Source organism: Excalfactoria chinensis, chromosome 1, assembly GCF_039878825.1.
Source record: "Excalfactoria chinensis isolate bCotChi1 chromosome 1, bCotChi1.hap2, whole genome shotgun sequence".
Taxonomy (NCBI): Eukaryota; Metazoa; Chordata; class Aves; order Galliformes; family Phasianidae; genus Excalfactoria; species Excalfactoria chinensis.
Genome location: NC_092825.1, coordinates 34,673,285 through 34,961,642, shown reverse-complemented (window position 1 = coordinate 34,961,642; position 288,358 = coordinate 34,673,285). Strand labels below are relative to the sequence as shown.

The 288,358-nt window shown below is 37.9% G+C and overlaps 1 protein-coding gene across 2 annotated transcripts; it reads right to left on the bottom strand.

Annotated features, from left to right (window-relative positions):
* Positions 1 to 61,250: 61,250 nt before the first annotated feature.
* Positions 61,251 to 270,899, bottom strand: TRHDE (thyrotropin releasing hormone degrading enzyme). Of its 2 annotated transcripts, XM_072340925.1 has the most exons (20): positions 270,207 to 270,899; positions 269,944 to 270,083; positions 264,980 to 265,253; positions 231,004 to 231,130; positions 185,682 to 185,836; positions 180,025 to 180,138; positions 169,440 to 169,577; positions 152,819 to 152,884; positions 136,382 to 136,447; positions 134,314 to 134,501; positions 114,698 to 114,786; positions 106,026 to 106,159; positions 105,872 to 105,927; positions 91,268 to 91,415; positions 89,319 to 89,416; positions 88,722 to 88,829; positions 73,910 to 74,077; positions 73,268 to 73,408; positions 68,841 to 68,922; positions 61,251 to 67,795 (listed from the first exon to the last, which is right to left on the bottom strand). In XM_072340925.1, exons 1-20 carry the CDS (start codon positions 270,753 to 270,755, stop codon positions 67,652 to 67,654), a joined length of 2,985 nt encoding a protein of 994 aa, XP_072197026.1. In that variant the 5' UTR covers positions 270,756 to 270,899; the 3' UTR covers positions 61,251 to 67,651. The 2 variants fall into 2 exon arrangements, with proteins under 2 accessions (XP_072197026.1, XP_072197020.1); XM_072340919.1 differs by having other exon boundaries at positions 269,944 to 270,899.
* Between the last annotated feature and the right edge of the window lie 17,459 nt (positions 270,900 to 288,358).

The window sequence follows — 288,358 nt, the reverse complement described above, 5'->3', positions numbered from 1 at the left end:
TTATTGGGTAAGCAGCTGATGCTGAGAGGCCTACAGTATGACATTCTGACATGGTGTTTATGTTCTGGAGAATCTGTTTTGGTTTTGTAGTCCCAATCTCTGCTAGTGATTTTATGCTATACTATTTCAGCAGTTATTGTTAAAACTTAGAAAACTGCAGTTACTGCAGTGGAATTGAAAGAGTTAGCAGACTGGAAAATGGAGGACAGCTATCTCACCCCCCCGCACAAAAAAAAAAAAAAAAAAAAGGAAAAAGGAATAGTGTGTGCCTTCATATTGCCACACATTTCATTTGTTTTCTGTTTGTGTGTTATTTCTCTTTCTAATTTTCCTAATGAACCTACACCAGCTGTCTGAATACCACAGAGGCCCAAAGAAAATTGCAGTTTCCCTACTACGTACTGACCTGATACTGTGTTTTAAGTCTAGTCAGTGAGGGAAATGGTAATTGAAATCACTATAAATTAATTGCTCTGTTTTCAGGCAGTACAGAGAAAAATTAGTACTGAGTATAACAGAATGCAGAACAACACATGAAAAAAGGTGCAGGTATGCTTACTAAGTGACCCTTATCTTTCTCTTTTGTCAGGAGAATTATTCATTAGCAAAGAAAATTTGCATTCGCATATCAGTGCCCATAGCTATATTGTGCTTCACCAGCCATCTTATATATATACCTTGATCCCACAGATACGTACACATATGTTTAAATTTACTCACAAAAATGGTCTCAAGTAAATCTAATGGGGTCACTGCAGAAGCATGCTTTTTCGCAGAATAGTTTACAATAATGTATCAGTGTTTTACATATTGGGCTCACATTTGGAATCAGAGATTTTTATACACGAAGGCAGAGAAAGCAGACTCAACTTACCTCATATTACCTAGAAAAGCCTTGAACCCCCCCTAAAAAATACCCACCTAAGGAAATCAGGTGGTTTCTATTGCTATCCTCTGTATGAAACATAGGAAACTTCTAATCTCTACAAATTTTTTTGGAAGTTCTGACCCACCGTGCTAACTTCAGGTATGTACATGCCAACTGTGGCCTCTGCCCATCTTGCCTCGTTCCCACATGGAAGAAGGTTGTGGCTGTTTCATGCTTTCACCATCTTCTGCCTGGCAGACACTGTGGTCTAGGAGATCTGCCCTGTGATTTTCTCCAATAAAAGCCAGTAGAAATTCCAGATTAATTCAGACAAAGAAAAAAGCTACATATATAAATTAACTTGATTCATCATAATAAGCATGACAGAGTACTGCTAAAATTGCCCTCTTCAAACCAGCAATTAAAGATTTATTCTGTGTGCAAACACACTTATTAAAGTATTATGTAAAGTATCCACATTTTACCGATTATCATGATAGATTACATTACAAAGTTAAACTAAAATGCCCAACACAGACACAAAGACTGGATTAGTTAATGATATTGCTGGACTTGCATAGATTAATCTCCTGCGATGGTTTTATCTGGAAATGTAAGGCTAAATTTCCATATCAAAACTTTAATTTTCCTAAGCACAACAATTATCTGTGAAACATGGGGTACAATCATACATATCACTTTTCCTTTGCCCTGTCTTCTTTTATATCTGTATTTGCACACAAAAAAAATGCCCAAACAGATAATAATAAAATTTAATAATAATTGTAAAAATAAAAAATAAAAATAAAAAACTGACTGCAGGTCAAAGGCATATTTTGAACAAATAAATGGTTTAATGCTATTTAATAATGGAAAGAAAGATGAAGGAACAAATAAAAATAGGGAAAAAAAGAGGAAGATGTTGCCATAACTTTCATATTATGAATTAATACCTCTGTCTTCTACTCAAGCTGAACGGATCCATTGTTATTTTGTTGTTGTCTCCCCTTCCAGAGTTGGTACAGAATGGTTTTCCAGGTGAGGGAAGCCTCGAAGGAGACTGGGTCTGCTATTCATCCACTGTTACTCTCAGAAACTATCCCAAAAATATGTCAGTGCTGCAGGGATATCATAGTATCATAGTATCATAGTATTGTGCGAGTTGGAAGGGACCTTGGAGATCATTGAGTCCAACTCCCGGGATTCGAGCCCTCTGTGTAGCAGAGCAGCACTTCTACCCCCTGCTCCACAGTGGGGATTCGAACCCGGGCCCCCTGGTGTTGCAAACGGGAATTCTACCGCTGCGCCACCGGGACATGTATGTATCAGCTTGTTAGGCTGGGAGTTTTAAGAATGTATTTTTGTTTTTTGTCATCCTCAGGAGTTTATCCCATGTCGCACTGTTTGGGATGTGTGGATGAAAGCAGGTCCAGCAAAGAGATGTAACAGCCTCCTGAGGTTCACTATGCAAGACAGGGCATAGGCATGCTTCACTATGCAAGACGGAACAAGAGTTTAGGTTCAATTCATTGATTCAAACATAGTCAAGATTTCATTTGCCTGTGCACAAATATAAATATATGGATTCATCTGGGTAACATCCACAGGATTTTTGGATCTGGCAGAGAACAGCATTTTCTTTGCTTATGGCAGTCTCTGTAACGCATTATAGTACTTCCTCTAAAGTGCTAACAGCTAATGCCCAGCATTTTTATTTTTCCTTTGTCTAACACTTCTGAATCTGTGAAAGAAATGAAACATGAGCCATGAATGCAGTCAACAAAATAGAAATGAGTGCTGTCTGTGGTTTTATTTAGCACTCTGATCACTTATCAGGATTTAATGCAACTGATTATCTGTTTGCTTTCTTTAGGAGTAGCTTTTACTCTGCACTCTGCAAGTCTGGTAACATTCCTTTCTCAAAACAAACACTTTGTGAATGGAGTGGGGAAATCTCATTGGTCTATTTGTTTTTCAACTTGCTTCTAATAGATCATCATCTCTTACCAGGACAGAAGAAAACTTACTCTTGCAGCTTACAGGTATAAAGCAATGATTTAAGCATTTTGGTTTTAAAGCGGTGTGAACTATATGAGACACACACAGGGACAGAAGAAAGCTTTCTTTTTTCTTTTACTTTCAGAAAAAGTTACACCCACTTAGGGACCAGTAGATTTGCAAAAAAAAAGAACATGCTTGATGCAAGTTTCTTAGGAGAACTGCACCAGAGAAAATTGCCACGCAGGGATATTTTAGACTTGATTTTACACTTTTGTTTGTTAATGTTGCTTGTATTTCATTTCCCACTAATTAAAAACTGTACCGTCTATTGAATTTGTACTATCAGCTCATGGAACAATAATAAAAAGTAACTGAATTTCATCAAGGAAAGAAATGAAAATTTTTACTCTGGATGATATCAAGAATTCAAAATGTGCTTTGTATAGATTAGGAAGTGTGTTGTAGGCTTGGGTTTCGGAATGGCTGGAGTGCTTTGATTTTTTTTTTTTTTTTTTTTTTTTTTTCAGGAGGGACAATTTTGCATTTAAATAGAAACTGCTTCAAACTAGAAAGTATTTCATTGCAAGCCGCATCATCTTCTGAGAGGCATTTAATGGTTTGTATTAGAAAAGCTTTATTTGAGAGTTTTATACCCAGTACTGCACCAACCAGCAACAGAGGCAGTGCAACAAAATACGAGGATAGAGTTCTGAGAAAATACCAACACAAATTCTGAGCCAGTTTTCCTTCCTGATTTGCTGCTAGGTGAACTTACTCCATACACACTCTAAACTGGCCAAGTAAAAGTCAAGTCTACTCAAAAACAGAACACCCAAATTTGAATAGTTCTCAGTGTAATGTTCCCTGGCATGGACCTATGATCTCAGTCAAAAATGACAGCCAGGTCTGTGGGCATCTGCTGGTGGATGAATTACGTTAGTAAAATTTGTCAATCTTTCAGTAAAATGAAATGGGAATAATTCATACTGACTGCTGTTCAATTTTCATACCCTAGTCAGTCTGGTATTTTATATTTAAAAATGCTTAATGAAGGAAAAGATTACTAAAACAGTGAATCATTATCCCTGCTATGCTGAGTACAGCCCAAGAAATATCATTCTCTATCATTGGTTGTGCCTTAATAAAGCAATAGTGAAACAATCTCCGATCTTTCTGAAGCTATTAAGAATACAAGTTGGTACTTATTTTTATTACTTAGATTTAACACTGTAGTAGCACCTGATGACATCAAAGGTCATAATCTCAAAGTGTTCTGTAGTGTAGCAAACATAATACGAAACAGCCCCTTCCTCAGCTGGTAGCCCTGACAAAAAAAGGAATGGAAATGACCATGCTCAGAGAAGTCAGGAGGTTTATGGCAGAACCAAGAGTCTCTCAGGTCTTCAGACACTGAATGCTGCGCTTTTAAAAAATTCTTCAAATATTATTTTATATATCCTTTATGACATTCTGGGATGGCCTGCAATTAGCAAGGTTAAAGCTGCTAGAGTCCCACTGTACACATGGCTCCATCTGCTCCTACTGTTTCCATGGACACACTACTTAATTCCTTGACTTTTTTCTTGATGCTGTCTAACTTAGAGGAAACTGGAAAGGAGGTGGGAGAGGAAAACTGATGCTAGAGAAGTGTGCATTCTGCAAAATCTGGTGGAGTCTGCTGACTTACATTGGGTTTTTATGCCTTCAAGAAATATAATTTCACCATTTACCTTTTATCTTTATTTTATTCTACTATGCATTTGATACAAGCATTTGAGCTCTCAATCAGCTATGCAAAATGAGAGATAATCTTGTCATCTCATTTTTAATCTCTTTTGATTCTGTAAATTGCAAAGGCAAAAGTAGTACCTGAAGTAAGTTCCCAGTGGTGACTGCAGCCTTTTATGGTTCATGTTCATAGCTATAACCACTCTGATTTCTTCACTGTCACCATTTACAGCATCAAAGGGACAGTTAGCTCTTTTCTGCTCTGCTAAAAAAAAATCAAAGCATGTTTATTAAATTATATATAAATGTACTTGATGGGTTGTTTTAGATGTCTAACTTTAATATTCAGAGGAAAGTAGCTTGCCTTAGCATAATTAGTAACTAACATGTTAGGTTTTGTTTTTGTTTTTTTTTTTTTTGTTGTTGTTGTTGTTTTTTTTTTTTAAAAAAAAAGGAAATATGTTTTTATAAATTTATGTTCTGCATCTCAAACTGAAATGTTTTCTTCTTACCCAGATGGAAAAAAATATGAACTCTTCACATCACTCTACAAAGCAAGTACAACGCGTAATTCATTCCTATGCAGCAAGAGTTGCTTCATGCAGCCTTCAGTCAAGAGCCTTCCAGAAATCACAACACATGCTCTGCTTTGAAGAGCTTTTGGGAGCAAAAGCAAAATGGAAGTACTTGAAGAGTCTCCATGGTTAAATACAAATGGATGTGCAGCTTCTGAAGATAAAACAATACTGGAAACTCTTGCTGAGCATCTAGTATAAGCAAACTAAAGTAAAAATTTTCAGTCTCAGACAAATTAAACTGTAATCCTGCTCACCACAGCTCTCACATGAATATGGACTTTGAAATGACAACATGACTCAAGATGTAAATGTCATACGTAATTTTGACAAAAGCAGGTTGTACCACCATAGATCTTGCCACCTGAGTTGAGCTACTCTGATATTTTTAAAAAGGGTTTCTTTTTATTTAATTAGAGATTTTTTTTTTTTTCTGACTTACAATAAGTGTTCCTATCTGACTCAATTTTTTAAAAAAGTAATTCTGTTAAATATTATAACAGGTATATTTCAGATCTTCTTGCCTAACTCCTGAAAAGAAATAATTCATGTCCAGTTCTTGCAGTGGCATCAAAAAGCTCTAATATTTTGCCATCTAGTTTCAAATCTAAAATGACACATCTTGTAAGATTAAAAAGTCACTTTTCTTCAAGAAGAAAAACACATGCATAAAGGCCAGTCTCTCATCCCTTACTGTCTTTGGGTATTAAAACCACAGCACATTAATTATTTTATGCATAGCAATTGTTTCCTTTCAGAATTTTTTCTTTCTTTCATGCACTCTCCGCTGCATACCTCCTGCTATTTCTTGCCTGTAGTATTTGCGTCTATTGACAGCATGGGAAGACTCAAGGATCCAGCTTGGCCACATTTGGCAGTTAGCAGAAAAAGAGGAAATAAGAAGACAAGAGTTGAATTCATGTCTAAGAATCAGGGCAACTCAGAAATGTAAGGGCACTGTGATTTTTATCAGAGATACATCTCATCCAGGAACAAAAGGAAATCACATGTTATAAAGTCTAAGCACAGTGCATGGGAAAATGGTTCTAGTAAGACATGACAGTGAATTTTTTATGTCATTTATGTACAGTACAGAAGCTGAAGTGTTAAAGCTGATATTGACTAGTTGTTTGATGACCATTTTTCTCAGTACAGGACACGACAACTGGAAATCTACATTCTGATTTACATTATTTGCAGAAATGCTGTAATTAATGTGTATGAAGACCCAGAAAATATCCCGGATGAGTCTGTTCTATCGCACAAATTCAGAAAAATGTGAAGCTGGTGATACTGAATGATGTGATAAGGCAGTTCCAATTGCTTCCACAAGCTTTACTCTTTCTCCCAAGGCTGACATTTTTGCCAAAACAAGGAGTGGTAGCACCATGAAAACCTCATTTCACCTATCAGTCAGTGAATAAAAGTGCACAATACTCCAGTGGCATGTCAATGCATGCTTCCACTTAAACAACAAAAAACAGAAAGTACAGAGCAATAGTGCCTTATGGTACCTTAAACCAGGTAAATTCATATCCAACATCAGTTCTTTCACTTTATCCCTTTGAGTGATTATCGGATGGCTTATGAAGAAGTGGGAAAGGGTGTCCTCATTAAACAGTGGAAATCAGCAGATGACAACTGATCTGTATGTTATCATTACAGCCATTTTACAGCCATGCAGTATTAGTAGAAGACACCTCTCTAATCTATGTACACCTTCAGAGTACAGTCCATTTTCTTTCTGCACTGCCTTCCCCTCAGCTGTGTTTCCACCGATGGAGAGTACTACTTATTCTTCTCCTTACATAATTCAGGTTGGAAAAAAGGTTTTTGTATCATTTTGTTTAGAACTACAGACTGAGTACCCCAGTGCCAACCACCTTTCAGGCAGCCAGTTGCAAAGAAGCTCATGTCATAGCTTTCTTCAGGAATCTTTATTGAGAAAGAAAAGTCCAGATGTTGAAATGAGAAAACATCAGTCTACAAAGAGGCATAAAGTCACATTAGGTCGGTCACAGCTTCAGCCTCGTCCTTCCTCACAAATACACACAAACAGAGAGCACCTAAATAGCTCTCTGGTTAAAATAACAGTGGTTTAATGGGATAGGGTTTACAGAAAACTAAAATATGCCTTAATAGGCTGGCTATGAGTTCTCTAGGGACCTTGGATAATTAGGCTTTCCTAAGAAAGCAAGGCAGGAGGATAATTGCATGACTCTTAGTGGTACATTAGCCAAGAAGAATTGACCTTGACTATTTTCTAATACTTTTTCAGCTAGAGCTGGAACCGATTTCTCAGTGCAGATTAGAAGTGAAACAAAGTCTATTTGTTTCGACAATGATGATTTGTCAACACATTTTAGAATGGGTTTAAAGCTGTATCTCATCTCTGGCAGATGTTCTTTCTTTTGTTTCAAACACAGAGGTTTAGCATTAAATTCTGAAAAAACTAACGATATGAATGAAAAGATGTGTAAGAGCTTTTGTCTTTTAGTAAATCAAGCTGTTTATACGCTTTACATTTTATAATTGGAACTCATAAGCAGTAAGAATATTGTCATTTAAGAGTGTTGTTTTCAAACAAAAATAAAAACAGATCTTTAATAAAGACAACTTTTTTCTACTGTTCTACTGCCTACAGCTGCAGTCATAGCTATTGAACATAATCAATATTCACCAGTTAAGCAAAAGATTTATTGCATGATAAATTATCATCCTTATCACAGTAACAGTATTTTGCCTATTTCCGAAATGCCTGAATTAATTCATGTCCTTTGGGAAACAACGTTTTTTAAATTTATTCTTCCTGTTGCTTACAGATCAATAAACATTTCAGTAATGTATATGATTGCTGATTGTGACTGATATCATTTTAACCACTGTGATAAATATGAAATATAGTCATCATAAGAATAATGAAAATGTGATGAAAGGCAGGCAGACTTGCAATAAAGGAAGGATAGCAAATGCCAGAAGAGTATTCCTATTAGATGTCAGAAATAGTGTCATATAAAAGAGGCAAAGTTAAATGCTTTACCATTACTGTAATTTCAATTCAGAAAATGAAATGAGTTTGCTAACAGCAGCTACTGCTGGAGGGGAGAAGACAGTTAATTAATTTAAACTAGCTAACACTGATCTCACAGGATCACCTGGGGTCCAGTCTAGTTCCCACTGAAGCCAGCAACAGCAAGAGGAAGCTTTGATGAGGTTCCTGATACCAGTGTGATGTTTGCTCAGTTCTAAGAAAACAAATTATCAAAACCGTAGGAAATTTTAGCCACTACTAAAGCCTTTGTTTTTTTCATAGCTAGCTAAGAGGTCTCTAAACCCTGTGTTTTTCTCATAACCAGCCAGTGTGTAGAAATTATTCACGATACTGCATTGTTAATTACTACTACATAGAAAGCATTTTCATCAAAACTATATTGTTGTTGTAAAACGAATTTTTGACTAATTGAATTTCCTCGGCTACTGTTGTTTCCATGGAAATGCACTACTTTAAAATAAAAATAAGTTCTAAAAGCAGAAAAGCTCTCTCAGACATCCCTTCATGTCCCAGTTCTCCACCAGCCACTCTTTCCGTCAGGCACAATGTGTTTCACCAGCAAGAGATGGTGCCTGTGGGATACATAGCAGAGAACTCTCTCTGAGAGGACGCTGGGAGAACTGTGTACCTGAGCCACTGCATCAGGAGCTCCCAGTAAACATTATGGTGGGTCTCACATAACAAAATAAATAAATAAATCAGTTTTCAAATCCTTTTCCAGCAGTCTTCAAAGAAGAAAACCAATTTTATAATTCTAGCTGCAATATGCCAATCCCTTTTAATAGAGCAATTATCTAATGTGACAGTGTTGGGAGATATGCCACTAAGCCACTGATATGGATAGGGTCCACAATATCTCAGAGACTCAGCAAGAAATTCCTTAAAGTTTAATGAACAACATTTTTCAGAATGGTTGCTGTCATTCTACTTTTGGGATACTGTTCACAATCATTCCTTTGAATATTAGAATATTTAGAAGACCATTTTCATTTCAAACTTATCTCTATTCATTTGGTGGATGAAAAACTTAACATGAGCCAGCAGTGTGTTCTTGCAGATCAGAAAGCAAATGGTATCCTGGGCTTCATCAGAAGAGGGGTGGTCAGCATTGACTGGGAAGTGATTATCCCTCTCTACTCTGCCCTCATGAGGCCGCATCTGGAGAACTGTGTCCATGTCTGGAGCCTCCAATACAAGAAAGACAGAGAGCTGTTGGAGAGGGTCCAGAGGAAGGCCACAGAGATGATCAGGGGGCTGGAGCACTTCCCCTATGAAGACAGGCTGAGGGGGCTGGGCTTGTTCAGCCTGGAGAAAAGAAGGCTGCAGGGCGACCTCACTGCAGCCTTTCAGTACCTAAAGTGAGCCCATAAACAGGAAAAGGTACCTTTTGAAAGGGTAGATAACAGCAGGACATGGGGAAATGATATTAAGTTGAAGGAGAGAAGGTTTAGGTTGGATGTCAGGGGGAAGTTCTTTACTGTGAGAGTGGTGAGGTGCTGGCACAGGCTGCCCAGAGAGGCTGTTGATGCCCTGTCCCTGGAGGTGTTCAAGTCCAGGTTGGATGGGGCCCTGGGCAGCCTGGTCTAGTATTAAATGTAGAGGTTGTTGGCTTTTTGAATATTATAGAGAGTGACTTGTGAATTTAATCAGCCAGTTCCTTCAGGACATCAGGTCTTGAACTTGCTCTTTGCTTGCAATGAGAGGGATTTTTCTGCCCCCATCTCTGATAGAGGTTCAGGTTCTAGTTGTACACATGTATTTCTTTGTACATATTTCCCAAGTGGGACAATGCCCAAACAGAATTTGTTTTGAATTCACAGATACACTGAGATCAGCTATGTCCCTTTGCTCCTTCCTCTGCAAGCACTGTTCCCAATTCACATCCTTTCTGCTTACTGATATCATTTTATTTTTGTTAAACTTTATCTGAGTCATTAAGTTCTTTCTGTGTGAAATCTCTCTCCTCTGTTTGAAAGATGACTCTGAACTTCACACCATCAACAAATGTCATCAGCACTCTGACACTTCTGGTAGCAAGGGTATTTCTGAAAATATTAAAACTCAATTTGACAAAGAACTTCTTGAGCTATTCCACCAGTAATTTCCCACAAATCTGACAATCTGACAGGTTGTTGTGTTTTTTTTTTTTCTGTCAGTGCAACTTTTTCTCATCTTCTTTTAGCTAGTTCGTTTAATGCATTACAGTTCTCCTAGTAACCCTCATCTTCACCCTCTAAACTCATAATTTCCCATGAGCCACTATGTTGAGAGTTTTCCTAACATTAAAAAGAAAAGAAAAGAAAAGAAAAGAAAAGAAAAGAAAGAAAGAAAGAAAGAAAGAAAGAAAGAAAGAAAGAAAGAAAGAAAGAAAGAAAGAAAGAAAGAAAGAAAGAAAGAAAGAAAGAAAGAAAGAAAGAAAGAAAGAAAGAAAGAAAGAAAGAAAGAAAGAAAGAAAGAAAGAAAGAAAGAAAGAACAGAGGGAAGGAGGGAAGGAGGGAAGGAGGGAAGGAGGGAAGGAGGGAAGGAGGGAAGGAGGGAAGGAGGGAAGGAGGGAAGGAAGGAAGGAAGGAAGGAAGGAAGGAAGGAAGGAAGGAAGGAAGGAAGGAAGGAAGGAAGGAAGGAAGGAAGGAAGGAAGGAAGGAAGGAAGGAAGGAAGGAAGGAAGGAAGGAAGGAAGGAAGGAAGGAAGGAAGGAAGGAAGGAAGGAAGGAAGGAAGGAAGGAAGGAAGGAAGGAAGGAAGGAAGGAAGGAAGGAAGGAAGGAAGGAAGGAAGGAAGGAAGGAAGGAAGGAAAGGAAGGAAAGGAAGGAAGAGAATCTGGTAAAACCTCTCTATGGTAAATATCAAAGACATTTATTTTCCATTTACCATGGTATCTACAATTCATACAATTTCTTCTCTTTTCTTGAATCTGCCTGCATGATTTTTTATTCCCTGGTCATATATTCTGCCATTCTGTACTGAATTGGTTTGGTGAAAAATATTTCATAGCAAAATAGTGATCTAACACAATTTTATTATCAAAAAAGTATAGATTGTTTTTTTCTTTTTTCCAGAAGAGTTACTCTTTTTCCTTTTAATGTCGAGTGCCTGGGGGAGAACAGTGTAAATCCATTAGTACCACTACAGTCATGGATTCTCCTTCTCTAGTGGCTCGACCTTTCTTTATTATTCACTATGTTGTAGCAAAAGAGGGATTGTTAAAGGACTGTGCTAGACTAATTAAATAATATTGGATCATATTAAAATTTTTTGCCTTGTTATCTAAGTTCAGAAGTGCAGCTGAGGCGTATGACTACTGTATCTAAAAATGAGTGACTCACAAATTCAGATGGGGGAAAAATAAAGTGAAAAGCCAGTGCCATTTTTCAGTAGGCCTGCCACTTTGAGATAGCAGTACCTAAAAATATTCTTTGCTTAGTGGCATGCCCTTGGCCCTGGAGATGACTTCTCTTCACCTTCTTTCACAGAATGTCTGGTTTAGAGTAAAAAAGATTTTTTGACAAGTAATTTAATGCTGGTGTTTGGTGATTTCTATTTTAGAAAAGTGTTCTGAGTCCTGCTACATTTGAAAGGTCTGCGTCCCTGAACAGCTCTCATCTTTGTTCCCTCAGACACTTATTCTTCTTTAGTGCTCCCACCTGTGTTGAGGATTTGAACTCCACGAATCTGGTCTCTATACTTGTTGGAGCAGAACTAACAGCAGTAAAGATGTAAAGATGTCTACAAATGTTGGCAGTTTTTGTTAGATATCCACAAGTTCTTCATCCAGGAAGTACAGCTTCTTAGCCTTCTGGAAAGCAAAATTTAGAACTGCGCTATAGCCAACTCTACTATACTAAAGCTGGAGGGTTTTTATTGAATATATTTCCCCAAGATGTGTATACCTTTTCTTGTATCAAAGACTCCTCACTTTGTAGGTAGATTAATCTGTAGTTCCAAAAATATAATGGCTTTTTAACTTTGTGGTAACCTTTTTCCATCGTCTGAAAGTTCACAATTCTGAATAAGCAATAGAAGATCTCTGAAGGAAATATCTCTTCAGAAACACAAATTTAAGATCAGCTTGGAGAACACTTTCAGACTTCCCCACACGAAAGTTCTAGGTTAATCTTCGGACAAATTCTGTCAGAAATCACTAATACTGATTTTTTTTAGGACCATCTACTATTGGGTGCAGTGGAATTTTGTATGGTATTGGCATACTAGTTTCTGTTTCTGTAGCTCTACATAATACCATTCTCAACAAGTAGTTTCCTGCTAACAGCTGGCTTCTTGATTTCTCCAACAATTTATTTTTTTTTCTTTCCTGTTATATCTTGGGGCAGTTTTCCAATGGATATATAATTTTGCTAGAGAAACCTGAAAAATAAATACTCTCATATTTTTTGTGTTCTGTTTTCTGTAATGTATGTGCAATCCAGCTTCTTCATTTTATTTCACTCAATTCATTCAAAATAAGTGAAAAAGGTTTTAATAAGATCACTTATTTGGAGGTTTGTTACATTTGCTTAGAATTTGCATAGGGTATGAATTCCAATAAGTACACTTTTTTACTGTTCAAATAAGCAAATTAACAAAATGTTTATCAAGTGCACACTAAGAGAGGACCAAGAAGATAAGTTTTCCTTTGTCATTTCCTGTCTGCTTTTACCTTGGTAATAGTGATCTAATAATTTGCATGAGCAAAATTCTGTTCTTATCCAGATGCATTAAACTCCTTTTGAAACAAATGAAAGATCCTCATGTTCATATTAGACTAGAATTCTGGATACAGAGTTTGAAATGAAAAATATCTATTTGTTTATCTAATCAAAATTTCCTTCAGATCAAGTTAAAGACGTAAAAGTGTGCCTGTATTTTAAAGACATACTTCACTTTCTACCAAAATGTGCTTCTACTTTTTTAGGAAATATGGGAATATAGTCACATTACTTTTCTGCTCTTCACAGCAAATCTTATGCTGCATAGAAAGTCTGCATTTATATCGAATCTTGATAACAATCTCGCTGAGTATGTTTAATGTGGTTGTAGTATGGAAAGTATATAAATTTAACAGAAAAAAAAAAAACAACAAAAAAACAGATCTTCAACTCAATAATTTTAATGAATATCTTGAGTTGGAAGGAACCTTAAAGATAATTGAGCTTCAATCTCCTGCCATTCGCAGTGTTGCCACCCAACAGATCAGACTGCCCATCCAATCTGGTCTTGAACACCTCCGGGGATAGGGCATTCACAGCTTCCCTGGGCAGCCTGTGCCAGCACCTCACCTACCTCTAAATAAGTGGTTAAAGCATATGTATAAAACAGGATTAGAACAATAAGTTACAAGCCAGTTTCTCAGACAAGAGTAAACTTGATGTTGAACATGTTGCACAGCCTATTCAGAATCTAGATTAACAGATGCATAAACACTAATTATCATTCCTGTAAAGTGTTCCAAGACAAAAGTAAACGGGTTATATGTAAGGGAAATATTTAGCAATACTTTGAGCCTCTTTGTACAAATGACTGCCAAAAAGTGAAGATAATGCTACTGCAGCATATCAATATTGATATGCAATATATCAGTCCTACATTATTTTCCTGATCTTGAGGGGAAGTATTTGGCATTTCTAAAAGTTAATTAATTCATTACAGAAAAGAAGTTCGGAAGTAAAAGTCTAAGTGAAGTTATAACCAAACCCAGAAATCTGCATATACTAAAGGAAGAAGGAAATTCTTTTGAAATCTTATCGAAGAAAAATATGTCAGTGTTATTTCAACAACCCTGAGGTCACGGGGTTTAGATTGCTTGACATTGGTCATATTCTAAAAGGGCAAATAAATATTTAATGAAAAATATTTCAGATGTACTCCACAGAGTGCTGCTACTTGAACCAAATGGGAAAAAAAGTCAGGAAGGCTGCTACCCTCACTGGCATTATCAGAGTGGGAGATGGATCACAGCAAATGCCCCAAGGATCAATGACTGAGCTGTGTCAGTATGAAGTTCAGCAAAACTCTTCAGGTACCAAAGCTTCCAATTTCTTTTTTAAATTTAAGACCATAGATTACCAGTTCAAATGTTTTTATTGATCAAGCTATCAGGTGAGAAGCCAAGTGCCCAGTCTTTTACTACTTCACAAGTCAAAAACACTGTACTCGGAAGAATGTGCAGCTTTAAACACTGAGATTAACACAAAATAAATTAAGATCAAGTATGTGGTATTTTCAGTGCTACTGAAAGATGGTTAATGTATACAAGCCAAGCATAAATGAAAAGATTATACTAGACATGCTCAATTTAGTGCACCAGTGATGACACTGATTTCACAATTTCTGCATGATACTCCAAAGGAATGATTATTAATTCACTTGAAATCTCTCCTTATCTTTGCATCTTATGGAATCTAAAATCTATTCAAATATTTTGCAATAAATCTTAAAGAATGACAAAAAACCCCAAAACACAAACTAGGAAATAAGTTTGTGATCATGATACTGGTTGTCTTTATGTTGCAGAATGTGACAGTATTTTTACTTAAGAAAATCTCAATACACAGATGCACTTGCAATAGAGATTCAAATAAATAGTGGTCATTAAACAAAATTTAGTTTATGCAAAACATTGAGTACAAAATAAAAATCTGCTTTTAAAAAAATCACTTATCTATATTGACTGAGCCTATCCCAGGAAAAGCAACCTATCATTAGAAAAGCCATATTCAACAGCAATACTTAGAGAGAAGAATATATGCATATATCTATGTATATAATTGCTTACAAAATGACAAGCATTTGCTAGCTCACAGTCTATACATTACAAGAGTGTAGCTCTTGTGTGTGTAACAGGGCAACAGGAACTGTACAAGGTTCAAGAGCAAAACATACAAACTGAGTCTGCATGAGGCTGTTTCACAAACACAGTGGTAAGTGCATATTCTGCAGTGTTTCTGACCTTATCAATACATTTAAGTGGTGGACTTCACTTTAAAACCTTGAAATTGTTCTCACTCTTCCAGCAGGGAGCAAGTGAGCCTGGTTATTCAATACAGGCTGAAATAATCCATAAAATTGTACTCCGTGTGGTCTTTGGCAGAGGACACAACACTGCATGTCGAGAGCTAACTGTGATGGTTGCATCAGAAACCCTTTATTAATTTTCACGAAGCACAGTACAAAAAGACAGGGATCTCTTGGAAAAAGTCCAGTGGAGGGCCACAAAGATGGTGAAGGCCCTGGAGCATCTCCCCTATGAGGAGAGACTAAGTGAACTGGGTCTGTTTAGCCTTGAGAAAAGAAGGCTGAGAAGGGACTTGATCCAGGTTTATAAATACCTGAGGTGTGGGAGCCATAGTGGCGAGGCTGGTCTCTTTTCAGTAGTGCGTGGGGACAGGACTAGGGGAAATGGGCAACTTCAGCATAGGAAGTTTCGCACGAATGTGCGCAAGAACTTCTTTATGGTGAGGGTGACGGAGCACTGGAACAGGCTGCCTAAGGGAGGTGGTGGAGTCTCCTTCTCTGGAGGTATTCAAGACCCACCTGGACTCCTACCTGTGTGATGTGGTGTAGGGAACCTGCTTTGGCAGGAGGGTTGGACTCGATGGAAGGGGTCCCTTCCAACCCCTACAATTCTGTGATTCTGTTATTTTGCTAATCCCATGATAAGAAGTTGCATTCCCCCAGTCAGGTCTGTACTTCTCCATCAGAATTTTTAAAAGCAAAATGTCTGTAACTAAAGACAAGCAGGAGTTGAGCTACACCCAGAAGAAAAACCAAGGAAACACAAAAAATACTTCTTGAGTTTTTATTGAGATTCTGGGCAGGCATCATTTAATTTTTGATAAAAAATATGAAATTTTGATTAAAAATGAAAACATGAACTATGAGTTCTGAGGAAAATAATAGATAATGAAGTTAAATTGCTGAAAGAAAATATGATTTTGTGCTTAGTTATAATTATCAGTGCCTGTATACATAGGCCACTCTGAAACTAATGCTTCCTATTTATATGCATGGTTACTACCACAAACACAAAGAGCACAGTAACTCTATTTGATAGAACTAATTCTCAGCTACAAAGCACTCGTGTTCAACAGTCGCCACCATTAGCTATGCATTTTCACCAGTGCTAACCAAGAGCCTTCTTGCTGCATTCATAAACATTGACACTAGCAGAACTGACCCAGTGCCACCGTCACCATTGCTGAAACACACCCCTCACTGCCTCACTGCTCACATCTACTGTTTTATCTCTGTAAACATTCAGCAAGCATCAGCAAATGCCAGTGGGTGCCATTCTTTCCACACAGAGGAATTCAATGACATACTACTGTGGTGCTCAGAAACACCATTTAGGGTTGGGTTGTTAGTTAGGGTAGTATAACCAGGTTGCAATTGGACTTGATGATCTTGAAGGTCTTTTCTAACCCGAGCAAATCTATTCAATGATTCATACACGCATCTCTGTCAGACGATAACCTGTCAGACTGCCCCTCTGCTGCCATTTGTCACCTGGCAACACTGGTGGGAAGTTTCATTCTCTACTGCCATACCACCAACATCCACCTCTGACATCATGGGCCAATAAAATAGGAGGCATTACTATGTTCTGGGCTGCAATAAAAAAGGGGTGGCCAGTAGGGAGAAGGAGGTGATTGTCCCCATCTATTCAGCTCTTGTGAGGCCCCATCTGAAGTACTGCGTCCAGGCCTGGAGCCCCCAGCACAGGAAGGACATGGAGCTCTCGAAGCAGGTCCAGAGGAGGGCCACTAAGATGATCAGAGGGCAGGAGCACAAGATTGTGGGAACTGGGCTTGTTTAGTTTGCAGAAGAGAAGGCTTCAGGGAGATCTCATTGTGGCCTTCCAATATTTGAAGGGAGAGTATAAACAGGAGGAGGAATGGCTGTTTAAAAGAGTGGCTAGTGATTGAACAAATGGGGATGGTTTTAAACTGAGACAGGGGAGGTTTAGGTTAGATATTAAGAGGAATTTTTTCACACAGAGGGTGGTGACACACTGGAACAAGTTGCCCAAGGAGGTTGTGGATACCCCATTCCTGAATGCATTCAAGGCCAGTCTGGATGTGGCTCTGGGCAGCCTGGTCTGGTGCTTGGTGACCCTGTTCTTAGCAGGGGGGTCGAATTCAATGATCATTGTGGTCCTTATCAACCCAGACCATTCTATGATGAATCTGTGATTACTTCTGAAGCAGCTTTCATACATTAAGCCATAAATTTAGGGTCTTCTTTTTAATTCCAAAAGGATTTATTTTTTAGGATTCTTAATTATGCATTTACACACCTTTTGTCACATATAGATTTTATATTTCTACTGAACAGCTTTTTGTGATAGAGTTTCTATATTAAAAAGTCTATTGCTCATGAAACATATAAAAATAAAATTTAATGCCTTCTCAATATATTCATACATTGCAATTGTTATTTATAAGCTAGTGATTATTCTCCTGCAGCTCCAAAATTATAATGGCAAACTTTAGACATTTATAATTTGAATACACTCTTTCTCACCACTGTATTCTTCTCCAGTGAAGCATTCAGCAGTCTGAGCTGGGAGGCTGATGTTCAGATTGTTTACCTTTAAATTTTTTTTTCACAATCTTTTGTTCACCAGTCGCAAAAATTTTTTAATGTTTTCTTTTCTGCTTAAACAAATATTAATGTGTCAGCTTGTACCTGAATTTCATCAAACTTTGCACTTAATTTTAAGGGAGACCTTTGCTGCTATTTCTTCTGGAATATATAACAAATTCAGAATGGCGTATTCCAACAGTGAATGATGAATAGGTAATAAAATATACTAAACATAAAGGATTATGAAACTGTGTTTTAACTATCAATAAGAGATCACACTGTCTTCCCATCCTCTGCTGCATACAGAAGGCCATAGTGAACAGCAAAACTTGATGATAATGTCAAAGAAATTCTACTGTTGTTTTTATCTATGTAAGATAAATGTAATTCTAATGAGTACTAAAGGTTTCTTTGAGTAGTACAGTAATAATCAAATGTATTTGTGACTGAAAAATATCTTATTCTGCATTTGCACCATAATAGGAAAAGATCCTAATATTTCAATGAATTTTTATTTTATAGATAAATGCATTCCTATTTTCCAGCCACTTTAAACTTTTAAAGACTATGGAATCTGTTTATGGCCCCCAGAATCTCAGATATGAACAGCTGTAACAGAGAATGACTATTTCTTCTTCAAAATAATGTCACCTCTAAAGGAAATTTTAACTGAACATTTGGACATCTCTGGTTGAGATAACACTGTCCGCATATAATTGCTCACATTACTGTAACCTTTTTCACAAGGATGAATTTTGCCCTCAGGCCCTAACAGAGCACCTTAAGAGCATATTTTGTGTCACAGTGAAAAACTGGTGTGAACTGGCATATAGCAGAACTTATGTTATCCTATTTACATACTGTCTCAAAAATGCTGCAGGGACTGCTTTTCAGCACATCAGAAACTGCACTGAATCCATCTCGCAGTCTAGCACTGATCATTCATCTCTGTTAGTATTTCTTAAAAGATATCTGTCAATCTACTAATAGCCCAGTTTTTTTTGTTGTTGTTTTTTTATTTTTTATTAAGAAAATTACAGCTAAAGGGCTATATACGAATGTATATTTTATATCATAATATAGTATTTAGAACATCTACTGAGATACAGGAGAATCTGGGCTAATTTCTGTTCATCGTCGAATGAAAGATAAAATCTATTCTCTAAAAGATTAAATATTCATCATACTCCTGGTGATTCTGGGTGAGGTACCTCCAGATCTTGGCAGCAAGTTTTTATCTTGCCCCAGGCACTTTCCTCAACCACCTCTGGAATAAGCTCCCCTTATCCTATTCATAGTTGGAAGCAACCTGTCCTCAGACCGTCTGTGTCAGTAAGCATCCCTCATGTTATGGTACACTGCCACAGTTCAGGATTTCTTTGCCACTTGATATACTAAAGGAAATGTATTACTACCAGTAATGCTAAAACTAACAACTACTTCTTTCAGCTTTCCTTATATTTTACAGATGTGAGCTTATATAAAATCTTATTGATAATTAATTCCAGAGTCAAAACAACAGAAGTGATGTTAAATATTTATACTCCATGCCCTTGAATAATCTCAGGTATTCTTATTATCATAACAAAGCTAGAGAATTCTTTAAAACTCTACTGAAAACAGAAGAAAAAGAGAAGTGTGTGAAAACTTCTGATTGAGGTCACACTTTTTAACTCAATAAAAGCATTTAAAACATCTCTGTTCAAAATATACATTTCAGATTGGAAAAAGCAGCTGTTTCAGAAACATTGCAATTTAGCGCATAGAATAAGGATCTAAAAGAAAGCATTTCATGCACCCCCTGCTGCAGGGTAGAAAACTGATGAATAACAGTTTTGCAAATAAAAGTTGAATGAATGGCAAACACAGTCTCTACAGAGCAGTGAAGGCCCGCTTGAGCAAGTTTAGGAGGAAGATCAAGTATTAGTAGAAATCTAGTTTAGTAGGTGGATAGAACTTAAAACGTGAAAAAAATGCAGTGAAAATATGGAGGCAATAAGATATGTGATATCTCAGTGCTGCCAAGGATAGTTCTTTAAATAGGTGTCTGAGAATACTGTGCTTATGTGAGAAATCAAATCAGATCTCTACTCTGATCAGACTTCAGCATCTTTCAGACTTTCTTCCCCTAAACACAGCACCAGTAAGAGATCCTACCAGGGGAGTTGTCCCACTAGGCCTGCTGTTCACAGAGAAGGACTGGTGGGAGATGTAGAGTATAGGAGCTGTCTTGGGTAGTGACCATGGAATGGTAGTTCTCGATTCTTGTTGAAGTCCGAAGGGAGTCAGGAAAACTGCTATCTTGGACTTCTGGAGGGCAGACTTTGAACTTCTCAGGACACTGGTAAGAACTGTCCATTGGGATTCTGTCCTGAAGCATTGAAGGGTCCAGGAATGCTGGACACTCATCAAGAATGAACTCATAGTGCCACAGGAGCAATCTGTCCACCTATAAAGATGTAAGAAAGATGTTAGATGATTCAGCATGGAAGATCAGTGTAGATGAACAGGGAACTTTTTCTGAGGCTCCAGGAGAAAAAGAGAGTCTACCTGCCATGGAAGAAGGAATGGGCAACTTGAGTAGGCTACAGAGAAGTTGTTAGAATATTCAGGGATAAAATTAGAAAGTCAAAAGCCAAGCTTGAAATCAACCTGGCTACTACAGAAAAAGTGAACAAGAAGCATTTTTTCAAATATATTAACAGTAAGAGGAGGGCTAAGAAGAAGCCTCACAACAATTTAGTTTGAAATAAATTTAGTTTGAGTTGCCTTGTCTATAATTTCTTGCACACAACTGGAGCTTCAGAAGCACCAAGAAATATTCCTAATCATTTCTGATATTGTTTCCAAATGTGAAGGAATCATTTCCTCTTCTGAACCTCCAAGAGTGATACAGAACTTCCACAGGAACAGTGCTCACTATCCTTTCTCACTTCCCAATACTTTTAAGACTAGAACCTAAGAAATAAAATAATGAAATCATCTGAGGTTTATCAGTGATTATCATACAAAGATAGTAAATTCCAATCATTCATTAATCTGGAAGTATTTGAGCATGTATGAAAATTTGGATATTTGTGACCTGAAAGTTTTAAGAGCAATATTTCTCAAGAAATATTTAACAGGTATATGTATAATTTAAGCATAGAACTTCTAAGCAGCTATTTCTGTAGAAATCATTTCAGAATAGGAGCACTTATTAGATATTTAAATTATTCCTGATGTGCAAGGGAACAAAATAAAAACAGAGGAAATGATGAATCAGAGGAAGAAGGGAACAGAATGAATAACCAAAAAGAAGAATTAGAATATGATGATGAAAGGCATATTGTTATTTCTGATTATTACATAGCATGTTATATATATAATGCATTTTATCAGTGCCTTAATTAATACATTAATTTATCGCTGTAAGAATCTTTTATGGTGATCTTTTTGTTATCATACTGTATGTCTGCAGAAGTCTGGCATGAGCCTAATCTTCAAAGAAAAGCAAAGACTTATTATATCTTTTATTACATTTGCTTACTGGGCCTCTAAATAGCCTGTAGAAACCACATCAGTACAAGGCTGACTAATTAGAGATGTGAGAAATATGATTCTGTGCAATATAGAGCTGTAAATATCTTGTACATTTGTAGAAAATCAGATCTGTTGTTCAAAGGTGACAGACAAAGTAAAAAGAACTGCAAGTTAAAAGCAATTCAAATGGAAAGGTCAAAACAGAGGATTTTCTACTCTTTGCTTAGAATTACATCAAAGAGGAGAAACTAGAGCTAAGGAAGCAGCATAGAAAATACAAGCCTTTATTTAAACTTGGCTCAGTGTTCAAACTGAACATTTTGCACAAGTAAAAATCTCTCCTGTCAAAAAGATAATAAAAAGAGTGAAAATTAGAATGTTAGGAGAGCCACTCTATAATGAAGGAAAATGGTCTAAAGGAAACCCATTTTCACTTCCATGACCACTGGAATGCAAATGTCTGGCAACCAGTAATCACCTTGAAATAACTAATGGGTTGAATATGTGTTCTGAGTATGCAACACAGTGGATAGATAAGGGAAGAATACTAATATATATATATTAGTTTCCAAAGATGAGGTAGACTCTGTAGCCCAATGAATTAAAATACTTTGTGTTTCACATACAGAAGTTTCTTCCCAGAGAAACCTATGAGACTTAATTACAAATAGTGTTGTATAGAAGAGCTTTCAAAACAGTTAGCAGAAAGTCCTGATTTTTCTTTTGTTAATATAACAGCATATTTTTGCTTTTTTTATTGTTTTATATATATTTACTCTATAGTAGCGATATTTTGAAGAGCTACAAATGTATTTGTTCTAGCAAGAGCATAAGGAGTATTTCTTATATTCTTCTGCGTCATAGGACAGAGCTATTCCTGGTTCTTAGATTTGTAGGGATTGTATAGAGGGAAGAGGGTGACATAATTTACCAGGCAGCTTTTTTAAATAGGATATACAGAGAGAGCAAATGTCCCTTTGTTCCCTTCCGCATCATTTATATGGAGAAGAACACCACAAAATTATTAGCAACCAGTAAAGTTGATTGGAAAGATTTTTGCCACACTGCAGAATTTCTTGTAATTTTTATACTATTTTCTGTTTCAGATTACAGTTAAAATAGCCATAGTTAAATGTCTGCTTTCACATCACAGTCAAGAGTGCTACCATGAATCCAGACAAAAGGGAGTTTTCTAACACAGAAGTCTCAGCCACTGAGGAGAAATCTTTTTTTGCAATTGTGTCAGTAAAAGCAGTCCATGTTCCCGGGAGTTTAGGTTTCTATGAGCAGTACATTTAATTCTCAAACAGCTCTAGGAGACCAAAAGTCATTCTGTACCTCACAGTAACTTGCCAAAGATTATTAAAGCACTGAACCAGTGCTTCATACAATTGTGTTTGAAAGAAAAAAGAAACAAACAAAACAAAACAAAACAAACAAACAAACAAAAACCTTATGTGACTATAGTTTATTTTTTTAGGAAGAAATGGCAAAAATTATAGCACAAGACTTCTAAGACTTCTCTTTGCTGGCACAAGCTGTCTAAGCAGAAAATATTTGCCACTAGAACTGCACAACCTTACCTACATCAACAAACTTGCTGCGATATGTGAAATACCTAAGACAGGCACAATAACTCTGAGAGCTGCTTCTGCTGCAAAAGTAGTCTCCAAGTTCTTGACCTTAAATACATTCCTAATTGTAATTCAGTCTTTATAAAGCATTGTATTACGTGGCACCATAGAATCACCAAGTTTGGAAAAGACCTAAAAGATCATCCAGTCCATCACAATAGGCAAAATATGCATCAAGGAATGCATTCAGAGGCACAGAAAATAAAATAATAAAGACACAGAGAAGAATATAAAGGCAAGAACGGGTGAGCAATCCAGGGGAAATGCTTAAAGAAATGCTTTATTCTTGTTAAAGTTACTGTCAATGCCTGTTATTGCATTGCTGGCCTTTGCACATGATTTGATTTGTAGGCTCTTTTAGTAGAAGAGGGATGGAAAAAAACAAAGAATATCCTAGAGAAGACAGTTGAAAATGCTCTTGCTTACTGAGAACCATTTTCATAAGGGTCTGCAGAAGGACTAGAGTTGCTTAAGCTTTCAAAATATCCCCTGTTGCCCATTTACGTACAGAAATGCCCATGCTGGCATTTGTGAGTCAATTTCTATTTTAATTTTGTTTAGATTTTACATGCTATTTGAAAAGACCTAAGACCTCCAAAAATTTTCTAGATGTTGTAAATTTTGCTGGCTTTCTAATCTCACAGGAAGTGTAATACTATCTTGAATATGGTAAATATAGAGTCACTACAGCAGTAGTTCTTTTTCCTCAGAAAAAAAGTTGAGGAAATCTATTTTTAAAAGACCTTTTTTTGTAAATTGGGATAATGCTGATAGAAAAACGAGAGACAGCAGAGTATTTTTCCTCTAGTGATTACATCTTAAAAGATGAAAATAATTTTAAAGATAGAAATAAGTTTCTTGGGCAAGATAAACAATAATTTGTATTGAGTTGTACCATAAGGGGACTGCAAGTGTCCCTCAGGATCAGAGTGTGATCCATTCAAAGGACAAAAACTATAAATTATATAAATGCATAATAATTATGTAGAAATATACTAGCCAGCTCTTTTAAAAATGTTCATACATTTCTTCTAATTATGTAAATTCTAGCCAAGGGTTCCATTAAAGAACTGTTAGTGAATGTTCTACCTTAAATTAGAACCATAGAAGTCAATGGATAAATAAGCACTGAGACTTTCAAGGTGTTAACTGGAACCAGCACCTTCTTAAGAAATTAATGACTTTTATTTAAAAGTTTTCTCTTTTTCCACTTTGAGAGAGAATCAGAACTAGTATACAAGGAGGCTGAAAATGCTTCTTTTTACAATTCCAAGTCTCTTCACACTAACTTGCTGTACTTCAAAGACTTTATGGATGAGATGCCTACTAGCTTATACTGAGATTCTTGCACAACAAAGAGACACCAAATGTTCTGCAGCAGAAAGAGTCCAAGAACATTTATTATTCAAGGCTACAACAAAAAGAAGGAAAAACCCTTATGGTTCTTGAGGTGCATGACCCTAAGAAGGAAAAACCCTTATGGTTCTTGAGGTGCATGACCCTAAGAAGGAAAAACCCTTATGGTTCTTGAGGTGCATGACCCTAAGAAGGAAAAACTCTTATGGTTCTTGAGGTGCATGACCCTAAGAAGGAAAAACCCTTATGGTTCTTGAGGTGCATGACCCTGAGAGGACAGTGTCCCCTCTTCCATATTTTTTTTTCTGGCTTTTTTTCTTTTCAAATCCATATAACAAAATAGAATGTGTCATTGAAGATGAGATTAAATATCTACCAATGTGAACTAAATCAGAAAATAGATGTAGAACAAAACAGTCCTCTTTCTTTCTGGTAATAACACGGAATTGCTGTCAAGATTATGGAAAAAACAATTGTAACAATTATTTGAATCAGTGAAGAATTCAGATGTTTACAGGTGTCCACAAGCAAAGCAGTTACAAGAGAAATGTAAGTTTGTCAGTTCCTTAATGCAGCTTCCAGACAGAGTGATGGAAGGAGATGCTTAGAGGTCCCAAATGTTTAAGGAATCCAACTCCTTTTATCTTCTTTATACTAATTTGAGCCTCCAGGAATCTGCAGAACAGAAAACTCTGCAGCTGATCTGGTTTCTCCTGTGCTGGCACCAGCAATACACTGTCTTCAGAATGAACAAAATAACTTCACTAATACCTTCAGAATCCACTAGCCAATCTATCACAAAATTCTAGGCCCCAGCACAGCATTTCTTGCTTTCTTTACCTCATGAAATCATATCTGGACTTCATTACAGAAGGCAAATAAAAATCCTAAAATGGCAAAACTGACTCACAACTCAGTCAGCCTGATATTTCTTACTTTTCTATCAGGAATTTCCCAGTTTACAAACACACACACAACCTTTTGAAAATATATTTTCTATTAAATTATTTTCCAAGTTGTTTTAAAGTTCAGATTTGGTTCATGGTTTAAATGAACACAGGGAGCCCAACTTGTCCTAACAGCTATCAGAGCAGGGCCAGTTTAGATTAGGTTCACATTCTCCAGTAGTCACTCATCAACAGCCAAAGATAAAAGCACAAATCTAAAGTGAGATTGATATCTTAAGTAAGTGCTGAAAAAAAAAGAAAAAAAGAAAAAAAAAAAAGAGAGAGAGAAAAGAAAAAAAAAAAAAGCAACAAAAAAAACCATCAAAACTACAAGCAGAAGATGAACAGATGAGGAAAGACATAGAGTTTATCTCCAGACTTAGATAAAGAGATTGTAAACAGAGTTAATCCAGATTTAGATAAAAAGATTATAAAAAAGCCATAATATGAATGTGTTTACAAGATATGCACTATATTGTAATAACAACATCCTTCTGGAGCTTTATGGAAGATGTATCCAAAGATGTGATGCTGTATTTTCAGAACTCAGAAAAGTATTTGTGTAAAGAATAATATACAACAGAGCCAGGCACAGCCAGGGCTGCTGTACATTGGCACATCACAGTCACATAATGGGTTTGCAATGTACTGCTGCACCTTTAAAGCTCTGACTTGTCATCTTTTCATTTAATGTAATAAGAGGACTGGCTAGTTCTTCTTGTAAGTCAGGAGCAGAAGACTTCCTTTGTTTTTCTAAACCTTTGGTAAATTATTACATTTTGTCCATTTTAAGCGCTTTACAGTACAGTGTTCTATGTCTCATTGGGCACTCAAAAACTCCAGTGTGCTGAAACCATCAGTTGTAACTTATTCATCAGAGCTATAGATATTCTAGAAGCCTGAAATAATCTGCAAAAGATATTAAATATCCAGATTTCTTTTTCTTTTTATTCCTTAAAATTTTTATGGACATAATTTATCCCTCGTCAAAGCCAAGCATACACCTTTAAAACAAGCAGTGACAGATAGTAGAATAGTGCATATATGTCTGGTAAGTGTTTTCTGCAAAGGATACTAAAATATGTGGAAAACATTTAGAAAAGAGCTATAGAGTTGATCTCAGGTCTGGAATAAAAATACCTCTACACTGACAGATTTAGAGCATACAATTTGTTGAGTCTGTCAAAAGAAACAGGAACTGGAACTTGATTATAGTATGGAACTGCCTTGACAGGAAAAAAATAGGTTCCAACCACCTTTGTAATCTGTACAAAGTGTACACCAAGGGAAAGTATTTGGAGTCTGGAACTAAATAAATTAATGGGGGGGGGGGGGGGGGGGAGGGGGGTTAAAAAAAAAAAAAGAAAAAAAAGAAAAAAGTGTATTTTTCATTTGGGTTCCAAAATAGTGTATCTGTAATGTCTGTCTTGTCCATATGTCCATCTCTACCTGCTTGTTCTTGCACTGCTTGATAAATCACTACTGTTTTTGCCAAAGAAAAAGGTTTATTATCTCAGAAGTGCTGTTATAAGAATAAGTCTCTTTAAGTTGCCAGAAAATAAGGAACTGGAGGAGAAAGACTGCATAGATTCTCCCCCAGCAAGAAAAGGATACACTCAGCTCCCATAGGACAGAAGAGAATCCATGCTGGAAAAGCCGTTATCCTTGCTCTCTAACTAAAACTTACATGGCAGTCTTATCCATGCTCTAGCCATGAGAAAAACTTGCATTTCATCTCATACACTCCTAGATACTGGAGAGTCCATCTCTGAAACATTAATCCCCAGGAATACAATATGTAACCTCTACCATTTGAAAAAATAGCAGCTGAAAATGAATTAAGGTAATTAAACTCTGGAATAAAATGAGGGAAGAAATGTTCCATTTTATTTTATTGATATTTCCAATAAGGTCACATTAGTCATTGCATATACATGTAGTAAGATAGAGTGTTTCTGCTGGACAGTCTCACATCTACACAGAACAGAGTATTAAAGAGTAGAAGAAAAAAACTAAGAGGCATCAGAATTGCAGAGTCATTATATCATTTAGAAAAGTATGGATTTTTTTCTCAGAAAGTGGACAGGAAAAATAGAACAATGAGCTATTGCCCATCTCAGTGAGAAAGGTAATACTCTGTTGCTCATGCACATATTGCAGGAGACTAAAACAGTGCACCCTTCACTCATAATAGGAAGGCAGAAATATATTTATTGATATAACTAGAAACAGGATGGTAATTTGAACAACAATAACAGTGACAACAAGATTTGAAATAGCTAGATATTCTTATCAGCTACATAGAGAGTAGGGGGTGAATAATGAATCAAAGATCATATTTTCACAAAGCTAATAAAGCTTAAGAACAATAAATTAGTTACTGAGGATCTGTCAGCAAGGCATCACTATGGCCTGGGTGAATGTCTGCACATCTTGAGAGGCGTCCCTACTCAAGGGGAGACTCTGGTGTGCAGCCAGCTGCTTGCAAGAAGAACTCAACAAGGGGTTCTTAGGCTGCTTGCTGTTTGTGGGGTAAGATCATTGAGTCATACAACTTTTAAAACAGATTATATTGAACCAAGTGTCTGTTTTCAGGTGTCTAAGCTCCGGTGGTAAACTCGTTTGTTACTAGTCTCAGGAATAAGGTTTTTTGCATCTTATTGTATGCACTATGCCTTGGGCATAACAAGGCTGGCTGAGGAGAGGAGGGACAAGGAGTGAACTATCACAACAAACCAAGATTGTGGTTGAGCTAAAGTTCATATGCTATCTTCATTGCTTTTCTTAAATGCAATGCATATATGCTGACAGTGACCCACTCAGAAATAGGTACTAAATGTGACTCAGGAAAAATTGGTTCCATCCAATTGGAGTGTTGCCTAAACACTTGTTATAGTGTGTACAGTTAACCAAATAGTCTCTAATGGTTATTACATTAACAAAACATAATGGAGACTATAAATAAAAATAAAAACTACACAGAGAATACATAAAAATGATAATTTGTTGAGCTTCTTTTATTTATATAGAGTAATTATTTTTCCCAAGGTTTGCATAACTGAATGCATTTGGTTCACCACAATGTTTTTTTCAAGAGCATCAGCTGATATTACAATGTCAGCACTGCCTCTTCTCTCTTCCAAAAGATGTCCATAAAATGCCTTTTTTTTCTTGTATTTACACAGTCACTAAAAACAGACTAAAGATTCTTGGTGAAGCTTTAAAATTTTCACTGAGAATAGATCAAAAAGCATTGTGCATCACATAGCAGAGGCTGACTGGAAAGATCTGATGAGCATTAGTAAAGGTTAGATATTGTCCAACTTACCATTATGATGTAGTCAAAGTCTTATCTCAAATTTCTGTCACAGCTCTTATTTGAATGACAGCAACAGTCTATTTCTACACAGATCTGCAACAAGATAATACCAAAAAAACACAGAGCATGTGGGATTTTCTGCTGCTTCTGACTGGGAAGCAGTAGTTTGCTTCGCAGACTGCTGATTTCTCTGCGACAGTAGTTTCATTAATACCTGTCTCTTGTTAAAAGGTTGCACCATCCCCAACCAGGGGCAAAATAAAAAACTAAGAAAATAACATTGAAGATCTGTCTATGTGAATAGTCCTCAATATTTTTTAAATTATTTTTATTTATTTATTTACTACGATAAAAATGAAAGAGAACACTAAAAGTAATTGCTCCTTGCTATCAGTTCTAAACCAAGCAGTTGCGGAAGTAATATTAGCAATTCAAGAATGCATTTGCTCAGCATGTGCACTCATGCACTAGAAAAAGGCAGTGCACAAATGCGAGTACAACTGTTTGAGAATTAACATGACCTCATGTACATGGATGGGCAGTAACATGGAGCAATGTACATTCAAGTAGTCATTCCATATTCTTCATTTTGCTCCTCTCTCCAATACAGGGTTCACAAATATTTATGACCCTCCTACACACAAATACTCAACAAAATAAATTTTATTTGCAAAAATGTTCAAAGAAAGTGCTAGTAAATGGCAATGTGCATCAGACCTTCCTGCCTTCTAATGCATATATAAAGGACTGTGACAGAAGTCAAAACAGAAGGACAAAGAAAATAGTCATGTAGAGAAACTGAGATGCTGTAGGCTTTGTTCTCTGAATGTAAATAAATTATCCTCCTTTCATAGTTTTTTTGGTTTTTTTTTGTAGATATATGTTATCTTCAATAATATAAATAAATAACACTAGATCTATGCCAGACATAAGGTAGCTTTGGCACTGAAATGGAAACCAGTGGAGAATTTGTCTCTGTTTGTCTACATGGGAGCATTTGCTAGGCGTTCATGAATCGATCTTGAAAGATATTTGTGGATTTCAGAATCACTCAGTGAGGAAACAAACATCTTACTGCTATTTCCTATTCTTAGAGCATGATGATATTGCAGAATCTCAAATACTATTGACAAAAGCTGCTAGACACAAGTACTCTCATGAATGCATCTTTCCTTCTTTCACAGAGAAATTGCCAACTATCTCCATGGCTTTCTCCTCTCCCCTCCAAAGCTAGTAGGGAAAAAAACATGCTGTCAAGAAAAACTGCTACCATTTGCTTCCAGAGAAAACTCTCTGGTGATTAACTTGTGCTGCACATTTCAGACATGACAAAAAGCAAAGATCCTGGAAATTTTGATCCTGCAAGTGGCCTGAACATGGCTGGGGGCCAGGCTGATGTTAATGAACAAGCATCCCTACCTTTCCCTCTCAAGGATTAGCCTGAAGATATGCCATGTTTTCGATTACAGAAGAATCCTACAAGACATGACTCCACGCATATAGGGTGCTAATGAAGTAGCTGTTAAGGAAATGCCATAAGCTTCCAATATGAGAATTTTTTACACACTTTGAAGCCAGTGGCTAAAAGTTTAGGGAAACCTAAAATCAGGCCCATTAAATTTGTTGTGGTTCATGTAGGTAAGACTTTTGTGCACACAAAACTCCCCATGGAGCTAGGTTTGTGGTAGATTTCTTCCTTTTTCTATTTCAGTCTGATGATGTCCACTAATCACCCCTGAAATACATATTAACATAGTTTCATAAATTTTTCAGAATAACATTTTTGTAAGTACTTGCTGGTTTTAAAGTTTTCATAGAATGGGATGAGATTTTACAAAACAACTATTTTTCCCATTTCCCTTAGCCCTCTCTGTGAAATCACTCTCATTTTCCTTTTAGTAAATTTTCTATTAACCTATGAATTCACATTAGAATGCTTTATAGAGAAGTCCTGCTTGGTTAGCTATATTGCTGCTAAATTTCTCTCCCATGTGGTTAAAAAATAAATATTCAGACACTTTATTCCCAGGGTATGCAACTATATTATTAATAGCTCCTCTTTGCTAACTGACCTTATAAAAAAAAAATAAATAAAAGTTGATTTTGTTGTTTTAAATGAGCATAAATAATTCAATAAATGTTTTTCTAAGTAGGTTGTTGTCTATTAAGATGTTGCTTTTAAGACAACCTTTAATATAAAATATGTATTACTGCTATATGTATTATTAACAGGCACCCAAAACTGTTAACATAGTACCTTATTACCAGAAAAACAAATGAGTCTTCTGTATCTGAAGAGAGATGTGAAAATAGACTGTTTTTTTTTCTTGAATGCATCTGCTTTCCCTTCATGGGAATTTAACCAACCTCAGCATAGGAGCTTTGTGATGTTTTGTCTCCTTATTGCAATTGCACAAATAGCAGGAGAATATCAAAGCTAGTCTCACTGAAAGGGAAAATGAAAACAGGTCTCACTAGAAGGAAAAATAAACATATTTGCCATTGAGAGGACAAGCTGCTATTTCATTCTTTTGATGCAGTTCGTGTTATGATGGTCACAATGTCAGGATTAATTAGAACAGAGGGTGGTGTAAATGCCAAAAGAAAAAGTTGCTGTACATCTGTTCTAATTTATCTCATGGATGTTCCTTCACCGAGTAAGTGAAGAATGTAGCTTGGGCCATCTGTGACCCAGATAGAGAGAGCAGGACAGCATGTTGCCTTGCGGGTGCCAGGACAGGAGTTGTGACAAGAAGGTCAAAGGACGGTCTGAAAAGTGCTGGAGAATTTCCATTTGTTTTGTGTAAACTGCTCAGTGGAGTGAGGTAGGAGAGAATCTCAGGTGGCTTCAGTGACCTTGGAAGTGTAATTAAAAGTTGGATATTCTCAGATAATCCACTCTACGATAATCTCCAGTGTGTTAATAAAGTAATATACATGGCTGATGAGAGTCCATTTACTGATGTAGCATCAGGAAGAAACCCAGCCAGAAAGACAGTGGGAGGAGGAAAAAATTACCTCTAACATCCTTTTTAAACAGAACATGACACCCCATAAGCAATAAAGAAAAATGGCAGAAGATAACATTTTGAGACTGAATAACAGTTTTATACCTGTTTATGACCTGTACTTCCAACATAAACTTTAGAAAAAATAAGATGGAGGTGACTTACAACACGATATGTTCATAGTATCATAGTATCGTGCGAGTTGGAAGGGACCTTAGAGATCATCGAGTCCAACTCCCGGGTTTCGAGCCCCCTGTGTAGCGAAGCGGCACTTCTACCCCTGCGACACAGGGGGGGATTCGAACCCGGGCCCTCCAGTGCCGCAGGCAGCAGCTTAAACCACTGCGCCACTGGGGGCACACAACAACTTGTTGAACAACAAGTAAAGGTGTGTGTGTTCAGTCAGCTGCATATACATTCTAGAGAGCAGAACAGTCAAATGTGCTAGCAGAAAGGCCACTTCCAGTTTTCAAATGGTGAGTGGATCATACAGGGAAACAGTAAAATCACAGTCACCCTGAATACGTTTTTCATGAGCACTTACAGGTATCAAAACAAAGTTAAACTGGGACAGCAATATTTTGTGGTTTTATCTGATCAGGGTGGCAGATATTTGGAAATAAAAGAGGCTAAAAAGAATGAAAACAAGAAAAAATAACCTATTTGCAAGATGAGAAGGCACTTTTGAAACAGCCAACTGGAGCTGAATTTGTAATAAGCAATAATGGCTGCTAGAAAGTCAGCACAGTTTTGTTTTGAATAAGCTAAGGGGTAACATCCAGCAGTTTTAGTTTTTTTTCCATGTGCCAGGAAGGAATTTTGAGAGTTGTAATTAACAATCATGCTTCTACAGAGGTCAGCCAAAGAGAAGAACAGTACAGGGAATGAAAGGAATTAGCTAGCAGGACTGTAATAACAATAGGAGAAAGTACTGTACTTGGAGAAAGAGAGAAAGAGAGAGAAAAAAAGGTAGAAAGAAAAGTACTTTATCAAGGCATCTACATGAATGAGTATAACTATGAAGGAACAAGAATAAAAAACTTAAATGACAACATTATATGAAGCAGTAGGAATTTTAAGTGAATACTGTGAGAAAATATCCCACAAATGGAGCCCATGAAAGTGAAGAACAGCCTCTTCAGGAGCTGCTGAACCATATGTTTATAAAAAGATCCAGAGAAAGCATTAAAAAGACAGGCAGATGGAGTTTAAAAGTTTTCATTACAGGTAGCTAAACTAAATAATACATGCCTAGTGGTAATTTCTACCACCAATATTCTATAGTACTTCATTTAATTGAATTAATGAAAAATTGGAACTTTCATTCAAAAGCTCATTGAAACAGACTTAAAAGTGTTCCAGGAAGGCTTTGCTTAACTATTAATTTGCTTTACTAGTACTCTTCTGAGCAAAAGGATCACCAAAAGATCCTACTTAAAGAAAGAATTGGGAATAATCACTGGGATCTTCCCACAGGCTCGGAGGTACAAAATAATCCTGACTTTATTTTCCAGAAAGCTTCCGGATTCATTCAAAACACCAACAGTGCTGAATTACTGTGTTATTGTTTTCTTCCTAATGTCTGCTATGCATCAGTGGTTATAATGGAGAGAGATTGATAGAAAGCTGAGATTTAGTAGCAACTCAGCAATTAAATTGAGCAACGGGTCTTTGTTCTACTGTTCCCCGGTGGATGCAATCCTGTTCATTAATCTACATGTTGATTATTGCTACTCCCTGATATTGATCTCTGTTTCACAGTCCTGTGATTGCAAGAACATGCAGTTTCCACGGGCAGCTACAGCACTGCACATACCCTGAATTAATGCAGAAATATTTAAAACCAGAAAAAACAACAACTGGTTGTCTTTAATCTGATTTGAGTTTGTGCTCTTTTGCCGCAGTGTTTTATTTTTCCCTCCAGTTGCTATTAACACAAATTAAACTAATTTAGGCAAAAGAAGGAAAAAAAAAAATAAAATCGTTGTTTGTCTCAGTAAATTGTTGAAACAAGATTCAGTCTTTACCAGAACTTCTTCCCCTTGTTTAGATAAATTTATGTGAGGAAGCACAAGGAAGCCTGATGTTTCTCATTTATTCTTCAGGACATATGAATGCATTTCTCCTCCTTGAATCCTCACTCTATAATCTGAATCATTGTAATTTTTATTTGAATTTGCTCTAATTTAACAAGTGTTTCGTTTATTATTTGTTTATTTAAAGGATGTACGCTCATATGGAATAGTCCATCTGTGGATTCATCCATGCTTGAACTGGGTAATTATCCTGCCAGCTGCCTGCTCTGTACATTCGCACCACCAGATACAAGACCAGAGGTGGAAGCTCCAGTGTGGAAAAGGCTCTCACACCCCAGATGGAAGACAATCTGAGGAGTCACGTAGGGGGGCAGTCTGAAGGAGTGGCATTATACATATTGTTAAGCAAAGAGACAGAGAAGGTATTGTAGAAGATATACAGGAGAGTACAAGACAAATCTAAACACCAAGGCTTCCTAGGAAAAGTGTATAATGCAGAAACAGAAGAAAAGCAAGGCAGGTATTATCAGCACATACAGGAGTATACACACCTCAGGAGTTCATCCCCATCTCTTTGAGGGAAGGATCACTGAGTAGTGACTTGCCACTAGCAAGACAGAGAAAACACTCCTCAACTGTTTTTCTTCCAGATATCTCCTGGAAAAAATGATGAAAAAAAGACCCACTGGAAAGAAAAATGAAATGTTGCTGAAAGGAGAACAGAAGAAAGAAAAATGAATGGAGAGACTAAGGGCTCTGATGGGAAAAAAGAAAAGAAAAGAAAAAAGAAAGAGAAAGAAAAATAAAAGGGAATGTGAAATGAAGCAGCAAAGTACAAAAAGTAGAGGAGGGTAAGTAACATTACCCTGAAAATGGAAAGATTTTCAACAATATTTATCTTTAAGACTAAAGACAAAAAAGGATGCATAAAGCTATAAAATCAGCTTGATTAACAGGAAGAAGGCTATCTAGAATGAGATACCAGCCCAGTGGTGAGATATTGATGCATTCATAACCCAAAGATTTTTTCTTTCAGCCAATAACCACAAAACATCATATGTGACAGTATTGGGTTTGGGTTCTTTGCTTCGCTGGCTTAGTGCAGAGATTTCTACATGCCTATCATATATTCATGTGCATGTGCTAATAAATATAGTTCACATGCCATGAGATCTTTATCTGAGCCTGTTTCAGGTTGACTATTTGCAGAGATTCTTCAGTATCTTCTGCTGGTGCTATTCCATTTTATACAGATTTCAATTATTTAAGCTATGCGCTAGGTCAAGAACCATGTGAAAGCTCTGCCTCACTTGCAATGAACTTGCTAATGGCTGAGGTGGTTTAAGACCATCTTAATCACTTTTTAACTCAACACTTCACCAGGGATTACAGATCAGGATTGATTAAAGTGAACCCATACACTGGCCACTGGAGTTCATAGCTTGACATCTTAATATAAACTCACCTCTATCAAGGAAGTTACGTGAATATGCTGGACTGTGAAATGAAGCGTAAGCATACATTTGCTTTGCACTCTTTCTTGCCAGCAACATTTGGCAGTGAGACAGAGCAGGCAATCAAGGACAGCAGCATCTTAAAGTGGAGCTGAATCCATGCACCTCTGTTCAAGTATTAAATCTTGATGTGGTGTTAATAGTAGCCACCTGAGAAGTGACTATCCCAAGTCACATAAATTCCAGAGCTAAGCAGATCAGGTATTTTACTTCTTGTATAGCTCAGAGAAGTTCTCTGTATATTGTAGTATTCAGGTCTATTTTTTTAACAGCAGTTTCTGTAGATTATTGAAAATATTCCCAAAAAACAAATCAAAATCCATGCTGTGTTTACACTTCAGTGAGGTAGTGTGGCTTATTTTCTGCTTTCTGATGGGCTCCTGAAGCACATATAGATGCCTTTTGCAGAACAAAAAACAAAATCAAAAGAAAAAACAACTGTAAATGAGCCAGACACTCTCTCTGACAATATTTTTTTCTCTCAAATATCTGGTTGAACTCATTTTTCACTCTCTGTCTGCTTGATTCATTGTCAGTGGTTCTTTGCCAGTGGAAATATCCACCCCAGTGGACGGCTAGCAGCAGCATGAATTTAAACTCTGCCAGATTTCGTGTTGCTCAGCTGGCAGGAATCACCTGGAAAAATGCATGTTGCCAGCACATCTCCTGGCCATGGCTGTGAGCATCATGGCCCCCAGACACTGCATGGGTTCCTGGGGGCCAGAAGATGCTGAGACTCCCACCCTCCGCTAATTAGCTTCTTAAATTATGGTGTTTTCACACTGCTGGGCAGCTTATTTCACCTCACTGCTCTGTCACTCTACCTCTTCAGAAGAATAGGGGGAGAAAATATGAAATATGGGCTGAGATAGGGACAGGGAGATCACTCACCAATTACTATCATAGCAAAAATATACCTGGCACTGAGATGAATGCAATTTTTTAGCTATTACTAACAGACTAAAAAGGTGAGAACAAAAAGCAAACTGAAAAAAACTACAACTCCACATAGTACCCTAATGGCTGCAGGGGGACAGCCTGCCTCACTATGGCCTTGGTGGCATGAGCAACTCTGGCTCTCCTTCTGCAATGACCTCGATGGCTTCAGGGCTGTTTCCCTCACTTCTTACTGTTTTCTCCCAGATACTCCTGTACAGCAGTTTTTCCCTTATAGCTGCTTTCCAAGAGTGCTCCCAGCATCGCTCACGGCCTTGCTGTGGCAGCAGTGAGGCCCTGATCAGACTGGACAGTGCTGGGCTCTACTCACGGCAGAGCTACCCCCCATTTGCAAGGTCTCACCATGTAAACCCCACAAATCTAGCTTCAGTCCTCTTTCACTGATCGGTTTACCCTTTTTCTAGAAATAGTCATTTCCGTGCCTGAGTTTGTTACTTCTGTTACGCATTAGGTTTAGCCAGTTCTTCCCTTCTGATTATTTTCTTCTGTTTGGTTTGTGGGGTTTTTTTCACAGTTTCATGACATTCTCCTCAGAGGTCACTTCTTCCTGATGTTTTATTTTCAGGCATTCTGATTTTCTGACCTAATAGTTGTTTGATGAATCTCCTTTTTTCTTTTTTCTTTTTTTTTTTTTTTTAATTTATTTTGCTCATTCCTTTCTCCAATAGCCCTACAGATGCTGACTGTTATTGCCTCTGCCATCAACCTGGCACTTTGGGCTGCTGCTTTCAGCTCTAGAGCAAAACTTCTCCTGGCTTTGATCCTAAATTACCTCTTTCATGTGAAGCTCATGCAAAAGGCCATTGGAATTCAGTGTTTCTGAGCTTGATATCTCAGGGCAGTTCTTGAGAGAAGAAAAGCCAACTGAATTTCATTAAGTCAAAGGGCTTGGACAAGTATTCTGCAGGTCATCTGATCCTTTATAGATCATCCCTACAACACAGTTCGTGCTCCCCCAGCTGGCACCAGTGCCTTTCATCTCTCCTCCAGTGGCAGCCTCGGGACGTTGAAATGGTTGGCAGAGTCTGGCCTTCTGCAAACATGAGCGTGTGATGCTTGACCTTGACCATCTCCTTGCTCGTAACAAATGCAGCATCCACCCTTCTACATTTAGTCTTAGCCATGCTCTGTGCACATGTGCTCATAAAGCTTCTCTGTGATGATGCAGTGTATCCTTCCTTTTATTTATTAGCTTAAATCTTTTTCAAATAGCCTATGCAGCCTTACACCCGGAAGGTTGATTCACCATCTGTTTAAAGTAGAAAACATCAGGGTAAATAAGATTTGGGTAAGGAGGCTCAGAGTAAACAGGCCAGATCTTTCTAAAATGTTGGAGGTGACAATGCATCTTAATCATCCAGTTCTCTTTGTATTGAATGCAGTCGTTTGCTTTGGAAGTTTTATCAGTCCTTAATTTTGTACCCTTTCTTTGCTTCCAGCATAGACTACAGCAGACGAGAGAGATGACTGAGAGGAAGGAGTAGGGAGGGAGGAGAGTTAACAAGTTGAAGGCAGGGGCTTTACATAAAAGCGAGTGTTACATATTTTTCCACATCAAAACACAAAGAATGGGCACTGAAATGAACTAAATATCTTTTTACAAATAGATGCCTTAGGGCTAGTGGATTTTAATCTCAGATGCACAATGCACATGGTTGTCTATCTCAGAAAATCTGATGCTCTTAATGCTTGAACATCTAAGGGGATAAATTTTATGTGTTTTTCTGGGGTATAGAAGTGCCTGGAGTTTTGAAACTAAACCCTAATTTGTAGACTAAAGAAACCAAAACTTGCTTTACCTAGAATTGCCTTTTGCTTGTTTACATTTTAGGGAGTGTTTTGGCTCCAGAATTTAGAGGATTAAGTTCTTCCATTAATTATTGCAAGTGACCAGGAATTTATCTTCCCACTGTCGACATATTGAAAATTATGCAATTTACATTAGGATTTTAGAAAAGAAATCATTATGTTCCCATGATAAACATACTGTCTATCCTTCCTCACACTAGGGAAGCCAGTGAGGGGAAGTTAATTGCCTGGACTCGGCAGTGCGAAGAATAGCATTAATAAATGGGGTGTACTGGCTTGTATAAAGGACAGATGTGAGTTTTCTGCTCCACTGTACGATGAATTAATTCTCTCTCTTTTCTACTTTTTCTCAAATTATATATTAAGGTGACCACTGAAGAGCTGTGTTTACAGCTGGTTTGACAAAACGTTTCCAGAGCCAAATCCAGTCCACATCTCAGACTGCATGGCCATATCCTTTGTCTTCAGCTCTCACCTCTGATCAAATCAGTCTAGGAAATTGCTTTATTCTAAATAGTGAGTGACATCTATGTTGAAGATGGCATCTGGTGAGCACAAGGATGAGAGAGGCTTGCAAGTCTGCCCATGCCTCATCTCACCTCCCATCACCTACACCTCCTCACCCTCTGCTTCCCCTGTGCTGCCACGTGTTCCTGGGAACCAAAATTTTTGAGCTTTGTTACAGCCCTCACTGCAAATGCTTGGTTCAGTGAGAAAAAAAAAACAACAAAAAAAAAAAACAGAAAGTGGTCAAAATTGATTTTGGCAGGACCAAAGATGCTTCAGGCAAGGCCAGCTTCTGGCATAGATTCCACATAGTCATCATCTGTGTGCTGGAAGCACAAACCCTACAGCACTTCTGGCTTTCCACTCAGCTGAGGGAGGGTAAGATGTGGTGTCTGGCTTTCTGGCTCCTCTGGCTCCTGCCCACAGGAGCCTGTGCTTTTGCTGATGAGGTTGAAAGATTAGGGCAACTCAGCTAGTCCAGAGGGAGGAGGCAGCTGGCATCCCAGGCACATTTGCAAAGCTAAAGTAATAGGAAGAACAAACTGACAACATCATCGGGGACAGCCCAGCCCCAGCTTGCTAAATAACTCCAAATAGCTCTCATCACACCACAGATACACCACAGGCAAAAGATACACATTCCTATGAGTAGAGAAAGTGTTAACTGGCAGCATGCTTATTCTTCATGTGATTATTGTGCTGTAGCTATGAACACATCACGTCTTCACCCAAGGTGAAAGTGGACTTCTTTGTGCCCAAAACCAAAGTCATAATCAGTTTCGGTATAATTTAAGGGTTTAAACTTCTTCTTTCAGAACTTTCCTATCATTTAAAGAGGCGGAGAATGTAATATTACCCTTTTCCCACTTGTGTCACACTGTGCTTCCTCACTTTCACAGGGAAATAGCCAGACACTAAAAATATGTAGTCTCATTAAAATATATTTTTCCCAGAATAAATCACATACCACAAGAGTAAAATCTCTATAAATTTAAATATATACTCAATCAAATTTTTAAGAAGTCCCTTTTATAAACGTCTCCTTTCTAAGTTTCCATTTGCCGGGGCCAAAACACGCCATTCAGCTGATAATTTCACATTGATTTATTTGATCTGCTGCAGGAGCCTGCAGCTCCCCACACACATGCCATGGTAAGTCTGTGTGATCCTGCGGTACATCCGCAGGCTAGAAATAGAAAATGTGCAGAATATGGATTGAGGCTTCTACTGTACAGTGCTCTTCCAAATTCTTTCAGAATCTAAACCGAAGCCCGGCAAAATCAGTAGGACTCTTGACTATGATTTTAGTGAGGCCTGGATCATCCAAAATGTACAAAGACACTTCAGAACACATATTTGCAAAGAAACTGCCAAAGATATCCCCAGTAGTCTTTTAAGCCTAGGGAGTGAAAATATGAAAAGGTAGATATGTTTGATCACATGTTTGGGGGGATTTCTTGTTTTTGTTATTGCTGTTGGTTTTTGTTGCTGTTATTGTCTGAAGAAGAAGAGTGAGAGAGAGAGATTCGAAGTTCCAGATTTTAAGGCCTGAAACAAAGAGGCTGCCCAAATTTCTTTTGAATATGATTGTTTTTAACCAATAATGCAACCTGTGTGTTGGCATACTCAACTCCTGAAAGAATTCTAAACCAAGCAAGCAAGCTTGAAATTCATAGTTTCCACTAGGTGTTTAAGTCTGGGTCAAAAAAATATGGAAAGCATTTAAAACCTCCAGTGGTCTTTCCCATCAAGTTTAGCTTGTCTAATGCAACATGCATTGTTTGATTAAAATTGAACACATAGCCCACCTCTCACTGTCTCACCTCTTCCCCTTTGCTGCTATGACTGTAGGATTTTCTGATGTAAGATGGCTTAAAGTCACACCTCCTGACAGTATCAAATTAAACAGCTGCTGTCACAATTCCTTGTGCTAAAAGTAAAATACAATCATGTAACAAAGAACACTCTTTTAATCCTCTCATTAACGCATAAAAACCACATATTCACACTAATAAAATTACAAATACTGGCTAGTCTGTAGTGCTTCTTTCTCCTTCCCCATGTCCTTGGGGAAAGCTACTGTCCTATTCCATATATTTTATATTGGATGCTATTTCATATTTCATTTACAATGAGACTGATTTAATCTTTTGCATAAACATATAGTTTCCAGTATTTTCTCCCTTTGGAAGATATTTTAGTTTTTGACTTTGTAGCTGATTAGTCCTTTCACACAATAGAGCATTTTCTGGACATACACACATGCACACACTTACAGACAAGGGAGGAATAACAGTTTTACTATATATTGGTAGAAAAGGAGTAAATATTGACATTAGAGCAAATTCCCTAGTCTCTGTTGAGGACTGTCAAACTGCCATGCAAAAAAAAAAAAAAAAAAAAAAAAAAAAAAAAAAAAAAGGAAAAATCAATTGCACGGTACAGAAGAAAAACAAAAGTTATCATCCATCCCTAGACAGTATGTGTCTGGACAAATGCATCAGTGGGCTCTTCAGTGTTCAGCAGTGCATTTACATCCCATATTATCAGTATGCAAACTGATATCCGCAGTGTTTTTTATATATAAAAAATAAAATAAATAAAAATAAATAAATAAATAAAATAAATAAAATAAAATCCGCAGTGTTTTTTATATATACATATACATGTTTTAATATACTAAGAAGCAACTTATGCCAAAGCCTGCAGGATATTGTCTGCAGCATGGCTCCCTTCTAAAATAAGAAGATGGGGTCTTTAAAAAATAATTTTGCGTAACTCTAACATTATGGAAAACACCCTATCTTCTTACTGTGCCATCCTGCTCAAATAACAAAGCAAAAGCTGACTCCATTTATCATACTCTGCTGATATTTAGCTGACCACTACATTTGTAGCTTTCTGTTTTGTTTCTAAACCACCCAAGTTGCTAAACAGCCCACTCTGCATGAATGCAGCCAGCCATCTTTGGCTACCCCAACTCTCAAACACTAGCCCAAAAGCCTTGTATTTATCAAACACCTTCAGCCATTCCCCGATATGCCCAATAGTGTATAGCACATATTTACTTCTGTGACAGAAGACAAAATAAGCCTGGTAGGCTATAGCACAGCCATCAAATTATTCCAGATAATTCCTTTGAACTGATGAAAAGAACATAGAGAAAACAAAAGCAGTTGTTTCCTAGGTCCATCTGCATGCTACAGAGTCCAAACAATGCATGAATGCAGAGCATGAACATAAGGTGACTAACCTTGAGCAATTTAAATAAAAATGTGCTATGATTTAGTTTGGGATCAAGATACCGTTTCCTGAAGCAGATGTCTTTCAGCAGTGTAGACATAGCCTAAAGGTGGAATATGTCTGTGCTGAATCATCCAAGACATGAACTGACTCAGACATCTTAAAACAGACAGCAGAGTTTGTCTGCTGTGAAAAAGAAGGGGATTCTCTGTAAGGTCCTTAAATATCAGCAGCTTAAGAAACTGAATCATTGCCCATAGAAGTGATGTGTTTGGAAAACAATAGCAGTCACAGAACTGTCCCTTCAACCTTAATGTCATTTATTTATTCCTGAACTTACCTTACCAGTATGACAACCTTGTGCATGGTAAAAGATCAACAGCACAACAACTATCTGATCAGGGGAGACAGAGAAATGCTAGGGGAAAGAAGTAAATCGCAGAATAGTAGAATGGCTTGGTTTGAAAGAGACTTCACGGATTATTAAGTCCTAAATCCCCTGCCACAGGCAGGGGTTATCAGCCACTAGATCAAGAACTAGTTAAGACTGACCATGATCCCATCCAACCTGGCCTTGAAAAACCTCCAGGGACAAGACATCCACAACCACTCTGGACAACCTGCTCCAGCACCTCACCACTCTCAGTAAAAAAACTTCCCCTTGATATCTCATCTAAATCTCCCTTCCTTTAGTCTAAAAGCATTCCCCCTTGTCCTATCACTATTTACCAGCATTAAAACTTGATTTCTCACATGTTTGTAAACTCCCTTCAAACACAGGAAGGCGTCACTGAGGTATCCCTGCAGCCTTCTCTTTTCCAGGCTGAACAAGTCCAGTTCCTTCAGACTATCTTCATTGGAGAGGTTTATCCATCCCTTGGACCATCTTTTTGGACCCTCTCCAAAAGCTCCATATCTTTCCTGTGTTGGGGGCCCAGACATGAATGCAGTACTCCATCTGTGGTCTCACAAGGGCAGAATAGGGGAGAGCAATCACCTCTCTCGCCCTGCTGGCCACCCCTCTTCTGATGGAATCCAGGCTATTGTTGGCCTTATGGGCTGCAAGTGGTTTTTCATCAACTAGGACCCCTAAGTCCTTCTCAGCAGGGCTACTCTCAAGGATTTCTTCTCCCAGTCTGTGTATATCTGGGATTACCTCAACTGAAGGGCTAAACCTTGCATTTTGCTTTGTTGAACTTCATTAATTTCCCAAAGGCCCACCTTTCGATTTTATCAAGGTCCCTCTGGATGGTGTCCCTTACTTCTGATGTATCAACTGCGCCACTCAGCTTGGTGTCATTAGCAAACTTGCTGAGAGTGCACTCAATTCCATCATCTATGGCACTGATAATTTTAAAGAGTACCAGACCTGAGATACGGATTCCTGGAGTACACCTCTCATTACCAGCCTCCACCTGGACATAGAGCCATTAACTACAATCCCCTGGCTGCAGACTTCGAATCAATTCCTTATCCACAAAGCAGTCCATTCTTCAAATCCATCTCTCTCCAATTTAGAGATAAGGATGCAGTAGGGGACCATGTCAAAGGCTTTGCAGTAGTCCAGGTGGATGACCTCAGTTGCCTTCCCTTAATCCACCAGTGCTGTCACTACATCATAGAAGGCCACTAAACTGGTCAGGCATGACCTTCCCTTGGTAAAGCCATGCAGGCTGTTTCAGATCACCCTCTCATCCCTCATGTGCTGTAACATGTCTTCCAGGAGGATCTGTTCCACTATCTTCTCAGGCAATGAGGTGAGGCTCACCAGCCTGTAGTTCCCTGGGTCCTCCTTCCCCCCTTCCTTGTAAATGGAAGTGATGTTTCCCTTATTCCAGTCCCTGAGGATTTTGCCTAACAGCCACAACTTTTCAAAGATGATGGAGTGGTAATCAGCCAGCTCCCTTCAGATCCTGGTATGCATGTCATCTAGCCCTGTGAACTTGTACACATAGATTTAGAGGCATTTTTTATTAGTATGAAAGAGACAGAACATTAGTGGACAGTATAAAATGGACCGGAGTTGACTGTCTCACCCTGATTCAGTGTCCTATCCTATATTTAGAGGCAATTTTCAATGCATTCATAGCTTAAATGAGTAAATTTATTCCATTAAGATTAGCAGCTTACAGATGTTCCAAGTGTTATTGAAGAAAGTAAGGTTTCCATGGTAAATGCACACACATTTTCTGTGCAGTAAACAAATAAAATCCAGGTAATTTTTTGTGCATGGCTATTTCTTGAAGATTCAGAACTAGCACAAATTTTACTTCTAAATGTAAAGGAAAAAAAGATGCACACTACTCACATTAACAGTTGAAATGACCAGTGATTAAATTCATTGACAGTTTGCATGTCTCATTTCAAGTGCTTGACAGAGAGAAAATGTGGAAAGTGGGTTCAGGGTTTAATATGAAATTTGTAACTGTTTAAGAGTTTTGAGAAATTAAATTACTTCCAAACAACATTGCAATATTCTATTATAAAGTTGATATCCTGACTTCTGTACTCTTTTCATACTGATTCAAGGACACTGATTTCAAAATAATCTGTATATACAAGCTGTGTGTATATCTTATATACAGATATAAAAAAAAAACATGAAGTTTTATAGACAATTTATGTATGTATAATGTATGATGGTGAGATTCAATAATATCCTGTACATTTTCAGTATTATGATCGATATTAATCTCTTCTCATGTACTTTTTTGTGCCTGTTCCATGTTTGCCTGATTATCTAAACTTTCTTCATAGACATTACATGCCATTCATTTCATGACCACCAGAAATATTTTAGATATCTACATTAAAGTTTGTTTAATAACATCGTGTTTTTATTTCAATTAATTTGAAAAGAGTGGGAGACTTAGAATATACACTTATTACTGTCCCTATTTGCAAATTATTAAACACTATATTCACCTGAGGAAACTCAGCATGGGAACGGCTGTTTACAAGGAAGGGTAGTGATAGAACAAGAGGGAGTAGTTTTAAACTGAGACAGGGAAGGTTTAGGTTAGATATTAAGATGAAGTTTTGAACTCAGGGGGTGGTGACACATTGGAACAGGTTGCCCAAGGAGGTTGTGGATACCCCATCCCTGAAGGTATTCATGGCCAGGCTGGATGTGGCTCTGGGCAGCCTGGTCTGGTGGTTGGCAACCCTATATACTGCAAGGGGGTTGAAACTGGATGATCATCATGGTCCTTTTCAACCCAGGCCATGATTTCATGAATTTAAGACAGCACAATTCTGACATTAAATTTCTTTTTCAGATAGCATTAAAATAATAACAGTTTTATTGTTGTGATCTATTTCAGAGATTTTTTAGGTGATAATGCCTACTCTTAAATTGAAAAAGATCTTCATTTTAGTCTTATTTTTAATAGTGTAAGTAACATCAGTGAAAAAAAAAATGGCTCTATTCTAAAATAGTAGCTGTCTAGGGTAGTTGTGTCTTGAGGGTTTTACATTTTTTGAAGTAACATATGTACAATATGTATACAAGAAAGATATTTTTAATCAGCCTATGATGAGAACCTTGAAACAAAACTTTTACGTCATTACTAAAAAATCAGGAATTGAAGATAATCTCCTATCATTACCCCACAGAATTTTAGCACTGTAATTCATAACATGAATCCACACTGGGAAGCTTCAACTGGGTTCTTCCTGTAGTAAAGTGATCCAGAAGATGCATTCCTGCAGCTAACAGACTTTACGCTATGGGAGGAGATCTGAGCTAGGCCAAAATAAAATTCTTGCTGCTGGGTCTTGTTTCTCTCTGTAGAGATACTCCTAATGCAAACACTAATTGCTAATGTAGTCTTGGCTGGTGACTCACTGTATCACACATGAACGTGACACAGGGAGGTAATTCTGAACCATATCCTTCTCCATTGTATTTATGCACAATTTTAACAACAACTTTGTGATCCCTGAAGAGACAGTACTACAGATTTGCTTTACCAAAGGTACAAAGACAGGGACAAAAATCCTCTCATGAACCAAGGTGCCAGAGTTCAACCTGCAGAATGTGGCACGCTGAAGTGCTAATTTTATTAATCCTTAATGTATATCATATTAAAATTCTATTTTCACTCTTTTCTGTCCAACAGTGCATAATGCTGATGAAGATGAAAAATTTATTAATAATTTGACAATACGTAGATGCTGTTAGCGTTGCTTTGGACTCCAGACTGTAAACTTTTGCATTTACTTTCTTCTGCTTCACGAAATGATTATGAAATTTAATCCCTGAGTTTCAACATGGTAACATTCTCTTTGGTAGAAGAGTTTGGCAAGGGCTGTGTATTTACTTCTAGCTTAATTGAAATGTTTAAATAGTTCATGTGCAGTATCTCAATCCCTCATTATTTTGCCTCACTGTTTTCTTCAATTGATTAAATCTCTACTAATCAAAAGTGCTGTATTTTAGGCCTACTCCTTACTTGACTACACTTCATTGTTAGGACTGATCATTTAATAAATATCGATTGGGAAAGCTCCTCAGAATTTTCTCTCTCATGCATAAAAATGTACCGTAGCTATATGAAATTCTGCCCCCAGAGAATAAATACAAATTTACAGTTAACCTTGTGGGAATAGACTTAGGGAATGCCTACCAAGATTTTCTGAAAATGATGTGTGCTTTGTCTGTCAAAATGCAATCCCCTTGAAAACTGTTCTGCTACAGTCCCAGCATTATGAGGTCAAAGAAAGAGAAGAGAACGTAGTGTGGAAAGAACTCTGCAAGATGTACACTTGCAGAGCTTGCAATGGTTAATAAAAATGTGTCCATAGGCTCTGTAAAATCTACTTGTTTAATTATACTAATAATAGGAAATAAGAGTATAATGCTGAAGTGCTGCAAGGCTCGAGATTTGTTTTTATAGGAGTCCTTCTCTAGGGAAGAAGAATATAATTAAAACTTAAGTTTTTATTGAAAGTATCGAGACCTGAAGAAAAATAGAGGTTTGCAGGAAAGTCATTAGTCTCGACCAAAGTTCTTTGATAGAAAATGACAGTCTTCCTTTTCTAAATGTTCCTGTCTACACTGTAAGAAAAATGACTATATTAATGTTAATTTGACTTTTTTCAAAAGATGATCTTTGTGTGCATTATTCGCAATCAGATATTTTAAAATATTATTCTTGAAGGCAGTTAAGAATATTTTGGTGAATATATCGCTGTCTAGTAATGCTAATCACTGAGAACATTATAATGACAGCAGCAGAATATCGACACTGTTTGAAGATGCAGTAAGTCATCTGTCATGACTGCATCTGCCTTCTTTTTGAGAGTTTGGACTTGACCCCATCATCTTCACCTGATATTGGCTCCCGCCTTCCAGAAGAAAAATGTGAACCTGGGCTTTTCTGTATTTCACAAATAGTGTGTATGTTCTTGAAGATTATCAGCAAGGAGAACTTAACTTTGAATTTTCCTTGAAGCAAAAGTGACATCCATTGAAATGATGACATTTGCATGTCATGAGGAGAGTCATTTCTAAATATAAGTCTACTCTGGAGGCTCAAAAACAACGAAGATTCAATTAAGAACTCAAAAATGAGCATAGTATGAAATTGGACCATACTAGATTACAAATACGTGCAAAAGACAGTAAGCATCAAGTGAGACCTGCCTGTGAGCTGTGCCTAAAGTTTTTGGATCAGAGGCAGCATGCAGAAAAGTATCGGCTTATTTGTCCTATTATGAGAGCTACACAGTTAGCTTAAAGCTATCTATAATAACACTTGTGTGGTTGCAGTGTAGGCATACACTTTGATAGGAAGCCAGAAAGATTTCTTACATGAAGGAATTATCATAATTTTGATAGTGCTTTGAAGTGTTTCTCTGATCAAGCAGTGCTGCTCTTCCCATGAGATCACTAGCTACTGAAATTACTGCTGCTTTGTCAAGACACTCTGGCCTGAAGCAGAGCACCAGAAGCCAGCAAGAGGTGCTCTGCTATTGGATTTCTTTGTCTCCATCTTTCTCAAGGGAAAACATGTGAAAATATTTGGTAAGAATCTTCTGAAATTGCACTGTTCTCTATTTCAGGCTGTTGTAGTGTTCCAATAACTCCTACAGCGAATCAGCAGTGTCAAGAGCTGGGTAACAGATAAATGTGTTTAAAAAAATACTATCAAATATGTTCAACTAGAAGAAAAGGTTAACAGGCATTTCCACTGTGGAAATAGATGTCAGTCACCTTTTTACATTGAAATATTTGGCAAATTATGGCAGTTAAGCCTTGTTGTTGGGAAACTGGGACACACCCATAAACAGAGCATAGTCCATCTCACCACAGAGCTCTGTGTCAAAGCAAGTTGTCTCAGCTGTCTTCAGGACATAACAGAGTCAAGGACTGAGCAGCCACTGATATGGCCTGATGGTGAAAGCAGGGAAGACAGAGATAGCAGAGGCCTCAGCAATGGCCTCCCCTGTTGCCTCAGTGGCCATCTGTTTGTTATCCTCTACTGCTCCAAGGCTGCTGAGCACCCCGTCCCAGGCAACCTAAACTCCTCTCCTGCCCTCTGCCAGAAAACAAGAATCCCAGCAGTGGTGCTTCTTCCCTACTTTGACTCTTCTGGAGATGTTGCCCAGGATCCCCTCCAACTTCTTTGTAAAGTGCCAAGACAATCCCTCACATTGGAAGGCATCTGAGAAGGTAAGTTTTTCAAGTTATTTAAACAGCACCACATTCAAAACAGCTATACATGGTTCTTGTACGTTCCTTTTAACTAGAGTTATACTCTCCAAGGCCAGCACCTCTGTCAGTGATCAAATATCTGAATTATTTTCATTGTCTTTTGTGATTTCTATTACCCATTTTCAGAAAATATATTACTCCCAGCATGAATTCTAGTTAAAGTGCTATAGATCACAGATCTTTAATAGTTTGGATCTTTGGTTCTAAATACTGCATTATTGTAAAAAATAAGAATGGAGACTTGCAAACTCAGTGAGGATCTTGTTGAATTCACTCACCACATACCTGTCAGCCCAAACTCGATCAAAAATAAGATATTTCCAGAGTAGCAGCTATTCATCTATCCATCAATTTTCACATCTTCTTTTGGCTTTCAAGTTAGAAACAGCAGTTTTAACGTTCACTGATAAAGACATTGTGACGGTGATGGATGGAGTTCCAGAAACATGTGCTAAGGGTGTGACTGATGTCAGAGATTTACATAAGTTAAGCAAAGAGATTCTACTCAGTCTAGTGGAGCCAGTGTCTTGATCTCCATCACCAAAGGAATCTCACTAAGCTATGCAGTCATTTATCAGATGATATGGTAATTCAAGTACTGTCAGAAAGGTATTTTGGCAGTCGCTGCTGAGTACAGAGTTCATAAATTTTTGCAGAGGTACTGTTGTTGTAGCCAGAATTGTTTGTATGTTGGCTGGTGAGCAGAAATATATCTTTTATTCAGTCTTCTGATAGAATTGGAGATAATCCCTAAGATTTCAGGTACAAAAGCCCTTCTTTAATTTTGAAACAGCAGAACCCACAGATAAACTGAGATTGCCACAGTGTTAATCAGTGGAAGCAGGAGAACAGAAGTTTGTTTCTGAAGAGGAGAAATGAGCATTAGACATCTAGCTGCACTGGAACAGTGCACGCCTTAATCTGTAATGGGGAAGGGAGCTGCTTCAGGCTGGGTGGTGAGCTGGGCAGCAAGGATCACAGTGTTGTACTGTGTTCACAGATGTACCCAGGGTACCTCAGAAGTCTGGGGATCTCATGAAACGCTCCCAAGATGAGCTGTGTTCTCATTTAATAGAGGCCCCTACATTCCTTTTGTGGAACACTTTGTGTTAGAATAAGTAACTTGGGGAGGTGCTAATCTTTTGCTCCAGAGATGACATTAGTGACAGAAATATAAGTGACAGCCTTGACAGTACACAAGGAAGTTCATTAGCAGATAGGAGGAGGAAACAAGCATTAAGAATGGCAAGTAGCAAGTCACCATCTTCTTTCTTTGCAAAAACAAAGCAACTTCACATAACAACTTTCACCAAAGGCTCACTCCACTTTTCTTCACCTTCCAATAATTAGACCTCCCAGTACTCCCTGAGGGGAAAGTATTACTTTGCAAAAACTAAATTACTTGCATTCTTCTAAGGATAAATGATTTGCCAACAGGCACAGAGCAAATCAGTGGCTTTGATTTATAGCTCTGATCTGGCCTGACTGCAGGGGAAGACATTTCTGGATTTGCATGGATCCCCACCAGAGAAAGATCCAGCACAGAGCCAGGATCCAGCAGTGTGAACCTCAGTATTCTTTCTAGGAGAAGTCATTCACCTTTTTTCTTGTCCAAGTTACTGCTTTCAGGGTGAGGTCTGCAATGTCTATGCATTATGCATTTGACAGAAGAAAATAGAATACAGTAAGAATGTTATAATGTGATAATGTATGTTTATAGGCATTGACACTCTTAAAATTGTGTTTGAGCAATCTAGCTGTAATATTTCTTGTTTCTATAGAACTCTTCACTAGCTAATTTTGTAAGTGGGTCTGATCGGGCTCATTTAATTCATCATTTTCATTTGACTCATTAATCTCTGCCTCTCCTTTGAAAGATAATCTGCATTTAATGGCTATGTTATGTAATATGCAGCAAGACAGGAATATCTTGCATACTTTCAGAGGGCAATATTGTAATGTGTCACTAGATTTATCTATGCATCAAAAACTCATTTTTAAGATACCCAAAGTACTTTCAATTACCAGTGGGGTGACTTTCGAAGCATTGCTGTAATTTGTTTCTGGGAGAGTGTGAGGATTAGAAATCATAGTCATGTAACAGTTTTTAAGGTACAGCTGCAATGATACACACAAAAAACTAAGGGTGGGAACAAATTAAATAATATATTTTATATTTTCTTAGCAACAACTACTCACCGTAAAGCCATTCCTTCTGACAATCACTGTGCTAAGATTTTTCATAGAGTGATGTATGTGATTCAAGGCATTGGCAGGAGGAAGGTGAGTTCAAACCCTCACTTTCCCCACACTCACTGCAGGTCCTCTCAGGAACACAAAGTGCTTGCAGTCCTGCTGTCAGCAGGTAAGTAGAATTCATTTTCAGTGGCAGATGTCAATCTGCACACCTTTTAACTTGTGAATGAAGGTGTTCAGTGTTCTTCAAGCATCTCTTAGAGACACAAACTGACAGCAGCTGGAGAAATTTAAAGACACGGCGGGGCAGTAAATCTGCCCCCGTATTGATTTTGATTCCTTCTTTGTAATATGTTTCCCAGGCTGGAAAGTATGTTGAAAGAACATTTGCAGACCTGGATGTTCACCCGGTATTTCTTCTCTTAACTTCATCCCTGCTAGAGGGTTTGCTGTGTCAATTCTAGGAAATGTGGGATGCCTACAGTGTGGTGCATCTTCTTGCTCCTCTAGTTGCCTCTAAAGCCATATATCACTGGAGCTAATGTAAGAATCCCAATATTAAACTTAAAATGATAGAAATAACTAAAGGTGACATTGCAGATACATTCTTAATGGCATTAGGACTCATCTTAAGATACAATCATAGAAACTTCCTATATTTTACTGAATTTATGTTACTCACTGATTAATCTCTGAGACTGTCTTTCACAGGTCTTTCATTTAAGATGTTCTCTGTTAGCATCCAGCATACATTTACATGCTCGGGCACATTTTATTTTCCTAATCACTTTGCTCAGGATTTCATTTTATTAACAAATTGAGACTTCTAATTAAAGCATTCAAGTTCCATCTCCTAAAATCTTGTTTTGTTTCTCATTTGAATTCTTTCCTATACTGGATGTATCATTCCAATTGTACTGAAACCAAAATTGGAAAAACATAGATTATAACTCATTGCCCAGTGACGAGGTGTATTAGAGTGTGATCCCAAAATGATGCTTGCTCATTTTGCTACTGTAACTCATTGCAAACTTGTACCTCCTTTACACTGCTAAGTTCTCTAGACTATTTTACACTAGTGTTATTCAAGTTTCTCCATTCTACTGATTAATTGAATTTGTAAATTATTTTTTCCCAAGAGAACAACCTTGCATTTAGAGGTGAATCTTATTTTATTTTCTGCTCATTATTCAGCTCTCTAGGCTCTTGTAATTTTTTTCCCCATCCTTACTGTTAACAAGTCCATCACACTGTAAATTTCATTAATGGGATGTTTTTTCTTCCTTTCTGAGAAATCATTAATGAAGATATTAAAACTTGAGCAAACCCAGGCATTCACTAGCTATCTCACCCGTGTCTTACAAATTGCCACTTCTCATTATCTTTTGTTAATAGGTCTTCAGCCAGCTTCAGCCCGTGCATGTGCTGGTTTGTTCCCTAGACAATTTGAATTAATTTTGAAAGCTGCTGCTGAATGCTTTATTAAAATAAATAAATAAATAAAATATAGCCACAGCTCTGAATTCATAAAAAAAATATATATATATTGATATTTTGTATAAAAAACAACCAATGGTGTTTGTCTTGAAAGATCCATACTTTGTAAATTCACATTACTTGTTGCTGTTTCTTTCACCATCCTCCAGAATTTTAGACAATCGTTTTCCCCCCAGCACTTCTTTAGCATCCTAAAGATCAAAGTCAGATTTCTTAGGACAGTATTATGGCTGCCTGTATAGAACCACTGTGTCTGGCTGCCTTCAACTTTCTGAAGCCCAGCAGTAAATAATCGTTTAAAATTATTCCTCAATTTCGATTCTTCTGTTTGTATGATATGTAACCAATAGTGGCTTGAAATGCATGTAGAGGCTGTGAAGCCTTAGAACTGTTTCTTGTCTGTTCTTGTTTTTATAGACAATTTCCAGATTATTGACACAACACTCTACTGCTTCACTTCCATACATGCCTCTCAATCTCCTTCTTCATTGAATTGCTTGGTGCTATTTTTCTGTTCCAGTTTCCCAGTACTATGCTAACCTAGTTACTTTCCAGTGTCTTTATTCAAAGCCATACCAGTTTGTGTTATTATTTTATTTTTATGCAAATCAGTTTTTATAGACACCTCATTCATAACTTACTGCCAGTTGCCTTTGCTGTGAAGAAGATAATTGTGCCATCTTCCCTGTGTTATTACATAATACCAAGAAGTTTTTTGGTTCTTTTTTTTTTTTTTAAATGTAAGACATTGCAAATCAAAAAGACCTGGAGAATATAAAGGCTATTATATATGAGACAAGATTTCCCCGACAATGACATCAAAGAGACAGGAAGAAATTAAATTCCTCATGAATAAGGCAGGTCATGCCTGACCAACGGTGGCCTTCTGTGATGGAATGATGACATCTGTGAACAAAGGGAAGGCAACTGATGTCATCTACCTGGACTTCTGCAAGGCCATTGACATGGTTCCCCACCACATCCTTATTGCTAAACTGGAGAGTTATTGGTTTTTAGTATGAATGAATATTCATTCATTGGATAATGAGTTGGTTGGAAGGTCACAGCCAGTCAGTGTAACTTTGTCCTAGAGGAGACTGTTCTGTAGTGGTTTCCCCCAAGGGTCCATCTTAGAAACAGTGCTCTTTAACAGCAGTATAAATAAATAAAGAGCATATGCTCTTTATTGATGACCTAGACAATGGAACTGAATGCACTCTCAGCAAGTTTGCAGACGACACAAAATGGAGTGGTGCAGCTGATGGAATGAACAACATTCCAAGGAATATGGATAGGCTTGGGAAGTGGGCCCATGTGAATGTAATGAAATCCAACAAGGTCAAGTGCAAGTTGTTGCACTTGTTTCAGAGCAATGCCTGATATGGGTACAGGCTGGGAGAACTCACTGAGAGCAAATCTGTTGAGAAGAACTTGGGGATTCTGGTGGACAAAAAGCTGGACATGAGTCAGCAGTGTGGCCCAGAAGGCCAGCAGTGTTCTGGTCTGCATCAAAAGAAGGGTGGCCAGCAGGGAGAGGGGGGTTATTGTTCCTCTCTACTCTGTTCTTGTGAGGCCACATCCAGGTGTAGAGCCTCTAATACAGAGAGAATGCAAAACTGTTGGTCCAGAGGAGGGCCAAAAAGATGACCAGAAAATGCTGGAGCATTCTCTTATGAAAAAAAAAATAATAATAATAAAAAATTAAAAAAAAAAATAAAAAATCAAGGGAGCAGAGCTTGTTTAGCCTGGAGAAGAAAAGGCCTTGTGGCCTTCAAGTACTTAGCAGGAGTTTATAATCAGGAGGGAGACTGACTTTTCACGTGGTCTGATAGTGATAGGACAAGGGGGAACAGTTTTAAACTAAAAGAGGGGAGATTAGGGTTAGATATTAGGGGGGAAATTTTCATTCAGAGAATGATGAGGCAGTGGCAAAGGCTGTCCAGAGAAGCTGTGTATGTCCCATCCCTGAAGGCATTCAAGGCCAGATTGGAGAGGTCCTTTGGCAATTCTGATCTAGGTCCTGATTTAGTGGTTGACAATACTGACCATGGCAGGGGAGTTGCTATAGTTTTAACCATTAGGGTCCCTTCCAGCCCAAGCCATCCTATGATTCTATGATTCTATGAATAAAACAAACCAGAACCTTACATGGAGAATGCATCTGCTCTTCATCCTTGGAATATTTCAAGAACTTCATAGGTTTTAGTCAAAAGCACTACTCTGTATCTTTTTCTGAGTAATGTCATTAAGAAATAGTCAAACCCTAAATATCAGTTTAGGTATCAAAAGTTACTATTCCACATATCGTGTGAAAAAATATCTGTCTTCAATTGTCAAACTTGCAGCAATGGTGGACAATTATCTGCTATCTGTAAAGTGTCATTGTTCTGAACAGTGCATATCCATTATTATTATCCTTATTTTGGATCCCATACATTTTGTCAAAAGAAATACACAAAGGAAAAAAAAAAAAAAAAATGAAAGAAAAAAAAAAAAAGCGCCCTACTGGAACTCTGTTGGTCTGATGATTACTTTTTTAAATGCATGTTCTGAATCTTCTCCCTGAGTTCATCTTCAACTACTAATTTATTCTACAGTAAATGAAGTAACATTTTACATGAAGTGCATAAATCACTTTGGGTCATGCCCTAAAATTTCCAATCTAAATTAACCTACTACTGAAATTAATTTATGATATTAATATTTTCTACTCACCTTACTTCATCAATTGCATATTTTATGATGCAATACATTGTTTTTACTCCATATTGACTAAGAGAACCTTCCTAACAAGCTCAAATTTAGTCATCTATCCAGTAGACACCTTAACTTAGCAAATCTGACACACATTGTAGGAAACAGACTCTCTGGAAGTAGTGCATTCCACTAGTTTGTCTCAAATGTTCAAATCTCTGTAGCTCTGGTAAAATAGGACTGGATAGAACATTAATTGAATCTCTACTACCAGGACACATAGAAGCCCCAGTCCTGCTCTGCCTTCAGGCCAGTGGATGCAATCCTTCTCTTGCGGACTTCAGTACAAATTAGTAGTTGGTAGCACAACATGGAGAGAGTGGGTGTACTTATTAAGAAGACAAACTACCTTGCCCAGCTGAAGGTGAGTCCATTGCACTTACTCAAATCTATTTGCATGCCTACACTTACTCTGCTGCAGTTTATAGAATCAGTTCTCATTTTCTTAGTTTTAGCAGATGTTATTTTTTCAAACACAATACAGTTGGTATTTTGTACATTTGCACCATCAGGCTTGTATCTGGTCAGCAGAAGCTGCTGGTATAGGAAGGAAATAGCAGACACCTAAACAAACCACTTATGTACTCAAACTGTGTAGCACCATTTTATATCCTCTCACAAAGTACGTTTGCTGAACACAAATGAAATGCTGTTAAAACTGTAACTTCAACTGCACACACACATTTGAAAATATGACCTTCATTTCTTCATTTATTATATGCATAATTTGGAGTACTTAGCCTCCACAGAAGTTCTGTGCAGATATATCAATTAAAAATTTACCCATTTTAACTGCATCGTACACAAAAATAGTAAAATGCCTACCTCGTATATGCCTCTGAAATTTTGGTATGGGGCAAGGTCACAGAGGAATGAATTATGCAAAGAGAGAGATGGGGACAGTTTTTATGAGCCATGATCCTGTTGGTTTTTTTAATTCAGCTGACTCTTCTTCCCAGGCTGAACTGTGTTATTGAAAAATACTCTCAGTGATAAGGAGATTTAAACAGAACAAAAAAAATCCTGAGTCAATCATTTATCTGCTATTGAATTCTTTGAACTAATCTCAGCTCACGAAGGAGCTCCCTTAAGCACTTTGTATATTTTAGTATGATACAGGAATCTGCATACATGGTACAGCCTGTGGCTTATGCTGTTTTAAAACAAAAGGCAAAAATCTGTACTGAATGGCACATCTGATGAAATCCTCATCCCAGCTTCAACCAGTCATAGTAAGGCACTACTGAAGTCTTCAAATTTTACTGCTTCTCAACACTGTGAAATTTAGTGAACACCATCATCAGCTATTGATCTTAATTTAGACATAGCTTGTCTTACTGTCACTGATAAGTACAGGAAGAATATCTTAAAATGCATGTTTCACTGATCATTGGCCAGTGAAGAATAAAAACTTGAACTCCCTCCTGTCACATTGGTTCCACTGGAGATAACTGCAACTGATTAGCATTAAATGGAACACACTGATGCAGAATAACCCTCACTATCAATACCTCTTTTCTTTCTTAAAGTCAAAATTTATTCTAAATCCTCTTTTTACTAGCTTTTTGCAAAGCTGCATTCTCACTTGTGTCTACTTCATGTCTTCCAGCTTTACTGGTTGGGATTTTCCTCTGCCTGTCCTTTACAGCTGCACAGACCTTCAGAAAACAGTCAAGGAAGACATCCCATTCCCACTTTCCATTTCCTCCATGTGCAACTGCTTTCCACGCTGACACGATCTCCTTTGGACTTACTTATCTACCTTGAGGTTTCTTATGTGCTTGGGTTAACCTACTGTGACATCAAATACCCAAAACCTTATAGGCACTTTGAAAGGGACAGAACTGCTCTGATTTCAACTTGTACATATGGAAATAGATGCTGCTTTTTGTGTCAAGCCTTCTATTATGACACAATTATGCTACTGCAGAAATGTGTTTCAAATTCAATCTGCTAAGCAACTGAGTGGGATGGAAACAAATGGGTTACATCCATGATTGTAGAGCGGAAACAATGCATAAAAATGCCATTTGGGATATTAACTATAAATAGTTAATGGATCTAAAAATGCATCTCTGAAAATGATACAATTTATTGAAATCATATTTGTGAGCTATTTCATCTTTTTAAGGAACTCACTCTCTCACATTTGTGCTTGTGCTCATTGCAACCTTCTGACAGTTTTATGGTTGAAAAGTTCAAGGTACATCTCATAATTGCACCAGGAACATGCATTTATCACTGGCAACAGTTCTGTGCCACATGAAATGAATTAGTGTAATAGACATGTCATGTAATAGCATCTCATTATCCTCCCCCTCTTCCTCCTCTTTCTTAACCTTCTGCAATGAGCAGGTCAAAAATGATGGTAAGTATAACAAACACAATTCCTGAGTAAGTTCCAGAAGCATTACTTTGCTAAAAGTAATGGTACGACAGTAGAGTGAGTAATTAGCATCACTGAGAAAGTGCAGAAAGTGCCAAACAAGGATTTGAGCTGTAACGCTGCTGCTGATGCACCTGTAGTTCAACAGATACTGAGCTGAGGCACTTCGCTGGGACAGGGACAGCACCATGCAAGACCAGGGCTACTTAGAAACCCCTGCACTGGTTTCCTTATTGCAGCCTTCTAATTACTCTTAGAGACAAGATACATACAAGATACAAAGTCCAAAAACATGCAAAATACACCCAGGCTCTCCCAGCTGCTCCTGAGAAGGAGAGCAGCAGGACTGTGTCAAAAAGAGGAAGCGATACAAAAGAAACACACCTGAGACTTAACTCTCACTGTGGCCCTGTTGATGCAGTTCTCATTCAGCCTTGCCGAATTAGCTCCTATTCTACTGCATGTGCAATTGGCATAGACAGTGCATAACAAGCTAGGTTCAGTACAGAGGAGTTTCTGTAATTTGACATCAGCTGAAGATGCAAGCAACAACCACTACAATCACTTGTAGGCATTTCAGCAGTGTGTCTTTTTCTAACTATTCAGCAATTTGTTTGCTTTAATTAGATCGCGCAGTATATGCAGCTGTGTATATGGCTGCTAACTCAAAGACTAAGCTTCAACATAATGAGGCTTTAATTTCCCAAGCACATCCTCATTATTTCACATCAAATCAACCTTACCTTGCTTGCGCTGTTTTGACAACTGCCTTTGTTCTCAGCTTCCCATCCTATCCACGATACAGCCCTGTCCACCAAAATAGGTTGTTCTCAATACCATTCTTCTAAAACGTGGTTTATGTGTTTCATTCTCAGAAGAGCCAGGATTATCACCATCTCACAGAATGGTTTCTTTCATCTCATGAGGCCTTGATCCTGCTCTGTTCCAGCAGAGTCAAAGTAACTCTAATAGCAGTCAGGCCCTGCACAATGGCTTTTATTCAGAAGGTGCAGATTAAAAGAAGCTAGGTATTTTTTGCTAAGTACAGGAGGAAGCAGGGAATTAGCCAGGAAAAAACTGATTTTCCATTATTAAGACAGATCTGAATAAGCAAATACTCAAGTCAATTTACAAACCAAAGTCTCTAACTTCTCTCCCTCCAGCTCAGCTGCTGAGCTTTCAAAGCAAATGAATGTCTTTAAAGTTCTGCTCTGACTGAAGATACTGAGCTGAGAGCAAATAAACAGCTCTTCATTTGGTCTTGTATGAAAATGTTCAACTTGAAAGCAGCTCAGCCACTGACTGAAGTGCTACTGATTGCTGTGGCTGCACTGGGGAAGAAAAAAAGCATGTTCTTTTTGAAGCTTGATTAGGAGATGTTCTGCCAGTGGGATTTCAGAGGGAAGTGCCATTTCTCTCTTTTCACAATCTGCCTCATCTCCTAAGGATGCTTCCAAGGTGGCTGTGCAGCTTGTCTCACCTGCTTCAACTCACCAGAGAGGTCTATGTAGTAGAAAAGGGAGGGAGGAGGCCCCTTTCAGAGGCAGTACGCCCTAGCCATTCACTGTTCATTTAACATACCAGGATCCTATCTTAATGTCAAGCCTCCGTGCCAGCTCTCGAGCCACCTCTTCGGGGGTCCTTTATTTCTGTATCAGAACTGTAGTCAGGAGAAAAGATTTGAAGGATACTTTTCCATAGTTCAAAGACAGGTGCACACAGGAAGGTCACAATTCTAGCCTCACAGTAATCCTGTCCTCTATGGGTAGGATGCTACATGCTCAGGTAGGACCCAGCTCTGCTTATCTGCGTTCAAAGCTCCTGTTGTGCTTTGCAAAATCAGAACCATACAGATTCCTTTTTTTTTTTTTTTTTTTTTTTTTTTTTCCAGCACGCTAAGGTGTGCAAATACAGAAGAAAACATCTTCATTGTTAAAGAAAAAAGACATTCTGTTCTTGAAAGGTGTATTCTGAAAAATACAGGGTTGGCTTTTACTGCCAGTGATGTCAATGTCAAAGCTCCAATTGACTTCAGTGAGAACATGATTTTATCCAATGGGTAAATAATTGCCCATATTTCATATCTCATTGTAACTGAAAACTGTTCATCAAAAAAGGAAAATAATAGCCTGAATTCAAGCACTCTATTAAAAAAATCATTTGATTTGCATTCCAGTTGAAATCACTTTTAGCAATGAAGAGATCTTTTTGCTTATTCACAATTTATGTAATTAGTAAAGCACAAAAGACAGGCACTGTTCCCTATACCACTCTCAGCTGAAGAATATTTCCAAGCCCAAATTTTGTGTTTTCTCAGGATCTCTGCTTTTTACTACCCTCAGCATTTTAATGCTTTGAAAAATTCCTCTTGTCAAAAAAAAACATTTTCTTGCATGTTTTTCTTTGTAAAACCTCGTTGTATCCATTCAGCATTATTAAACTGTTATCTCAACTGAAATGGGAACATAATCAAAAGGCTGGGTATTATTTATCTTAGCTGTGTCTCCACGTCAGAAAATTAAGGCAGTGATGAATTACACATTACTGTACAAAATTTTATTATCAGAGACAAAATTCAAATTTGTTCTGCTTAAAATACAGAAGAGAAAGCTTCACACTAAAAAATAAGGAAAAAAAAAAAATCCATGTAGTCAGTTCTTGGCGTGGAATAAAATTTTATGTTGAACAGATTCCGAGCTCATATTTATGGAGTCATTTTTGAAGGCATATCATAGAAAAACACTTTTCTGGTCAACTGTAACATAAATTCATATATTTTATCTTGTTAGTGGTTTCATTTGCTGATCACTGTTGTATATTGTTGTGTTGTGTTGTGCAAGTGGGTTCACAGTGTTGTGAACTGGGTCTGTTTAGCCTTGAGAAAAGAAGGCTGAGGGGATTTGATCCAGGTTTATAAATACCTGAGCCATAGTGGCGAGGCTGGTCTCTTTTCAGTTGTGCGTGGGGACAGGACTAGGGGAAATGGGCTGAAACTTCAGCATAGGAAGTTCCGCATGAATGTGCGCAAGAACTTCTTTACAGTGAGGGTGACGGAGCACTGGAACAGGCTGCCCAGGGAGGTGGTGGAGTCTGCTTCTCTGGAGATATTCAAGACCCACCTGGACGCCTACCTGTGTGACATGTTGTAGGGAGCCTGCTTTGGCAGGGAGATTGGACTCGAAGATCTCTGGAGGTCCCTTCCAACCCCTACAATTCTGTGATTCTGTGATTCTGTGATATTCATTAATAAACACTGTAAGGATAATTTTGTCCATATTCCCAAATCCTAGGATGTGTCAAACAAAGATCCCTATTAAAAATTGGCATTTTAAGATAACTGAGAATCAATTAGTGTCTTTTCTTTATATGCAAAGTATGTTTTCCTATAAAAATGAAAAGGCAAAAGCAGTTGGCTCAATAAAAAGAAACTAGCGACTCTGAATTAAGCAAAGCCACATCGCTATATTCTGTGCTTGAAACCAGTGACTACATCATCACCAATTTTACTTAATTTGAACCACATGATGAACTTCACAGAAATCTGGGGAACTGCCTACCTGCCTACATACATGGCTGAGATGTGGTCAACTACTTTGATGAGCTGAAACTTTTGAGTGAGAGGTCTAAGTATGAATAAGCAACAAAAGCTTTGTCAAAGCAAATGATCCAGAATTAGAAGCTATACATGTATGCATAGCTGGTACACAGAGACAAAACTGACACAATGCAATGATCTGTGTTTCCTGTAATTGAAAATGGCATTCTGATCTTGCAAACACTTATTTGTGTGAAACCACCAGTGAATTGTATCTCAGCTGAGTGAGCTCCACCTCTCACTTGACAAAGAACTGAATTCCATAAGAGTACAGATTTGAAAAGTGATGGAAAAATATGTTCTTCTAATTACAGTATTCAGAATTAATCTAAGGCTGAGACAGAATTAATAGAGGGATTCATCCATTATAACCAGCATTAATAGCTGCCGGACTTTTTCTTTCTTCTTAAGGTGCCAAAAGATCTTATGTGTGGAGACTCTTGGGAAAAAATGCAATTTATTATCAAGCCTTTATTTTCAATATTATAGTCCATTATGTCATTGAAGTGTATGTAGTGGAATAGATCATTACTTTTCAGGGAAATAGTTTATGTATATGATTATCTTCTGCAAAAATAGAGCAAACAAACACCTTTCAGTAAAACATCAGACAGGAACTGCAATCTCTGTTTTTATAAGGCTGTATGTCTCTTCCACACCAAAGTCTATTGTCCCTCAAACATAAAAACAACATAGCAAAATTACATTTACACATATAATAAAGCTGTCTTTGTACAGGGTAGTTATACAATAATTACAGTGATATTTCCATTAGGAACTGCTCGGATTATTTTTCCACAGAACGTCCAGGGAACTTCATCATTGTTGAAATCTACTGTCTGCAGGAAAGAGAGGGTCATCCCCCCACTCTTTACAATACAGTATTCTGCAGTTCTCCAAACATATTATTATAAAGCTTTATCACACTGGAACCAATCACAAAGTATTACTCTAACCAAAAAAAAAAAAAAATCTGTCATCAAATACGTGCTACTGAAATGTACATACAAACACGTGAACCAGTCCGTGAACCAGTCTGTACACCAGCCCAGCAGGCACCTCAGGGCTGCTCTGACAGCAACAGGTTAGATCCTCAGCTGCAGTTCACACCAGTCACTTCAAGGGATCTATCTCATGCTGCACTGTCTGAGGAGCCACAGCCACACGTGTGCCAGCAGTTCAGTGAGACTTCACTTTGAAATTATGGAGATGAACAAATTAGCTGCATCAAAATGGACTGCGGAGAACAGAGACTGCATCTCAGTTCTTGACCTCCTCCATTGCACCAGGGACATCCTTATCGGGCAAACCCACATGATGCTAAGCAGAAAATGGTGGGGCCTTCTGGCTCACAGCCCCTGCTGCACCCCATACTCTTACAGTGCTGCCCATCCGCATGCTCTTCACCAACAACACTCCATAGTAAAAAGTGTACATAAAACACGCAAAGTGTTAAGCAACACTTCTTTACCACTCCACACTTAATCACTCAGTACAAATCAGCAAAATATATCTGCTGTTTTCTGAGAAAGGACACTAGTCCTGAATCCATAGCACTGGTGCTTGTGGGTGGTTCTCCTAAAAAAGAAAGTCTCCCTGAAACCATTCCACATAGAAAGCATTTTATACAAGCCAATCTCAACTGGGTCACAACGTAGGGTATTCTGAGGTGATGCTACCCTCCACTGCCAGCATGGAGACACAAGATGGACTTCTGTTTCACCAGATTCTTCAAAATATATTTGACATTAAAATTCTGCTCCAACCAGGGCATATGGTCTTCCTTCAGTAAAAAATCGTCATGCACAGCGGTCCCTTCCTCTCCTTCCTTCTCTTTGAAAAATAAATTCCCTCACATCAGCAGGGACTGCTCACTCAAGTCAAGGTGGTTTTATTGGATTTCAGTATTGGTCTGAACATAGGCAGAAGCTCCCGTAGCTGCATGAAAAACAAATTGGCTCATTTTTTGCAGTTTTAAATGTAAAAAGGGAATTGCACAGACACCAGTGCCACACAGGATTGTACAGACACCTGAATTTTTTGGTGGTATTGGTACAGTAAGTACTACTACTAGCACAAAGAATTTGTAGAGACAACCATCCAAATCCTATGTTAGAAAACGGGCTGAATTTGTGGCACATTCTCAAGGATTGTCTGCATTCTTATACATATTAGAAAATTTTATGTATTTTTGACTGTTTGAAATGATTTCTCAACAACAGACACTACAATATTTGAGATCTTCACAAAGATTTTGGTCAACAGTTTTCAGTTGTGGGGGCTGCAGTGCAGGAATTTGGATCTTTATATTCAGTGCAGTCTCACTAGCTGGACCTGTTTCCCAGGTCACACAAGGCAATGATGATAATCTCCAAAGACCATCCACAACCCATAGCCAGCAGAGACTTTCTGTCCCTGCCATCTAGCTGACAGAAACTTGGATAGAGATTCTTTGCACTCCAGCTGCCCTCCTGATGCAGGCAGGCTCACGGGCAGTGGATGATACAGCCGGCAGTTGGCAGTTTTCAGGCTGCTCCACCTAAGGTTGGGAAAACAGCCTGAATTCAGGCTGCTTAGCAGCAGGACAGTGCGTTTACTCCTTTGTACTCATACTGACACTGCAGCTGTAAGCCCTGCTTTAGGACAGGTGGCCTGATATGCTGAGTACTCATATCAGAAGTGGTGGTAAACTGATTACATACATAAACAGTTTCCAAAGCCACATTGCTTTCCCTCAAAGAGAAAGTTTCACATTTGACTCAAAGTCTATTTCCACTGACTGCAGTATTTACTATGGTCATGTGGAAAACAAAGACCTTATTACACAGGTTCCTAAAGAAAGCCACCCTCATCATCAGATATCCACTCTATTCTATTCAAAGAATCAGACTGACTAATATTTTATGGGAAAAATATCTCTACAGAAGACATTTCACACACATACATGTACATACACATGACATTTTTGTCATTCATTTTTTGCTACTTAGATTTAGGTTTAGTTTTATGGTTCAAGATCCTTGCTGTGAAAACTTCTCTCTGCACTAGTGGTGATATTTCCTTTGACACTTCAAAGCCCAATGAAATATCCACAACAGCCAAAAAGCTACATAAAATTCACCTGCAGATCCCATCACGGTATCAAAATACTTGCTATATTCACTAAGAAGATCATCAAAGGTCACATATTTGAAAGAACTTAATGACATACAAAGTTTTTCCATCAAACTTAAGTCAAATTTAATGTTCAAAGTACTCTCGGTAATGGCAGAAGTGACATTTCATTTCAGAAGCAAGCTTCCTCATTGTTCTGCTCTAGTCACAATTAGCAGCAACTATCTTTTTAATAGCTGCCAGCAGAGGATATAAGAATATTATTTCGACCAGCTACAAAGTAATAGGTTGGAATTTCTGTAGTGGACAGTGTTATAAAAGTACAATAGGTTGCCATATTATTATGACAGCATAAAACTGAGTCTGTTCTTATGCCTTCCTATATGATTTAGTAAGCCATAGGAATTAATAAGTGCAAGGAGTCCCAAGTCATGCAAAGGCTTCATCAAATCTCTATAAAACGACTTCTAAGCTTGAATAAGGGTCACATCCACTGTGGTTTCACATTTCACAGTATCTCCTCTCACTAAAAAGAACATATAATTCTGTATTTGAAAATGCGAAAGAGATTGGGTATTTGCTTTACTAATCCTAATCCAAATTGTAAAAATGTGCCCATCTTTAAATGAGGACAAAGGAAGAAAGGACTGGTAAAGGAGAAAAAAATATCAATCAGATAAATAGATATATATTTTTAAGAAGACTATTAGAGTTTCCCATGGGGGTATCACACATAGCTGTGTGGAACTTCTTACAAAAAAAAAAAAAAAAAAAAAAAGTCTTAAGACGTAATTAAATGCAGGGGGATTGAATATTGTAAAAAGCAGCTATAATTTTGTTGGATTTAGTCCATTTAAATTTCATCCTGATCCAGTGTGAAACAGCATAAATAAAAAATACAAAAATAAAAAGAACAGAGAACTACAATGGAAAGACTAAGTCAACCTTAGTTAGAGCACTAATACAAACATCATTGTAATACAAAAATTATAAGCAATACATCAATAGGTATGTATAATAGATACATGTAGGACTTAAAATTTGTGGCAGACCAGTTGCTCAAGGCCACTACAATATTAATATGCATCCAAAACCAGATAAATGTGCAAGAACTTAAATTCTAATGAATGACAATGGAATTGTCTGTGCACTGTGCAGAATGCACAGGCTGAATTAAATTTTCAACTTTGAAACACATCGTTAGTTTGCCTTTTATCAGTGGAAAGGCCCAAAACTTCTATGTGCAGCCTGGAGGTATGTGGCTTAGTCTGTGGTGATGAAAAACAAAAGTCAAAGACACTCTTGAACAGAATTTGAAATGGGCAAACCATTATTCACCCTTCTTTTCTCTGATATCCCCAAAGTAATTCATGTTTGAGTGCTTGGCTTTCTGCACACTCTTTGGATATTATAACTTTGGGCTTACTTACAAATATAAAGAATATTTGGCTTGTGTTTTTATACTAACAAAACCATGTATGTTTTAATTCAGTAGAAATAAAAATGCAACAGCTACACAGTGGCACTGAGGCTGAGTTTGGTCAACCACATAAAGTAATACTCTGCACTTTTAAATGCCTTTCTTTAGAGGATATTCAAGTGCTTTGCTAGCAATAGTCAAGCCTCACAACATCCCTGTGAGGTAGGTTAAAATATATAGGAGGAGGATTTCACTCAACATGGACACAAAAATATCTCTGGACACTAGGTTCACTAGTGCTGTAACACAGCACAGTGGTTTAGGGATACTATAAGGCAAAGAGTTAACAGTACAAGAGCACAGGATTACCTCTTCTTTTGATTATGCGTAGTCAAGCTGACATACCCTGGAGCAGATGATCACCGAAGCATTTCATGCACTTAATCCACAAACAGTACCCTCTGCACACTAACAAACACAAAATAAGAGGCTCAAAGTGGGTGCCCATGACAGTGGTAGGACAGCTTAGTCATGAGATATTAACCAGTTCTTGAGGGAGAGAGTGCCATGGGAATGAGAGCCCAGAAATCAATACTGTCTCCACACCACACCACTCATAATAATTGAAGATGCCGGGTTTTGCTTTTTTTTTTTTTTTTTTGGCACTAATATTTCAATCCACAAATGACTCAGTAAACCTAATAAACTGATCGTATAAAGCAATTTCCACGCCCTGTGAAAAAAACAGCAAGATAAAATGTGCATCCTCTAATTTGCCTGACCACGTTTCCAGTGTATAGGCCATGATGTGATCAGATGGTTGAGATGGACTAGGCTGGGATAAAGAAACACTTTTATACATCTATAATCACCCTCTGAAATGGCTGCAACCTGCCTCCTGTAGACTCAGTAATTTTATTATTTTTTGTTTGTCTTCCTCCATCATGGAGAGGAGAGCGTTTGACCCTAAGATGAATCAGTCTTATATTCATTGAATGGCACCAATGGTGCAGATGGGCATTGTACAAATAAAAATTTCCACTGCATCACTGATCACTCAGATTAAAAACTGAGAAAAAAGAAAAAAGCAAGTAAGAAAAGTATTACTCATTTTGAACACTCCTGTGTGAAATACAAGAAAAGAGAAAAACAGTGTTTGTGGTATTATCCTATACAAATACATACACACACACATTTCTTTCTTCATATTTCAGTCTTCTAAGCTGGCATAAACAGCACAAACCATATTTGCAAAGACACTGCCCACATGAAGAATATGATTTATCTGTCACAGTAAATCACTACCGAGGCTGGTCTACTGCATGTGAGAGATCTGTTGGTTAATTTTGTGTCTTTGAATGGAAGATATTCTCCTCTTTTTCCTAATTCCCACTTAAATCCTATGTCTACTTATAATATTTGTGCATTATCAGCTGCATAAGTTATTACTGAACAGGTCAGGTGACCCATCATGAATATCACTGCCTTGTAAATTTGCTCAGAAGAAGTGATTAATGGATTCTATAAAATCAATGCAAAGTTCTCCTCATATACACCAACTATGTTCACAGCTGAAGTTACACGGTTTCACTGATCAGCAGTGAATAAATTTATAATTATAGTGCATGAATGATGTCCTTTTCTCACATTTTCTCTCTCTCTTCCCCTCCAAGATAATTTAAACATGAAAATATAGAAACTGCAGCTACAACAACTTGCAGCTCAAAAAATGAGCTGGCACCTCTGTGACAATCAAAAGACAGTCTAAATGGTGGACTAATTGGCACCTACTGGAAAAGCTGAATTTATATCTCACACTGCCCTAAGTCGGAATCCTGCGTTTCTTCTTCCTTCCTTTCATTTTGCTCACTGCAACACTGATTGTCGTAGAGAAGTCCTTGTGCTTTGTATAATGCCCACCTTTGATGTAACTGGAATTCACATACAAAATGTGGCTGTTATACATAAGCATGCTAGAATACAGGCAGAGACGGTACAAGCATGCACGAAATAGTCTTCAAAGGGTTTTTTTCTTTGCTAGTTTTTCTTCAACATTTACATGCACCACTTAATATCATGTTCGGTTGTGTACACTGAGGATCAGGTTTCACAAGAATTCATGACCTTCTCTTCTGAAAAGCTTCTTGACAATTTCACAACAGCCCGGTGTAAAAAAAACAACAACCCATAATTAAGAAAAAGAAAAAAGAAAACTCCCTGCAATTTGATCTTGTCTTCGTTATTTTAATGCTGAACACTTCTTAAACTTCTTTTCCTTTTTTAGTGCTTCTGGTTAAAAGTTCAGCTGGAAAGACAAGTTAGTGTGTCAAGGATTTTCTTAACCACTGGAATAGTTCTTCCTTATAAAGTCTTTGCCACCGCACATTGGCTTCCACTGTTTCCACAGCACGAGAGAAAGAGGCAGCAGCTCCCTCCTCATAACTCTTTATAAAGTTCTTTAGCTGGAAATACAATTTAACAGGTTAAATTTGCAAGGACTAAAGAAAGTAAATATTTCCAGTTTACATAAACAAGTCAGTCATGTAGGACAAATCTGTTTAATCACTATTGAAGAATATGTACTGCTACGTAGAAGGATTTAATAGGAAATGTAATAAGACAGCAGATTGTCAATTATATATGAAGTAAACGCTTCAAATTGCACTGGAAGGTATCGACAAGTTAGTGTTGGATCACACTAATACCATATCCTCTTTCTCTCCTGTAGGCCAGTTGCTGCACTGCACAGACAGCGGGTCTGCTCTGAACTTTTATTTTTACCCAGAGAAACTTAGCTGGGAGCACTGTAAAAGATTCTAATTCAGGTTTATTAGTAAATGTCAGCAGAATGCAGCCTTGATGTCCTTTGGTTTAACCAAACTTTATACCAAATTTACTTCAAGAGTTTATTTACCAAATTGATTTGCAGAATCCTTTTGATGATATAATACAAGTTAATCATTTAGAAGAGGAGCGGCTGGTTACAGCAGGAAGAGAATTGCAACAAAGCAAGTAGGTATGCATTTGATGAATGCCTGAAACAGATTCTTCCCCTTATGATAAAACTTTGATCTTTTTTCAACAAAGTGAAAAGGCCTCTGCTCTGTTCTCATGTATACTCAAATTATAGCCCTAGCCTCTGGGCTATTATAGCTGATGGCAATGGTGTGCTTTGAATTACTGTTCTTTTTAAGTGAGAGCTGCAAGGCTGATCTGCACAGTACGTTGCCGGTTATATTGACTTGGATAAAACTAAGTAGGTTTAGCCACTGTTATTCACAATTAACAAATTTTTGTTTCCTGATGATGCCAAATTCACCTTGTGTATTTAAATCTAATTTTCAACAGCTTTTCTACGGGTTAAAAAGTGAAAAAGACAGTCCTTTTCACACTTTTTTTTTTTCCAGCTTCTCTGACTTTAGCAGTTGCTGACACATTCTTGCTCCTGCCCTGCTTCATCCTTAAAATAAAAACAGCCTCATGGTCTGGAAGTCATTCAAAAATTACCTCTCTTAGTTCATCTTCAGTATTGAGGAACTCTGTGACTCCACTGATAAGCTTCGAATTCATAAACAATGCTTCTCCATACCTGCAAGGGCAAAGAATATGCACAAAGTCAGTGCAAGAGCCAGGCCAGACAAAAATGAAAAAGTAATCTTCTATTACGCAAGGAAGAGGATGTGGGATCAATTCTGGAGATCCAAGACAACAGTAGATAACTTTTAGCCAGCCACAACTAAGCAGAATGGGCTTAACCTCAGTTACAGATGAGATTTCCAAAGGAGGGAGAGATCCAAACTGAAGAATATTCCATGTTTAACAAACAGCTTTCCTCAACATGATGCTGAGGAGGTCAAAAAACAAGCACTGTTACAGGAGAAGAGCAGCATCTATGGAGAAACATTCTGAGGAGTCCTCCTAGCTCTAACATTACAAAAGACTTTTTGAAGTGCTGAAGCTATCCCTGTATCTTCCATTTATCCACCTCATCTGCATTACAAATAGCCACTGGATAAGCGAACTGAATGAAATCCTCTTGTTCCAGTACCAGATAATTAAAATAAACAATGTTAACAGAAAATAATAGTGCTAAAATAATCCCCTGGGCTATCGTGCAACACCTTCAAAGAACCAACTTGTCAATGGAAATTCAAAAGTTTGGGCAAGGAATATTTAGAAGCTGATTTGTAACTGCGTAGGATATTGAGTAACAATCAGCAATGGCATTCTCTGGGCAGCTGCTTTGAAACTGGCCATTCAATTGCTATTCTTCCATCTTGTTCTCCACAAATGTTTTTCAGCTCCTCAAACAAAGCAACTCAAACAATATTACACCTGAAGTTTTGCATCACAAGTTGGAATAGTCTGTGGGTTGTGTCTTTTTATTTTTTTTTCCCCCTAATGTCTTCAGTATGGTGAAGCAATTTCATTGTAAACCAAAAGCAATTCTTTTCAAGTTAGCTGTCATTCAGCACAGCAAGAAGCACTTCACAAATAGTTATCTTTATCTTTATCTGCACATATATCCAAAGAAATATGTAGCTAATTTGAACATGACTGTTTTGAAGATATGGAATTCAACTCTCATGTCAGACATGCAGAAATAATGCCAACAGACCTCACTGCAATTAGGTTTATCTGAGGGAATAATTCAGTTCACACCCTGCTTTTACAAAATGACTGAGAAGAGGAATTGAGAGTTCAAAATGAAATGAAGTAGCACAGTCACGGCTTTCTGTTCTGCTTCTATTAGCCTGAAATTAATTACTCTTACATACCTAGGTACTGTAAGCCAGACAGTCCTTCCAAAAGGGAAGAGATAAAGGACGAGGGACAGACACAGGGAGAGGAATAAGAGAGGGAGAGAGAAGGGAAATGCTGTTTTTTGAGAAATTTCTGTTTTGGGGAAGGTATATACTGTGTTGCTCTCTATCTTGTGCAAAAGGAAACTGCTACAGGGATCAAAAATCCTATTCTATGACCACTAATAATTGAATTACTCATGGGTGTTTCAGAAAGTACATGCCTCTTTCCAAAACCTCAGCCACACTGGTGTATAGAGTCAGAGGCAAAGCCAGAGGCAAACACCTCTAATAGGAAGTATGGATTTCATGGTCCTTTAGGCAAGTTTAGGCTTTCTAACAAAGAATTTTCTTATTACATTCTCAGTTTAGAATCATAATTGACTGCTTGAAAAATTGGAACCTCTTCTTGATGGAGTCTTTTGACAAGGTTACCAGTCCACTTTACAGAAGTGACCTCATAAGAACTATTGGAGGGTTTTTATTTTGCTTCAGTTCTGTACTGAATCCACAGTGTGAACAAGAAGTAGCAAAATTCCTTCCACGGAAAACCATAACTTCACGTAGAACTGCACTGCTTAATAACCATTATGTATATTTGCCCTAAAGTCAGTCACTAATAGCAATTATAAAATGGAGGAATGGAGGAATTCCTATAATTGACTGTCAAAGTAAATTTTCACACAATGACACTATGTGCACGCATCCAAGTATTGCATGATGAACTAATAGGAATTTGAGCATGATATTTTCAATTCTCTTTTTCACAATTTTTTAAATCCTTATAATCTTACTTCCACTGACTTCACACAAAGACTTACTGGGCACTTTAATTTGTATGTAGCCTATGTAGAAGTACCATGAGTGCTTTTAAAGACTTCAGACATTACTGATATCTCCTGTGCAGTGTGAATACAAGCATAATGTATAAATAAAAAGGGACGACAATATCTGGCTGTCATTCCAATTCTTTGATATGCAGTGTTTTAAAGTTAGAGGAAATATCATTATAGCATAATTTTGCCCTCAGCTATTTCTTATTATCTCATACATCAACACCTTCTCTAGTAAATTCAATGGAAAATACCATAGAGATATCACCTTATTAAATTAATGTTTATTACAGAGTATTATAGTTTTACATAAAATTAAATGATTAATTATAATGGTAGAAAAAAAAATGTCTTGAGACAGAGTACACTTGAGCTATAATTCAGCAATAAAGCTTGCATTTTATAAATGTAGTAATGTAGCAAGCTTAAATCAGAAGCCTAATTCTGCATTTTATTATGTGTTTCACTGGATTGTAAGGAATAAAGTGTTAGAACAATTCCTCACTCTGAAATACTTTTGTAGAAGATTTTAATCTGTAATTACAAATTGATGTTATTTTCAATAAACACTGTGTAAGTACAGCTTATATGAGGCACTTCACTGCATCAAATCCTTTGGCAATTGCAGAAACTCCATCCAAAGGATGTCCCTTTCAGAAAAAATGCACAGGGTGAATGGCAGCTGCTACAGTCCTTTTGTTGACTCTGAACTGTGTTTGGAGATCAAACTCTGCATGAAATACAAACTCAGTATTGGGAGAAAAAAAAAAAAAAAAAAGACCTTAGCAGGTTTTCAGTGAGGCCCAAATATTTTAGGCATAAATCACTACATAAATCCCTGAAGGAAGAAAAATACAAGCTGCTACTCTGAGCATAAGAAATTGCACTGGGTTGCATAATAATAATGGTTTTGCCATGAAATTCCTGAGTAAAAGTCCAGTTCTAGAATAATCACACCAGCAGTGGAGGACTACCAGTGTGGAGGATTGTTAGTGTAGTATAGTTAGGGTAGTATGGTAAGGTTGTGGTTGGACTCTATGATCTTAAGGTGTTTTCCAACCTGAGTGATTCTATGATTCTATGACTATTAATTTTTAAACTCTTAAGTAGTCTTATAGCTTTCACAGAATACGTTCCCGCAATGTAAACTCCCCAAACCAAATTTCAGTTCAAACTTGTTTTCCTAGCCAAACTTCCTCTAAAACCTATAAAACATACTATAAAATATTATCCAGCATAACATGAACAAGTTCTTGAATTTTTAGGGAAGTTGCATAGTCTCTTAGCTTCCTTAACTCTTCTATTGATGATGTAAAACATTGCAAGTTTGTGCATCAATTTAGCAAGGAGAAAGATTTAGTTAATTAAAAACCAAATTTTAAATGCATTATTTAAAATACTCTGTAGTACAATAGAAGGCTTCACACGGGTCAAATATGGAACAGTTCTCCTACTTTGTCTGTCATATCTACCAAAACCATGAGGGCGGCCTAGACTCATGTCCTAATTTCTTGGACATCTGCTTTTGAGAACTTGAACTTCAACTGAGCCATAGGCCTTTCTAATCTATCAGTATGAGTTGTGATGCTGTGAAATCTTTCAGACCATCTGGCTGTTCATAAATAACTAAAGAAACTTCTTATTCATTGAATTAAAATCAAAATCTTCATCAAAAAATGATTTTCAAACGTTGACTATGCATCTGAGCATGTTGCACGTGTTCAAAGGATTCATGGTGTAAGGAGCAAACCCATCTTCTTCCTGTTCATTTATATTTGATTCCAAATTATGCTCTTCAGTTACTTAGAACTCAACTGAAACACAGCACGGAAGGAAAGCATCAGAAATCCTTCTGAAAACAGAATTTTTCAAAAAGAGTTTGGCTTTGTTCCCTACCCTCCATGCTCTCAATGGTAGTTGAACTACTGTGCTTGAAAAGATTTTTTTCTATCAGACTTAAAACCAGCTAAATTCCTTTGGGAACTACTGCTTTTTATCTACATAGAAGTAAAATTGCAGCATTTGACACACAGTCAGAATTCATTATCTTATGCACAGACACAATACAGTAACACATATACATACAGATGATCGTTAAGGGAGAAATGTTTCTAAGTGTGATAAGAATAAATCTGTTTATGACTTACATGTATGTATTTCATATTTAGACATATCTATACATCGAAAAAGAGAATGGAACTGGTTCAGGAACATACATAAATGCGTATACATACAATACTTACACGAGCTATACAAAAACTAGAAAGTGAACAAAAATTTCATATATTTTTTATCTTACCTGGCATTTAATATTTTCCATTTTTCTCTGAAAAACTTCCAAGCAAGATCTCTTCCATGTGGATTTCGAGCTACATGGATTATCACATCAATTGCATCCTGATCCAGGACAACTTCTGAGTTGAGAGACAAATTCAAAAGTCTGGAAGGAGAGAAAAGGAAAAAAAAATCCTATTTTGTTTGGTCAACACATACTATAACAACAGCACATCTAAACACTCTGAAAAAACATGGCCACTGCCAAATTATTTAAGCCTCCAAATAAGTTTTGTGGTTTATTTCTAAAGTCCAGACATGTCTATAAATCTGAAGAATCTTTAATTCTGGTACTGTATGTTGGTATTTCTAAAGGTCGCATAATTGGAGGGATGAAAAATATTTCAGTAAAAGCTGAGTGGAACCTTTCATGTCTATTTTTATGAAATCAATAAGATCAGACTGGTCAATACATTTACAAAATGAGTATGCCAACAAGATATACATATATATAACAAGATATATATATTATATATATATAAAAGAGTTCAAACATTGCTAATGAGCATAAGACAATTCAGAAATCAAATAATGCATTATTTTTCATGTTTACTAATAAAATAACATGAAACAATTTAAATAGAAATCTGTACATAAATTTTTATACCTGTTAAGTAAGTTTCTGTCATCACTGCAAGTTAAGGCTTCTAGTAATATTTTCTTCTCAGACACTGCTAATGTAGAGTGAAATTTCATCCAAATGAACTCCCATACATCTTCATCCATCAGTGAAACTCCTGTACAGTAGACAATGTCTCTCACATTAAGTGGGATTCTGAAAAAGAAATCAGCCATTGCACTCAGATAAACAAGCAGCTTCTTGATGTTGGAAACTAAGGAAGAACGTCACTACTTTTAGGAGAATCCAATTGCAACTGTTTTTGTGCAAAACTACATTTCCATCTCCTAAATCCACAAAAATATTCTCAGACATCCTGATGGATTTTCTAATAGGAAATGCATGTTTGCCATTCCTTTCATAACCCCATCATAGTGACAGAAGAATGTAAATCATGGCTGTCCTGTTCATCAACATGTAATGTATCATGTAACCTGCAGGACAGGTAACATAAGCTCTGCAAATTAATATGGGATCTTATCAGCCTGCTGCTGGGCTCTGTGCCAAAACTCCTCCTTCTTTCCTTACTACTGATGTTTTAGAGTGAGAGCTGATCAGCTCTCATTGTTTGTGCTGCCAAGTGCCCTATCCTCATATAGTAACATACAAGTACGGAAAAAAATTACATCTAAACATGATGTTTTCAGGAGTAAAGAAATGCAGAGATCTGGTCATTTACTCAGCATATAAATACTAATACAAAAACTACTATGCTATAGGATGGTTGTAAAATGATATGCTACTCCAGTACAATAAATTCAGAATACAGTTCAACGAAACAGCCTCTTGAAGCCAAATTCTGAACTTGTATAGGATATGCATTTTCTTCTAACAAGACCTCGGCTGAGCTTTCAATCTACTCTGCTTACATTTCCTATGTAAGTATAGAAATTAAAACAACTGCCAGCTGAAGGGTGTTCCTACAGGTAAAGCCCCTTCTCAGAGAAGTATGTCATTTGTAGAAAATGCACCCTCAGAATCACAGAATTATAGGGGTTGGAAGGGACCTCTAGAGATCATCGAGTCCAACCCTCCTACTCCTTGTAAAAATTGTACCAAAATACCATTCACTAGTTACTAATGGCTGGCTTAAATCACTTCTAGAACTTCACATGCAAGACCTCTTTAGAGAATCCAGAAGTACAAAATGCTGCTGTCAGTGTCTGGGCACTAATACAGAGAATGAAATTTCCACTGTAAAATTTAACATCAAATCTTGCATAGCACAGAAAGAACAGTCCATCACAATGTAAAGATTTTCACCAATGTCTCATACCACAGACTACATCACGTCACTCAAAAAATCAAAAAAGTCCTTTAAGTCTCATCTATTTCACCTACAGAAAAAAGTCTTTTCACAGAAACTTTCTATTGTCAGCCCTCTTTAATGGTGCTTTTGTAAAAATAAAAATGAAAAGCTTCAGCTGATCCTTCTGATCATGCTTGAATCCATGTAAAATGAAAACAATCTTGTTTTCAACATTTCAAAGTTTTGGCTGCTCATCACATCTGGAGGCAGGAGGTCATATAATCGTGACTGTGAAGGGATGAAGATTGTTGTTGCCTCTAAGGAGTTAACCAGTCCCAAAAGCTGAACAGCTATGAGCTTACTTGAGAAAAAGAGTAAAAAGAATATAAACTAAATAAAAGCAAATCAGAAAGAAAAAGTGGACCCCCTTCTCCTGGCTAAAGAACTTCATGCAATTAATGCCTACTTCTTTTCTGCTACCCTTATTTACAGGTGCCTCTGCAGGTCTAGATGCTGACTGCCACATGAATTTTGGTTATGCGGAGTGGACAAAGCTCAAGATAGAGCTGCTTCTTAGAGAAGTTTTTCCTCACAGGTATCTGTATTACTGTTGAGGTATTTTGCATTTTACACAGACAAACACCAATACTTATTCAGGAGCAAACTCTCCAAAGCAAAGCTAAAAGAGTACGCAAGAGAAATGTAACCTATTATGAAATTCCTAGTAATACGAAACATTTAATTAAACTTACCACATACTTGCAATATTGCCTTCTAAGGCAAAATAAGAGGTGCAGTTGTTCACCTCTGCAATGAACTTCTGCCATCTAGCCAGGGCAGATTGGTGCCATAGTGCAGATCCCAGCATGGCTCAATATCTGTTTGTTTCCTTTTCTTCCACCACCAAATCACAGTGTGAGAAAATCCCCATCCCCAGTTGTCCCACATAATCACTGTCCATGTCCACATAATCACCTCCTATTTCAAACATTAATGAGTCTCAACAGTTTGGTTCCTCTTTCAAAATCAAATGCAAAAGAAATTGTATATAACAGACAATTATAGAAAATTAAGACTCTATGTTTGAACAAAAGAAATTGAGAAAGACTAATACAGCACATAGTTAGGTACCACCATTGGCTTGTGTTAGTAGAGATGACAGTCCACATTTTCTTAAAAACTGGAATTCTGTCAAACCTTTGGTTCAGTGGCTACAGTAACATAAATGTGCAGCCACATGTGTATACACAGCATACAATGTGAAAGTGATAGTTTTTATCATGCCATGATTTTCAGATTCACTGGGTTCTTTGTCCTTAAAGAACTACTTACTTACCATATATATTAGCTGGTATATATATATATATATATATATATTATATTACATAATATATATTATATTATATTATATATATTATTAATATAATATTATTAATTATTAATATTATATAAATAATATATTATATTATATATTATATTATATTATATTATATAAATATTATATTATATTATATATATATATATATTTCCTTTTAATTTGGGGTTTAGGTTTTAATACATTGGAAAGAAACATAAGAGCAAATGCTAAATTAAAGAAAGTAGGGGACCAAGCAACTGGTTGTCCCAAATCTGTCTTAACGCACAGTATCCTATATGAAGAACAACTGAACCCAGCCAAGCCTTATTTCACTGCCAGAAGGGCTTTATATCTTGACACACAAACACTAAATCATTTTTTAAAAGCGCATGTAGTTTTTGCTGAGCTTTGCCAGAAGAAATGCTTTCATTTACTGCAAGTGATGCAATTCAGCCAACAGATACTCTATAAGGCACCTGGAAAAGGCAATTCTTTGTAGGCTGATTGCACCATTCATTATGGTAGGAAGGAAGGGTATGCTGGAGGGACCGTCACTCTGCTTTTAGGTATAGCCATCAACAGAGGTAACTCAAAGCAGATGCTGAACCGCAGAGAAGTTGGCATTCCTCACTCATGAGGCTTATATTTTTTCAGTTTGCAACAAAACATATCAACTCCATAGGCTTTCCCAGCTAGGCCATACTAAGGGATGTCCCTTACATCTGAAGAGATTTAAGCAGCAGTGCACTCGGTGACCATGGGCCCCATTGCATGCTCTAAGGAGGAGGAAGGACTTAGACAAGTGATGGCTCTGGTTCCATGCTTGCAGTCTGGTTACCAGGTTCAATGCTAAAAAAGACTCTACTGTGACTGCAACTGAATTTGAGCATCATATTCTCTGCATTGCAGTCACTACAGGGAAAATTTTAGTGAATAAACTAAGTCATTAAGACAGTGCGGAAAGAAAAAAATATCAACCCCCCACAAACCAAGATATAAAAACAAATATTGAATTTAAAATTGCTACCTTTAAGAAATTATGAAACTTACAGCTATGAAAAGCTACAAATTACTCCTCTGAGAGTTTCATAATCAGAACTGTAGACAGTGGGTTTTTTTTGTGGAAATGAAAATTGTTTATGAAAATGTGAATATCCCCAAAGTAATTTCTCTTTAACTATTGCCTCAACAGAGAGCCTTCTAATTGAATTTTCTCTACTTGCAGAGATTTTTGTTCCTTCTCCTCTGAAATCATTATGGGCCAGTATTTCATCATTATCTAAACATGCGAAACCTCCCTAGTCTATAGTCTTTCTAAATTATGTAGCTTAATGGAAAATGTTTTTCCAAAATCGCAGTTCCATGCCATTGGATCAGCACATGGAACGTTAGCCCACTGTATTAACTGAATCAAGTGGATAAAATTAACTATTGTTTCAGTACTGCTTAGGAAGTAACACTGCAGAATGTATCCCCTTGTTACATTAAACCTCATCTGGGCCTTCAAGGATGCTTTCATTTTTAAAGAACTAACATGATTGATGGATGCTTCAGAAGAATAAAAATAAAGATTAACTTTTGAAAGCATCACGTTAAATGGCTTTTATTTGAACAGTGATTCAATTTACTTAACTTTATTTTTCTTGCTTAAGAGAGATGACTCTGAGAATGAAATATGTGGCTAGCAGAGCTCATGTTTAAAAATTAAATACTTTGGGGAAAAAAAGTGAAAATTTAAACAGCTAGAAAAAAATTAATTAAAATCGTGCTGTGCCTTTATAGGGATTTTTTTTTTTTTTTCAAGAGCAAATAACAAAGCTCTACAATGAGCTAAGAATAATCTTCTAAGTTACAATTAATTGGTACATACTTGCTCCCATTTAAAGTATGTTCTAACAATTGGAGATACATTTATAAAATTGAACCATAATTATTTATCTTCTGGGCAAACCATGTTCTAATGTTTTAAAGTGTAATTGCACACAGTTTAGGCTTCTTTGATTAAGAGACAAATTTCAATACCATTTAGGGTAATATTTGACCAAGAAAATTAATCAGAAACACTCTTCTTTATTTTTGGAACTATTTAACATTTAACTTTGGTCTATTTTTCTTGATGACTGTATTTATAGTCTTGTTTAATGGGTTGCAATGCTCAGATAAGAATGGAATAATGGAATATTACTTTGTTTGCAGATGGGTAATCCAGATTCTGCTACGAGTAGCAGCGCCATGCAAATTTTATTTTCTGAGATGATAATCCCAACATTTATACTTTTACTTGCTATTACAAACTCCAGGTGTACCACTGTGCACACAAAGGAGAGGAATGTCCCCTGCCATAGCACACATCCAGACAGAAAATCAAGAGCACAATTTTCCCTTGAAAACCAAAGCAGGGTTGTGATGGACTTGATATTTAATTGCTGTTCTGACACTGAATCCCTGGGATATTAACTGGCAACTCACTGTGTTCGGGATACATTGCACAGAGAGGCTGTGGAGTCTCCCTCCTTAGAAACCTTCAACAGCTGCCTGTACATGGTCCCGAGCAATCTGCCACAGGTGGCCCTACTTGGGCAGATGTTAGACCAGATGACCTCCAGACATCTCCTTTAACCTAAAACATTCTGTGATTCTGTTATTTTGTTATATGTCTGCTCAGGACGGCAATACTATGAATACCATGTCTCCTCATTCCAAGACCTTCAGGAATCATGTAGGTCTGATTGAGGCCTGCAGAGAACATATAATAACTCAGATGATGCGTACTGCTGTTGGTCCTCTCCCCTCCTGCAGCAGAAATCCCACAACTGAACATGGTGCTAGCACACTGAATATATTCAACATTGATTACAGTGACTTACTGGTGGGTTAAGCACTTCTTTGTGAGACTGAGCAACAAATAGACAGTTCTTCCTTTGCCCTTTATGAACATAGATTGCAACAAAAAAAAATATGGTCCTTTCTGTTCAATTTTTTTTACAGAGTTATGGAGAGGTCACTCCTGAAAAGTAGGAGGAAAAACTATGTAGTTTCTAAGGATCTCAGACTAGTTATTGCTAACCCATAATTGCTATATATAGGGTCCTCTTTCTATTTTCTCTTGGGGGGAGGGCAGGGGGAGTCACACACAGAAGTCAGAAGATAAAAATGTTCCCTGAACCCCACAAAACCCTGTTCTGCCTTTCACAAGACTAGATTCTCCCACTTTTCAGGCATACAACCCAATGGCCTTTCAGAGTGTTAACTCCTTGATTAACTTGCACACTCAATACTGCTTTCTTCCTCCTTAAACAGTTTTATTGACTGGATTGCAAGATTCTATTCAGATGTAGTAACAGTCTATTAATTAGCTAAATCATTTCAGCAGCATCAGCTGACATTTGCTGGCAAAGCTCCAATAACATTTCAAAACGCATGAATTGCTATGCCTCATCTTTTTTTCAGTAATTAAAACTTCTAAGGCTTGAGAACACAGAACAAGGGATGCATTTTATTGTTTTATATTTATCAGACATTTATGTGTGAAAAAAATTAAAATAACTTTTTTTTTTTCATGTTTTCTACTAATGATATCAAAAAATAACTGGTGGGTATCAAATCTGTGAAAAGCAAAAAAAAAAAAAACTCGGTGGCCACATTTTCACAAATATTTATGTTGGTTGTTAAACTCTGGTACACTTATAAGTTGTTGCAAGATGGTAGCACTAATGCACACCTGGGAAACAAAGCAACACAACTGCATATCTCAAATCATTAGAGAGAGAAATAAGGGAAGAGGAATAGGAAAGAAAAAATGCTTAGTTTGAAAAAACATTTGATTTTCTACCACTTAAGCCAGGCTTCATTGAAATTGATCTCAATTAATGACTGGTAACTTGCGTCATTTACCATTCCCTCAGATCTATGGACAGTATCATTTATAGACATGTTAAAACCACTCCTGCAGTGTAATTTGCCTTTTTTTTTTTTTTTGGTGGAACTCCCATTCATCGGTTAAAGGTCCATCCAAGTAAGCACACTGTCAATTTAGGCAGCTGGATTAAAGTGAATCCATTGTACCTTGCAGAGTAAACATAAATTCTGCACATCAAGTGTGGGGATTTAAAATTCCCAAATAAGGCTCATTGGTTACTTCTGTCTTTGTTCAAATTATGTGAGGGAAGTCATCTTATTCAATTACTTGCATCTTCCTTATGACTGACAAAAAATTAACTAGTGCTCCAAACAGTCACAGCCATTGTTAATAACTGAAGTCTTTAAAACAGCAAACATAAAAGTTCACACGTGCACTATTACACTCCAAAAGATAACAGGAAGTAACCGAGTTGCAAAATGCAATCATCCAAGACCCTGATTTTATTTTATTAGTAACCAAAACCACAAAAATGGTTGACCTGCATGACATAAAGACACTGGTATGTTTCCTGACTTATATCTCAGAGATAGAACAAGAAAATTCATGGAACATTCTCATTCCAGATCTCTCCCATCTCAGTACCTTAAAAGTCCTTAGAACTGGTTAGAGACCAGAGGTTTCAATCTTCTGAATTTTCACTAAGCACTGTCTGTCTCACTCTACCTTTACTTAGTCATTAAGATAGAAGAACGCAACTTTAATTGACCGATGGGGTACAGAATGGATGCTGACTTCAGTTCACTCCAGTACAGCAGTCAGTACTCCACTGTAAACATTATCTATTCATTTAAGCACTGCTTTTATTATAGAAAAGAAAACCAGTGCCTTCCTATCTCCTGTTAGAAAATGTATACTGAAGGCATACTCAGAACTGTAATTTATAGATAATAAATAAATAAAAGCAAAAAAAAGTACTAAAAAATGAGTATTTTACATTGCCTCTGCTTATAAAATAACACAGTAAAGCTTAGTAAACTGAATCTATTAGAAGTTTTCCAGGGGTACTGAGGAACTGTGACAATTAATTATGGTAATTAGGATTTGTATTTAGAATACAGCAACTAGTAAATAGTAATTTTATAGCAAATTTGTAATGAAGAAAATATAAGAGCAGACCAAAGTTGCTCTGAGTAAGTATGGGCCTTCCAATGACTTCATTGTCATTGGACATTAGTGTCTTAGAGAAACATTAACATGCAATTCAGTCTGTTGCAATACAGTCATCTCCCACTGCTCACTGCTGCCCATGAGCAAAACAATTGTACCACCATAACCCTAGCAGAAAAAGAATACAAGGATGACTTTAATTGCTGAAAGAAAAATCAGTCATCTTACTTCAAAGCAGCTTTTTCACTTGTTCACGTATTCACGCTAACCTGTCCATCCTCAACATAGCATATCTTCACAGTCCATTTTGCAAGCAGAAATACATTTGCAACTTGCAGCTAATGGACGGTAACAGCAACGGGATGAAAATCATGCCTGCAACCCACAGGGAGTTCTGCAAAAGCACACTTGTATCTATGGATAAGTTATGATTTGAAACATCCTACTGTGTATTAGCACGTTAACCGTTGTTCTGATATCTCCTGTCAGGAGTTTACAGATTGCAGCTTGCCCATACAGTTTTTCCTGAACCTCAGAAATACACATTTACTCAGTCTATCCAAGGCAAAAAAGTTGCTAATCCTCTTAGAAATGAGTTTTTCTTTCAGAATAGAAATGCAGTGAAGGTTAAAGGGGTTAACGAGGATGATTCTCAAGCTCAGGCAGGCATTGTATGGTAATTTTGTTAATTTTTTAGGCTGAACCACAATGCTGTTATATCTAAGGACTGTGAATAATGTATTTCTTCACACATGAAAGAGCTTCACAGGGATGAGCCCCGTTAAATGAAGGTAGAAGCAAACATCTTAATTTTCAGCCAATGGTAGATTCTTGTATAGCATTCTACTGTTGACTGAATTCCTGTACCCTTATGTTCTCAAACTACCAGGGAAATTTTAACATGCTTACATGTTTTGAACTAAGCTTATATTCTTCTAAACATCAGCACAAAAGCTTCAAGTTTCCAGCGCATCGGTATAGGAATGGCATATATCCCAAGTTGGCAGAGCAAAAATGTTACTCTTTGTACTGAGTCAGAAGTCAATGCAGTCTTTCAAGCAAAACTTTTCAGAGACTCCAGCCATTTTAGAAGAGAAAAAATTAAATTCCGTAACAAAAAAGACAATAGACCATAACCTCAAGTTATGACCTGATCTCAGGTTTTCAGCTAAAAGAAACAGCTGCATCATTTTAACAATTGTAGAGATTAAAATATAAATTCTTAGACTGGTACAACCAGATGTCTTGTCTTATTAGATCCACTTAAATGATGATATGCCTTTGAACTGCTGCTTCTATCTAGAGCCACGTTTTTCTTTAGTTATGTTTCTTATTTTTCCTTTTAAAGATGGTAGTGAGTAATCCCACCTCAAACCCTTTACATAACAAGTAATCTTGATATTTCAGGTATTCAAGCCTTCTTCTGTCAGATGAATGCTCTCATCTTTAGGCAGGAGAGATGAATTATTTCTCTTGCTAATTAAATAAGACAGTTCAGTTAGAGAAGTAAAGTGTGCTGTGGTGCCTTAAGCCAGCCCCAGACATCGACACACAAAAAGCTTGAGATGAGTCAGCACCGTGTGCTTGTGGCTGGGAAGGCCAACTGTATCATGGGCTGCATCACAGGAGGGATGGTGGCAGGGAGGGGGAGTGGATTGTCCCCCTCTTGTTTGCCCTCATAAGGCTCCACCTGCAGTGTTGTGTCCAAGGCTGGGATACACAGAACAAGAAAGACACAGAGCTGTTGGAGCAGGTCCAGGAGAGGCCACAAAGATTATCAGAGCACCTCTCTTACAGAGACAGACTGAGAAAGCTGGGCTTGTTCAGCCTAGAGAAGGCACTGGGGAGATTCCATTGTGGTCTTCCAGTACTTAAAAGGAGCTTATAATCAAGAGAAAGACAATTTTTATATGGATACTGATAGGATATGGGGGAAGTGTTTTAAACTAAAAGAGGGAAGATTTAGGTTATTTGTTAGAATCATAGATTCATAGAATGGCCTGGGTTGAAAAGGACCACAATGATCATCTAGTTTCAACCCCCCTGCTACATGCAGGATCATCAACCACCAGACAAGGCTGCCCAGAGCCACATCCAGCCTGGATGTTAGGCAGAAATTCTTTACTCAGAGGGTGGTGAACAGGCTGCCCAGAGAAGCAGTGGGTACCCCATCCCTGGAGGCATTCCAAGGCCAGGCTGGATGGCACCCTGGACAGCCTGATACAGTGGGTAGCAATTCTGCCCCATGCCAGGGGCATGGAACTGCATGATTCTGTGACTGGATGTTCTCACAAAGAAGTGATGGGGGTGGTCTTCTACAGGTAGCAAAGGTGAGGCTGAGGTATTACAATGAAGCTCTACTGCAATCTGTTACTGCCTAATCACAGTACTACTCCTCTGCTGGTTGTGTTTGGAAGGCAAATAAGTAGACCTTTAGTAACAATTTTGAAATCCATCTGCTGAAAGGACCCCTAACTCTGTAACTGCAGTTCACACACTAATGCTGGTCCCTAAGGAGGGACCATACTCTCTTCACAGTCCCTTGCTAGCAGGCTCTTCACTCAGCACACCAGCTGCCACCAACCTCATTAAAAGGTTCCTAAATCTCCTCTTAGGAAGGGCAGTTCCAAACAGATGATTCTGCCCAGTGAGCCAGGCATCCAAAAATGATATATTGCAACACTTAAGCCACTATACAAATTAAAGACTTTCAAGTCTCATAGTTGATTTTCACTTTTGCGTTCAGAGGCTTGTGTTGCAGATCACTATTATTTACCAATTCCTTAAGAAAAGCTGATCCGCTATGGTTGGAATGGAAGTCTAATGGCTTTTTTCAAATAATGCTGGAAATACAGAGAGGACTTTTAGCTTTGTATTATAAATGACCACTATTTTACTTCATGAACAGCAGTAAATTACTTGCACAGTAAAGAACATGTAATTACAAAGTACAAACAGTAACTGATAATTATGATTATTTCAATACACTACAGTGAAGAGTAGCTGGTAATTAATTTCTGGACCTACCAGACTAAATATAATTAGTAGGAACCTAAGAAACTGCAGGCATACACTGGTAAAATAGAGTTAGACATCGCTGTATTTTTCTATATTACCTAACACTTTATCCACAATGAAATGATTCAAGCAAAACAAAAACTCGTTTCATAAGAACTTCTAAAAAATCTATAGATTAAAAACAGGGCAAAAAGTTACAAATTTTAGCATTTATACAGCATTATTAGGCATTCCGTTATGCTCATTCAAAATTTGACTGAAGTAGCTGCCAGAGAATCAACAACCACTTTTACGCAGTTTACTGCCTGTACACTTACATGAACATTTACACTCAATATTACACTGATTTTGCATTGATTAGGATCTTGGGACACAAGCCTAATTCACTATTCTCACTCTAGCATATGTTGCTTGTGAATTATTTCACGGTATGTGTATTGGTTATTAATATACAGATGATAGCAAATGTACAGAAGGAATAAGTAAAGGAAAACTCACCAGTGGTGGTGCCTCGGCTGAAGAAGCTGGGGCAGTCCTCACTGGTGAGCAATCTCCAAGAGATGCTGCCTCAGTGGGAGTCAGCCCTTAAAGGAGGTCTCAGAGGGGATGGAGTCGAGCTCCACCCCTTCCGGGAGCACAGCTACATCACTCTCACCTGTGCTCCCACAGCTGACCCCATACTTGCCTCAGCTGATTAATCAGAGGTTCAGGCTGTGATTACCAATCTCCCATACAGTATGACACACCTTATTTCTCAAATAAAGATTGTTGGAAAAGTTACAAATTAGTCTTTACTTTTGGTTTCATAGTCAAACTCAATTTAGACCTGTAGGCCATAATCTTGAAAATACTCCTAACTTACTTTTTACACAAAACCTCTCCAACATTTCTTGCTGGAGACAGTACCACCTAATTCCCCGCTTTATTTTCAGAACAGTTTAAACTGAACAAAGGTGATATGTGGTACCCCTATGCAAAAGGAATCTGATTGTTCAGAAGTGAGAAAACATTGACAGATTTTAAAGTATAGGATGACTGGATGTCTACAGAGTTGCTAATAGAATCATAATATTGTAGAATCCTCAGAGTTGGAAGAGACCTTTAAAGATCATCTAATCTAACTCTCTGCAGTCAACAGGGATGCTCACAGCTAGATCAGGTTGTTCAGAGCCTGGTCCAGCCTGGCCTCCAGGGATAGGGACTTCCAGCACCTCTCTGGGTGTCCTATTCCAGTGCTTCACCAACCTCAATGTAAAAGACTCTTTTTCTTATATCCAACCTAAATTTACCCTCTTTAAGTTTGAAACCAGTTCCCCTTGTCCTGTCAACACAGACCATGCTAAAGAGTCTGTCCCCTTCCTTCCTGCTGCTTCTCTTCAGATACTGAAAGATCACTCTCAGTTCTCACCAGAGCCTTTTCTTTTCCAGGCTGAACAACTCCAGCTCTCAGCCTGTTCTCATAGGAGAGGTGTTCCATTACTTGGATTATTTTTGTGGCCCTCCTCTGGATGCACTCTAACAGGTCCATGTCTCTTCTGCACTGAGGACTCCACAGATGGATGCTGTACTTCAGGTGAGGCCTTACCACCAGAGTAAAGTGGCAGGATCACCTCACTTGACCCACTGGACACACTTCTTTTGATGCAGACCAGGACACGGTTGGTTTTCTGGACTGCAGTGCCACACTGCTGCCACATATTCAGCTTGCCATCCACCAGTACCCGCAGGTCTTTTTCTACAGGGATGTACTCAATCATTCCATCCCCCAGCTTACATTGGTAGTGGAGGTTGCCTCAACCTAGGTGCAAGACCTTGCAGTTCGATTTATTGAACCTCATGTGGTTCTTCTGTGCCTACTGCTCAAGCCTGTCTAGGTTCCTCTGGATGGGATTACATCCCCAGGTGTGTCAACTACACCACACAGCTTGGTGTCATCAGCAAACTTGCTGAGGGTGTACTTTTGACCCCACAGTCAATGTCATTGATGAAGATATTTAAGAGTATCGGTCCCAGTACTGACCCCTGAAGGGACACCACTTGTCACTGATCTCCATTCAGACATGGAGCCACTGACCACCATTCTCTGGATAATACTAACCTTTGCAATGTCTTTTCAATGTGAGTAAATACTGAATGAATCTTCTCATTTGTTAATTAGATTCAGTATGTGAAACTGCTCTGAGAACAGAATTTGGGTGAAGAACAGAACAACCACTATATATTTAATAAATAAATAAAAACATATTTCTGTCTCCTTCACAGGTAGTATCTCTATTTGTCACCTGAGTGTCAATCCATATTCTATAATTACATTACTTGTTGCAGCTATTTTTCAAAAGCATGCAGTTCCTTTGGAGAAATGTACTGCTTTAGCTTAGTAGCTATTCTCTTCCTCTGCCCTGCTGTGATGCTTTTATCATAATAGTAGTCATATGCTGGCAGCCACAATCTTGTGCTCCTGAGAATGGCCTCATAGAAAGGCTAAGATGAATCTTCAGATGGCTCCTTAAATGTATGCCTTTCCTCTCTTGCTATTGTTAGCAAAGCAATAAGCTTTTTCTTTTTTTACTTTTTTTTTTTTTTTTTTTTTTTTTTTCTCTCATGACTCCTTAGTTCTTTTGGAAAAGGATGAAGACACAGCCTAGGAGAAAGCTTTGTTGGGTGACAGCATCTTAACACCGAATAATCTACTATTGTGCATGCTAATAGATGGTGCTAGGTTTGATTATACAATTTTGTAAATGAATATCAAAGTAAATTACTTTTCCAGATTGTTCTCAATTATTCCTTCTCTATAATTTCCTTTTTGAACAGTTTAATACTTACCATTGCCACCCAAGGGTATATATAACCTAAGGCGTGTATTTCATTGTAAATTTATCTGACATCATTGTGCACAAGAAAATTGTAACCCAACCACACAATGTTTAAAGGTACATAGTCATAGTTTCCAAATATCTTCAGACATCTCAAGTTCTTACAGAAATGTAATTTCCTGTCATGGCCTTCACAAGGTTGGTTTTAAAAAACACTGAGTTACTATCAAGTACTGCATAACTGGGTATGCCTGGGAAGGATTTTCAAAGATTACAGAAGGCGAAAGATGTATTTTAACTGCAAATAAACACCTGATGGGCTGAGATGCCTTTGATAAATCCTATATGCCTATATGTCTATAGAGATCTGATCCTTTTAATGTTCTAACACAAGATTAGAAGTAAAAAAACATGACTTTTCCTCTTTTTTGTCAATTTAATGAAAGGCATATACTCCATTTTAAACTAAAATGTCAGGTGACATATTTGCATACATATGCATACAAATGCATACCTCTACACTCATGTGCCATGTAATGAGAAAAACTGTTGTTAGTTCTCACAAACTCACAGTCTTAGTCCACGGTCTGTGCTTATCTCACTGTCTACTGGTTGCTACTCGTATTTTCAGTACTTTAAAATTATTTGGTTTTTTTGCATTTGAAAGATAAATTTCATATACTGACCATGGCCCGTGTTCCCTTGCCTCAGCTGAGTAACCCCCTGCCAGGACAGCCTAACAAATTTTCTGTCAGACAAGCACTATGCTGTTAGTGCTCAAAGCATCAGTTATCATACTAAACTCTGTAAAACCCTATATGAGCTTTTCCATCTATTTCTGAATCACGTCTAACTTCCAAGTGTTCACCTTTAAGTACAGTAAGGTGTTTCCCTCAGATATATTGTTCCAACTCCTTTCTTAGTCCTTCTGCCTCTAGCCTCCCTCACTTTTCCTATCATTTGGCACCTTCTGCTCCCTGGATTAGACAGAAGATCTGTATTTGTCTGCTGATGAAATGCTCTTTTATCTTTCTTCCTTTAAACTCCTCCTGAAAACTCTAGGTTTTTTTTGCCCTCTAGCATATCATTATTTGACATTAAGTTATCAGAAGTGAGCAGAGGCTGCATTGGTGTCCCCTCCACTCAGTCATACATGTGAATCAAATTATTCATTTTGAAGCCCCACAGACTTTTAATAATGGCTGATAACCCCCTCATCCCATATCACTGTGCAGAGTTGGGTACTATGGAGCGTCATGAAAGGAAGAGGAGGCCAGCTATACTGCCTCTGAGTATGAAAAGAGGAGCAATAACATTTACCTTCCACTTACCGGTTTCTATTGCTAGAAATCCAATCTGAAATTAATGTTGCAGCCTGCTGGTGACAGTGTTTGTTACCAAAGCTGCAGGCCAACATGATGACTTCCCGACGCAACTCTCTGCCCAAATTAAAGAAAGCAATAAGGTTCCATTAATATATGCATTAAAAAACTTATAAATATGCATTTCTTATGACATAGTGGCAGCAGCTAATAGTTGGGTAACAAATCAAAGATAACCATCTAGATACACAAGCAAGCCTACAACTCATGCAACAGCTAAAGAAAGGGTATGTATCAAAATTAGATTTCATTTACATTCATGCAGTCTTCCAGATCTCTTGTGGTCAAGAGTCCAAGTTCTTAAATATCCAGTGCAGACAAATATTAAATTAATGCTTAATGAATAGTGTTCTTCAAACTCAGGAAGACAGAATTCATCTCACAGCATCTCTCTGCTCTCCCTTTAGCCCCAGAAGAAAAATCAGGAGGAAGAGAGAGCTAGGAAAGTATGACATGCTGAAGATCATTCTGTGCAATATTACATCTATGTTCTGTAAGAAAACAAACAGATAAACAAAAACCAATAACAAAGAAATATAACAGTACTCATGTTGGTAGGATGCTTGAACAAGCGATTTGTTTAAATTACTCGTTGGCCATCCAAGCTTGAGATACATTGATGCGACTTGTCTTAAAATATACTCCTGAGGGGGAAAGGAATATTCAATGTTAACATATAATTTTGATTTTTGGTTCAATCTTGAAATACAATCAACAGTAAGCAAAGTAGCACATCCACATATAATTTCCCTTCATTAGTATAGTGAGAAGCAATCTACAGAAAAGCTAATTGATCAGATGCCTCATATTCGCCAGTTTATTGTCATAAGAAATATAGCAACTTAGAGTTTCCTACATGCTATTTTGAATTCAGAATACACAGCTGGAAGGTTGCAAGAATGCCCTGCTTTACAATTAATCTACAGTTAATCTCAACTACACCATGTATGTTCATATTTAAAAGAATATTGTTTTGATAGCCATAGATGGGGCAAAAATGGTCCATAGGTACAGTCAGTTGACCTCAGAATACTGAATAACATGGCTGCAAATGAGCTTTGTACGTTTAATGACACTATATTTTAATTTCAGTTTCGTGGTGTGCTTAAACAACAAAGCCAGCACAAGATGTATTTTAGCTTATTTTATGTTTTACACAGGAGATGTATTTACATATTCTGACCACTTGTGAAGAAAACAACTGTCACTATATTCAGCATAATCTTCTGCCAGTGAAATTCACCTATTTGAAAAACAGAATAGCATCTGCTTTATTATTATAGATGCATGGGCACGTATACGTGATGTTAGGACAAAAGGCAATTCATAGTGCCACTTCCTCTAGCAGATATGTTATTCTATGACTAAAATAACTTTTTATCACCTCTGCTTTCAAAGTTCTCATCAGCAGTGATAAAACACAAGCCAGCTGTGAATTTTACTGTTTTTATTTATTAAAATTGTCTTTTTTTTTTTTTTTTTTTTTTTTTTTTTTTTTTCACAGGTATGTTTTAAAGTGAAATATCAATGGCAGTCTGGTAAGAATTTTTCTGTGTAGTTAATAACAGACTCAAAATGCAAATTAATTCAACATCATTCTGTGATACGGCTCTGGATTGCATGTAGGCTTACAACGTAAAGAGCAGGTAGCCCTGCATGTATATTTATATGTAAGTATGGAGTTATACATACATACATATACCCAGTCACCTCTAGCTTCCTGCATTCTGAGCATGTGTGTATAAACACATGTAGAAAAAAGAAGAAAAAGCACATCTAAACATTTCAAGCTTTAGAGTGTTCTTTCACTTAAATATCTTTATTAAATTACACAACATTCAAAATAGGTAAACTACATGAACTTCACTGTACCTTCATTAAACACATTTCAGCATAGCTAGGATTTATTTTTTTTTCCCCTGGTAAAATATTTGTCATGTCCATCTTAATTACCTATCGTTAGTTGCTACTGCTGTCCCTTCGGACCCAATTATGAATGGGCTTCTGATTCAATAGTGATCTAATCTATGTTAATTAAGGTAACTGCATTGAATTCACTATGGTTTTTTGGAGAAAATAATGACTACAAATCATAACTTCAGTGGCATGCATCCTGTTTAAGTTGTGCCTGCATTTGATGTTCTTGCTGAGCTTCGGCATCAATCCAAATACAGCTGAGGGGCTCCACAACAGATAAAAATCTGCAAATAGATTACTTTGTCTCTTTTAAGTAAAATACTTCATTTGTTGTAGTATTCCATAGGAGAAATAATTACTTGTCCTCTATTTATCATATGCGTCTCAAACAAGTTATCACTGTTCAAATGCAAATGAACCAAAGATTGACAAATGGTATGTTTAAATAAGGAATAATTAGGAAGGAAGTTAGTATCCCTAGGTCACTTACAGAATCTAACCGGAGAATAGTTCAATTCTTGGTAATAAAAGGGAGTGAGGGAAAAGGGAAAGAGAGAGGGAGACCATGCATCTCTTACACTGAAGATGTTGTAGTTTTCTGTGCGGTCCAGTAATTTATCTAGAGGATAAAGAGCTTGGCTGGCTGCATGCCAAGGCAGAAAATCCTTCTCCTCTGAAAGGTATCTGATAATCTCCAAAGGAATATTCTGAGGCAAATAACCAGCTCTGCACAATAAATGAAGTTAGTATTAAATTGATTTTGCAGGAGACACATTATAAGGCAAAAATGACTTTTTTATTTTCCCCAAATGAAATTAAAAGGCAGATAAATGTGATAAACTCATCACACTATAATGACATAAAAGACAATCATATGATAAACAGAACACACAGTCTCTCCCAGCACGTGAGAACCTACATACTGGATGAAGGAAGGTACAAAAAACACATGAAAGAAAACTGAACTATCTATCCTTAATACATATAGACTTAAGAAAATACAAACAAGGAAGTAAAGTTGTCTGCACAAAATCAACAAGCCAAGGTACAGTGTTTCAGAGATCATTTGAAACGGCCTCAGTCAGCTCTGAAGAACTAATAGTGAATAAAGTTCCTTTAGCTTCATGGTTTTCCTCCTCACACTGTTCTCTCTCCTTCATAGCTGCCTTGTCTTCTAACTGTAAGCCATTCTAGAATAACTTACTGTGTTAAGCTGAAGTAGAATACAATGATATACGTTGGTTAAGAGTTTTTCAGCACTTTCAATGATTATTTTTTCACAGGCTTATCAATCAATCAGGTAGAATTTTGCCCTGTTCTTTTACTGAAAAAAAAACCCTCTCCCTGAAAGGAAGAGAGTTTAGTAGGGTTTCGAGAACTTATATATATATATATATAGCTTTAGATTTACAAGTAAAGTGCAATACAGCATTTGGAAGCTACTTTTCAGATCTAAGTACTGGAAACATCACATCTTAGGATTTGTACTCATTTTCTTTTTCAAAACAGTATTTTTTCTTAACTACCCAGGTTGCAAAAACAAGGTGTAACCCTGTGGGTGTGAACTTGCCAGAACACACAAGTCTGTTCTTCTGCTGATGCATGTGTTTTAATACCACAGGAGTTTTCTACCTGCCTAGAGAGGAGATAATGATTTCATTTTCATTAAACACTTAAACTCAGAAAGCTGGAGTCAACAAGTTTCAATGTAACATAGACCTCAGTATGATATATATATTTTGTCCTTATTGGTCACCAATGGTTCTCTTAATTTCCATCACATGGAAAAGATGCATATTTGAATGCTTGTTATAGCCAATAAGGAAACTTACAGATTATAACAGAAACGAATCGATACACACATATAGAGATAAACTGTGATCTCAATTGTAACATCAGCTCTTTTAAGAACTACTTTGCTAAAATCTTTGAAATAGACTGATCCAAAACCACAATTTTCTTGTAAAGTGCAGCATATCCAAGTAAGTCATTGTGCTTCGTAATCCTCTTCAAATTCTTGCAGAAGTGAGTTCATGTATGATATTTCAAAATTATCTATGTGTGCCTCCGGTGGCGCAGCGGTAGAATTCCCGTTTGCAACACCAGGGGGCCCGGGTTCGAATCCCCCCCTGTGGAGCAGGGGGTAGAAGTGCCGCTCTGCTACACAGAGGGCTCGAATCCTGGGAGTTGGACTCGATGATCTCTAAGGTCCCTTCCAACTCGCACAATACTATGATACTATGATATGATATCCTCATAACACACTTTCCAGTATGCTGTCATCTTTGTCTCCGTTTTGTCAGCAAGGTTCTGTTCTCATCTCCAGTTACAGAGCAGATTCAAGCAAGGAAAGCAAAGAACTTGAGTTCACTGTGTCACTCAGCCACTTAACAGATGTGTAAAGAGAGTGGGGCTATAGGAGTAGATAGTGACAGAGTTCAATACCCTGAGAAAGTAAGCTAAATAGAAATTGTTTCATCTTTACAGGTCTTTATTTCTGAAGCAGTAAAATATCAAGATGAATTTTAGGTCTTAACACGTTGTAAAGATGTGTAACTATTATCATGGGAGCCAGAAGCAAGCTTGATTGACTGCAGAGTTAAACACCTTGGAGTCAATGATAGCAAAGAGGTAAACTAGCTCAAAGTTCCATATGCGTAATTAGCTTTTAATGGGATTTGTGATTATTGTTACTGATAATTTGATTGACATGAGAAAGGGTGGAGCAAAGAACACGATGAATGGATCTAGAAAACAAGCTACATAAGATATAAACACATGTATGTTTATTATAGCTGCGCTAATGGACATTTAGGATTAGGCCTAAATTGAGATTCTCTTTGTGAATCACAAAAGGGGAATCATCACTGCAAAACAAACAGATTATTTCCTTTTCTTTGTAAATTTAACTCCTCCATAAAGAAACAAATTCATTGAACTCAGAGATCTATTACTTATTCATGAGCTTTTGGCTTTTCTAATCAGTTTTAGAACTGTCATTCTAAGCTGATGCTACACACCCTATTTACAGTGGAAACTGCTGCTCTCATCATCTCACCATTTTCCTTCTCTTCCTGCATCTGACTCTTGAAAAATACCTATGCACGATATCATAAAATCAACTTCCCAGATCAACAGAATCAATGCTAAGATCATGTCCCTGTGGAAGACATGCCAACACATTTAGAAGAACCGAAAATTGTGACAGTCCAATCTTTTCAGCCTCAGCCACTAAGTCCTATTCACGGACATTCCACTCTGAATACATTTATTTTCCATATTATTTGCCATTGAATAATTTCTGACAAGAACTTCTGATAAATGCACTGTCTGGCTTTTTGTGCAAAATGTAGGATGTAACATCTATGCCATAAAACCTTTAATGTATACTACAGCTTAAAAGGTTTGAGGAAGATTGTCATTTGAAAAAACGGAGAGTTTCGTAACAGTTGGGTCAAACTCAAACACTGCTAATTTTTGGCATTCATAGATTAGAAAACATGGTAAAAGAAGATCTCACTAAACCTTAGAAGTAATATATAACATTTCTTAAAGTTCAGAAATCATAAAAATCTAAATCACAGATCTAGGAGCTGTGTGCGCTATCCTAGTGGTAACAGGAATGCCACACCAAACAGCTCAGCAGAAGATAGGAACCGGCCAAAGCTCCAGTGACCAGTAGGTCGAGGGAGGTGATTCTGTCCTTCTGCTCTTAGAGGACCCCACCTGAAATACTGTGTCCAGTTCTGGAGCTCCCAATGCAAGAAGGACATGAAGCTGTTGGAGTGAGTCCAGAGGAGGGCCACAAAGATAATCAGAGGACTGGAGCACTTCCCCAGTCAGGACAGACTGGGAGAGCTGGCTCTCTTCAGCTTCAAGAAGAGAAAGCTCCAGGGGGACCATATAGTGGCCTTCCATTACCTGAAGGGGGCCTTCAGGAAAGCTATGAAGGGACTTTTTAGAAGGGCATGCAGCAACAGGACAAGGAAAAGTGGTTTCAAGCTGGAAGAGGGTAGATTTAGCCTAGATATCAGGAAGAGATTCTTTACTGTGAGGGTGGTGAAATGCTGGAACAGGTTGCCCAGTAAGGCTGCGGATGCCACCTCACTGGAGGCATTCAAGGCCAGGCGGGGTGAGGCTGTGAGCAATCTGGTCTAGAGGGAGGTGTCCCTGCCTATAGCAGGGGACTGGAATCAGAGGATCTTAAAGGTCCCTCCCAGTCCAAACCATTCTACGATTCTATGATTCTGAATCTTCACAAAACTGAGCAGCTATTTCTCAAGCTTTGCATTTTTGTATAATCACATTATTTACATCAAAAGTTTGTCCAGCACTAACATTGATTTCAAGAGTCCCCTTCCCCTGGAGACACGGAATCCAGCAAGACATCCTGGATGACTTGAGCAGTGGCAAATTCACCTAATAGCCAAGGTGTCCTGATATGCTTCTAGGATTCTCCTTCACTATCTGTGAATAGTGAAATAGTTTCTAAAATGGTTATGTAGAATCCAGACAGCAAAAGCAAAACATTTGTCCCTGGTAAAGTAGGAGGGAATGGTCAAAGGAATGAAAGTCACAGGACTTGTGACAAACTGACTGACAACTGCTAATTGAAAACACTTGTCTCATTTATGGAGCAAGATGACAACAAAGATGAAGAAAGAAGGCAGAATACAGAATGAGCCTGCTCTACATTTCCCTGCAAACTCATATTCAGACCTATATAAATTTTTAACAGAATGTTTAACAATTATCATTACAACAAAAAGAAAAGTAATAGTAGCAACTTTCCCATCGGAGAAAAACATAAAATAATTTCCCTGTCATATAAATGTCTGGTATCATTTATTCAAAGGTAGCAAATATCCTACATTAAGTTTTTCACTTTACACATGCAGCTTGATTTATCAGTCTTTTCCATCAGTGTCAGTGGAACACCAGTGGCAAAAATCCTTATTTATCTCATGTCCTTTTAGCTATCATGTTGTTGTCCTTAAAGTCCAGCAGAAGTACCATCAGATACTGCCTACCAAATGGACCAGAGCAATGAGATGAGGTTCTTTTTCAGCCTATCCATGTTAGAAGAAAACAGAGAAACCATCTGTCATGCAGGAAATAATTGATTATAAGCTGTACCAAAACCAAGTAGCACACATAAACACCACAGACATACTGGTCTGAGACACCATACTGTTTCTCTGAGTGTCTCAAGCAGACACCTGAGAATCTTAGCAAGCACAAATCTACAACCAAAATTTGCAAGGAAATTTGGGATAGTCACTGCAAGCATGCAGCATATAAAGCAGTCAAAACTCACTGCTGATTTATAAACAGTGGGTTGAACACAAACTAATATTCAGGTTAAGTATTTCTCAAATAAAAGCCAAAAATTTTACAAAGCTGATTCTGGAATGAAAATGTTGGAAATAATAACATTAGGAAATCATTTAGTCCCTTCCCTTCCAAGGCAGGTTTTTAACAATGCCATTCCTGTAAGTAATTTAACTTTGTTTCTATAGGCCTCTAGTGATTGATATCCTAGAAGCACTACAATTTTGGCATTTCTTTTCCCAAGGGCATGGTGATATTTTAATTTTGGTCCTTCTCCCAGTAAGTCTTCATGGAAAAATATTAGCAGATCCATGCACATGTTCTAAAATTACTATTTAAATTACTATAAAACATAAAAAGCTGAAGTCTTTGCTGCATTCTAGATTAGAAGTTTCTGATTGGCATCATTGATCACACAGAGAAGAACCCATGTTTAGAAAGAAAACTCTACAAGCTCTGAGCAAGCCTTCTTTGTACTGAGTCATGTAAAAATATGTCAATGAAAGCAGAATTTGACCAAAACGATTACATTTGAGATGCTTTGTTGTTTTATTGCCCTTTAGCTAACTGTCCTTAACCAACAATTTAACAGCATGTCAACCTTTCTGCAGCCACTGTTGCAAAAAACTTTAGTATCAGTTAGAAACATGGCAAAACATTACGTTTGTCTTATCATCCATGTTCCTGGATTCCACTTTTTCCTGATGAACTAAAGAGGAGAACAAGAACATGGGCAAGAAGAGAAATCTGTTTTAGTCATTAGAAAAATTATCTCTAGCAAAGAATCCTGGCCCAGAAGTTTTTCAAGCCTAAAGAGGCTGCAGACAAATTGTGCTAAAAAGGTTACTCTCAATTTTTATGACAAGAGCAGAGACAGACAAAGACCTTTCAAAAGTAATATGAATATACAGTTGTGTAGGACGTTATACAATATCATAAGCACCGACCCTTGAACAAGCTACTATTCTGCTTACTTTGAAGAAACTGCTACAGCGACTATTGCTATAAAGAAAAAAGACAATGAATAGAAAGCAATGAATGTGATAATGAAATATTCATCAAAAAAATATCCCACTAAAAATCATATATCAATCCAAAATAATCTTTAAGTTACATGAGCTCTTACCAAGTCAGATAAAAGCTAGAGTGCTAGACTATATTATGAAACATCAGTGTGTATTCAGCTGCATTTTGACCTTGATTTGTTCTTTACACTGAGCCGCTGAACTTATGGACAGATCCCAGCACATTCGTTTTCCCCTTAGGGACAAAGTACCAAATGGTAGTGTAATTGCCAAGGGAAAATTATTACTCTGTTCTGAATTATTTCTATCATAAATCCAGCACCAGTCAAACAGACTCTGTCACAGAAACGACAGTGTTGCCTTACAGTGATGAGAATCCCACATGCGCGTGTATCATCAATCCCTTAGTCCCATCGCCAAACAAAGCCATTATAAATCTTGCATTTAAATCAAAATTAGAAAATCCAAGCTGGCAGCAAACTGGTCGACGTTGTTGAAACAATGGAAATGAAGTGATTTACTTGCCACTGGTTTAAACCTCACCCTGCATCATCTGTTTCCTAAGAAATAACATATGACTAGCTTTCTGTTTGGATAATTTTAAAGACCAAAAAAATTCAGCTCTTCAGAACATAGATGTGCAACTCAGATTAACTTCAGTTACATCTCTGCGCATACGCAATGTATGAATAACTGGATATATTCATTAACCCACAATGTGGTATTTTAAAATAAGTCAGACTCTTATTCACAGACTCATTCCTTTAAGGTCAAGTGTCTGGATTAGTTTAAGCACTGAGAAACATAACTGTATTTGGCTTTTTCTAACCTTATTCATTTGTTCTGGAAGTACCAAGGACTCGTGCCCCTATTGATGTATTCAGGACATATTTTCCCACATTGCTTTAACAGCAATTATGTGGCAGCTCAGTAGAAACAGTATGTTGAACGCTGGCACGGAAAAAAAAAAGCTTTGAGCAAGACAACCTGTGCAAGAGTGAAATGTACTCCTGAATTCACATGTCACTTTCCACTTCTAAAAGTCTGAAAATTCAAAGATTAAAATGTTAGAGACACCTGTCACCCATATTCAGGAAAGGAAGCTGGAAAAATTTCTATGCTTCTGCATAGAAAGCTGATGAGCAACTTGTAAAACGGGCCCAAGGACTTTGAGAATAAAAGCATCATCTTTCACTCACTGACTTAGGTCCAGATGAGGACTCTGCTTTTATAAGACATCCAAAGTGGCATAATGGAGGCATTATGATTTGTACCAGCTGTGGTCTTCCACATAAACAGGACAAGAAAGCACATCTGCTCTTTGATAAGTACAACAGCACCATTTGGCTTACAAACTCACTGTAAGTGCTAAATTTAATCAGCATTCAACCTCTCTAACATCAAAGGATTCAGAAAGTATGACAATGTTTAGTGAAGCATGCTTATTATTACGTTTTCTTACATGCATAATATTTCAGACCTTTTCAAGTGGCATTCAGCTTCACATAAGAGCATTTTAAGCATCCTGAATAGAATAGTTCCAATTCTATGCAATTATCAGTGTAATCACATTGTTTAAATTATATTTCATAGATTTAGAGTTGCCACATAAGTGAAAGCTGGTGTTAATTTTAATTAATCACCTTTGTCAAAAAGAGAGAGAAAAAGGAAAGGAAAAACCCACACCTTTGAAAGACAGCATTTGTAAAAATATAACAACTAAAAATTCTCAGATTGGACTTAGTAACTCTCCTTTCCTCTTCTTTTCCATATGGGGGAAAATAAAATAAAATAAAATAAAATAAAATAAAATAAAATAAAATAAAATAAAATAATTAAAGCAGAGGAGGACTACAAGATAAAAAGGAATGGTCTTACAGCCAAGAATTAACACTTTGCAGTAAGTTGAATAATGTCATGCTTTTCATCACTGCCAAAACCTGATTTTGTAGGTGTGCCTGTCACTTAAATTAATTGATGAAATTTGAATATATTTCAGGAGCTGGTGGAAGTCATTTTCAGATGACTTGGTTATTAAAAGTGTTCTTTATTTCACAATAATTTTTTTGGGGGGTAGAATGGAACAGCCCTTCTACAGTTATCAGTGAGCAATGAAAGCATGTCTGAGCACATTCAGAATTGAATTCATTTATTATTATGCACCAACCACATCTCTCATATCTCGTTTTCCTTCCTGTTCTAATGTTTACAATTTGTGTATCAATCATACAAGTGAAATTTGTTTTTAAAAGCCAGGATCTTCATATGAAAAGTACAAAGGTGTGATCTTAAAAACAAACACACAATCTGAATTTTGTTTGCCAGAATATCTACAGAGTTGTATATTTTTTCTGTAAAAGCAATTCTCTAAAAACATATTTATAATAAAAGAGTCTGTGAAATTCTTATAGCCCCTCACCTATTCTCTTATCTTCATTTTACAGAAAGAAAACTGATGCACAAACAGTTTAAGTAATTTTACCAAGGTCACCTAACAACTCCTTAGCAGAAACAGCACCTGAGATTTCTCTAGCCTCCATCCAGAGCATTGCTCTTAACACAGTCCTTCCCTTTACTGCATTACTTAGAGGAAAATACAATTATAGCCAAATGTGATAAAGACAAACTCATACAATATTAATTCTGAAGAGTTACTTTTTACTGAGAAAAAAGAAATCTTCTATGTGAGCTACCAATAAATCCAAGCATAAACTTTCAAAAACTGCATTTATAAAATCACCAGATGATAACCAAAAACTTGGAAAGTACAACCTGCACTTTCAGTTCAGAAGTGTATCCTGGCAGCTATTTGGCTACATTTTGCCAAGCAGACAGAGCATACAATGCCAAAGATGAAACCTCTTCCAGATGACATGACTATGCCACATTGGCATAGTGTAACTTCATGAGCCCAGAAAGTAGCACAGGTTCTGATCTCTTGCTCTCTGCTCGGGTCAGAAAGTAATGGAATTCTAGGAGAAGGGGAAAAAGCTTCTTATCATAACAGCGGAACTGAAGGAGGTGGGGAAAAGCAATGAACACTCTTGCAGGGAAAAAAAAAAAAAAAAAAAAAAAAAGGTGTTATAGATGAGAGCAGAGCACAGGGAACAAACACAACTAAGAAGGGGACAACAGAGTCCCCAAACAATGGCAGAAGCTGTAAGGATGGACAAAGACCTGGACTGCATCATGAACACACACATTATATTTGTGTTCTTCAGACCCCCCTTTCCACTACCCAAAGTTGCTAAGAAGCCTTCAACAAGCTCACGCCACCTTCCTTGTTCAAACTGAAACACCAAGCTGAGCATTCTCTGAAAGTACAATACAGAACTGTTTTGATTAACCCTCCCAAAGCAGATTCCACAGACTGTTCCCCTCTGCTGTCATTACGCAACACTCCACAGCATCTGCACTGCAACATGAATACAACCATATCAAGCTAATTTCAACAAGCATCTTGAACAGACCAAGAGTGTGAGTTGAAAAGACAACAGGCTGAGAGCCAGCAGCTAAAAATAATACTTTCACGCCCTTGAAACTGCTTTCGTGTTTTCCTGAAAGAGTTTGTCCTGGTCTTCTGCTAAGGACAGGGTTAGCATAGGTTATAGAACAAAATTACTGCTATAGTGTACAAGGAATAATCAATGCATAGGCAAATTTTGTGGGAATGTGGATTAACAGCATTACCTAATTCTACAGGATAGACGCATGTTACACCCAGACCTACCCACTACACTAAACTCTTTGCAGGGAACTGAGATCCACAGATTCTCTTTTGTGCATGCCAAAGACTTATTCAACTTCAGCTGCTCTCAATGCTCTTGCAGTGTCAGTGATTCCCTGAAATGTGTTGTACGATTTGCTGCACTGCTCTTATCTACACGAGAAAATCGGATGCAAAAATGATACATAACTCCACTAACAGAACCCACTTTTAGAATGCTTACTGTCAAGAATCAGTCTGATTCTTCTTTTATGAACATATGTAAATGTATGCTCAAAAGTGTATCTCCATGTAAAACAGATATCAAGGCTGTGATACGTCAAAGAACATATGGGTGGATACAAAGCATATGGAATGAATGAAGGCTACCTTAAAGTATTTGTGGCTTTCTATTTTCTCCAAGAAAGGTACAACTGCTATGGTTCACTGAGAGAATATTTATATCAAAGGAAAACTAAAAACAAATCTTGTAGGAAAACATATCTAAATCAGGCACATGTGTAGAACCATCACTAAAATTTTCATGACAGTGAAAAGAAAAAGAATAGTATCTGCTGAAATAATTTCAATGAGGCCTTATCTATTAAAATACTAAGTCTATACCAGTATTAATCAAGCATGATGCAAACTATCAATCTAATATTTGCTCCATTAACTAGTACTCAGAGGCACTAATTAAGGGAGCTACTTAACATATCTGTTGTTTTTCTGTGTTGAATTACCAGCAAGTGCTATCAGGAATAGTAATGAGGGCTGGAGTTAAATTGCACAGTTTATTTATTTAAATGAACTCTATATGATTGTTTATGAATGACCCAAGTCAAACAAGGTCAATAACCCCAGATATGGCTGCTGAAATTTGGAAACAATTTGAAGTACAGTACTTAGGCTAGATGAGAACTTCTATCTTTGTTGCCTACTTGTTATCTAGACCCAGAGTTTTAAATGTGGCCTCCAATGCCCTGACTTTTCCTGACATTACACTGAACAGGACTTTAAGTAACATAATCAAGTATAACATGGAACTAATTATCCTAGACATTCTGGAAGACTGGCTACAAATGCTACCATAAATGACATATTAACTGTGGAAAACAACAATGAACATCATTAATTTTGACATGCACATATTTAACAGAATCACAGAATCACAGAATATCTTGAGTTGGAAGGGATCCACACAGACCATCAAATCCAACTCCTAATTCCATACAGGACAATATAAAAATCAAACCTGTATCCGAGAGCATTGTCCAAACACCCCTTGATCACTGGCAGCCTGTTCCATGCCCACCACCCTCTCGGGAAGAACTTTCCTTTACATCTAGCTTGCCCTTCCCCTGGTACAGCTCCATGCTGTTCCCTCGGACCCTGCTGCTGTCACACAGAGCAGAGCGCCCTGTGAGGAGCTGCAGCTGCCACGAGACCTCCCCTCAGATAGCTGTAGCTTTCTGTTATTGTTATCATTCAGTTCAACTCTACTTGATTGATTTTATGGAACCAAAATACACCAAAAAGAAAGAAGGAATATATTTACATAGAAAACGGGCAAAAGTTTAGGAAATTAAATTTATAGAACTTAAAATATTCCTTGAAGTTATCAATGAATTTATACTTATTTTTGAGAAATCATTATGCTGGACAGTAAGTGGATAATCAGCATTTTGGAGGAATAAAATCAAACATATCTTTTGAAAAAAGAAAAAATTAAAATGTGCTCAAAATAAAGTATTTTTTCAGCTTTCTCCAGATCTCAATGTTTTACTTAAGATAAGACAGGTACATGTTTCAGAAACAAAATCAATTTGCATTAATAGTATATAGAAATACCACATTAGGACTTATCATACTAGGACACTGGAAGATTAGAGTTGAACCTTTCTGCTGTGTACATTATCAAGTTCAATAGGGAGTACTTCAGAAATCCCTAAGTACAGGGCATTTTAAAGAAATACAGTATTTAATACAGTAAAGCAAAAAACAAAACAACAAAAAACCTGATTGCATTGGAATCTGTTTTAAAAGGGACATACACTGATTTAAGAAGTTACATTTTCACTTATACATTCTTTTATCATTGAAAGCAATATCTAGGGAAATAATATCTAGGGAATAATATAAAAGTATATGTTCCAGAGCTCTCCCCTCACTCAAAATGCCTATGTTTATAGAGGTAGACAAGAAGATAACATATCTGTACCACTAGGGACTACATCAGAGGACAGAATTAGGCTAAAAACAGCAGTCTTCTCCAAAGGCAGGTCTAAACTACCAATTACTTCCTCTGTGCCTGGTCAATAAGGTTACTCACCTTTTCGCATGTTGCAGTCAGAGACAATTGTCTGTGTTTAATCTCCCTATCACATAACATTATATGGAGAGGGAGAGACACACTGTTCATCAGACACTAGATTGAATAAGTGCTGCATCTACAGGGCAGGTAAAATCTAAAGGATGGCTCCGCTCTGACAAAAAAGCAAAGTGACTTTCGGCACAGTGCCTTGCAGCCAAGAGGAAAAGGTAGGCTGCTCTTAGGCTAATGGTGGCCTTCTGAACATGGACTTTTTGAGGAAACTAAGAGTGTCGGTGTCATTTAGATAGTCCTCAGAGCTTGTTTTGGAACACTGCTGAGCATCTGACACAGAGAGGCCAATGCACTGTACTGTAGCACAGTGTATGACTCCCCACCATTTGCCTCCACAAGAACTTCCACACATGCTTTCATATTCCCAGAGGTGCTCTGCTATCTAGGCCTGTCCCAAAAGACTCTTAACACTCTTAGCACCTCTCTAGTCCTGCTAGAGATGATAAAGCAAGGACTAGGTCTGCCTCTGTTCTTTTTTTGTCTCAGAGAAGCAAAATGAAAACAAATAGATGAAAGAAGCAAAAGAAGATTAGCAGTACAACCTACGTTCCAAGTTTAGCCAGGTCTATGTAACTTATTGCTACCCTTTGAATATAAATTTACCAGTTGCAAATGTGCGTCTCTACAGCTCTATTTCATCCAGCTCTGTGACAGCAAGACTGGCTCGTGAGATGTATATTCAAGATAGTATTAGTGACAGGAGTCTGGCCAAAAAATTAAAAGAAGCAGGAATCTATCTGTGTATCCCTGTTAGAAGGGTACAACTGTTTAACTACAGAAACATATGGGTATACAGGGCAAATATTTAGTACAACTGATTTTTTTCCATGGCGCATGATTAACAAATGCAGTGGATGACCACTGAAGCTCAACACTGAAAACAGAATGTCAAGCGTTTACAACATGAAATTTTGTGAACAAACTCACAGTGTTTACACAAAACTACCTGTGAAAAAAATACACCTTGATCCAGTATTATCATCAAAGAGCTTTGGAAAGCAGGTTGGGAATGAGCTTCTTATCTGTGTCTGGGAGTTTTTCAGGTTGGAAAATTTGGCCAGATTATGCAGGTTGCAACATTAATCAAAACCTCGTCTTTATGTTTCATGAAGAAGACATGAGCATTGGCTCAGTACTCAGAAGAAAAGTCTCAACCTACAAGAATCAGCTTCAGAAACAGGCTTCAGTGCTTAGATTTTCTGTGAAGTAAAATCACATCTGATTGCATTCAGTTCACGGAAAAAGAAGAAAGCTGCACGCTGATTCTGTACAACCATAAATTACTTCAGCTTTATTAGACAAAAACCAGCTCTGAGGTGCCAAAGTTAAGAATTTAAGAAAAAAACAAAAAACAAAAACCACAAAACAAAAACTGAGAGACTTTTGCATTGCTGTGCACATGTCAGTTTTTCCAACACTCTAGGTATTTTGGAATATTCTGTAGTATTCTTCTAGCCAAGGAGTACATGGGTCACAGTCCACTGTAAACTGAAATGGAGACCTACTTCTAATCATGTAGCATTGCTGAAGAAGCTACAAGATGAGAATGAAGAGCAGTACAAAAAGAAAAAGGTTGCTCATCTTCTCCCTGTGATGCCTTCTTCTCTACTACATTGCTAGACTGTTAAATAACGGCTAATCACTAGTTTATGTCATGTATTCAGGCTAGACTGGCAGCAAGAACAGAGTGATAGGGCACACAACTATTCTTTACTGCAAAGAAGCTGGAACATCACAGAGCCATAATTTGTGTGACATTGTGCCTGAATCTCAAAAATCTGATGATCATTTCTGCTGAAATGTACCTCCATCCTGCTAATTCTTTCAGGCTCCTGCTCAAATATGTCTATAAATACATGGGTAAACAAAAAAGCCAGTCATATCAGGAATTCTTCTCACACAGGCTTTGACATCACAGCATTTTATTGATGCAGTGTTCCTAGGAATCTCTAAAATCTCAAAGTTTGAAAAGTTTTTCTACTTTTATTTCATATTTCACTTTGACTATCAACTTACTGAATGTTTTAAGTTCAAAACAGGGATGATTCAATTGTCTCAATTCATAAAGAAAGCACTAACCAACATTGTGTTAATCTACATAACTCTAGTCATAATAAAACACAAAAAGCTGTATGAATTCTAGAAACAGTCAAAAAAACTCTGACTTTCCATTCCATGAGAAAAACGTCATACAGAAAAAGAGTCCATTTTAACAGATTACAAGAAAAGAAAGATATTGGAAAAATGATATAGCACCATAAGTCAGAGCAAAAGCTCCTCCTGGAGCTTGAAGGTGCTTTCCAACATAAATAAAATACAGCAAAAGGGTCACTTAGAAGGAAAAAAAAAAAAAAAAAAAAAAAAAAAAAAAAAGAGGGAGAGAGCTTTAGGGAGAAAACAAAAGGAAAAAAAAAGAACTCATTCCTTGTTCATTTGAGAAAGTGGAAGGTGATTATTTATTTCCCAAGTGTTAAATTGAACTAGGTGCAAAATTGATCAGACCTCTCCAGACTGGGAAATACCCTACAGCAATTATTGATGAAGTGCACTGAATGTGCTACACACCATGTTTATGCACTATACACACACAAACACACACATACACACAAAGGAAAAGAACAAAAGTGCATTTAAAACACATTTAATTTCAAGATACACTCTACTGCTGAGTTAGTGATTGCATGAGTTGTTGCAGGAATGTGTATGAAGATAGATTATCTGCAAGCAAACATACCTGGCTAGATTGAATGCATCATCGATCAAGCCTGCTCGATCGCTGACAGAGATAACCTATGAGAAGCAACCAGAAAAATGGAACCATTTAGGGTGATAAAATAATGAAAGTTCACATATCAAAGCAGATTTTAGGGTTGAGAAGAAGAGCTTACCTCATGGTTCCTTGTCAGCTGATTAATCAGCAGCCTCCAATTCCTAATATCATAATTAACTCTGAAGTACCCAGTCTGGTTGATGTTCCCCAGCAACCAACTTGCCTCTTCCAAAGCAGGAATTCTGTGGTGTTCTGGAATCAAAGAAGAATGGGAATGGGACTTAGTTTTTTTTTTATTTTTAGAAATTCTGAAGATGTATTAGTTAAATTCTGTCCTTCTTTAAATACTCATAAATTAGGAAGATTTACTTACTAAGCTAGTAAGTTAAAACTAACAAAATCACTGGGGCTAATATATTCATTTTTTATCTGTACTTACATGGAGACACCAGTTGAGGCTCCTACAGAGATCCTCCCTCCACAAAAATCTCAAAGGGCTCCTTTTTCTGGCTACTAATATTTACCAAAGACATGCCCATTTAAATCCGGTACCCTGATGCTAGCCATGCTACAAAAGCTTTATTCAATTCTAGTAATTCAATGGATTTGCTACATAGAGAAGATTAAACCTGTGATTCAAAATAAATAAATAAATAAATAAATATTCTTAACTGTTTGTGCATGTAGTCAATGAAGCTTTTGTTATTGGTTTTTCCAGTTGTATACTTTCTAGGTAACTAACCACTGAGAGGCTCTCTTCTAGAACTACACCAATTAACCTTGCATTTATTAACCTGCGCTTCCTCTTTCCCCTCTTTTTAAATAATCACCTCAGGACTGAATGTGTACATTCCAGTACTTTTACAAGCAACAATGCAGCAGTCCATCCCTATTTGCAGGACTCAGGATGCCAACAACAAAAATACCCTGAACTCACATCACACAATTCTTTCACTATGGGAAGAGTCATAATGAAGCATCAGACATCTATGTCTCTTGAATAATCTTTCAATTCAGTAAATTATTCTGGTATAACTGATTGTGAAACAACTGTAAGAATTCAGCAACACCTTCTTCTGTTGTAATAAACCAGCATGCACACTCTTGACAAAAGGAATGGCCTTCTCATGAATTAATAAACAAACAAAAACAAACAAACAAACAAACAAAAAACCCACAATAAAAAAAGCCAAATTTGTTTCAAATATTCTGAAATACAATTCCAAAAGGAAACTGTTTTCTACACTTTGATTCTTTGAAAATAACAAACGGAAAAAGACAAGCTTACAATACGGTCTTAACAATTCAAATATAATATCTCATACCTAGACTTACTAAAGAAATGGATTTGTTTACAGCCTTTCTTGGAAAAGAAGTAATTTCTAAGGAAATAATAGATGATTAGAACCACAGATAAGTTACGATTCTCTCTTGACTAAATAACAATCTCAAAAAGAAATAGCTATGGTATAGAGGTGCAAAAAATACAGAAAGCAACAAGATCCAATTCTAAAAACACCAAATTATGTGTTTATCTTTAAATTCATGGAGCTGTCTTATGCACATGAATTCAGATTAAAGGCTGAAGGATTAAAAATGGAAGTCCTCTTCTCATCTAGGTAGTTCAAACATTGTTAAAATCTCTTCAAAATATCCAGCTCAGAAATATTATGCTTAGAAAACTCAGTTGCTGCCTACTCAGTTTAATTTTTTTTTACTGTTCTTTTAGGGTTTGCCTGACTGATTTGCACTAGCTCAGTCTAATTATGCAAATGATTGAGGAAAAAAACAAACATTATTATTTAGTTATAATATTTACTTTATCCACTAAGCTACCTCAGATAAAGTACCAACATACTCTTTATGTGCTGAAATAAGACTAGTTGAAAAAAGCAAACAAACAAACAAACAAACAAACAAAAAGGAACTAAGTCATAGAATGGCTCAGGTTGGAAGGGATCTTAAATCTCATCTACTTTCAACCCCTATACCACTAGCCCAGGTTACTCAAAGCCCCATCCAGTCTGGTCTTTGTTGGCATCCTACAACTCTGTATGATCACCAGCCTTGAAAAGGGCAAGCCCAGTGTTAGGTGGAGAGATGTAGCTAGCTAAGACTAAAAGGTATAGGGTAACTAAACTGTAGGAGGATCTGTATGAGCTCATTACTGGGGTATGTCAAGCTCTAGACTTCCTGGATTAATAGGGCATCTAAATCCAAACTGCACACATATGGCTCTCCAGCTCAGAATTTACAACCTGTAGCCCTGCAGACTCCTGGTTTCCAGCATACCCAGCGTATAAACACTAGCCTGCTACTGCCACAGTCTGATTTGGAAGACAATTTTAACATCAAGTGCCCTCTCTTCCACAAAGGTTTGTTAAATAGTGGACTGCAGCTCAATTCTAAAAAAACTCTCCAAGACTGTTCAACTGAGGTTGTTCTTCTACTTAAATAGACTGAATACTGGACCTGAAATCAGAATCACCAGCTGTTCATGTCCAGCCTCCTCACAAAAGACTCAAATCCTGGTTCCAGGTTTGATTGTATAAGATTCAATTATTTTATAGAAAGAAAAACACATGTAGACAGTCTGTAAAAAATAGTAACAATTTACACCATAGTGCTAAAAGCACTTCCTTATAAAGGATTTGGTTCAAATACCTGCTATAAAACAGGGTGAGGAAAAGGAATCGAATCTCGATCTACCCCCATCCTATTTATTATACCCAGAATGGGGCTGTGAATAGATTCTATCCCAGTTAAATCTCAGCTATGTCCTGAATCAAACTATTGGATTTCTTAAAAACAACAGCAAAAATACCCACTTCTTTATCTTGGAGAGGCTGCTGACGGAAAGAAAAACTTAGAATTTCCCTGGGTCTTCAGGGGTGTATTGTCTTGTGAAGTCAGGAGGAGACTGTTCTTACATGGCAGAAATTCCTCCTGTGCTAATGTTTCACTGCTTTCTGTCCATGTTTTTCTACTGCTAACTAGCCTTTAAATGCCACCATAGCTGGAAAGAGCTACATTTAACTGGATAATTCCAGCACCTCTCTGACACCTAAAAACCTATCAAGTCAGCTATGAGCGCACAATAATCCATTCTGGGTAAAAAGAAAACCAAAAAACAATAAATAGAATTTTTCAAGATCAGATGAAATACAAAAAACACGTACTTGTATTCTTTCTCATTTCAGTATGTGCATTGTTTTGCACACTGCAGTGAGGAAATCACTTTTGCTTTAATACAATACTGAACGACACTTGCCAGTCGAACATGAAAACCTATCTTGTAAATAACAGCTGTGGAACTCCTTCAACACATACAGCTTTAATGGAGAATGGTATCATTTCAAAGCTTGATGGCATTATTGTTGTTTTGGTCAGTGTAAATCCAACCATTACCACTTGCTATTATTTTTTGATAAGACCACTCAAGTGTTGACCTACTCCTGAAATATGGGACAGAAATCACTCATGCCTTTCCAGTTCATGTAAGCAGGTGGTTATTTAAAGGGACTGTAGGATGCATGTGCTTTACTTAGTCCTCTATAATTTACTGGAATTTGATGTTTAAATCTGTCAATCCTCATGCCTTCTTATATATATATATATGTAAAAATCTTTCTTTTGGTGATTACAGCACAGAAAAGTTCTATACACCTGGGCAATTTCTCCATTTATCACAAACACATTTATTAGTTTCCCATTTGAAGTATCACAGTTAGGAAAAAGGCAGTCATTCAGCGTTAAACCCTGTATTAAAGCATTCATGACTTCCTAAACAGTGACAGAGATTTCATTTGGGAAGGAATTTATCTTTGATGGCTTTAGTTCACCTTTTAAAGTTCAATCTTAAATACATATTCAGTATTTCAGTTTAAAGGGATTTGTTTTTAATCCTCTTCCATCAAAAAGTGTTTTCTCATGGCCATGTTTTGCATGGATACTTCAGAAAACAGCACTGCTCTGAAAATTAGAGTTTTGTCTCATATATACACGAGAAATTTAGATGGAAATAGTTAATTTTTACAACATTTTTTCCTTTTTTTTTTTTTTAAGTTAGAAAAAAAAAATCAGGGTCTGATTCTTATTTTGTCTGATCTGGAAGTGTGAGACAATCCTCCAGCTGGTGCTAACTACAAGTGGCTTGAAGTTTGAGTTCTTACAGCTCTCCAGCAACTTCCACTCCATTCAAACCAGCAGGCATGATGGAAGCCTGCTCCTCCAAACAGCAACATGAGGCAACTCTGGGTGAAGGACACCCTTCTGCAAGAAACTACTCCTGTGCTGACAAGAGCGTGGGCTAAACACTACCACTTCAAGTGTTTAGACTCACAGTTGTTATTTTCTTTTAACTTTTCATTTTATACAACTCTTAGCACACTGGGAAATTGGCTTGTGCTGGTAGAATCACTATTGATGGAGCTGACTCCATTTTATTGTAAAAATAGCTACAGAAGAATAACACAATTTTATGCCAAGAACAGCAAGTGAAAATTTTCTGAGAAAATGTTCTATAAGGAATTTCATCACAATAACATTTTTGTGTGTGTGTAAAGATACTGATATTAACTAAAATCTGCAAAACTTTCTGTAGAATTCATACAGAGATTCATAGATAATTCAACTTTTCATACTCAGTAAAGGCAAACCAGAACAAAATGTTCTTTCCATTTCACTTGCTATGTCACCTTAGTTCCAGGTTGGAAAAAAATATTTTAGTATAGTGAACTTATAGTAAATGGATCATATCAGCAAATACAATCATATTTCATAGTCTTACCTCAGGCTACCCTAATAACATTCCTACATACTGGAACAGCTAACACCTAAGGTGATGTTACACAAGTGTGAGCAGCAGATTCCTGTTAGGATCTCCACTGTGATAACAGGAGTAAAAGTTGGGATAAAGGGATTATTTTTTTTCCTCATCCTTATGTCAAAATTGTGCCAGGATTGTAGGTAAGTTGATACTTGCTGATTGGAAGGCAATTGTCTTGCTGAACACTCTTTCCTCCATCTCCTGGCAATCCTGCGCAGACAATCAGAGCAGTCTGAATGACTCATTTTACCAGAAGCAGAGAGGTCCATCAGAGAACTGCCTCTCTGGGATGTTACGAATGAGTCAAGGTACAGGAGATGAGAATGGAAACTTCAGTAAGTTCAGCAGCATCTCCTGAGTCTTATTTCCTAGCTGGAACCTGACTGCCAGAGTACACATGCTCAGGAAACAGCAAGTAGACCTTAGTCCACAGCTTTGCTTTCCTAATTGAAATGGATGCTAGCAAAGCCTCCTCATTAAGATACCTCAATGCTTCACTTGGATATGCAGAAATGTAATGGGTGGAACTGTTCTTTCACACTTAGTACTCTTTCCACAGAACAGCTTGAATCTTCCCTGAAGCCCTGCAATACAGTTGCCTTGTGGAGAAAAGATCAAGGCTGATTCTTGACTTTTTACCTACTGCACATCATTACAGAGAATAGGTATATTAGGTACACACTTAGAGGAAACAGAAACAGGACCTGAATCTATGACAGAGCAGAAGTTTATAACAGTAATAATTTCCACTTTGAACTTCAGTGTTAAGGGACCCTTTCATTTCTCTTGTAATACTGGATCTTGAAAAAAGTCTGATAAATTTGATCTGAGTGTCTGCTTTCAATTACACTCACTTGAAGAGCACTGTGATTGATTCCAATCTTCCAAATGCTCTCTGGACTGCTTTGTTCCACCTAGGACTTGCATGGCTTTTCTTTGGCTGCTCTTTGGAACAACACAAAAACATGCATCCTTGACACAATACAAATTCTACAGGATTACTCTGACCCAGACAAATCAGTCCTGAAAACTGCTCTTTCCAGCCTTATAGTCCCTTCCAGATCCTCACAACACAAACATACAAGCTACAGAAATCTCCAGGAGTGCAACAAAAGAATCTATAGAGGCCCCAATATATAGCAGCATACACAATGAATCAGATACTGAGCACATGTAGGGACATACATACTTACTTCTTAATGCTGAGAAATCCTCCAAGTGAACTAGACAACAACAAATATAAGCAAGAGAACTACATCCTTGCTATATTTATCAGTTTACAGTCTCATTTTAATGAGATGTAGCAAGTAAGTGAGAAAATAACAACGAAGAACATGGATAATAGCAACAGATCACAATGATAGTGATCTGTTACACTGGAAACTGATGACTTAGACAACTTCCTCTTTAATTTCTATAACAGTGGCCACATCAAAATGATTGCCACACTGGCCATCACTAATTGTTGATTCCTTGAAGGCACTCCAAGGGGATTAAGTAGATCTTAAAAGAGCGTGTGGAGGTTTTATGATCTTGTTCCTTCACAGCACTCTGCAAGCAAAAGGAACTGTACAGATAACAGTGATATATTGAACTTTCAAGGCAGGAGTGAAGGGAAGGAGGCATCAAGGAGGCATCGGGAGTACAATCTAATGAGATGAGTTGAGAAGATCAACACTCTCTGATGTCAATGAGAATCTTTCTATTAACTTCAAGTGAGTTCAGTTAAGTCCTAAAGGACAAGAATGAAGCAGGTCGATGACACCAAGCTGAGTGGTGCGGTCGATACGGTGGAGGGAACGGATGCCATTCAGAGGGACCTTGACAGGCTGGAAAGCTGGGCTCGGGTGAACCTAATGAGGTTCAACACGGCAAAGTGCAAGGTTTTGCACTTGGGCCGGAAGAACCCCAGGCACTTGTACAGACTGGGAGGAGTTGTCCTTGAGAGCAGCTCGGCAGAGAAAGACCTAGGGGTCCTAATAGATGAGAAACTTAACATGAGCCAGCAGTGCGCTCTGGCAGCCCGGAAGGCAAATGGGATCCTGGGCTCCATCAGGAGAGGGGTGGTCAGCAGGGATAGGGAGGTGATTGTCCCTCTCTACTCTGCTCTTGTGAGGCCCCATCTGGAGTACTGTGTCCAGGTGTGGAGCCCTCAGTACAAAAAAGATATGGAGATTTTGGAAAGGGTCCAGAGGAGGGCCACGAAGATGATCAGGGGGCTGGAGCACCTCCCCTATGAGGACAGGCTGAGGGAGTTGGGTTTGTTCAGCCTGGAGAAGAGAAGGTTGCGGGGTGACCTCATTGCAGCCTTTCAATACCTGAAGGGAACTTACTCCCAGGAGGGGAGCAAACTCTTCGAAAGGGCTGATAATAGCAGGACTAGGGGAAATGGTTTTAAGTTAAAAGAGGGAAGATTTAGGTTGGATGTTAGGGGGAAGTTCTTTACTAGGAGAGTGGTTAGGTCCTGGAACAGGCTGCCCAGGGAGGTTGTGGATGCCCCGTCCTTGGAGGTGTTCAAGACCAGGTTGGACGGGGCTCTGGGCAACCTGATCTAGTAAAGGCGTATGTTTGGTGGCCCTGCTAGGCAGGGGGGTTGGAACTACATGATCCTTGAGGTCCCTTCCAACCCGGGTCATTCTGTGATTCTGTGATTCTGTGATTCAGGTCATTGAGGCAGACTGTGAAAGCTCAAAGAGGTTTTCAAGTACTTCTAAGGTGTTCACATAAAGAAGTACAGCCAAGGCAATATACTTCTGCAAAACAGCATCTTAGTAAACTTTAACTAGAGTATGTTTCCCATTTAAGAAAAGCACCTTGGTCCCAGGCACATTTCTAGACCATTACATCAAACATGCTACATTCTAATGGGCTGCTAATGGTCAGGGCGAAGGAGAACATACTTTATACCTCTAGAAAGTCGGTTTATTCAGATTTTTACTAATCTTACACCATTCATCTCTGCTTCTGCTTGTTGCTAGGCATTATGCGACTACTACCTTCTGGTGACTTATAAAAGAGAAAAAGGAAAAACACAGACACACACAGGTTTGACTCATTCCTCTCTCCAGTTAAATATCTGTTGGAGGGAAGACTTTATGGCTCTTTAATTTAACAGGAAGGTGTAAGTTCACCCTTTATAATTCATGTGTCATGGGGACAAATGGCTATTTCTTTTCCCGCCCTTATATTAATTTTACTTAATATCCACATTTGTTTCCTCATCCACTCCAACTCCAGTTCAAAACTGTCAGCTGATGTACCATGAACTGGTAAGGAAATAAATATTTCACAAAATTTTTACAGTGGGATTCCTTTTCTTAGATGATAAAAAACCACTGGTATCCAGCCCTAGCTGTTCTAAGGAAAGTAGCTATTATGATCATGTAAGAATTGAGAAGGGAGAGAATAAGCGGTAAGCGGAATAATGCAATTTCAAGGTCCAGCATCTGGTTATTTAAAAAGAATACAAAATATTTTGGCAGATCAATAAGGAAATGTTGTAGCTACAGTCAATATTTCTTAGGCCTGGTTCAGACCATGGATTGCAGTTACAGAATGACAGAATAGTAAATGTTTTGCATTTACTGTGTCATACTCATCAGATACTTTGCTACAAGAATATTACATTTAACTTTCACAAATCAATAAGCTGAATTGTATTTATCAATAATTTGATATGTATTGCTAAATACAAAATATTTAGCACACATATTTAGTACACATTACTATGTAAAAACTTCTCACTATACCTTCTAATAACTGTGATAATATAGATCTTGCTTGCTGCTTATCCTTCATTCCTCCTCCCTCCCTTCCCAATACTTCCTTAGTAATTCATTTCAGGTAGCTAAAATTGGGTGCAGAGCAACTAAACAATTATCTAGGATCAATTCCAAAGAAACAGTTGAGGAAAACACAAGTATGCTTTATGAGATTCCACTGGGAGGAAAGTTTAGTTTTACCTGATTTGTTAGACACCCATATAATTGCCTCTGATGAGATGTGGCTCGTATTTCCTACTGCAATTGTTAATGGAATCTGCCACAAGTAGCTGCAAGACAAAGGAGGGGGAATCTAAGAACAAAAATACTGAACTGATTCTTCTCACAGCAATCAGGGATCATGTCAAAGAAATCAAAACACAATTTCAGTAGCAGTGTAAAGATGTGGAATCTAACAAGTTATTTTGATTCTGAAATGCATTTGCTAATAGCAGTAAAACAATGAAAAAGTCATTCTTTTTTTTTTAAAAAGGTATTTTACATTTTTCACACACTATCATTATATGAGGACTTTTTTTTTTTTTTTTTTTTGCAAGGCTTTCCTAATTCAACAAAAGAATTCACAGAAGAGGAAATAATGATATCCTACAGAATGAATAAACCTTGTTACATTTGCTTAGAAAGAGAGAACTTCCAGATAAAACATCCTTGGATTTACAGGGACTTCAATGTTTAAAAATAACATACATATTTAGCAGCTTCTTAAATAGGTATGATGGGCTTTCATAGCTGTTGGTTTATAAAAAAAAAAAAGTGAGCACAATCAATTCTCTGCTTCTGTGCACTGTTTGTTATCACTGATGTGTTTGCAACCTGGACAAAACATGCTAAATGTGGATTTGGAGATAAGCTGGTATAATCACAACCAAAAATTCCATCCAGGGTATCAAATTTTTTCTCATTTGGAATAAATGTTATAATTTACCTAAGTTTTTTGTAATGTGTTTATCTCAACAAACAGAAATTGACTGTATGAAGCCAATCTTTTAAGGCAGATGGAAAAGAGGAACCCTTGCATGTCTTCATCATTATCTCTATTCCCAAACTACTGTGAAAGAACGAACACCTCCCTTACAGGGCTGCTTTGTCATTTGGTGTACTGAAGGAAGACACACAGTAATGGTTTTCATGATCCAGGGAGTACATCCGCATTAGCAAGGCAGCACAGCAAGAAAATTGCTCCAACTCAGATATCACTGCAGATTACTGCTTAGATACCAAATAAGTGTATCACTTTAGACTGACAGTTAAAATGGTGCAAAGACAAATACAGGCAAGTTCTTGATGTCTACATCAGCTTCACTCTTGCCATTACTGCAGATAGCCCACAGTACCTAAAAATTTAGGTTTGTTCATTTTTCTCAGCTGAACTGTTAAGCACTACCCAACTGTGCCATAACTGGAGCCATAGCGTGCTGGTCTGCAAGGACTGTGCCTGAAAGCACGCCTGTTGTTCAGTACTGGAAATCACATGGCTCATGTAACACACAATGCTGAACTCCTTCTGTGCAGATTCAAACAGTAGACTTCTACAATTGCTATACTCTCCCAGATTTCATCAATAACACAAGGATTACTTGCTTCTGTTATTTCAAAGGCCATATCCAGCATGAACATCAATAAATGGGCAACCTTGAACATTTCATGTGCACACCTTGAGAGCCTTGTTCTGGGAGACTTGGCCGTCAGATCTTGGGGTCAATGTCATGTCCCAACCTGACATCATCTCCATGGACCTGCCCAATGACCTGGACTCGAGGCTGAGTCTGGCTGCCACTCCATACCTGTCCTGCTGCCTTGCTGGTCCTGGCTTCCAGTAGAGCCACCTTTCTCTGTGCCCTAATGCCTGACTCCTCAAGCATAGAGCTTTGCAGCATGCAAAACTGGACTGTGTATGTTGAGAAGCAGATTTTAGTACAGCAGTGATTCAGCAGAGAGGGGGAGATATTTGGAAAACTGCACAGCTGAAAGTGATATGAGTGACACTAGAAAAAAAACATGGCATTTATTGCCATATGGGAGAAGAAAAAAGTCTCAAGTGATTATGGGTTGTCTGAATATAAGTATAATGACATGCTGGGAAAACTAATAGATTGACTGATGCACCAAAGACATGCTTTATGTGAGCACAAGCTCTGGCAGATACATTCTGGGTAATTAAGCTGTGGCATCTGAAGATGCTATTGCCCACCCATCTCTTCTGCTGGATATTACCAACCTCTATATCACAGCCAGAAGAAAAGAATGTCCAGTTCTCAGTTTGTAGTCTTCACACAAAGTTATCTTCATTGTTGACCTAACTAATATCTTGGACTCAGAACTGGACTAGTGAGGCAAAAAAATGTACACTGTTCTGATGCTTCTGTTACAGTAGTAATAACTTTTGGGTTCAACAGGTGAAGGCAGTCAGAAGATGCTGTGAAGTGATGCACTGGAGAATACGCACTACTCTCTTAAGCAGCTTATACCTTACTATACACCTACAGTATATTGACTCCATCTTTCCTATAAGTATTTTAGGAAACATATTTAAAAGCACACACAGTTCTCAACAGTTAGGTCTCCAGAATGAAAAAGACACTGTCAGACTATGATCAAGAAAAATGAGGCAAAAATAAGCACAAAGCCAACAACTCGTTTGAAAGGAAAGAACTTTGATATATGAGAAATTTGAAAGAACTGCATTTGCACAGTATTTTTATGACTCTTGAGATAAAGACCTACTGAAAAATTGTATACTACCAAATAAAATATAGTGAGAATTGCCTACATTGCTGATTTAAACACATATAAACATATACAGATACATGTGTACGAGTATACACACAGACACTCATAATTTTGAGAAGGAACACCATAAAAAAGATATTTTTTGTGCACTGCAATAACAGTGCAGAGAAGAATTTTGAACTACCTTAGGTTACTCTATTACCTCCAATTAAGGAAACTCCCATAGAAATCTCTGAAAGGAGATTTTGCGATGGAACTGGAGTCAAGCAAGCCACACTTCAGAAAATGTGTGGATTTAGTTGGCAAGATCAGCGCTGGTAGATTTAACTTTATATGTACTTCTTCAAGATTTGGGAGCTCCTAATATTCTTGATCCTCCCCAGAACATCCAAATCTCATCTTTTTGGTTGCTGATTTACCAGGGGAACCACAGATTTCCTTTTGAAGGACCTCTATAGAAGCCTATTTTTTTCTCCTGTAGTGCTGCTGTTCTTTACATATTTACCCACTTTTTCCTTCCATTCATCTCCATTGTTAAAGAAACTTCTAATACTGCTGCATTACAGGACTTGGCTAACTATTTTATTTATATGTCACAAAGACATATCTGGCTGTCAAGTATTTTTATTAGCATAACTTCTACATGCCATCTCTAAATGGTCTGTGTGGACTATGTTCTCCAGGCATGACTTGGAAAAAGAAAATTGTTTTTGCAGGTTTACATTGGTATTTTTCTAATTTAAAGAAGGAAGGGATCTATTCACCTCTTATCTTGTGATTGTCTTTTGATTATTCTGTTACATTCTGGGAGCACCACCATTGTCCTCTATATATGTACGAAAGCTGTTCTGAAAGTAATGCCTCCTGTTTTATTACATTGGCCCACTACATCAGAAGCAGATGTCGATGGTATGGCAGAAAAGGGGCAGAATGATAGAATGGAGCCTGACGTGGAAGTGTATGAAAAGCAAAGGTGTGGAACTGAATTCCTCCATGTGGAAAAAATTGCATTCACTGACATTCATTGGTGCTTTTGAACATTTATGAAGGCCAAACAGTGGATGTGAGCACAATGAGGTGGTGGGCAGTGTGCTTCAGCTGTGACAGCAGGAATGTGAAAGACAAGCCATGTTCTGGACAGCTATGCATATTTTTATGAGTGTACCACGCAGAGTCTTGATCATTGTTGGTGAAAATACATTGCTAACGGTGGTGGTTATGTTTAAAGATAACACTGTTAGCTGAGAATGCGCTCTATCAAAAAGTTTTATTTTGCCCTTTGTCTCTGATGTAGTTTCAGTGGAAATAAATAGGAGGCATTAATTTCAGAGGAACTGACCAGGCGAAAAAAGGATCAGTCTTCTTCATTTTGCTGTCTGCTGCCTGCTCTGATAAACCAATTCCAGTGAAAATAAGAATCCAGCCTTGAAGTAGTGGAACTGGAAAAATCCATGTGGTCTTCCTATCCTCAAAAGTACATCTGCAAAATTCGGATAGCTGTCAAAGTAGCACACAGTCCCTGGGTGAAATGAAGTTAAGAAATGTTGCATCCAAACTGTCTGAGATGCTGCAGGGTTTCAGTGACATCTGTGTATGATGTCCCTCAGGATAAAAACTGGATTGCCTTAACAGGGAACTCAAGGTAGATTTCCCAAATTTTGAGGAGTTAAGGGTTATTTCAGAAAATTAAGGAATTACTTCTAAGGGTGAAGGAGGCATTTAAAATTTGAATAGATATATTATGTGAACTGTACTTTTCATAATCCTATTTGGTCATATAGAAAGAGATGTAGGAGAGGGAATGTTACTAAAAGGTAGTATAAGGGTTGATACAGGATAACATTCACAATTAAAGGGAAAGCATTGGTATCTTTTGTACTTTTGGTAGCATCATATCAATACATAATATCAAAGTGCGTTAGTATTTTGTTAGTATTTTCATTTAACATACACAATAATTCTGGGCAACTTGCTTCATTTAGCAATACAAAATTGCAGCTGCCAAGATGCACATAATACCAGAGGGTAAATAACTATGCACTGCTTGGATCGCACAGATTTTCTTTCTTTAGCCTTACATCGTGACTATATAGCCTGTATTGAGGTATTCATGACAAGTTCTTGCTTACACCTTGACTTCCAACAGATAAGAACTGGGATCCCTTTGCAGGTAAATGTTGAGACCATGACATATTAAGCAATATGCTTATTAATGCTTCACATTAATAACAAGCATATTAAAGTTTCACACTCCTGCCTGTGATAACTGGCAAATTTGGATTTTCAGTGGAACATTTATTTTGCTCCTTTGTAAAGAGCTACGCAAAGCCTAAAAAAGGCACAGTAGTTCACTTCATCAACTGACAAAACAAATATCCTAGGTCATTAAAGAGGAAAATAAAAGGTTCCCGGAGTTTCAGATCTTACACATCTCCACAACTACTTTTCCACATTAACCAACAATTTTTCTGAGATGTAAACCCATATGCTTCCAAGAGACTTCTTCCTAGTAGCAGATCTCCACCCACTGCCTGTAATGAATCTTTCTGATGACATTTCTTCTGCTTCCCCCGGACTCAAAGCTAACCAAAGATCAGTTGCTCCTAGTCATTACTCACAGAAAAATAAAGTTATCCACCTAATACTCAGAAGCTTATTGTCACTGGCTATATTATAAAGAGTACACAAGTAATATAATTGCTTTGCATAAACAGAACTTTGTATGATCTAAAATACTACCACAGAGTTTAACTAACCTACTTTTCAAATGAGAAAGTGAACTATCATATCTCTATAACCTTGGGCTTATACTCCCTAAAGCCATCTCTTTTTCTGGATTAAAGATTCGGGGTTAAAGTCTATTTTACAGGTTGCAACTGTAATATTGCAACAATTCTTAATCCCTTTTCTGGACCATCTCTTTGTTTTTTTCTATCTATTATACTCTTTTCCAGTTTAGGAAATCGGACTTGTCATTGGTGTTTTAAAGGCAGGTCTACCATGCAAACAGCGTGTCATCATTCTTTACTCTTCTACCCTAGTATTTCTTATGCACTCCTTTCATGGAGTCATTCAAAGCCAGGCTTTATGAGGCTCTGAGCAACCTCATCTATTGAGTGGCAACCTTGCCCACAGCAGGGGGTTTGTAAACAGCTCATCTTTAAGGTCCATTCCAACCCAAACCATTCTATGATTCTATACTTCTACAATTCTATGTTTCTATGAGTCTACAGCAACAGTTACCACTGCTCTATTTAGCTGCTTGAGGGTACCTACAACTTCTTGATCTCCTCCTTGAGGCGGAACAGTTTATTTTTAAACTATCCTTGAGCATCTAAGTGAGGACTGTTTTTCTCATGTGCATCATTGCTACACTCATCAACGTTGTTTCACCTGTCATTTTATCACCATGTCAACCAGCACTGATGATTCTTCAATCTTAATAATTGCCTCTTGTTTTCACTATCCTCACACAATTTTACTGGAAAATTGGCAGCTTATTCTTCCATGGCCTTTACCAATGAACAGCACCAGCTTCAATAAGGTATTCTGAAGAATTTCATGTGTTATTGCCCTTCATTCATAAATTTCAACATTTCTCACTTTTTGCTTTTTTTTTTTTTTTTTTTTCTTTTGTAACTGGGATCTTTCCTCATCCCAGTACAGATTACTTTCTCCAGGATTCTTTAGTGAGGCAGTTGGACTTCCAAAAATACATAAAGAACAGCTAAAATTACAAGAAACCAGATCTATCTAGAAATAAAAGACACCTATTAATAGTTTTTGATTATAGACTTAGCTAGAGGAGCAAAGGAAAAGAACCATGACAAGGTAGAAAAATAGAACAATGTACAAACAGAAAAAAAACCCACTATTTTTTATACATCTAACAACAGAAGAACAAGGGGCAAAATTAAAACATTATGCACAGAAGTATGCTATGTGATCTTTGTCCTAGCAGGATATAGTAAGCATAGTAAAACATAGAATGATTTAGGTGGAAAGGGACCTTAGGAGATCCAACCTTCTGCTAAAATGTGCTAACAGCACAGGAAAGCAGAGTCTCACTGCAGCTAGAACAAAGGATCAAAGGAGAATACAAAGGATATACTTTCAGCTGCACTGCATGAAGTCAGTAAGGTCCAAATTTTCAGATGTGGTAAATGAGGTACCATCTGCATTTTTTCCTAATCCTTCCTATTGTGAAGCACATACAGAATGATGTTCAAAACAAGCGGGACATCAAAATCAGTATATACCTTCAAACAGCTTATTAAGCTAAGAAACAAAATTCTGAATTGTCCAAATTATTTGAGATTGGTAAAATAGAAATCATCCATTTACATCAGCTGTTCACATGAAATCTCAGCCATCATTCTGCTGTGACTCAGTTTTTCTGGGGTAAACTGAGTTGTGAAAGGTTGTATTATTTAGTTGCCAAAGAATACTTGAGCTGCAAGAGGATGTGCGAACAGGCACAGCACCTAAGGATGGTCCTGCCCACACAAGAAGCAGCACAAGGTCAAACAAAGTACCTCAGGACACCTCCAATGGCAACAGTTACCTGCACAAGCAACTGAATTGGCCTCTCCATCTGCTCAATGCTGGTAACTACACCTTCCACAAATAAATGTAAGTTTCCCTGAAAACATCAAATTCTCAAAACAAAGCATTTCATGAGAAAAAGAAGTCTTCAACATATATTTCCAACTGTAACATTTAAAATAGACATTTCTTAAACATAATCACTGTTTGAAATAAAAATCTTCAGATTACTGATTCAAAATTTTGGCCTGAAATGGTAAATTAAAGGAGCAAGATAAAACTGAAATGTAAGGTACTGACATTGCAGAATTGAAATGAATATTCTAAGCCATTTTTCTCCCAATCTTTGCTTTGATTTTTGTCCTGATTCAGTACAGGGAAATGTTTTGATATGTTGAAAATTTCTGTGGGATGGGAATCCATTTCTTGCTCATCTACAACACTAACTAAACTTCATATTTTCAGAACATAACAATCTAAGATTGAAAGATATGATTAAAGCTATTTAACACAGATATAAAGCGAGGCATAAAAGTAATTTAGAAGTATAAAAGATAAAAAGAATACCTGAGAGTAAAACAGGCTGGTTAAGACTCCTGCCTCCTTACTTTAACAACTAAATCTTATTACCCAAAATGCCTTCCCCATCTCTTCAGTTAAGGACAGAACTGGTACATCCAAAGTGGCTGAAGCTGAGAAATGAGAAGTAAGGTCTACACTGCATTTGTTTCTCATTCTCATGACCCCAGAATGCTCAGATTTCATATGCACAAAGACATGACGCTTGGGTAAGCAGCACTGAGACTAAGATGGCAACAACCTCCCAGTCTTGGGAGTTTATTATGATGCTGACGGGCATTTCCTACAGAGGGAATACCTCACTAGCCATCCAGATGAACTGCTAGTATTTCAGAAACCAGAGAACACAAAAGCACAGAAATGAGAAAATTTGACATTTTGAAAGCAAACAAGTCTTACAGAACAAATGGAAATCCAAGAATTAAAGATTTGTATTTTGATAACTTGTGAACTAAAAGACAGCATGCAGTTTGGACATTACATGGGGAGAGTATAAGCAGAGTAGAGAGCTCTTTTTTTTTCTCCTTTCCTACTACTGTTTCTATTTGCAAGGCAAAAGACAGCCTCAGTATTATGCAAATTTTGAATATTAAGATAATGGAAAGTTGAAAGAAAAATTGTTTAAGGAAAACCTGAAAGTGCATTCAAGTAACCCATGAAAAAATTAGCCTTGTTGTGACATTTATTACTAGGCTGAGAGCACAACTAGAGGCAAGGTGGTAAGTGAGAAACTATAGAAGCTGTTCAGCAGTATAACAGCTTTAGAGCATCTGTATACAGAAAGAGATCACACATGAAGTAGAATTCAGCAGAACTGTGGTAGAATTTTGTAAAACACTCACTCTAGACAGATAGTTTTGGGAAAGGCAATTTAAAACATCACAGAGATTTTTTCAGGTTGTTATACAGTAGAGCATCTAATTCAGTAAAGAGTATTTCAGGTTTCAGCAGAACCTCATGTGAATATCACAAGAAATCACGTAATTTTCTTAAGTGTGATTCTACAGTGCGTTAGCTCTGTTTAATGGAAAATGAGTTGATGATACATTCATGCTGTGAATATCATTCTCACAAGAACACAAAGATTTCATTAGGTTTAATACGTGCCAGCAAAGTAATTGTAGGCTGTGCCCAGAGGCACAACACAACAGAAAAGGATTTTATTCCCACTCACACAAGCATTACACATCCTACGCTGTGCCAGGGTGTCAAGGGATTCCAAGAACTCAGTCAGCACGGATGACAGCAGACAGGGAGGGAAGGTAGCACTAACTTTGTAGTAAAGACAAATAAAAGATGAAAAATGGATAAAAGATAACAATTTGAAATAACTGAGCACAACTTGGAGCTTATTTACCAGTCATCTGGACATGTCCAGTGTTAACTCTTACATTCACAGCAACAAGAAGGAAGTGAAAAACACGGGCAAAAGTAACCAATTAAGATAGATTCCCTTATTAGCTGGATGAAACAGCAGAAAACAGTAGATGTTTTAATCAAATACAAAGTCACAATTAGCTAATTTGAATTCTGAAAGTACATAGGTTTTACTGACTGAAGAAAGCCTGCCTGTGTCCAAATTGAACAGGACTTCCACAATACCAGTGGATGAAAAACTTCTGTTGACAAACAGCATCAATGGGGAAGTGAAAACATAAGGACATGGTAATGGTGCCACACTAACTGTAGGATGCATATCAGTAACTTTATGGACTTGAAAAAAAAAAAACAGGAAAATATGTTGCTAAGGTTGGGATTCTTTTCCAATTACAAAAAGATTGCAATAAAAAGATTGAGGAAGTGTTCATTCCAAGATAATCCTGGCCAATGCGAAGCAGACGCAATTCCAGCTCCTTAGCAAAAGCAAAGGATATATGCTGCAAATCATAGGGCTGATGGATCTGAGTGGGCTCACCCACTCTCTGAGCTCAGAAGAGTTACAGACCTCAGTTTTTGCAGAGTAACACAAGCTATGAATTTTATTAGATGTGGAATTCATCGATGCTTTACAGATGACCAGAAATCAGTAGCTGGGTCCAACTACTTTTTCCATTTCAGATGCAAGTAAAACTTGAGGATTTGGAAGGTAATCAAAATTGTGGCCCAGTTATCATGTTGAATATAAATTATACTTATCTCCGTGCACAAAAGTGACTATGGATAATATTTGTAAGCTGGAGAAATATTTAAAATTGCATGACAGGGTGAAGAAGAAGTTTATATTCTAGTCTTGAAAGATGCTGGCACTTTCAAGAAGACTTACTTCTGATGGTAAGCCTCTTTATTTGCAGTTCTGCCTCAATCCAGCTGCTAATTTTATATATTCTTGTATTATGTATGATTTCATTTAGAAATTCATGTTTAAAAAGGCAGTCATATTGGTACAATGTAAAATAAGGCTTGATTGTTATTTCTAAGAGAAATTATTTTTAGGATAGATAATGTATTGTGTGGTTCTTTTATTTGTTTTTTGTTGTTGTTGTTTTGTTTTGTTTTTCTGTGTAAAGATCTAAATACAAAAGTATAGAAGGAAAACAATTTTCAGTGTCAATATGGTATCGCTGAAAGCACCAAACAGATCATGTATTTTAATACAATCATTGACACATTGTAGCCAGAGCAGTAATTAATATGTTTAACAGCAACATATTAGAGATGCGGACTTCATGACTTCATGGTTCTCCTTCACATTGCCACAGACTTAATTATTCCTGGATTTTACAAGAATCTTTGAAATACTTCTCAGCCATAAATAAGTACTACAATTGGAAGAGGGAAAACAAGTTACATTCTTCAGGATTTTTAAGCCAAATATAATTCCTTTACCAGTGCAGTGAAACCACTAATTCTCATACGTAAAGAAATGTTTCAGTGCCCTTAGCACTATCATGAAAGAGCCCATGTGTGTCTCTGTGTTTGGGATTGCCTTGTGATGTAAGCACATGTGTTCTGTTAGAAAACAGCTGTGTCTTTGGCCATCCTAGACAAACCCTACCCTCCCCTGATAACTATTGAAGGGTCAATTTAAATGAGTTTATTTCAATTAAATTATTCAATCTGAAAAGAATTATGCCGTCTGAAAACAATATACTACTATCTTATAATTACAATTACTGAATCAAAGAATCATCAGTTGGCTTAGGTTGGAAGGGACCTTAAAGACCATTCAGTTCCAATCCCCTGCCATGGTTGCCACCCACTGAATCAGGCTGCCCAGGGCCCCATTCATTCTGGCCCTGAATGCCTCCAGGGATGGAGAGTTCACAGCTTCTCTGAACAGCCTATGCCAGCATCTCACCACACTGGGTACAACATTTCCACCTAACATTTAACCTAGATCTCTCTTTTAGTTTAAAACAATTTCCCCTAAACCTGTCACTATCAGGCTGTGTAAAAAGTCAGTGTCTCTCTTAAAGTACTAGACAGCCACAGTGAGGTCTCCCCAGAGCCTTCTCCAGGCAGAACAAGCCTAACTCCCTCAATCTGTCCTCATAGAAGAGGTGCTCTGGCCCTTTGACCATCTTTGTGACCCTCCTCCTTACCCTCTCCAACAACTCCACATCTTTCTTGTGCTGGGGGCCCATGCTTGGATGGAGTATTGCAGATAAGGCCTCACGAGGACAGAGTAGAGCTGGGACAACCTCCTCACGAAACCTTCACAGACTTACCTGTAGTTTTAGCTTAACATTTCATACCAAAACAAACTACAAACAAAACAGTTATAAATGTTAAGGGGCTCTTTAAAACTGACTCATTTCAGTGTCAGCACCAGTAGAGTACCTTACTGAATTTAGAAAAATGTTGTGGGCATAGAACAAACACTATGAATTCTTTCTTCTCCCTGCGTAACCTTTTTACATCAGAACACAAAAGACTTCATTTTTGAAATTGACAAGCAATTTTGGGTGCTGACTCAGAGACACATAGAAAGAAGCTGGTTTTAAGCAGTTTTAAGTATGTGCTCCAACAGCTGCCTCTTTACCCTCCAGTAAATGCTCTTCATCTCTCTCTGCAGCACCCTGTGTTCTGTCTTGCTCCAGTATAAAATGTCCTCGCAGAATTGCACACGTGGTGCTGACCATGCAACACCCTGTCTCTGTGCTGTACTTTACTCAAGAGCAATAAGAGCGCAGATCTGAGACATCTGAACGTTATGATGAGCGGAAGGATGTTTTATAGGATCAGTAGGAACTGGTACTGCCTGTGATACCCTTGTCAGCTACAGGAATATGAGTAGCATTGTATCTATGTCTATCGTCCTCCAACATGTTTTCAGAAACTTAGGTCCAAGCAATTTTTAGTGTATTCAAATGCTTGACTTTGATTTTTCCCCGGAACATTATGACTTTAACCAAGATTAAAATATAATTCCTATGGCAGTTTCTGCTTCCTCAAGAAATTTTCCTAACAGCCTCCAATCAAAATATCTTCTCAATAAAATCTGAGATTCTATTATTGACCCTGAAGGCTCAAATACAGAGACAAGTTCCCAACAACAGATTTCTTTTCCCCTTAGGACTGGAATAGGAAGAAGTGGTAAAAAATAATGCATACAGATTACCTCATCAAGCCAACAAAATATGACATTCATCCACCTTCATCATTCCCATTACCTTTCCGTCATCAAACTGCTGACAGTGCTTTCCTCAACATTTCTTTACTTCAGTAATGCCACCATCTTGACTGCCTTGACTCCCTGGTTCTCTGCATTTGCCTAGTGCAGCTCTACCATTTTAATGCTGCAGGCTGTGCCTTGCCACACTGCATTCCCTTTTCTTCTCCCCAAATGTTGGGCAGTTCTCCACTAACACTGTCACCTCAATTCTTTGATTCGCCACCCCATCTTGCTCTGAGTTAAAATACATTGCTTGCACTCAAGTATACACTCCTTTTCTCACCAGGAAATTGATCTAATTAATGTGCATTAATTAACTTGTTTGGGTATCTAGCAATTGCCAGGAGTCAGTCTAAGCAAATAAGATGAGGAAAGGGACGTAGCCCACAGCAATAATAAAATTCACCAGCAGCTTTTCACTGTCAGCTTAATTTCTGCCAGGATATGAGCGTTGCCACCACATAGAAAGCAATGACACAATATCCCAAGTTTATCATTTTTAGCATTCACCAATTATAACACTGAATACTGCCTATATCTTGCACATCAAAGCAGCTTGGATGTTTGCCTAGCAAAAGTGTTTCTCATAAATAGAAGCTGTGAAATACTTTTGGAAATAAAGTGTTAAATTAAAATTGGCATTTCTGAGATCTTTGCAAGTAGCAAGATCTTCCTTAAGATACATCAGTACAGAAAAACGCACAAACAAATTCTAAGAGCAGTCCCTATTCTGATTTAATAATACTGCTACAGTGAGAAGATGCTCCAAGAAACAAAGGGCAAGACACAAAACTGAGGGCCCTTCATTGGCTTCCAAATATAAATAAATAAACAAATAGATAGATAAGATTTTGTAGCAGGCTAAATGAGAGCTACAACTATTGGGCTATCAACTGCAATCATCCAACAGTAAGAGCAATGCTCCCACAGATGCTCGAGGCAGGCAGGGTCCCTCACAGAAGCAGTGAGGGTTTTGAGGAGAAGGACTCTACATGCACTATGCTCTGTCAGACTGTTGGTATTAAGGACTGTCCCTAAACATAATGAAGAACAAAATCTGCTGGTTCAATAGAGCTGTGCTTTGCACTAGTGTTATTGTCAATTATCAGTAAAGGGACAAGGATAGCTTTTTTCTGTAAAGCTTGCATATACGAGCTTTGTGTAAGAAATCAGAAGAGAATTGAAGGGAAATAAATTTCGCAGTTTATCATTCATCTTTGTGTGGAGTGACTGCTAAGCATCTCTGCAGCCAGATGTAATTCCTTTCAGTTGTTATTACTACATGGTGCAAGATGCAGGAGTCCAGTTCTGCTGGTCATGTCCTTGTCTTATGCCATTCCTCTAAATTTTCCCTTGACCAACCACATGGAGAAAGGCAGAAAGGATTACTGCACTTCAGTATGTATGAATACGTTGTCCACATCCCAGTTTGTACCTTTCTCTTTTTTCTCTTTCCTCACAGCTAGCTCTCTTCAGTCTCTAGCAAGACATTTCCCCTTGGTACCTTATCATGAACAAGCAAAGATTGGCTACAGAAGTACCGAGCATGATAAGAGCTCTATACAAGTTAATATTAGCTCAGCAATGAACTTAATTATACTGATAATATTGAAAAGGTTATTTCTCTGCTTTTGAAAAGACAAGCTCTTCATATTTTTAAAATACAAAACATATTCATAACCAAAAAGCTCTGGTCTGCTCTTCAGTACAGTTCATAAATGGCTTATGGATTTCATCAAAGCTGATTAGTTCATTGTCTAGACCTCAGATTATTTTTCATAAGATTTCTTGTCATATCTGTAAGCCATTCTTGTAATGATGGATGAGTCTGGTGTCTTAAAATCATAACTTTCTCTGTCAGGAGCGAAAACCACTGAACCCTGTCAGATGGAATATCACCTCATCCCCTGTAGCTTCACATGATGCAAGTGAATAATCCATTCTCAGAGAGGTGTACATGAGTGAAGGATAGAACCTACACATACCAAAAGGATAAGAATATGAACCATACATCTGTTACTGGACTTTTAAATTTTTGCTTTGGATAAACTGAAATTGCAACTGAACTGTTCTGCTGCAGAACTCGATGTTTAAAATAAAGCTCAGTGACTTTGTCTCTTCTGAGGAATGCTATTCCTACAAATGGTGTCTGTCATTGTTAGCTTTTTCTTCACAAAACAAAAATGCTTATGATGTAAAGGTATGACTGTCAAGAAAAATCTATGCTCAGTTTGCAAAGAAGTGAAACTGTGTACCTTCTGCAATTCCAAGCTAAGCATTAGAGCTTGGAGTGCCATACAGTTGATTCTAGTCACATAAATAAATCACAGTAGATGCCTACGTGTGTATCTTGAAGCATACTTTTCTGCAGTCACAGAGAGATGACAATTTCAATCATACAGTGTGGAAAAATCAACTATATTTAAAATTAATTAATCATTCTCTTCCACAGTAAAATTAAAGACACTATATAGTAATAGATTAGAGGTAAGACACTGTCAAAGGCATCAACAGTTTTTATGTTAACTATTCCTCATTCAGAAAAACCTGCCTGCTTGTGTGTGTGCCTCTGTAAGATTTTAGGTGGGGAAAAAAATGAAATGTGCTACTTTGAATTTCATTTTAATAGTTAACTGCTGCATAAATATATAGCTTGCATAATAGCACAGAGATCTTATAAAAGTTGTATGATTCTGAATATGCATTTACCTCTTTATTTCTATTTCTTATGCAAATCCCTCTGAAAAATCTACTCTAAACTGTCTCTTACAGAGAATCGTAGAATCGCAGAATAACCTGAGTTGGAAGGGACCCACAAGGATCACTGAGTCCAATTTCTGGCTTCACACAGGACCTCCCAAAATCCCAGTCTCCTGCCAAGAAGTGTTCTCCAAACACTCCTTGAACTCCAGCAGTTTAGGGCTGTGCCCACTGCCCTGTGCAGGCTGTTCCCTGCCCACCGCCCTCTGGTGCAGACCCTCTCCCTCACCCCCAGCTGCCTCTCCCCTGACACAGCTCCATGCCGTTCCCTCAGGCCTTGTTGCTGTCACACAGAGCAGAGATCAGCGCTGCCCCTCTGCTCCCTGTGAGGAGCTGCAGCCGCCATCAGAGCTCCCCTCAGCTCCTCTGCTCTGGGCTGAACAAATCCGGGGACCACAGCTGTTCCTTGTATGTCTTCCTGCCAAGCCCTTCTCCAATCTTATGTCCTCCACTGGATACTCTCTAATAATTCAATGTCCATTTTTCGTTGCACTGCCTAAAGCTTTCTAAGGAAGCCTCGAAAGGAAGGCAAAATTAAATTTGCTGAGAAAGGGACTTAACAGCATTGCTTTTAAGGTAACAGAGTTGACAAAATCATAGAGGTTGGAAGGGACATTTAGAGACTACTGACTTTAAACTCCCTTCCAAAACAGGTACCTTACAACAGTTTGCACAGGTAGGCATCCAGACAGGTGATGAATATCTCCAAAGAAGGAGACTCCTAGACCTCTCTGGGCAGCCTGTTCCAGTGCTCAGTCACACTCACTGTAAAGTTCTTCAGTATGTTAGTACAAAATTTCCTGTGTTCAAGTCACATCAACTTATCCTATTACTACGCATCACCAAGAAGATCCTGGCCTCATTCATTATCCTCCCGCCCCTCTTCAGACATTTATAAACATTTATCAGATCCCCTCTCAGTCTTCTTTTCTCCATGCTGAACGGACCCATGTTACTCAGCCTTTCCTCATATGGGAGATGCTCCAGGCCCTTTATCATCTCTGTGGCCCTCCACTGGACTCCTTCTAGGAGATCCCTGTCTTTTTTGAACAGGGGAGACCAGAACTAGACATAGTATTCTATTTGTAGCCTCATCAGGGCAGAGTAGAGGGGGAGGATCACCTCCCTCCATCTGCTGGCCATGCTCTTCTTAACGCACCCATTTATTACTGTGCCATGCTAAACTACAGCCCCACCTCTGGATAATTTATGACTGTGTGGCAGATGCATGCTTTAAGAGCCTTCCCTTGGGTCTTCCAGTATATATTGTGTTGTCTATTTAGCTGATAAACTCCTGGAAAAGCTTGCACAGTACATTTTGCTGTGTTTTGTACAGTTCTATTATTTACAGTGTTTAAAATTGTAATCATGATTAATCCAGAGATAAACTATCCTAACAAAGTCAATGTAACATGCTCTGCAAGAGTAAGGCCCCAAATGTGGCATAAATGCAATCTGCTTCCCACTGTTTGCAGTGACTATTATGGCTCCCCTGGAAGCCATCCATCTAAGGCTGAATTCATGGGTCACTCAGGGAGATGGAACACTGACTTTACTGGACTAAGAGACAGGTTGCTGACACATAACCCCCAGGCCTGCAGCCTCATGTTATATACATCTCTGCACCTCCCAGAACACCTATCTGAGCTATCAGGTTCCACCAAACCCTTGCAACTCCCTGACCATAATAACCAGCAGACTCAGACAGAACGCTGCACCAAGTGTCCATCAAAATCTTGTTTCAATTCCAGTTATTGCCCCATATTGTGTAATTGCAGGAAAACTAGCCCATTCTATCACTTCACACAAGATCCAGTTCTTGCAAAGTTAAAAAAAACAATAGGAGCAATAGATCATGAATTATCAAATGACATCCCATTAATGTGATTTTCTGTCTATCACTTTCACAAGACTTGAAAAAACAATGACTTCTTCAATGGAAAGTAGGAAAGAACAACAACAACAATAAAAACTGCCACTACTGACAGAAAGATTAAATTTATCTTCAGTCTGTCAATCTTGCTTTTCTACTTAATTTGATGGTAGGAAAGGACATTTAATGACACGAGGGCATTGTGCATATCAAATCACATGCACACCAGTAAATGGTAAGCTCATTTTTCTAACACTTTAGACTCTTATTTATAACTAAGTCACAGGACTTTAATATAAAATGGTGAGTGATTTTTGAAAGATGAATGGAATAGGAAAGTTTCATCTTTTGCTAAAAGATATGGCTCCTGCTTATATTTATGTAAAATGACTTTCAAATAGCTAACTGGGAGGTAGCAAACTAGCTTCACCATTTAACTTTCTGGAGTAAACATTTCATCTGCAAAGCCTTCCCTGGGCTTGGGACTTTTCTCATTTGTGGTTAGAACACCATGGAAGCACAGAGTAAAACAAATCTGAGGCAGGAAAAAGACAGTAAACAGACTTGCCAAAGAAGATACACACATGTACTGTATTCTCCGTTTGGACAATAAACTCCTGACAGAGCCCATTCTGATACCTTCTTTTTCTGTGCTCTACACTGCACTGAATTTCACATTGTTTAGAACTTACAATTGTAGTACAATTTTAAGGCAAAATTACCTAAGAAAATCAGCATACCTTTCTCTGTTGGTGCAGAACACTACCTATCTACATTATCTCCAAATAACAGTTTGAAGCTTCATAAAAAGAAATGCCAGATGCTTGTAGTGGGTCACTTTTAAAGTGACCAAGGCTCCCCTCTGCCTACCTGACATGTAGTCTCAAGATGTCTGCTGCCTCGCAGAGCCAAGATTTGAAACACTGATGAAAGAGTGCCACAGTTCATCAAGAGCACAGACTTAGGAAGTTCCACACAAATACATGGAAGAACTACTTTTTAGTGAGGGTGATGGAGCACTGGAACAGGTTGCCCTAAGAGGTTTTGGAGTCTCTTTCTTTGGAGATATTCAAGACCCATCCAGATGCTTACCTACACAACCACTGTAGGAACCAGCTTTAGCCGGGGTTGGACCCAATGATCTCTAGAAGTCCCTCCCAAACACTGCAATCTGTGATTCCATGAATTCTGAATTAATATCATGTGTGAAAATAAAACTATTTAGAGTCTACTTCTCACTCCTAACATTCTAACATACAAAGTGCTTTCATGACCAGTAGTCTTTACTCATGAATTACAGAAGTTAATACAATCAACTCTGAATACCTGATAAATCTATTTAAGAATATTTCCACAATACTTACAAGGCTTAACATCTCTGTTTTAAGCAATCAAAAAATATTAATGTCTGTTTTTATGAGTAACAAATCCACTAATATTTTATATGGAAATACACAGCTGCAGAAATTAAATTCTTAAGCGAAGCTTAAGAACTGCTGCACTGAACTGTGGGTCAAGATGATTTCCAGCTGTCTACAGTAACTTGTTTTATATAGTATTAGAGGTCCCCTCCAGCCCCTACAATTCTGTGATAGTATTCACAATCAAACTCATTTCAGCCCAGGACTTAAACATATGGTTAATACTATACTAGATTGTTCCAACACAGACAGGAAAAAAAAAAAACAAAACCAATCTACCCTGTCATGTTTGAGTTCTACAGTATCAGTTTTATCAAAAAAAAAAACAAACAATGAGTTAGTTATAAATATTTCCAAGTACATGTAATTATACTTTTAGGCAGGAATATTCTATAAACTTCAGATCTATCAAGCAAAATTCAGTATTAATGATTTAAATCTATGGGAGAACTCAAGGTTCTGAGTATGCCTTCTACAACAGAAGTCAAGAAGCAGTGAATGTGGAAGCTTCAAACGGTGAATTGTAATTCTCTACAAACAGCTTTAAATGCTTGGCACTAAAATATCACAGCTTTAAATAAGATGAGGATTCCCCAGCATTACCAAGGAACATCAATTTGTTCCTGGAGAAAGGAATGGGGTGGAGTCATCTGAAAGTGTCAAGGAATCAATCTAAGAAGTAGAAAAAGGACAGAGGTGGGGATGTGTCAGTGCTTCCTGATTTTGGTCAGTGGACCTGAGGACCCACAGGACTAATTCAGAAGATTTTAAAAATGGGACAACTGGAACTCCCTGTCATGTATAGCAGTCCAGTATAGCTCCTGCTCCCCAGGTCATGTGATGTATCTAGCTAATATGTGGTTACATCTTCCTACTTAACCTATGAGCATGCAGAGGTCTATAGTCCAAGCAATTGCTTAAAAAAATATCAGACCTTCCAACCACATTCCCAGTTATTTCACAGAGTGTGACAGAACCAAAAGAGATGAAGAGGAAACAGATGCGTGACATAAGACTGCATAAAAGTCAGAGATAGAGTTGTCAGAATGCAAATGGACACATTAAAGCTTTATCTTGTTCTATCACTCTAATGATTTTGTTCAGTTCTTTTAGCTAGCCTAATCTTTAATAAAATTCAAATGGAAGTGCCACAACATGCCATTGATTCCATGCAAAGCACAATTTTCTGCAGAGGCAACTCTACAAAAACACACAAAAAAGCACTTAAACTACTACAGATTCTTGGAAGACATTCATTGAGAAATATACGTACCTGTTGTCTCCAAGGCCAGAATCCTTGGTTTTAGTATCGCTATCATAAACAAAACGCTCTTGGGAGATTACTATGATATTGTCTGTAGTTTCATTTCCAAAGATGGTGATAACAGGGTAACCCATCTGTAGCGTCCACTGATCCATTACTTCTTGGATATTTACAGATTTTCCAACCCTTTTTAAAGCCTTCAAGAAAAAAGAAAAGTTTTAGTATGTTGAAGCAGAACCACAGTCCAACATGTAAAACTTTTTGGGTTGGTTGTTTTTTTTTTTCCTAGAAGAGCATAATTAATTTCAGTGGTTTCATAACTATCATGCGTGCACACACACCCACATTTATAATCAGTAAGTATACACAAACTACAAAATTACACCAACACTGTCTGTGTATCTTAAATATTGAGCAATCTTCCATAGAGAAAAGTCAACACATTTTTACAAATCATTCTAGCATTTTTGCTGGAAAGGAAGAAACAACCCACTTTACAGGATCTTTACAAGCACTACAGAAGTACTGGGTGTCTACTTCCAGAGGATATTCTTGACCATTATTTAATGTTAAAAAAAATAATAATAATAATACATATTTTTAACAATATTAGTTGATCGTGGGTATTTGCAGTAAGGCACGTTTCAAAGTGTTTGATTTCTGAAAACAGATATGAAAATGACAGGCAAAAGTTACTATTCAGTGACAGAAATATGTCTAGCTGCTGAACAGCCCTTGATCACAGATGAATTAACCTCTGATGAATATAAGCAGAAACCAGCAAGAAGTCTTCTGAACTGGAGAAGCAATTGCAGTGCATTAGGAAAAAAAACTGACAACAAACATGGTTATAGGTGAGAGAAAGAAGTAATTATTAGACTTAACAATAATATTAAGCATACAATGTAGTCCTAGTGTTTAGGGTCCAGAATGAAGTTTTGGTTTTGTTCTATTAGTTGTGGGTTCTTCTGCTCTTTCAAGAGTATGACCATCCCCCTCCCCTCTCATTGCCCAGCATTTCCCCAAAGGCTTTACCAGAGGAAGATAACAGGGCTCATCTTAAAGCAGCTGGTGGTTCAGGTTCATCATCTAGTGGCTAGTCAATTGAATCACTGTCTATACCTTGCTGATCATATCAACAAAGTTTTTGGGACTCTAGTTGTTCCTATTTAACAAATGTCAGTTGAGATGTCCTACAGTATTCAATGCATCTTCAGAGACTGGTGGAGACACAGCAGATATGGATACTACTTGTGGTAGCTTCCAGCTACCATAAGATACCTGCTAATCTCGATAAACATATATGTCTTGAACTCCAGCTGGATGCTAGCTTTGGTTTCAGTGGTTACTAGACAGCCATGTTTATGTATGGCTTGAGTTGATACTTGTGCCCAAACTTACTTTCTGTTCTCTACATTCACTTACACTCTATCTCTCTTCTGGGGTTTCCAGACTAGTTCTGTAGGCAGGCAATTTAGGCATGGTTGGCTTCCTCTTTCAAAATTCAAGCTCTGCCCTTAAATAAATACTTCTGGAGCTGATTCTAGAAACCAAGTGTGGGTGCAGCAATGAAAAGGAGCATGAACACAGAAACTAGAATTATCTGCAGGACACCGAATGTTACAGCAAACAGTTACCAGTTTAGAGTAAACGTTAAAGCTTTAATAACTTTTCTTTCACACAAATCATAACTCCATACAAAAATAAAAACCACAGCTGATATAAATGCCAAAGTGCAAAATTTTCACACACTTTCCAGCTTATGGGCCCCAACCTGCTGCCACTAAAGGTAATAATGGTAGTAGGTTCCACAAACTAGCTTTTACTGCACATCAATGGCATGACACAGCACAAGCAAGGAAATATATTCCGACATAATAAAGAAGTGAAATACTGAAGAAAGCATATTTCAATGTTGCCACTCTGTTAACTCTAATGGAATTTCTTTGCATCAATTTTTAAATTTGCTCTGGGGTCTGAAGATCTCATTATGCTCTATTCAGACCAAAGCTCACCAAGAAAAATACCACAGTATATTCCTGCTTCATCCTCAGTGCAATAGATGAAAACATTTTACCTTTGACAATGTGTTCCAGAGATCGTTTCTGGCTGCATTGCCATACTTGTGAATGGTTAAATAGTCCTACAGAAACAAAATAAAAATACAAATCAGTACTGCTATACACAAGCCAAACAACTGGAGCCGTGAATCACCGCTAGTATAAGTTAAATCACATTAATGTTTTCATTTGTCAGAAACCTAGAAATATACAATATGTTTATCCTAAGGGAGAAAATAAACACTTTCTTAAGCTAGTTTACAATGCAAAAAAAATGTTGCTAAGAATTTCATTTACAGCATTCAATGCTCTTCTTTTTATTTGTAAGTCACTCTATAAACGAAAAAATTTGAATACCGTTTTTTTGGGTTTTTTTTTTTTTTTTTGTTTTGTTTTGTTTTTTTTTTTTTTAAATAATTGTTCTCAGAACAGCTTCCTGGGCAATTGTCACCATGAAAAGGAGAAGCTTCTGAAACTTAGTTCCAATCGTTATTTGAGATGGGGACATTCTGTGACTAGCATTAATAATACGCTCACTCTGATGATTGCTAGATTGGTAACAAAAGACTTAACTCAGCAATAGGTAATCATCAGAACTACTAACTCTTACAAAGATAGATTCTAACATTGGTAATGTAGAATATAATGCTTTATCACACTTTATCACCTTCGCAGTGGAAGGATACAGTGGAAAAGGGCTGGCTGGAACAAAGCATAGGTATACATGTGTGTTTTTACTGCATACATAACTGAAGGTTTGAGAGAGATAAAAATTGAATGCTTTCACTTATTCACACTTCCGGTGGCTGAGGATCCATTCTTATCCCACAGCAACCAGAAATATAATGCTTGATAAGCTTCAATCATAACAAATTAACATCCAAAATTAATAGTTTAAGCATATCACCAAGTTGAGTCTGGGCTATTCAGGCACAAAATGCTTCCTTTTTTTTTTTTTTTTTTTTTACAGTCATCTGGAGAAACAACACTGTTTCCTACCTTCTTCTGTCACTAGACAACAGCTCATTCTTTTACAGTAGTGGAATTCAGCAGTGATTGTTGGAATAACGTATAATTCCAGCGTTTTGATTGGAAGAATGAAAAAAAAAAAAAAATTACCACATAATGGAGGTGGTAAATCAATGGATTTCGCACTTGAATTTTCACCATCTTCACTTTACACAATGGTAGGAGACAAACCCTAATTTACAACACAATGATAAAACCGAGATAAATTTGCTGACTCTGTTATCTGTGCTTTGTGTGAAGTAAAATACTTTGGGAATAATTAGTGTTTGGGGAGCAAATTTTCTGATATACAAATTGTAGCACCTGTGACAGATTTAGCTTTTGTCACACGACTCATAGTACAACAGGCAGCAACTCCCACTTAATCACAGACTAGGAAGGCTAAAAGAGAACACTGACTCTCTAAATGCAGTGCCTAGTCTTCACAATGTCATGGGAATAACTTGGAAGAAAGACAATACAATACAGGCAGCACCTATAGCACAATGTGCTTCCATTTTGTCTAAAAATACAGCAATCTGAGACACAGTGAAATATTCAATAGCTTTCAAAGCTGAAGAAGTTGAATTCCAAATTAAAAAGCTAAAATGGGAATAAACAAAAGTAGAGCAAGGTAAATAAATAACAACAAATGTACACGTGATAGAATATGCAACACATATTGGTTCTTCTAAGAGTTGCCTTCAGAACTATTAGACAGCAAAACAAAATGAGTGTGACACTTGAGGATTTATACGATGCAGGCAATCACCGTTTTTACCAGCCTACCATTTAGCCATTATGACTTTTGCTTTTTGCATCCAGAGAAACCACAAATGGATTAAATGCTTCTTTTCTTTTATTGCTTTTAGCAATCAACACGAGTTTAGATACAGATCATTGCTGACTTTTAAAAATTCATTATCCACCAATCTAACATTTTCATTATATTATGGAAAACAAAAATAATTCTAACATTTATCATGAAATAAAATACAATCTATGCAATGTAAGATCACACAGCCTCAACAAAACAACTTGATTGCAGATTTTTTAATTATTTCAGTAAAAATGCATTTAGACCATTTGTGTAACAACAATCTAGGAGTAGTACCTAACACATACTATACAAACAGCAACCTTAAAACGATAATATGCATTAACCTCAATCACAGAGTGCAGTTTTGGGTGACACAACGTAAGAACATAAAACTATCAGAGAGCATCCAAAGGAGAGCTACAAAGAAGGTGAAGGGTCTGGAGGGCAAGATGCAAGATGTATGAGAAGCGGTTAAGGTACCAGAGAAGCTGAGGAGAGGCCTTATGGGGTTCCTGAGGGGGGGACCAGGTGGACAGAGCTGATCTGCTCTCTGGTGACAATGAAAGGACCCGAGAGAACAGCAGGAGGGGAGGGTGAAATTGGGGAGGAGGAGAAGTTTCCTCACCACAAAGGAAGTGGGGCACTGGAACAGACTCCACTGGGCAGTGGTCATGACCACAAGCTGCTGGAGTTCAAGGAGCATTTGACAATGCTCCTTGATATACAATGACAATGGGACAATGCTCTCAGATATACGGTTTAGATTCTGGGGGTCTCGTGTGGAACTGGGAGTTGAACTTGATGATCTTTGTGAGTCCCTTCCAAATCAGGATATTCTGTAACTCTATGATTCAGTGATTTTGCAAAGATACTGAAACAAGTCAAATCAAAATTCCTCAGCTATTAGTGCTCTGTTTTCAATAATAACCAGTAGCTGACACCAAGAAAGGGTATAAAACTGGGCAAGCACCAAGTGATAGTTCCTCACTATGCTCTGCCAGCATCTAGCACATCGTGGCACAATGAATCCTAATCTTTGTTTCCAGAATCATCTTCCATGAATGTGGCCAGTCTTTTCCTGAACCCACATAAATTTTGAGCATTTGCAATACATTATATAAAAAAAAAAAAAAAAAAAAAAAAAAAAAAAGTCACACTGTAGTGAACTATTGTGTAAAGGTATCTTTGTTTCAACCATCTGTCAGTCTGCTTGTTTCAAATGCTGACACTAGAAGAGACAGTGAACTGCTGTTTCCTATTCCATTCTCTCCAAATCATCGTTGCTTTTACAGATCTTTACTATAAGTGTCCTCATACCAGAGTTGGATTTTAAACTGAGGTCTCCATCGGAACTCTCCATTACACTGCCAATTTATGATTCAAGCTAATGACTTCTATCCTAGCTAGGGTTACCATGACCCAGTCTTAACTTCCCTTGATAAATTGCTATGATGGATATTCCCTTAACATAAAATTAGAAGAAGTTTGCATGCACCTACATCAAATACATTCCACAATGTATTAAAACTGCAATCAAAGTCCACACCCTACTTATTTGTTCTAAGGAACATAATTCATATTTCCTTCTGAGGATCCATATCTAAGCCTTATGCATCTTACAAACAGGCAAAAAACATTCTCATTCCCTGTAATTCTCAAGGGCAGGAATACTTGCCATACCTTTAACTCCACACTGAATAAAGAAAGAACTTAAGCAAACAGTACAAAAGCTGTTCTATCAACTGGAATATGCTGGAGTACGGAGAGATGCCTCAGCCACTTTCTTATAACCCCAGGGTATGTCAGGAGAAAAGGTGGCATGAAAACCACTTTAACAAGTCAAGACTCAAGGCAGCTCTTCTACACGTCCATCTTTCTCTCTCATTGTAATGTCACCTTTAAATGTTTTCGTTGTCATGGGGAAAGTATGAAGTTCCTAGACCTTGGCATGGTGTTACTTAACATGTAAATTAACCACACACCCCACAATGCCTTCAACTCTACCCATAAAATACGTAATCAGACAATACAGTTTTATGACACTTGTTTTAATACTTTTAATATCAGGTACCAAGAAGAAATCCAAAATCTGTTGTGCCATAAAAACAAATTCCAACTATTACACAAGCAAAATCAAAGATCCAGCAGAAAAAATCCCAAGATTTGGACTATTATGTAATGTTTTGTCAAACAGTAATCTTAATCCTCCCCCCCAAAAATAATTCAAAACTATTTTATTACTAGCATTTGTGTTATTACTTGAATACTGAAGCAGATGGCTTGAACAGCAGTAAAAATGAGAAAATATTGAAAAGCGCTCAAGGATTTTGAAAGATGTTTTCAGTAATATTGTGTTAATTAAAGTTGTAGGCCCTTCCTTGCACTAGGCTTCTTTTAGGAAAAGGAGATTATTTCAAAGGAAGAAGTCTTTTATCCCCTTGCAATCTCAGTTCCCACAGTACTCCTCATGTTGAGCTTGGTTTTGAGAAAATGAACTACTCCACCATCCAAATATGATAACACACAGCTAATAAAAGGGAGTTACTGATAAATGTGAAGAGGTTACAAAACTGTAAGGTGGAAATAAGCCTCCAAACATATATCTTACTTTCAGGAAGACTTCAGATCTATAACTGGGACCAAACTCCTTTCTCGGTTTATCTGTACAAAGCTGATTAGTTGACTGAACCAATCAATGGATCCTGACTTACATGAGCAGTGCTGAGATCTAAATCAGATTAACATTGAATAACTTTTTCTCCTAAAGATAACTGGGAGATTCTGCTTTACGACACAAACGAGGAAAAATTAGCAACATATTTCATAGAAACATTCTTCTGAACATCCTTATTTTTCAGGGCTCAGGAAACAGTAGCCTTGCCTCTCTCTCCCTCATCTGTCTTTCATGCCTACTCCTGGATCCTCATTCTCTTTCCTTCAGTTTACCACATGTTCCTGTTGAACATTTTTATATCTAACTGCTGGATCTGATTAAAGATTTAGAGTAAAGAATAAAAATATTTAGTTCAGGTGGAAATCAAGCTCTAACATTCTGGCTGTCAAATCCAGTGTGTTAGTTTTCTAGGAATTTCTGTACTTAATCTTAGGCTACCAGATGTCATCTAACACACACTGACAATTAGATGCCACTTTTTCTTCCCCTGGACCTCACACTGATAAAGCCAAAATTGCTGTCTCATATTACCTCGACTCTAACTAACATTCAGATAGAAAAGCTTCAGCAAGGGACAGGGAGTAGAAGATGTTATATATGAGAGAAAGACCACCGATAGAAAAGCTAATATAACCAACTAGTTTTGAAGTATTTTTAAGATATACAACAGACTAACCCTTAAGGAAGAGTCTGATGGAAGAAACGTGATCACTCTCATAGCTAAGTAGTCAGACAAGGATTACAAAATAAGGGGTTCATCTGTTCACCTTTTTGGTCTTGGTAAACATTGTATCAGGCAAATTAGATAAATGTTAACACTATTTGTGTCAGAGCTACCTATAAACCCAGAGAACATGTGTGAAGAGTCCACGTACCAAAACAGAACTGAAAAGTCAACAAAAAAACACTTGGAAGCAGATTTTTTCCAGGTCATATAATCTGAACAATTTATTCATCTTCTACATCAGCTCTATTATCAATATACAGAACTTACTCCAGGTAGTCTTGTCAGAAACCGCTAACTTACAGAACATTCTGGAGTCATATGTATATTTTAGATTCCAAGAGTGAATTCTATCAAAGGATCAAAAACATTGAGATCCTTCCTCCATTTCAATCCAAATACATTAAAATCTATGCCTCCAACAACAAACAAACAAGCAAGCAAAAAAACAACAACAACAACAACAAAAAAACTCATTGGGCAACAATCCAAGAATGAAATTAAATAAACAAGCAAATAAACATATAAAGGGCATTTTAATCTACATTAATAAAAGCAAGCATCAAAATGATACTGAACTGGCAAGCATATGAGCATAAGGCCATGCCTGTTCCCACCTACTAGTAAAACTCTCATGTTTTATATACAGACAGCATAAAATACGTTTTTGTGTTTCCCTCAAGCTACAGTCTGAAGACACTTTGGCAGAGCAGTCAAATTAAGTGTCTTCCACAACAACTGTCTGCTTCTCCTTGCCCAAATCTCCATGTTTGTAAGGCAATTTCATAAACAAGAACTCTGTAATGACCTTAAAAGGAGGTAGCGCTATCATTCTGCGACAAGGGCTCTTACTTCCTTGACTAAGTTTACCAAAAAGAACTACAAAGTCTTCCAGTACAAACGAAGGGGCACGGGGTGGTTTTACCTGGATAGGAATGAGCAGCTGGAAGAAAGACTGAGTCAAACAAAGAGAGGTACCTCATGAAGCTGCTGTTCTGTGAAACTGAGCATTATGGAAAAGATCAGACAGAAGGAAATACAGTGGCAATTTTAGAAGACAGCCAAGAGAAAAATGATTGATGAAATCAGAGGTTTTCATCAACAGGACTCAAATATTTGAGGGAAGCGTTTACCTTGAAATATCTTTCTCCAATGGAGATGTTCAGACATGCTTTTAATACCAGCGGTTGATGTTACCATTCCTCGTCAGTACGCTAATTTTTACAACTAATCATTTAATGTATGCTAAACCTTATTTACGGATGCTCAAATTTAGAAGTTAAACTGACAAAACGCAGTAACATTGAGTCACACTGAAAACATCATGATGAATTAAAACAAATCAAACAGCTTCAGTTTTGAAAGTGTCCACATGGGGCCCTAATGAGATTTAACTAATCCAATTACAATTCCCACCTTCAACTACTCTGAATGAACTTTCACATGTCCTTGCATAAATCCAACTTCGATCTTGTTTATTTGATATCAAAACCAAAACTCTGAATTAGCATTTTATGAAGATTTGAAAAACCGGAGCACATTGCTGATGTTTTTTCTTCTCCTTATCTCTAATAATTCTGCACACACCTGTTGAATTTCCTCCAAATAAAGATTACTTGGCCGACATTTTGTAAAGTGATTAGTGACTCTGCCCATATTTTCATTTTCTGAAAGTGGATTCCTTGTAAGACATTCTGGTCTGGTGGACAGAATTGCTTTCTAATGTTTTTTATCTTCTCCAACTCATTTTGTCTTTTTTTTCTTTTTTCAAACAATTACACAAGCTTAATACTTTATCTGCTCTTTATACAACCAGTCTTTCTCAACTGCTATTTTATCCAGTTTGTATTTTTATCTTTAGGTGCATTACACAAATAGTAATCCTTAATAGCAAGTAGCAATTTCATGTATTCTTAATAATTCTACTGAGCTACCACAGGAGAATCGTGTATAAAACACCTAACATATCAGCAACATCTCAGCTAACTTACAGATACAAATGCATAATAGGTTAAAAATCACAGCCTAACAGGCATTCTGCATACTTCAGATCTATCAAGCAAGTACTCACTTCAGCTGTGTTTTGCCTTCTCTTTGGGATAGTATCTCTGGCAATACATAAAATCCTGGAGATGGAAATCAGTAGAACCCCATCAACGTACAACAGCTGAAATCCCAGACATTTACTTTTTTCATAACAGTGATAGAATGTTCACAATCATCAGCAACTGGAAAATATCTACTCTCAACATGTCATATATACAATTAAATCAGTATATGTGAACAGTAAGCTGTAACTGCTAATCAGGAAAGATGATACTGGAACCACATACAGAAATAAATCTTAGTTTTCTCTAGAACCAATGATGCTGAATATACCAGAATAATTATATATTTTTTCCTTTGTAATTCATTACTTCTATGTGCTATAATAATAATCAGATCATCAGAACTGACATCTTTGGAGCTAAATGGGTCAGTAGGACTTTTAGCATTAATGTCAGTGGGAACAGAATTAGGGCAATACTGAGAATATTTCATCCACGGTGTTGCAAATGTGACACTCACTTAAAGGATTGATCCCTGTCCTAAACAGCTCTCTATTCAAGCTGAGACCCAAGAGAAATTAGTAAGAGAAAGGAGGACTAAATGTCATCCTTAATTCATTGGGACTATTTGCTTTGCTCTGCTTTTTGTTGATAAGAGGCCAGAACGGTAAAACAGAAGTAACCCAACTGAAATCAATGTAGCCTTGTCATCATTCTAATATAACAGAAAAATCAAATCCCCAAATACCTTTAAGGCACATGGTTTTACAATTAATAAATCCCCTGCCTTACAACTCAGTGAACTCAATGTGAATGGGACATCTAGACAAAAGATTCAAAATTTGTACTCAGGCAATTTTTCAGAGTCAAAATTTATCCTGCCGTGCTTGGAATCCATATTGAAAGATCAGAATTATTATACAGAGAGCTTCATTTGCCTTACTGAATTCAGCTTCACCTATTAGCTATTAACACGGAGAAGGAGGTTCCATTTTGAAATACGGCAATAGAAATCACAGAGTGGCAGCAAAACAATTTGCATTAGAAATCTAAAGGGAACTGTTGGAAGGACTGCAGAGCTATTGCTGAGCAGAGTCTGATGGTGTCTGCTTTGCAGTGAGACACCTGCTAGTATATTAAGCTTGGCTTTAAGAAGAAATGTATGTGATGTATTATTTGGTAGTGGTACTAAACTACTGAACTAAGAAAAAACCTTACAGGAATAAAGTACTCTTTGAAATTGAACTGCATATATTTGTCTGAAATTGTTCATTCATTTTACTTCTGCTTTGTTTGGTTGCACAATGTATTTGAGCCTAAAGCCAGGTATTGCTCAATAAATATATTTGCAACGAAAACAAAAAGTGATGGAACTTTTTCCAGAGATATTTGGACAGCACCTGCTAATTGTGACAGGTTGGCTGCTCATTTCTTTGCATTAACTTGAAATATGCCCACAGACTGCTAACAATGCAAAAAGTCTGTGCTTTTTATTCCACAATATTCTTTTCTGTAGAAACCCCCAAATCAGAAAGAAATCAATACCACTTACTGTGAAGAGGTCACCATAAATCACTTAAGAAAATTTACTGTAAGCATGATTTGCACGTCACTGTGTCTAGATCACAAGAACCTGCAACATTTTCACATTAACAGTGAAAAACAGATGGGGAAGCAGTAGCAGCGGTGTTTCAACTTTGCTGTTTTACATTATGTTCATGTAGCAAACGATGCAAAAGACCATCATGCAGTACAGTGACAAAAGTTGCATTTAATTTTGCAAAATGTAGAACCCTTTAAAAATCCTTATCATTTACATCTGTCTACATGTTACTATGTCTACCTAATTCTATTTGCTTCTTTAACAATCCACTTGGTAATCATCACTGTTTAAGCGAACTGCACTACTACAAGTAGCAAAAAACTGATACATTTTATTGCCATATTTTAAGTCTGTGGCCTCATTACTTCAATTTACCTCAACAAATTTGGTCCTCAAAATACAGTCAAATCACACCTACAAATGAAACTCTTTTCCACGTCAAGCCTGTGGAGGTCCTCGGCTAGAAAGATAGACAACACGAGTACACTGAACTGAAGCCTTCTTTCTGGGACATTGTTGAGGACACCCTGTTGAAGATGCTAAGCTGGGAAGGAAAACAGCAAGATCCTGACAGGAAGACTGTCTTTGCTTTTGCTCAAAAGTGATTGGATCAAAATTCAGCAGATGACAACTGAGAGTGGAACATGAGTACGGAGCAGCACACGAATGCATCTGAAGGCACTGAGGGTACTTTCTGGTATGGTTTGGAGCCATGTCCCTCCCATAGTGCCTACACTGGCTTAACTATAGAAATACCATCTAAGACTCCTACCTAGATTTCACTTGCTGTAGTGTGGATATACTACTGGCTACAACAGTAACTTAACTTTGAATGTAGAGAAGGAGGATTTCAATGACAGCCTCTTTTCTCCAGTAGGGATTCAGCTTTATTTTGTATGTCCTCCACCAGGTTCAACAGAAATAGATTTATTTCATTTCTTATGTGTACTAAATATTAACTTGGATTTCAACCCTGCAGTCTTTGTGCTGGAAATATTCCCACTGACTTCTAAAGAGCTAATGGAAATTTTGATTGCACAAGGATGGCAGAATCACACTAAAACATGTACTTCCAGCACTGTGTAGATTCCATTGTGCTGCTTCATAGCAACAGAGATGAAGTTGCTAGTAAGCTTGTACTGGGAAAACAGTATAATTCTATTCCAAAAGAAAGCATTTTCTTAAATAGCCACTCAGCCTGCTGATGTTATCTGAGAATTCATACCTGCAATTCTTTCTCTTAATAATTCCTATAATAAAAATGTAGACAATAGCCATAATTGAATTTCCCATGCAACAAAATAAGGAAATAAAGCTTACTGAAAGCATACCGAATGGATATGTATGCATTATGTGTAATATGGTTGATTGTAATGTTGTAAAGGCCGATCATGTTCTGAGAAAACACATTTAACAACTTAAGCTGTGTTTACAATAATTGTTTTTCTTTTTGGAAGAAGTTCTAACAATGGAGAAATAAAGCAACATTTTATGGTAGCTGAACAACAGCATGATGTCCTCTTAATGAACATGACACTGTAACACTGCACTGACATTCGGCACTGAGAACATCACCTGCTTCTGAGGCTTAGCAGCACTTGCCATTACAACTATTTACATATAGCACTCCCTGTTGTGACTTCCAATTTGGCCAAAATGTAATTGCTTGAGCTGAAATCCTATCTTCAAAATGTTTGTCTCAGACTGAATACTCAAAAATTGTATTAAACAGAATGAAAGTATGCAAAAATCATTAGTTTTGCCTTATCTTTGCCCTCTTTTCTTTGAAAAGCGCTACCATCTCCATGCACTTTAGCAGAGATCTAAGGGCAAGAAGGAAAGTGATCTTATTGCACAGATGTGATTTTTCTTAACATGATCAACTTTAGATGATCTAGCAGCAAGAGAGTTCTACATTCTCTCTACATCAATAATTCACAGTTGTTTCAGCTTAGGATGAGGGTATAGCCTTCAAACAGAAATTGAAGAGCCCAACTCCCCCATCTTTCAGCGATTCTATGAACTGAAGGCTCTCTAATAGCCTGGGAAGAAAAACATGTGACTCAAATGCACAGGGAACAAAAAGAAGATCAGGAAGTAGGGAAATAAGTTAATATCATCAAATGGGAATATTTTTATAATGCAGCATTCTAGGATGAATTTTTCTCTGCATAGTAACTATAGGATACCTCTACAGACTGAGCTGCAGCCATGTTGAGGCTAGGCAGCTGAAGGTGCAAGTAGTGGAAGAAGGACTTTTAAACACATAAATTGCTCTGATTTGTAAGCAATGAGAAACATAAGAGAAAAAAAAAAAATGCTGTACTGGGTATCTCTTACTGCATATTCCACAGATATGTAACTTTTAACTTACATTTCTGTGGGCCTAGATCTCCTTTATAAATATGAATTCAGTTTTCTATAGAGATATGGATCTGGCCCTTATCATGTTGCACATCTTAAAAATTTCAATGGAAGAAAAAATAACATGGTGACCTGCAACATACAAAAAAATTTGTTAGGTAAAATTTTACTGAGCTATTTAACTCATGGTGCAAAAAGCTACAGAAAATCTTCATAGCACTGAATTCATTAAAAAATGTAAACCTAAAATCCAGTATGATGTAAAATAGAAGAACAATAAATGCTGAGGGGCCAGAAAAGGTAAAAGATGTTACCAGTCTCATACGACATGCAGTGAAGAAAACAGTGATGTCAACTCCTATGAGATTTCCTATGATTTCCCATGTCCTGCTTTTAACAAGCTCAAGCTGTTCTGTTGACAACTATCAGTAAAAGTGAAAGAGTTTAAAAAATACAGGGATTAGTAGCAACTAAAGTACAGGTCATAGCCAGTATGACCCATGATGTTTGTCAAAGTCATATACTCTGTGCTCTTCTAAACCCACGCAAATGGATGCTGAATCAGCAGAAAAGTACTACACTCAACTTCTACTAAATGCACCAGACAGCAAAACTGCAACATCAGAGGACTGCCATCTGTGAAGGTGCTACTGCCTGGTAGCAAAAGTTGACTTCTCACTGAGCTGAGGAAGACCCCAAAGAGGTCCATGTTCACTGTTGTTCTAAGGAGAGCATCACGCAAGACTATTTCATTGAGCCTGATTGTAAGGTGCCTGACTTCTTTTTTTTACAGAAAACTCCATTAACAAGTCTTCAATGATGTTTAATTCTTAACTGTACACAGTTGAATTGGGAATAAAGACATAATAAATAGGCAAAATAAAATGGGTATGTTTATGTCTGTTTAATATACCATACAGAAATAGTAGGCTTTTGGATAGAAACAGTGAACAATAGAGAAGCACATTAGAGCTCTATTTTAAACCTAGAAAGTTTGAGATAGTGCTCCACATTAAGACACACTGGAACAATTCAAAGAGCACAGGTATGCACAGAGGTGTCTAAAAAGCAGTAAATACTAAGCAGTGTCAATGCAAAAGTTCAGTCTAACTATCCAGCTTTATGATAGTAAAAAGTGTCTGCAATTTGAACCTTGCTGTATTTAACAGCCTGCATGCCAGATTTCCCCAGTCAGCTCTTCTGAAAGGTTGACCAATTTGTTTCAATACAGTGACCGGCACCAAAAAAAAGCCAGTGTCTATCCAAAGAACAGTATGGAAATTTTTCTTCACAGTGTGAAGCCTGAAGTACAATAGCAGTTAATTTATCACAGGAGCAGGGATTCCTTTGGTAACTAATTCAAACTGCTGATGATGCACTAAATCAGAGTGAGTGATGAACACATACATAGCAGCAAGTGAAGTTCAAAAGGATACAGATCTGCGTGATCAATGAGCTGCCACATGGCAAATGAAATGCGGTGTTGACAGATACAGAATAATAGTGATGAATCTCCAAAATAATCAACCTAATATAAGAAAAATGTAAATTAACCACTGCAGAATGGTTTCTTTACAGAGTCAAGGGTGTTTCTTTACACATATCTAAGTATGAGACCTTCAAATCACCAGGCTTTTTCTCTGTATTTGATATGAGAAAAAAACAAAAACACTGATAACTTTGAGGTGCATCGAAGTAAAGCAATAAAACTTTCCTAGAAATGTAGTACAGTGACACAAGTTAAGTAAGCAATACTTCATTTCAAGCACATAAATTAAGAACAACAACCTACCGATGAAAATCTCATACAAATCTAAAATTACATTGCATATTGCTGCCCTGAGTGATGACTGAGTGATAAGGCCAACTCTGGTGCCTTCTGCTGACCAAGCTACTTCATACTCCAACTGATAACCCCTACCTGATTAATGGCATTTTGATTGAAAAGCAACACTATGTAAGAAGAGTACTGGTATTTAGTGACATTCACCCTTTCAGTTTCCCTGGAGCACAGTAAACTTGGCACATCAAGAAAGATGTCAGGACTTTTAAACAAGAAATGTATCACCCAGTATGAGGTGGAAGGGGTCCTTAGATTTCTTTCTACAGAAAGGATCTCTGTGACTTTTTTGTATCCAAGTTACCAGCTGTGGTAACAGTTACTGTTGTTATTCCATCATTACATATAAAACGATTCTGTCCTGGATTTGTCTGTGGCACGCTATCTGGAAACAGTGAAAAAGCACTGTCTTCATTACTAAATCTTGTGTTTGATAATGTTACATGATTCAGGACATCCTGTTTCTGAAGGGCTTCCAGAAAATCATATCTTCATTAGGTATTCTCTTGGCTGGACTCTTACAGTGGAAGCTCTACACTATATATTCACTGTGTATTTACTGTTAAAGGAATGGGCCAGTTATCCTCAATAAATATGAATCTCTCCAAACCATATATTCTAAAAAACTGCCACTGCTAATATTTTATGCCCTCACAGACTTGTCCATAAAATGGTTGGCTGAATTCTGGGCATCATGGGCACCTTTGTACACATTCTCCAGTCCACACTGATTACCAAATAATATCCAGCAGTGAGACATGCTTCCCTTCACCAGCATTTTAGTTTACTTTTAACACAAATGATTGTTCTCTTTGACAGGCTATCTTGACTTCTTCTTAATATCCACCTGCCAGGTGATAGCATGTAATTTGATTCAGAAAATGTAAGAGGCAAGCAACAAAAAAGGTAGATATCCCACTAGCTATTTGCTATAAACTTTATTCTTTCTTCTTCTTAACCCAAGGGCTTGTTAGCATTGTATAAAAGAACTAATTTTGCAGCTCTTAATTAGATGATGAATCATACCTTGACTTAAATCACAAGCATTTCACGCAAATGCATGTAAAAGTTTACTCATTTTGGTTTATGATGGTGTAATAAGACTACACAAATACTCTTTTTATCATCTGTGAAACACTAAGGATGTAACTAACACTAAAAAGAACTGAAATAATGATAATATTAACACTGGCATGTTTTACATACTAGAGGATAATGAATAAGGTCAATAAGATAAAAGTGGGTGTCTATCAGAACTCAATTTCTAGAAAGCCATTAGAAAGAATGAGCACAAATGAACCAGCAAGTACACTTTTGTATTTTCTATTTGTTACCTGAAGAGATTTGTAAATAATAGTAATGATGCTTTACTTTTGCAGCAATATGTGAAAAATGCCACTTTGCTGCCAACACTGGAATTCCGTAATGAAACTGGATTTGAGGGAACTTAACACTAAATCCCAAGTAGCAGCACTGGGGCTGAAGAGCTAAAAAGCCTTAACAAATGATAGAAAGGGTAAATCAGTTATCCAGTTTCCCACACCATTAGCAAAGCTAGCATCCCAACTCTATAGTAAACATAGTGAATGATATTTTGTTATATTCATAAAGAATCAAAATAATTAAATGAATGACAGCCATTTCAATTACATAACTTGTAGCTTATGAACATGCTCGTGAACACTGTGCTTTATTTTGTTCAACAGAGTCAGACACACAGGAAATCTCCATCTGGATTTCAAACAGTTTTTATAAACAGAAGCAGAATATCATCCTACTGAACTGATGCCAAGACTTTTGTAAGTTAGATTTTCACAGATTTTTCAATGACTTTGATAAAGGAAGAGTTTCTATTAGAGTAGAAACAGTGAAAAGGAAAAATAATAGAAAACACTAAAAAAAAAAAATAAAAAAAAAACTCTATTACAACTTTGATTTTTTAAGTTATAATTTTTTTTGTTTGATTTATTTTTCTTCAATTTATTCCAGGACAATTTTAACACTGTTCAAGGCAAACAGAAAAAGGAGGTTTCAGATATATGCATAAAAATGTTCCCATTCTCCAAGCCTGAATGAAATGCCCTTTTACTAAAACTGAATATGCTTATGAAATGTAGTTGAAATATAGACTTTGCTGGACTAATATCAGAAGTCTTATTGGCTTAAATGAGATGAGGATTTCAATATCTACATATACAAGATCTTACAAAATAAAAATCTGGAGGAAATTAACTAGGTGATCAGTCCAAATGTTATATCTGAGGAAGTGATTTAAATAGGTCCCATGCAAAACATGAATGTCCTATAAACCCTCCAAAAAGCTGTATTTTACCCCTTTCCTTTCATTGTCTATGGTATGGAATATACCTCTCTGCAATACAACTAATGCATTTATGGAACCTTGTTTTATAGTTTTGTCTTTCAATTCATTTTGGTTAGATGTAGAATTATTGTGTTAAAAAATGACCTGATCCCAGACATAGTTTATTTAAATTTCAAAATGAAAAGCTTACTAAGAACAGATAAGATTGATTGCTCTTTCCATCTTAGCATAATTGTATTTCAGGTGAACATCAATTTACTTTAAAGGACACTTCTAAGTAGCAGGCTGCATCATACATAATTCATCAATCACAGCTGCCTGTAACATGATTTACTCAAGCAGAATTCCATGGAATGGAGGGAGTTGCATTGTTTTTTATGCTTTGGCCTGTTTGTTTTTAAATAGTTTATGAAACACTCATTTGCACTGAATTATTACTGAAAAGAGTTCATCCTTGGTAATCAGCATGTTGAATTTCTTCAAACGGAATTGTTACCTCCTCAGATTTCTTTTAGAAGGTAAAGTGAGTTTTGAAAACACTGTTAAGGTAGAGAGAACTCCATGTTTATCAAAGGTAAAAATAAAGCTCAAAGATTTTTATGCATAGGGCAGGGAAAGGCAATAGTATTTATCTGAAAAGCATTACTAGTTTCTAGGGCTATGTATCTTCTAGCTGCTTTGACATTCATATCAGCATGCAAATGTAACAGAAGTAGCTCCTTCCTCAGCTAGCCCTCCATGCAGCTGTCATGTGGCTAAAACGGCCTCTGCCTGGCAACGTACACAAACCAGTGTGTCAGCTAAAGCGCAATATCTACGCACACTAAGAAATAGAGGTGAAGCTTTCATTTACAGGGGCACCACCTCGTGCGCTATACCACCCAGCGTTTTCTATCAAAGTCAGCTTCACGGATATGTTGGTGCTTCCGACAGTCCTGAATTAAAGAAACATTCCCACAAATATATGAGAATATAGTTTAAAAACAAAAAGAGAATGAGACAAGATGCTAGAAATGCACACTTGCACAAAGACAGAGATGTCTTACTTACTTGCAAGCCCATTTGAAACACAGAGTGACCCATAAAATTAGCCAACATTCGAATTAAAGCTGCACCCTGTGGGAAATAATTCAGAAAAGTAAGCTGTTATTGTTAAATATTGACATGCAAAGCTAATAACAACAATTTGAAGTATGCAATTGTATACAACAGTATCATCTTAGAAACTTGTAATTATTATAATCCTTAATTGCACTGGAATGAAAAAATGAGATAAAAGATAACACAAAAATTTACAAGGAAAAATGATTGGGTTGTCCCCAGCCTCTTGTGCACTTAGCTCTACTGTGCAGTTTTCAGTGAGGGCAAAACATAACATCTTTGATGAAATATGCAACAATGATTATTTATAATATTCTCATTTTAATTACATTACTGTAAATCAGGATTTAGTGATAACACTTTCCTTCAAAAAAGCCTTCAAGATGTGGTGATCTAGAAGTGGATCATTTCATTTTCAGTCAGTTTATCTCCCACACTGTCTTCCAAAGATGTAAGTATTTGTATAATATACTTACTGTACTTAAGTCAGTTTTTAACCTCTTGTCCCTTCAGGCAAAGGATTGAGATCTAAAACATTTCCTTTGTTTTACAAATGATTCCAATTGTCAGTACTTACATCAAGAACCACAAGCATTCTTGCCAGACTAGCTTTCTTTAAGGCACCCCATGGGCTTTTTTACTCCCTCAGTGTGACCACAACTGCTGTATATTTTCCCCTTGCACAAGCGCTCTATTTCAAGCAAAAATACCTTTGCAGAATAGATGATCTAGCTATAATATCTTACTTTGCAGTCAAATCAGGCCTTTGCAGGCCTTCTCAGGCCTTTGCAGTCAAATCAGCCTCCTAATCCCATTAATCAAATGTTGCACTCAGTAATGATCTCTATATGAGAGGGAGGACACTTTTGATTTAAAAACAGTGAATCAAAGGCTGGAAGAAAACATGATGTTAGAATTCAACAACCTTTGCTACAGGTGCAGATTCAGGAATTAGACTAATGCTGATAAAGGGGGAAAAAAAGTTACATTACACAGATGCAAAAATTATCAGGTACTAAAGCCAAAAGGACCGTTCCAATATTATAATCTGCCTTCTGCATAAATAGAGGTCAAACAGCCATCTAGGCAAAAACCTTACTGCTTCTCTTCAGCACCTATTTTAGAAAGATTCAAGAAAAGGAAAATGTTTCACAGTACTACATAATGTGTCAAAACCAATACTTACACCAACAACTAAAATGAGCAGGTTTTTTTTTTCTAATTTGAACTTTTCCATCTGCAACCTTCAAAACAATATTTAATGGCTTTTCCGGTTAAAGTTCAGGTTAGTTTTGGAATTCAGCAGTGGTCCAATTTTTACACTGTTTAACACATATTCTACTGATTTTCTGTGCAGTGCCTATCTCTGAAGTAACAAAGCGCCTGTAATAATCAACATTTTAAGTAACAGTATAAATCAAAAAGATTAGTAAATTGTTAGTAATTATAAGATCATAAACTCTTCACACAAGTAACAACAAATAATACATAGTTCATAAAGCAAATGAGAGGGGAAAATAAAGGAATGAATTCAGGAAATGTTTGTAATTGCTTATAGGAAATGAACACCAGATAAAGCAAAAAAGAAAAAAAAAAAAAAAAAAAAAAAAAAAAGAAGAAATACAAAAGATGTTTGCATTATTAATATTGTGCTGTGTTTTTATGATAGTACCTAATCTTACTGAGAGAGTAATCAGATCAGGAACACACAGCAGTATGGAAAATTCTTCCTGTTCACACAGATTATTACCTGAACAGTCAAGACTATAGGTCAGGAAGTGTTATTACCCTCATTTTACCCGAGGAACTGAGTGAATAAAGTTCTCTGAGATGCTTAAGCAGATAAATTGCAGATAAATCTATGTAAGCAGATAAACAACAGACAGAAAGGAACCTAATAAGCAGATAAATCCAATTTATTTGGTAAGTAACTTAGGCAGTGCAACCAGAAATATTTGAAGCAGAACCAAAAAAAAAAAACCCACAATACACACAATACATCAGCCCAAATCCTTAATAAGCGCATTCTTTTTGCCACTCGTTCGTCAGTATTCCATGGTCCCTCTGCTCATTTATCAGTATCTAAATTTCACATTAGTACTGGATGCATATTCATATAGGTACCTTTGCTCTACAGATTTCTGTGAAAAGTAAGTAATCAAATACCTGCGATCTTTCCCATGCAGTCTTTTCTACCGAGAGACCAAGAACCATCAGAAAGACATGAAATAAATATAAAATTGCTCTCTTAGCTCTCCTTTAGTCACATCGTGGATGAAACTGTGACTGACCTTTACATAGCAAATAAAGTAAAAAAGCAAATAAAGATTGAATAGGAGTTCTAAGATACAAAGACAGGAATACTCTCTCCAGATCTATTCATTTTCACAGATACTATAGAATCTCTTTCTAATTACCTTCAGGAAGCCCAGAAGTCCATTTATAACATCCAGAACAACAATGTGCTTGTCCCAGTTCTGCTATCTTCCCCACACAGCTTGCCTATCTGGATGACTTATTTGCTGAAGAATGGTATGGCAAACAAGAGAGAGAGAAAGGAAAGGGATTCTAAAGAAAAGAAGAAAAAGAGAAAACCAGACAACCAGAAAAGGGGCAAGAAACAGAGGAGCAAGTGCAGCCCTTGGTGTGGAGTGAAAAGAGATGGGGGGAAAGAATGGGAAAAAATAACACATATTTCATCATGCTTTTTACTTTGAAAGGAGGCAGAAGAGAGAACAGTGATACATTCCAAAGAAGAACAGATGCAATTGATGCATTCCCAGCTCTGAGAGGGAAAGGAGAAGACAAGAAACACTGATACTGACTGGATATGATGAGAAACAGATTTGCAGAGAGAAGGATTAAAAGGTCAGAGTAAGTGAAATACAAGATGGGCATGGAGGATGTCCCTAATTAGAGGACCCTAAGGAGGGAAAGAAGGTATGTACAGTATCTTCAGTTACAGGAGCTATTTTATATATATATATATATATATATATATAAATTTTATAAATTTTGTGTGCCCCCGGTGGCGCACGGTGGAAGAACCGCCGCTTGCAACTCCAGGGGCCCAGGTTCGAATTCCCCCTGTGGCACAAGTGGCAGAACTGCCGCGCTGCTACACAGAAGGCTCGAATCCCGGGAGTTGGACTCGATGATCTCTAAGGTCCCTTCCAGCTCGCACGATACTATGATACTATGATGACGATATATAATATTATTTATATATTTTCACTGTCTATTCACCTAGCAAGCAGTAAGCTATATAGAATCCAGAGAACTTCTACTTGCATACTTCTGAAAGCTTCTCTGAGGTAGACCTAAACCTACATATGTATAAATCCTAAATCACAACAAACGTGCCCTGCTGAAGATGATGCTCTTTGCAACCTGTCAGCATAATTCCCTGAATGTCCTGACACGCAACTGATCTGCTCCCCACTTCACTCTCAGGGCCACTTCTGCTCTGCCAGCACTTGTCCAGCTGAGGAATGATGTATGTACTCTTGAGAAGTGAATCTGGCTCCCTTGCAGGGCACCGTGACCACTTACTGATGATTTAAGTGCTTTCCTCAAGGCAGTAGATGACTCAGTACTCTGTCAAGAGGTAAACTGCACTGGTTTTAACAGGTCTAGTGGAATGTAATTATTTCCTATTCACGAAATGTTCCCATTCTATTTCCTGACAATACAAAAGCTTGCTTAATCCAGGGAAAAGCTATGTACCATGCTTTAACAAAAGTTCACTCAGTGTCAATGAGTAATGACATTACCTGGTTCTGGTGAAATACCTTTCATTAGTAGATTTCACAGTGCTTTGTGAGGCACTGATATCAATATCCTTCCCATTACATAAATGGAAACTGAGCAACATGATGGTGAAATCATATAGTGAGGATCACCTAGCATGTTCATCCTACAGCATGTGACACAGCTGGAGCTTCCTCAGCTTCAACAATGAGACAGATGCTATAGGGAAGGAAGGCAGAAGATCAGCTGTCCCACTGAAATTAACTGCATGTGCACTTCTTGTCTGCTAAGCACTCCCAGGAAAGCAGGCTCATGGGCAATTAGCCAACAGTGGATAACCTGCTCTAAGTTTATGCAGTAAATGCTATATAAATTTCTTTATCTAAACTTGTTTGCACACCTACACTATAGTAAAGATCATCCATTATTAAAATGAGAATCAACATTCCTTTGTATGTGGGATGAAACTTAGTCTTTGATACCCAGAAAATGCAGAAGCACAGTTAAGGCATTCAGTCTGATTACCCCACACAATAATAATAATAATAAGAAGAAGAAGAAGAAGAAGATTGTAACTTTGATCTCAGATTAAATTAATTTAATTTTTAAAGACTCACTCCTACATTTTGTGATTCCATGGCATCACTGTAAGTCACAAATACTGTAAGTTAATTCAATACCCTAATTAAGTGGTCTGATTTTACAGTATCTGAATTATTAAACTAATTATTTCACTTGCAATTTGCATCCTGTAATCACCTCTTATACAAAAGAAAATACTAAATGGAATTTTCTTCAGTGGAAAACAACAACAACATGTTTTAAGTTTGAAACCACAGAAATATCACTACTGCTTACTAAAAAGTACTGTTATACAGCCATACAGCATGGGATACCAAATGCAGGTGTCTGTAGCATCTCTGTCAATTTTGGGTGCACTTTATCTCAAAACAGATGACTTGTACCCTAAATATCTCTTAAATTTGACTCTAAAATGATCCTTGGGTGACTTACATATACCAATCTGCAATGCAGACATTTAAAATTAGGTAAGATTAATTCAACTACGCTGCTCAAAAAGGCTGTATGCAGATTGATTCCCCACTGTTACAGGAGTTCTATACTAGTAGGTAGTTCCCAAGAATTTCTGAAGAATTAAGACACAAAACTGGTGGGATACCATCCTCTCATATACAGAGAGGCAAATAATGAATCATATCTCTGTTTATCATACTTTCTCAGAAGAAAACCCCAGCCAGGTACTCAATACTGTGTCCTGAAGACAGGACAGCATGCTTTTTAGCAGGAAGTGGATGTTCTGTACCAAAAAGGCAGCAAATTGAAGTACAAAAAATAATGAATGAATGAAGTGACTTTGGAGAAGCAGATACTGTGAAAATCAGCAAATCAGTACACAGAACTAAGCAGAAGCTAGCATGCAAGGCCAAGGGGTCACATGTGAAGAGATACAGCTGAGTTGTAAACTTATCCAGTGTTATTATTTAAGGATCAGAAATTATGTCAGTATTCCAAAAAGTGCTCGCGAGAGAAAAACGTCACCAACACATAAAAGAAACAATGAACTGCAGTTGATTCTCAGAAGAGTAAAATAATCAATCATTTTGTAAATGAGCTGGAGTAGGGGAAGACAGAGAGCATAAAAGGCTAACTAGCAGTTTTTCCATCCACATTCCCATGATTTATTTATTTTTTTTTTTTCTCTAGAATATTATCATGGTTGTGTGGGTTTTTGTTGTTGTTTTTTTTTTTGCTTTCTGCTTATGATTTGTGCGTTTTGTTGCTTCTTTTAACCATAGGACAGAGGTTCATGTGACTGATTCCAGATGCCTACACTGTAACAACCTAATGCTTACTCAGTCTTACACAGATGAGCCAGCTGCATAGATTCCCTTTAAAGGCAATGAAAAGAAAAGTAAGCACTTCAGCTACTTTTGATTCATCTCATCTGAAAAAATACATCTGAAATAGCACAGATAAAGTGTACAACGTGCAAAAACATCTCCCTGAGTATGTAAAGTCTGAGACAGCATCTTGCAGGCTCACTTATAAGTTTAGTTTGAGTAACATCAAATATCAGGAATAACAATCATGCAGATCTCAATATAAGTCTTTCTCATCAAATGTTTGCCTTGCTGCACCTGCTTAGGGATAAAAGCCAATTGCTTTGACAGAAAGTATCTTGTTATGGCAACCACCACCATGGTGTCCAAGGTAAAAGAGTGGAATGAAATACTGAGAAGAGCACTGGACTGCCAACAAAAATTACATAACCGAATTTCTAAGAAAAAAAAAAAAATCTAATATACCAGTTTTCTACAAAACCTCCAATGTCCCACTTCACTTTTGCTTCCCTCATTAATAAATAAATAAGTAGACAGATAGATAAAATCATATTATTGCTAGAGCTTTTACTATCAATTATAATTTCTTGTACCCACCTTGATCTGAAGTGATAACAAAGCTCAGATCACACATAGGCACTAACAAATGTTCTGTTCTTTCCTTAAGCTACTGATTTAAGACTAGAACCAGTACACAGTTTGATCACTACTAATGTATACCTGGTATATGTAGCAAAGACCAGTACCCTTTTTTTCACATGAATCAGTTATGTTAAACATACACAAACATTTCTCTCCTTAAACTATTTATTCTGTACCATACTACCACTGAATATAACTGAAAAAGTTTTGAGAAGAAAGATTTGAAGGAATAGCATGGAAAGGCCTGCCACATTTTGGAGAAAACATCCCGTGGGCATGTATACAGGTGGGAGACAAGGCCACAAACTGTATTTGTTCCAGATCATTTGCTCATTTCATTTCCAGTCTGTAAAAGGACCTTCCCCCAGTCTGCGGCAACACTAATAGCTTTCAGCTCTGTGTAGGGAGTCAAAAGCCTTTGGCATGGTGTCTGCCCAAAGCATTTCTAAAAACCCAGTGTCTCCTAACTTCTTATAAAAACCTGAGCTGGATAGGGTGACAAAATCTCTTTTTGCAGAAGTTAACATTAAAGCAAATTACTTATACATGTACCGAGTTACTTATCCCTCACATACTTCATAGACCACACCTTTCTGGAGTAAGTAGCTGAACTCATTAGTCTATGGAGAATAGGCTCTAGGAGAAATTCTAGGAACTAAACTGTTCCCAGCAATTCTCTGACAGAGTCTGTTTGCAAGGACATTCTACACCCCATTTCCAGAAGTTCTGCACTTCACACTTGGATACTTCCAGAACATACAGATGGATACAACCTTGATCTTCAGACTTTCTAACAACTAACTTAGTTACTTTGATAAGTATTTCCCATATATCTACCTCAAATTGATAGTTTCTGCAACCTGTTACGAAGAATAAACTCAGCATGGGAACCAAGCAAGTCCAATACAACTAATTCATCTTAAAAACCTGAGTTCCCCTTCTTACACACTGGTCATCAAGTGGCCTCTCGCCCGGTAACCCCAAGATATGCTTGCTGTCTGCATTACGGCATGAACAGCCTTAACAAAATCAATGAAGATGACACACAAACTGAGGAGGACACTTCCAAATTTGGACTGAAATGTTCTGAATACTGACTGAAATGCATCTCTTCTTCATGAAACATGCTGAAGAAAGAGATTTTTTTAGAACTCCAAATGTAATAAAAGCAGCATTTCTTTTTCTTAAGAATGTTGAACAAATTTTTTTATGGTGTTCTGTCAAGTGGAAACCTAAGGATATCCACAATCAAATAGGTTTTAAAGAAAATGAGTATAATTTCATTTCACCTCAAAGTTCCTGAATTCATACACTATTCTGTATTTTTTAAAATACAGAATAGATAACTCCATGATTCGAGGTTCATTTAAAATATTGAAAGAGCGTGTTACAAAGCACTCATACAAAGAATGTACATTTGCACATTATTTTTGTAATCTGAACACTAGCCAACATGTTGTATCCAAGCCACGTTTTTCAAAACAATCATTCTTTGTTGGTACTAAGCAACCACAGCTGGATGCTCTATGAAATTTAGCTTATTGGGAAAAACACAGCATGAATTAAACTGAAAGAACAATGTACATCAGACACGTAACAAGAATGCAACATTCAACAAAGAACCTTTACATAAAATTAGGAACCAAAATGAAGTCTGTCAAATCTTGCAGAAAATCTGACACAGGAAATATGTTTTGACTAAGGCACATCCGCAGAATTTATTCCATTGCAGGTACAGGTAAGTGTGCATTTGTGTAAACTACTTCTGAAAAACCTGCTCAGCTGAACTGTTGTGTTACACCGCAAGTACTGCACTGAATTAACTTAACTACCATCCTCAGCATTTTAAAGAGGACTGACGTGAGTAGCCTGGTGCAATGTCTGTTGAGAAACTGGTGGGACCTTAAGCAAATCAGCTGACATCTCTTCAGTTCTCCCTTGAGAGCTACTGACAGCTAGGTAACCACCAGTAAATCCCAGGTTGTTGCATTTAAATTGTGCTTTCTTAAGCAAACATATTCAACATTTACGCTTCTTTTTGCACAAAAAAGAATCCATCATTTAGTGACACAATGAATTACCTCAAAAAGACAAGGAATTTAACTCCACAGCTTACAAACATAAAACTAAACAAGTAACTACAAAATCAGCTGAATTTGAGTCCCATTGATTTCCATGATCTCAGTAATGAATTATTAAAAAGTGGTTGTCCTCACTGAAAGGAGCAAAAAAATAACCTCTTTATTTTTTTATGACACAGACTAGAAGAGAAAATAAATAAATAGATAGATAATTAAATAAATGGCTTTTTGTCCTCTTTATAAAATATCATTTCCAATCGATACTTGCTTATCAAGCAGTGCAGACCCACAAGTTAACATGCTGCTGAAATTCAGCAATAAAACCAGGATAAATTTTAATAAACAAATTAATCTTACTCTGTTCTTAAAACTTTACTTGCAGTCTAGTTGAGTCAATATTTTTTAAAACCAGCAAGTATACCTATAAACCTGTAATTTACTGTGCTAAATCATCTAAGATGCATAACAGCACCTTATGTTGTTTTTATGGACTGTAAGGCCATTTATTTGATGCCAAAACATCACTGAAAAAGCATATTATATTCAAGCAGAACTTTTCACTGAGAAATCATAATCATTTTCTATTCTGACAAACACAGCTGTTCTAGGCCTGGATAACATCAAAATGGTCAGATGGTAAGATGAGCTTTGGTGAAATGTTTGTCTTAGACAAAAATTCTCTCGTAAATTTTAGGAACATGACACAGTGAACAAAATTCAGGAGTAAATGGCCATCATGCTCTTCAGGTGTTGTCATACCACTTTCTTTGAATAATAAAATGCATCAGTCACCTAGAATGGGGCTCCATTTACAACTGCCGTTTTATTTAGCCTGGCCATCAAAATCTGTTACATGTGCTGACACCATCACCAAGGAAAAAGCACTTTATACTTCTTCATTATAAATGAGGAAACCCTCAAGAACTTATAAGCACAAAAGGTTATGACATTATTTACATAGATGGGCCCTCATCATAATACAAGTAAGCACTGAATAAACCAGCATGTCTTAAAATCCACTGTATTAAGAATCTCTTCTAATGATAATACTAGCTCCACAATTCCATGACTTTCATTAGAAGTAATAGATGAAGATTTTCCCTTTTATGATAGAACACTTACTAACGTGTTTCCATGATTGCTGTTCCTTTACCTCAAAGAAGAATCACATCACCATTTTACCAACCAATTCCACTGAGAATCTAAAAGCAAATTAAGTAAAATAAAACTAAAATTTTGCAATGATTCTCCACCAGTTACTACTGCAGAGATGAGTATTATCAGATAGTTATCTATTAATCCAGTCAATGTGTTCTGCACTGATACCACATAGCACTATTTTTTTAATGGAATATTTTGCTACAATAGAACAGATTTTCTATGTCTATGTCTCTACACAATTTATCTTTACCAAACACACAATCTCATCAAAGATTGAAATCAAGTCTGTTTGATCACGTTTATTTTTATGAAGCATGAAGATTAACATTCCTTCATATTTTTAGTTAAACAAACATCACTTAAGCACCTCAAATCATTTGTCTAAAACTGATTGATTTGCAACTAACTATAATTAGGCCTGCCATTCTACTTCTCCTCTTTCAATACATCTTATACGCTTCAGAAATTCTCCAGTATTCAAATATTCCCTTAAAATAAAAAGAACAAAACAGTGGGGCTAAGATTGTTCCAGACAGCTAACTCCTGAATGGGGGTCCTCCAGGATTGAAAAATCTACAGGTAGCCTGTCATACATAGGCTGCTCCAATGGTAATTTCTTCCCAAGGAAACTACAACAAAGAGCACAATAACACTACTTGAGAGAGCAAATTCCCAGGTACAAATCAGTGTTTCTCAACACAGTCACCACCATTAGCTATGCATTTTTGCAAGCAATGAATGAGCACTTGCATGCTGCACTTGTAGAACTGTAAATGGTGCCCAAAATGTGACTTGTCTTTCACGCCATTGCCATTACTGCTGAAATACACTACCTCACTGTGCTCACATCCTCTATTTGGTCTCTACAGATGTTCAGCATCAGTGCATGTCAGCCAGTGCCATTTTTCTGCACAGAGGAATTCAGTGACACACAATTTCTTCAAACACACTTCCATGTCAGACCCCATTCTGTCAGACTGCCCCTCTGCTGCCATCTGTCACATGGCAACAAAGTGTAACAGGATACTGGTGAGAAGGTTCGACCTCTACTTTCATACAACTAACATCTGCTTCTGATGCTGTGAGACAATATAATAAAAGAGGAGGCATTATTTTCAGGCAGCCCTCATATTTTTTGTTGAGTATTTTTTTTCTTCTGCTCTATGTAAGTTACCTACAATTTTGTTTTCTATTTCCAGTTCTTACAATTTGTACCAGATTGCATCAACACTTGTAATTGTTGCCCTTTTTTCACCAATCTGAACTTGGATGGATATCTGCAAAAGTTATTCCTCATCTTCACTACAGAATAGTTGTTCCTTTTTCTTTTTTGTCACCGTCGGGGAAAAAAACAGAAACTACCCATGAAGGCTTAATAAGGTACCACACTAAGCTTTCTGTTTTGCCCTTTGCTAAAAATTACCATTACAAAGTAGAGTTGAGGAGACAGAAAATGTGAGTACACTTCAAGAACTCCAGTGCATAGGTGTGTACTTGGTGCTAGCCCACCTTCATCAACACTTAGGCCAGGAAAACATCTGAGCCACAGCCACACAGTTCCTCTCCTTTACTCCCCACTAGGGACAGAAACGTAACAAAGGATGCCAGGGCACATCTTGAGGCACTGATGCAATTTCTTGCTTTGATCTCCCACTCCAGGCCTTGAGAGCCACCATTTCCCAATGGCTTTGAGAAGGAACAAGCAGAAGACAGTCATGGCTGCCTTTTCCTGATTGCTCTGCCTCGCACTGGCCTGACCAAGCAATCTAGTCTAATGTACTCTTATTTAAAATAGTGTTTAGATTAACATTTGTTTTCCATTGTTATTACTTCTTCTACGCATAATTTTCCCCAGCATGGGAAAACTAGAACTCCTGAATCACTCTAGGTGTGCAGCTGTCTATACATCTCACACATAGGTTTCTATGATTCTTCTTCAGAATACACTACATAAGCATATGTTTAGCAGTACAGTAGGTTACTGACCGTTTTGAGTCAGGAAGGTGCTCAAATGTACCTGCTTGGCTTTACAAACTAGCACCCCATGGGCTGGAGCAGGATTTCCGGCATAAATGAAGTCAGACACTCTTGGGACTCTCTGAATCTAAAGATTTCACCAACTTCATATTTCAGTAGCTTTCATACTGGAAGCTATGGAAGTTCGACATTTTTATCTAAACAGAAATTGTTTTCATTGCAAGATACATCCTCTGATATAATGCATTACCCTCAAATGGGTCTTGGAAGCACCTTCAGCAATCTGGGCACTGACCTTCTGTTGTAGGAAGTCAAAGAACAGACACCACCATCAAACGCACTCAAATAGCTTCCTGACATTCACGGGTGACAACACAGCTAAATTAGTCAGGAAGAACAAACCTTTACACTATAGTAAGGGAATGGGCTGCAAAGTGACCTGAAATGTATTGTAAGAGTTTTAACTAGCCTGCTGGATGTCATCTCACATTCCAGATTTAGTTATGTGAATAATTAAAAATATAACCTGCTTTACTATTTCTTATTTCTTAGTGTTTCTTTAGTATTTTGTACAGTGTTCATGAGCTGCTCTCACTTTCAAGTGGTCGCTGCACACAGCCATTTTTCCTTAACCAAAGACTGTCAAAATCTCATTACACTTATGGACTGAGTGAATTCTATACTAATACTAATATCCATTTCACTGATCAGAATAGATGTTTTGGTTTTTGTTTGTTTATTTCAGCATCAGGTTCCTTCCAGCCTTCTGAGGAACAGAAGTGAAAAGAATGAAGATTTTAGAGAACCTTTCCACTGACTGTTCTTGCAAAGCATGATACACTGTGAATTTTCAGAGAGAACCACGGGGAGAGCAAGTCACTACTTTTGGTGTCTTAAATCCTCTTTTGCCAGAACTGTTTCTTGCGACAAATGGGAAAAGTGATCATTTTTCTTTGTGAGGATTTTTAGTTGTATAGTTCTTCTAATACAGCCCTTAGGCAGGGATGCATCCCCCTTCCTTCATAACTGTTGGAAATATATCCTCCTTCCACCAGTCTGCTGCAGTAAGCAGGAAAAAGCTTTTTTAAAGTAGTGGCACGGAGTTACAATGAAAAAGAAATTAAACAGACAAATGTTTAGAAAATAATTACTTGGGTTGCAAAGTCTGGGCCAGTAACTGACATCTCTACAGAAGCTCATTTTGCTTACAGGGAGGAAAAAAATGAATATTTTTCTCTATCCCAGCCACACTCTTCCTTTCTTTGATTATTGCTTGTCACTTGCCAAGACATATTCTGCTGGGAGTACACTTTGATAGCTACACTCCAGCATACTGGACTTGCCTGCTCTGATTGCTACCAGGATCTGCAACCAGCACACTTCAAAGCATTCAGAAGCATGATGGAAACAACTTCAGATATTATCTAACTATCTACACTGTCCTTGGTGCCCTTTCATCCTTTCTCTTATCTGGCTGTGACTGCTCATGTACAGTATGACTTCTTTGCTTCTATCTGGGATATCTCTCTAACACTGTGCTGAGTCTGGTTGCTCTCTCTGTGATGCAGCTGCCTTGTTTTTTTGTTTCATTACAGTTGGCTCTTCCTTGCTGATTGTTGTTCCTCATGTTATCCTTGTTGCACTCTCCCCTCTGTTGATGTAGCTCTCCAGGGCTGATTCCTGCTGTCAGTTATTTCTGGTATGGAAAGGCTGTCACGCTTTTTGCCTTGATTTAATAATTCTCAGATCCACTCTTGTGTTCAACAGGCTATATTTCCCACTGCACTTGGGATGTAACCACTTTTCCTGTCATTGTAGGAGGACACTCACTTCCAGCTGCACTAGGAAAATATATCCACTCTCTGATGTGCGCTGAGAGCCCTGAATCATCTGCCACTATTGTTTGCTTATTAATGTACTATCATGACTTTTTGTTTATTTCTACATATTTGTGGCCTTAGTGGAGGATGACATGCTCTTATGCGAAGGACTGCTATGATAGCGTTTGGCTTTCGAAAGAGCCAAGCACCACTGTCAACAGCATAAGTGGAAATACTGTGTGCTGCAGTGCCTGTTTCACTCCACTAATGGGATTACCTGAATACCATTCTTCGGGGGTTTAGTCATGAACTTTTTAACATTCGCAATCACTGAGGACAAGAAAATGGAAATGAAAAGTATATTCAGCTCCAAGGCATTTAAATAGCACGGTTTCAATGGTTACCTCTGAAATGTATATAAAGAGTAATGACAGCTGAGTGTCTAGCAGACACAGGCATTTTAATGGTTTCTAATTGATTTATGCCATATTGATGACAGTAAAGATAATTAAATGACGACAACAATCTACGACTGTCATTTCATTGCAGAGAAAGTTTCATGATTTCAAATTCATATAGAAAATACTAGAGGGAAAAGAGATCACGTGGACAACTTAAGGTCCTGGGGAATATCAGGTGGATATTTTGAATAAAAATTAAAAGAGAATGCAAAAAACGAGAAAGGAGAAAGGAGAAAGGAAAAAGGGAAAAGGAAAAAGGAAAAAGGAAAAAGGAAAAAGGAAAAAGGAAAAAGGAAAAAAAGAAGAAAGAAAAACGAAAGGTAGGGAAAATATAATGCATGTAGTGCTAGACTGTTTAAATAATATTAAAATATTTTTAAAAATAACATTTTAATAAAGAAAAGACCTGACCAAAAGTTTACTGAAGTCAAAAGCAACAAATTCCCAAGAAGTTGGTATTTTTCAGTAATTTAAAAAATAAGTCAGCAATCAACTAAAAAACCATCCATGAAATACCAGCAATAAAATCCTTCGCTCAGGGCTCACTGTGTGAGGAGGGATTTCAGGCACTGGAAAATGTTTGAACAAACACCTGACCAGGTACATTTTGGATTTTATTGACCTACAATTTGTCACAGTATTGATATTGGCAGAGATTATAGAGCTAGAAGCACAGGCAAAAGTTCTAGCTATCTCATAAAAGAGTTCATTTCATCAACAAGCGAATTGATTTTAAGTGCAAGCTGTGCATGCTTGCATACAAGATTACATAGGAATGAAACAAGAATGCAAGATCTACAAAACGTTAAATTTTTTCTGATTTATTCTCAGAAGGAAACAGTGTCAGATGCTTAGAGAAAAGTACAGAAACAGGGAAAAAAGCAGCTATGAAGTCACTGGTAAAGTTTCTTCCCATGAGAGACTGTATTCAAAACAAAAGGATGAATGGTTTGACAGAAAAGCAGATGGATAACTTATTAGACAGCAAAACAAAGAATTAATGGGTGAAAATGCCTGTGTTTTAATCTCCTTGCCTAAGAAAGTGAGTAAGAAAGTGCCTAAGAAAGTAAATGCTTTCACTGCCATTTCTCAAGTTGGTTTGCTAGATCAGGTAAATGAATTAAAATTTGCAGGGACGGGCCCTGATGTGAACTCACTCAACATCATTCAGGGCTCCAGGAGAGCCAGCCATCAGAGAAGCTGACTGGAGATGCTGCCATAATCCACTAAGCATAGCCACTGTTACAGTAAAAATGAACCCCTAAATAAACAGACAGATAAAATATGCAGATTGTACTCAAATTCACAGAGCAATCACAGTGATGCTACTGGCCTGTATAAAATAGCTAACAGTATACAGATGTGGCTTAGAGTCCTATTTATCATTTCAATGTAAATAAAAAATTCTTGGGGCTTGTAAAATGTTCATATGATGAAAAGATTGGTGCTAAGTAATACAGTGTACTGTGTGATATTACTATTATCATATTAATTAGAAAAAATCATTAGCTTGAAATATTAAGATACTGATGTTAGATAAACCTTTGAATCAACTGAGGTTCAGCTATCACCAGAAAACACGATTAAAATATTTAAACAATGAGAACACTTCAATAATCAAAAACCTGCTGTTTATTATCACTTAATTGACCAAGAATAATATTTTCAAAGGCAGCTAAAACATTTTTGAGAATGTTATTTGGGCTCTTGAGCTACTCCAGGTTTTTAGAATATTTTCCGAAGTATTTTATGTTCAAATATTACACTCTCTATCTATTAAACATTTATACACAGACACTCTCATCTGTCCACCCCTAAAGGAATAAAAACCTCTAACAGAAGATGAACATCTTGAATTTGTTGCTGATGGGAATAACTGGCAACTGCAAGAGAGGATACGCTCTCTTTTAGCCCTAAATATCAGCTAGATGAACTGGAAGCTCAGCAGGCAAGTCAGTGCTATGCTACAGCTGTCTTCTTACAGTCTGATGCTAGGCAGCTAATGATGCAGAAGGAAAATATTATCCAGTACAAGAGTAACAGTCAGAAGACTTATTGTCTGGAGCAGATAGTTCCAGTACAACCCTCCCAGCGGAAAGCTGCAGGAAACAACATCTGCACCACACATCAAGCACATTTAGTCATGAAATTAAATCACAGTATCGGACACCATACCACGCAGTAGAGAATCACCATGTGCTATGATGGAAATCTCCAGTTTTTGGTCATAGGCTAACAGCAAGCCCTATCATAGGATGGAGAATGTGGACATGTACATCTCTTCCACTGTTCCATAGAAGACCCAAAGTTGGTTGAATCATTCCTATCATTGAAATACAATTTGAAATTGCCTGAATTAATACATGGCCCTCCTCCACAGTAGGATTCCGTTCCTCTGCTCTCACTCTTCTGCAATGACCCGAGTTTTCACTGGCTGATTAAAAACAAAATCTCATACATCCAAAAAAAAGGGGAAAAAATATTAAATTCAGTACTTGAGAAATCTTCTTAAGAGTTTCAATAGGGTAAAGACTATGTATCCTTTTGCTTTTTAAAGCATTTAACACATTTCAGATACTGCCACAAAATGAAGAGTAATTAAAATAACATTAACACTGTTCTGTTGAATGTCATGGGATAAAATTACTGTAGTGACATGCTGTAGTATATCGCAAACATATTCCACACAAATTAAAGTTTACCACCTACTAACAATTATGAATGTATTCTTGAGCATTTGTTTCACAGACAGAATGCAATCTTCTAATAGCTTCTGACAAATCTCTATAGAAACAGATAGGTTTAATTAGTCCCACCTTTTTATATGCAATCCAGTCAAACACCCTGTCAATGTCTGTGGCTTGCTGCACCTCCTGGGATACTGGATGCGAACTGGTCAAACCATCCAGCAACATCACTTCATGTAGAACATCTGTCAGAAATCTCTGCTTTTCCTGAAATACAACATAAGCAATAGCATCACATACACATTTACAATAACAGAGAAATGATGCTTGGTTACCAGAGGCAACCTCTATATGATAGTTAACTAAAACGTGACCTTCTGGTTCGAATGTAAGCCACAATCACATCTTAAAATCTTGAATATTCTACAGAACAGACAGAAATTAACTCTAGCATCAGAGACCCCTCTTGACTTGAGATCATTTGCTGAAATAAGTTAGTTGAAATATTACAGACTATAATTGAGTCTGAACATATCTACAGGTATAGACTGCAGTTCTGGTTACCATAACTATTCATTCTCAGTTACTCAGGCTGGGGACAAAGGGGAAAGTGGTATAGTCTTCAATCACAAAAACCTATGGATGCTACAGATGGAGCTCATGGAGCTCATTGCATAGCAGAGGAGTAGAGCATGGTAGAAATGCTTTCAATAAAGATGAGTAAATACAATCATTACTGATTTACTGTGTAGATCAAAGGCATAGTAACACTTAAGTCTCTTGATTCTTAGTAGTATCAAATTCACAGAGCAGGTCAACATGGGACAGAATGATAAACAGAGCCCAAAGTATCACAGCAAATATCTGCATCATCTTTCTTAAATCCTGTAAAAAAATCATTTCTCCACATAAGCTCATTCACTCTACAAACACTACCTCCTTTATTTCATAATCTCCATCTAGAGAAAACCACTACTATGTCTCTTTATGAGTGAGACTGCCACTACACGTAGAAGTCAAATGACATAGTCAAAGTCACAGCTTCATCAGAGGCAGGTGCAAACCCAAACAATATCTAACATACTGCTAATTCATTCCTATATCCTCTATAAATATGGATTGCAGAGGTATGTCAAAACTGCTGCATATTTACTGTGGCAGCAACATTAATTAAATGTTCAGATGTACTCTATGAACTGCAGCGCTTTCACTCTTAGAGTACAAGTAGATGTGACTTTTTCAGTTGAGAAATGACATGCTGTAAAAAGTCCTCATATTGCATTCATATAGATGTCTCTACTCCAACATGCTGTGTCAGGAAAGAAGAGCTTCATTTCCTTGGTTTTTCAAGTCACAAATAAATGCAAAGTGTGAATTAAAAATTATGGAAGATTTTTTTCCTCCTGAAATGACATATCTCAAACTTCATGTAAGTACAACATTTCCTGCATTAATGCTCCTCTAGTGACATACTGTACTCTAAGAGAGTGGTGCATATATTCTTTTTTTCCCAAAAAAGCCATTTTAATGTCCACAGATAAACTAGTCACACAATTACGTAATAAATTCTATACTTAATTTCTTGGGTGGTAAGGTTTTGGTATCAATGTGCTAATTTAAATCATATTTATAAGAAGCTGAAAAGCTGTTTCAGTGCTGATCCATCTGGAAATAAACCTCTACGTTAAAATTCATTAGAGCACAAGAAATGTACCTTGAGTTGATTGTATATTCAAGCAATTAAAAACATGGGATGCAGGGAAGCCAATTACCCAATACACATTTAGTGTTCTCAGCTGGCTGCACGAGGTAAGGTTTGCAAAGGGAAAAGTGATGTCTTGTTCATATTATTGTTCGTTACCAAATTTTCTCAGGCATGTACAGTTAGTAACTGTCCTTTTTTATGGGAAAACAAGAAGCATAGGGAAACAGGTATTACGACAGTCCCACTCAGGGGAAAACTACTGATGTAGAAAGGATTGCAGATGCTTTGGTTACATCTCAGTCACATTCTCTATTAGTAGCAGAACACCTATTTCATCAAAAGTACAATATGTAACTCATACAGATATAAACACACATAGGTATAGATTCGCCTCCAAAATTCATGTGTGGATATCACAGTTAATGAACAGGTGCGGGAGTGGATTGTTGCTGTTCAGAATTTACACATCAAAAGCATATTTGTTAGTTACACAGGAATACTTTAAGTATAAAACACAGAATCAAGAAAATGTCATAAGCATAAAGCAAATCTATAAAGAATATATAAGATATTAAAAAACAAATAATATACTTTGGTTTTCTGTTATGTTGGGTTTTTTCTTATGTTAGCCTTTGACGAGCAGAAAATGAGCATTTTAGATTCATCACAGTTCACTCAAATTACCATAACTGGAAAGTTTTCCTTAGAATTTATGGCAGACCATAACACTGGTGTACAACAGGAAAATCTATCAAGTCTTCATGCATTTTAGTGAGAATTAAGATGGCTTTTGAGCTTGTAAAGCTAATTTCTTTGATACAGAAGAATTTCCAAAGTATTCCCACCTTTTCCCTTCAATATATAGCCTCTGAGAGCAGATTTTAAAAGGAGACTCTAATATCTGCAGAACTCCAGGGAGATACTGAAAGAAGAGTTTACCAGTTGAGAGCAGGCATTCAGCTTGAAGAGACGACAGAAAACTGAACTGCAGAAAGAAACTGAAACCACCTTAATTATTTTGTTGAAGAAACACCACTTCAGCTATTAGAGTCGTATCTGAACATTAAGAGGAAAAGGGCAACACATGTGACCAAATTTCTTATAATGATAGAAGAGGGGCCTTTTACTCCCTAGTTATTTTATCTGATGCAGTACACTGGAATTGATCTGATTTAGCATGATATCTACTGAACTAAAGAAACATGCAGCACAGAAAAGAAAATCAATTTTGGAATGCATTTAATGAGGCCAGTGAGCTGTCAACCTGGTAGGTGACAGGTTTGCAGCTAAACATGAAACAATTACAAAATGTTGTTGAAGATCGCTCTCCTCCAAGGGAGTTCAACTGCAAGAGAGAAGCCAAAGACTGTGATTCGCCTGTAAAGAAAAGGCAGCTTCAGACAAGTCTCTGGGGTTTTGCCTGGTGGTTGTCAGTAGCTGCATATAAGCACAAGGCAGTGCACTGAGCAAGAATTGGTATGATAACAGCAGAAGCCTATTCTGAAATAGGACTGAAATAAGGACAGAAATGCTTCCACTCAAACCTATGCCTTTCTTTAAAGGCAAGCAGGAAGCTATTCCATTTCTTATCTTCCTGCTTGGCATCCAGCCTCTTCTTTTCCTCTCCTTAACACCTTCCTGGATCTAAGTTTAGTCAGGTCTGGAAGGACAGGCTCTCTTGAACTGAGAAAGAAAAGACATGCTGATTATTTACTGTTGCTTTCCTCCTTGTACTTCCAGATGAAGAGACTGAAGTGTTTTTATCAGATCTGCTTTTGAACATTTACATGTTCAGATTATTGCCCAAACACCAGTGGTGACTAGATTCACGTACTTGTCTTCACAGGAATTACTTGCGCTCTTGACTGTTAAGACTTTCTTTGTTTGGTACATGATTGTCTTGAAATGCCTACTGCTTCTCTGAGCTTTCCCTTCCTTTGCCAACTTTTAAATAATATGAATATTCAGATTTCACTGCTATGGGTGAAAATGATATGGATAACAGGGTCAGAAACTGTAGCTATAGCAATTCCTTCACTCAATGGAAATAATCTGTAGATTTCTACAGATGTGGATCTATAAATCATTCCACGGCAAAAAGGAGGAATAAGAAACTGGCTAATCATGTTAAAGCCTTCTTGTTTTGTTTTGATTTCATTTCATTCCAGGAAGGAAGCTTTATGGAATGGATATGGTCACTCCCCAACATGCTGACCACCATTCAAATAGGCTATCTCCAAATGGAAATAAATAAATAGTGAAATAACATTTTTTGGCAGAAAAGACTGTACTTCAAGAGCCAATTAAAATGCTTTGCATGTAATAATGTAATAGATGTAATGATGTAATGGAAAGAGAATGAGATACTATATTGAGACATAATGTGGAAGTTAGCATGACAATAATGTAATACTTGTTAGACACATAAAAATAGTTTCCAAAAATGAATATGAAATAGTAGAGAAAATAATTAAAATGAAAAAAAAAAAAAAAAAAAAAAAAAAAAAAAAAAAAAAGATAAGAAAACATCCAAGAGTGAAACAGAAGGAATAACACAATAAAAGCCAAAACTGATAATTAGTACGCAGAAGAGATCAAAGGCCTCAGTATTAAAGGCAGTGCCTTTATTTTGGGACTGCCATTCAAATGTTTTATAGACTGGGAAATCTACATGAATAGAGCTTAATATTAGCGTGCAAACCTGCAAATCATTTCCCTGACAAACTTGCTGGAAATATCTTATTCAAACTTTACTAGCCATTAGCAATACAAAGGAGATGAGTGATCTCTCATGCCTGACAAAAATCAGCATTTGCAATATGTGGTACTTTGGTTTATAGGGAAAGCACACCCTAGGGAAAAAGCAATAGGGGTGGTTTGAAAGCAATCAAAGTATTCTAGCATACGCAATGCCAGGAAGTTGCAGTTCAAATACAGCACATTTTAGAGTGAAGTTTAAAAAACTGCAAGGGAATATAATCTGTGAGGAAATCATAGGTTCAAAATATATATATATATATATATATACCTGAAGGCCAGAAAAGATCCAATGGGGGCAAAAATAAAGTCTTTCCTGCTTACGTATTTATAAATACTACATTGTTATAACGTAGGATGTCTCCAGAGTACTTGCAAATGAAAACAGGGTTTCTCTTTTTCTCCTCCCAACTATATTTGTGAAGATTACAGAAAACATTTTTTAATTTATATCTCTGCACGTGAGCCTCAATTACAGGCATAGTTTGTTGAAGGAGGCCTGCAGCACATTCTACTTTTATCGGCCATGAATATGTCACAATTCCAATGCCTACCTTCATAACTCTCTTCTATCAGGAAAGAGAATTTGAAATGTATTTTCTTTTGAATGAAATGTCAAATCAGATAATCATGACCCCCAGGTGGTACACCATATATAGTACACTATTTATAGCATAAATAGCATAGATATATCACCTTGGAGTTTTTGGTGCAATTTCACCAGCTACCTCAACTACAGTTTCCTGTCACCACTCTGTTTTTCAAGTATAACTTTCATTTGGCTGTATACCAGACTCATTTTGCCAAATGTGGACCTACAGAAAAGGACACAATAAAATCGGTAAATATTATGAAACATCCCCCACTGCCCCAAAATGCCTCAAGAAAATCTACTTTTTCAGTCAAAGAATCTGCTTTGCTATCTTGTATGTAGTTGCCTTCAAAGAAATAAGAGCTGAACAAAAATAAGAGATTAACGCAGATCTGCATTAACTTCATATGTCTGTCCCCAAAACATTTTTAGAAGTTAGGCAAGGTAAGGTACAAAGTTTGTCTTCCAGTGCATCCACTGGGAGAACCTGTAGAGAAAAATCCTCTCACACTTAAGAAGCTGTAAATATTATCTAAATAAAAAATCACTATGAGATATGTTTGGTACACTGAAGCAACTTCCAGCTGCAACTGGCAAAGGCTATTACTAATGAGAGTACTTTTCAGTTGCTCTAATATTTGCACACCAAGATTTACCATCCTGAAAGTGACAAGGCTCAGTGAGCTGAGCATTGAAGGCACCAAACACATTTTGCAGATACACCAAAAATTATATATCTGTTTGTGTTTCAAGTAACTGCATACTGCACACAATTTTAAAACAAATGAGTAGCACAATTGCAACACATGAAAATTCAAAAAGCAGTCTTTCAATAAGGATGCCTCTCATTAGAGATCTAATTGCTCATCCGCTTCCCACAATGACTATATTTCCCAAAGTGTGCATATTTCTTTCACTAAGGTTGCCCTAAATTGAGTCCATGCTCTGATCTCCCTTATGGAAGTCAAAAGCTATCACAAACATTCTTTCTCAAATTACTGATGACAAATTGGTTTAAAAAAAAAAAAAAAAAAATCAAAATTATGTGAAATTCAGCAAGCTCAGTGAAATTTCATTCTAAAATATTAATATAAACCCTGGACTTGGGAGAATGAAAGTCATATGACTGAAAAACTTCCATAATAATGCAGTTTCAACTGCGTTCTCAAGATGAGCTGATAATGACATGAAGAAAGAAGAGGCATTGACATTCTCCAAACCTGTATTCAACCTCATGTTCCCAGCAGTTACTGAGGTCAAAATAGTCCATGTGGTACTGAAGTCTTACTTCAGTTAGAATGTTATTTAATTTGAGACAGAAGGGTCAAGAAGACTCCATTTCAGGTCTGAATTGCCAAAATAATAATGAAATAAATCAAAAAGGTACATGCCTTAACTTAAATTTTTTTCAGCTTCTATGAGCTGAATGATGTCTAAAAAATAAGTCAAGGAAGACAAACACTTTAGGAGGCCATGTAAGTCACAGCACATTAATGACAAGCATGAGTTTAATGGCAATATTCACTTTTATTATTTCAATCCTGCCAATAAGAAGGATAAGCAATTAGGATAATTTATCAAGGATTCGGGCAGAGTCTTCCATGACATTCAAAGTACTTAATATAATGAAGCTTAGTTAAATAGCTTTCTATTAACTTTCCAGGCACAGGTAATTTCCTGCATTTTAAATGTTGATATGTAGCATCATTATTATTTTCAGCTGCCTGTAGTAATAACAGAACCATCTAGAGCGTAAAACCTTTACAGTGTGAACGAATACAATTCATATTAAGAAAGGCAAAGGATGTCCTCCCAGGCAGACACAAAATTTTGCTGCAAATATTTTAATCACGGTTGTTTAATACTAAGAAAATCTTTGACAAACACTACCACCCTTGTCTGTAAAAGTAGTAAGAAAGTCGAAGATCTTATCCCAGAATTTCAACTGACGGAGAAGGCAGGGGATTCAAAGCAATCATAGATGTACTACACCTTGACTCATCCAATAAAGTTTTCACCAAAGCCAACTTTCATTTAATAAAAAATAAATAAAAAAAAAATAGAAGGCAGTGAGGCTCTGTGAAGTGCTTTCTCAGCATCAAGCAAGGTACTGACTGCTAGAGTATTTGACACTCATTTGATGGATGAAAGGGAAAATTACATGTCAGTAATTCCTGCTGTCATAGTCCTCAATACCTAACCCTGTGCCAGAGACTTTCAAGGACAAACATGATGGTTCCTTCTACTAGAAAATAAGGAGGCAAAAGATCAATCAATAAATTCATGGATCTGAAAGTCTCTGTTGAATTCCTTCCTTTACACAAGCCATATAGAAAGGAGTTCAAGATAACACCAGAAACAAGCAGGGAGGAAGAAGGAATATATAGTTGTTGGGCCTCTGAAAGGAGTAAGGTGCATGAGAAATGACAGGGCAATGAAGAGCAAATTAGCAGTATATTCTTTTTCATTTTAATTTCTTCTTGCTCTGATCCTAAAGAAAGCAGAAACACCTCTCACAAAGGCAGGATTTACTTTTTTGTACCAGTCAGAGAATCTCACACCTCAAGAACTTATATTCAGCTGCTGCTGTTTTTTTATGGCACGAAGAGATAACCAAAACGTTATATGGTATATCTCTAACATAGAAACCTCATCTCTTCAGTCATGAAACAGCAACAGTCAAGATACTTGCATATGTATTGGTTAATCAGAGTACAAATGATTAAGCAATATTCCTTGATCTTTGGGGAAAACAGCTTGCAGCCAAACTTTCTTTATAAACGGTCATGACAACACAAAAACAATGTTTTGAAATTCAAAGACCTTCAAGAAGGAGACTTCAGAATAAGATTTTGAAACAGCTCAGAATAAAAATTACAAAAAAAAAAAAAAAAAAAAAAAAACAACTTAATTTGGGGTACAGACAAGGTAAACGGCTGAAGTGGGAAGACTATTGCAAATGTCTAATGAGTAGCCATTTGGCATATATCTCCCAGAAAATCAAAGATAGCTTCACCTTCAAGGAGTAATAAATAACATGCCATGAAGGGCCTTAATTTTTAGTTGAAGGAATGAAGTGAGATTGTCTAGTTTTGATCTGAATTAACAAAAATTTAAAAATGACATTAAAACCGATGGTGAGATCACGAAAGATCTCTGTACAGAAAGCTCACCTTTCTGTTTTGAAACTAGATAAACTTCGTCTACTTCTTCAGGATAGTTCTGATGAACCTTACATTAACTGCAACAGATAATGGAAGCCTCTGTGAGAATGACTCTTCTCATTCCATTCTTGAAACTGTTGACCCAAAGTTTTAACACAGCATAAGAATGAACAGTTTATTAAAAACTGGACTTCCTTTCTCATTGAGATTACATATCCCATAGAGCTACATAAATGCCTTGTGGACAAAATAAGAGACTAAGCTTTCTGGAAGACTCAAAGTTGTAATAGCTCATGTTCCATGGCATTTAATCATTTATGTTCTGGTAAAAGAAGAGTTAATAAAACAACTGAGGGAAAACAAATGAAATCAAAAACATTAGAAGAGGAAGAAATGTTTAATCAAGTTAAAGGATGTAGAGAAGAAGAAAACGATACCAAACCTATGAATTCCACATAAGATGCACACTGCAAAAAATACTCAGCTTCACTAAAGAGAGGCATCTCTAGAGAAGAAGTAGCAAAATACTAGGAGCTTGTGTCATTTCAACAGTAAAAGCTTATGTGTCTTTAGCCAGTAAACCTCCTACAATTTAAATAGGAAGCTGCAGATATTTGTTTCAGACTTATACATGCTATCCAGGTTGCATTTAAACAAAAGTCCTTTTCCAGGAACTTCTTACAGTCTTCAGTGAAAATATGACAAACATTCTCTAATAAACTGAAATGAAACTGAATTTGACATTTTAGTTTATGGACTTCCCAAGGAAAGTTCCAAGGATAAAATTTCAAAACTGCAAGACAACGAAATGAACTAACTTTTCCCATTCTTTAGAAAAAAGGAGGATTTTGGCATAGCACTCCCCATTTCCTTGAAGCAAAGCACTCTATGATCATACAGCACGGCATCTTTTATTTTTATTTCACATAACTGCTGACAAAACACCAACCAGAATGTTGGAATATTGTTCTGTTTAACCAACATTAGAGAGAATATGATTTGTAGCTCTTGTGTTTACAACAGATCCACGAAGCTTGTATCCTTCATTTTTGAAAAGAAAACAAAACAAAACAAAAACACCCTAAGTTGTTTGGAACAGCTTTTCATTTTACAAAGACTCATATTTTATTTGTCCAACTTAATAAATGCCTCTATGACCTAAACAGGAAATGCTGTTTTATATCAACTACAAAAATATCCAGCAAGCCAGATTTCAGTTACAGTAGATTTTGCTTCCTCTTCTTACAATCTCTACAAGGCTGATAAGTCAGAATACTGATTTCTACTGTAGTCTGCAAATGAATGCAGCATATTTAAATGCTCAACTCAACAAGAGTTTCATCTTACAACCATTTTTTGAATTATTTCTAATTATGATTAACCAAATGTTTATGAAAAGTTTATTTCTACCTTCTTTTTAATATAGGTGGGAAAAGTGACCGAACAGTATTTTTCCAGGCACAGAGAGAGATACTACTTCAGCTAATTCTAATTTATGCAGCATGTGTCTAATTTCCTACTTTAACAATCATACCTTGTTCAATCCATTTGTTTTGCCTGTATTCTGCTAAGAAACGAGGACTTCATGTGATGGGCATGTCATTTGCATAACAGTGAATACTATATTCATTCCACAGAAATCTCAAGCAAAAATTCTATATTCCAAATGACTTCTAAAACAAAGTTATTCAGCATTTGTTGAACTGATTATGTGAAGAACAAATGACGGATTATTTCAAGATAAAATTCAGTGTATAAACATTGTCATCTACGACATTTCACTATGCTAATATCATAAAGGACTGCCAGATTCCATTGCATTCATAATTAGAATGATTACATTGTAATTCAGGGTGTGTTTTTCATAAAGATTAAGAGAATAGCTTTAATACAACCAAAGCCAGGTGAACCAACTAAGTTTACTTACGCAAGACAGACGTCAGTTCCGATGAAGATTTATTTTCCTGTTTCCTACTGCAATTATAAATCTAAACTTACACCTACAACAAAAATTTGAACTGCACAAGAAGCATATGTAAACAAGATTACCCATATACAACAATAAGGGTAAACTTAGAGAGAGGAGAACAGAATACTCTAAGAAAATACACTGTCAAGTTCACAGTATGTTTTAACCAAACATCTCTTTTACATTTTTGGTCTGGATTAAATCCAACATTCTGTGTATTTTAAAAAACAGTCCACGTTAAATCATAACCTCTGTAATCCAAAATGTTTTTCGGCAAAGAAACAGTAGTTATTTTAACACTGGGTTATGATAGACATGACCTTACTTCTTTTGTAATAAATTGCAGATTACACTTTTGGAATGCTTTCAAATTATTTCACACCTTGTGAGTTTGCTTTATTGGACATCTGATACTTTCATGCATCATTTCTTATTTTTGAGCAGCCTCCGTCTATAACAGAAGCAGGAATATACCAGGAGAGAAGCCTTGCTGTGGTTTCAGTATAAATGAAATAAAACAAACGTACCATGTTCCATCCTGGGTAGAGATAGTCTGTCCCGATAAATTCAAAATAGTGAGCAAAACCCTCTTTCAACCACACATCCTCCCACCAAACTGGAGTCACAAGGTCACCAAACCACTGCAAAGAAAGTTTAGATAAAAAAAAGCTTTTAGAAAATCATGTTTGCTTCTATGTCACTTACACAGAGAAGATTCTTCACAGTTTTAATAAAAGCAGAGGCTTATACCACCCATTCAGAGGACAAGGAGATTTTTTTTTTCATATACTATTGGATTAAGTCTTTTTACAGGATGCACATAATTTACTTAAATAAAATATTAGAAAAGCATTAATAAGGGAAAAGAAGCATCGAGGAGAGTATGCACAGCATTGCTTTATTTATCTAAAGTAGATATTCACCCCAGTTTAAGGAACTAACCCATATAACGAGAGAAAAATGTTCCCAGATTAAGTAAGTTGATTTAACACCTGGAAACTTCACTACATATCACGTGAATGTTTAAAAACTGGAAACATAACCTTTTGATTCCAAACCTAAATTTTAGCATTTCCTCCTCTGTAATGTCCACCTGCTGAGATTTACAACAATACTGAAATTCATTGGCCAGTTTCCTAAGGAAAGCTGTTTCATGCCACCCTCTCCAATAGTAAGCCTCAGATCTCTCAAAACAGGGAGTTTAGCTGGGGTGTAGCCGCAAATCTATCAAGGCAGAGGACAGGTAGATGTCATAAGGATTTTAGCCAAAGGTGGGGTAATCACTGGAAAGGAATGGGGACAAACAAATATGGGAAATTAGGCTTCATCAATTCTACTGCTCACAAATGACGCTCTATAAATGACTGTATTGACTCTGGGCAACCTGGAATATCTTAACACATGTGACAAAAGCAGAAACACACACGCATTATTATGGAAAGTTATTTCACAGTCTCTGTAAAATCTTTTGCCAAAAATAGAACTTTTGCTCCTGGAAACAAACTTATTTTTAATGTGATTAGAAAAGAGTCATTAATAATCAACAGACATAATTCTGAGCTTTTGTGTATCTTTGAACTGATAATAAACACTAAGGAAGCAAATAAGTATTCCAGAGGGAGGCAACACGTCTGAGGGCAGGTGCTGCTGCTGGCACTAGCGAGAGAAGAGAATGAAGGAACATGGGGTTGGCCAAATAAGCAGTTTCTTTTCAGGATGATTGGCATATGTGAAGGCTTTGTCCAGCATCTCAATGAAAGATCTTGCTTCTGTGCACATCTTTGTTGAGGGAGAATAGTGCACAGGGAGGATCAAAGCCATGACTAAGATCCTTCATGAAATGAACACAGGAGCTCCAAAGAACAGACCACAGAAACAGAGATGATCAGATTGCCACACAATGCTCAGTAAATAGGATTTGAAGAAAAAAAGAAACAAAATGTGAAAATGAATGTCAGCAGCAATGTACTGAAGAATTTCAGGGTAAAAGAAGGGGTCGACAAAAGTCACATTCACACGCTAAGTGAAACAAACTTACTGGACAGTTGAACATAACATAGATAAAGGTTATTAAATTAACTCTCTACAAGACCAAAAGAGACAAAGATTGATTCTAAGAATATTTATCTGGAAAGGTAGAGAACTAATGAAAATCTGTTTATGTTTATAGTGCGCAATTTTAGAAGTTAGAGTAACGCGTTACCAAAGTAATATGAAAATTATACTTATTCTAGAATATGTTGACTAAATGACTTCTAATGCTAAAAAGCTTAAACACAACAGCACTGCGTTTATGTCTTGAATTACAAGAAGACTGCTGAACAGATTAGAAAGCAGTAAGTCAGGGTATACTATGACTATTCAGAGAGAGGTTTAAACAGTAAAACTGATCAAGTTTGTAATACATACTCTTGCAAATATATATATTATATATTTTATTATTATAAAGTTATTTGTTAAAGTAGAACAGTGTAGTCTTCTAAAATTACATTAAAAAAAAATAAAATTGACTTAAGAAGGAACCTAGCTTTGTCACCTTATCTGAAGAGTGGAAAATGTGAATTTTGCTGCATTCCCAATATATGATTTTACAATCAAGTATTTTATTTATTCCTCTGGGAGATTAATGTGCTTATTTAGTGATGATTTCATTAACAGTTTTCATTCAGTCATCCAGGAAGAAAAATATTTAACAGGAATTAAAACAGCATATGACAACAGTATGAAAACGTAAGGAATTTGCCTAACGAGTCTTGAATATCATAGAGAATATTACTGTTAGAGAAAGCAGTCCCAGAGAATGCAATTAATGAAGACCAATATTCAAGAAGAACTGCGCTATTATCATCCTAGGTGTTACATGTCTGAAAGGGAAACATTAAGTGAAGTGTTTCATTTAAGTAATTGCTCATTTATTTATTATTTGTGTGTTTGAAGGGACACTATTTGCCCTGAGTGTTTATGATTATTTCTTTTCACTTTCAGAAAGAAAAATGAACTGAAACATATCGGTTACATAAATTGCTTGTTTCCCTCAGCTACTGTATTCATCCTGACACAAAAGGTACCATCCTGACCTTCATTACAGACACACTGAAAAGATTGAAAAGATACTCCTTCCCATCCACATTCCTTACAGATTATTTAAAAAACAAAAACAAAGAGAGGCTTAGGGTTTTTTAATTTTCCTTCTGCATTCACACATGTTTAACTCAAGTTTTGTGCTCAGAGGGAGAACTAACAAAAAATTATGGTGATTGAATTCAAACAACTTTTTCTTCAAAGGCTGAAGGTGGGGTTGATCTGTGATATTCAAATAAAATGGATTGCTACTTAACCAGAATTATTTTAATAAATTATGGTAATTATTTAGAGCTATTAACTTAAGATGCTATAAATATGTGTGTATTGACAAATATATCATTTGTGTTCTGGGGCTCAGAGGGAAAGCTTTAATGCAGAAATACTCCACCTTTTGCCAATTAATAATTTTTTAATTAAACACTTGCAGTGTACTAAAACATTCAAGCTGTAATATCAAGCACTACCAGCCTAAAGATGATGGAACTAAAGCTAACCAGCTGTATTAAATATGTCCTTCTTAAAACTTGTACCTAAAATAACAATCCAGTCAAGGATTACAAAGTCACCTGTGAAGAAATCAGGTATAAAACTCTCTCTTACGTCCTTCGCACTTTGACGACCACAGAATTGCTTTGTAATTCTGCAGTGATGCCTCACTGTTCTAAAAACTTCACTACATGACCATATGCATATAAAATGCTCAATAGGTTTAGGAATTCCAATCTTAAACAGTCACATCTAGTTTACAATCCCAATTCAATTTCTTTGAATCTCAGGTATATCATTAACAAAACATTCACTGTGTTACTGTAAGGGACAAAGGTATCATATGGGGCAGTTTCATACTGTATGCTGTATATGTATTCAAGTAGAGGTCAAAATCAAGGAGCACTCTATGATGAAACAGGACAATGATACTGTTCTTTAATAACAACAACAACAACAAAAACATATATTTTAGGGCAGTTCCCTTTTGCCCGATTGGAAATCTTCGGAACTACATATTAAATACAAAGTAAAGCAGTAGATGTGGAATCCACTTTTGGCAACGTCAGTAGAGATTTTCATTAGCCTTTGTTTTTCAATGTGTGAAAATCGGTGAAGCAGTATGTCTGATCTACCAAAGTTTAGAAGACCAGGCTATGAACAAGAGAATGAAAAATACGTTAAATAATTGTCAATTAAATAGCAGGGGCAAAATACCTTGGACCAAATCTGGCCTCAGTTCAACATACAGCAAAGATAATACCACTTATGCTCCTGACCTACGTAAGCCAGAGGAAACTGCAGCAGAGAACACTGGCTACAGAATAAACAGTACTGTCTTCTCAGTGTTTTGTGGCATGTATTTTTGGAGGGCTTCTGTCTTTAAATTTTATTTGTAGTTGAATGATCTATATTCTATGTGACTCAGTTCTGCATCTAAAAAGTAGAAACAGTATTTCTTCCCTTTGAGTATTAACTACTACATCAATTTGCCCAGTAAAGTAGCTGAGCACAGCCTTGATATGCACGGTACTAAAACACAAACTGCAGCTACAAGAACGGAGGAAGATGCTTCTAATTAAATGAGCATTACTGGAAGTAATATGAGAACAGACACCAAGTTTCTCCTTTGCACTTTTAAGGTCACTTAAGAGCACACAGCTACTGTAAAATAAACGCAAATACAGTTTTCACCAACTTTGATATCCTCCAATATTCCCAAAACAATGTATGGGAGGCTCAACAAGAATCAGTTTCAATGAGAATCAAACAAATAAACTTTTCAAGGTACTGATGTTATAATTGCCCACAAATTACATATAAATTGCTTTGGAAGGAGAAGAAATTATTTCAGCAGTGGAAAGAATAACTAGAAGTAATGGAATGACTACAGAAAAAGGAAGACTTGTGCAGAATGCAAAGAAAAAGTTATCAATCATTGGATTTAAAGAGTTATAGAAAAGGTTCTGAATGAGTCTGCAAAGACCCTGTAATCAGGAACACTGAACCCTGCAGTAGAAAAAAAAAAACAAAAAACACTACATGGTGGAATGTAATACTAACCAGAGTTGGGATTTGATGACCTAATATGTGTTTTCCACATCTTATTCCTAAGGCACCATGATTTTTCCTGTGGAACTGTGTGCTACCCTATTGTACTGCACAATAAAGAGCATATAACAAAATAAGATGATCACACTGAGAACAAGCCAGCAATAACTTTCAATTAAAATGTCATGTTTCAGCTGAGGACTTAATATTCATCTACAGATTTAATGCGAAACATGAATATGAGCCAAGCATTATGATTTCCAGGTTCATCTACCATAACTCTATTATGAAGGCTCCCTTTTATATGGTACTTTTATTTGCAGAAAGTGTTAAGAATATGCATTGCATTTTAAAGAATACTGTGTAAAGTCACAGATGTAAGCCATGCTGATTACACAGTAGGATTTTAACCTCAGGGCTATGATTATGTCTGTTATGAGTGTAAGAAAGGGTTTCCTAGCCCTCAAGCACATTTCTTCAATAACATTTGCATTCAGCTCAATATTACTAAACAGTCCTAATGTGTTTAGTTGGAGATAAGATGGAAGAAATGTGAAACAAATTTTAATATGGATTTATTACAACGCGTTCTTATTGATAAAAAGGTTTCTGTACATATAAAGACTCAACTGTCCATTGTGAGTGAACAGAGGGTTAATATCAAAAAAGGAAAAGACAAGTGCGTGTATATGTGAGACAAGAGGAGTGAAACTATCAAATTAATTTCAGCCAAAGCATTTATTGACATGAACGGGCAATTCAATGTGAATCTGCTATGGTTGTGCAATAAATTCTTTTCTACAGTTATCAATGTGTATGATCTATTGAACAACACATAGATTAAAATCATACAGAAGACAAGCAACTTCTTTCTTACTAATTTTCTTCATCCCTATTTCTGACTCTTGCTTGTTTTTGCATTCTAGTTATGTATCTTACAGATCCTTCTGTTATTTAGACTACACTCACAATAAATGCTGTAACTGTGCAAATTCATTTTCAGTTTTGAAAAGGAACGCATGGTTTCTGATACAAGTATTATGTATCTGAACACATCTAATACCTGATGACATAGCTCATGTACAATGACCATGGTGACATCCAGCAGGTATGATATAGAAGAAATGCTTGGATCCAGCAGTATCCTTTGCTCCACAAAAACACTCAGTCCCCAGTTCTCCATAGCAGCATAGGGATGTTTAGGCACAGCTAACAGATCTGAAAATAAAGAAAAAATACATTAACTTCCTGTGAAAGATATTTTACTAAAGAGCTATTGTAGATAAAGCCATAAACTATCATTGAAAGCACTTTAAATAACATAAATGTATAAACAGAACTGTTAATTTCAGTTCTCTACCATTTCTACTTAGGAAACATTAATAAAATAGCAATTTTTGTTTTTATATCGCTGCCTATTAATGATTGTTATTTATGTAACAGTATTAGTATTTTTAATTGAAGAAGTTATCTATTCAGAATATAAATTATTTTAAAGTATCTTGATTGTGATTTACTGCTGAGTTTGATGCTACTTTTCATGTTTACTATACCACAATCAAAGCAGTAACAGATTTTAACAAAAGCATTGTTCACCTTTTCATTATAGTGACTCCTTTATAAACACCTTTCAAGTCAAATTATATGTAAGGGTAGAACTGAAAAAATCCTGTTTCATAACAACCAGAAAGTTCACAAGCTACCCAGAATCCCCCTGCCAAAACAAGGCATCTTTCAGTATGTAGTACCATTGGCAGCCCCTCTGAGGATAGAGCTGCTGACAGCCATGTTTCAGCTCCACAGTCTGGAACAGTGATGCTAGATGCTATCAAAGATGAGTTACTTCAGCTTAGTATCCAGTAAGAGATAAAACAGTATGAAGAAGATGGGAAGATCTTCCATCTTATTAAAAAAAATATATATATATATATTACAATGGCTATCCAGAAGCTAGTAAAATCTTACAGAATGTAGCTGAGAAGAAGAAACTCAAATTGATCAGTCTGGAAATAAAATGACATAACGAATAAACAAATACACAGTGCTTTCCCACAGCAAAGGAAGAGGCTCGAAACAGCTTCTAAGTCTACAAGAAGCCCAGTGCAAATCAGTCAGACTTTTAGAAGCTATACTGCCACGCCAGCATTGTGCTCTTTTCTAGTTGAATTAATTAGCCTGGCTTCTTAATTAATTAGCCTGGCTGTTGTACTCCTCTCATGTGGCTATGTTACTTTGGGTTCCAAAGCCAGTTCATTCATAATCAACACAAGTAGACCTAGGTGGTGCCTCACTGCATGGGATGAATGGTCTCTGGATTGACTTCTTCCAAAGAAGAGAAATTCTTACTTGCTTATAGACAGCAATTCTATTACAGCACACACATCTCCTACATTTTCCTATTTTGGCTTGTTGATATATGTGGTAGAGCTGGCTTGAAGAACAACCTGACAGCAGGAGCTCTACTTCAGGATTCACAGAAAGCAGCCACCAAAATATCAAGAGTAGATAAAGAACTCAGATGTATTTCAGTACTCCCAAAAAGGCGAATAATTTTTGTTATTTTTTTGCAAGTAGCACAAAAAAAACCCCACAGACCTCAAGCAGAAGCACAGAGAGAGCACAGCAGCTACTTCTAAATACAAAAAAAAAAAAAAAAAAAAAAACTTTAAAAAAAACTTGAAAATAGCCAAATCGTAGGGACAGACTACAAAGGATTAATAACAAATATTTATATAAAGGCAAACATTAGAACAAGAACCTAATTAAGGAGAGCAAAGCAAAAATCCAAAGCATGGTGTTCAAGAGGAGACTGCCAGTTAATTCAAAATTACATGCTTTAATTTTCTTCTTCAGCTGAAGCTTGAAACATACTACTTTTATTGAATAACTGCGATTTGTTATTACCAACATGAAAAATTCCTGTCTGCTATACAAAGGAAGGATAAGCATTAAAAGAAGACACAAAGGCTACAGGGTGAAATCGCTAAACTTAATGGCAAATATTCATTAAATTTAAGCAGGGACCTTTCCTATTCTTAGCTCTGTAAAGAAAGCTATAACTTTTCCTGCAGTGATTAAACTTTCATTTAAGAAGTATCTTCAGAAGAACACAGGAAGAATGATTCTAATTTCATCCCAGTTTTCAACTACTCCTTTCACATCAGCAAAGTGATACTGACATAAAACTACCGCAAAAGAAAAACTATTTTATACTTGCACTGATTGTTTTGTTTTCTTTCTCTATTTTGCATTCATTTGAAGTTTCTGGTCTTTCTTGTCAGTCATAGCAGACACATTTTGTTAGTATCAGCCAGTAATAAACTGAAATAACTGTAGCACTGGGAAACTGAGGTCTTATGCTGTCCAGGAAAGGAGTTCACCCCCACCTAAATACAAAGGTATTTAGCTTATTACTGACTGGTTCAGTGTTTGTTTCATTGGCAATGATCTGCTGGCTTAGATGGATGCATGGTAGCACTGACATACTAGTAAAACCCTCTGGTCTGATGGATGGCTAGCAGCCTTTCAGGCAGACAACAGCAGATAAATACTCTAAATCACTTTCCTCTTGCACAGTGCCATTGCTGTGCAAGCCTTGGCACTCCTTTCACTCTTCAACTAATGCACTGCAATGCCAGGAAGACGACTTTCTTAATCTCCAGCAATTGACAAACAGGACTCCAAACGTACTTGTACTACAGCATGCGAATCCCTTTTCTTCCCCTTGTCACGTCTAAAATCAGAACACCCAGTCTTACTGTTAATTTAGAAACAAAATTCTTCAGAGGTTGATCTTAACTGCTCCCCAGATTTCCACCATCTTTAAACAAAATCCCTGATTTGAATCCAAGTCAATCATCCTTACCATTATCCAGGGAGCAAAAGTATTTCATTTCAGAGGAACAATGTTTGATGTTCAAGTCTCATCAGAGGATTTGCATTTCCCTCTGCCAACCACACCACTAAAGAACAGAATAAGGTCTCTGATGATGCTCGAGGTGACAACCACTAAGGTTTTAAGGTAATTTTTGAGAAGCAAGATACAAAATGAGGGGTGATGATGAACATTTTGATGCAAACATTATTCATACACTGTATTTCTCAAAAGCATTCTATACTAACTGCAAAAGTGTGAACTCCTGAATATATAACAGCTTGTGCACATGCTGCATCCAGTTACTCTGCACAGTATTTAATTAAATTCTTTGTAAAGCACTCGTGAATGTTTGATTATGTAGATATTGCAGGGGAAATAGAAGTGCTTGTTATTGCTTGCAGAGAATAATATCCTCATACATCATAAAAGCGTTACTTGAGATTTCCTGATACAGCAGTGCAGCGTCCTCTGCACCACTGGAATAATAGAGGGTTTCCACCTCTTGGCCTTCACAGAGACTAAATTCATGACTCTGAAGTAAAAACTAAACAGCTAAAATGAAAGCACCACAAAAGCTATCAAAACTGAAGGGCATTGGAACATCACATTAACGTACGATAGTGGAACAATTACTGAGATTCAAATTATTCAAATACATACAGATATTTTTGAAATATGCTTCTGTGCGAATCTCATTTTTCAGCAGTTCAGGCTACAAGAACTGTAAATAGCTCAGCAGCTCCTTTTACTTCCAAACATTCAATTAAGGCATCATAACTATATGAGCTTAAATCAAAATATAATTGTCTGACATTATTAGCAAGTATCATCATAGTGCAAAATAGAAATTAACAATTCATCACCTAACTTGGTCACAAAGAGAATCCACCTTCAACATGACTACATATTAATTTAGCATTGGTGTAATTTGAAGATATGACACTGTTTTTTTGCTTTTTCTAGTCATTTATAGTATTAAATTCCCCAACTGTGAACATCATTCTAACTTTACATGAGAGCAGATTTAGAACTGAATATGGTTAAATGCAAAACAAGATGCAACTGTCTCAGAGTACCCTGAATTTGAAGTTTTTTCCTTCACTTCTTCATCTTTTTCACCCTTATCATTCCACTGTGTTTAACCATCTTTATTTTAAATGTTTGAATACACATCCCTACTACACATGAATATGACTATGTGCACAAGCACAATTATCCACACAAATGAACATATTTACTAGTAGATATACTGCAATTTTCTTCTAGCTGCCCGTTGAAATGTAAGCAAGCGATAGATCCTGCAGGACACAGACATAGCATTAAATTTCTTATAATCAAGGAGAAAACAACAGCAGCTACTGAGGAAAAAAAAAAAAAAAAAAGGCAGTAAATATGGGAAAAGAAATAGAAATTTTCTGTTATCACATATGATAAGTAACCCAAATGAAAGGAAGAGCCCTAAAACACTGCAATTTAAAACAAGAGCATAAGGCAAGAAACTGATTTTCTAACAAACATCTTTACATGTTTCCTTAATAAAATAAGGAAGTACACAGAGATAAACTGCTCAGTGTGTAAACTTCACATTTTTCTTTTCTAATCCTCATATTTATTTCAGAATTCAGACTATAAATCTGAATTTACCCACATGCCTCTCAGAACATTGTTTTCACACCTTACTTCAGTAAGACTTTCTTCAGCATTTCAAATATAAATCTCTTGAAACTAGGCATTTCATTTTCTTGACAGTGACTCTGACTAATTATTAAGGGAAAGTTTGTCTAGTATCAAGTAATTTTAATCTTGACAAATGAAAATCTCAAGTATGTTTTTGCCCTTTCATAATGCTGCATAATGCAATCAATAGGTTTATTAAATCTCCCTAAAGGTCTTGTGCAAATGAATGCTGTTGAACAAAAATACAAACTCTTTACTAAAAGTAAAGTTTATATTTAGATTTTATATTTATGCTACTCAGATTCCTTAATCAAAGGCATTTCTTTATTAACAGTAAGTAGAATGTGCTTTTCTGGAACAGAATGCCTTTCAATGATTCAAGGAAATTCAATGATTTTAAAGAAAAAGCCAGAAGTGGCAGCATGGGTTAAAAATCATTATGCCAAACAGTAGATACTGTAAGGAAATATACAAATTGGTGACTCAGAACTACTGATAACAGCCCTCACAAGAAACATCAAAATTTGCTACTCAAAAGCTTTCTTTTCTGTACAGTTTTCTTGGTGTAACAGAGAAATGTGTACCAGGGAAAGCAGGTTTTCCTGATATATGTACCTTCATTCCTTTAAAAAGCCCTTAGGGAAAAAGAAGCCATTTCAGGCCTAGACAAAATACTTCTGAAGCCAATAGGAGGGTCTCCACCTGACTTCAACTGCAGAACAAAGCACAACTAATGGATTTGAATTTGTACTTTGAGACACTAAAAGGAGACTGATTTCAGGAAATACTAAGTATATGTTTTCTGAAAACTAAACCACTTTCATTACCTGACTTTGAGCACTTAGCAGCTGGGTGCCCTAAATTAGCTGTCTTTTTAACTTGTATTTTTATTTAAACTACTACTAAAGAGTATTTTGATACTTTCTCTCTGTATGCGAATTATTCAGACACACAGAAGTTGCAGACCACCTGGATGACAGGTGACATGGAAGCTTTCTGAGTAACACTTCTGTTTTCCCAAATGCTTTTCCTGGCACCGATTTTATCTTCAGGGCTACAGCACTGTTGTCCTTCTGCAAGCATGACACTTAGCAGGCACATGTGGATGCGAGCCTGCAGAGCTAATGCAAAGGTCTAAACCTGCTTGCCATTATTTCAGTCAAATCAAATGGCTTGTTGCAGACCCTGAGGAGAAATCACTGACACACAGCAGTTTATTGCTGGTACTTTTATTGCTTCTTACTGTTGTACAAAGTATTACTTAACATTAAGTGACATAAACAATGGATGGATTTCCAGAGTGGTTGATGTGAATAGTGGATGGTTAATAAAACGTGAATACCAAAGGTTCCAAGAGGGAAAAATTATGTGGGAGAGAAGGGAAGAATAAGCAGAAATATAAGAAGAAAACTGCTATTTTTCAAGCAATGGAGCCTTGACTCTGGGTGATGGCTAGTATAGAGTTTAAGAAAATAGAATGGAAACCCGTTGATTTTATTTGACGTGCATATTATTAAATTGCTTTCAATTTTCATAATCCCAATCTATAGATCATTGCTTTGTTATTTCCAAGTATATCAAATGGTTCAATGTTGAAATGAAATATGAATGCAATAGCCCACTGAGGCTGAATTATGTATCTTCTTGATTGTATTGATCTCTACATGAACAATGCCTTTCATCTAAATAATACCTAGACAGATCACTATGAATTGCTGAGCAGTAACAAACAAGGAGAAAAAATATATATATCTTTCACAATATTCCTAGTTAGGAACAACACTACAGTGTGTCATAGAAACCCTTTTTACCTCAGCCCTCAGCCAGATGTGGGTATTCTATACTCTTCTCATGCATACACTGGACAAAAAAGTGTTGCACAGAACTAAGACAGACTGAAACAAACCCAGTGTTCTGTTTCTCTGAGTCACAGTTCTAGATACAGAACGTATACCACGTAAGAACAGAGAAAATGCATTCTCAACACCAAAATAACTGGAGAGAGGAAAAAATGAGAGTGACTTCTGTTGCCTTCATAAATACCATTTCTAACGTAAATACTAAAAGCACTGACATGATGGAAAATTGCCAACAGCCATTTTCCTAACACCACAGTTAATAGAGCATGAGGACTCCATAGCTGAAAACAACACACTGCTGATTACAGAACACTTACAGTATGAATACTGCTGCACAGAAAATGATCAAGCGCCGCTGCTTTACTCTTGTCACTGCAAAACCAAGGTGTAAATACACAGAAAATTCCAGAAATTCCTATTACTTGAGAATTACAACGATGCAAAATAATTTTTTCATCTGCCATAAATGACATAAAACTGATTTGCATCACAATGATAAGGACATATTCATTAGAAACATACTCTGTATACCTAGATTTACCTCTCCTGTTTGCTTCCAAGTGAGACTGTATTCACAGACAATGGGCATGTTTTAACAAAAAAAAAAGTATGAATAAGGATTTGGGGAAGATAAGCAGAAGTACTGCATTACCATTGTCTCACAATATCTATCACAATATTCTACTCAGAGTGCAAATTACAGTGTAGCTGATCACATGCACTACATCTGAAGGCAATGTTTTTGTGGATAATGTGTATCATTTGTCTTCTCCTCTCCTCCAGAAGAAGATGAAGTAAGAGTGGACTGACCTGGGACAAAAACTCAAGGATAGCTCCTCAGATACTCACTTTGATCTTGTTGCTTACAGTAAGCTCTAAAATAAAATCTGTCTTATATTCCTACCCAAATTCTTTAGACAATATATCATCAGAATAGATTTCCAGTGTACGAACTACTCTTGCTCTACGCTTGCCGAATAGTTAAAGCTTTAAACATTTTATTAGAAAACTTTTCTTATTAAAGCAAGCACGTATCTACCTACTCACAGGTTTAATACAAGAATAACTTTCTGTGACATATCACACAAAAACATCACCCTGAAGACTGAGGAAATACCAGTAACTGAGATAACAATCATCCTGTTCTCATGCAAATCCACACCATTCCCTCCTTTCTTGTGCCTGAGGATGTAACAACTTACATTAAGGCTTGGAGTAGACTTGACGCTCACCCTTACAAGTGACTCACAGGGACACCCAAACCATGAAAACCATGAAAGACAAAGCTAAATTTCTTGGTGGTTTTCGACATCCTGAATGCATTTATTCATCCATTCTCTTCCAAATCAGCATGAACACAGGCTACCAGCAGCTTGCTGTGTGCACTGTCAACCATCATGTATGCAAAATCACAATAAAAAGCAGGAGTGCAAGAGTCTAACAGAAAAAAGATCAATGTCCTCCACACAGCTATTCTGGATTTCTCACGGCACTTGAAAGGCTAGAACCTGAACTTTGAAAAAGTAAAACTTCTGTGATGCAGCAAATGCAAAGAAATAAGCAGAATGGAAAAAACAGAGTATGCAAACTACCCATTCGGTCTGAAAACCTAAGAATGAAAAACAGTGGTAACATTTAAATGGTGCCTCCTTTTGCACCTGGAATCAGTAGGTGAAGAGAAAGGCAGTTAGGCAGTTGTGGTTGCAGAAATACATATATTGTTTAGTAGTTTTAATTAAGTCTGAGTAGAACCCAAATGTGAAAATTCATTACAAAAATTGAAGGATACTGCAAATCATATGAAAACTAAACTAGAAGAAGCACGTTTTAATCCAAAGTTATAAAAGAAAATATGCTGTAGAGAAGCTGGCAACTAATACAAACTTAAGTGTACTAATGACGTGTGGCAAGGAGCTAATAACAGCTGAGAACAGAAGAGGCTGTAGCGGAACTTGGAACTAGGACACAGAAATAAGGAAAAGTTGAATCTGCCATCAACAGGAGTCATCTGAATAAGGCATACAGAGATGAGAGATCTCTGACACAATGAATAAGACCAATAATAATAATAACCCAATATCCTACCAGAAAAGAAATCCGAGACAGAAAACCACACAGAGCTCGGATAACACAGGAGCTGCATACACAGTGACAATCAGGACTGCCAGTGAGAATAGCAATCAACGTGAGGGAAGAAGTATTGGAGAGATTATAGGTTAAATCACTTCATGGATGAAATGAGTATACGCTGTTGACAAAAGGTGATGATGACAGCAACACCAACTATCATTTCCTGGGTATTTTGTTGATACCTAAAATGCCCTAGGATAGGGGAATTTTACACTTCAGCATAAAATATGCCTTGTTAATTCCATTAAATCACATTTATTAAGGTCAAAAGCAGATAAAAACTGTCAATAATTTTCAAAACAGACAACACTGTAACAAATACTTATGACAGTTTGGATCAGTCCTTTTCAATAACTTTATTGATGACCTGGATGAGGGCACTGAGTGCACCCTTGGTTAAGTTTGTAAATGACACCTAGTTGGCAGGAAGCATCAATCTGCCTGGGGGTAGTGAGGCCCTACAGAGGGATTTGGACAGGCTGGATAGCTGGGCTGAAGTCAGTGGTTCAACAAGATCAAGTGCTGGGTCCTACATTTTGGTCACAACAACCCCAGGCAGTGCTACAGGCTAAGGGGCAGAATGTCTGGAAGACTGTATAGAAGAAACAGACCTGGGGGTATTTGTTGATGCTTGGCTATACATGAGCCATCAGTGTGTCCAGGTGGCCAAGAAGGCCAATGGCATCCTGCCTTGTATCAGAAATAGTGTTGCCAGCAGGAGCACAGAAGTGATCATCCCACTTTAATCAGCTCTCATGAAGCTGACATCCTAAGTACTGTATTCAGTTTTGGACCCCTCACTACAAGATATTGACACCCTGGAACACGTTAAGAGAAGGGCAAAAAAGCTGGTGAGGGGGCCAGAGCACAAGTCTTATGAGGAGTGCCAGAGAAAGCTAAGATTGTTCAGTCTGGAGAAGAGGAGGCTCAGGGGTGACCTTACTGCTCTCTATAACTACCTGAAAGGAGATTGTGGTGAGGTGGAAGTTGTCCTCTTCTCCCATATAAATAACAACAGGACTAGAGGGAAAGGCCTCAAGCTGTGCCAGGGGAGATTCGGGTTGGACCTTAGGAAATCTTGCTCTCTAAGAGGTCAGGCACTGGAATGGGCTGCACAGGGAGGTGGTGGAGCCATCATCCCTGGAGGTGCCCAAGAAACATTGAGATGTTGTACTGAGGGACATGGTTTAAGTGGGAAATATTGGAGACAGTTTGATGGAATGATCTCAGAGGTCTTTTCCAAACTTGATACTATGAAAATTACTACCAGACAAAAGAAAAAAAAAAATTCTATACTTAATGTATTTTCAGTAATCAATACTCGCATCAATCCTCTGTTGGCACTAACAGGCAGGCAGTCATGGTTTTAGTCCTTGTGTATTCCTTGTGTTTCATGTTTTCACTTGCATTGAAAAATGATTCACAAGTCCTTGTCTGAGAACTCATCCGCAAGAGACAAACTCAAAGACTGCTTTCAGATGCACTCCTCCCATCACTCTCAGACCTTCAAGTTCTACGTCCTTTGGTTAAACTGCAAAAGGTTTTTAGCTAATTTTATATTTGAAATGTTCCTGGGATCCAAATGGGTAATCTTTCACCTTGATTCCTTCTATTTCTCAAATTCCCAAGACACAGCCTGTCCATCCTTCTTAAACGTACTTTTTTACTTCCAGAGATAAGCAAATACCTGTATTAGACTAAAAATTATCTTCCATACTAAACTGACCAGTAAGTAGCTTTTTAATTCAGTAACTTCAGTGAAGGACCTCTGGAGGTCCATCTAGCCCAAGCTCTTGTCACATCACATACCTATCCATACCTATCATGTACTGGGGAGCCCAGAACTGAACACAACACTCCAGGTACAGTCTCACCAATGCCAAATAGGGGGAAAAGATCACCTCGACCTGACAAAGCTACTCCTGTGGCAGCTCAAGATACAACTAACTTTCTATGGAAATGGTGCTGGTTCATGCTCAGCTTGGTGTTTATCCTCACACCCCTTCTGCAAAGCTGCTTTCCAGCTGGGCAACCCAAAACACGTGCATGTTATGGCTATGATTATCCTCAGGCACAGGGCTTTATGCTTCCTTCTTCCTGAACTTCATGAGGTTCCCATCAGCACACTTCCTGCCTCTAGAATTTTTTCCCAAAAATTTTATCTGTAAGTAGATCTGCTTCCCAGACAAAATCAATACAAGGAAGCATTCAGACAACACCCATTTTCTGGTCAGAAGAAGTTTCAGACACACCCTTGAGGGTAAGACGTCCTAGATTTAACATGATACACACGACAGTTACTTTCAAACTTCAACTTAAAGGCAAAGTTCTTCCTCTAACACATCTTTCGAATTACAGGTAAGGTTCTTCCTCTAACACATCTTTTGGTTAATAGATACTGGAGGCTATGTGCCTCCTACCTGGAGGCTAACTAGTTGGAAAAGCAAATACTAACTCACTAGGACACTCATAGGATTTTAATCAACAGCTGTTTCCCTGTTATTCTTGCAAACCAAGTTGTATTTCCTGAGTTTTGATTACTTTAACCTCTGGAAGGGGAGACAGCTGAGCAAGGGAGTGGCAGGGATGAGATTTATCTAAAGCATGAAATAGGAAATGAAGGCAGAGGACACAAGAGTGCCTGAAGTATTTTTCTGCAAGCGGTCTTGCAAGCTTGGGTTTCTCTAGGCAATTGCCTCCCCAGAGTGGTATTGCTTTTAGCTAACCAAGAGAAAACATTTGGAGTATGGATAATATACAGACATACAGTGAAGAGATTACAGGACTGACCTGCCCTACCACTGCAATTCCCATTAGCATTACAAGTTCAAGAGGCTGTATTCCCACATTTTTAAGGAGCAGCCACAAAGAGGAAGCTGTACAGTTTCTCTGCTCCAACCAATCCTAGCCTTATCCACCTTTCAACTAAAACTTTTGTAGGTTGAGAATCATCTATTCAGAGTATTATTATTTTTTAAATGCAATTATGTAAGAAATGCTGAGCAAAATTTATTATTTATCAGATGATAAACTATTAATTATTTTAGCTATGTTAATTGGCTTTAAATGGAGATTGGAATAAAAACTAAAAATGCAGGAAAACAGCATTTTTAACATGAGTTTAATAAAACAATTTTAAGCATGATAAAGACATGGAAAAAAAATAACATTGTATTCATTCAAAATGCACTCATTCATTATCTAAAGTAATACCTATTAGAAATGTGTAATGACATCTCAGACTTTTACCACATTGAGAATTTAAAAAGGATCACAGTGCTATTAAGTAATTTGAGGAAGCAAAAAGGATGTTTGAAAAAGGCTATGAACAGAACCAGGGTCTCTCTTCACTGAGAAGACTTCATTCTCTGCAACCTCATGCTCCCTCAGCTGAGACCTGACCCACAGGAAATCCACCCTATGCTAGAGACTTCAGTGCAAGTTCACATTGCAGTCTGTAGCTACAGTATTCTCCTGACCTCCTTCTTCTAGCACAAATCCCAAACATTCCCTTTTGGGGAACTGATACCAGATATGTGAACACAGTACAGCTCAGCTCTTGTCAGGGAAACAGACTTGGAGGAAGGTCAAACAAAGCACAATTATAAAGACACAGAGATAAGACCATTACAAAAACTATAGTAATATTTAGCTTCAGCATCTATGAATAATAATTTGGAATACAGAATCATCTACATTAGGAGATGCAGTACAGTCACACTATTGATGAATTACCCATCACTGCTATCTGCAGGATACAAATTAAACAGGTTTCTTCAGTCAGCATGTCCTTCTTGATTTCTGAACTAATAAATCTCACCTTCTCATAATTTTGTTCTTCAACATGAACTGAAAAAGGATAGACAGCTTTCCTGTTTTTTTCAGCTCCAAGTTGAACAAGTCATTGAACAGAGTAAATCAACACAAATAAAACTTTATTTTTCCAATATTACAAGAAGCTATGACTACCAAAACCTGATACAGCACTTCCCCATTTTATGGGATTTAGCAAACTATCTTTCCGTATATAGTAAGGCAATATTCTTCAAAATGTCAAAAGATTACGCTGTTATTACTGTATAATAATTAATATACTTCTAATTTAAAAGAGCATGAAAGAACAAAGGTCCATCAGGCATGGAAAAAAAAGATAGTAACTTACAATTAGTTAAAATTTCAAGAGATTTTGCTTGAATTTAAGATTTGAAATCTATTATTTAAACGCAATGCTTTAGATTACAGCATTTTATTCACCTGTACTTCATCATTACTGGGAAAGATGATTCTGTTGCTGAGCATGTTTTATTCAGAATGTTACTTTGGACAGTATTGAGAAACTTCTGTAAGGTTCATATTAAGATATCTTTCCCTGTACTCAACATCCATAAGAACTGCAAAGAGGCTATTCCTGCACCTTCTCCTGTCAACTTGCGTTTCAAAGACTTAAAAGCAATAACCATAGAGATGAGAAGGTAGCTTGGAACACCAGAAAAGTACAATTTTGAGCTACTAATTGTTGAGTTATTAACAAAAGATGTAAACACTTTAAATATTTTTGCATTTTGCCTCTCTTAAAATCTTTACACAGTCAAAATTGCCGCAGACAAGAAAAACTGGCAGTTAAATAAGCATGACTAGCATAAAAAAGCCATAAAAAGAGGGGGAAAAAAAAAGAAAAAAAAAAAAAAAAAAAAAAGTAGACAAATTTGGTGCAATCAACTACCAGATAACAGAAATTGAAAACCCATCTGATCAGTCCTTTTACTGGGTACAAGAAAGACACTAAAATAGGTGTAGCATGTTATTCCCCTGAAAGAGCATTCCAAGTCCAATCTTGGCAATATAACAGTGGACACAGATGAGTTACAAAGTCTTGGAGATAAATATCTTCTCTCCATACCAGTAGCCCACTGAATACATAAACTTTTCCAATTGGTACAGAAATCACAATGGTTTCCCAAGTGGAATTTCATTCCCTGCATCATAGATTTAAACATTAAAGTTATATTAAAATTATATTAAAGAACCACAACAAAATTAGGTTCACAAACCTCATCTAGATTTGATAACCTATGAATAATTTACATGAAAATAATACAGCTTTCATTTTAAAGTGTTTCCTTTATAAATGTGTTTTTCTTTCAAAAGCATAGCTTTTCCAAGCCATCTTGCTTCAGTATTATTTACAGAAAAGACAGTTTCAACATTCCATTTAAAAGTAATCCAATTAAAGATTTTGCTGCATCAGCAATATTTGAATGAAGACTATAAATGACCAAAGGTGTCTTTATTTCCAGAAAGCTTAAGAATAACTTGCATGATGAAATTATTGTAAAATCTATTCAGAGATAAAGAACAATCTTCTAGATCTTCAATAAAACGACACTAGGCCCATCACTGCCCATTTAAAGTGTGAACCCAAGCCTTCACATGAGTGTCACACATACAAGTGATCAGAACAGGGTATCTATAAGTAGGCATAATCACTTGAAGGCCACTTGCATTCCCAGACAGCCACAATATTAATACATTTTATTAACACAAAATAATATGATCATAGTATTGCTACTAAGACTCTTCTCAAAACTATAAATTCCATTTGTCAGCAAGGCTGAAGCCCCTTCTGGCATATGTAGAATAATTAGAAAAGCAAAACGTATCAACAGAAGCCACCAGAGGACACAAAAGTAAAGTTTAAGAATTAACAGCAAGGTTATCCACCTAATGCATCACAGGAAGTCAGTTAATACAATGTTTTTGGACTTCAGCAGAGCTGACAGTATTCTCCTGGACAAAACATCCAGCATGCAGATAGAAAAAACATAACACAATGGATGAAAAATTGGCTGGCAGCTCAGATGCAAAGAGTTATAGTAAATAGGGCTACACCAGGCTGTCATTTTCTAGTGGGGTTCCACAGGACTACCTTATAGGGCCAGTTCTCTTCAATGTTTTCATCAGTAACTTTGATACAGGACCTGAAGGTATACTAAGTAAGTTTTTGGACAAAGCTAAATTGTGAGGATGACAACCTCAAGGGTAGAGAGAAGCTGCAGAGAATTCTTGAAAAATTGGAGTTCCAGGCAATTACCAGACATATGAACTTTAACAAGAGCAAGTATCAGATTTTGCACCTTGGATGGGGCAACCCTGGCACTATATAGAGATTGGGGAACAAGAAACAGGAGAGTACCCCCACAGAAAGAAATTTAGAGGTTCAGATTGAAAGAAAGTTGAATATAAGTCAGTAGTTTGCCCTGGTAGTCGAAAGGTCCAGCCATACCTGGGAATGCACCAGGTTCAGCACTGCCAGCTGGGCAAGGGAAGGGGCTGTCCTGCTCTGCACTGTGCCCCCTTACCTTGAGCACTGCATGCACTTCAGATGCCACAATATCAGAAGGACATAAAATACAACAGGGTGTCCAAAGGAGGGCTACAAAAACGATGGAGGGTCTGGAGGGCAAGATGTATGTGGAGCAGCTGAGGTCCCTGGATCTGCAACAGGGCCCGAGGGAACAGCATGGAGCTGTGTCAGGGGAGGGAAGGCTGGGGGTGAGGGAGAAGGTCTTCACCAGAGGGCGGTCAGGTACTGGAACAGTCTGCCCAGGCCAGTGGACATGGCAGAAGGCTGCCAGAGTTCAAGAAGCATTTGGACAATACTCATAAAATGGTTCAAATTGTGTGTGATCCTGTAATAGAGCTAGGAGGTGGACTCAGTGATCCTTTCAGATACCTTCCATCTCAAGATTTTCAATGATTCTATGACTGAATGATAAAGAAGAGTCTTTCTTCCTATCTTGCTTGAATTTACTAGTATGATGGCACACCAGCCTGAGCAGGAAGAACATGAGGAGCTTGAGAGAAGAAGTCGATGTTACCACTCACTCAGTTCAGTTACTCAAAAACTGGGAACATCAAATATGTCAAGGAAAGGAGATGATGGAGAATAAGGAAGGACAAACAAAAGATAAAAACCTAACTCATTTGCTATCATGTAAATCCCTCAGCATATCTTCCAGTTTTAGTCCTATTGTTTCAGAAATGCCTGAACATATTTGACTCATGCCAAACATTCCTCAAAGGAGCAGAGATTAATGCAATAGGTAGCTCAAATAACCTGATACCTACAAGCCAAATTTGCATAAGACAAATTTATTCACTCCATAATAACTAAGAAAATGAATAAAATGTAACAAATTGAGATTTTTTATTTTTTTTAATGAAGGAAATATTAACTAAATAATTTATCTTGAATTAAAATGAAACTGTAGAAGAACAGCTGGCATGGGATGAGGATTTAATAACCCTTGATTCTAGAAGGCTTTTGCATTCTGGCTCCTATCAACACAATTCAAACTGCACTGACAATTCAGTGGGCACCATGAAAGTGTTTGTAAAGACCTTAATACCATGCAGAGAGTTTTCAAAGTCCTCTAGTGAATTTAGTCAGCTAGCAATCCAAGTCATTGAATTATCCACACTGCAAGTATGCAAAATACACACTGAAGCCTACAAATCAGGTTCTCCTTTACACTGAAGACATCATCTTCACTTTCTAAAAGACTGCCTATAAACAGCCATACTGAAACAGTGGTTTTATTCTCTTCCTAGTCCCTTTTCAGTGTTGGAGCAGTGCTTAACAGTGCTGGTTCAAATGTAATTCACATTTAATAAAACTAAGAACTTGTTTAAATCATATGATTAAGTAAATGGAAGATCAAAGCCCAGCACTTTACTAGGACTAGAAATAAAAAAAAAAAAAAAAAAAAAAAAAAAAAAAAAAAAAAGAAGACAAAGGACAAACCTGGCATGCTTCCCTATAAATTATAAATCTACAGGTTTAAATGAAGCAATGATATCAGTGAAGGAGTTGTCTCCTTATCTCAGTTCTATTTGATGAAATTCACAATACAGTATTTCTATCAGAAAAGAGTTAGTTTCAGTTTATTTTTTCCTGCTATTACTTTGGCACTCTGCAAGGAGATATTTTACTCTTAAAGTCAATTTTGTTCTCTCTCATTAAGCAAACATTGACTTTTTCCCCCTGTTTGCATTTCAGATAGAGCTAAAACAAGAAGGGCTCATTTTGTTTACTACTTTCAAAGATGCTGAAACTTCTCTGGCTATATAACATACAAATCCACAGCTGTGTCTAGTCCTTTATGGGTATCCTGATTTCATTTATTCCCTCTCCCTCCCCCCCATCTTTAATGCTTCAATGGCTATTTAAAAGAAATGCAATGCATTCTTCTTCAAAGACAACAGATATGGCAGTTCACTTTGCATTACCATACATGGCTTCAATACATTCCTTGCTGTCTGCTCTGATGGGGTGTTCAGCTATATATCAGCTCACAGGTAATACAGTGATGATCAAAGATGGTCATCCAGAGAGATAAATTAATATAGACTTCAAGAAAACCAGCTACACTACCAGAACAAAATATACAATAAATAAATTTATTTAGAGAAAGGTACTTTTATCTCTTGCCATAGCTATTTCATTTACCAGTGAATACTCAGTGTACAGTAATAACACAAATTTCAGTATATTTAATTATATACTTGACAACATTGAAAAAAGTTGTAACTTGCCCTCTCAAACTTCAGCAATTGGAGTTACAAGTAAAAAACTTCAGAAGCTTCTAACAAATTATGAACAGTCCCTACCATCACTTCCTAAAGATAACATTCATTCATTTAGTATTCAATGTTGTAGATATTCACCTTTCTCCAGACACATTTTCTCATAAATTCCAATGTAATTTATGCAGTTACAGTAAGCATACCAAGTAGCTTCATTTGAAAACAAATGTTCAAATACAATGAATTAATTGTGCACATTCTATAATATACTGAAATGCATGGTGTAACATGATGGAAAGTGCAGCAATAACAGCAGAGCAGCAAGGTCCCCAGCTGCAGCAAGTAAGGACTTGCTCAAATGCAACAGCCATGGGCAAAGAAAGAAAGAAGCTGCTTACCTTCAGAAGGCCTCAGGCACACAGAAATCTTCAACAAGATACTCTTCACTGCCAACCCTTAATTGAGGTCTGGAAAGGGGTGGATCCTGGCTCCATCCCTTCTGGTCACTCAGGAGCATTGCATGCATGCATCTGAGGTCTCATCATCAGTTGGCCCTGCCTTCCCAACCAGGTGTTCAATCACTGTTTCATGCAACAACTTAGCATGAAGACAAGGAACACTTGTGGTAACAAACATTATCGCAACTGCTACTTAGGCCATACAATGGTACAACAGTCTTAAAAGACGTTATTCCTACAGATTCCATCTATTCAAATGTTCTTCTCAGAGTCAAAGAAATGTCTCCACTTGTCTATAGGCACCTAGAGTTTTCTACTAGGCCTGCAGAAAATCCAAGCTTTTCTGGATATTCTGGCCTCCTCATAACTCTCACCATCAATTCAAAATCTCTCTTCCAGCAAATCTTATTATTTTTTCCTCCCACTTTCTAGTAGTTCAGTTACGCTTCCCTGTTGATCAAAATCTTTTATTCCCTTTTTGTCTGCTACCTTTCACATCCTCAGATGTGTTTCCACTATTTCAATTTATTATGCTCAGATGCTGTCAGAGAATTAAGAAAACTGGAGGAATAACTGCACCTTGTGTCCATCCACAAGAAAGAAAAGCAGTGGCATCATCAACCCTCAGGAGGCTTCCTCCTACCAAGTTGGATTTTCCTGTGCTGCCATGATTGTCATCACCTGTTTGGTGACAGCTACTCTCACCAAGGGAGAGATCTGTATACAAAGCCTTAGCACATGTAAGGGATTGTCTTGTAACAAACAGTATGGCATTGTCTCTGTGAATCACCATCAGATAAGATATAGGTTGTATACGCTCAGGATTAATGAATGAACTTATCTTCTTAAATAATTTCTTGAAGCATATTTCAATTGAGGTAAAGAAGAAAGCAGGAGGGTCATCTGTCCTTAATTTCAGCCACATGTATGTACTCATTCACATGACATAATCTCCACTGTAACAGCTTTGTCAACCTTTTCCTCCACACATTTCCCATTACAATGAAGATTTGCAGTCCTCCCTGTTTTCTACGCAACCTTTGAGGCTTCTGCATTTTGCACTGAAAATTTAAGGACACTGTAAGCAGTAGGGAGATATTTTGTGGTTCCTTATGGATTCAACAACTATTCAGTGTTACCTATAATTGAAGGTGACTAAATTCATTCACTCATTTGGTTTCTTTAGGACCTTCTAACACTTTTTAATTTTCTAACACTTTTTTCCAGGGAGGATATGAAAAGAAATATATATATATATATATATATATATATGTATGTATGTATGTATGTATATGATGACATTTCAGGTTGAAGGTCACATACTGACATCAACAAAAGACTGTCATTTCCTATCTGCCATTCCCTGGCTCCATACCCTCTCAAGATCTGCTTTTCTCACTGGAATACTAGACTTGCTGGAGTCTGTGTGTTCTTTCAGCTGAAGCAGGACCACTGATCTTTCTTCCTCCTTGCACCATGGCAAATCTAATAAAGAGCCACCCAGTTACAAAGTGCTTTTTCATGACTCTTTATGTCAAGGCTCTTCATAGGTACATGAACAAAGACCCTGTTGGTGATGTAGAAGTGATTAAGCCAAGGTTTCTGGGAAACGCACCAATTTAGCATATACTTGAAGCAGCATTTGCCTGCACAGTGCCAGGCTGTATCTATCTTTCCCTTGGCAGTGAAGCCACTTGATGCAGAGATATGTCTGCCAGCCCACGTATAAAATGTGTTGGAGGTGACTGAATGGTTCACCCAAATATGCTGAACTGGTAGGCACTGCCACTTCATTGTAATTTTGCATCAATAAATCAACAGTTAAAAGGCATATAATATGAGGTGACTTGAAGTGGTAGTCATTAATTATGTTCTACCTTTTGCTTAGTAACCGCCACAACACAGTCTTCAATAAAACTAATCCTAATTATGGTTTGACAAGTTTCCCAAATGATGCTTATGATTTATTTTAACTTGACAATTTTGGAAACTATAAGAGCTGTTCATTCCTTTTTTATTTCATAAGTATATCGAGGAGAGTTACAGTCAGAGATAAACAAAGACATAAAAAGTGCTGTTTGAAATTCCAGCAACCAGCAAAATCAATGTTAGAAGACATGAACATACCATGAAAATGTTACAAATAAAATCTGTATAACTACAATCTCAGTTTCAGAAACTAATAAAAAAAGTGGCAACTTACTTCTGAATTCATACTGCAGTCAATTAATCAAAAATTCTCAGAAATTTACCAGCAATTTTGTGAGAAAGTATTTTACCTGCTTTAAACCAATCTCCTATCGCTTTCAATGACTACCACAAGTAGTAACGTTCTATGTATAACCCGAGGAACAATAACTCTGCATTACTTCTTTTACCACTTTATTTTTCCCTTTAACATACTCTATGAAGGGCCCCTTTAATATTAAAATGCATACTCTTGAAGACAAAACAGTTTTGAATAAAATTAGGGAAGACTAGAAAGAAGGGAGAAAGAGAATGCAAGGGTAGTTTTTTTTTTCCCCATGTTTAATTCCATCCCAGAATAATTCTTATTTTGTAATGCTTCCCTCCTCAAAAAAGTAATATAAGAGGCACAGTAGTCAGTGCTGAAAAGTACAGCCAGATTTGGAATGCTGTGTTTATGCAACATATCTTTCCAAACCCTGAATAGTCAGCATATCAACTAGCTTTCTAAATTCATGTAAGCAGGAAAGAAACCTTTGCTCTCTAAAGGGATTTTCCTGAATAAAACTAGTCAGAATAAAAACATTAGATTCATGTGCTTTAAGAAGAATTTCGTAATCATACTTGAAATATTTGAGTCTGTAGCTAATGAAGGAAGTGAAACGTCTCTCCTATTCTCTGATTACCTATATCTGACAATGTTCCTGCACCTTGAATTCATGCATACCTGGTTGCTCTTCTGCTCTCAATGTTGGTAGAAGATGGCTTAATAATTTACAATTTAATTTGCAATTTAATAAACAAAATATAATAAACAAAACATGAAAGATTCTTTCTTTCTGAAATTTGACATATACACATGCTACCCTTTTCCATCCATTTTTGTCTTCAGCCTGGCATTTGTCCTAGTGTGGAACATACTGGGGAAAAAATGTAGATAGAACTTTAATTCAAAACTTCAACTCTAAGACTGATTCCTGAGTGGAACACTGACTGATATTCTTAATGCCTTACAGGGAGTTTGCAAGAAAGTTGTAGGATCAGTTTTCTTTTCTCAGCAGCCTACTCACACCAGTGCAGTGGCTCTGAGAGTTTTCTCTGCGCTGCTTGCATTGATCCTCTGCTGCTACCTGATTTGGGATATCACAGATAATGCCAATTACACAGGCCTCAGACTCCTGCAGCATTTGTTGAAAAGCCTTTGCTTGATCTCACTCCCAACCCAAGAAGGCTGGCACACCTTGTGATCTAGAGTGAAGCAACAGATGGGAAGGAGGGGGAGAAGAAACAAAATCAAAGCTGTTCCAAGTTGTTTGCCCAGAGGTTGCCAAAACAGGCACTGACAGCACGCAGCCATAGGGAATGGAGGGTAGCTTAAGTTTTACGTTCTCGGCAAGTACAAAGCACAGAGACAGCATGTGAAAACACCCCTCTAGGAAATCCTCCATTTTTCACCTTTCCATTCCTTTTTTCCCCCCCTTTCTTCTTAAACAATTTCAGTCCCTGACAAAATTGCCAGAGGCTTTTAACTTACAGTAACAACCTGAAGGCAACAAATGAGTACTCTGTCAACAAAACTAATCCCTAAGCCAAAGAAAAAAATACTTCCATTTACAGCTGCTATTGTTGTTCATTGGTTTGGGGGGTTTTAGTATTGTTTTGTTGTTGTTTTGTTTTTAAATAGTTGTTTTCCCTGCAGTGTAGAGCAACGAAATAAAACAGATGCATTCAGGCCTCTATGGACTACAAGAACCTAGAATTCTACATTTGCACCAGTACTGCATATATCTTTATCTTACTCTGCCTCACATGCGCACACATTATGCTTGGCACATATCTCACAAAAATCAGAGAATCACTCTGTGTTCTTGAGTGTGCAGACATCTTCCCTCATTATCACTCATCAGTGGTGGGTACTTCTCCTAAATCAATGATTCAAAATTACCCAATCCTTTTAAGGGAAGAAACAGCTTATTCAATGTCCTTGAATATGGAAGGTAGATACTTCATTGATAGGTAACCAACTGATAGTATCCAATTTCTAAGAAAAGTTACAAGCAATAGGGAGTGGTATCTTCATGTTAGCTAGCTATCTTTAAATTAGCTTCATAGGAAGTTTAAAGAAAATTAAAATACTAATTTTCTAGATTTACCAGTTTACAGTTATATATTTATATATGTATATTTATTCACACATACTTATATAAAAAATGATAACTTAGAAGAAGCAGACTCAGTTCCACTTCACACTTTAACCACCTTGAGAGTTTTCCTCACACTATGATTTGGTTAGAAAGCCAGCATCTTTTCAGTCTGAATATTGTGGTTTTCATGTGTCCCATCTTCTAGAGTAGTCTTCATTCCTCTCCAGAAAAGAGCCCAAATAACAAGATCCATTGATATCTCTATAACAGAAATCTAACTTTGGAATCACTACCATTCTAGATCCTTCTCTCAACTCCTCATTTTGTCAGAAAACAACTTAGTTGTATGTTTTAAGCCAGGCAGGAAGAAACTTAGTATTTCCTCTCCTCTCTTGCTATATCCTGCCTTAGAAGTTGTTCATGTAAGCTGACAAATTCTGTTAGCCACCAGGACTGTCAGCGAGTGAACTCTGCACAAATAATTTGTTTTGAGGAGTTAAGACTACTTCCACTTGAGCAGAAACCATTCCATACTCACACCCTGACGCTAACAGAAACATGCTGATCTCTCTGATTTTAAGGAAATAGATGCACAGGAGACATTCATTGCCTACACGAAAAGCAATGCTGTCTTCTTATACTACTTATATAGGTAGAACAGCTACAGCAGTAACAAGCCCCTTTCAGATAATAATGAGCTTAGGATGTATTGATCCTAATTCTGCCAGGATGGGTACAATAATACCCTAAAAAGATATCTTAAACTGATTTTGCCCCCAAACTGCAATCAGTCATCACTGAAGGTGACTGTGTATTGCATCTTGCTTTACCCAAATGCTTCAGTGAGTAGCACCACTGGGAGCGAATTACTGTAAAAAAACACACAGCAAAGAACTTCTCCCTTTTCACAATTACCATCCTCTCTCTCCTTTCTGCCCCCTCCTTCCCTGTCAGTCAGCAGTTGCGTTATGAGCTGAAGCAAGAGGGTTTACATCTCTTACAAAGTCTCTGATAGTCTACTGTAAATTAACGCTTTTATTCATCTGACTCTTACTTTTTACAGTGCCTGCAAGGTTCTGGCCTTGATGAGAACTGGAAGCACCAGGTTTTATAAATGATTCTGCCTCTCCAGCTAGAGCATGATTTTTTCTAAGACCCAGCTCTGGGAAAGAAATGCCTGTAGTAATACAGGCTATGGCCTCAACCAATATATAAGGAAGAAAAAACTGAGTGGATTTGGAAAAGATATAGAACTTTCACAGTTTGAAAAGGAGAGAGAATATAGTACCTAGAGAATATACACTTAAATCAATATTCTAGTACTCCAAAAAACAGAAAAACACCACTGATACAGTTACAGTTCTGGACCTGAGTTGCGACATCTAATTTAAGTGCCAAAAGTAGGACATCTGGATTTTGTCTTTAATGTTTTTTAAGCAGCTAGCAGTTCTAGGAAGAAATAGGTTACAATATCATGCCTATATTCTTGGACTTTTCCTTGATTAACAGGAGTCCTTTTTCACTGACTTGTTTCTCCTTTTAGCTCCAGTGAGTCAAAAAGACTCACTTCAAAACAGTGAATTACCACATTAGGGCTAAATTCAGTCTTTCCCACTCCTCACAAACCAGTGATGGCTATTGATTCTAAATACTAAACAATTTGTTTGCACACAGTCCTGCCATTCCTTTAAGAAGTCAGGATACATTTTATGTGGTAGGAAAATATTACCTTTTCAAATATATACACACTGGTTCGAAGTAAATGTTTAAATTTTCTTCCAAGAAGTACTGTAAAATTAAACATTTAAGACCCTAATGAATTTGGAGAAGCTAGACAAAGAATCCTATTGGCCACTACAACTAGAATTTTAGACTCAATGATATTCACTTCTGTCAAGCAATTCTAAATCCACAATATTCCTCCAGAAGCAGAGAATTCATAGAAGTCATATGTAAAGTGGGGTTTGATGAGTTGCTGAAATGTATTTTGCAGCTAGACACAAAAATAGGACTGAGCTCAATGAACCAAGAGGTCCCTTTTCTAAACTCTACCTATACTATCCCATTTATCAGCCTGGCCTTCACAATCCCTGCACGTTCTCTGCTGTTTGAGGTGGTCTCACAGCAAGTCCATTTTTACTGCTTTGAAAATAAGCGTATTTAATTATATCAGGTGTATAAGCTATCTCCCTGGGGCTGTTGCCCAGAAGGCAAAATATACAACCACAGTGATACCCTGAGATAAAAAGCTATTTCTGATTGCTTATGCACTATTCCCAGTCACTTGCCAGTAATACACATATGCCCAAAAGAGTCAACTGAAGGCATCTGTCGCCTGTTGGAAAATCTGGTACCAAAAGGTCTGTTTTACATATTTATTTAACACACAGAGCAAGAAACAACAACTTGGATTCTCAAGATTCTGACCCATGAATTAACCACTATATAAAAGCCACTTTTCTACACAAAAAGCAGATAAATATTATTAAAATTGTTTCCATCACTTGACATTTCCCACAATTAGCAAGGGAAACAGACGCTATTCCCATCATAAACAGATGTAGTCTGGATGCTTACACAGACATTGCAAAAATGAAATATTAACAGGTGATGTGAACACTACTTTCTTCTTTTTCGGTTCCTTTATTTAACGCCTTCTGAAAGGATACTGCACTAGAGAACATGAACATATTACTTGATGTTCAGAAGGAAGTGACAGATGGGAGGAAGCACTCACTCAGCATTTCCCCAGATAAAATAACCTTTGACCAAAGAATCTACTTCTAGAAATACCAATTCACAGAGCAGGATGACAATTTAGCAACAGCAGCAGCAGTGTATGTAATGACACTGGCTTTATATGTAATGGCACATAGCTCAAGAAGACTCTTGTCATTTTGGCTCACAACAGCTTGACAGCAGCACCCAAACAGTCAACAGTCTGTCCTGCAGTGAGATTTCTAAGCATATACTCTCAATTCTGCAGTCTATGGAGAAATCCATAAGTTACTTCCCCAATTCAGAAAGGAATTCACATTCAGCGCTACCATCCACAAAATTAAAGCTGGAGCCAAATTTGCAGTAAACTAGGATTCAGAGATATCTAAACAGGCTTTGCACTGTATGTCATGTGGTCTCTCCATGTTCTGCAAACTTCCTCTACCAATATTTGGAAGAACAGTAATAGTGCTCCCTGAGCAGACCATCAGGCACCCCGTTTTCACAATGCCCAGCAGCACACCTAGAACACAAAGGTACAGTAGAGTTATTGCACATGAACAACACAAGCAGCTGAGGAGGCCCATCTACCAAGAGCCCAGCATAGGGACCTGCTTACACAGCAGGATATATTTTCAGCCATCGCACAGACACTCTGTGGTCTTGAGAATCCTTTTCCCTGACCTAACACAAGAAGAAAAAGAAAAATCAATCATTACACAAAACAGTTTCTTTCTAGGGATTTTTGTAATGTTCCCCTGCAACAGTGTTTCTAGCCATACAGAAAGTAAAAAAGGCAAAACAACATTCTTAGGTCCCGAAACAAATTTCTTCTCCTGAAGATATTCTGAATATGAAACATTGTTTAATGGAAGAAGAACGTGGGTTTTTTCACAACAGAACTGTTGCAAGAAATTGGCTTCTTTCATCTGCCAGCCTAAAGCTTTGAAACTATGTCTGTGGACTCCATTTCAGGCTTTTCCTGTTGACTCCACTGGGCATGCAATCACACGTCAAACAGCCTGTACAGCTAAAGCTCTAATTATCTGGCTGTACCTGAAGATTATCCCTTGGGCTTTTCTCTGCAATTGTTTCCTCCAGATGCTTTTATTCTACCCTAGAAATCATTTAACAAAATAACACAAATTCTCCACAACACTACAGAAAAGACAATTTGCTTTCTCAGACAGTAAAAAGTCAATGGCAAATCATTCTCTCTCTTTTCACATAGATTACTTGGCATGCAGTAACTTTTGATGTACAGGGGAATATAGCAATTCTCCAGGGGACTTACAGCCGTATCCTTCTCAACAACCTTTCTCACTGTTATCTTGTCAACACCAGCTTGAAGAAAGATCTTGCAAACAGAGGGGGAAAAAATCACAGAGAAAGAACATTTCTCAGCTGATAACAACTTCGTACCAACAACAACCTATCCCATTCCTTCCCCAACTACCTTAACATCATCTCGGCCAATAGAGAAAGAAGTGACTCACTTCAGGCTAATCTGCAAAAGGAAACAGAATTTCTAACTTCTTAGAAATAACAGGTTGCATAGGCCAAAAATAAAAATAAAAAAGCTAATAAAACACATTTCTTAGGCAGAAAGCAGAACAAAATTCACAGAAAAAGATAACCTGTAGAAAAAGGGCTGTCAAAGAACTCCAACATGTTTTTATAAGCCATTTAGATAAAAACTGACTTCTGTCCCTTTCTTTTGCATTCTGAAATAACAGAGTGCAGACACTCCTTCATGAAATATTGTCCCATGTTAATGTGCAAATTATTGGGGGAGGTTAATTATTTCCTCTCAAGTAATTTTTTCTTCATGTGTCTTTAAAAAGTGAAGGTGGACACGTATCTTTTAAAAAATGCAAACGTCAAAGGGAATCTTTCCAGACAGCTTATTTTAACCTGTGTCATTTCAACATGCTGATTTACAGCAATATCCAATTAACAGTTTTAATGGCTCATGCGGGGATAAGCAGCAAACAGCAATGGGCTAAACAGCTTCATAAGCCAGATTCAATCCTGAAGCCAATACACGATAGAAACAGTCTGAAATAAACTCTGAGAGGACAAAACAGGGCAAGTTTTCTGGACCATGGATTCAAAAACTCAACTAAGAAGTCATTTAGTCTGGAAATTAAAGTGATTTTTAATTAATGTTCATCTGTATTTGAGGAACATAAGATTTGCTCCTCAAGCCAGTAATTTTAAGGAAATCCAAGTGGCGCTGAAAACGTTGCTGGTCTGTTACTCATGCAGTTACTACAGGCATTTTGAGGAAGGGAAAATTCTGAGAGCCACAGTGTTGCAAGAGCCACGAAACATAGGATAAGCCTCAATGCTGTCAGAGTCAAGGAAGGTAAATACATCCATTTCTTCAAAAATGAAATCTCTTGCGAGTAAATAAATGTTCTGTTTCAATTTTGTCTTTGTTTATATTTTATTTTGTCAATTTTAAACATTTCTGCTTGACATCTGTTAGCTACCAAACTACATAAATTTAATACCACCACAGATAGAAATCACCTATTGGCTTCTACCAGATATGTGTTTAAAACCTTAGGGCACTGACATTTTTAAACACATTATGTTCAAGTTAGTAAAAATAATCAGCTACTTATCATATTCAGTCAAATACATGACCTGTTGAAATAGCTCCCAAAATGAAACTTCCATTGGCAAATTATTCAATTGAATGTGCAGCACAACACAGCTTCTTTTCTTCTATTACTGACAAAAGTAGCTATTTTATACATCCAGTGAGGGTATGCCTGTTAACTGGTCCAAAGAAAACACTGGATACATTTAAAAACCGCCCTTCTTTTAATATATATATGTATGTATGTATGTATATGTATATGTATATATATATATGTATATATATGTTTTATTGACATCTGAAAAACTAAAATTAACAGCGTAATTACAAAATACAAGAATATTTACTCAATTGCTATTCAACAGGAATGCTTGTAATATATTTAGATATCCATCTTTGCTTTGTTATTCCTCCCAGAAAATCACTTAAATCACTTCTTATAAATCAAATTTGCAAGCTATAAAAACTTCTAAAACCTACAAGCTCAGAGCCCTCACATTTCCTTGTGAGCAGAAATATTGGATATTATAACGTTCTTCCAAAACTACCCATAACTGTACAAAAATATATAGGGGGTGTAATTTTTTCTGGCAATTTTAGTATGACATTAGACTTTCATTTCGTAAATATGTACTCTATACATTCAGTAGATAATATACAGAAAAAAAATCTGTGACTCCAATTACACAATTTCATTGAAGAAAAAACGGGAACAAGTTAAATTCTATGCAAAATATAAAGTTTATCTTAGGTAACAGTGAGTTATGACAGATTTCATGACAATTCAGTGCTGACTTAATCATTTCACTTACTATTTAGAAGCCACTTTGGATTAGAGTGGTTTTAGAAGTTGAAGATTTATATATAATACAAACGCAATTTACAGTATATTGGAATTTGACCAAATGTAAGCATCCATTTTAATTCCTCCCAAAGTGTACAATTATTTTAAGGCATGATGTGTTGAAGGATTTATTTCACTTGCGCTTCATCCAAAAGCAACAGAATAATTGAGCTGATCAGAAGCAGAACATCACCTACTGAAATAAAAAGACTGCCTTGCCAATAGGACAGCCTCCGTGCAAATTTTGATCTTCCTAGTCCTGTTTGATTTATAATAGCTGATGGGATTACAGCCTAGCTGGGGAAACCCACAATACATAAATGTGCTGCTAGTAGCTATGGCACATTAATCAATGGTGATGACTGTAGAAGTATAAAATACTCTAATGTTATGTTTTTGCACAGTTTCAGTACACAGTAATGAGCAATTTAAGCACAAACCCAAGCGCACTAATCATGCATCTTACCTGTACTGCAATACAGTAGTTCAGAACTCTTCTTCACAAAGCTCTGTATCTACTTACAATACAGAAAATGAATGGTCCCCAATCTCATCTCCTAAAACTGCATAGCATTCTGGCTTTGGATAGTGCATAAAAGCATAAGAAATTAACTTTTAATAGTAATATCAAGATTAAAAAAAAACAAACAAAACATAAAGGACGTGAATGCAGTCTCACCAAACTGAATACAGATTTTTCTACGCTTTTCTAAAATCCTGTTCAAAAACATCAACCAGGTATACATACAGAGGATGAAGAACAACCAGCTGGCAGACCACAAGCAAAATCAGGTGTTTCATATTGATTCTCAAACCTGCAAGCTGCTGGCAACTCTCCAGCCATGTGCTGAATTTCTAGTCTAACCTCACCTGGGACTTCCAATCTCACTACTGATCACCATGCATAAAAACACAAAGGGAAGAAATCAAGCAAAAATCGCTGTCACGGAAAAGAGCTGCACATTCACGTTTAAAGACAGACAGACGAGTTTGACATTAAACCAGCTCCAGTGGACACAAAGATAACACTGAGAGCAGACAATGTAAACAAAAGGTTCTTTATGCTCTTGCGTTTTTCAGCTATGCTGCCTTCATGTAGTAACACAGAAAAGATAGTATTATCCACCAACTGTTCAGTCTAGCTGAAACAAACTAAACATTCAGGGTAAGAATCAAGTAGGACCATAAACCTACATGTCAAAAGGTAGGACTTCAGGCAAAATAAATAGAGAAAAAAATTGTAAATAAATAAATAAATAAATAAATTCAACTCTATTTTAATCACTAAAGAAAAAAAAAATCTAAGGAATAAAAATAATCTGCTGAAATCCATCAAAATGTTACTAAATTTTGTGCCTATACAAACTTTAAATCTCAAGTAAATCTCAGCTGATAGCCTTTAACAGCTGAGAAAATAATTCAGATTCAGATTCCCATTAGCAGAGTTTAAAGGCCATGGCATGCCACAGGAAAGTACCACATACAGATGAGAAAAAAATTCAACTCAGAGCTGGTTACCATTCTAAAATGTCGCTCACATAAAGACCAGAGAAAGAAGAGGCAATAAGCTCCATAATAAAGACACTCAGCAACCAGTCTCTGCAGTTAGTCCTTCCCAGGAAAGCAAAGGGGGAAAAACTAAAATACTTAAAATAAGAAAAACATACGCTGAGGATCTAATATTTATTATAAAACTCTATTTGAGCATCTAATTTTCACTACCACTGCTAAGGAAAGTATCTTCATGGGTATGACTCTGTAACATAAATGATAACAAAAATGTCATCAATTTGAACTGAAAGAAACGGATCACAGCCTTTATTTGAGAATGTACCTCTCTGTAACTGATATGTGAGAGGATACCTTCCCCTTACTGGAGAACTCCATTTACGCATCTGGGAAATGTCAGCCAGAAGACAAGAAAGAAATGCATCTGAAGTGAATGCACAATGCATCATCTCCATCACAGCAAGAGACAGAAGCTACTGACTGAACTATTAGAAACTTGAAGAAATGCCACCAGCAAATTAAACTCATTAAACTTCCATGCCACAGCATGCTTAATTTAAGGAGGAACACAGTGGTAGAGTACTAAGAAAGAGAAAATATATTCCTGAAGAGACCCCATTTGCAATATGCAGTGGGTATTTATCTAAATCCTATTTTATAACGGTCAATCTGAGAGATGAGGTTTTAGCAACCCGAAGACAAGAAAAGCACTGTTCCATGTAAGTGACAATAGACAGATAAAGACATCCAAAAAGCCTTTAAATAAACCTATATGCAGTTTTTCATTTTAATCCCATGAAATAATTCAGATATTACAGACATTTCCATCTTCACACAAAGAAAAGAGCAATACTGCACTGCCCGGACTTGTTTATAATCCTCAGGTCAAAATGCCTTGATCCTGCATGTGCAGCAATGGCAAATTCCTAGCTAGGAGTGTTAAAATGAGTTTCAGCAAAGCTCACCAGTCTCTCAGATCAAAGAATATGCTGTCACAAAACTGGTTCTACATGGAATTACTTTCCAAAACATAAAATAGCTTGGTTGTCAAGTCAAAAGTTTTGATATGGAAAGAGACATTTATATTATCTCCAGTCCTACTACCTCTCTGTGGGAACCCTCTTCGTAAACACGATCACTGAAGTGAAACCATTTTACAGCTTCTGCATCTGTCAGCTTTTACTTACAGGCTACCCAAATAATGGAAGCAAACTGGTGGTATGGTATGAGGCAGTACTTTAGGTGAGTTGATTCTGCCATCTTTATTTTGTTAACAGGTAGCAACCAGGGAGTTTGGTGATGAGGTGCCCTGATTTTTCTAACACGGATATCACACATGTGTTCTTTACATATGAATTGCAAGAGTTACTTTAGAATCAAACTTCTTATTAGAGCCACTCCATCTGTGACCATAATCTTCCTGAGGTTATAGTTTCATCAACATTGACAGGAAAGCTGTTTTAAGAATTTCCAGATTGCACTCTTAGCCCAGCCACCGTCTTTGCATTATAGTTCAGCTCAGCAGTGCAGTTAAAACTGAGGGACCAGCCTGAAAAACAGACCTCCAGAAACTGTTAGTTAAAAATAACCTCACAAAAATACGAGGGAAGAAGGTTAAGTCATACCACTGAGTTGGCTGCATTATGAAACTCTCCATGTAAGATACAGACTGCGTGCCTCATCTTTCTTGGATGTAATGAAACAATACTCCAAGGAGAGCCTGAAAGTAGAGGGGGAGGCTAGAAAAAGGTCACAAGAAAAAGGAAAGACTAAAGCCACAGCTGCAAACAGGATCCATCTTCCTCACAAGGCCTGCAAGAGATCACACTCACAAATGACTCAGGTCTTAATTATCCACAGCTCCAGACTCATCTAATGACTGAAAGTGAGATTCTGGGTTCCCAGACTCCCTGCTCTGCTGTGCATCCATGTTTGGCTGGGAGATGTCTAATCCCCCACACATACCTTGCAATCTATTTTATCAAGTGACAGCAGGAAGATGGGAATTGTGAACTGAGAGAGCCTCCAGAATCATGTGGCACCTGCTGATTGGGATTTTATCAACAAGACAGTAGTCATAAAATCTTAATTAACAGGGTTAATTATGTTATATATACAAACAGAGCCAAGATAACGAGTATATGTTTGCATGTGTCTATCTATATATTCGTGAGCATGGCTGGAAAGATAAACTGATGTTGAAATAGCATTCAGATTAATATATATACAGTGCTGAGAGGCGAGAACTACTTGTAGGGATAGTTTTTTTGCTTAAAATTGCATTATATTCATTCGTACTGCTTTTTTTTTTTTTTTTTTTTTCTTACTATTTTATATTCCATATTCACAAATAACAGAGTTGCCACACAGCACTTGTATTCTGACTATGAAAAAAGAGACCTTTGGTTTTACGTTATTTTTCTTTTACTTAGGAAGCGGGCTGGTGAAAATAAAGTACAGCGAGTTTTGGGATTGTACCTCCATTCAACTGTCTCCAAAAGCAATATGGGCATTAGAGGAAGCCGTCTGATCATTGTTACTCTTAATGACTTGCAAAAATTCCTAATATCCTTTGGTGTCATCTGACAACTTTCTTACCTTCTGAAGGTTTCGCTAAGAGCTACACTACAACATTCTGTTATCAGTTGTATTGTGTACAATCCACATCCTCTTAATCACTTGGAAACTGTTGTAGAATTTCTATGGAAATACCTGGAGATATGTCATGCAGCATAAAACTGCATTCCTGGTGTATCTGCTTGTTACTGAGTAACAGCTATGCTTCCTCACAAAACTGTTATCTGTGATTACCATAAGACAGAACCAAAACTTAAACCGTTTCAAGAATATGGATAAGAAACACCTAGGAAACCATTTTAAAATAACAGTTAAAAGCCATATAATGTATTTTTCTATGTATCTCAGTTGCAGTTCTGACAGTCTTATGAAATTTTATGCTTTTCCACACCTGACAAAGAACTCTCAACTAGTTTTAAAGTAGGAAATACTGGAGCCACATTTACGGCCTTCTCAAGCCACTAAATAATCAATACTTAATTATGAATGAATATTAAGTTCCAACTGCCTTCTGTTTCTTTTCTCTTGCAATATACACTCTCATCTCACCTGAAAAGTGAACTCTATGCAGGTCTGATCAACAAAACATCTTCTCACAGCACTACGACTTTCCATTGTGCCTCTGAATAGAACAACTGAGCCACAGTACTTTATTTTTGAGATGCATTACAGACAGTAGTGATTATAAAATCCTTAGGTACTGTGACAATTATGAAAACATCTGACACGATTTCATATGGGAAATTCAACCACTTGCGCTGCTGTTTTAAGAGGCACCTGTCATTACAGAGCTGAGGGATCACTGACAAAGCCATAGACTCAGGAGCTATCCTGACAAGGTTTCCAAATGTTTATCTGTGCCATCAGAGAGATAGCAGTAGCTGCAGACACTTGTGACAGAGGTCTTCAGAATACAATTTTAAGTACTTGTCTTTCACGTGTCTTTGTGCAACTTTCCCCCCTCCCTCCCACTTGCTCTGGGATCCAGCCACCCCATAATGTAAAATAGGACAAGTGTGCACAGCCATGCCAAAGTGGAGCACACCATGAAGAAAAAGAGACTTAATGTCTCCAGTCTAAAATATTTTCTAAGTCTAATTTCAGTGAGGAGTAGCATATGACAAGGAACATATTTTTGAGCGGAACAGTGGGAGTTGGTTTAGCTTAATACACTTTCTGAAGTGTGCTATCACTATGACAAATATATACCTTCACAAGGACAGCTTCACTAGAAAGCATTACTGATAAGAATCACAGAGAGAGGGAAGGAAAATGCAGTTTTTGCAGACCTGATCCTGAATCTGGAAATTTTATGTTTTAAACATGGAAGCAGATGGCATTTGAATATATAGATGCAAAGAAAGGGGGGAATCATATGCACAGCCAGGGAGAAAGGGAAAAGTAAGTTAAACAGTACTTGCCAGAGACCTCCCCAGTTTTTATTGTTTTTATCCCCCCACCCCAAGTGATTCTTTTAATGTCCATATATCATTTTAAGAAGCTTTCCAGCATGCTTTAAAGAAAAAAAAAAAAAAAAGGAAAAGTATCTACAGTGACAGTTCACTTGTTTTAATGAAAGTTATTCAGCCATCTTAATATTTTCATCTTTATGCTGAAAATCATTGGTTTCTTTAATGCGAAAATGAAGTTGCTTAAGGCAAGGTGCTGCAAACACAGCATACTTGATTGCGTTAGGATATCTTTTCAGTTACAATATCCTTAGTGAAAGCAATAAAAGGTGAGCATGTACATCCCTTTGAATTTCAGTAGCTTACAGAAACTACCTCGTACAGGTGGAAGGTTTATAACTAAGCCAACAAAATCTAGGCAGCAGCAATAGGTTTATTCAGCTTGGTAGTCATACAGTTCTTCACATCTTTTGTATAGACAGAAATCTCTGGCCTATTTAAGTCCCACTTTAATGTGTTATAATCTTTTCATGACACTGTCATAATCTCTTGAAAGAAACTCCTCATGCCCTTTGATGATATATGAAAATATCTGCTTTATGTCTGTGTCTATGTGGTTGGTTTTATTACAGCACAGAAGACAGATGTGAAAGCTCATTTTATACATCTGCATACAGACTTCTAACTATTTCTAACATTCAGGATGCCGGTTACTTTCCTGTGACTCTCACAGCAGTGCATAACTCTTAAAAAATAAAACTAATAATTGTATAGAATTTTTCTGTTTTCTTTGCAGCACATAATATCCCCAGTGAAGAAGAATGATTGTTCTTGGTAAGACAATTAAGGACCTTGGTGTCGCAGTAAGAGTGAATAATGTCAAGATTTTAAAATACACATGCAAATTTCAAGCTAGGCATTAAAAAAAAAAAAAAAAAAAAAAAAAAGAACAGAAGCAAATGCAAGTCAGTTTAAGAGAGTCAATGGACAAAGTGCTTTCTCATTGTTTTTGCCCAGTGAAACTTCTTTCTCAAAGTGTTAAGTTTAATGCCTTCAAACCAGCATCTAATGGAAAGCAAACTTTGTCACAATACCACATGGAGGGCACAACAAGCTATGCCAAGGAAGACCAATCCTTCTAACACTGAAAACCTGGAGAGCTACTAAGAATCCTTCTCTGATGCTGCAGAGAAACAAAACAAACAAAAAATCCAATTAACTTGTGTTTTGTTTTTTTTATTTATAAATGATATTGATTTTAAAAACAATTAAAATCACGCATTCTTATAAACCCTAATCAGCATGAAAACGATAGCAGTGTTTTCAAAATTGCTGTGGAGTCAATTGTAATCTCTGGGAAAAAAAAAATAAATAAATAAAAATGAATGCAGTGCAAGTATTGAAATCTCCTTTTGCTCTTATCTTATAGTCTTTCTGCATGGAAGTTGTCATTCCAGCCACTAAGGGTGTCTGAATAAGTAGAAGTTACAGAGCACCTTTTAAAATACAGCAAAGCCTTAAAACACAGATCTAATGACTCTTCAGATGTCAGCTCTACCTAGGAGAAGGTAGACAGTGAGCTAAGCAAACTATTAACAGCTCTAAGTACTGGGAGAGAGGGGAAAAGCCAAGAGAAATCTCCTCAAAGCCTTTCTAGCCTGTGTGAACTGAGAAAGTAGGCTATACTGGTGTTCCTCTGTGAGTTTAAATCTAAATAAGCTGTGCATCTTAAATAAGGTTCTGAACAGGCTTTGTCATGGTATTAACTCTTTCAGGTTTGGAGAGCCAGTGCAGTAACCTACAGCACTCAACAAGCATTGACACCAGGTAGAGCTGAAGCAAGAACAAACCTGTTTAGACGAGACTGAAAGAAAAGGTTCACTGCAACCATTTATAACTCCTGTTAGACTCATTTGAACAGTCTTCTGAATCTGGCAGAAACTTGGTCTTCTTCACTTTCAATGAAATGCAAGAGGTCCAATAACCACAGTGTTGAAAGGAAGGACAATACCACTGAAATGTACCTCTGTTTCCATAAGTACAACTACTCATTTCAATCAATTCACAACTAAAAGCCTTAGCAAAAAAATAAATAAATAAAATAAAATCATCTGCACTAAAGCTGAAGATATTTGTCTGACTGAGTTATTTTGGTGTTGGATGTGGACCAGTATGAAGCAGCAACATAATCTGGCATAGCTTTTCTTATTTTTCTTCAGCAAAATACCTTGACATTATTGAGACTTGTTTCTGATGGAAGAAAGACTCTACTTTACACACAGTGCAGAAAAACCCCTATTTGTCAGAACTCAGCCTAGTACCCTTGTTTTATCCCCCTGTTTATACGTAAACTGGAACTTTTCTTACAATAAACTATTTTATTTTAAACTTATCATACGACTTTTCAAAGTTACAGCAAGTGAAGTAATTCCTAGTAATTCCTCACAGAACTTACATGTTTACTCAAATAGTGCCATTGTAACCATTCTTCTGTTACTCTCTTAGCTGAGTTATACTGTTATTCTGTTATGGATATACAGCCATCTTGACCGGGGTTTTTTTAAACACTGTTCACTGCAATAGACTGCAGAAGTGAACTATTTGTTTCATTAGGTGAGCAGTCATTTCCCTTTTCCATCAGCAGACAATATACTCAAACACATTGTATAACACCTCCACAACATACTCCACATGTAGAGACTGTCATTTTTCTAACTGTCACATCAGCCTAACTGTAAGAAAATGGACCACTGTGTTCTTTTATGTTCTCCTTAGTGCTCTAATTAACTGATTTGGACCAACTGCACTATTCAACCTGAATATTATAGCTTTGATTATTAAAAGGAAATTCCTCATTTAGCACTTCCTACTGAAAATCCAGTCTTTCTGCATACTGACCAGGAATCCATATGCAAACCCTCATGAACATCACCTAATTCCATCACATCCCCATTATATCATTTTCTCTTTCTTCTCAACACCTCTATACTTGTTTTTTTCCCCTCAATAAAACAATAATCTCCACATCCTAAATTTCAAAGTGCCATGCTATGCCCATAAATAGCTCTCCCAATACAGCCCCTATCTTATTACAGAAATTGCAGTTCCCAATGCCTATGCAAATACGAAACTCATTGTGGGGCTGTGGCCTAAGCTTCTTTTCTGAAAGTTTCTTCAAAATATAATGAAGTTACAGGTAAAAATGGTTGGAGTTGCTGATGAAAGCATGATGAACTTTCTGAACTCTCAGACACAGAGTTATTAACAATCTTCAGTGGGCTCTTTTAAAAAAAAAAAATACCATGTTGGACACGGTCAAGAGGGTTCCTGTTCCAACAGTACTGTTTTACAGCAGAGATCACAATTATTCTTGAAAATCTGGTATTCATAAGTGAACATCTCTAGAGAAGAACAGTGTGATTAAGCTAAGAAACAATCACTTGCAACCCTGGAGAAGACAATCACAGATGACAGCTCTGCTGTAACAGAGTGAAAAGTGCGATAATGAAAACTACTTTAGCCACGGCTATCTGAAAAGTATTTTATATTCCTGCATTTTTAGATAGTTAACTCTCTCTTACCAAGCAGAAGTTTGCACATTTTCCTGGGAGCTGCCAGAATTTCTGTAGAGTTTCTGCATCTATCAAGCACTTTTTCATGTTTTATAACTTCTATGAAAGGATTCAATCTCCTCTTTCAGTCATCTAACAATCAGATGTCAAATTTCAACTAGCCAGATTTCCTCTCTCTGCAGTTAGCAAAGATACCTCCACTGGTACCTCTGTGCAGATGATTCATTTCTGCTAATTGTGGGGTAAAAAACAGCATCTTTTTCTGAAAGCACCTACGTTTCTCGCAAGTTCAAGTACTTGGAGCAGACATTGCTTTCAAACTGCTAAAGTTCAGTGCATCCACTTCTACACTGTTGTCGACTGCTCGGATGCTTTACTTACAAGAAACGTAGGAAAAAGTCTCTTTAAATGCACAGGAAGGATTGAGCATGACGCATTCTCATGACTGAAATAGCTCTGGCATTTCTGTTAAGTCTCCAACAATGCCACGTTTTATAGCAATCTCATAACAGCATCACCCTCTCCCATTTTCTTAATTAATCATTTAAAAGCCAACTGGTGTCATAAGATGATTTAGCTGAGTAGCCAACAGGGACACTGTCAGATTTGGCCACCTATTTTGTTTTACTATAGGCCGACCGAACAGCATTACTGGCTATAATGCTACCACTGAACATTTTCCTTGTTTGAGAGGTTTGGATTCTATTCATGGCCTAATTAAGAGGGGAGAGCAATATCTTCATAAGGAAAAGAAAGCATTTCACTAGAAGAGGATTATTTCCACCAGTGCCTATTCATTTTATTCTACATAAACCTGTTTATTTCTCTGTGTCATTTCTCTCGACTCCTACAAACTCTATCAGATTGAAGCTTGGGTCATGCCGAGTCATGGAAGGGAGACCAGCTTCCTCAATAAGCTTCTGACACCATTTTCAATGCCTGTTATGATATGTACTGTACTAATTACTGGAAGGCATCAGCTAACCATTTATCATAGTTTATAGCAATACAGTTAGACAAACTCCTATATGAATACTATTTTTTCCCTTTTTTTCTTAACATCATGCTATGGTGATGTTTGTTTGTTTCAGTTTAGTAACTCACAGCTCCTTTTCATACTTCAAAACACTATTCAGAGAAAAACATTGTCTTTTGCTAAGGCTGGAGCAGGAATTTTTCCCTCTGGAGAGCTGACCAGTTGCTGTTTTGAAGCGCTCAGAGTTTAGAAATGTTAAAAAAGAAAAGCAGTCTCAAAACTGAAGCTGCAAAGGTCAAGGTAAAAGTGACACAGTTGGTTCTGTGTACAAATGCTCTGTATCAACCAAAATTTGTGCAGAGCCACCAGACACGTTTCAAATAGCCATCCAAAGAATATTCTAACTCTACTACTTAAACGTGGATGATAGCCCTATTTGAGATGCTTCCAGTTATTAAAAATATCCATGTGGATCTGTCAGGCATGAAATTGTCATGGACCAACAGCACCTCATTTGGAGGCCATAGAGCAGGAAATAGAGGTATTCAAGATATTCCAAGGCATTTTAAACATTTCCAGATAACTATGTTTAGGCAAATGAATCAAGTCTTTAGTACCTGCCCCCTCCCACCTTTCTCATTCCAGAAGGCAAGTGCCCTACCTCCAGGGCATCGCTCTTTCTGCGGTTCTTCCTTCAAGATTCAGAACACTGTAAAATATACCACTCATTCAGACTTTATTAAGTTTAGTGTTCCTTTCCCTTTCTCCTACAGGGTTGTGATGGATTGTCTCTCAGAGAAAGACTGGAAATATTTCAAAAAGATTATCTGCAGCTCAGATAGAAACTGTAACCCTGATCTCATAAGAATGCCATGAACCTCTAGAAGCCCTTGGCTAGAGGTTAGATCAGATCAGCATCTCGTAAATTTTCAGGTTGGCAACCTCTCAATCAAAAGGGAACCATAGAAATAACTGACAATCACTTTCAACTACTGTTAAAACAAGACCAGAAAAGTATTGCTTACAGTTTTCATTTTATAGGTAGGCAAAGAAAAATGAGCTAACTTGGGGTAATACAGCAGTCCCACATAAAAGCTGGACAGGTGGCAGGAAGAGGCTACCTTCTAGGGACAAAGACCAAGGAAAAGGGTAGGAATTGTGAAAGTCAGTAGAACTAACACACAGAATTAGGTTCATTCAAAAAGGAGCAAGAGACAGGAGGAAGGACAACTAAAGGAAAGTTGGAAAGCACTAACAGCAGAAAAGAGTGCAGATGAAGGGGATGGCAGGCCAGAAAGCAATATTCTAATGAAACGTTGGGAAAATGTTAGTCAAGGTTATGGTAAAACAAACAAAAACAATCAGCAAATCATTTGGCCACCATACAGCACCATCGTAACATTTTATTCTGGACCTTCAATGCATCACACTGCAAGAGGCAACATCACTTTCTCTCACCAATATATTCATTGTCAGCAATCAGGAAAAAGATCAGATATATGTAAGTTTCCTTTAAAAATCAGAACAGTTCCCCTTTAAGCCTCTTCCTTACATCGCTGACCAACTTCTTACATTGTAGAAAACAGTATAAAATCCTCTACAATACACTTCAATATCTGAACTCTGTCCTTCAAAAATATTCTAAGGGTATATGTTAATGGCCCAATTTTGTCTTCCATTGTGCAGCATACTAACTGAACCTCTTGGAAAAACACTTTCTGAGACTGCATTCAAAACTTTAAAGTGTTTTGTGCTATATAATGAAAACAAGACCGTATCATTTTTGCACAAACAAGGTAATTAGCTCCTTGAACACACCCTTAAAAAACAACAAAAAAAAACCACTAAATTATCCTAAATAACCTTAAAGCTGCCATGAAGTAATTCTTCAGAGAAAAAGATTTCCCCAACTCCTGAAAAATATATATATTTTTTTTTGAGATATATTTTAACTTGCACACCACATTGTAGCATTTATAGATTAAATAAATATTGATTCATCTCTACAACCCTCAAGACAAAACAGCAAAAGTATTTACCTTTGTCTATCCTTTTTCTATATGTAAAACTCGATTCACCAACTGTTCATCCTTCCCTAAAGAGATCACGCGGAGATCACGCGGCATGTGCGGGATGACCGGGGGATCAGGCCTAGCCAGCATGGGTTCATGAAGGGCAGGTCCTGTTTGACCAACCTGATCTCCTTCTATGATCTAGTGACCCATCTGCTGGATGAGGGAAAGGCTGTTGATGTGGTCTACCTGGACTTCAGTAAAGCCTTCGACACTGTCTCCCATGCTATTCTCCTGCAGAAGCTGGCAGCCCGTGGCTTGGATGGGTACACTCTCGGCTGGGTAAGGAGCTGGCTGGAGGGCCGGGCTCAGAGAGTGGTGGTAAATGGAGTTAAATCCAGCTGGCGACCGGTCACAAGTGGTGTTCCCCAGGGGTCGGTGCTGGGGCCTGTCCTCTTCAACATCTTTATTGATGACCTCGATGGGGGCATTGAGTGCGCTCTCAGTAAGTTCGCAGATGACACTAAATTGGCTGGGAGTGTGGATCTGCCTGGGGGTAGCGAGGCCCTACAGAGGGATCTGGACAGGCTGGAGAGCTGGGCTGAAGCCAATGGAATGAGGTTTAACAAGGCCAAATGCCGAGTCCTGCACTTCGGCCACAACAACCCCAGGCAGCGCTATAGGCTTGGGGCGGAGTGGCTGGAGGACTGTGTGGAGGAAATGGACCTGGGGGTACTGATTGATGCACGGCTGAACATGAGCCGACAGTGTGCCCGGGTGGCCAAGAAGGCCAACGGCATCCTGGCTTGTATCAAGAATGGTGTGCTGAGCAGGACTAAGGAAGTCATCCTGCCCCTGTACTCGGCATTGGTGAGGCCTCACCTCGAGTACTGTGTCCAGTTTTGGGCACCTCAGCACAAGAAAGATATGGAGGTACTGGAGCAGGTCCAGAGAAGGGCAACGAGGCTCGTGAAGAGCTTGGAGAATCAGCCCTATGAGGAGAGGCTAAGGAAGCTGGGGCTGTTTAGCCTGAGGAAGAGGAGACTGAGGGGAGACCTTATTGCCGTCTTCCAGTACCTGAAAGGTTCTTACAGTGAGAGTGGGGCAGGTCTCTTCTCACTAGTGACAAGTGACAGGACGAGGGGAAATGGCCTCAAGTTGCGCCAGGGCAAGTTTAGGTTGGATATTAGGAAGAACTTCTTTACAGAAAGGGTGGTTAGGTACTGGAATGGGCTCCCCAGGGAGGTGGTTGAATCGCCATCCCTGGATGTGTTTAAGAGCCGTTTGGATGTGGTACTCAGGGATATGATTTAGCAGAGGTTGGTTTTTTTTTTGTTTTTTTTTGTTTTTTTTTTTTTTCTTAGAGATGGGGTACTGGTTAGGCTGCGGTTGGACTTGATGATCTTCAAGGTCTTTTCCAACCTGGATAATTCTATGATTCTATGATTCTATGATTCTATGATTCCCCTGCCAGGACTCTCAGGGCTGCTCGCTGCTCCGAAAGTAATGACTCCTGTGTTATTATGTTGGCCTGTGATGTTGGAGGTATGGCAGTTGAGGCTGAACCTTCCCACCAATATTCCACTATACTCTGTTGCCATATGATAGATAGCAGCAGAGGAGCAGTCAGACAGAATGGCATCTGACATGGAACTGCATAGGAAGCAAAGGTGTATAACAGAATTCCTCTAAGTGGAAAAAATGACAACCACTGACGTTCACTGATGCTTGCTAAACATCTGTGGAAATTAAGCGGTGGCTGTGAGCACAGTGAGGTGGTGGGTAGTGTGTTACAGCAGTGGTGACAGCAACATGAAAGAAGAGCTATGCAGATAGATGGCCATGCAGATTTTTACCAGTGTGGCACATGGGCTCTTGTTCACTGCTGGCAAAAACGCATAGCTAATGGTGGTGGCCATGTTCAAAAACAGCGTTTTATAGCTGAGAATTTGCTCTATCAAATAGAGTTATTGTGCTCTTCCCACCTGCTGCAGTTTCCGTTGAAATAAATAGGAGGCATTACTTTCAGAGCTACCTATATATTTGTTCACATTTTCCTCTGGACCTATGGACTGCATCTACAACCTCTTTTTACAAGTTTCACAAATCTACCACCTGCCTCAGTAACTGCAATCTTCTTGTGCTCTCTGCACCTGTCTCATGCCAACCTCACAGCATGGCGCTTTACTCTTCCCTGGAAGAGACAGCCAGCCCCTCCACCCCATATCATTCACTGCTTAAAGAGTCACAACCATCCAAGTGTGAAAAGCTTTTGCTTACCTAATCATTCCCCACAGGAAAACCATTCCAGACTCAGAGATCCCTCCAAGAAAAACGCTCTGCACATATGAAGAAAATGTTTTGTGCACTGCAAACTGGATTAAAACTAGATATGTGACACAAATACAGAAATGTATTTTATATTCAATATCCAGAGAAACACAATTAAAAACCCTACAGCACATCTTTTCAGAATTAAGTAAAATCCAATACCTTATCCACCCCTCATTTTAACTACTATTTATAATGATATTGTATAGGAAAAATGGGGTATTTTTAAAGATTAGAATTATTTTTCAGGAATGAAATTCATACAAGAGCTATTAGTTTAAAATCCCACGTGATCATCTTCAAGTTCAGAGTATGATATGGAAGAAAACTGCATATCTACAAGCTAAGTATAGCTTTTAAAGGTGGAAATTGGTTATTCAAATGAGAAAAATCCCCATTTCACATTCATTACCAGAATTCAATTCAATTGGCAAACACATCTACTGTCCCAGCATACTCAGAAGTCATCAGAGTTCAGAAAAGTCAGAATAAGTCCTAAAAGTGTTTGTCAGTGGGTGACAAAGTGGTTCCCCCGGATTCTCCACAGTTTCTGATAACCATAAACTCTGCCAGCATCTCAGAGAAGCCCACAGCAGGCAACAGCAACCACAAATATCTGTCAGTAAATAAGTACAGCAGAAAAGCCTGGTCAAAGGACAGGCAAGTAGACAAAACTGTTAGGACAAAATGGTTCCTGTACAGAATCCTAGCTAATTTACTACAATCTCAGATGACGAGCAATAACTTTATATGCCAAGTGTTTGTGGAAAGGGACGACAAATTTACAAATGAACACGGGTCCCTCTGATAAAGCAACATTTTCAAAGCCTAAGTGCCCTCAGAAATGCCCTGTAGACAGAAACCTTAATGAAGTACACAATGCCTTGCAATGGTGATAGAAGTACACCATGTAACAGCCCTGAAGTTCTTTGCTTCAGAAAGCAGAGGCATGTTTTCTGCACCCAGGCATTCTCACAATGAGCTCTCCCTCAACATCTGTAGACAATGCTCTTTTTTCTTTTGTCTCTTCTTTGACCTCTCAGATAAGACTTCTAAATATTACTTGAATACTTATATTCTAAATATATACTACTGTAAAGCCTCTATCATAGAAACACTGAAGTATTTTCATATTCTATTCATCTGCCATACTATTGTTTCCAGTCTTGCACTTTCCAGTAAAAATAAGTAATTAAATACCAGCACTCAGTGGTGTTACAGGCAATAGTATATTCTTAAGCTTAGAGATCTTAACATTCTCTTGAACCAGGAACAAAGTATAATTCAATTCAATTCAAATTTTCAAAAAACATTTACATCACCGAGGCTGTGTTAGAATTTTCCATATTTTACATTAACGTTCCTTTACACTAAATAGATTTTACCCTGTTATGGCATAATAAAATTTGCAAACTGTTTTGTAGTGATACCACAGGATAGTTCAAGTTTTCACACAGTACTTCCTATCAACACAATTTTACAATGAACACTTGATGGAAAAAATGTATTTTCCACTTGTGATTACTACTCCCCCAGTCTGTCGCAAAGAGATCCAAACTTGAGCTTACTCATTTCCAATAAGATAGTTTTAAAAGAAATGCAACAGCATAATGATAACCTATAAATCATGTTGAGTTGAAAGGACATATGTTGCTATTGTGAAAGACATTCGGAAACAGAAACAGCCACTACTGCCTGCTGTTACCCGGCGTCTGCAGTAAACTATGTGAAGTAACGATCAGAGTCCCACTGCTCTTCATTTATATTCAGATAAAAGTTTTTGATTATAGTTTTCCTTCTAAATTTTTGGTACCAGTAAGCCTTTAACTTACAATATGAAGTCCGTACTACATACCTGAAACCATGAATCAAAGGATATGCAGGAAATCTAATGCACATGCCATGTTTAAATCTGTTTGCATATACCACCAGGAGAACACTGCCTGTAACCCATCATTTAAAGAGAACAAGAAACAAATCCCAATGTATTCCTATAAAAAATTCATGCAACACCCTCATCTAGCAACATCAATTACTTTATCTATCTCCTGCATTGTTAGTTGTAAGACTAATAACACTACTCAGCAGGCAGAGGGTTTAATGAAATAGACCCTGAGCTCCTGGGAGGATCACCTGTGGTTCCAACTCCAACACTTCTGATCAAATACAAGCTTCCTTCCTGCTGTTGAGCAATAGGCTTTCCTGGATCTTGATCAAACATGCCCCTAAGTAGGGAAGGTGTAATAATACAGCATAAAATATTCAACTGTATTGGTGAATACATGATTGTGGTGAAAGGGAGGAAGAGAGGAAACTATTTTGAAAGTAAGAGAAATCAACAGCTTCTACTTTAGGTGACTTAAGCTGAAAAAACCAGTTTACAGCAATTATTTCAGCAAGCTACAACACAATTAAACATATGTTAACCATCAAAAATAAACTACATAAACAAGCATGCCAGATACTTCTTAACACAGTTATAGGTTCCCATTTTCTACAAGTACTCTCAATTCTGCTCCCTATCTAAAGCAAAGACATCAAGATACAAATATTACAGAATAAACACTTCTCAATGGCTTCCTAATGAAAGTAAGGCTCAAAATAAACAGTGCTTAATAAATAAATAAATAAGAAACTCATCAGGGAAAGCTGCCAAGTTCTCTTCCCAGTGTTTCACTGCCTAACAAGTCCCAGTGCTGTCTGCTTCCTGCTCCTTTCAGTGCAAGTCTGTGGAGGGGACAATTTGACTTCCTTTCCCCTCCAGGAAAGAGAAAAAAATTCCTTACCCTTCTAAGTTAGCCTAAATATTCCTTACTTTGAAGTCTAGTGCATTCCAGTCATGAATTTCCTTTAAACAAGCAGGCATTTTCCTGGGATCTTCATGAACTTCACATTTTAGGGAAAATCTTACCTAATTTTGGCAGGGAATAGGGCACTTTAAAATAATCTTCATAAAATTCAATGAGTCTTCTTGTAATATTTAGGGCATAGTCTCCTGATCCTCTTCGGATTGCATCAGGCCTTGCGTACAATCGTACCTGTTAAAGAACAAAGTGAAAGACTGATCATTTCAGTGCCTGGATAGGAAAGTTAAGCTACCTGCAGCAGTAAACTTTTCTAAGGTTGCTGTGAGGTGGCAGGTTTATTCACCTGTCTCCAAATGCTACTGTCATACATTTGTCAAAACACTCTGCAGCTGAAAATCATAACATACACAACTAAGGTTAAAAAGTTGAGAAGTCAAAATCTCCTGCATATTTATGTTGCCAAATAGAAGAATTAACACTGCTTGCATCAGAATACTTAAAGAAAACACTTACATGTGTTTGCTAGAGATATGATGGTAGAGTGGATTAGTATAATGGTTCTCTGCCTACACTGAATGTAGGCAAGATGCAGTGGCTCAGTAGGAGAGAAGTTCATGGTTTGTTAAAGGCACATTATATGAAACTCTGAAAGTATTAGCTGACTGTGAAGAAAAAAAAAATCATTCTCCTTTCTTTTCTCTGGCAGTGACAGAGTTATCCTCGATGAGCTACATAAGACTGCAAAAACAACTATTTATAAGCTCATTCATGTACACAAACAATTAACATTCCCCAATCTCACTTGACCGCTTCAGGCCTCTGTTTTCAGAGAGCAGTGAGTTAAAGCTGCTTATACAAGCTGCTGTGTTCAGTGTACGGAACTGCTCACACATCTGACTACATGGAGCACCAAACATGCTGACCAGCACACGTTCAATGAACAAGGTAACACAAAGCATCATGAGGCCATCCATTATTCGCAGTCTTTCTGTTCTTCAGTGCTTCCTTATGGCAAAGACAACATAGAGCTTATGACAACTATTAACCACAAAGGCTCAGAAAGGAGGGCCACTTTTGGTACTCCTCCCTCACACAGAGCCTGATTGCCACAGCAGGGAGGGGCAAAAGTGTGCTCTGTCTGCAGTGGCTGGGGCAGAAGGCCTCTCCCTGAAGTTCATAATGACCAGACAAAAATGAGACTCTACAAAATGACAGTTCTAATAATAATACAAGTCTCTACTACTTCCTGTGGCAGGATTAAATCCCACCCAGGGTTCCAAGGAAAGCAACAGGGCAGAAATCAGAAAATATCAATGCAAACATGAAGTGAAAATATCAGTCTTGAAATATTCTTGAAATATTTCTAAATGCTCTATTTGGGACCAAGAAAAACCCATGGGATTTTCAGCTTCAGTGAAAGCATTACTAAACAGTGCTTTGCTGCTCATTTTCTGAACCAATTCAGTTACCCAAGTAGAACTCAGACATCAAACCTCAATACACTGTACCTGTCAATTCTGTCTTAATCCATTCTCGCTTTCTAGGGGGTATTCCGTCATCATTCTTTGCTACTAACTATCTCCACCATTATATTTATATCTTCGTATCATATTACAGAGCCAGTGCACAATCAGCCATGATAGTTACGATTTGTAAGGTAAAATGGATAACGCCGTGTAACTTAATGAGACATGTAATAATGCAGACTTTTCATAATCACCACCTGAAAGCACATAAAACATCACCAGAACTCCTCCAAGTCACTACTTCCATTTATTGCTTCCTTCCAAAGTTTACAGTGGCTTTATTTTGCACATTCCCTGTTGGCTAAGTGAAGTGTACTTTCTAAAACCAGAGACTAACAACAGTTACAAATTAAAGCTTCTTGAAACCTTTAGATTATGAAAAGATGGTAAGAACTGCAATTAGAGTTGTGATGAACACTGTCATGTATCATTAAACCTTTTTTACACAGATTTGCATAATTGTTTTACTGGCATAGTTAACTGTATCAGTGTATTAGAAAAAGAAGACTCAGTCAACCAAGTATGCAAAAAAAATCATTCAATCTGGCAGTGGCCAAATGTGTCCATTATGAAAAACTGGACAACAGAAGGGAATCAAAAATATAAGAACATACAAGAAAAAGTCGAAGTTCACTACACTGCATTACAATAAGTGTCTTCTGGCAAATGCAGAAAAGGTGTTTAAAGATGTTAAAAGATTGGAGCCAGGTACCAAAACTCAAATAACACAACGCTGCAAATTTTCATTTTCTATCTACTTAATTTTGAGCATAGTTTTATTTTTCCTGTAAAGTTTCCCTGGTGCCTTTCCACCTGCCTAGCACAGCTCCAGACTGACAGTGCCGCACTGCTGAACACAGAGATCACACCTAAGCTTGAACACAGTTCAGAAATTATCTGTGTCTTTGCCCAGGTCTCTCATGGGCATTCCCAGGCATGCCAGCTATCTTCTAATGCCAGGAAAGCTCCATACAAAATGCAGTTAATGCTGATACTTTCCTGTACAACACACCTTTTTTGGCTGCATCACAGGATTGTTATTAGTCTGTTTGCCTAAAACCAGGAGAGACCCGATTTTAACTTCTCTCACTTTCTTAAAAAAAAAAAATTCAATATTGCGTATCCCAAAAGCATACCCTAAGCACCTCTTTATGGCCTTTTCTGAACAACAGTGGCTGCATGATGGTGTAGTCTTCATTTAACACATCTGATGGGTGGCATTACCCAGAAAATAATTAAAAATTCTGTCCAGAAATTGTGTGAAAGGAAACAAAGGAGTGAAAAGTAACCAAGCAGTGGGGATACTCATGCCAGAAGGACACTCGCTCTACTAGGAGCTGCTTTCCACCTGAACACCCTCAGAACATAACATGTATGAAGGAACCCTAGACATTCTGGAGCATTAAGCAATACAGCCTGTAGGGCGTTCAGACAGTGCCCTAAGAAGCTTCAGCAGATAAAACAGAATGAAGATTAAGACAAGAGATTTGTGTTTAGCATATTTTTTGTTTGTTTGTTTACTGCTCTCACTTCAGAAGACAGATAAGCTGAGTTACTTTATAAGTATGTTGGACTGAACAACACTGCATAATTATTACATATTTTCCCACAGGCTGTTTGATCATTATTCTAAGAATTTGATTTTACATTAATTTAAATAATAAACAAGAAGAAACTTTTCTGCAGGGTCAGACCTAAGTATAAATAAAAGTAGTATGTGTCCTGCCAGGAAAGATAAAGAGGATTCTGGACTAGCTGCATAATTCATCGAATACTGCAATGGCACATGTAAGAGTATAAGGACCATTCAAAAAGAAAGGGCCCACAGCATTGATATTCACTTAAAAATAATCTTGTTTTCTGATTTCTTCAGCTTTCTTCTCTGTTTTTGCTCCCTTAACTGGATCTCACACACATTCTTACACGTGTAGATCTGAACACCATTTAAAACTAGATACAAAGAAGACTAATCTGTTTTACAACCTGAGCTAGTGCTTTAGATGCATGCTCTATTTTTCCTACCAAAGAGTATATGTTGACTCCATGAGTAGAGAGAGAAAGGTGCCCTGGAAGATTTGCAAAGACTCCTTCACAGTAAGGGTGGTCATCCAAACTAAATAATAAAGTCTCTTCTTGAATGCTTCAATGGCATCCTTTTATCTTCCTAACCTCTAATAGAAACTTAATCAGTCCCTTTAGAAGACCATTTTGATAGAGGCCTACGACAAAACTAAAAATTATCTGCCTATGTCAAATGTACTCACATCCAGTTCATGACCTTGTCTTCCACCAAATCAGTATAATTACTTGCTTGCTTACGTCTGGCTGTATCATAATGAATGTCTATACAGTGGTAAAAGACCAGTGCTCACAGTTTTCTGGAGCTCAGAGCTGTATGGACAATGTTATGAATAATTCTTCCTACCATTAATAACTACAAAACACAACAGCAGACAGCTATAGCCACAGTGTTAAGGATTTAAAAAAGTTTATAAAGGTTCATTGTAAGACAACCCACACAACTCATTTCCTCTTGCATACCTGTGCAGTCCATGATTATATCATTACATGATGTCTTTTACTACATGACATTTGGCTCTTTCAAGATTAGAGTTATTTGATTCTTCTTATTACCCTTTTTATATGGTAACCTCGGAGTACACTACAGCCCTGAAAATATTACTGAAACTCTTTTCCACAAGCTTTGCAAGATTAAATGATATTATTACTTTCATGTAAGAAAGTAGAGAACAAAGGAAGACAGAGTTATTCTGGGCAGCTATCTTGACACCTCACCATGTTAAGTATACTTAGGATTTTTATTGCACACACTTAAAGCACTGTTCTCATTACATCTTACTTCAGTAGTGAACCCTACACAACTCTGAGTTTGGTGACGGGTGTCTTCATTAAGGTAAGAAGAGAATACATAGCACATGATTTGTGACTAAATGAGACGGTGTTAGTTTATATAATTTGCTCAGAGGCAGAGACAGTGGGGAAATTCCAAGACAGTACTCAGCCTCAGGACCACCTGACATCTTGCACCAAGCTTCTTCCAAGGGTGGTGATTAGTAAGGTGGGGACCATTGACGTAACAGGCATATCCACTACACAGTGGTGCTGTCCTGATGCTGCATTGCTCCTCCTGTGTCTGAATGAGGTAAATACAGGAAAGATTTTATGGGGGATCATCCTAGTAATGATATTATCATGATATTGTGAATACATAGACAAACCAAAATTCATACACAGTAAATTCTGCTTTTTCTTAGCTCTTCTTCCACTCTATTTGCCACCATTAGCAATTTTTTAACTGAACTTGTGACTACTACGAAAAAATCCAACCCCCTAATAAATCTCTTATATGGAACTAGTTTTCCCTCTTCCTAACATCAGATTGAATAACTAGGTTTGTATCTTCAGCCCTATGCTCCTTCTGGCATTTATATGTTGTTGTTTTTAAGCAGCACAGCCCCAGATGGAAGACGTGACGCATTTTCACTTTTGTGAATAGCAGAGCAAGAAGTTAAGAGTTTATAAATGAAATTGCTGCACTGCATATTTTCTCCTTTTCTAGCATGAGCAAAACAGCACTGCTTCCCCTGGTTTCCTTTCAAGAAGCTCTGGATTAATTTCATTAGAACTTTAGATAATGACAAGACAACAGCCACAATCAGATACCACCATGGAAAAATCACCCCTGAAGATTAGTTTTAAAATATCACTTACCTAACTCAGGTCCTTTGAATGACTTTGGCAGTATATCAATTAAAACATAAAATGTTCCCAAACTTGTATGGCAAATTTCATACACCTGTTGTAAGCACTCAATAGTCTCTGCCTCTATTTTTATTCAAAAGTATTTGTTGTATAAAAACTTGAGTTTCAGAAATAATTTCTACATATTATGACAGCTTACACAGCGCCTTTTAATATTTCAACATTTGATACTTGAAATATATCAAAGCAGTTTAAAAATATCTGCAATACCAGGTCTTCAAATTAGATAAATTCGGTCAAGAACTGTTCCCCAGAGTGATGGGTTGTTGTGATATATCATATATCATATGCTAAGAAACACGCAACAGATTTAGAACACACTGCATCTAACCAAAGGTAAGCTATTAAATACTGTGTATAAGAAAAATCTTCCTGTCTGCTGCAAAAATTATTCATCAGCAAGAAAGTCAGCACTTAAAAACACTTGTTCTTATTACTTCATAGAGTTTCAAAGAAAATATGAATTAGTAACTATATACAAGGTACAATGGACAAATTCTGACAAGTACAAATAGAAATAGCAGTAAAAATTATTCTGGTGAATTGTGCGTTCACTAAAAATGTTTCCAATGTACCAAAGACTAGTGATAACTTCAGAACATAACAAACAGAGGAAGGTATTAAGATGAAGTAGAATTATTCTGTTTTGACATCTTAAAAATGCAACTTTGCTCTTTTTCAAGAAAAGGATGAAATGGATGAAGAATGATAAGAAAAAAACAAAACAAAATATTTTTTTCCACCACTCTGAGATATTTGGGGTCAAACAGAAGGCTTTTTTCAATGTGGAATACATTCTACATTTTAACCATACAAATAGAGAATCAAAATATATTATTTAAAGATAACCAACTGAAAAGGGACTGTTGTTCAACCTCCTGCCTCTGTAGGAATCACCAAAGATGAAGGATGATCAAAGAGAATGTACGTATGTTCCCCCTCTGGCATGAGGGGAAGACACAACCAACCTTTGCTAGAGGTTTCAAAAGCTTAAATCTGCTCCCCCAGGGAATTAAGGAAGCTTGGCAGAAATCAGGATGTTACAGGATGATGCCTGCAGGCCTGAAGCATGCCACACACCAGAGCCTACTGCTTGTTTTGAATTCAACATCCACTTTTACATTTAAAACCAGCTCTTAAAGACATCATTCTCTATGCCATCTTTTTATTTCATGTGCGTTCCTTTTGAAAAACTTTCACTCTTGCAGTAGTATTATCTCCTTAGTGGAGGGGCATCTTGCTTGATTTCAAGGTGAATTGGTTGGCTTGGTTTTTTTGTGTTTTGTTTTTTTTTTTTAAATTTATTTCAACAGTGAGGAAATTGTGCCATCAGGAAAACAGTTTACATAGTGATGACCATTGTTACATCTCTGCCATAACCCAGGGTACAAGTCTACTGCTCACAATAAACCCACATATTAGTTCCTCCAAGAATTTCTAGATTTAGTTTTCAAGATCTGTAAACCCTGAAATAATTCTGAAATTCTTATTTTCTTTAAATCTTTAATCCATCTTTTCCATGATTTAAAGCTCCAATTGCTATCACTGTCTTCACCGATGCCCTTGGGGGAGTTATAGCTCACTCAATGAGAAACACTACTCCAAGGGAGCAAAATGCACCTCTGTTTTAACAAGGGAAGGCTTGTGAGAACAGATGGCTTATTGGGCTCTAATGACCTAACATAACACCTGTTGAACTCAATGGAATGATTCCTATTAACTACTGAGGTTTTAAATCTGGAGGAGACAAGGCATGATCGGCTCAATCCCTGGGGTATGGATGCTTTCTCCAAGACAACTTTCACCAACAGCAGATGCTCTGTTTCCAGTTCATGCTTTCAGATCACCACTTCAGTACTCAATATGCATGGGAAAGAAGGAGGAGGGAAAAAAAAAAAAAAAAAAGAAAAAAAAAAAAAAAAAACATCTTAGAAATGCCAGAATGCCAGAGATCATTTAGGCAAACTTGACACCCACAAGTCCATGGACCCAAATGGGATGCATCCAGAAGTGCTGCAGGAGCTGGTGAATGTTACTGTTAGGCCACTCTGCATTACCTCTGAAAGGTAATGGAGAAGTCAAGAGAGAACCAAGGACTCGAAGGAAGCCAGTGTCACTCCAGTCTTCTAAAAGGTCAAGGAGGAGGAAACTGAAGGCCAGGCAGCCTTTCCTCCAACCCTAGAAACATGACAGAACAGCTCATTTTAGATGTCATCCCTAAGCATGTGGAGGAAAATAAGGTGATCAGGAGTAGTCAGCATAGATTCACCATGCTTAATCAACCTGATGCCTTCTATGATAGAATGACCAGATGGGAAGATGAGGGGAGAGCAGTGGAAACTGCCTATATTGACTTCAGTGAGGCTTTTGATATTGTCCTCCCTAACATTCTCATAGATAAGATCGGGACATATGGGTTAAATGAGTGGATCCTGCACAACATGCTCTAGGTGACTCTGCTTGGACAAGGTGGTTGGATCTGATGGCCTCCAGAGGTCCCTGCCAACCTCAACAATCCTGTGTGTGTGTGTATGCCTGAACATCTGTGTGCCAATTCTCTGGTCAAGACCACTGATTATTCAGATCATAGGAAACACAAACACTGACTGGATCTTATGTTTATATCACACATTAGATGAGGAAAATAGCTCTCTGCTGCCTGTAAGCATCCTGACAGAAACTTTACAAAGTAATGGCCATTCATTTGTCTCGGCCACAGTATCAGGAACAAAAAGACTGGCTTTGATGCCAGGAAGAGGAGAAAAAGCATCTATAATTCCATCCCTCAGTTCACACCATCTGATACCATAGACATTCCCACACAACAGACTTCTCAAAGTACTTTGACCCACAGAGAGCTTTGGTCTACACCACACCACATAGCGCTATGAGACCACAACTGACCTAAATTTCACTCTCTCTCCTTTAACTTGGCAACATTACATCAACTTTCTAAGTGCATGTGGCTGATGTTCCAAAGATGGAATCTATTTAGCTGTCATGTATAATTCTCCCATTCTTTTTTATCTTTGCTCTGAATGGACTGAGAACAAATGAGAGTACAGCAATTGACCAAAGGTCAGATGACAGCTTTAGATCTTGTTTTCTCAGACAAACATAAACTAGGTAATGTGGTATCAACACGGAAATCCACAATTAAGGATAGTTTCTCCTCCCACTAACTTCAAGCAGAATTAAAAGTAACTTTGTCAGGTGTTTTAAGCAGTTCAGAGTGCTCTCACATTACAAAACAGATGTTTCTGCACATCAGCTGGTATCAGCAATATCGTCCTGGGAATAATGTTTGTTCTTTAATCTCTTCCTCAAAGCTAGCAGACTACACCATAAAGCACAGCTTCTTGGAAGGCCTCTCCAGACTCACTCTTATCATCTGTGTGGCAATACCCACAGGCTCAGCCCAGCACTTGTACATCTGGGGTCTAACTCACAATGATTTAAAAAAATCTCAGTTCAGGAACATACTTACGCATATGATAAATTTTAAGTACATCTTTAACCTTAAGCATGCACTTATGTATTTCAGCAGGTTCTAACATTTCAATAGAGTAGCAGCTTAAGAATTTTATAAAGGGGGAGGAAACAGTCTTATGCTCTTTACTTGAAGATCTGTAGTACTCCTGTAGCAAGTGAAAGCTGCAAACATATGCAATTACTCCGTACTTAAAAGCCTTTATTACTTCCTAATTCGAGATCGCTTATTTTGCTCACTGATTGTACTCCAGGTACAAGTAGTGTTTTTATTAACGTTACAGAGATAAATGTTCACATTTATATATTTAATATAATAGATTTCCCTGTTCTTCCTGCTACTTCCTTCACTGGGTAACTTCTGCAAACTTAGCGTCAAATCTCAAGCATGTTTTAAAATCTGATAAATTCAGAAGACATTGACATCATATTCTCTACATAAGTAAATAAGCTACAAGCCAAGCTCCAGTAAGAAAGAGTATGAGTTATTTCACTTGTGTGTGTAACTCCATGAGTTTTGTCTGCTCATATGCAATAAATTCTACAATGGAGCAAGGAAGAAGAAAATGGAGAGAGGAAAAAATGAGAGAAGTAGCTGTAGTGAAATATCAAATCTGCTGTAGTGAACATACTTAAACTTGATAATGGGGGGGAAAAAATGACAGAAAAAAAATGCCTTATTTCAATCTCCCATTCATTATTCATCATGGACAATACCCAAAAGAGACTGTACAGTAATGAAATGTGTTCACTGAATACCAAAGGGACAGATCATCTTTATAAGGAAGTTTTCCTCCAAACTCAGAGCAGACACACACATAACTACTCTGAGTCTTCTCAGATAAGATAGAGGTAATATACTTATAACAACAAATATGTTTTTTTCATTTTATTTTTTAAAGCTAGGTGGAAATCATAACCCATTGCCTTCTAGAAGAAACACTATTTTGTGGAGGTTGGGTGCAACCTTCTTGAAGTAAACAAACACCATCTCTGCATGCTCATCTAAGGCAGCTTTAAATGGCTTAATAAGCCAGTTGAAATAACAGAACTGATCATTAAAAATAATGTTTGTAGAAGGGAAGCAGTTGACAACAACTATCAAACAAAGAAATTGTCAGGTATTTTCATAATAAAAGAGACTTTTGTGCATCTCCTTTCCAAATAAACACGTGTAAGGGAGAAGCATCTAGTTGCTTCATCAATTTCTCATCTGAACAAAACAAATCCCAGTGTTTGCTGACTGCTAGAGCCAAAGGTGCAACTATATATTCCCCTAGAAGGCAAAACTGTCATGCAGACATACTGCAATTTCTAACTTGAGAAGAGATCATAAAATACTTTCAGAAGTTAATGAGCTGCACTCGTATATAAATCCAACCAATGCTCAACTGGCATAAAATAAAATACTGACTGTATCACTGACCATAGTGTCATTACATTAATTTAGAGCACTCAGGATCTGTATCGTACTGCTGAAATAGCTCAGGGACAGAAAGTGAACATGTTAACAACTAACGTGCAGCAAATGTAATTACAGGTGCCATTTCAGAGCCATTTGAGCCAACCAAGACTGCCACTATCTCACCCCTTCACATAGTCATTCAGCCTTGACTCTTCCTACATATATATCAGCACTCATTTCATCACAGAGTAAGCTTTCAGACATGAGTGGAGTAAACGCATCAACCAAACAGGTAGTATCTAGCTTCCCTGCTTAAACAGCCTTGACATGATAGTGCCTGTTGATGGGAGAATGGCTTTTTCCTCCAAGAAGGCCTTTCGCAGTAGACATATACCAAAGCTTTACATCAGTTTCCACATCCTTTGGATTGACTGGGATTGTAATTTAAAAGAATTCTCTTATTCAAACAATTTTTCATTGGCTATTTTATACTCAAATGAATGACATCATACATCATTCATAAATAACTTTTCATCCACCTTTGGATAAAAAAAAAGTAAGAGTTAGAAAAGCATACAAGTTTAACAAAAGTGCTAAAAAGTGACCTATATCATTCAACAAACTATACAGTATAACCAATTTCATACATCTAGAGACTGCAATTCCATTTGAAATTATAATCTGCAACTGTTATAACTGATGATTTATTTTTGGCATTGTCTTGAAGGCCATCAACATGACAGCAAGGCGCTACTGTGCTATGTATCTAGTTACATAAATAAGAACAAGGGTTGACTGTTGCTCTCCGTCTAAAGAGAGGTTCCTTAAGTTCACTCATATCTAAGAACAACCCTTCCACACCCACAACATCTTTCATTAAGTGGCTTCTGTTCTGAGACTATTTAGCTTTAATGGGAAAGGATATTTTCTTACTCACTTGACAGAATTTAAGAGTTTTCAGCTAAGCCATCCCCCACAAAATAGCCACTAAGAAACATGGGGCAATTGTCCACATATTGCTAAGCAAGTGGAATAGAGGCAAGACTGTCCGCAACAACAAACAGGTTATGGCAAGGGTATGTCAGTACTTTCACATTCCTCATTAATTCAGCAAAACCTCACTGGAAGTCTGGTGAAGACAAACTTTGACAAACACAAAATATATTTACAGTAAACGCTCATCAGTATAATAATAATCTTGTGATAAACAAAACAAAGCACAGCCCTAAGAAAATGCATTTACTCAATACATAGCTAATAGTAACAGAAATGAGCTAAAGGAATACAGGGAATTATTTTGTGACCTAAAGCAAAACTTAATAGAAAAACTGTTTGCAAAGTAAACAGATTAGTACTGTAAAGTGCTCTACAGTTTGAAACTTGTTGGCTCTGAGAGAAGTCAGCACTTCATCAACAGGTCTTTGCATTGTGCTGGAGTCAGCCCATAACACTTCTCCACAAACTGGCCCTTAAGAGGGAGAAAAATTTGCATGTGGGAGATGTTGTGCTCAGACTGCTATAAAATCCACAACAAAAACAGTTAACATCAATAACAGCAGCAACCATATTAACAGCAAGAGGTTCTTCAGGCTAAAAACTTGTCAGAACAGAGACACAGCATTTGCCCACTACAAGCAAAATCTATAAGTCATGAAATAGGGAAACAAGAAATCATTATTTTTTTCGTATGGATATCTACTAAAATTTTTTCTAAAAAAAACTCCCCAAATCTATGGAAAAATATAAAAACTTAAAGAATAAAAATAAAAAACAGAAAAGCTGCCTGTGTTAGTAGCATCCAAATATTTTTGCACAGCTACCCTCTGACAAAGCCACAGGCAGAACAAGCACTTCAGCCAGAGAAGATAAATTGGTGGAGGTGGTTCTCTATTAATAATGTCCCAGCTCACAGCTAGAAGGATTCCTGCCCTACTCTGGGCACACCAGTCTCAGGGTAAAACATGGGAATGGAGGAGGGGTCCGGGGGGCAGGGGGAAGGAAATTATAATTGTAAATAGAGAAAGAATAATAGAAGGGCTGAATCAATTAGAATACTATTACAATTTGAGGACTCCCATCTGAGAAAGATCAAGGCCACAACCAGGGATCAAAGTGATTAACCACCTAGCCAGCAGAGACACAGATGAGAAGAAGCAGATCAAGCATACCCAAAAAAATGTGAATTGGCAAATAGATGATTTTTGCTGCTTAATAGAGAAGCTACAAAATCCAAGTATTCTGATATATACAAACTTGGACAAAGACGATAAAGATAGCTAAGATCTAAAGAACAAATAACAGCATACTGTTTATATTAAAATTAAAACAATATAAAATATTTAACTGCAGAGCTAATCAAATCCCTTCCAGAATACAGAAAGGTCAGATATTTATGACTATGAAATATCACTTATGCACATTTTATCATTCAAGTTATATTCTCCATCTTAAAATATCTGCTATTTGAACAGTATATTGCCTACCAGAAAGAGGCTAATGAATCAGTGTTATTACCTGCACACCTATGGAAAAAGTTGATTACTGATTTCCTAACAATTTCTGATTATAGTTCAAATGTCATGCCTGGCTTACATCTGGACAGCTACCAGTCAGCTCACCAGCTGACATCTTTATTCATAGTGGACTGTTAGAATGCGTTAGATGAATAAAGTTATAAACAGGATAATTTCTAAGGAAAAGAGGATTAGAACCACATTAATAATAATGTGTGATTCCAGAGCAATTCCTTCATGAGGAAGTTAATTTGCACAAAATGAAACAGAATCATAGAATGGTTTGGGTTGGAAGGCACCCTTAAGATCGCCTAATTCCATCCCCCGCTGTAGGAGGGATACCTACCTCTAGACCAGGTTTCTCACAGCTCCATCCAGCCTGGCCTCGAGTGCTTCCACAGAGGGGTCAATCACAAACTCTTCAGGCAACCCATTCCAGTGTATCACCACCCTCACAGTAACCAATTCCATCCTGATACATGCAGTCCAACAGATCATAGTAAGACAGAAAGAAGAAAAAGGTTTCCCAAATCAGGCTTACCAAACTTGCTGCAAGCTAGGTAGTCACAGTGCTGGCCAAGCTGAAGTTTGAAGTGTTAAAGAGGCAACAAATCAGGCAAACAGAAAGCCAGAATTTTGTGGAATTTTTGCCACAATCATTCCTTTACTTCCTAGTTCATCAAAACAGACTGTACAGATAAATTCCTTTGCTGACACTGGAGCAGATTGCTGTTGTTTAGTCCTTCCTTCCCTTTTCTCAGCTGCAGCAGAAAGCTATTCCCCTGCTTAGCTTCCAGCTGACACTCATGTCAATGTAACAGCTTCATTAGTCTTTCTTTTTAACACTTGCTTTGAGCTTAAGATAACATTCCCTCTCATGAGACGTACCCTAACTGCACAGTACAAAGCAAACCTTTAAAATGGCAGGCTTTGTTTACTCTCATATCCGCACCCACAGAATAAACAGTGTTTACAGCCAGAGGATTTGTACCTCCAGGTATCCATATTAAAAAACATTAAAGCAACTTATTGCAGGTAATATCAAGAGTGTACAAGCAGAAAGCAAAAGCATTTCCACCCTTGACCAACTACCAACATGGACAAATGCAAAATCATTTGGAAGCTTCTGTGGAACATACACACTGCAAAGGATGAAGCAGGAACTTCATAAGAAAGCTTTTTCCAGGTTCAGTGTATTTCAGAGTAGACCTCCTGTAGTTTTGTTTCCTAAGTTTCTGGTGCTTGGCTGCTGTTGGCAGGACATCCAGTGAGAAGGACAAATGGTCTGACCTATACCTCAAGACTCCATACTCTAATCAGCAAGAAGCAGGAGTTTGCTCTTGAAAATTTGATTTCTCTAAGACTCAAACTGCAACTAATGTACTGGGATGGGGGAAGGTTATTAAAAAGAGAACAGGGACTGAAGGAGCTTGGCAGAGAAAATATAAACTAATATGCAATTGAGAGTCTTCAGATCAGCCTCTGAAGTGAAGGAAACTGCTACCAGAAGCTTCTAAGGAAAACATCTGCATAAATACCACTGACTAATATTCTGCTGCAAGTGTTGCCTATAGCTCTCAAGCATTTTAGAGGCAGTAACAACAAGCTATCTACTGTGCTTTTCCCATGAGGGTCTTTGAAGCCACAGTCTCCTATTAGAAAGAGCAAAGAAAAAAAGATGAGGGAGCAAGAATGAAATCCCAGGGAGAAGCATCACTGCTGGTTTCTGTGCTCATAGTCCTGACTGATTCCTTCTTAAATGAAAGGACAAAGTGGAAAGCCCTCCCTGGTTCAAAAACCAGCTAGACTCATTGTGAGTGCCCCAAAGGATGAAGCCTATGAGCTCAATGCTGCATTTGGTATCCAGCTGTGGTATTTCAGGGCCTCCCAGCCAGCTGCTGCTCCCAAATGCCTCTGTGCATTACCCTTACAAATCCAAGCAGGCCTCCAGACTTTTACTGCATTTCATCTTTGCTCAGCAAAAAAATAAATAAATAAATAAAAATAAAAATAAAAATAAATCAGCAGGTTAGTAGGTCAGAGATAATGTTAAACGACTGCCTGGATACTTCACCTCTGGTTTTCTTCTCAGCAAAATGAAAAGGCCTCATTACTGAGGAAAAAAAAAAAAAAAAAACCAGCAACAACATCAAACAAAAAAATAACTATCCACAAGCCACTATGGGTCTGTAGATGGTGAGCTTGGTCTCAGAAACCAATAAGCTTTTGGAAGAGGGCACATGGAAGCATGGGTGACTGCTGCAGAGCAGGGTGCAGAGAAGCAGGCAGGCAGGCTGGCATTGCTGCATCACATATCCCTACATTGCACAGACACAGATCTGCATCGGAGCTAATGAGCCTCAACACACAGCACAGCAAATGGCCTAGGATGTGACGCTCTGCTGACACTGTTATCCCACTCTGTTTCAGAAGCAGCTAAATCAGTGCCAATTAAGGGATCACTGTGCTGTACTTGAGCTGTACTCTGCTGAGGATTACTCACCTTCCCCTACAAGAACAGATGTGCTTTATTCCTTCTACACCAACGCAAGAACAGGGTCAAATATGAGCTATACAATAGCTGCAGGTCAGCTCAACAGCCATCGTTCTCCACATTCTTTTCTATCACTTTCAGCATCTCTATGCCATATCACAAGCCCTGAAGCATCAGAAAACACTGCTCCATTGGTCTTCCCCAAACCAAGTTTCACTGATGCACTTATACACTTTTCCAGGCACACTTACATCAGACCTGAGAAGTAACTCAGTATTATGACTTTGACTTGGTCATTACTGTTGAGATTTCTAAGAGTTTTTCAGATTCTCAAGAACTAGACATCCTGAAATCTCTAGGACAGCATCAAATGGAAATAAACCAGTTTAATAGCTGGCCTTTGAGCTCATAAAAGAAATGAAGTATCTTCAAAATACCTTCTTTTTCTAGTGTATAGAACCAACATCTAAGCTGCAAATTACAAAAACAGATCAAGTCACCCACATAAACAAGCCAGTAAGCATAGCAATGAAAAGATTTTATATCCTTCATTCCATTTCAGTCCTACGGTTTAGAAAGATGAGCCAGAAAAGCAAGTATGAGTTGAAGGAATTGTCTATACTGGAGATCGCAATGTTTAAAACTTGATCTGCAATGTGACTCCTCCCACATTACATACAGTTATCATAACTGTACAGTCTCTACATACAGAATCACAGAGTCGTAGGGGTTGGAAGGGACCTCCAGAGATCATCGAGTCCAAACCCCCTGCCAAAGCAGGTTCCATACACCAGGTCGCACAGGTAGGCATCCAGGTGGGTCTTGAATATCTCCAGAGGAGACTCCACAGCCTCCCTGGGCAGCCTGTTCCAGTGTTCCATCACCCTCACTGTAAAGAAGTACTGTGCACTGTATTTGTGCACAAAATACACCTGAGTGGTATTTCTGCATCTCACTTAAGTGGGTACATTACCTATCCTGTTGGCTTATATACCAATAGCTCTCCTAGCTGTACTTTGCACTGCATTCATATTGTTGTATTTGAAGTTTTAAAATCTAGAACAATCATTTTCAATTCAAGTATTTAAGAATGATAGGAACGGATAGAAGAATGTTACAATTCTACCTCCTCTGTAACTTCCATGATAGAGTCAGTGGTATCCCTCAGTTCATTCTGTGGTGATGAAATGAGTGCCCCAACAAGTTTGTACATTTTAATCTACTCCATTAAGGAAAAAAACAAACAAACAAAACAAAACAAAAAACACTGATTCAGAAGTCTCATGTACACTCACTGATTCTGGGATTTGTTTACTAAAAGTGAAGAAGCTGCAAATAAGCATATTTCCAGCTGTAGATGGGGTTTAGAGGCCATTTGCAGTCTTACATGAGCCATAATAAACAATACAGCACATTATACTACTATGAAATGCTATCCAGAACGCTGAGTTTTAACTGGGAAGGGATCTTATTGCTATTATTATTATTATTATATTACTATGTTGCAAATAGGTACTGTGGAGACACAGCATCAGTGATTATAGAGTCTGATTCCACAGTCAGCTATTCAAACAGAAAATCCCAGCTTGCAAACAGTGTGCAGATGTTCAACACTACATTCATTAAAAATACACAGTCAGATTCAATCTGGAACAAAGTGCAACTCTGCAGAACTCTTTCAAAGTTGTTGAGGATTCCTTTTTGTGCTTTGATTACAGTATAACCACATTCTAGAATGAATTATGTTTCCACTGTGTATTCCCTATAAACAATGTAGCACTATGCCGATGCATAATAAGTTGAACTATGAAAATTATTTGCAAATAACATAAAAAATTATTTTTTTAAATCAAATTGATATTAAATCTGTTCAAATTATTTTTCCACTACTTCCAATTACAGACATAGATTGGTGATGTAAATACTACCACTATAACCCTCACCGGTAATTCTTTTCACCATCCAGGTTTTAAGCGGCCTGTGTGCCAAGGTCCAACTCTGATCTTGTCTACATCTGTAACTAATAAAGAACAGCTACAAGAAAGTCTGTATGCAGATAAAAACATGAAACTTACAGAGGTAAGATTACCCAGACAATATTATTAGTTGCTGAGGTACTTGCAAAGAAAATACAAACACATGATAAGAGGAAAAATAAGAAGAGAGGACAGCTGGCCCCACTGGGAATCAATACAGTGCCATCAGAGATGTTAGAAGATGGCAGCTCAGCCACATCGAGGGTCTGCTGAAAGGAGCAATGCAAGACAACTCTTCCCCTTCCTTGCTGCTGCCTGCCTGGCCCACAAAGACTCGTTAGGTATCTGTCAGCAATGGTGAGTACACTAACACTGAGCTATTCTAATAGATCATTAGCTTCTAAGCATCTCCTTTGTGCTTTCTCAAATTCATAATTCTTCTGCATTTTTAAGATATCTCCTGTTTGCAGAATACCCAGTTAACAATGCCCAAAGAAACTAAAGAGAGGCTGTAATAGGCCTTATATTTACAACAACAAATTCTATTATTTGCAAAACCAAAAACTGAACAGACACTAAACACTGTCACATATTTTCTCAATACTTTACAGAATCAGGACCTCTATTTTCACCGCTATCAACTAATAAAAAAAGTCATTTATCTTTGTATGAATATGAGAATAAAATATGAAATACATATATTTCACTTAAAACCTTGTCTGGGGTTAGCCATACTGGGCAACTGCACATTGCCAAGTACTGATTTGATTTTCATTATGCTGCACTGACAGGAAAGTCATTTATCTTTTTTCAGCTCCCAGTCTGCTTTTATCTCTCTTTCCTATGTTTCTGTATTTTTCCTCTATCCTGCAGGGTTGCTTGAATGCTGATGAGCAGAAAATGGTACAAAACCACAGCCAGTCTCTTTCAGATGAAAAGTTCAGGTATGGAAGGTAAAACTTTTTTCCATTTTGGAGTTCTCACAGAAGCTGCATATTTGGCATTGTCCAGATACATAGGGATTGGTTAAATACTTCACTAACTGTCCTAGACTAGAAAGACTTTCAGACAAAGATATGATGTTTCTTTCATGGTTCTAATATGTCCTCTGTTAATAAAAGAGAAATCTTACTCGCTATGTAGTCTTAGATGTTGTAAACCACCCTACCCCCACCTCCCCCCCCAAAAAAAAGGGGGTGCGGAGGGGGAAGATATCAATACAAAAATTTTTTCCACACATCAAAAACATACTTGTTTGTGTTTTTTTTTTTTTGTTTTTTGTTTTTTTTTTTTGCAATCTACTTGATACACTTGTAGATCACTAGCATTTTCTAAAATCATGAAAATAATGTATGTGTATATATATATATATATATATATGAACAAGAATCTCCACAGTGTGATAGCATCTCACTAGGGATGCGCAGACAACTAACTTTTCAATCCACCAACCACACTTGCCATTCTCAATTTGTCATGACTGGATTCAATTTGCCATAGTGCCACTTCCCACCGAAATGAAGGGAAAGTATGTCATGTCAGGCAATGCCTTCTTGAAATAAAGGAGATATTTCATTTCTTAGGAATTGTTAAAAAAACAAATGTAACAGAATTATAGCCACAACATCACAACTTATGGTTAAAGATATGTTTCACTCTCAAGCATCTTTCAGATCCTAATTGTTTCTGAGATGTCTGCATATGAGACAATGTTTGTATCACTACATCAACAGAGATCTGTTCAGCAGAAGCAAAAGAGGCAAAAAATTAATTCCAGATATTCCAAAACAGATACATTGCAGCTGGGCAGCTGAATCTGACTAAAACACACTCAAAGTACTTCAGATTTCAGTCATAGCAACAGTCTTGCAACTGTTAACATTACTACACTTGTAACAAGGCAGTGATGTGAACCAATGAATTCCAGTAACAAACTTTATATTCTCTATTCACTTTTTCAGAGCCACATAGTATTACACTGTCAAAATCTTTTTCAGCAAAACTTTTCAGTGAGGTTGTCTGAAAGCTTCCTGCCACAAAACAGAATTCACAACTGGCATTTTCTTGCTAGTCACAAACTCTGCTGCCACACCATCAGAGATAAGCAATAAGGAATGCGTCCAGAATTGACTCAGATGTACAATCAGAAAAGTGTGCAGTTTGTACAGAATTACTTAGAATAGTCATAGGTACAAAATACTACAGGTGGATCTCATGATACTGAGTGACTGGCTGATAAAATGGTATATGAAATTCAACATTGGTAAATGCAGAGAAATGCAAATAGGGAAAAAATGGCCATAACTGTACATACGCAATAATGGAGTCTAAATTAGCTATAATTCAGGGAGGATTTCTTGGAGCAACTCCCTGAAAATGTTGGCTCAGTACTCAGCAGATATTCAGTAGGCAAACAGACTGTTACAAATGATTAAGAAAAGAATAAAAAACAGAACATCGTTATGCCACAGTACAAACTTACATCTATAAAACTCAAGCACTGCAGGCAGTTGTGGCACCACCCCTCTCTCTTGCTCAGCATATCAAAACAGACACTGTAGAACTTAAAAGGCAGAAAGCAGGGTGATGAGAATAAGAAGAGATGGGAAATGAATCCCATACAAGGCCAGATTAAGTATTTCAGAGATCTGAAAAAGGACAGCTAAACCATCTATAAAATCAGGACTGGTACATAAAAAGCAAATGTAGAACCAGTCATAGATCCTCACAATGGAAGAAGTGACTAGCCAAGGGACATGTGGAATAAATGCACTTAAGTAAATGAGACATTTCATCTGGAGTACGGTGTCCAGTACTGGGCTCCCCAGTACAAAAAAAAAAAAAAAAAAAAAAAAAAACACCACAGGGATCTCTTGGAAAGAGTTCAGTGGAAAGCCACAAATATGGTAAAGGGCCTGAAGCATCTCCCCTAGGAAGAAAGGCTAAGTGAACTGGGTCTGTTCAGCCTTGAGAAAAGAAGACTGAGAGGGGACCTGATCCAGCTCTATAAATATCTAAGGTGTGGGGAGCAAAGTGGCAAGGCCAGACTATTTTCAGCAGTGTGTGGAGACAGGACAAGGGGAAATGGGCAGAAACTGGAGCATAGGAAGTTCCGCACAAATGTGTGCAAGAACTTCTTTACAGTGATGGTGATGGAGAACTGGAACAGGCTGCCCAGAGGGGTTGTGGAGTCTCCTTCTATGGAGATATCCAAGACCTACCTGGACGCCGAGCTGTGCGACCTGGCGTAGGGAACCTGCTTTAGCAGGGGGGTTGGACTCGATCTCTGGAGGTCCCTTCCAACCCCTATGATTCTGTGATACAAATTGTATTGCCATCAACTGTCACAGAGAGTAAAGTGCAACAGCTTCCAAAACATGTAACATACAGTCATAGAAAGCAGTTCCTGTGTTGGCCCGTGCATAACAACACCAGGCCAAAGTCACCAATGGCTGAGATCTACTCAACTGGTTGTCACCTCCAAACTGGCTTCCACACAGAACATGACAAAATACAATCCTGTGCAGCTCTTTTTAAAATAGGCATGTTTTTGAAAAGACTGAAAACAACCTGTGTGATCTAATAAATGACTTAAAGGACAGCTCTGTCTGTGGACTCTTTCACAATACCTCTTTTTAGAGAAGAATACTCAGCTTTTTTTCCCCAGCTACCAAGATGAAGGCAACTATACTCCAGGAAATAACTGTAATGGGCTCTTAACAAACAGGAAAGTGAGGTACAAGCAGAGAAAGTGAAAGAAACACCTCACTCCCCTGCAGGGTCTCACTTGTATTCAACACACACCAAGCATCTAGCATTAACTTCATGACTTCAATAACAACAAGAGCAACCTGAATATGAAAGGGTGGCATGTCAAGCCAGATTCCTCAAATAACGGTATAAGTCATTTTATGTTGCAATTACTCACCAGTTATAGTAGCATATCACTAAAAAAGACATTCAAGCATTTCCACCTCTTCATCCCAAGTTGGACTGTGGGCTACCTACACACCGGGGATTAAGTCAAAAGGTTATCAAGTTTTATGGCTAGTTCCCTTTGGATGACTGAACTGAACAACCTCACTGTTTAGCTGCTGATCATTAGATCCAATATATACTATGCAATAGAAGTGCGCAGGGTAAGGTAAGGACAACTCCACATTGCATCACATGCAGCACGAAGCTGCAACCTAAGGTTCAGCAACACTACTTGAACTTGTTCCGCTTTGTCGAAAACACAGGAGTACTTGGACTTGAAGGTCAGAGAGGCTGAAGTAACTAGATACTACAAGGCAGCCACAGAAACAAGTGAAAATCTGTGGTAAAGGGCTAGGTGCTAGAGGAGAGCCTGTCCAAGTTTAGCTGAAAAAGCTCAATAATTACAGAAAAAACACTTTAACTGATGTTTACCCTAAGTGTTACAGTAATTCAGTTTTATGAAAACACCCCAGCATTAATAAATATTCTGTCAATTTGAGAAGAAGCATTTTTCAGAGCAGATCAATTTTCTAAAGAAATTAGTTTTGTTCCTTTCCGGACTTCCTCACATAGATATTTCAAGGTACTGTTGACTTCAATTACAGAGTAGACTGAATAATTAAACACAGTTAAATACGTCAAATGCTGCTGAAGCACACATGAATGTACAAAACAGTACTCAAGATATTTCTTCTCACCCATCAACCTCTGAATAACAGAACTATGAAACTATGCAACTCTACCAGCTGCACTGTGATTCACTGATCCTTTTTATCCTCACAGTACTCCATGGTAGCATAATCATTTCCAGTCATGTGTGACTCATCAAAGTATTTTGTAGTAAAGACAAGTGTTAATAATATGCCCTATTGTAACCACACAAATTACAAATCTTCATTTCCATACCTAAATTGTGCTTTCTCTGAATTTTTTCTGCTGCTTAAGCAGCTCTTAGGTACAAGCTAGTTAGGTGTTTTGAAATCCTTTCATAGCAAGGAGTCTCAAGCCTTCTCAGCTTCTTTCTTAGAATAGGCTTTCTTTATCCTTTTTCACTTTTTCAAGTCTTGTCGTGCTATCCACTGAAGTTCTGAAAAGGTTTGTAACTCCAAGCTAACACCTCATTTCCTCTTTATGCCTTACTGATTTCTCACACCAGAAGTCAATGCAACTTCACTTGACAGACAACTTATATAATACATCCTATATCAATCCAAAATAATTTCCTGTGGATCAGACAATCCACAAGCCATATAATAGACAGACATAAGGAAATGAATAAATGTTAAATGTTGGTGGGTTTGTTTTACTGTCTTTTCCTTTTTTTCTATAACTTTTTATTTGTTTTCATTCTCTTTGATATTTTTAATCTAAGCACTAAAAGCAAATAGCATTACATGTCTTGTGAGGCATAAAACAGCTGATCCCAATAAAGCATACTACTATGACCACAGCCCCATGGGGAATACTAACTAAACTTCAGAGAATTTGAGAAAAGTCTTTGAAAGTAGATAACAAATGTATGCATTAACACAATTTTCACACAGCCTGAGCATGAATCATAGGAAGACTTGGAAATTTGGGCAGTCGGCAACTATTGCCTTTGCGGGTGCCCATTTCAAAATGGTTTCCAGTAAAAGTTCTGCAGTCTGAAACATACCAGACAGTATTTGCAAGTCCTCTGTTATCTTGCTCTAGAACTGCATTCTTAACACACTCTGAACACATGGAGGTGCCAAAGAATAAAGATTAATGAAGAAAGGAAAACCAAGCCTGGGCATCACTCATTTTCCATCATCAGAATTCAGTTAGTAAAACTGCATTAAGATGAGGAAAATTATTCCTTTATCTGGGGGGAAAAAAAAGTCTGACAGCACCAGCAGCCAAAAATGTAACTATTTGCTTCATGAATGTATATGACATATGACTTTTCATGAAGTAGTACATGTTACATTCCCACAAACACAGGCTTCTATCTGAATTATTCAGGTAAGACCAAGAAAGAAAACTATAAAATTTTCTCACCATGAATAGATCAGTCTCCTTTTTCTTTTCCCCCTATGGTATTTAAAGGAAACTATAAATTTACTGCAAAACAACATTATCAAATATTTAGCATATATGAAGACTCTTCAGCAAAAACTCAGCATGATCTACTGCTGTTCAACCACGAACCGTGATCTAATTAACCAGAAGAATGGAGAACTATAAGAAACAAGAAGCATGCAAATGATCAGTAAGCATGCTTTTTTGATATCATTCCATAGGAATCCGCTTCCTTTCTTCCTCTTCTACCTTTTATTCCCTCCTTTTATCTTTACTAACCAAGGTATTGCTTACTGTCCTAGGGAGACCAGTTGGAATTGAGGTTGCAAGCTGCTGTGACTTGTGACTACCAAACTACTTACTGCTCTTTGGAAAGGGGGATGGGAGGGCAGAAAGTACTGGTACTCCCAGAGGTGCCCAATGAATGCTAATAACTACCTTTTGCTTCTTAGGCCCTCCCTAACTGCAGTCATTTCAAATAATGCATTGGCCTTCATGCCCTGTCCTAAACAGCCATACAGCTCTGCTGCATGCTGTTAAACAAAACGTGTCGCTAAATATCCTTCAGGATAATCCACTGTGGGATAACTTTTTTAATACACATTAGATCATTTACCCTTCAAAGAGAAACATAATCTGCTTTCAAATTATGCTGTTCCAAGTAAGAAGATAACAGACTCAGTTCTCATCTCTCACTGCTCTTTCTATGTCTCAACAGCACAGAGCAGCCAGAAAGGAGCAATTGAGGATTTCCTGAGGGCATCGTTTGGTGGAACCAAGCCAACACAGCTGGTTCTCTGCCACCTGTCCTCATCCCACTGCTCTAGAAGGGTGTCAGGGGAACGGGCTGCATGCTGTGCTCCAGCAATTCAGCAGCCACCACGAGATGTAATAGAATCAAGAATAAAAACAACCATCTACAAGGCAGGCAGGAGTCACCACAGCTATTCCTACAATGGCAGAGCTCAGCCCACACAAATGACTCCCTTAGAAAGTAGCAGGGGGGAATAAAAAAAGCCACAAACTACTGCAGCCAGTGTGCTCCAACTCTGCTCTTACTTGCCTTGCCACTGTGGCATCTGCTAAAAATCTTCTACCTGAAGCGTTAAAGCACCCAACTGAAAGAATCAAAATGTTCTGTTAATGTTATGGGCACCTTTATGTAAAATCAAATATACTGACTGGATCCTCTATGGGCATAACATCACAAACCAGAGAGATCTTCCCACACTCCAGGCAGAGGGGAAAAAAAAAAAAAAGAACTTTGAGGAAATTTTCTAGCACACAAAAAAAGTCAGGTAAAAGGCAAACCTAGAAAGTAAATGTTGCAGATACTTGACTGTCAGAAAATTAGGGGTTAGACTGGCAAGAGTTATCAATCTCTGAAATGAGTGGTTATTTTCCCACCACTGGCTATAAAAACTGGAAATAAATAGGCTAAATTTCTGGTTTCTATATGAAAAAAATACATTTAAAACTTAGCTAAACCCTGGAGGAGAGTCTGGTCTATAAATAAATAAAAGTACACATCACTCTCCTCCTTCACAGATGCTGTATCTGTCACTCAACTAGATGTCAACTAAGACACCTGCCTCAGGAATCCATTTTCACTCCAGAGAGGAGCTACTATGGTGGGTATACAGGATAAAACTGGCTTGACTGACAGATGCTCAGGCTGCAGCTGGAATCCATGTACCTTTATGCTGTCCTGCAGTGAGATCCTACTGATTATTTGGACCTTCATGTTTGCTTCTCTAGGAAGAGTGTGACTCTTAGAGCAATGTACTATCAGAGTCTTACTGCTTCGATGGATGTCAGATGAAGAATTCATGCTGATGACAAGGACAGAGACCTTAATTAATAAGTTAATGAAGTCGGATATGACAGCAGAATATAAGAGGCATAAGGAAACATGAAAAAACTCATACAGAGCAGAGCACAGCTAGAGTGCTCAGGCTTCACACAGTACATGCTAGCAAGCATATGCTTATTAGGACATGAAAAGAAAATGGTCTTTCCTCCTCCACCTCCTTGCTTCCCCTGCTTATAATATGAGAAACGTAAGGAATTGCAGAGACTTTGAACTACTTTAAGCAAGTGGCAGGAATGGAAAGTACCAAGAGTCCTCAACATTTCTTTCCATTAGCCAGAACAGACCCTAGATAAAGCAATGCTCTTGAAGGTACTGAATTGCAATCAAGCTCCTGGGCTGATGCCTGCCACAAGAGCAATCACATGAGCTACCTCTCCCTCCTCTCCTTGTTACTGCAAAACTATGAACTAGCCATGAATTAAGAAACTAATTTGTGCTCTTCAATTAAGTCTTCTTGCTGTACATACAAGGTACATCACTACCACAAGATACTTGATCTTCTTAGCAAAAATAAAAATAAAAAAATAAAATTTCCAAACTCAAGCTTTACAACTCCATAATACTATTTGTAGAGTGTATCTGTTTGTTAATGAAATAAATATCACATTTAAATATTGCATGTACTACAAGTGCTGACCAAGAGTATTTTTTAAAGCAGTAAGCACAATACATATACAGTATTTTCCTAGGGCATTCGACTTGCAAATTCACCAGAAATCAATAACAATGGACTGCAAGTTTGCAATTTATGTTTTTTAACAGATTGCCTGGCATATTCAGTTTAGCATGGATGCTGATTGCATAGGTTTTTGTTTGTTTGTGGCATATTTTGTAGCTAGAGTATTTAAAAATTAATAAACAAAAAGTCATTTTCAATATACAAGAAACAGAATAGGCAAACAAATATTGATGTGATGAACCTGGAAAGACTACTGTTTCTGTGGATTACTAATGTACTAGAGCTTCCCACCTAACTAAAACAATTCATAGTAATAAGTACAGAACTGAGAAGAAAAGCATGTGTAGAACCTGACCCTTACTGATGTTACTACAGAGAAAATTTCCTACAAGCAAAAGAAAGCACAATGAATCTGTTCACATTTGTTTAATTTTCTAGCTCAATACTCCTACCTCCAAACAAGTTCTTTGTGGCATGCTTTACTTTTCCTTTTTTTTTTTTTTTTTTTTTTTTTTGATGAAAGCTGTTTGGGGGGGGCAAGGGTAGGACATCAGTTGTTACAAGAAAAATAAAGAACGAGCATCGTCATATCACTATCATAGCAGCATTTCAGGACATACAAAGATTAAACGCTGAAAGTCAGCATCAAGCTTTAGAAATACATCTGGTGCTTTCTGCATTAGCTGCTATCTGTTTATCAGATACATGTGTGGCCTCCCAGTGGTGAGCGGTGGGCTAACAAAAGTTACTTTTTACATATAAGTAGGTTCAGAAAGTAAGGCTCAACTCTGAAGCCAGGCAAAACTCAGGCTGAAGAAGAAGAAAACTTAATTTTAATTGAGGACTAATTCTATTTTCGATAGCTAAATCACTCTGCTGTAACCAATTTGCTCATTCACAAAGAACTACCTGGTGTGTAATTACATCAATACTGATTAATAAATAATAGCTGATGGAGAGACTATTTGCTGGCAGTTAATAACCAGCAGCAGAAGAGAGGGCCTAAGGCAGAGCCTCAGGCCTTTAACCCAGGCAGTCATTAACTGACAGAAAATGCCTGGTCTTGAGGTCATTATTGCTATTACATACAGACATTAATACATTTTTTAAATGCAGAATATTATGCTAAAATCTACAGGCTAGGATGTACAATAAGCATGAATTTATTTCAGAGAGAACTGATGGGGTTTTGTTGTGGTTTTTTTTTTAGCATCTAACAAATGACAGAATCCACTGGGGAGAAAGTTATTCTGAATAGTTGTTCAACCTGATTTTATTTTTTATTTTTTTTTCCAGCTATTAATGAAAGTCAGCTCTTCAGTCTCGTCAGACTCATCACCCAGACTGCAGGCAAACTGCACTGCAGATAAGGAAATGCTCATCCTAGCTCTCCAGCATCTCATGAATGGTCATCAGCGTGACTGTGCTTCCAGTCCTCCTGACATAAGCACAAGTACAGAGCCACATTCACATGGAGCTGAACCTAAACTAACAACTCCTGTGTGATGCGGGCTGGCTGTGACCTATATCTACTCATGCAGCTCCATTCACTAGCCCTTCCCAGGCAAAAAGGACTTTCTACATCTGCAGAACCAAGTGACTATCAGTGCACTGAGCCCATTTTAAGATCTCTCTCTGTATTTGTGTGATGCTAAGGGAAATCGAGGGAGTCCCCCAAACACAAGCCTTACAGAATTCATTCCAGGAGCATTGATTCAGGCTCTCTGCAAGCTAGTTAGCACTATGAAAGCAGTAATTATCTTATTTTCCTTTAGCCAGATTTTTCACAGCTCCTTCTCACTGGTCAGGATAAGACTAAGCTGTACAAAAGCACAGAATTAAGATCTTTAGTAACCAGAAGCTTCTGTTCTCTGATTATGTCTCAGAAAAAGTAATAACGAAATAACAGCAGTGCAATAACGGTTGCTCTTATTGTGGTATAACTCTTTTCATAAGATCTTTCTTAGCCTCAAGGTCTTTCTCTATATCATGACAAATTACTCAGCCCTGATGACTATGCACTAATGTTCAATAAAACTAAAACCAAGACTCATCCAGCACTAGAGCTCTCCTTAGGATCTAATGTGTACAGATTCAGATACCCAGTGATACCCACACAGCTGACCAAGTTCTTGGTTGCCCAATATGCTGCCAGTCCTGCAGTTCACACTGCCACCATTTTGGAACAGGAGTATGAGTAGCCAAAGAGAAACCACACTAAATTCTCACAGCACTGTACTCCACCAGCATTCTTTCTCCCATTCATCACCAAGTTGTCAGCTAGCTGCTTTCTACTACTACTCCTCATTCCCACAAGCTCCAGCCCTGCCTGCAACATTCTTCTAACCTGTTCATCCAGAACTTCTCCCGAAGCCACTCCTTTCCACACACTTTCCTCTTCTAACAGATATTTGCCCTGACAAGAGTCATATACTTTAAAGCAGCAAGTTGTTTCTTCATTTCTGTAGTTATCTCTACATCCCATCCACACCAAGAGAATGATAGAAAATGAATCTCCCTGAAACATCTCTTCTCAGCAACGCATTCATCTCCACTGATAAACTCTGTCCCTGAGCTTTCACTCCTTCTACTAACTGAAAGAATAAGCAGGGGAAAAAAGCAAGGAAGAAAAATAACCTGAGACAGAGGTGAAGGAGATAGTAAGTTTCCATGTCCAGCTGACAAAGGAACAATGAGAAACAGAGGGTTTGAAGAATAGAAGCACTGCTAAACATGAAGTAGAGTAAATACCAATCGAGATGGGGGAAAAATGAGGCTAAGGACTGATGAATGGGAAAGACAAACAGAGACAACAAAGAAGAAAAAAGGCGCAGAGGTTGCATGACAGATATTACAATACAGCCAGCAATATTTTGCTTTTAAGAATTACTGACAAAGAATATACATATGAGATACAATAAGAAAACACAATATGAGTAAAATCCAGCAAGCATGTGAAGGTATGTGAATTCTTTGGGATTATTTTACTGTGCAAAAATGACAATACACAGATTCAGTGAGTTTCACTGACTACAGCTGGCACAGCTGCAGTGCAGCACAAAGCCATACAGAGAGCAGCTAAACTTGCTCACAAGGATGCCCCTGCTTCCTCAACATAACGTTACCTCAGAGAGCACCCTAGTAGAACTGCTCTGCTCCCTAGTTCACAGCAGCACAGGTATCTGCACCATAGTCTCTTCTACAGGAATCAAGCTGCGCTCAAACACAACGGCAGTATCAGTGATTTGAATCATTTCCTGTAATCCCAGATGAATTTGAGCAACAAATTTTACTCTTGTAATGCACATAAGAAGGCAATTCTGCTTTTAAATTACCTGCTCTGGAACGGATTCTGATCAGACCCATACAGACTAAAGAGTTATGCCAATGATTCACAGCCACTGAACTGTGCTCCTACAAAAGCACTACTTGTCTTAATTCTTCTTTCAAAACAATTGTAGTCTCCATGTCTGCAAGAATAAAATAGGTTATATCAATATTATTTGATTGGCTAGCTCAGTTTCCCAAGTCAGTTTCTACTTTTAACTTGGTATGTATTTGAATCTCATGCATGGATTAATATTAATTTTGAGGTCAATGCCATTCTTTGGGAAAAGTGGAATAGCTAGAAGTTAATCATTCTTTAAGAACAAACCTGCTTTAAAACTCACTGTTTTGTTTACTCCTTAGAAAATTTATCTAGCCTTGACCACAGGAATTTACTATGAGTGGTCACCCAGGACAGAGAAGAGATTTTAAGTATTAAAGTACTGTCAGAATCTGAAAGGTCACTTTCCCCAAGCCTCTCTAAACATTCTGAGAATCAAAATCAAGTTTGTGAAAGTACAAAAACAGAAGCAAAAGTACACACCAGCTGAACTCTTTCAGAGATCTATGAAATAATATACATCCCATTAATTGAAGAAGGCCCCTTAATCATAGAGTGCTTTAGATTGGAGGGTACCTCTCATCTAGTTCTAAACCCCCTGCCATAGGCGGGATTGCCAACTGCTAGATCAGGCCATCCAGGATCCCATCCAACCTGGCCTTGAACACTTCCAGGGATGGGGACATCCACAAACTCTTGAAGCAACCTGTTCTAGTTGCTACCTTCTGAGTAAAAAAATTATTCCTAACATCTAACCTAAACCTCTCTTCTTCTAGCCTGAAGTCATTGACTTGAGGCTGGTCTCTTTTCAGTAGTGCGTGGGGACAGGACTAGGGGCAACGGGCTGAAACTCCAGCATAGGAAGTTCCGCACGAATGTGCGCAAGAACTTCTTTACAGTGAGGGTGACGGAGCACTGGAACAGGCTGCCCAGGGAGGTGGTGGAGTCTCCTTCTCTGGAGATATTCAAGACCCGCCTGGACGCCTACCTGTGCGACGTGGTGTAGGGAGCCTGCTTTGGCAGGGGGGTTGGACTCGATGATCTCTAGAGGTCCCTTCCAACCCCTATAATTCTGTGATTCTGTGATTCTGTGATTCCCCCTTGTCCTATCAGACCATGTAAAAAGTTTGTCCCTCTCCTGCTTGTAAGCTCCCTACAGCTACCGGAAGGCTGCAATGAGATCTCCCCAGAGTCTTCTCCAGGCTAAGTAAGTCCAACTCCTTCAACCCCTCCTCATAGAAGAGGTACTTCATTCACTTGATTATCTCTGTGCCCTTCTCTGGACCTGCCCCAAAAGCTCCACATCCTTACTGTGCCCAGGATCCCAGTCCTGGGTGCAGTACTCCAGATGGGACCTCAGAAGGACAGAGTAGAGGTGGACAATCACCTTCCTCTCCTTGCTGGCCACTCCTTTCTTGATGCAGCACAGGATACTGTTGGCCTCCTGGGCTGCAAGAGCAAACTACTGTTTCACGTCCAGCTTTTTGTTCATCAAAACCCACAAGCCCTTCTCTGCAGGGATGCTCTCCATGTGTTCCTCTACCAGTCTGTACTCATATCTGGAACTGCCTCGACCCAAGCGCAATAACATACACTTTGTCATGTTAAGCCTTGGATTTTCATGTGCCCGTTTTTTGAGCCTATCCAGGTCCTTCTGGATGGCATCCTTTCCTTCTGTTGTGTCAACTGCACCCATTAGCTTGGTGTCATTAGAAAACTTGCTGATAGTGCACTTGAATCAACTGCCTTTGCTGTTGATAAAGATCTTGAAGAGCACAGGTCCCACAGCGTGTCTGGGGGACATCATTCATGACTGACCTCTACCTGGACACAGAGTCATTGACCACAATCCTGTGGCTATGACCATTCAATCAATACCCATCAAAATGTTTCATCACAGAGGTTAGCTTAATTTTCTTGAACATTCATTTATTTCTAGAAGTTAACTTTGTTTTATCATACATTTATGTTCACTTTCCAAGAATATAGGAACAAATAAATTTTAGTGACTAAGCTCCAGAGGAAACCAAGAAGTTTAGACTTGCCTGTGCCAGGAGGTCAAATTTCAAAAATTTACCTAGATAATAGTCACAGACTCCTGGAGTTATGGTATAAAAGCCATAAAATGATGGCATACCTCAGCAACTCATATGAACAAAGCCATCTCTAAACTGTTTACCATACATTAGCACATAAGGTATTCTTTCAACAAATCTGAACAATCTTACAGGATATAAGATTATCTCAATCTATGCAGGCTTTTAGTCTTCAAGTCTTTGCCAAAAATTACCTACTAATTTGCAGCAACTGCTGACAAAGTTCTGTATGGTGGTACACTTGAGGCTGTGAAGTAAATATCTTTATGTCCTACTTGTGCTAAGCAAGAGACTCAAACATAACTGAGATCACTGTAGCCAAGAATTCTCATGAAATAAATACTTGGATGTTCTCTTTGAGAACAGCAGAAAGCAATAGTTACTGCCTATATCACACGAGTATGCCACTGTCTTCAAGATATAAAACATACTCAAGCAGCATAAGTTTACGAGTTATGAGGTGTGAGAAAACAAAGAGGAAATTGATGGTCCTGAAGTTCATTCTCCATGTTACATATATTTATTTACATTGATGCTGAAAGTTGAACAGCTTACAACTGCTTTTTTTAGATGCGTAGAGGACACGTCAGAGATAATACAGTAATATTATGCATGCTGAACTTGCAAATGATACATTGTATTAAAGAACAAGGAACATGAGACAGTTACTACAATATATATCAAAAACTTCCATCTTGGAGTTACAGGAAAAACACAAGTAACTGTTGTTTTCGGAAGCAGAAAAATATGACACTGTTCTGAGTTTAAGACCAAATCCTTCACCTAGAAGGATTACAATGAAGAAACACTGCAATGAAGATCATCAACTCCAACCTGGATAGAAGTCTCTTTCAGTACTGATTGATAAGGAGAAAGAAATGGCCTGAAATCTCAGCCTGTTCTACTTAGGTCAGTCTTGCAACTATTACAACAGCCTGAGGCAACCAATTACTCATCCCAGGAGCAATGCTTCTTCTACAGACAATCAGTCTGAAAGTAGAAGCACTAAGAACTAGGCATCAGCTCCACCATTCTCCCTTCTTACTTTTTTGCATGGGCACTTACGCAGTCCTTTTCTAAATTAACTCAACTCACTGAATTAACAGAGAAATATCCTTGACAAAAAAAAAAAAAAAAAAGAAAAAAGAAAGAAAGAAAATAGAAAAAGAGAGAGAGAGGTTTCATTTTTCAAGCTAGTAAGTGAAATCAACTCAACTAATGGTTCAGTTAGCCCCATAGCACAGAGCTGTTGCACAGGGAGGAACAGCTGGTCCCAGCCAGAAGAAGCAGGACTATAAACCTTCCTCTTTCGGTAACACTGGGCTACAAAAGCAGCACAGCCATCACAGGTAACCAGTGGGACTGTAAACACAGGTTCAGAATTTCCAACATCATTACATTCCTTACAGGAAAGCATCTCAGAGAGTCATGTCCTAGCCATGTTTCCTCCTTCCCTTCAGTGGAGCCAAAGGACAGTGTCATACATCTGTTGGCCATTAAATGATTAAACTGAAGGGGAATGAAAGCCTCCCCAGAGACTTTAAAAAAAAAAAAAAAAAAAACAAGACTGATGACTAATTACCTCACGACTTCAGTACGACCCAAGTGAGGGCCACCAACAAAGAGGGTTGGGTCTACACTCCTCCATCTTCAGCACAGCCTTGAATCCTTACTAGGTCTCAAGCAGTCACACAAAAAGATGGATCAAAGAACTGATCTGCCCGCAAACACATTCACACATTTTCATTTATCTTTCCAGGTCAGTTCTCAGAACTGCATAAGGCTGTGCAGAGGTAGCACTGGCACAAGAAAGCAAAACTTCTGGCTGAGAAAAGGTGGGATCAGCTCCCTCTGCAGCAGCTCAATGCTCAGACTTGCTAAAAGTGATTATGAAGACATTCCATGCCTTGATCAACAGCAGAAAGTAGACAGGCGGTTCTTCTTATGCCACCAAACTACAGCACAAGTAATGGAGCATTTGTAGAAGCATAAAGGTAAATATGCACTTTGCTCAGGCACACAGCAAGAACTCCAGCCTAGCCCTCAGCTTCCAAAAGTAAGATCAATTTTGTTACTCACAGAAACTAAAAAGGAAGTGTTTCTCTGAACATACACCTGAAAAATCAAGATGACAGCACTGTGAAATATTCTATTAAGCTGACAGCATTTCTCATGTATGTTTTGGCTTGTTATACAGTTCTGTGCTTGATATTTGTAAACAAAAACAAAACTGACATAAATAAAGGATTTCCCTTTTTTTTTCTCCCCCCTCCTCCGCAGCATAACTGGTGGAATAACGCTGAATTTGGAAGCAACAGCTCCAGAAAGTCAGTGATTCCACCAACATGGAACTCCACTTCATGGAAGCTGATAGGACATAAAGTCCTGCTTCTAAACAGGTTCTAAGCTGAAATAATTAAGCAGCCTCTCAAGCTAGCACACAGCACACCACAGGGAATGTCAGTACTAAAAGACTACAAACCCTTCCACTATTACTGCAACACAGACTGGTACTGGGTATGTTGTAGGACAAGCAAGAGAAAACATCCTAAGAAAATAAAAGTGAATTGAAAAGGATACCTGAAAGTTTAAAGTTTCATCAGGCAGCAAAACCTACTAAGCTTAACAATCAGAAAAGTATTGGGGAGGAAAAAACTAAAACAAAAATCAGGTAAACTTGGAAAGTGCTTCAAACAACACACACTATCATTGAATAAGCCGGCAAATTTTAGGGATCCTAAGCAAGAAAATTCTTTAAGTACTTGATGTTATGATCCCTGAAAAAAAAGATTTTCAAAGTAGCAAAATGTGTCTGGTACAACATCAGAAATACTTACAACTACTCCACTCTTGGTAATGGTTTCACGGTAGGTAAAATTGCACACTGCCCAAGCAAGGTAGTACGTGGACATGAGAGGAGTTTGTGAAAAGTGATCTGTAACCCATCCATCTTCTTCAAAAACAGAAGTTTCAACTGGCATGTTGGACAAAGATATATAAGTTGCTTGATGCTTGATGCTGATTTTGAAAGTGGCCTTGTAGATGGGCTCATCAAAGCAAGGAAAGGCTTTTCTGGCATGAGTAGGAGAGAACTGCGTAACACCAAGAAACCTGGAAAAGAAGCAAACAAAAGCCAACACAGCAGTTACTGACTGTGACCAGCACTCCATTCATGGGTAAAGTAAATAAGACATTGCTCGACTCCTGTGGTTTAACAACAACAAATGTAACAGTACAAGTAGACAGCACTGAACTCTGCTTTATCATTGTGGCTTTTCTTTCTTAATGTGAATTTTTACTACCTGTACTGTAACACTATCAATATAAAGTAATAGCCAATAAATTTTGTACAAATTTGCTGTCATCACGCTGATGTTAAATAATCCCTTGCTTTCTATATGACTTCAGGAGCTCACAGAAGTTTTTCTTCTATAAGTGAAAGAAAGTCGGCCAATATTGGTCATAAGCAAGCACAGTCTCAGTTAAAGCCAGGATTTAGTAGCCTTTGGGGAGCTCACTCTGCCCTGAGACACTGACAGCACGCTCTGCCTTTCTTTGGACATTAGAACTTACACCCATGCAGTGTACTCAGGGGGGTCGTTGCTTTCCACCACGGATTACTTCTTTGCAAGTGGCATAGGTCTGAGACTCTGAGACACACTATGTTACAATACAGCAGCATTGCTACTACATATAATCCAAAAAAAAAAAAAAAAAAAAAAAAAAGACCTTTGCAAAATCACAAATATAGCCAAATAATTATACAAGCACAGAGTAGTTTACCTTTTTTCTACACGTGCTTTCCTTATGCGGTATATTTTATAGAGAACAAATACATATCAGTTCAAACATCAAAATATTCAAGGATCTCTGAAGAAAACACTTATTAAGCCACTGTATAAAATGTGAAAGCTTTAGTTCAATTCTGTTATAATAGAATTATTAGTAGTAATAGTGACCGTTTTCTTGGTAAATAAGCAGATATTGAAGAAGAACCTTTGCAAGTAGAGACATTCTTCAAATGTACACCATTAGAAGAAAACCCCACATATGATGATCGCTCTGCAGAAAGGAGCTGCATTTAAAAGCCCGATCTGTAGAGTTCAATAGGAATGTTTTCTGAGGCACACAGGGCAAGAAAAGGACTACAGCTAAACTACACAACTAAGTATGAAGGCTTTTGGAGAAGTATTGAATCACGTCTCAATTTTCAAGATTCCATCAGTGGAAATCACCATGCAATTTTAGATAGCTGGTAAACATTTGCCACAATTTCAGAGGTTGAATAATCATCTATTACTCCTCTGGAGGAAGAGGGCAGGTGATATATTTGATAAAATGAAAATGGTGGCACTCATTATTCATCAGTCCACAAGCATTATTCTATAGTACAAATAATGGTATCGCATTGTATTCTGTAATATCTGATGCTCTCAAACCCTGAGGGGGAAATACAAGTAAATAAATAATCAGGAAATCTTTAAGGATAGTTATTTTTTTTTCTAAAACTTCTTGGGTTTTAGAACTATTGTAGTATTATTTTATAAAATTCATGAAGAAAAGCTTCTTGAAATGTTGCATTTATCTCGCTATAGATTATCAGTGCCCAACAGAACCAGATACACGTTTCTAGGTGAAGTTATCACCTCTTTCATAAAGCTATTTAAAAAATACATATTTATTTTTCCCCACTACTGTAGGTTTTACCATTAGATTTGTTGGGTTTGGGTTTTTTTTGCCTAATAAGGCTTATTGTTTTAAACAAACGATTACTAAAGGAATTCATCATACTGCATTGTCTTGCCTCACTATAAAATATGGGCTAGTTACATCATAATTCTGAATGAGGTTGTTCAACATAAGGTAAAAAGTTGGTGCCAGGTATTCCAGTGTTAATCCAGGAAAATTCCAGTATTATTGGTGGATTTTTACTAGTGCAACAAAGCCAAATCAGTCTATTAAATGAGGCAAAGCAACTTATTTTATACATGAAGTATTTCACATGGCCCTGATTCTGCATTCCAGACAGATGCTAAAGAGCCATGGACACCGACAGTAGCTTCAGGTGAGCTTGGAAACCTGTACCCATTATTAGTAAAGCCAGAATGATGAATTTTCAGCTGCAATTAACTATTTTAATGAGCTCAGATATCGAAGTAAATGCATAAATAGGGAATACTGTATATACACTGACACCCTCTAAAAAAGGGAGTATTTTTCCCACTTAAAGGCTGTCCAATCTGCAGTCTTGTTAGGCCATTGAAACAATCTCTTCACCAGTGACAAAAGCCGGTGAACTCTGCATCCTGTGTATTCACACAGAGGAATAGATAACATCTACACTGACGTAACTGGGCGAACACCGGATGGTCGATATTCCACACTAAAAATACACCAGCCAACAATAACAGTGGTGTTTATAACATGCATTACTATCAAATATTGATTTGCTTATTGTGCCATAAAGTAAAACAAGCAGAAAGTTTAAAACTTCTTCCCAAAGCCTAACCTGTTTACAATAAAATAGCATATGCTTCAAGGCCAGGCTGGATGTGGCTCTGGGTAGCTTGGTCTGGCAACCCTGCACATAGCAGGGGGGTTGAAAAGGACCACAAAGATCATCTAGTTTCAATCAAAGCCATTCTATGATTCTCATCTATTCCCCTAAGCGTTAGGAAGAACAACAAGCAAAACTTCTACCCCATACCAAAAAATGAAGAGCAGGTTGAATAATTCATCCTCTAGATCCTTCTCTGGGCACTGATGTTTTTATCTCCAATTCCCAAGCACATCACCACAAAAAGTTGTACTTCTGGGAATGACAGCCTTGCAGCCTGTCTGCTCAGCATACCCACAGCAGTAATTTGCAGGTATTTTAATTCCACCTCATCTGTTAAAGGAAGACGTGTGTTTCCTCAACAAGCTATCTATTTTGACATCTTAGTAGTGATAAGATGGAAGAATATGTCTGTTTGTTTTGTCTGAATAATATAAGATTCTCTTCTCTTCTTCATTTTATGCCCAAGGTGGATGTTCATTTAAATTATGTGTGCATATTACTACTGTACTCTACAGGAGCTCTGTATTAAATGTTTGTTGATTCAGTAATCAGCAAATTCTAGCACATAATGAAGAATAAGTTTGTAGCCTATCAGTTGAATTTCAGCTTTCAATTAAAGTAGCACAGATTGCAGTATGAAAATAAGTACTTCATGCTACTGTGAACACTTTAGGCTAACTTATGACTTCCACCTATGAAGACCACAGTAAATGGACTAACTTTACAAAGAGAAGAATTATGAAGCAAAGGCATTGTTGTGCTTGTAAAGCTTCACGGTTAACCTACTACTCACTCCTCACACACAACAGAAGTGAAAAATGATGTTTTAGACCCTTTTATAGCAACTACTCCTCCAGCGATGTCACTGTACCTTAATCGAATATAAAGATGTCAGAAAGCTGAAATCCTGCTGGAACATCAAGGTCCCTGGGAGCAGGAGAGAATCCTTGCTGTCTCTGATAGCAGAAATCATCCATGTTTCAGGACTACAAATGGTTATATGAATTACATTAACATTGGGCCACTAAGGAAAATGCAAATTGCAAGCGGGCACTTCCAATGAAGAAGTTTTGTGGTTCAGAACGTGCATTACTTATTTGATATCTGGGTGACTCTTTAACTTTTTGATAGTTCAAAGGGAAAAACAGTGCTCGTGTTCAACATCTGAAACTGCAAACCTGAACTGATTTGTTTTAAAAACAGCAGTTTACTGAAACAAACACATGAGCTGGTGCAAAGAAAAACCACTGCGCTACCAAATACATGGTAAGGATCTTGCTGAGTGTAACTATATTCAAGTGCATTAAAAGCAAAGCGCCTTGAATCTCAGAAATGACATGCAGAGCTGTGGGAAGCACGTTTTACCACTGCCTTCCATTCCTGTGCCTTAAACTCTCCTGATGACTCTGAAAACAAACAGGCTTATCTCTTCTTTCTTTTCCCCCCAAATCATAACTGGAGCGCTGGCATAGAAGCACAGAACAGTAACTTTGAAGAAACGTCACAGCAGAAGCAGCTACCTGGCAGCTCAAGTATTTCTACAGGAGGCTTAGACAGGCAGGAGCAGTAACTGCTTAAACAATTCCTTGTTGCTTTCCAATGCGAATTATCCCCCCTGCTGTCAGCAGCCTTGCCTTACCACGTGCCCATTTCTACACAGGTCTGTGGAAACTCCTGATTACCCCACTCGCTCTCTCCCCTGCCACAAAGGTATTTTATCTGCATCTTTTCCTACAGCCGTGCACCTCCAAATTCTCATTTTATTTCACTGCAATGACGGCTCAGGCAATTTCAAACCCACTTGCAATTCCAGCATCAAACTGGTGAGAATTGCCAGTAACTACAAAGCAGTAAGAGTAAGCTCAAACGCAGGTGCTGTCGATTTGAACTAGCGAAGCGTTCTTCTGCCTGACTTTTTTGGTCAATTCTCAGCCTTCCTTTCGGCCGCACCGACCGATAAAGGCTTACTTCGGGAGCGAAAGAGCCCCTTCGGCCCCAACTGCCACCACCAAAACGCCTTCCCTCAGCCCGAGCCCCACTTCCACCCTGGCCGCAGAAGCGAAACAGGGCAGCGCGTTCCGCCCCGCACAACTCCGGCAGCTCCGCCCCTCACAGCGCCGGCCCGCAGCGCCTCCCCGCCGGTCCTAGCGCCGCCCCGAGCCGCCCGAAGTTGTGCGCGGGCCGCCGCCGCCGAGGGGCGCGGACCGAGGCGTGCCGCCCGCCGCGCCCCTCCCGCCGTACCTGCGCTCGCCGTGCAGGACGTAGGAGCTGCGGAAGAAGCCGAGCAGCTCGTTTTCGATGAGCGCGTTGTAGATAATCTTGAGGTTGTAACTCCGCTGCACCTCCAGGCTGCGGTTGAGGACGACGACCAGTACCTGGGTCTGGGGGTAAAGGAAGGACCGTGCCACCCTCACGGCGCCCGCCAGCTTGTCCTCGGCCACGCGCACCGCCTCGATGTGCATGCGGTGGGCGTGCAGCACGATGTAGCGGCTGGCGTTGCGCACCTCCAGCTGCACGTTCACCTCCCCGCAGAAGGTGAAGTTCTCCATGAAGGCGCTCAGCATCAGGTTGTAGTGCAGTGGCCGCAGGTGCCGCGGCAGCCGCGGCCGGGCCCAGGGAGGCAGCTGCCGCCGCCGCTGCCACTCCTCCTCCTCCTCCTCCTCCTGCTGCTGCTCCGCCGCCTCCTCCCCGCCCCGCGCCTCCTCTCGCGGTTCGGCCCGGCCGCGGGGCTGCCCTGCCGCCGGTCCCGGCAGGCTCTCGTTGTTGGCGGCCCGCGGGGGTCCGTCGGCGGCGGCGCCGCACTCCTCGAAACGGACGCTGAGCAGCACGGCCACCATGGTCACGGCCAGCAGCGCCAGGATGGAGACGGCGAAGCCCAGCACCAGGCGCTTGTGCACGGCGATGTGCCGCTCCGTCGTGCGGGGTCGCGGCCCCGCCGCCTCGGCCCAGGGGCCCGGCGGCATTCCCCGGCTGCCGTTCCTCAGGGCTGCCTCCTCCTCGATCATCATGGGGGTGACGGGCGGCCGCTTCTCCCGCTTCTCCTCCAGGGCCATCACGGCAGCGCCTCCTCCGCCTCCCGCGGGGCCACCGCCCCCCGAGGGGGCCCCGAAGGCATGGGAGGCAGCGAGCCGGGGCGGCCCGGGCGATGCCGCTCACATCGCCCGCAGCTTTGGCCGGGGGGGAAGGAACGGGCTCGGGGGGGCAGCTTCGGGCTCTCCGCCCCGTCCGGCCGCTCCGGCAACTTGTGCGGCTGCTGCGGGGCACTTCAGTACATGCCGGGCAGCCCCCCCTAGCGCCGCCGCCCGCACGGAGCTCTCCTTCCCGCGCAGCCCGAGCCTCCGGGACCGGGGTCGGGCCCCGGCAGCGCCTGAGCCATGCGCGCCCCGCGCCGCCGCGCAGGGAGAGCGGAGGGGTGGAAAGGAGATCGGGAGGGCCGCCCCCGCGGGGCTCGGCCGGCACCGGGGGCGGCGGCACCGGACAGCGCCGCCGGGCCCGTCCTCCGCCTCCTCTTCCTCCCTCGGGCCCTGGAGAGTCGCTCCTCGCCGCTCCGCTCTTATTTTGTCTTTCCTGTCTCCTGCAGGTACAGAGCGCTCTCCCGGCTGGCTCGGGCAGAGGCAGCTATATATAGGCACCGGGGAGAGGCGAGGGAAGGGAAAGGATGGGAAGGGGGAGAGGCGGGCAAGCCCCGCCGCCCCTCGGCTCAGCGGCTGCTCCGGCTGCCGGCGGTGACGGCGGCGCCCCGGGGGAGCGGGCGGGGGCGGGAGGAGAGGGCGGTGCGGGGACGGGGGAGGCGTCCCACCGGGTGACACGGCGGCTCCGGGGGGGCTGCGGGTGGGGGGAGCCCCGGCCGAGGCGGGAGGCGGACGAGGCGGTGGGCGGCCGCAGCCCCCCCTTCCCGAGCCGTGGGGTTCCCCGGGATCGTGTGCCTGAGTGCGCTCTCGCCCCGTAAATATTGAACGCGGCTCTGGGTCGCATTTATATAGACTTAAGAGCCGCCGACTGCACGTTTGGACGACAATAGCGCTGTCATCCGAACGCGGGGATGGAGCCGAGAAAAAGGATAAATACTCCTACTTAAAACGATGGGATTAATATACCGAGAAGAATCAACCCTTAAACGCTGGCTGGCGCTTCCCGAGAGCCTCATGCCGCCGTTCCGAGACCCCAGGACGACCTCTCCCCTACACCCCCCCACCCCTCCCCCGGCCCTGCCCACCCGCGGTCCGCGCCGCTTCCCCGCTCCCAGCCGCGGCATTCGGGGATTATGTGAGCGCGGCCCGGGGTGAGCACCGCTACGCAGCTTAACCCCGGCTGGGAGCATGGAAAGCCTCAGTCTGAGCCCGCTTCCTCCCACCTTCTCCCCCACCCCCAAACTTTTGCGTATAGGGATTGTGAAAACGTAGAATTAATCTGCAAAGCGGAGATCCAGATTGATGTATGAAAGCATCGCTCCTGTTCTCTTTACTTTGCTCACATACTTCAAAAACTATCTCCATGTCTTTTTTTCTTCTTTTTTTTTTCCTTTTTTTTTTTTTTTTTTTTTTTTTTTTTTTTTTTTTGAGCAATTTATCTCCGATCTCATGAGCAGTTACCTATCTGTGTCTCCACAGCACTCAGTCCTATGGAATACATGATGTTCTTCAGTACATTACAGTTTGCAGAATAAGGGCTTTACTTTCCGTGGGGAAAATGCAAAATCAAAGTCCTACATTTCTTTCTTAAGCATAGCAAATCTGCACAGTTTGATGAAATGGGATGTATTCATTTTCCCTTCTGAAGGGATGCCTGATCTGTGCCTTCCTCGAATCTCCTGCATCCTTTAGAAATGCTATCTGACTTTGCATGCAGTTGAAGAATATGAATAATCACTCACTGACCGGTATAAATCAGGACAGAACGTAGGACTGCTCTCCCCAGAAGGATCTGAGCCTCTGGTTTCATCCTGCAGCTCAGTCTAACAAAGGCTGATAGTTTCAAGTAGTCTTAACGGTAAGTGCTCTGATGCTTTTGCTAATGGGTGGTTGCATGTCCAGAGAGGGCCAAGACTGCCCCTAACTCGCACCTGCCATAGTTACTGTGGTGTTATTTGGCTGCCCACCTGTTACAACAGGCCAATGAACAGAAAGACGTTATTATCTGCAGATAGCCTTCGTGATTTGTTGACTGAAGTTTGAGGCGGAAAGGCAGGAAACTATTGTTATGTGATTTGGAGAAGGAAAAAGGAAAAAAAAAAAAAAAGAAAAAAAAGAAACAAACTGACATTGCAAAGTAACATCCAAAGCTACTGGTTTCCAAATGTCAGTTTCTGTATGTTTCATTAAACCCTTTAAAAGTGGGCACAAAAGAAGTGCCTGAGATTTTGTATGCAGCTGTCAGCATCAGGCACAAGCAGAGAAAGCAGTGTTTCCCTCTATCGCTTTCTGCAATGGGTTTTAAGTTGTGTTTGTTCCCATCAGGGAGACAGTCAGGCGAAGATGTGCTTCAAGAATAGGAGCGGACTAGAATGAAACAGAACAGTGTGAGTGTCACTTATAAATATTTTTAATCATATTTTTTAATTAAATACAAGTGAAGAGTTACAAATCTCACAGAGGAAGGGTTTTGTGAAGCTGTCTCAGCAAAGTGCTGAGCTGCGTGCCTGGCAATGGGGTTGTGCTTGTTTGCCAGCACCGCTGATGTTGGGAGGGATCCACGCTGCCTGTGTCAGCATGGGAGCGTCGCTCTGGCCTTCTTGCTGTACAGATAACAAGCACAGAACTCTCTGGGCTGAGATCTTCCAGCACCAGCTGAGGGATTCAGTCACACAGCTCCGCTTTGACAAGAGCTGTCTATAAACTGAAGAGCTGGTGTCGAGAGAGGGTATGTAAAAGATTTAAGGTGCATGCTAGTAAGAAACCACGAGGTTAAATCCTTTTAAGCCAAGTTAAAATAGCACAGGCAAAATACCGGAGCAAGGCATAGGTGAGCAGAGTTAAGGCTGCTTATATTCACCTCCAACTTTGGTCCCATTACTCAAAGAGTGTGGCGAGAGGTTCACAGCCCTGTGGGATCCTTGTCAGTCCAGAGACTTATGCTGAGAAGGTGCCACACAATGCTGTGCTAAATAGCTCCAGTGCTTCAACTCATCTATCACTCTAAAACTGCACATTACCAGATTAACCTCTTCTTCATATTAGTAATGACGGGTTTCTAAAATTCACCTTGATGAGATACAGGTCAAGGGAGGTATTAACTTACTAATTTGTTCTCAAATGCTGCTCTCCGCAAGCAGTTCCATGTACAAGTTGTTATATATAGCCATTCTGATGAGACATTACAGAAGGTGACAAACGCACTGAGCCCTTACAAAACAGTTTGTGCACGTTTGGGAAGGATTCTTGCCTTTTCATTTGTGCACAGTTGTAAGTACACACCTGGATTTCCAGGGTAGTGCTCTGAAGCTTGCAGTTCCTTTGGTCTGAGAAGAGTGTTGGAAAACACAGCAGATCATGGATCATTTTTGCAGCAAAATCATGGTAATGATTCCCAGTTGTTCAGAACTTCCCCTAGGCCATCAACATCTTGTATGCAATCACATTTTATGAGCTCATAGGAGAGGGTTTCAGGTGCTCATACAAAATAAAAGAGCATGTCTTACTTTAACCAAATTGCTACAGAGATGGCCCTCCCTAAATAAGTATCAGGAGAAACATGGATAGACTTCAAACAGTGCGGTTTCCAATTCTGTACCAGCTTATACCATGGCTGGCAAAGAGCTGATGAGGGACCCCAATAAAGCTGTGCTTTATGTTATGTTAAGATCACACACAAACACCACTCGGTATTCACAATGGTACTTTACAGTCTTGGCAGAAAAGCTCTATAAACGAGCAACTGTATTGTATATCATGCAGCTGGGTACAGTTCCTCCAAAGAGAGAATGGGCACATTACAGCTTTCAGAGGCTGTGTAACTTTTTCTGTTTTTTGACCTGGTTGATCCATCCTTCATTCATCCGGGCATATCAGAGCTTTACTGACAGATTTTTTTCTTACTGATCACCCTTAAAAGAAAAAAAAAAAAAAAAAAAAAAAAAAAAAAAAAAAAAAAAAAAAAAAAAAAGGAAGAAAAGAGTCTCAGAAAATGTCATTCTGTGCAAAGTCCAGAAACAACTGCCCCCTGGAACGTATAGAGGGAAGAATTAAAGGGGAAAAAGGCCAAGTCAGCCCACATCAGTCAGTGCTCCACTGACCCTTTCAGCCTCAGTCAGGCAATTCTGTGGTCATAGGTAGGTTCTCCTTGCATACTTCAAAGTCGAGGCTACCAATAGCTCTTCATCCCATCTGTCTAAGTGCCAAAGCAAACTGCTAACATGTTGGTCAAAAAGACATCAATAAGGGGGCTTTCCAAAATACTATGGACTACTTACTCACTTCCCGCAGACCCAGATTCTAGGTGGCAGAGATTTCTTACTGTATTTGGGACTAAATGGTAGTTAGGAGATGGCTGTTCCCAAGCACAACAGGTTGTCTCCAATCTGTTGGCTTTGCAAGTTACTCACTCTTCCAAAAAGAAGCACCACTGCAAAAAAAAATGGACCAAAAGGAGCAATCTGGGACAGTGGTTCTTCCGCCATGGATCCTTATGTTTTTCCAGAAGAGGTTTGCAGCAAGTTGGCTTGTTTAACATGTTGTATTGCCCGGGTGAATATACCTTCTGTTTGCTTAAAATTTGCCACTAAGAAAAATGCTAATTTTGATTTTTAATGTTCTAATTAAAAGTCTAAACAGCCAAAATACTGGGCTGTAAAACAAGCTGGCACATGGTGATTTGTTCTGGATTAAATGCACAAAGAAATGAAGTTTTTCTTCCATTGTTCTCCTCTGATCCTTCACAGTAGTACCCTAACCTTCCCCACACCACCTGTATAAATAACCTTGCTTACTTGAAGCCAGTGGCATTAAGCAGAATCTATCTTTAGTTTGTAATTAGAGATGGCCAGATGACTAGATACAACTTCAGCTTGGGCACATTTTATTTTTGCCTTTCTAAAGGAACAGACAGAAGAGGAAAAAGCATGGAGCTTCATTTTGCTGTGGCTAAATCCCTGTATTGTGAGAAGATGGGAGTTTGCCACAAGGCAAACAAGGCATCCCTGGATCTCTCTCCTCCTCTTTCTTTTTCCTATCATCAGCTCCTGCTCTTCAGTTGCCCCCCAGGTTAGAAGGAACAGCTGAGGGGGCACTGATGAAGCATTGCCCATGTACCATGCACCACGCACTAGCAACATCAGTAACCCCCTGCTGCTTCCCCTTCTCTGCATTCTACCAACATATTATATATATATTATATTATATAAATATTTATATTATATATATATATAATATGTGTGTATATATTATATATATATGTACCAACATACTACCATCACCATCCTCTTCTGTGCAATTTTTTTTTTCTTTAAATCATTTTGATCCTATTCAGTCCTATCCTACCAAGTCCTGAGATATTTTTCACATAAAAGCCAATGTTTTTAACCTTAAGTTTTACGATAAAAATATCTGCTTCCATATGAGAATTGAATATTATTTTAAATGTTCAAATTACATGGCTGAGATGCATTATTTTACCCAGATGTTCAGTTTTCATATTTACCCATGTCTATTCAGCAACTGATTCTTCTTTTTCTTCTATTCATTTCCTTTTCCTCGTCTAAGCAGCAATTTAAGATGGGAAACAACTGTCCTCATTCTCCACTGGCAAGTTTTAGTTAAATATATTTCTATTCATTTTGTTTTCTCGCTGTTTTAAACACATCTTCTTGAAGAGTTGGTTGTTTGTTTTTTTTTCCCAACTATGAACCATTTCAGTTTCACTCATTCAATAAAGGTATGTTCCTAGTAGGTGGGTACAGAGCATAGAAATAAGAGTTTATTTCTTTCACTCATTACCACTTACAGCTGGCTAATTGGAATTAATTAACAATAAGAATCATAGAATCATAGAATTACCTGGGTTGAAAAGAACCACAATGATCATCCGGTTGCAACCCCCCTGCTATGCACAGGGTCACCAACCACCAGATCAGGCTGCCCAGAGCCACATCCAGCCTGGACTTGAATGCCTCCAGGGATGGGGCATCTACAACCTCTCTGGGCAACCTGTGCCATTGTGTCACCACCCTCTGAGTGGAAAAATTCCTCCTAATATCTAACCCTGGCTCAGTTTAAAACCATTCCTCTTAGTTTCAAGGAATTGTGGATATTCCCTATTAACTTAGGAACCAACATTTCCCCACCTAGATCATATCTTACCTGCTAGTTCAGCACCTTTTACTGAAAAATCCAAGGAACATGGTAGGTGGCAAGCCAAGGACTTTTTTCAATTAAAACATATTTTAGAACACTTAAGTATGTATAGAGACTGATAGGTAGGTAAGTTCTTTGTCCATTTACTCTGCAATACATGTTTAGGTCTCTGGTATCAGGTGTCAATGCGGACAGTTGAATGTGTTTTGTGAAGCATTATAACTATGCTGAAGTCTTTTTTTGCTCTCAGTATCCCAGTTTCCATTTTACAAGGAAAGAATATGGAGACCAAGTTAACACCAAGTTAGGTGTTCTCCTGACTCAGCCAAACTGAGATGTCTCTCATCATGCAAGAACCCTTGTACTTCTCCATGCCCTGCCTCAGGTCGCCTTCTGTGTCCAGCTGACACAATGTGAGTACACAGAGGTATTCATTCAGTCCCGCCATCACCAGCCATAGCCCATTACAAACTCCTAGGGTTACTGTCAGGATGCACACACTGATCCTCACTTAATTACTCAGAATGCCATGGGGGCCTGTGGCTTCTTAAATGTGCTGTAGAAGTACAAAACAGACAATTTTGGGAGAAGTGAATAAATTTAACAACCGAGGGGAATACACCTTGCAACACTCCTTCAAGAGGAATGGGCTGTTAAACAAATAGCAGGCTTCTGCAGGATCGCTGGGAGTTTCCTCAGCCAAATTTCTGATTGATCCCAAACTCTCTTTGTACAAGGGCTCCATGAAGCAGGTCAGCACATGCTCATAGCTGCCACGCTTTTATCATCGATTCCAACAAAACGCTTTGGTGCATGCTGAGATGCAGCTCTACACTGGCTAGCCTTGAAAATGGAGCACATGCTGAAGAGATGTCCTAGAAGGGGACATATTACAGCAGGGAGGGGTTGGCTGAGTGGGCAGAAGGCTTTCCTCTGCTGATCTTGGCTAGAGTTTACTTTTACTGGGATTCTGAAGAATAGACGCTTGTATTTTCTCATCCAGTGAATAATGTGAACCAATCGAACGAGGTCTTTGAATGTAGAGCACCAGCTATTGATTGTTTTAAAAAAAAATCTTATCTGTTTCCAGCGAGAGGTCTATTCTTAATGCATCAGCAGCATGTAAACTTTAACTAATGTTTAAAATCCCTTGTAATTCTAGATTCCAGTCTTTCAAGCTACACATGGGTCACTTTGATTCCCAAAGGCTCTTAAATTTCATGAAGCAACAAAATACATTGACAACACATCGGATCATTTGGTGGCTCCCAGAGCACAGTATTCAATAATACTGCTCACCTCACAGAAAAACAGCTTTGAAACATTTTAAGGATTTTTTTTTTCTTAATACACTGCTACCGTGTTCTGTATGTATCTGCAAGTAAACTCCTGCCCCCTATCGCCCTTGTGAGCACTAATCCCATTGGCATACATCTCAGAAGGAATAAAAATAGTGTAGCCGGTCTGGCTGGGAAAGGTTCAGAAACTGTATCACTTATTTAATTACGCAGCAAGCTTCAGGTCAGCTATCTGCAGAGCAGCCCTGGCTGAGAATGGCTGTTACTTTCTTGTCAGATAAGTTCCAATCTGAGTGCTCACTTAAACTCTGAGCTCAACAGAGTTTTCACGATTAAGATGTTTTCAGTGCAAATCCTTACTTGTTATCAAACCAGCGAGATTTAACTCCTAGCAGTAGAAAATTCACGATCACAGAGCCATGTTGTTTCAGATACTTGGCTTATAAAAACGAGCCCAGAGCACTCAAGGACAGAATCATAAAAATTAAACAATCAAAATGTTCCCATAGAAAACGCATTCCTACAGCAGACGACAAATAACTGCTGGTGCCGTATCTCTAACCAACATGACTAATGACTGAAAAGAAGATTTCAGCTTCTAGTTCATTTGAATTCCTTTCTTCCTTAGAGAAGAAAATTAATTAACTACATTTTGATCACAATTATCCTCCTCCAGATTCTGGAGCTGCGATAAGTCGATGGCCTGGGTCTCATTCATTCTTTTTAAAACTTAACTTTTGATGTGGGATGGGGGCAATGAACCATTTTTGCCGCCTTCTGGCTTTAAGGCTTTTTCGTGAAATAAAAATTCGACTGAGGATAAAGGAAGCGTGCTCCTAATTAAAATAATATTGATTCAGCATATGGTATTTTGCCGTTGGTTTTCATTTTTTATTAGGCAAGTTGTCACTTTTCTCTTTAGTGCCACCTTGTGGGTCGGCCGGCCATAAAGCACATCTATGGGTCCCTGCGGCCGCAACGCCCGGAGCCGCGCAGTGGAAGGTGGAGAGGCGGTGGGGCCGGGGGCTTCTTAAAGAGAAAGAACAACGGGGAAAACGCTTGCGATACATTTATAACGGGTATGCGAGGAGACAGAACAATCTCTCTGGGATTGAAAGTAATGGGATCTGCAGAAAAAAAATCAATGCTAATTTACAGGATAATCATCAAACTTATCTTGGAAAATGTAAGTGGCAAGCTCTGGCTCGTGTGATTTTTGCTGCAAGAAAAATGCTCCAGTATCTCACTGCCATTAGTTCTGTGACAGCTTTCCGTGAGAAGCAAAGCTAGATAATTGTAAACTCCCACTAATCCCACTTTCAGAAGAGATGGATGGTCAGATTGGATACCGCAGGACACTTGCCTGTGAAATTCAGGGTGGATTTCCACACAGAAGCTTCAGATTCTGACGAGGATGCAGCACAGACTCTCAAAAACACAGACAAACTGAAGAACCAGGGGGTGTACACAGTGTGCAGGGCATCCGGCCTGAGCTGTGCTGGGCTGTGCTCTTGTGACCTACTCAGTGCCCCCACACTGATAGCAGCTGCCCAGCCCTACAGCAATGAGCCCGCACAACCCCATCCCAGGAGGAGCTGTGCAATGATGTTTGGTTTGGCTCCTTGAAAGCAGCACAGGAGATGTTTCTGATGTTTCTAATATTTTCTTATTTTTTTTTCTTTTTTTTTTTCTTTTTTTTTTTTTTAAACTAACCTATATATATATATATGTTTTTTCCTTTTCACAACTTAGGAAGCTACAAAAAAGCAAGTCTTTTATATTACTATCCTCAAATAAAGTATTCTACGTTTTATTCCATATATGCATTAAAAGCAGCAAACCGCTTTAAGGTTACAGATTCTATACTTTAGCTGGCTGCCTCCCCTGTCTTCCCTCTTCCTAAGTACAGACTTATAAAGGAAATAAGTCATCCCTGAAAATCTCTGGAACTAAATCAACTTGTCTTATATCACTACTCTTGCTGGTAAGGATGGGGTCATTTTAAATGGTAGCTCTTCGGTTTTACTGAAATTAGATTTCATCCCTAAGACATACGATCAGGATGAGTGAAGGAATATAAGACAGCAGAAATGCAGTTTCCCATGATCAGGTATAGTCATTATTTAGATGGAAAGGGAGCAGGGAGCCGCACGGGTGCTCATGCCACAACCGAAGCTGCTCAGTGAGGTCCGGGGAAGTTCCCCAAAGATGGACAGCCCCATGTTCTCTTGAGCTGCTCTTATCACACCGTCCCCAGTAATCAAGTCTGTCTATGTATTTCCTGGCACCAGAAGGCATGGAGAGGCTATCTACCTCTCTGAAAGTCACACTGAGGAATGGCCATGTGCCCAACAATGGACGCAGAAGGTCCTTGGCTGGCTTTGGTGAAATGCTTAAAAGAACTGGGTCTGCTTTCTGTGAGGGTGTTTTAGGTTCTGCATTAGAAACAGCATGTGTGCACCTACCTGCACCCTGACTAGCCCATGGGTCAGCCGGTGGCAGAGCCCAGAGCCACCACTCCTCAGGGTCTGACCACCTTCCTGCCCCACTGCTCAGACAGGCTCCCACTCAGGTACCTCCCTTGCTAAAGAAACTGCACAGTGCCGTTTTCTGAAAAATTCTACACATAAATAATTTTACCTGTCCAGAGTTGTTTTTTTCTTCTTCATAACACAAGTTCTCCCAAGCCCAGGAAATTCCAATTTTACCAATATGTGTTTATGCAGGTAGAAAACTTAAGTTTGCAGAATAGAAAAGGCTTGCAGAGTTCTCTGCTTCAGTAAATACCTGAGCCTTTCTTTTGCAGTGTTTTTGTTACTCCAAGTGGTAAGTATCTGCATATCCATATGATGTAGCATCACCAGGGAGAGATGTGATCCAAGTGGGCACAGGGGGCTTAGCTGCTTTAAATCCTGTGATTTTTCATGCTGTTCCAACATGTTTTCATCAAGACCATGTGTGAGACCAAGTGACACAGTGCAGCCACGCAGTGCTGCCTTTAGAGGCAGCCCCAGGGGCTCTGTGCAGCCACGAGCTGAATTCCAAGGCTGCAGAAGCATGTTGCACACACTTGCAGTGAAGTCAAGCATGTCCACCCCATACAGCCCCCTCCAACCACATGCTTTCAGGATAGTAATCCCCACATACAAAGAAGAGCTCAATGTCACATGCTGTGGATGCAAGGGTTTGAACCTCCTCACAAGCCCCTGCCCCAACCTCAGGCACCCTCATCCCACTCATTTGGTTGGGGCAGAGATGACCAGGGATGCTCTTTCCTGCTAGCTGCAAAACAAACAACGGCAGAGCATTCCTCCCTATCCTCCTCTGTTCCTTTGCATCTTCCTAGCTCCCTCCCTGGCAGTTTTCCTGCCCACATTGCTTTTTCCACTACTCCTGTCAGCCCGTGTCTCTGAAGCCTCTGCAGGACAGCCTGCAGCCTCACCACCTGCTGCCCCACGATGCCATCTCTCATGGCAGCTGGTGCAGAGCTACTGCCTGATCTCGGCTGGGGGAGGTAATTAAGGCTCTCTTTAACCCTCCTGGGGCTGTGGGCAGGCAAAGTTCATTCACCCTATCCCAGAAACTATGGGATGCAGTAAGTTATCACCCTGTGTATGGACTCACTGTAAAGCTCAAGTGCCAGCGGGCTTCACAAACACATCTTTATCAGGAGCAGAAGGAGGGTTAAATCTGGTGAGGCTTTGGAAGGAATGTGCTTTCTTTATGAATATCCTTTTGTCCTCCACTCTCCCCAGAGCTGACACTTTTTGCTCCAACCACTTCATCCTGCTTAAACTCCCCTGTCAGTCCCTAGACATCTCACCTCGGTTGTAGCCTCCATCCCTCAGGCTTCTCAGTGCAGCATCAATCTCCCGGAACACTTTGCTGCTGAAAATCATGACATGACATTTACAAATAAGATTTTTATATGAGATTTCCAATAAGTTCTCAGATCTCACCATGAGAGCCTAAGTCTTTGCACAGCTAAAATGTACCAAAGCAAATTTTGCCCCTGTAGTTTTGATTCTGAAATGCATCACAGCAACGGGCAGTTTAAATATAAGCAGAAAAACATCACTCTGTTGTAAAGCCTCTCAGAATTAACTTTCTCAAAAAACGTTCTTAAGGCTGACAAATCATGTGCAAGGTCTTTTCCCAAAGGAGGATTTTTCTTGGATTCATTTAGTAGTTGAAGGTTGTGTCATATGTCACTGGAAAGGTAATTTTTCCTACTTTATGAAAAATGCCTTGAATTTGACTTTGCTGTCACAAGGGAATAATGATATCTATACAGGTAATAAACTGGCACACAGAGATTGTTGTTCACAGCTTTGCAGGATGTTCACAATTTCACAGAGGATGATAAGAAATAACGGGGCAAATTAATATCAAATATGCAATTTATTTATACAGTGTCTACCTGACTCAGTTTTCCAGCATTTTTAATACTCTTTTAGATACTAACAGTTAAAGCAGAGGAAACACAAGATCATTTTAGAAGAGCTAATGTAGGGCTCTGTAAACTCGGTAAGCAATGGCTATTATTGTTCTCTTTTGTCTTCCAGACAGAAAATCAAAACTATTTAAATTAAAGGATGCATATGAAATCAATGCATGTTGATAAGGTGAGCACATTAACATTAATGTTTGCAAACATTCTATGTAACTTGTGTATATAATCTTCCCTTTCTGGATAGATGGGTACATTAGCTGAGAACATGTGAAGAGCTCCTTAAATTATTGGTTTTTTTTTCTTTTATTTAAATTATTAATTTCTAAGCCCATAGAGGAGAAGCTTTGGGCAGGCTCTAGCAGCACAGCACTACAGCAGCATGGCCTTGTGCACATTCAGGTCAGTGGGTTGCACCCATGCAGTGCACCCAGTGTGGACTGAGACCAGCAGATGAGAAACCTGGTCCTTGGTGCTGTGCCAAAATTCAGGGACTATCATATGCATCCTATAGCTTCAGGATGGATCTCCTTGTAGCTGCAGCATGGGATGGCCATAGGACAGCCAGACACCTGTGCGTCATGCATTCCACGAGGCAAAAGCATCAGAGAGCAATTTTCTGGAGCTGCCCATAGTAAGGGAACCAAGCGTGAGGTGGTGGTAGGGTGAAAGACAAGCGAGAGCACAAACAGACTGTGACTCCTATCAAGCATGCAGTGTAGGCTCAGCTTAGGAAGTGATTATCAAAATCCTATATGATTCACTGAAGGCAAAAATCTGACTCATGACAGCTGCGTTAGAGATTTAACAATCTGGAAAGAAAGAAAGAAAAAGAATAAACTGGTGATTTTATTTATTGGTAGCGTTGATCCATTCAGCACATCCACGCTTGCACCCACCTTGTCTACTGCCAGATGAGGGATTAGCCATGTAACCACTGCTCACCCCAGGAGCAGCTGCCTAGCTAAACCTTGTGGCTGGCTCTGCAAGCCTCAGCCCCAGCATTTATCATGTTGAGCTGTGCTCCCTCCAGGTGGAAAATTCCCCACACTCATCTTGCAACCAGTCTTCATTCAGACTTGCTTCTGATGCAGAGCATTTGTCCTTAGCATCTTCCCTACCAAAAATACCCTGGAAAGGAGGAGGAGAGGATGAGATGGCTTCTGCCAGCTGGTAAGCTATTGAGTCATAGGGAAGCTTGAACACCTTGAGAAACCACTGCAAGAGAATGTGAACACAAGATGGCAAGGTTTGGTCCCCCAGGGAAATGTTATCCAAAGAAAAAATATCATAATGAATCTCCTGAACAGCCACTTTCCTATGAACTCCAGCATAAGAAAACCATTGAAGTTCTATTTATCTGTGATAACGAGTCATCAACTGTTGTTAAAAATATCGGAAACACAATATTTGTTTATCAGTGAAATGTACAGGACGTAAGAAGAGTTTTAACATGTTTAAATGTCATCACAAAAGCTTAAAAATGTTAATTTCTGGGGTAACCAGGAGTGCTCCACCGTCTCCCAAACTTCAGCCCCGTTACAGCAGCAGAATACCACATCTCACTTTAGAAAGTGCCAATTTAAAAGATACAGTCTGACAGGAGAGTTGAATCAGCCTTCCTGTCCTTGGCAAGGAGCCTAATGAGGTACAGAGAAAAGGGATACACCTGTTTAGAGGCCAGCTGAGCCAAAAGGCTTTTTGCAGAAATAGAAGGGGATGCTCAGTAAGAATGAGAACCCGAATTGGTGTTGTCAGGAACTTGTCTGGGTGCCAGGAACAGGGGCACAATGGGAAAGTCACAGCCGCATCTAATGCACACCACGGTCTGCGGTTTGTTTTATTGTTATCTTCTTGTACTGCCTCCCAAAACTGGAGATAAACATAACAACCATCATCTAAAAGAGTATTTTATCCAGTGCCAAGTATTGAAAATAATTTCTTGTAAATGGCTTCTTGCTCAATAAAACTTAATTAAGGAAATGATGTAAAAACCATCTTCTCAGGCAGAATATGATCGATATGATGAAACCCAAGCATCCTTCTGGAGAGATTCTGTTGAGGATAATCCTGAACTCCCCATCTTGCAGCTGATGTAAGAGGTGTCACTTACAGAGAAGTGGCAATATTAATTTGTACAAGTTCCCTGCAGCCCAGGAAGGGCCCATGGGGGCAGGACATGCCCTGCAGCCCACGGGTACCATGCAGAGCAGTGGTGTATTTTGTTTACTTTTAGTTCTCACTGCTTTAGTGTATCAGGAATGGGCAATATATTATACTAGTCTCTCTTATATCAAGTCTGTTCTGCCTGTGACAGTAATTAGTGAATGATCTCCCTGTCCTTATCAGAACCCTTAAGTCCTTTTTCACCATCTTTTCATTTTTTTCCACTTTTTCCCCCCACACCGTGATGTGTTTCTACATACAACTACGGCAGAGCAAAATTTCAAAATCAGTTTGAGCTTTACCAGCAGCTTCAATATGAGCAGCCAGGCACAGAACTTAATATAATGACATTTAAATTATGCACAGATGCTCCCATCTTACATACACTTTAAATCTTTTATTTAAAAGGAAATAAGTAAAAAGTATGAACTATTTCACTTTTTTTTTTTTCCCCAAGACTGCTTTAGGAAATAGAGAACAATTTATAGTGAAAGCAAAATTATGACACGTCCTTCTTCACAAAACAGGAAACAATTCACGTGATAATATGAACCTCTCTGTGAAACTGAATTTGTTATAATTGCTGTAACGATATTTGTGTCTAGCATTCAGTTACAATTTGCATGCTTCTTACTCTAAGCAAATATAAATGGATGTTTTCATGGAGGAGGGGGGTAGAAGAGAGAGCCAGAGTGTATCAGAGCTAGTATATAAAAAGGATGTGTTATAAAATAGTTGCAGACTTGATTAGGGCTTCTTGGAGCTGCAGCATGCATGTATATAAGTTAATAATACTAAGGAAAAAGAAATCAAACCAGTAGTAAAATTCACTTTTATCTTCATGAACTGAAGTATTTCCTCTCCTGTGCTTTTGTATTTGGTCCTTCATACAATTTTTTTCCCCGAATATCTGAGTGGATTACCCATTTCCATTAATTTTCTAATTTTGTCTGTCAAATATACTCTTCAGTTTCCTTAACTTTTTAATAAGTCTATGCATGAAAATACATCTCACTGGAAATTGCTTCTGCGGGATACTATAATAGATGCTTGTCAGATATATTGTATGAAAAAGGTTTTATTTCTCAGTGTAAACTGACACAATTAGTATACTACAAATTAGAACGTAATTCATGTTTTATGCAGAGGTCCTCTGAAAGAGGAGAGCTCTGTGTAGCTCCTTACTATACAACATGGTATATGACTTTTCATTTTCCCCACTGAAGCAAGCTCTTCTATGTTGACTACTGAAAAATATTTTATAGAACAAGTATTTTCCACTCAACAGGGTTAAACTTTATTAGCCTTTGGTAATGGTCTTTTCTGAAGGATAATTAATGTGTGATCAGCAACTGCTCCAAGGAAGCTGGACATCATTTTTAATGTCTAACTGAATTACATAAATTAGCCTTTATCTTTGTGAGCAGGTTTCACATCAGCGCGTGTTTCATTAGCAGCCTGCATCCTTTATATGTCAGCTGGCCATTGATCACCCTCTGGAATGGACCATTGGAATCATTTAAGATGGGTTACTTCTCAAGTGAGGTGGTTCTGAAATTGAAAATAGTGAATATGCAATCCTCCAGATTTCAGAAGTGACAAAGTGCCAGGAACCAGACTGAACTACCCTTGACTAGTAGAAGGCATAAGTGATGCTAATTGAGAAACCTTTCTACGTAGGTACCTGGTCCAAGACCTTGTAGGCTGGAGGAGAATTACTGTGAACTGATCATTGTGGTAGCTTTGTGGGTTTGGTCTGATGGTAAGAGCATAAGCATGACTCCTGCAGCTAAACCCACTGAGATGCACAAAAAGCTCACCTGGCTCAGTACTGAGTCTGGTCAGTGAGGAGTGAAGAGTAAAGCTATGGACTTATTCTTCACTTTATTTTCATTACTCTGATCCACTGAGCTAGCAAAAAAAAAAAAAAAAAAAAAAAAAAAATTGTTGGTAAATTTCTTTTATTCTCTCAGAATTTTCAGAAGAAAAGTCCAAGTAATTACATTGGCATCCTTTTAAAATAATACTTCAGAGTTATAAACCACTTCAGAAATCTGAGGATCTGAGCCAATTCCCATATTGGACTCTTACAACACCCACACACACCTACCCTTTCCGCTGCTCAATACGGTGGCTCCAAGGCAGCGTAGGAAGATAGAAACAATCGCTAGTTACTTGGTATACTTTTAATTGCTGGTTTTTTTCCCCCCCTTTCTCTCTTTCAAATGAGCCTTTTACGATTCTGGGATACAATAAGCCACTTTTACAACTTTAAACTACCTCGTTAGTTCACTCCTTTTTTCTCCTCATAGTAATGCACATTATACAAGTAATATGCATCACAGAATATTAGGCGTCTCTTTATTTCTTTGTTAGGTTTAAGAATGATATACATTTTCAATTTCTTTTGAATGAATGTTAGAAAATGACAGCTATATTTGTTTTTCACTACGTCAAGTGAATGATAATGGCTCACAACTTGATTTATTTCTTTCTGTTCCTTCTATAGGCTAACTCAGTTGTAAAACATCAGCCTGTTTTAGCTTGGGTGAACCATACTTGACTATTGCAAGTCTTCTGCCTTTGACATTTTAAAATAAATAAGTAATGGTAATGTTTCAGAGAAAGAAACATTTACAAGAGGTTTAAATCTCTATGGGTTTACCCAGACTACTCCTTATAGATCCCTAGGAGTGAAGATACAAAGAATGGGATGCTCTACAGGGCTGCCAGGATTGCAGAGATGTTAGTCTTTCTTCAGAGAATTAAATGTTTTCCTGCATTTAACATGTCTTCCCTGTTTAGGGAAAACCTTTCAGAGTTGTTTTCTACTAGTGCTTCAATTTCAACCAAAATGATATCAGATGTTTCAGTCATGGGATGTTTGAAATATATAAACTGCTCTAATAATACATGAGGTGAGAGAAGAGGGTGTGATGAGAATGAGGAGGGACATTACAATTACTTGTCTAAAAGCTCTTCCTGCATGAACAGTTATATTCAGTCTTCTCATATGACAAGACCAAAAAGCTACTCCTCCACAGCAGCTTTTTCAGAAGACTCATTGATATCAAAGAAGTTAAGATAACTAAACTAAGGTTAAAACCATACTCACTTTGAATGTTGATGTAAGAAAAATTCAGATGGTGTGAAACGGGCAGGTGTTATATAGTCATAGGCTCAGGAAGTCTCTAACATAAAAAAGCAACATAATAAAAATCTCACCCAAGTCATTTTCCTTAAAACAGAGGAAAAAAACAAAAAACAAAACAAAAAAAAACAAACAAAACAAAAAAAAACACAAATTGAATCTAGATAAACAAATAAATAAAACCAGTTTCAGATAGGTTCTTGGCAGTACTGGGCAAAACAGTTGCAAGTAGGCCACAAGTCATATATAGAAAAGAGAACTGAACTCACCCAGCTGGTGAAGGGGTTCTCTAACTGTGCAACAC

Bases quoted from the DNA above. Each gene is read 5' to 3' on its own strand.
- TRHDE (XM_072340919.1), bottom strand. From the start codon at position 270,755: ATGGCCCTGGAGGAGAAGCGGGAGAAGCGGCCGCCCGTCACCCCCATG. The intron at 231,131-264,979 runs GTAAGTATTTCT...GTTCTTTAACAG, and splicing joins TTACCAAGAGTGGAGTAGTT to GTACGATTGTACGCAAGGCC. The intron at 88,830-89,318 runs GTACTGTTATAT...TAATTTGGGCAG, and splicing joins CAAGCATCCTACCAACATGA to AGAGTTGCGTCGGGAAGTCA.